The sequence below is a fragment of the Emydura macquarii genome, unplaced genomic scaffold (assembly GCF_026122565.2).
Source record: "Emydura macquarii macquarii isolate MOO-44397 ecotype Brisbane River unplaced genomic scaffold, CSIRO-AGI_Emac_v2 contig_2897, whole genome shotgun sequence".
NCBI classification, from domain to species: domain Eukaryota; kingdom Metazoa; phylum Chordata; order Testudines; family Chelidae; genus Emydura; species Emydura macquarii.
In genome coordinates, this window is record NW_027133034.1 from 25,553,948 (window position 1) to 25,842,305 (window position 288,358).

General features: G+C 40.4%; 3 protein-coding genes and 1 long non-coding RNA gene across 7 annotated transcripts; all 4 read right to left on the reverse strand.

Moving 5' to 3' along the window:
* Positions 1 to 18,717: 18,717 nt before the first annotated feature.
* COMMD10 (COMM domain containing 10) lies at positions 18,718 to 174,522 on the reverse strand. Of its 4 annotated transcripts, none has more exons than XM_067568718.1 (8): positions 173,881 to 174,522; positions 173,234 to 173,324; positions 169,251 to 169,361; positions 167,588 to 167,743; positions 143,902 to 144,012; positions 26,762 to 26,821; positions 26,529 to 26,654; positions 18,718 to 22,524 (listed from the first exon to the last, which is right to left on the reverse strand). In XM_067568718.1, exons 1-7 carry the CDS (start codon positions 173,910 to 173,912, stop codon positions 26,577 to 26,579), a joined length of 639 nt encoding a protein of 212 aa, XP_067424819.1. In that variant the 5' UTR covers positions 173,913 to 174,522; the 3' UTR covers positions 18,718 to 22,524; positions 26,529 to 26,576. The 4 variants fall into 4 exon arrangements, 3 of the variants coding, with proteins under 3 accessions (XP_067424819.1, XP_067424820.1, XP_067424821.1); XR_010923838.1 differs by having other exon boundaries at positions 18,719 to 22,524; positions 26,529 to 26,605; positions 173,881 to 174,519; XM_067568719.1 differs by lacking the exon at positions 26,529 to 26,654 and having other exon boundaries at positions 18,721 to 22,524; positions 173,881 to 174,510.
* On the reverse strand, positions 133,377 to 136,722 carry LOC137167091 (uncharacterized). Its single transcript, XR_010923987.1, has 2 exons — positions 136,497 to 136,722; positions 133,377 to 133,836 (listed from the first exon to the last, which is right to left on the reverse strand). It is a non-coding gene; the product is annotated as an uncharacterized lncRNA (long non-coding RNA).
* Positions 174,523 to 188,695: 14,173 nt separating the features above from the next.
* ARL14EPL (ADP ribosylation factor like GTPase 14 effector protein like) lies at positions 188,696 to 194,436 on the reverse strand. The gene is made up of 3 exons (XM_067569156.1): positions 194,323 to 194,436; positions 189,284 to 189,423; positions 188,696 to 188,918 (listed from the first exon to the last, which is right to left on the reverse strand). The coding sequence occupies exons 1-3, from the start codon at positions 194,434 to 194,436 to the stop codon at positions 188,696 to 188,698; spliced, it is 477 nt and encodes a 158-aa protein (XP_067425257.1).
* Positions 194,437 to 211,498: 17,062 nt separating this feature from the next.
* Positions 211,499 to 265,279, reverse strand: LVRN (laeverin). Its single transcript, XM_067568538.1, has 20 exons — positions 264,624 to 265,279; positions 252,802 to 252,944; positions 250,198 to 250,337; positions 247,479 to 247,605; positions 242,075 to 242,229; positions 240,435 to 240,548; positions 237,861 to 238,004; positions 237,439 to 237,504; positions 237,239 to 237,304; positions 235,259 to 235,425; positions 234,422 to 234,498; positions 230,986 to 231,125; positions 228,865 to 228,920; positions 227,353 to 227,506; positions 226,286 to 226,380; positions 225,005 to 225,112; positions 221,077 to 221,247; positions 219,693 to 219,833; positions 217,751 to 217,826; positions 211,499 to 213,450 (listed from the first exon to the last, which is right to left on the reverse strand). Exons 1-20 carry the CDS (start codon positions 265,277 to 265,279, stop codon positions 213,304 to 213,306), a joined length of 2,943 nt encoding a protein of 980 aa, XP_067424639.1. The 3' UTR covers positions 211,499 to 213,303.
* Positions 265,280 to 288,358: the final 23,079 nt, after the last annotated feature.

Here is a 288,358-nt window from a genome sequence, read left to right on the forward strand (position 1 = left end):
GAATCCTAATGATGAGGAACACACTTTCAGTCCCAGGGCACAAGAACATAACATGGAAATTAATTGAGATTTTGCTTTTAGCTAAAATATATCACTGTATATTCATCAGCACTGGGCATGACAACACATAGGGAACATCACATGTAGATGTATAATAAAATATCAACCCGTGTCTGCAAAATAAAGTATTTCCTTGAAGGTTCATCTGTCAAACTTCTTTGGCACCCAGAGGTGAGGGGAGAGAATATAACAGAACTGAAATAGCACTGCTTCATGTAGAAAGCTAATAAAATTATGGCACATTGAATGGTGATAGACAGTTGGGATTCTTTTCAGCACTTCACTGAAGTGTACCTCTAGAATCTGAGTTATTTCCATTTTTCTTGTCTCCAGTTTTCCATCTATTATTTGAATGAATATGTATATATTTGAATATTTTACATATATATGTTCATTCCTTATTCATCATAATTCCACCTAGTTACTAAGTGACAAGGCTGTGCTGTTGCTATGTTTTCTTTCTTCAATCTTTCTGTTAATTTGATGCCATCATTTTCTGCACTCTGGAGAAAGCCCAAAAGCAATCATTAGAGAAAATATTTAGTTTTATTTCAGGCACCAGATTTTTACCATGTTTTTGTAATCATGTGATCCTTATTAATGTAACCAATTTGTGGTCCCCTAGGAACTTCATTGTTATTACTATGCTGTAAACCATGGCTTCTCAGAGTTTCATGGTGACAAAGGGGATGGAATGCAGAACCACTTGTCCTAAAACCACTTGTCCTAAAACCACTCCCCTCACTTGAGCTAAATGAGACTCTTTTCATTATTAGTTGTAAAGGGTCTATGAATCACAGTATAGCAGTTCCAATTCCCTCCAGAAGAGGACAGTAGTATATGTGTACACACAGCTCAAGACCAGTTCATGAGAATATTTTAGAATTCAAGTGTTAGGATGATTCAATCGTAATCCTTAGATGATAAGCTCCATTTCAGCTTTCTCAAATGCACAACTCAGAGGAGGACAAGACTCATTGAATCGGAGAGGAGCGGGGGGGAAGAGGGGGCGGGGTGGAGCCTATTAACTCATCTTCATTGCACCAGTGAACACGAACATTTTGCCAGGTTCAAACTGATTCATATATGGAGCTCTATTCCTTTCCACATTCCAGCTCCCAATAGCAAAAGGGTCCCCCTCCTCCCATCCCAGTGAACCTCCACCAAAACTACTGGAAGCTTTCAGGTTTGGAAAGAAGAAGCCAAGGGCTACCACAGGGTCATGGGCTATGATAGAGGGAGTAGGAGCCTAATGCAATATCCCATGGCATGAGTAGAGGGAATACTGCACAGTCTCAAGAAGGTTAAGGGCTGAAAGAGCATTTGCAAGGAGGGAAGGGGAGATCCAGGGCCCAGGGAAAGAGGGAGGCTGATGCTGAAACACTGAAATATTGTGTTGATCATGGGATTTTAGCCCCATCATGGTCTCACAACCACTCTTCTCATGAGATTTGGTTTGAAAAATTAAAATATAGACGTCTTTTGATTTTGGATCAGGCTCAGAACCAAAAGGGGCAGCTTTAGATCTGAGGACTGGAATCTGAATCCCTTCCAGACTTCAAAAGGTTTTGTATTTAGTGTTCTGATTTTGGCAGAAGTCATAGGAGCAATTGTGGAATGATTCTGCCAGTGCTTCGTTATCTGGCGAAAGGATCTTCTTTCTGCCTAATCTTCACAAAGTACATCTGCCCCTGTTCCAGTTCTGGATGTCCCTGTGTGGGGGACTGGGGACTTCATAAATTCATGGATTTTAAGGCCAGACGGGACCATTATGATCATTTAGTCTGACCTCCTACATAACACAGGCCATAGAATTTCACACAGTAATTCCTGCATCAAACCTATCTGGGCATTAGTATGCAACATTTACATCAATAACATACTGTAACTTGCATACTGTATAAAGCATTACAAAATACAGTGGCATATTCATTAAAGCCTACTCTGAAACATTCACTGATTTTATTTAACTGCACAGATACACTCATTTCTCTCTCATATATATTAATCACACTCCATATTAATGACAAGCAACATTTTGTTTTAAATAGAAGAAACATGCTGAGTTACAGAACTGCCGCTAGAAAAAGTCCAGTTCCCGCAAATACGCACATTTCTTTGCGTGCCTGCTGCAATTTAAACATAGATTATCTTTTTTTAAAAGGTTCTTTAAGGGTTTAGACCTTGTCAGCCAAGATTCAGGTTCAAGCCAATTTTTTCCAGTTGCTTCTGAACCCTTTAAAATGGATGTTCCTAATCCTATTATAAGCATAGACAAGACAGAAATGGTCCTAGTGGACATCTCTGTGACAACATTATTTACAGCTAATGGAGGCATGTTGAGGCAAGCGTCGTCTCTATCATCCTATGTTGTATTTCCCAATTTTCACACTCTGCCAGTTATGTATCTAAGATCAACAATTAGTTCATTAAAACATCGTATCTTGCTATCCTAAACTCCCTCTCCTGTATTTTTTAAAGCTCTAATAGAAGTTGGTACTAGTACTTTGATAACTACTTCTGCCTTGTGCCCCTCATCCTCTCCCCCCATCAAGAGCCACTGTGAGAGTTCTTTCATGATCTGATTGCTCTAGGTTAGCATGGATAGCAATTAATTTTAGCAGGAAAAATAGTGAGCCAAAATTCATTGGTGCAGACCTAGAGAATTTCCAGTGAGGAAACAGCAAATTCGCCTTGCTTCCTTTGAAGTCCAATTCCTGGAATGTTTAATTTAAAATGAATCTCTCCCCTGCTGCGTGGATAGTCAGTTTGAAATTTGAAATGAAGTGATGTCAAGCTGCTCTGTGATAATAAGTGGTAAATTTGCCTCAGCTTCCCTTCAAGAGGTATTTATTTTTGGTCTGAGAACTGTGCAGTTATTTTAAATAGGGCTGTTAGTCCAGTGAACCATTAGTAACAGTAAAGATTTTGTTTTTTCAACAGACACTTTAGATAGCCAGATAGACAGACAGATGCTAATATTGTGCCTTTAATTGTGCAGCTATGACAGATTCCTTTCAATTGTTTCTCAGGCTAAGTGTGTTTCCCTGTATGATGTTGTTTTCTCTCAGATGCACCCTGTGATTTATTTACTCATCTTTGGGAGATACACTGTACAGAGAGCACAACAGCCATTGCTTCATATAAGGGTACTAATTATTGGCCAAGTTAAAGCAATCATTTTACAGAGCATTTTACAGAAGGAGAAAGGTAATGAGCTATTTCTCAGCTGGGATCTTTAGTTATATTTCTTTGTCCACGTGTTTGTGACATAAGATTCGCATTTATCTATCAGGTCTTTTATAACTTGCTTATCATGGCAGTGTCTGAACACCTAAAAAAGATGATTAAAGACAGAAGTAAAGAATGATAGATGCAGGTGTGATAGAGACAGACCAAAATAATCTTGCAAAAAGAAGTCATCAACCTTTTGATAGAAACATTTGCCTGTGATATACTTAATAAAATCCCCTCCAGTGAATGTTACAGTTCAAAATACCATCGTGCTTGTCATCAGCATTAATGTTTACATAGGTTTAAAAATAGATGTATTTTAGAACAATGAAAGTAACTAATTTTAGTGTTGAGAGTCTATTTGTAGTTTAAAATAATTCTCTTTGGTGAACAGAAAATAAGTGATTTATAATGCATCACAGATAAATCTCCAAATAATTGGATAATATTGGAGTTACCAATTTTCAGAAAGTGTACATTGAAAAGTTAGTATATTACATTTTATCTGAGGGAATTTAGTTAATTTTTTTCCAAAGGATACTAGGACAAGTACTCTGATTTACAAGGCATTATCTAATCCAGATTGGAGAAACTAAGCAAAAGGCAATATACAATGTAGTGTGTATATAGCAGGAGTCTGGTTGATGATTCCATCATCTTGACAGAGCCACTAGCTGGGATTATTGCCTCAACCAGCAAAAGGTATTCATAGGCAAAACAGGAACAACACTCCCACTCCAACTGGTACTAGATTGAAGGTAAAGTCTCCATAACCACAGTGCAGTAGTTTAGGAAATCCTTGGAAGTCACTAGCAACTGGTGTGGTTGTGTGTGGAGCAGGGCTGATTGATCAGTTTGGCCCGAGACTGAGCTTAGCCTAATATTTGACATGGCAGGGCTAATAACCCTACTATGCACCATATTCTGCCACCTTTACTCACATTGAGTAGTACACCTTACTTCTTGAGGAGGACCATTGAAATGAATTGAAGTATTCAAGGAGAAAGGGACTAACCCTATGAAGGATGGCAGAATTTGATAAAAAGTGCTATTTGTCTAAAGAGAGGTTATATAGTACATGTAGTAACAAGAAACCAGGATAGCAGTATCTTACAGTAGTTATGCTAAGACTTTCAGAGTAATAGCTATATTAGCTTCTCACATTAAAGGATATACATTGCAGACAAAAGATATTGGAGTAGGGGATGGGGCTGATTGCTGGATCTTTTGTGACCCAGGTGTCTCACAGTTACTACTCAAAGAGTATATGGTCCTTTTGTGCTGTCCCGGTGGCACAAAGAGGGATCAGAAAGCTACCCTAACTTGACACCAAATCATGTCCCTGGTGTGCACAAATTCCTATTTGTTAGAGAGCAGGTGTAGGACTCTCCTCCAGCACAGGAATTATGTTGGTGGTGGGCCATGAAGGGAAAGTATTGCATGAGAGAGTTCCTGTGCTCCAATAATCTCTAACTGGCATAAAGGTCACCTGAAGGCCATTAACTGACCTATTTCAGTTAAAGTGTAAGAGTGGAATATAACCACGTTTTTCTTTCCCTTCCCTGGCAGCTTGGCCACCCCCAAGGATTGAGCGAGCCTTAGATGCTTTGGATTAACAGGTGGGGAGTATTCCTTACCTGAGAAACCACTGAATAGCAGTCAGTTTTCTTAGCAGCTAACTTCCTTTAGTTTTAACGTTAACTTTTCCATTAGTTCTATTTCCCTGATTTTTGCTATAACCAGACAGCTGTTAAACCTGGGGGAGGAAGTATGGGTCTTCTCCTTTAAACATTTAGCAGGTACTAGGTGGTGAGAAATTAAAGTGCAGTTCTACTCTGAAAAGTGACTGCAGAAATGACACCTTCTCACATAACAGCTCTGCTCCCTCTGTGTATTCAGTCATGGTTGCTGACTTTAATGACTAAAATACATTTTTACTGCTTTTACTTATTAGCCCTGAAGAACCAACACACCCAAGAGAGCTGGATTCTATGCCTTCTTAGACACCAACAGAATTGTTTACTAACTTCCAGAGACTATGAATTTCACATGTGTCACTGAGGGTATAATTTGCACTGCAGAACCTTAAGTAACTGGTGATAAAACAAGAGAATGAAAAACACAACTTAACATTCAGATCCCAGATAACCAACAAGAAACAGTAAACATGGAACCTTACCATGTCATTTTTTTCCAAACAACGTACAACACATTTTAATGCTTTTATGAAGCTTAAAGCTGGTTTATAATACTGGTAACCCCAATATAATTAATGCCAATCAACATGAGTTGATGGAAATGAGATCCTGTCAAACTAATTTGATATCTTTTTTTCTTTTTATGAGATTACCAGTTTGGTTGATAAGGGTGTTGATGTAATGTACTCAGACTTCTCTAAGGCATTCAACTTAGTACCACATGACATTTTGATTAAAAACTAAAAAGATACAAAATTAACCTGGCACACATTAAATGCTGGCTAATGATAGGACACTAAATGTAATTGTAAACAGGAAAGCATCATCAAATGGGTGTGTTTCTAGTAAGGTCCCATAGGGACTGGTTCTTGGCCCTACACTATTTAACATTTTTATCAGTGACTTGAAAGAAAACAAAATCACTGATAAATTTGCAGATGATACAAAAATTGAGCAAGTGGTAAATAATGAATAGGACGGATGACTGTTACAGAGCAATCTGGATTGCTTGGTATAAGCTGAGCCCAAATAACAATATGCATTTTAATGTGGCTAAATATACATTTATATCCCTAGAAACAAAGAATATAGGCCATATTTACAAGATGGGGGACTCTGTTCTGGGAAGCAGTGACTCTGGAAAATAGTTGGGGGTCATGGTGGATAATTAGCTGAACATGAGCTCCTAGTGCAACGCTGTGGCCAAAAGGGCTAATATGTATCTTTGGGTGTATAATAGAGGAATATCAAGTAGAAGTAGGGAGTTATATTACCTCTGTATTTGGCAACGGTGCAACTGCTGCAGGAATATTGTGCCCAGTTCTGGCATCCAGAATAAAAGAAGGGTGTTGATAAATTGGAGAGGTTTCAGAGAAGAACCACAAGAACAATTAAAGGATTAAAAAACGTGCCTTATAGTGATTGAGCTACTTGAGTCTATCTATTTAGCTTAACAAAGAGAAGGCTAAAGGGTGATTTGATAACCGTCTATTAGTACCTATATGGGGAACATCTGTTTAATAATGGGTTTTTCAATCTAGCAAAGAAAGGTATGGCACAATCCAATGGCTGGAAGTTGAAGCTAGACAAATTCAGATTGGAAACAAAGGTTTAAATTTTTAACAGTGAGGGTAATTACCCATTGGAACAACTTACTAAGGGTCATGGTAGATTTTCAATCAGTGACAACTTTTAAATTCAAGATTGGATGTTTTTCTAAAAGAGATGCTCTACAAATTCTTTTGGGCAAGTTCTATGTTCTGTGTTACACAGGAGGTCAGACTAGATGACCACAATTGTCCCTTCTGACCTTGCAATCTATGAATCTATGAAAGTTGTGATGAATGTAATATAAACACCCAAAACTAGAGGTCTAGGATGACAGATGAAAACAATTTTGCCATATGGAAAGAATCCTTCCAGACTGCAAAACTGGTAATGAGCCTAGCCTTTGGCATCACCAAAGATTCAGCATATTAGAATAAGGGTGGGAAGCATGAGCTAAAACAGGAAGCTCAAAATGGCTACTTGCCAAGGCAGCAACCAGTAGCAACCTCTCTTGCCCCCAGCTTCTCCAGGCAAAAGCCAATCACCAACCTCATTACCACCCCCATTTCCCAATGGCTTCTGATGGTGCGGGGGACAGACTCCAGTGCCTGACTGCAGCCTGCGACATCTTTCCCACCCCCCACCATGCCCTGCACTGCAGCACAAGTCAGGGGTGGAAGCATATGGAGCACTGTCCTAGCTTCTGCTTGAGATCTTATTCCTCCTTTCTGCCCACCCCCAGGGTGTCTCCACTGCTCTTGGCCCATTAGTGAGGTAAGCATTTTTCCCTTTGGTCCTTTGTTTCCCAGAGTGCTTAGATACTAGGCTGATGGGGAACGTGGGGACATGTGTACAGGTAGTTCTCAAAACCCCACATCATGCCACCTTCTTTAAACTTGAGATCAGCCAACACTTTTCAAAGCCAGCCAGTGCTGCTCCTTAATCAGGTGGAATGAACCACAGTTCAGCAGTGTTCAAGTATCTCCTTTCTCCAGAGCCTACATGACCTGTCAACAGAAATTCCAGGCCCAGTGGACAAAGGAGAAAGGGATTACCTGAGAAGTAAACCTATGTTTCACATGTGGTAATGCAGAGCAAGATCAGTAACAAACTGCACTAATACAGCAAAGCAATTATTTTATGTTTCAGAATAAATGAGAAGCCATTGTGAATTATGAAATTCTTGATAGCTAGTGACTTTAAATCTGTTGTTCTTCCTCGTCAAGGCACCTCGTGAAGGTTCAAATGCAAGCATTTAAAATGAAAATTCCACAAGGACTCAGTTATTCACAGGGAAAGGAGAATATCACAAACACAAAATTTCACATGGAATTGAATTCACAGATGTTGATAAAAATCATTATTTTCCACAAGGAAAACATGGTATAGATCCTTAGGAGCAGTCCTGGTGTACTCAGCTTTAAGCTACTGAACTGTAAGAAGTAGATTTTAATGAGATTTGGCCCAGATTCTCAGCCAGTGTAAATCAATTTCAGTGGAATGATGTTGAGGATCTGGCCCTTTAATTTTTAAGGATTTTTTTTTTCAGGTGCTTGTTGCCAGGAATCTGGGGGCATATCCACTTCTGTGACTAAGTTTTCCAAAAATGTCCACATTTTCCAGAGACTATCATTGTTACTGTATTGCTTGAGCAAATTATACCTCTTTAGACAGGGTTCCTACGTTCAGTTTATACCTTCTTTTCACATATTCTTATTCGAGTCATAACTACAGAGCTGTTACATCCTGTGCAGCTTGCCTTATGGCAAACTGTACATGAAAGTTGCACAAAGAATAGGCCTCATGTCTCAACTCAGGGGGGAAAAATATTGTTAAGTCTGGAAGAGCAAGAAATATTGTTTTTTAAATATGTGAAATATACCAACTTACAAGAGTTGATCTATTCTCTTTGCCTAGTTCCTAAATAGGTGAACTATATAAAGAAAGCATCCAGACTTCAAAATCCCAAAGGGAAATCTTGTCTTGTTTAAGACGTAATGAATTCAGTCTTCAGAGACCATGAAGTCTAGTGGTTTTTTAAAGCTCTGTGATGTTGACTGAATAATTATCTAATAAAAAGTGCATGTAGTTGAACTTGCTGTGATTCAGTTCCTTTCCTGTTATGAAATATAAGGTTGCTAACCTCTTGAGCAAAATACGTGAAGTCAGGGAACATCAGGTTTGTATAAACACTGTTTCCCACTTGTATCCTTCCTTTAAGTATTATTGATATTTGATAAAACAACTCAGTAATAACACTGCTATATAACACAGTTTTCTCTCCCAGTTGTATTTACAGACTAGTGGAGTGAAGTGTTAAAAAAAATAAAATGAAACACTTTGCCAGTGCATTATGTGCTAAATACACCATCTACCAAAAACCTTATGCTGAAGAAAACTGACATACTACTTTTAAAGCAAAAAGGTAGGTGGGAATTATTTGGGTCAAATTAAACATGGGGATTTTTAGGAAGCTAATCAACTACATTTTCTTTAATTTTGTAAACTTAATTAAAATTAGAGCATTAGTTAAGTTGTAAAGTAATTACATTTTTAATTTGATTACTCTAGATGTTTTCAGAATTTAAAATGTTTTAAATTCAGGAAATAAAATCTGGCAGTGTGGTCCAGTGGGTAGGGTTCCGGATTAATAATTACTCCAATCATTTGCTGTGCAAACACGAGCAAAGCCCATAATCTCACTGCCTACACCTCACTTCCTTCATAGGTAAAATAGAGTTGGTTGTGCTTACCCACTTTCATAAAGTGCTTTGAGGCATACAAATAAAGGGATCTGTAAAAGTGATTCTTATTACTATATATGAATATTCAAATACCAGTCACTGATTGCAAAAATAGCAGGTGGGACTGGCTCCTTGATTTAGAGATAGAATTAAAACTACCAATCCACAGGCTTGTATTTGGACCTTCAGAATTTATCTCCCATGGCCAAAGGAGCAATAGACAGAAGAGCTACAAAGGTGGTATTCTCAGATCCAGTAGAAAAGATGAGCCTCAAAGTTGCTCACGTGGCCAATCAGGAGTGGCATTAATAGTCTAAGCAAATAGGTCTGATCCAATGCCACTTCAAGTCTAAGGACTGATTCTCACTGATTCCAGTGGGCATTGGATTGGACTTTGTAAGAGGAAACAATAAGGCCTAGTGAAATTGCAGATATAGTTCTTGCTAACCTCTCTGTCAAAAAGTTCCAGATTTCACAGCCTACATTATTCTTTCTTATTGACTTGAAAGTGTTCCTAGTCTAGGGAGCTCAGTGTAGGTCTGTGAGGATTCATGACAAAACACCTCTGTATGGAACTGGGGGAATCAGTGCTGCTGGAGGAGGAGGAGGAGGGTGTGTGAACAAAAATAGAGGCAAACAACAACAAAGTAACAGGAGCACACAGGAACATTTGCAGGATCCCCACAAACACCTGCTACATTTTTATGTACTGAGGGTATTTTAGATGAGAGTGAAAAGATGAGCATTTAGATCAGATGTTAGGAAAGTTTCTTAATAGTATGGCAAATTGAGGCTATACCATTATAGTGGTTCAAAAATGGGCCTGATAGATATCTAGAGGGATCTGGGTGGTGGAAAATCGTACGTGATGCAATTGGTGGAATTAAATAATATGAGCTTTCTTTCCTACCCCTTCATCTGTGAATGTCTCTTTAGTTACCTTAAATTATAGTCTTGGTATCTCCCTTCCTTATGCTCTGCCTTCCCTTTTTCTCCCTCTTCCCACTGGCTCCACATTCTCCCAATGCATTTTCTTTTTTTATTCCTCTCCATATTCCAGATGGCAGCAGAATAAAACTGACCAGAACATTGCTTAAAAGTTTACTGTTCTAATTCAGCTTCACTTCATTGCCAGCAAATCACCAAAAGGAGAGACAAGACAATTGTAACGAACTAAAATTGCAAAGCATGAGGCACTGTCTGCCAACACATCACAGGTCACGATTTTAGTTGGCTTCACTGCTGCTTATCCAACATAAAAATGGGAAGCGCTGATACAAAATTATTGTATCACATTTGTTCATTTTCTTGTCTGGTGCTACTTTGTGTGTATTAACATGTGGCCTGATAGGAAATTTCTTTCTGAAATTATAGCTATCAATCTCACTGCAGAAGAGAGAAATGAACAGCATACACTTCAGCATTCTTAATACGCTAGTTCTGCATGGGATCCAAAGAAGAAACTTTAAACAATTTTTGTTTATTGTAAATCAAGGAGAAATTTTGACAAAATTCTGACTAGGCCCCAATTCAGGAAGGTATTTAAGCATATGCCTAATTTTAAATATGCGAGTAATACCACCGAAGTCAGTTGGGTTATTCACATGCGTATATTTAGGCATTTGTTTTAACTACTTTGTTGAATGTGACCCAAGAAGCTTACTGACTGTCTAAACCTTGTTCTTAAACCTGCTTACTCTATAAAAAGTTACACTAAATTATAATTAACAACTCCCCACTTACATGACCCAGAAGCACAATTTAGAAGTACAGGAAGAAAAAGATAGAACAAATGGAGAAAGATAAATGCTACCTGGGGTTAGATTCTAGTAACCTCACATTGAATAATATCTTATATCATGAGTAGCTCAATTAAGTTCAGCAAGACCACTTGTGTAATAAGGTGTTATTTGATGGGAATAGGGAGATCAGAATTTGGCCCTTAATGAGCAAGAAAAACACAACTAAGGCAAAAAAAGACAAACAAACAAAGCAGTAAGCACACAAAGAACATTTGGTTCAATCCATGCTCCAGAGTCCACCTGCAACATACTTAGAAGGGGCCCAAAGAAAAACAGTTCGGCTAAGCGGCTGGGTTTCTTGTAACCTTGTCCACCTGGGAACACATCTCCTGTATTCAACCTTATACAGACTTTGAGCATGGCACACTAAGAAGAGCAACTCAATTCCAAAATAAAGGCCAGATAAATAAATAAATGAAACATTCAATCAAAAATTCTACCTTATTCAATCAGGCTGAAAGGAAACAGATACAATCAAGCCAAAAGAATATGCTCTAGAAATTATTTCTGGGAAGTTCTCTGGCCTGTGTTATACAGGAGCTCAGAGGAGATGCAGTCTTCTGGCTTTGGAATCTATGAAGTATATACAATTTTTATGTAACTGTATACACTAGCATTTTTTTTATTATAAATAGAGAGTGCATTAGGGTTCAAATGTAGCACAGAAATTTTAAAATTCAATTCCTTACTGGAAATCCTATAAGATGGTACTCCAAGAGTTAAGTAAATTCGTGGTCCACAAGACTATCGTTACATAGAAAGAGTATATGTACATACATTCCTTCAAGCATATTGCCTCTTTAGGAATGGCCAGTCTCCAAAGGTAGGTTACAGCAGGGCTGCTAATGGCTCCAAAGAATTGAAAGTTGAGCTGGGGATAAGACACAGCACAAAGTTTCCCTGACTCTGCCTTCTTTCCTCTAGCCAGGGCCCCTATGGTGAAAGCAGTGTGATGGTGGTGTAGGAGCCTCTACATGCCTATATGCCATTGCAAGATCCTATACACCGACTGATCCTCCCAAGGATGGCCATACTGGCTTCTTGGCAGAATCCATTGAGAGGATGGCAAAAATCATCCACACTGAATCCCAGGATCTGGCCCAAAGAAAATACATGATGGTGAAATGTGGTCTAAAGGTTAACAGCATGAGCTTGGAGTGCCTGTTTTAACCACAAATGGAAAAGCCCTGAATGACTTATGCTGGTTATCCCAAGCAAATGCACCCCACACCATCCTGAGTTCTGTACGTCTCACAGGGTCCACTCACCACTAGGGCACCTCCTTCTGGCAGTTCTGGGGATTAGCTCCTATCAGGTGCTGAGCTGTCAATTCCTCCACCCGTCATCCTCTCTCACCCTGCAGCCCCTCTTGCTCCAGGAGCTGCAGCTTGTTCTTCATTGTGTGCCCTCTGGCCAGGTCACTATGGTCCTCCCCTTCCAGAGTATCAGAGTCATTCAGGGTGAACTGTCCCAGGAAGTTCATTCTCCACTGCCTGGTCTGTGCCACTTCCCCACTGGCTGATAGGGGAACCTGGGCCTGTTTTCCACTCTGGCTTCCAGCTCAGGACTCTCTTTTCAGCAGCCAAGGTCTACACCATACAATGCCTTGCTGCTTTTCCCCTGAGCCTTGACTACCTTTTTGACTCCCCCCAGTATGCCAGCTCAAACTCCCTCATTCCAGGCACACCTCCCTTCTCCCTGGAAGGGACTGCAGACTATTTCCCTGCAGCCTATATAACTGCCTTCAGCTCCTGGACTTTATACAAACCCCTCCCTGTTCCTGTCCAGCTGAGCCTCATCTAATTATTTCCTGTTCCCTGCCTTCTCCTCCTTCAGGTGCAGCCTGGGCAGTTAATAGGCCTACCTAGCCATCTTAACCCCTTCAGGCCTTGTGTGGGGTGGAACCCTCATTACAACATGCTCTATATTTTACTAGGAAAAACTAATTTAGGAATGTTCTAGAGTATTTTTAAAATGTATTGATGTTTTGTTTTTCCTATGTCTGAAAAGCCAGGCTACTTTTGAATGATGATTCCCAATGGCCTCAGAGTGAGGGAAAATTACTAACAGATTTGGGAACCTATGAAAGTAATCTAAAACAGTTTTACTATTCAGAATAATGTTGCAGTTTTAAGGTCCAATATCTTTCAATCTACCATGGCTAAAACAAATTACTTACCCCATTACAAACAAGGGATTTTTCTCTATCAAGTTTATTAGACTTTGTTCAGCACTGTTGTATTCAATCAACTTACAAGCACTCCTTCTGCCAATTTAATGGTGCAAGGCTCGTTTTTAACCCTGATGTATCAACAAACATCAGAAGTGCATCACATCACTGTCTGAATATCCCTTCCTTATGAAGCTCTGCCTTTCAGCATTTAAGCTTCCCTCGTTAGACTGACGTATCTGACTGGCACAATGATCACTACAGAAATAAATCCTTTTATATCGCTATGTTCAATGAAACAACTATGGACTTCAGTCTTAATTGAGTTCAAATACTGTACCATGGTCTTCATTTTTGTAGCTATTACCTTCATACTGCAGACCTCACTACATTGTTTTTGTAGAGTCAGAGAAATTAACAGCATTGAAGGAAAGGCATAATTTTTAAAATTAGCAAGTATATCTGGGGCTATTGCTGTTGGATTTCTAGCTCTACTATACAAGTGAAGCAGTTCATGATTGTGCAAATAAACCTGTTGATTTAGGCTCTATTTTATCTGGTTCAGCAGATAGTGAAGTCATCTTTCACTTAAATGGCTCTTACAGACCAAAGAGCAAGTATTTCTCAATGTACTAGTCTCTGTCTGAAAGCAATAAAGCTAGCGGTGCACTATTTTATTGCTTTAAAAAAACTGAGAATAGTGCTGCTTGTTACACTTTGCCTGTGTTGTGGGACACCACTAGCGCCTGGTGATTTTTAAAGGCATATTGATATATTAATATAGCCATTCTGGGGCATCCAACTCTAGGAAACCTTTTTCTTTTCTGCCTCTTTCCTCTGGTAAGGGGTTTTCCTTGATCTGAGAGGGGCTTGAGTGCATGCCACATCCATTTGAACGGACATAATGACTTCAGTATGGATCCTGTATCAGTAGAGAAGATCTTAAGAATTTAGTTTTCTGTCCAACCTATTATTTTTCTGTTGCCACTGGAAGTCTCTTCTAGATGCTCTCTGCACCTAGACATCCACCATATAACTTTTACAGTGTTTGCAGGGGTAAACTCAGCCCAAATAAAAATCTCTATTCCTAGGAGAAAAAACAGCTAAAACTAGAACTAAGATTGTAAAGACTTAACTTAAAGGCAGGGAAAAAAACCTCAACTGAACATGCTAAATTAAAAAAAAAAAAAAAAAAAAAAAAAAAAAAAGGACCAAAAATACCCAACCACAACCAAGAACATCTGAACACAAGGTTATGGAAAACTGAGATCTGCAACCAAAGTGCACCCAGACCCTCCTTCATATGAGTAAGTTATTTACCTTATAGTAACTGGAGATACTTTGAGATGTATGGTTCCTGTCTGTATTCCACTGTGGCTAAGCATGTGCTCTATGCACTCAGGGTTCGAGAATTTTTGGAGGCAGGATACATTAGTTTACACATTCACACTTGTTCTCCTCATGCCTCAAACCGAGAGTATAAAGGGAAGAATGGTCCAACTGCCTCTCCAGTTCCGTCTCTATTGCAAATCTAGGAATGAGCCGAAGCAGAGTGGAAGGAAAGTGGATAGTGGAATACAGATAGGCACCACATATCTTGAAGAACCTCTAGTTACTATAAAGTAAGTAACTTACTTTTCTTCTTTGATTGCTGGTCCCTATGTATATTCCATTGTGGGTAACTAATGAGTAGTACACTCAAATAGAGTGTGAGTATGAAGGTGGCAGAGCCATCTGAAGGACTGCTTCCAAAGGATGCATTGGTGGAGTAAGCCTGTACTACAGGATAAAGTCTCGTGAATGTGCAGTTGAAACGTCATGTAGCTGCCATGAAAATGTCAAGTAGAGATACTTCTTGAAGTGATGCCACTCCTATCACTTGTGCTCTTGTAGAATGAGCCCTTACCTCACGAGGGGGAGGGACGATGTGACAGCTGGTAGCAGAGAATGATACAACAGAGATCCATTGAGAGATCGTCAGGGAAGATATTCCTTGACTTTGGAGTCATTCTGCTATGGCTAGAAACAGGCTAGGTGATTTTCTGATTGTTTTTGTCCTTTGTAAATAAAAAGCCTATCAGTGGTTGAAGCTCTGCTAGAGTGTTCCTTGCTGGAACCAACTAACCCCAATGTTTTGTCTTGGGCAGTACTGGTAGACTCAGTGTTGCCAGTTTGGGATCCAATCCCAATAAAGCATTGGTTTTATGGGTTTTTGTGTCATGGCCGTGGGACTCAAGACATTTTAAGTCCTTGTGGGCTGAACAAGCAAGCTTGCTTTATTTAGGCATCACCTTTGAAGCAGACTTACAGGAAACCTGCTCTGATGCTTGTGAGTGTTCCATCTCCCCAAAGACACCCCAACTGAGAGTGTATGGGCATGGATTCTCTTGCACCAAAGTTTGACCTTGTGGTGGGAGGTGCACTCTATGTCAAGTCAGGATGATGTTCTGGGGTGGGAGTACTTTGGCCTGGTCTCATGGCCTTTTCAATGAAGTGATTTTGAAGCCAGAGTTCCTGTTCCACACAGGTGTGGCTAAGGAAAGAGCGGCAAATATTGCACCTAGCTATGACATGCGCCTCCCTGAGACAGTATGGGCAGCGTTGATGGTCATCGCTGACCAAGAAGGAATGAGGGTAGGAAACACCACATTTGAAGCCTAGAGTTCTGGGCATAGTCCAATACTTGTAATGGGATATGGGCAGGGAGGCAATCTAACTAGAAAAACAGTTAAACTATGAACTTATTAAAACTATTAAGAACTATGTACAAAATGCACTAAAGACCAACTCTGAAATATTTAAAGATTGAAGAATAATGACAAAGCAGCAGTTCTGGACAATGGAGGTTCCAGTTTCAGGCCATGTGGCGGTAAGAAGGAACTGGAAAGGCGGTCAGTCTGCTCTGCCCTTTTTACCAATGGACGCTGCTTGCAAGAATTCTCTGATTCCAAGCACATGGAGCACGAGCACATGCACACCCAGATAGAATACACGTAGGGACCACCACTCAAAGAAGTTAGACATCTCCCACACTGATATTCCAGCAGACAAATGCTTCTTGCATGTCTTCAAGCTGAAAAGGGGTTGAAGAATGTGATCAGAGAGGTGTCTACTTTCTTTTTCTTCTCACTCAGTTACTGAGATCTCTGGGCACTCTGAAGTTGCAAGTCCATGCAGCCCTCAGATCCATTCTTTGATTTCCCTTCAGGCTTCTGTAGTAAAGGAGTAAGATGTTTTTGGGGCTGAGACTTGGCCTGGTCCACCTCAGTAGCTCTACTAGCCTCTAACCCCTCTCTTAAAATAACACCCCTGTCATTTTGTGCCCCTACATTAGTTGGCACAAGCTGTGCAAGATTCCTGCATATACTTCTTGCTGAGATATAAGGCCCAACAGACAGGCTGTCCCAAAATACATCTGTCTTGGCAGCACACAGAGCATTCGAAGCCATCCTTCTTTTTAGTGTCATCCATTCTAATATGAAGTGTTGACACAGAAACTGAAAGGAGGGCTATGGAAAAAGGAGCTGATGCCTGAGACCTTGAAATGCCACTAAAACAACTATCAGCTACCTGAAATACTAAGAATAAAAATCATTTTAATGCTAAGGCTAGGAACCAGACTGAGAAAAATGACAAATGTAGACAAAAAGAAATTAAGAAAGAAAAAAGTTCCAATTCCACAACTTTGATGGTTGAAAAGAACTATCTTGGCAGATGCTTAGATGAATGTTCATATCTGAGAGGACACATACTCCGCCCCTAACACTCACTGCTTTCCAAAGTGTAGAGATCTTCTGAGCCAATGGATGTGCACATTCTAGAAGCTAACTCTACATGGACAATATTCAGAGAAAAATCAATGTACCCTGATTAGCAGATAAAACTTTACAACAAAGTTAGAGAACTATGCTGCAAGTCTCACAATGCCAAGACTTAGTGAAGGCTAGCTTGCATTTTTCTTCCGTATTAGAGAAGCCTGACAGAGATCCACCATGTTGTAGTTTCCTGACAAGAAATTCTGTCAGAAAATTTGAAAGGTCCATGTAAATAAATAAATGTGAGAACAACAAGGTAAAGAAACAATACTGAAAAAGAAAAACTAATGTACTAAATGATATGCTTCAAGTGAGAGTGCTCTAAAATGTAAACTGCTCTCAAAGTGAAAACAGAATTTTAGGTAGGTGACAGAGGTAATTCTAAGGGTTGGAAAGTTTGGCAAATGCCCTGCAGCCACTGCATAAACTATAGGATTTCAGCAGTGCTCAGGCTAGAAGACAGCTGGAAAGTAGCTGAGTTCCCAGCCAATTCTTCAGCTCCATTCTTTTTTCCTTTCCCAACATACTTTCTCCTTTTTTCTACTGGTAGCCAACACTTCTCCTTTCTTCTACTGGCAGTTTGAGAAGAGAGGCTTACCATGAGGAAACAGGTGACATCACCAATTCACAGCAGATGTGCTTTCTCTGTGTAGAAAGCTTAACGGGACAAACTACTGTGCTCAACAAACAGTTAGTTATACATCATAGAAACATTTAGAATTCATACTTCATGTAGAATATTTAGGACGTATTAATTTATAATTTGTTAAATCCTTCTGCCTGAAGGTTAACCTGAGGTTAATTCTTTAGATTTCAATTAGTACAAATAAGTCCTACCTGAGGACAAAACACTTGGAAGCAGAAACACATGCATGTTTATGAGACTGTATGAATTCCAGCTATTATACCACAGGTTATTTGTTTCTAGTCCAACTTACTTCTCAAAGATGATAAACTACCATACTGAAGCATTCTGTCTCTTGAATGTAAGCACTAGCTAGTGCACAGTAGAATAAAGCACACTCCACAAGCCACTCATAGAAGTATTTGTACTATAAGCAGCAGGACTGAGCTTCCAGCTGTATGGAGCAAGTTTGTAAAGAGGCAGTAGACTAAGGAAGTCGCTTTACTCTGAGTACAGTACCCCCCAAGAAGCAGGAAGCTAAGAATTATCTATCTTAGATGAAGGGGTTCTGATAAGAGGTGTTCACTGAAAATTCTACAGATAATAGCTATGCTTCATTGGATCCTTAGCCAAAAAAATACACCAAGATATGTAAATCACCATCCAAAGTATTGCATTAATTTAAAATTTATCCTAATAGACAGGGGGTTACAGTGTACAGTACATACAGTCTGAAAAGAGCACATCCTCTGCGGTGAGAGTGATCCACAGCATGACTATAATGGGGATTAATTAATTTATAATGGGGATAACGATAATTATCTCTTTGCGTTTTGAGAGTTATGGATGAAAAACGCCAAATAAGATCTATGTAGTAGTGTTACCGTAAGTTAATGGCAAGTTTGGCCAGTTCACTACAAAAGTTATGCACTACAACTTATTGATTTATTTCTGCTCCAACTGTTTTGTATTCAGACAGTTAACAGGATAATGTACATGAACAGTAAAAAGCTTCAAAACAATAACAAACAGAGCTCAAGACTCAACATGGTTCAAAGTCTCTGTATTACAGAAATACAAGTATATAATACTGTAGAATATCAAGAGACTAATAGTCCAACATTCAGAAGTGCAGAGCACCCACAAATCCCTTAGAAAATCAAGACATGTAAGATGTTAATTATAGCTTTTTTTGTTTAAAATATTAAACAATTATCTGGATAACAAACTCGAGCTTGCATAAGAAATGATTATTTAACAACCTTATACACTGCTATCAGCAGGTTGGCAGTAGTCTCAGTGTGAATATTCTATTTCAATTCTGCACATTTATTTTAACATGGAATTGTTTGTACCATATAACTCAAGACATTTATACCCTTATCATTTGCTTATCATTTAATGCTGAGGAAAATCATATCAATATCGCATCCTCAGCAACTAGAATTTGTGTGTATCTTTGTTTTAATCATGAACCATATATCTTAGCAGGAAATTAAAATATAACATGTAATAAGACCAAATTCATGCTTACAAAACGTATCGATAAAAATGCTGCTAATGTCTCTTCAGAAGATTTAACTTGACCATGTCACATTAATCACCTCTGAAGTATAGAAATGCATCAATTATTTTTCAGTATATGCAGACCTTGTGTTTACCTTTTCAGTTCCACAAGAAAGTCTAAGTCACTGACTATCATAAATCTCCATATTGATGTGGGTCATGAGTTTTATTCTCTTTATTCCATCTGACATTACACATTAATTATTTCCTTATGATAATCTGGTTAAATTTAGAGGAGTTTAAGCACCATATTTTCAACATTATATTTGTCTAGACAACTTTGCTCATATTAATCCTTAAAAAGAGGAAGAATAAGTTTATAAAACTGTACCATGCTCCTTGGGGTAACCCCATTACTTTTCAGCCAGATAACTGAGAACTACTGTGAACCAATACATACATAAATGGACCATTCACTGCTAACAAACAAAAAGAAAAAACAAAAGCAAAAAATTCTTATGTGATCAAGGAATCAGCAACAAATTGGTTTCTTAATAGACGTGCACAAGGCAGTAGCTCTATAAGCTCTATATATAGTAAGCTCTATATATTCACTTCTCTTTTAAGGTTCATGAAAGCAATGATCACTTCATCCATTCATTTTGAACCTGCTTGGGCCCAGATGGAGGACTGGTTTTGCAATAGCAAACCTCTTCTGTGAGGTAGAAATATCTGAAGAGCCAATGTTGGTTCAATCAAGCTCAAGTACCATAGTCCTTTCAGTCAGAAAGGCATAAATAGCATCACTGCCGCTCTTACATTCCTATCTTTTGTGTCATCCCGAGGACCAGTGGAAAAGGTAGAAAAGCCTATTGTGGAAATACTGTCCTACTTTGCAAGATATTCACCACCTCACATCCTGGTCCTGACACAGAAAAACCACAGGACACTTTATTTAACTGTTTCCAGTGGCAAAGACCAGATACACCAGGCAACCACATTGACTGAGGATGAATGCGATATTTTTGGGTGAAGGGGCCACTCTGCTAATCTGATTTCTGTCATATGAGTCAGTGTTCATTTCCTCAATGGTGGGCGGTGCACAAAGATAGGAAACTGTTCCATTCAGAATAGGAGAAGTCTCTCTGGATAGGGTCAAATACAATCATGTTCTTCCTAGTTATTATGAGAAGCCAGCAGAGACAATTACTGTAGTGACCAGATCAGGTCTGTTATCCATGGAAGGAGCAGTGCTCTGAGAGACCAATGAATTACTGTGTTCCAGATGGTGGATGCCATTCTCTCTCTCTTGCTAGAACCCATTCCCCGAGCTGAATTGAGAAGATCCCGTCAAAACAAAATCTGATTCTCCGCATTCATCAATTGAGGAGTGAAGAATATACAACTGGAACTAGATCTCCACCAAGGGGCGAGATGGGAGGGGATACCTGGATATGTATCATATGAAGTCTGGATCCCTGAAACATGCCTGTGTATGAGATCAGAATTTCCAACAGGTTCCAGTGAGAATGGGATTTTTTTTTCTGTGACACCTTCTTTTCCATTTTCATTATCTGTTAATATTCTCCTGGGATGAGACCTTGTACCTGGTAAGTATTCATCCTCAGTCCAGCCCATTTCATTTTGGTGTTTTGTGTCAGTCTTGAAGTTCAACATTTTTGCTTTCTGCCCCATAAAAAACAACATTGATTCAATATGTTTCAAGTGTACAATCTTTTCCTTTTAATAACCGCATTGAGAGTATCACATTCTATACTGCAAGGATGGTGCTATGTTACCAGCAATTAAAATATCCGTTCAGTAGATATGTTTGCCCAAAGACACCAGGCCTATTGTTTGTGATCTCTCTGGTGCCCTTTACTCACTCTTTCCTCTGTGAAGGCTGCTGTCCTCAAAATCTCTAATCTCCTCTAATCTTACAGCCACTGAAGAGTTCATACCTCTTGTTTGCAGTTTTGGAACAGCTGACAATATCCTTCCTAAAAACAAAGTGAGTTGGTGATCTGTTCTACAATATATGCCACAAATTAGGCACAAGGAGACCCAAATGCCAGCTACTCAAGGTATGCTGTTGGTAATACTTAAAACTCATGTTATCCACAAACTGAGATCTCAAGAGAATTTCTGACCAAATGCTGCACTGGGTGGTAATCAGGGCCACTAGAGGATTTGGAAGTGATAGTGCGAAGCCTTGTTCACAGAGTCCCTTAGGTGAAAAAAGGCACGTTAACATCTTGAATTTATATTTCTTTTCACTTCCTATTAGCCCAGAGTGGAAGATTCACTTACCTTTCCTATTATTAAGGTAAAGTATTGACAATGCATGTTTGTTTATTGCCAGTGACAGGCAAGAAGAGGACTTCTAGCCCTCTAACAGGATCAAGTCCTCATGGACTTCAATTCATCACACAATAATGTGAAAATATTATTAACTTAGACTTTTCACTCTATATCTTTTCACTCTATATCTTTACTTATATTAATAAAAGCAGACAATATTAGGAAAGAACAATGGATGGCTTTCAGGAATCTGGTTACATGACTAGTACAGTGTTCTTGATAATCTACTGTGGAGTACTTCATCCTCCTTTTTATACTCAGTGATTATTATTATTTCTTATCTGTACTACTGCAGTGCTAGTTAATCTCAATGTCAAGGGCAAATATTCAAATTAGTGACACTGTGATCATCAGGAACAAAAATAAACCAAATACAAATTAAATCAAATTAAATGACAACTCACTTTTTTCATTTTTCCTTTATTTATGTTGGCTGATTTGCAATAAACATTAGCTACTGTGTGTGTGGAATGGAAGGGGGGCAGGAATTCAAAGGGATGAGACAATTCTGTATTTTTGACTACTTCCACTAACATTATTACTTAAGTTTTATATTCTAACATCTTTGATACAGATTTTATTCCTGTATGTGAATTGCCATCACACATGTAATGAATCAAACACCACAGGTAATAAAACACAAAAGAACTATAAACCAACAGTGGTATTCTCTTTTTTTCTCAAGTAAAATTTTTCTTAACAAATGTTGTTGATTCAGAAAACAAAAGAAACTCAATCAGAAGCTCAGAAATCTCAACCATGATCTCCCTTGGCTAATGTTACTGGTCTAAGAGGAGATAAGCCGTTTAATTTTACAGGGAGCAACCCATTGAATCCTTCAGCAACCACAGCTTGGCAATCTATCTTCAATTCAAAATAATGAGGTGGCAGGAGTGCGATGGAGAAACAAGTCTTCAAAAACATCATGTAAGGGAATCCAGCTGTGCTTGTATAGTCTCCAGCTATTTAAAGGAACAACAACAGAAAAGAATTCATATAAAACGTTGTGTAGAAACAGGCAAACGGACAAGAAATAACTGCATCTGCAACTATGGATATTAATCTATTCACATAGCAATAAAAATTCCTACTCATGAATATTTGTTTTTACATGAAGCTATTAGAATTCATTGCTGCAGTTTAAATATTCAAATTTTTAAAAAACAGTTGTCTAACTACTTCCTTTTTTACATGCACAGCTGTTTTGCTGTGAATTTCCAATGCATAATAACAAGGTATTCACTGTATGTAAGAGAGCAATATGACTGCTCAGAGCTCCAGTATGAAACTGGAGAAAAGCCTGTTAAGAGTCTCTGGGTTAAGTTTAGAGGCAAGAGCAACAAGGGTGATATCATGGTGTGCGTCTGCTATAGACCACCAGATCAGGAGGATAAGGTAGATGAGGCTTCCTCCATAAGCGCTAACTTTGGGGGTGCCCAGGGCCCCAGCACACACAGAAAAAAAATAGTGGGTACTCAGCACCCACTGGGATGGTTGGGATGATTAGCTGTTGGTGGAGTCTGCTGATCAGCTAATTCAATCACAGTCTCTGTGGCTTCAGTTTGTCTTGCCCCATCCATCTGGCCCCAGGGATTAGTTGTTTGATTTAATCAGGTTAAATCAATCAGCTGTGAATTGTTGTTTCCGTGGGTGGTGCTTCCTTGTTCCAGCAGGGGGCAGGGCTGAGTGAGTGACCCAGACCCCTAGGGACTGGGGCCTCTGCTCCAGCTTCTGGCAGCCTCAGGATGGTACCCAGCCAGGGAAGGGGACAGAGCCCAACTCTCAAGCCATGCCCCACCCTCCCAACTGTAACAAAAAAAAAATCCACTTTAAAGGATTAGGGTTAAGCTGGTCGCCATGCTGGACATTAGCATACAGTGCCACCTGCCCCTGTTGCTCACCTGGGGGTTGGGGCCACCCTGCCTCCTACCTGCATTAGTTTGTGCCTCCCTCAGTGAAGGCGTGTGCGTGGAAGCAGCTCCCAGCCAGGCTCCCTCCGATCCCAGGCAAGTTCTGGAGGAAGCTCGGCTTGGCTACGGTTAGGGCTGGGGAGGGGTGGTTTGTGGCCTCTGGCCCCAACCTGCTGCCTCCTGACTTTGGTACCCATGGCCTCCGCACACCCCCTGTAGTCCCAGTGGCAGCAGGGACAGGATCGGGACTGCTTGGCTGGGACTCGTGTCCCAGCACACCTTGCCACCTCCTGCCCCTGCACGACCCTGTGAGGGGGGTGGAGCCAGGGTAGGGCACTCACCGCAAAACAAAAAGTCAGCACCTATGCTTCAGACAACTAATGCAAATGTCTAGATCACAGGACCTGGTTCTCATGGGGGACTTCAATCACCCTGACATCTGCTGGGAGAGCAACAGAGCAGAGCACAGATAATCCAGGAAATTTTTGGAGGGTTTGGGGGACAATTTCCTGGTGCAAGTGCTGGACGAACTAACTCCTGTGCTTCTCTTAATCTTCTGCTCACAAACAGGGAAGAATTGGTTGGGGAAGTAGAAGTGGATGGCAACCTGGGCAGCAGTGACCATGAGATGGTCGAGATCAGGATCCTGACAAAAGGAAGGAAGGAGAGCAGCAGAATACAGATCCTGGACTTCAGAAAAGCAGACTTTGAATCCCTCAGGGAACTGATGGGCAGGATCTCTTGGGAGGCTAATATGAGAGGGAATGGAGTCCAAGAGAGCTGGCTGTATTTTAAAGAAACTTTACTGAGGGTGCAGGAACAAACTATCCCAATGTGCAGAAAGAACAGCAAATATGGCAGGCAACCAGCTTTGCTTAAGAGAGAAATCTTCAATGAGCTTAAACACCAAAAGGAAACTTAGAAAAAGTGGAAATTTGGACAGATGACTAGGGAGGAGTATAAAAATACTGCTCGGGCATGCAGGAGTGAAATCAGGAAGGCCAAAACACAATTGGAGCTGCAATTGCAAGGGACGTGTAGAGTAACAAGAAAGGTTTCTACAGATATATTAGCAACAAGAAGGAAGTCAGGGAAAGTGTGGGCCCCTTACTGAATGGGGGAGGCAACCTAGTGACAGATGATGTGGAAAAACTGAAGTACTCAATGCTTTTTTTTGCCTCTGTCGTCACAGACAAGATCAGCTCCCAGACTACTGCATTGGGCAGCACAATATGGGGAGGAGATGAGCAGGCCTCAGTGGTGAAAGAACAGGTTCAGGATTATTTAGAAAAGATGGACATGCATAAGTCCATGGGATCAGATCTGGGGGTGCTGAGGAAGTTGGTTGATGTGATTGCAGAGCCACTGGTCTTTATCTTTGAAAACTCGTGGTGATCGGGGGAGGTCCTGGACGATTGAAAAAAGGCAAATATGGTGCCCATCTTTAAAAAAAGGAACGAGGAGGATCCAGAGAACTACAGAACAGTCAAGCTCACCTCAAGTCCCTGGAAAAATCATGGAGCAGGTCTTCAAGGAATCCATTTTGAAGCAGTTGGAGTAAAGGAAGGTGGATCAGGATCAGTCAGAATGTATTCACCAAGGGCAAGTCATGCCTGACCAACCTGATTGCCTTCTATGATGAGATGACTGGCTCTGTGGATATGGGGCAAGTGGTGGATGTGATATACTTTGACTTTAGCAAAGCTTTTGATACGTTCTCCCACAGTATTTTTGCTAGCAAGTTACAAAAGTATGGGTTGGATGAATGGATTATAAGGTGGATAGCTGGCTGGATCGTCGGGTTCAACGGGTAGTGATCAAAGACTCAATGTCTAGTTGGCAGCCCCCGGTTATCAAGCAGAGTGCCCCAGGGATTGGTCCTGGGGCCAGTTTTGTTCAAATCTTCATTAATGATCTGGAGGATGGGGTGGATCAGCAAGTTTGCAGATGACACTAGGCTGGGAGAAGTGGTAGATATTCTGGAGGGTAGGGACAGGATATAGAGTGATCTAAACAAATTGAAGGATTGGGCCAAAAGAAATCTGATGAGGTTCAAGGAAAAATGCAGAGTCCTGCACTTAGGACAGAAGAATCCTATGCACTGCTACAGACTGGGGACTGACTAGCTAAGCAGCAGTTCTGCAGAAAAGGACCTGGAGGTTACAGTGGACAAGAAGCTGGATATGAGTCAACAGTGTGCCCTTATTGCCAAGAAGGCTATCGGCATATTGGGCTACATTAGTAAAAGCACTGTCAGCAGATCAAGGGAAGTGATTATTCCCCTCTATTCGGCATTGGTGAGGCCACATTTTTAATATTGTGTCCAGTTTTGGGCTCTCCACTACAGGAAGGATGTGGACAAATTGGAGAGGGTCGCAGCAGAGAGCAATGAAAATGATTTGGCGGCTGGAGCACATGACTTATGAAGAGAGGCTGAGGGAACTGGGCTTGTTTAGTCTGCAGAAGAGAAGAGTGACGGGGGATTTGATAGCAGCTTTCAACTACCTTAAAGGGAGTTCCAGGGAGGGTGGAGCTAGGCTGTTCTCAGTGGTGGCAGATGACAGAACAAGGAGCAATGATCTCAAGTTGCAGTGCGGGCGGTCTAGGTTGGATATTAGGAAAGTTTTTCACTAGGAGGGTGGTGAAGCACTGGAATGGGTTACCTAAGGAAGTGGTGGAATCTCCATCCTTAGAGGTTTTTAAGGCCCGGCTTGAAAAAGCCCTGGCTGGGAAGATTTAGTAGGGGTTGGTCCTGTTTTGAGCAGGGGGTTGGAGTAGATGACCTTCTGAAGTCCCTTCCAACCCTAACCTTCTATGATTCTAAGGTTAAAAAATAATAGAGTTTATTTTGACTGGATTATGAGCCTAGCATTTGGGCTGAAGACAACACACATTCAAAGACGCTCCTTTGATATCGCGCCTCACTGTTAGTCCTCAGCTCATCTTCTAGATTTAACAGCAAGATACATTTAAGAATGACCAAACCACTAGATTCAAATTTATTCTAACATTGAATGCAATCATGATTTTTGAAAATGCTTTATATGCGAACTCACAAATTCAATGGTTTAATTAAAATTGTTTCCATTTTCGTTCTGGTTTCATCAGATTTTATTCATATAGGCAATGATTCCTGCTGAGAAGCATAAGGTGTTTACAAAGGAAGTTAAGTGCAAGCATCTCTGTAATACAGGGAAACAGTGATTCAGGATAATGTAATAGGAGATTTATAAGCATGAAAGAGAGGTTATTAAAATATATTAGCAAATGGTAACTGTAAAAGGTAGACCTTGTTATAGAACTCAAACAGCTCCTGATGACTGAATTCCACAAACACTTTCTCCAGGTTCTGTGAAGAAAGAAGAAAAATGAAGGAATTAGTGTGTACAATGAATTTATTTTTATTTTGTTACTTTCCATTTATATCAGAATGCTTATTTCTCATTGGCTTTTGGATTTAATTTTAGCTGTATGGAATGTACAATACCTGCACCAATCATTCTAATTGTTTCCACAGATCACAACATTCTTAGTAAATACACATTACATTTTAGCAAAGAACTTAGGCCTACAATTACATCTGTTCTTCTGGAAGTGATTCCACAAATCAACAAACCATAATAAAATATATGCTAGGAATAGAATTATTTCATTATCTTTGTTTTTTATGTTGCAGATAAAATGGAAGATTATATTTCACTTTTCTCAGCATCCATTTGAGACCGAGTAAATACCATTACACAGAGACACTGGAGGCAGTGTATTTGATTGAACTTACACAGCCATTAAAGCAATACACCAGCACAGAGCTAATACCTCCATCATTAATCTAACAGTTATGATCTTAACATGCTGAGATTGCTATCGTCATTTAGGCACAGACTCAGCCAAAGTTAACAATTAACACAACAGCTTCAAAGTAGTGCTTAAACACTAAAAAAAAACAACACAACAGAGAGAAATTATTGTGGATAAAACAGATGGTAGGCAATAACCCTCTGCATGCATGTTCGGAAGGGAGTTAAACTGAAAAGTCTATCCTGTTTTACTTGCTTACATGAAACAGGTAGTTTAACGCTTGCTACTAATTTAAATTATATTACTGATCTATCAAATGTATTCCCACTTCATACAGTGTTATTTTGGTGTTTCAAAGAAAAATGGGAGTAGGCTGTGTGAAGAAATACCAAAATTGACTGCACAGTCTTATTAGCTATTTGCATTACTGCAGTACACACAGGTACCAATCAGGATTACAGCCCCAATGGGTTGAGGGCTGCACAACCATGAAATAGGAGGCGGTTGCTGCCCTGAAGCATTTACATCTAGATTTAAACAAAAGGAAAATGAGTGGCTGTGGCAGACAAAGGTAACAACAATGAGGACATAAGGTTGCACAGACGAGCTATGGGGGGAGAGTACGTGTGCACATATGCACATTTTAAAATAAATCAGAGATATTAATGATCTCTATACATCACTAAGTTTTTTCTGCTACCTCTGTTTACATTGAAGAGAGCCAAAACAAGGAGGGAAATATAAAAAGGAGGAAAAAATGAATTCATTTGCTTTTCTACAGGCTCTATAGCTTCTTATGTTTCTGTTATTTCCACTCCTATTTTTCCTAGTTCACCATGTCACTTTCTAATTTTCTTGTCACTGAATCTATAATCCATATAGTATATATTAGTGTTTGACTTTCCAGGACGTGCACATGTTCTTCAAGATAACAATGGCATTTCTAAAAAAAGCTTTCTAAGGCTCCGGATACAAACTGTGTCTAAGGTCTTGTGAATACACAAAAGTTGCACTGATTTAACAAAATGAGTTTAGAAACTAATCTAGTTAAAATGGTGCCAATTCCATGTGTGTACTCTCTTAAATTAGTTTAAGAGTGCCTTGTAACCGTGTATCTTAAGTTAGTGAGGAAACCTTTGCATGTACCAAGGACTATGGACCAAATTTTGTTCTTAGTTACAACGGTGTAAATCTGGAATTAACTCAATTTACACTGGTCCAATGATTTCATAGAAGTAGCTGGAGAGCTGAGCACTCAAGGTAAGCATTGCCTAATAGTTACTCCTATTTGAGATATTAAAAGCCATAAAATTACTGGGGCCAGCCTGTCTGCTCCATCGCCTCCTCCTCTCCTCTACAGAGAGGGCTTCTTTCCAATGATTTCAGGAAGGTTATAAAGGCCTAAAAATGGACCAGTAATTTGTATGAGAGACAAGTCTTCCCCCTGTGAGAGGGAACAAGGCAATTCTGGGAACAGGATGGTGAATTTAAAAAAAAAAAAAAAAAAAAATCAAAGTACTAGAACAGTGGTTCTTTTTGCCATGATTCCAGCTGATCCTCTCTCCAGATAGCATAATACACTGACAGGAAAGTAAAAGTGTTTGTAAGAAATTCTATCAGCTAAGAAGCCAAGAGAAAGAAAACAAGTGGTTTCTGCAGAAGCAAAAAGGGGGAAAAAAACCCAACCCCACACAATACGAAATGGATCCATCATTCAAGCCTTTGGGGTTGGCATTTGCCATTTCAGTGCTTTAAAAAATAAAAATAAAGTAACACAGAAACTATGAAAAGTAAAGGAGCAACGTAAAAGAAAGATATATTATTTGAAATTTATTAGTCATGTCAAATAAATTTGGGTCAGCTGGTGTAAGTATCAATCAAGATTTGGCATCCTCCGCTACCGTTCATAAATAACCAAATAATGAACACACAAAAGTTACACTGAAAATATTTTCTGTAATACTCTTCAAATACATATGTTAATAAAATGTTAGAGCTTAGACACACACTAATGAGAAAAAATTCTGAGTTGAGCTGCAAGTCTACTTAACTTAGTTTTGGTTTACATTACAAAAAACCCAACATGTTTTTTTTGTAAGCTGGCTGGGACCGCCTCCTTTATTATTTAATATTTACATTCTGATAGCACCCAGAGAGTTAAAAAAAACTAGGCTTCACTGAGCTAGGCAATGTATAAATATCTGTGAAGACCCCAAAGGCTTTACAATCTAAAAGCAAGCATGCAGTCTCGGAAAACTAACACTCTTTAGTTATATCAGGTGGGAATATTTTTGGGAGGGATGGGAGTAAAGGGGGTTAAACACAACACAATCAGAACCCATATCAACCATTGCGTGCACCTCCGCCAACTACTCTGCCTGAGCATACTTGCACTACAGCATTCTGGGAAAATGCAGGCAACTATGTTATACCGCCTTAGCAGAGAATAGTGTGACTAGCATACAGCAAAACACCAGACAATGCACAATTGCCCCATTACAGAGTGCTGAGAGGAAGAAGCAGCAGCCAGTCTGATTATAATGACACAGTTACAGGTCCGTCTGCACTGCAGAATAAGTGTCATAACCTGGTCATAAGAATACGACTCTATTGCCAGCCTAGGCTTCTGGCAAGGATGGCACATTAACAATTGCCATGGGATTACTATCTATTTATTATCCATATTCTGTGTGAATACAAACTATGCTTAGAGCCAACCACAATTAAACTATAACTGAGTCAGGGGATCATGTTACGACCAGCTGTCTAATGACCCAGCAGAATACAATTAAAATCTTAGAATGGATGGGACACGATTTTGGCCTAAAATTTAGGTTAAAACCTCGGCTTGTCCAAGGCTTTTGCTTAGGTACAGGGATACAACTAGGTCCCATCTACACTAAAAGTTCTACATGCTGTAACTGAGTCAAGGAACAAACACGTTGTAGCCATGACCTACTGATTTAGGTGCCGTCGTAGAGCATATAGCCTTGCTTGATCTGACTATGGCTTTTATTCATCCATTTATGTTATTATAAGAGTGCCCATCACCGTAATAACTGATAGCCTGCCAAAGTGCAAGTTCAGTGACCGCCTCTGAAGATAGCCCACCTGTCACGAGCAACTACTTGCTCAGAACGTTTTTCCCCTATAATCTAACTGTGAAGAGTGACGACCTTTCATCTACGACCAGCGACCACATTTTATTACTCTCATTCATAAAACAAACCTGTGGGAGAAACTGTTCTCCCTTACTTCTGCGTTGCTGCTGGCAGCTGCGCTGCCTCAGAGCTGGGTGCCCGGCCAGCAGTCGTCACTCTCCGGCTGCCCAGCTCTGAAGGTAGCTCCGCCATCAGCAGCGGTGCAGAAGTAAGGGTGGCAATACTTTACTAAATATTATGAAATGTGTGAGTTCACATACTTAGCCGCCTCATATTGCTGAATATATATTTAACTGCTTAATTTGAACCCTAACACTATTTTGCCTTTCTTCATACATCTCCATGAAATCTTATTTCATCCCAGCTTTCCTCCCATGCCAATATAATGTACCAATTTGAGAACTTCTGGACCATTCAAATAAGTCTCATTGATTAGGATTGTTTTCCCCACTTTAATTTCCCCATTACTCTCTAGTCTCATTTCTATAGCCACTAAATTCTCTCCAATCTCTGACATAACTGCTCTTGGGCTAAATTTTGTTTGGGAGGGTGGTAGGAGGGAAGGAGAAGGGATAATTCTTCCTGCTCCCAATCAATATTAATATACTGGGTTGTTCAGCCAGCAATTTTGGATGTTTCAGTAGTTCAATACAATGACCACAACTGCTCAATACATACTAAGCTTACATCCATTGGAAGAGAATTAGTACATTCTTTGCCTACTGTAACTGTTTCAGCATAAAAAGCAAAACTTCTACTACACAAAATGTATATCTAATTTTCCAGCTATTATGGTTACCCTGCAGCTCAGACTAGAAACTTATTTAAAACATGAATATTCCCTCCCTGCAAACATTTCTGTGGAAACTGTGCCAATTTAAAAAGTTGCAAGAATGTAGCAGACTATTTCTTGGTTAGTACTCAGGAAAAAAAACATTTTAAAAAATTGTTTTGCTCCAGATATCTTCTTGATGAAGGTTTACCAGCCTAACATAGTAATGCAAAATGCACTGGGGCCAATGCTTTAGGCTTGCAACTATACTAATTCTCCAACCTCTTTACACACACAACTATTCCCTCCCACAAAACACACAGTAACCAGACAATAACAAAATGTGAATTTCTGGGTTTGAAGCTAAATTGATTCTAAAGAAATTGTCATGGCTGTGATAGTTCTCAGTTACAACTATCTTTTCACAGAGATGTACTAACTTGAGCCTGGTCTGCACTACATAGGTCGACGCAAGGCAGCTTATGTCAACTTAGCTGTGCATATGCCTAAACTTACATTTGGCTCCTGCTGACGTAAGTGCCCCATTAAAGCAATTTAATAACACCACCTACTCAAGCAGCGTAGAGGCATGGTCTAATACACCTCAGTCGATGCAGTGTGACTGTAGACACTGCGTCACTTATGTCAACTCTAACTATCCCACAATGCTCCACACTGACCACTCTGGTCACCACTGTGAACTCCACTGCCCAGGGATCATGGAAACCAGAAGCCCCCCACTTCCTTTTAAAGCTCCACAAATTTTTGAAATTCCTTTCCCCGACTGCCCAGCTTGGCAAGGTCACCTAGCAGCTCTCCGTTGTTGAGTGCAACTGCCCAGCAGACCATGCCGGCTACTACACCAGGCAGGAACACATCTGGGGCATGAGAGGAGATACTGGATCTCCTGAGCCCGTGCGGAGAGGAGACTGTGCAGACACAGCTCTGAACCAGTTGTAGAAACATTGACATCTATGAACAGATTGCTCATGGGATGCAGGAAAAGGGGTATGACAGGGACCAGCAGCAGTGCTGCATGAAAGTCAAGGCACTGCAGCAGGCATACCAGAAGGCCAGGGAGGCCAACAACTGATCCAGTGCTGAGCTGCAGACCTTCCACATTTACAAAGAGCTGCATGCCATGCTGGGTTGAGACCCCACCATCATGCCCAGCAGCAAGCATCATGGATATCTCCAAGGAGCCTGAGTCACAGGCCCCTGCTGTGAACAGCGAGGAGGAGGTGGATGAGGAAGAGGATGGGGGACAGGTGACTGGGGGATCCAGCTGTGCAGCGAGCCAGGATCTGTTTCTGACTCCACCACAGTCACTCTAACCAGTTCTGCCAGTTGTGCACAGGCAAAACTACTGCAGGGGAAAGAACCTCAGGTAAGCATGTAGATAAATTTCAGTTACAGAAATGGCACTCCCAGAGTAGCAGACAAAAGTATCTTTGGTCTTTTCATTAATTTACTTGTGCTAGAAGAGGTAGTGGTACAACCAAGAGAAGTAGAGTTGCTGTCTATTCTTCATTCCCCTCTAGAGTTAGGCAGGAAGGGGGGCACGTGGAGCAGTTTGTTTATGTGCACAGGGATGTCCTCTGAATCCTCCAGAGAGATCTTGATTAAACTTTCATGGAGGTACTCTGCAATCTTCTGCTGAAGATTTCTATGGAGGGCTACTTTTATTCCTTCCCACATCACTCAGTGATAACTTCACTAGGCAAAATTGCAGTCCACAGCCTAACAGCATATGGGCGGTGGTGTTGGGACACCAGCAGCAGCTGTGCTTGCTTTTCCTTTCTTACCCTCAGGAATGAGAATCAGCTAAAATCACTGCCTGTGAAAAACGGTACCGGTATTCAGTGCCATTGCAATATACTACTAGAATTGTGTAACCGAGCAATTCCCCCCTCATATCCCCAACCCTTGGCGGGCCACACTCACCATGGCTGGTGCTGTGAATGGCGCCATGCACAAGCAACCCCAAGCAGAAGTGTCAATGTAGTGCTTAAAACTTTGGGATAGCATGGGGAGTGATTTCAGCCTCCTAAGTTTCGTTTTCCATTGTGAATACACTGACAACAATACCTATATGTATTTTATCTGAGTCTAGGGCTATGTCTACATATATGTCTACAAATCCATTTATCTGGATCGATTGAGCTGAAGTGGAGACCTGCTCAATTGACCCTGAAATCAACACTACTAATCCACTTCCACCAGGTGGGGTAACACAGCGTCGACGGGAGCACATTTCCCATCAGCGCAGTGAATTGAAGACATCGCGGGAAGTAGAAGTTAGGAAGTCGATGGGAGATATGTAAGCTACTCTATGTAGCTTGTGTATCTCCCGTTGACTGCTGCTGAATTTCGCAGCAAGTGTAGACATAGTTTAGATGAGTTTAAGTTCATGCACCTCATATTCTGAGAGTACACAGAAAAAAACTGCAGCATAGCAAGAAAAGCAGGAGGTATAAGGATGTGAAAGTTAAAGTAGACCAATCTGTACTTTCACCTCCATCTTTTTTCCCTAACTCTCTGAAGGGAAGTTACGCCCATTAAGACTCACTTATACTCAGGCATCAGAAAGTGAATGGAAGTAGATTAAATGGAGTGAACTGAGCAAAATGGAGTCCAACGGAATGCAAGAAGTTATAATTTACCCAACCTTACACATCACCACAAAATCTGATTGTTACTCTTCAGCTTTTTCCCAATTTTATAGCTCCTGGTGATACCAAATCATTTTTTTTAGAAAAATGCATGACTTTCATTGCCCAAATCTCTTGTATTAATACTGTACCCAGACTCATTGGGTCCTGATATGTGACCATTATAAAACAAAATCTAGAATGTGAAATGGAAAGAACATTTTTCATATGAAAATAACTCATTTTCCACATGTCTATTTTTATGTTTAGTTTGCAAGTAAATAAAATTCCTGTAATTTAAGGTATGTCCCCATTTAGGCAAATTTATAGTTAATGAAGTAGAATTCTTTATGGTCTTTAAAGAGATATCAGAGTCAGCAGAAACTCAGTGGTGTTTTTGCTCCACTCTGCAATGTACTAGTAGGGCTTTCCCTCCATCTGGAAGAGTTACTTTCTCTTTAACAAGTCTGCCCTGAAATGATGACTTCTGTGTTTATGAATAGTTTGGTTTTCAGATAGCTTTTATTTCTGAAAAATTAAAAATTGACGTTTCAAATGCTGATTGGCATGGAAATAGCTAGTCAGAAGATCCCAACATCATCTGTTTAAACATCAGGCAGGCAAAGACACCTTTGCAGAGATAGTGTAATTTTCCATTTACACGATTTGTGAAGTTTTTTTTCCTCTTGTAAGATTATTCCTAGAATTTCCTGATCCAAGTGAATACTCTGTTGGCAAAGAGATTGATTCCCACAGTTGATGAGTGCTTAAGTATCCTCAACAATATTTTGTCACATAGCCACACCCCCTGGTTGGGAAAGGAGGTTTCAAATTTTATGTTTCACTGACATTTTTAGTCAAGTCTTTCATTTCTGGTCACGTGAATCTCAGTTGCTGACTCATTAAAAATGGTACAGAAGTAGTAACAATGGTAACATTACCCCTAAATGCAAATAATAGTCTTCTACAGAATGAAGCTCATGTTAATTCATACACTTCATAAGACCTAACAGACATGCTCCTGAAAATAGGTGTGTTCAGAGATAGATGGAGCTAAGCCCACGACTACAGGTTCAGGTCCAACAGTGTGTGTATTCGCAGAGAATTTCCATTACAATCCATTGCCCTGTCAGATAAAGAATCCACAAACTTCCCAGAGACCTTCAGAAATGGCTAGGCTATTTTAAAAAATGCTGAATGTAAACAGCAAACTATTTGCAATTTTTGTCCCTGTATAAAGACTAGCTGAAGAGGTGCTCAGCTATGATAGTGACAAACGGTATAAATATCTCCACAGACTGATGAAATTAACAGGGCACTGGAGTAGGATAGGTCTGTCTTCACACTGAGATAACTATCTTGATGTAAAATCCTAGTGCAGAAAAGTCACTGTAGGTTTTACTTCAATGTAGCAAGCTGAGGTAACCCCCCCAGACGGGGTAGGGGGCAATGGTGGTGGGGATATATAGTCTCCAACTTGCTACATTGATGTAAAAATTACCTGTCTCTTGTCTCCACTAGGAATTTACCTTGAGAGAACTATCTCGAGTTAGCTATCTCAAAGTAAACACACACCTTTTTGCAGTGGAGACATAGCCCAGAAGATGAAGAAATCAAGAGTTGTCATGTTTGTGAAAAAAGACATCTAATGTAATCTATATGATTTTGTAAAAGGTGTGTTTAACAATGAACGAATAAGATGATCAATTAATGAGCTAACTGTATGAGTTAATACTTGAAATATTTTAACTGAAACAGCTTTCGCAGCAGATAAAGTGTCTTTCAAGGCAGGCCTGGAGGCAGGCCTCAGTGCTCCTTTTCCTGGGGTGAAGTGTAGCAGAACCACAAGGCCTCCACCAGCGGGCCTCAAAGGGCCTGGTACGTCCCATCACAGGAACCAATAAAAACTCTCCTGCATTATCCTTTAATTTATATCTTATTCCTATTACTGCAGTAAGTTCTCTTAAGACCCATCATCCTTGTTAAAGATTTAAAACAGCTATATTCCTCTTCCTACCAAAAGTACTGTATTATATGAAGCTAAAGGGTCTTATTGGGTTCCGGGATGTGGGCGGGCACAGCTAAAGGTCCCTCCCCCAGCCTAACAGGAGGGACTACTCAGCCCGGGACTCAACTAATTGTGGGGGATAACAAATGAAAAAACAGGAATGGGTGTGGGGGACAAAGGGTCAAACATAGGGAACCTGAAGGGGACACCGGACAGTGCCCACTGCTCCTTGAAGGCATCTAGGAAGCCAGCGGATGTGACCCAGAGGAACTCTGCCAGATGCATGAATGGAGGGAGGAACGGAAAGTCGCAGATTACCCCCTCAGCCAATATCCTCTCCCTGGTGTTGTGGATGGCCACTTTAGCTAGTGCTAGGAGGAGATTGACGAGGAGGTCTCACAACTTTGTGGGGCCATGGATGGGGAGTGCATATATCAGAAGGTGTGGAGAGAAGTGCAGCTAGAACCTTAGGAGCAGGCGGCATGCACATCTTTATCATTCCATATTGCTCACTCTCCAGGTGGACAGAGACAATAAGAATGTAAACGTCTCTTCTCCCTTTCTCAATCAGGATCGCTCTACTTCAGCCACAAAAACATTTTATTCAGAGATAGAAATGATCTTTTTTTGTTCTTTCAGACTACTGCATTACCTATTTTGCAAAGTAATTAAGTTATTCACAATGCAAGGGGCGAAGGCAGTTACAAACGTAAGTTTATGTTTAATTTATTTCCATCATGTGCTGCCATGCCAATCTTCAAAAATCAAGGACGTCAGTATGTGCACCTAAATGAGTGTTAATTTCTCAATTTAGTTACAATTTACACTTCAGATTACTACAGCTAATTGGAAGTGCTCTTCCTGTAAAATGAAAACGTGAAGAAACTACACACTTGACTTACCTTTCTGAAGCACAGATTCACTGAAGCTGGTACAGGGATGTTAAATTACATCTTTGCACTGGAAAGGAAAAAGTATTCACCCTCTCCATCCACACTCGCTAGAAGAGGGCAGTTTTAAAACCTGCCTACAGTAGTTTCCTAGGAATCCTGCTGCTGAAAGATGCTGAGGGGATACTCTGAAACATGGCTCACATTCATGCTCTCTCACCAGCTAACACTGTATATATATTTCAGGCTTTGATGGCCACCTACAGTTTCTTGAGTTTTTGCTTCTTTCCATCATCTCACTCCAATAAGTTTTCTGTTCGTGGTGTCTCTGAGTCTAGGCTGGCAGAAGCCAGCATAAATGCTAGGGCGAATTTAGCCAAATATCTGGAATCTGAAAATGCATGGCATATTAATCTATTAATTATTAAAAGGCAAATATTGCAGCTTGCAGAAGTGTCATGAAAGACAGATGGGTAGGTTCATTTCCCAATAACCATAAAACAGAAGGACACAGATATAATGTAGATCCAATGGCCAAAACTCCCTACCAACGTGAGTGTAAAGGGCTCCCTGGTTGCTCAGCTAACTAAGTAGGGAAAATTCTGTCTATACAGAACCTCACAAAGAATCCCTCTGCAAAGGCATCTTACAGCTGACACGGGTAACAATGTATTACAAATACTTTCATTGTTGGTATGTATAAATCAGAAATGGGCCTGATCCCATTTTTGAACATCCCTGAACTTTGATCCTGGTCCAAACCTGGTGCCTGCCAATCTATTCGGCTGCCCCCCAAAACTTTTAGGAAGGAAGTCTGGATCTGACCAGAAGTTGGTGGCTTGGGTCTTTCTCTAGCACATCTGCTTTGACACTAGTTTTACATGGAAGAGCCATCCAAATGAATGGAACATTAGGACATGTCTGAAAAATACGGCAGGCTTAGATGAATGGAGGAAGTTTAGATTTTTAGTGGCATTAATATTAAGAGTCTCTCTGGTTCAACAAGATACTGAAATAGTGTATTACTTCACAGCATAGAGGCCAGCTTTCTCTGCAATCAGAAGAGCAAGACATATTTTTTAGTAAAAGCTTGGATTTTGCAGACTATAATATGTGTGGGGGCAATTGAAATTGCCCCTTCTTGCTCATGTACAGCAGGGATAAAAATCTGGCCCCACTGAAGTCAATGGGAATTTTTTCACTGTCAATGGAGCCAGGATTTCATCTCTTGATTGTAACAATCACCTGCACTTTAGGGGAAGTTTAGGGAGCAAAAGCAAATGTATATGATCGGTAATAGAAGCGTAAGCCTTATCTGTACTACAAAAATTATCCATTTCTTATACCATGGGTATCAGCTTCCATGGATGGAAACTCAGCCTTACACATTCTCCCTGAGTTTGTTGGTTCCTGCAGGGCCACCTCAGCCTAAACTTATTCCCTGATCTGAGGGTATGTCTTCACTGCCGGGGCTGCATGGATCGATGCATCGATGCAGCAGGATCGAATGAACAGGCAGTGGAGACCCGCACAATTGATCCCGGAAGTGCTTTCCAGTCGACGCATTAAATCCACCCCCCCCCGAAAAGAGTAAGGCTGTGTCGACCAGAGGGCATCTCCCGTCGACGTAGCGCAGTAGAGATGCCGTGGTATGGCAACATCAGTAAGTCGATGGGAGATATGCAAGCTACATTATGTAGCTTGTGTATCTCCTGTCGACAGCCAGCAGCAGTGTAGACCAGGCCTTAGTTTTCTTCCTTCCCTGGCTTAATTGTGACAATAATGAATTCTCCATTTGAACAAAATTGACTAAACTTGTCCGAGCCAGCAGGCTCCACAGAAACAGACGCTTGTCAAAGGCCCACTGAAAAAGGACCTTTGCAAATGGCTGAAACAAAATTGGAGAGGTAGAGAAAAGTTCCAAGGAGCTGCGAATGGGAGTAAAATTATTTTGGGTTGGTGATGTGAAAATGTTCTAACAGAAAGACACCATGTAAATATGTAAATTATTTCTTTTCTTTCTGTCTCATATGGGTCATTCAGGATGTCAAAGCAGGACAATGGGCGGATCCGAGGAGACACTAGCGTGGCCCAAACTAGCATGCTAAAAATAGCAATCTGGACATTCTGCAGGGTCGACATGCTTAACTTTAAAATCTCTTTGGGTAACTCCAAAGCAGCAATCTGAGATGTTGCCTAAAGGTGCCTATGGTGGTCTTAGACCAGACAAAGAACATTTATTCACCTAATTTTAGAGCAATTACATCTAGGATTTCAGTCCCTAAACTTTGACCCGATAGATTGCATATGTTCTAATGACTGGAAATTAATCTGGATTTCCATTGGATAAAGTCAATGACATTTTAGTGATTTTTTTTCTTCTTTTATTGTTTTTGCTTTAAAGGCATGAATAAAAAAAGTGCTTTTATTGTATATATTAGAATTACTCTGTTTTTTGTGGATACTTTCTTCATCAAAGCATACATTCTTGCTATATAAAGTCCTGATCCTGGAAACACTCTCACAAGTAACATTAATTAGGTGAGTAGTGCCAAAGTAGTAAAATAGTCGTGCAATCTACTACTCTGAATCTGAAGGCTATACAATTTTATTTTAATGAACAGATGTGGTTTCTTTATTTAGTGCTACTATTTCAAGCTATTTTTGTGTGCATTTCTGAACTGAATCAGAAGAATAGTATTAATCAGTATGTTTATGACAGGTATGAATTTTATGGGGTGTTTTTTGAAAATACAGCTTTTAAAATGGCAGCAGTGGAACCTTGATGCACATGCTATGGGACTAAGTCAGGCAGCTCTGGAAAGTTGTGGACAAAAGAGTGAAAATTTTACTTGGCTTCAGCAATCAAATCTCATCTGCAAATTATATCCTAGGTCAAGTACCTACTATGATGGGTTTAACTCCACCTCAAAGACTTTGGTCCTTGAGGGCCACACAATGATTACCAAGTGCATAATTTTGTAAAAACGAAGGAGTAAGTTTATGCCCAGAATAAAGTGTTCAGACAGGTTCAGACCTGTCTGAGTTAGAAGCAAAAGAAAGAAATAGCTTACCAACCTAGAGAGCTATTCTATTAATTCGAACAAATTTGGACCCCATTTCTTAACACATTTGGTTAAAGAATGAGATAGCTCAAATAATTACAGATTTCCATTGCATCTGTCCTCTCTGTTTGTCCCCTCCCTCTTCCCATTCCCCATTCCCACCTGCCCTTCTTTGCTCATTTATATAAGCCTTTTTGTTTCTTATTGTTAACCCCAACCTAACATTTTATGTCTATGTAATATTGCCTGATTTTGTATTGTCTGGTCTTGCAGCTTTGACAAGTTATAAAATGGCATAATTTTATTGGATATCCTGTGAAATGTGCAGTATTTAGTAACATGTACTAGCTGTAATTTATTTTACCTTTTTGTATTTTTATTATTTGTTTCTTTATGAAAATTTAAAAAAAAAATAATCACAAAAATTGGCATCAATGACATGAAATGGTGATCATTTGAAAACTAGCTATTTTGTTTAGCAAAACTATTCTTGAGCATAAATATCCTTGTGGTTACTTTGAAATACCTGGATTATTTATTTTTAACTGTCAGATATAGGAAGTTTAAAGACAATTGCAACAACTAGAGCTGGGCACTGGAGAACTACACGGGATCAGAAAGAAGACTCTTCACCCATCAGGATGCCAAATGACAATGGAGGCTATTCTGCTGATGTTATGCCAGCCTGGTAACTAGAGAAATCTTTGCAGACTTAGGCCTTAATTCTAAAGCTCTGTTGTGCGCAGGAAGACCTCTGAAGTCAGTGGAGCTTTGCACTGGGCACAGGAGTCCCCCTGTACAGGATGTTTGCAGGATTGGGGCCCCAAGCTTAATGGAGGAAAAGGATCAGATAATTCATATTGTGCTGTTCTTGCCACCCTTTGTGCATTTCTATGCCCCCCCTTACATGTGCTTGTGCACTGCCTCATGCAGGAGGTACACATTCTGTGAGGCTTCCTATGTACTTCCCCTCCTTTCTGTAGTGAAATTATGCTTCTTAGTGCCAGAAGACTCTCTTCACACAGAGAAGTGAATAGGATTTTCCCCATGGCAGAATGAATTTGGGAAGCTTGAAAAAGAAGGGACGGTACCAAAAAAAATCTTCAGTTTCATGGATGCTCTTGCCTACTCGTTGTGTGACATGGTCAAAAGCCCATTCAGTAGAAACCAATTGGAAATATTTAGAGAAATAAGCATTTGCTATCTTTATTTACAATAAAGTAGCATATTACTTTGTTATTTTCCTGTAAATACCGGATATTACTGCAAAAAGTCTAATAAAGGGACCTGATCTTGTGTCCATGGAAATTTTATAATTGATTAATATGATATAGATCCAGGACCATAATACATGAACTATACGGAGTGAGGAAATATGGAAAATATTCTAAGTATGATATTATTGATTTCTCACACAATGAAAAATAATCACACAGTTCACTGGGAATGTTACTATTAAGATGGAGGATAAATATAGACATGTAACTAACATCTACCTGGGAGAGAAAAAATATTTTTGGCTAATGCAGGTAATTTGGGAAATAAACTTTTTTTAAATGACATTATTACATGGTCAATCTTGTCTCTGTCCTTATAGGAAGATTAACATTTTAAAATGAAAAACGTTTCAGAAACATATTTATATGTCAGACTTGTATTTTTAATGGAAAAATAAGGGTTTATGGGTCAGTTTGCAAAAGTCTATTTCATCTTTATGAGAGGAGGAAATGTGGTACCAGTTTTATGGAATTACCAGGCTGCTCAGCTTTATTGTACTATATCTTGGATATAGGGAGAAACTAAATTGCTTCTATGCCTGAAGTGGCTCAAATGATATTGAATCCATGTAATTGGTTTAATGTTTTGTCTATACAGATTATTAAAGCTGTTAAAAATGTAATGAATAAATCAGTCATTAATATTAGTTTTGTAACCTGGCAAGAAGTTAGAAACTTTAAAAAATAATCTAACAAATGTCCCCATTATGGATTCAATAATAATTCCAGGCTTCCAGAGAGTTTTAAAAATCCTCTCTTATTTATGGGAGAAGAGAAGTAAATGATATTAATGTCTTTTTCCATTTAAAAGGAAAATATAAAATTCCAGGAAGTATTTTAAAATATTTACCCTTAAAACATTACTTAAATGCTATAATTGGAAAGGAATCAATAGAACTTAGACATTTTGAAGGGAAACGTGACTATTAAGAGAGAATATGATATTTTATATATATATGTAGAGAGAGAGAGAGGTTGTTTTTATTTACAGGTCATGTAGGACTAAATGAGCGACAGATCAGTGGAATATAGAATTAGACTTGTATTCCAATCATCTGTTGATTAATGCAATATTTGGGTAGGTTAGAACCATATCAGTTAATACCAAAAATGGTTTTCATACAACTTCCAACACTGAATCTATTTAACTCCAAAATTATTACATTTTCCCCCTTTCAAATAAACAATGTATAATGTAAAAGTGATGTGGTAGAAGAAGGAACAGAAGGGGAAGTTATCAGAATGTTAAAATATTTCTACCCTGAAACGACTAACTGGACTGCTGCATATGCAATGCCTGTTTTATGTACATTACAGTGGGTTTTTTGCTTTTTGTCTTTGTTCAAACAAACAGAAGAAACTTTGTTATTGGTTAATAGACACTTAGGTACTGAATCAAAGATAGTATATATGACTGGCTTCAGAATGGTTAGCAGGACTGCAGCCTAAAATTCCTTTGGAAAATACAGTTATCATGGATCAAATTTTCTGACAGAACATTTGTGTGGAGTTCTGCAGGATTCTGTGTTGTCACCGCTTTTGTTCAATGTGCACATACATCTTCTAGGTAAGATAGTGAGAAGTTTTGGCCTGAAGCATCACCAGTCCACAAAACGACACTTAGATCTACACTGCCTTTTTAATGAGATGAGATTCTGTGGTTCTGTGTTTTTCCAGTGCCTGACAGACGTAGGGAAATGAATGAGATCAAACTGATTAAATTCAATTCAGACAAGATAGATTAGGAACCAGAGATTAAAAGCACAGACTGAACATCTGTAATTCTACCTCCTCATTTATCATGCCACTTTCTTTTAGTGCAAAGACATTGTCAAGGCACGTCATCCTTGTATTCTGCCACTCAGAGATTATCGCTACATCATCAAACAGCCCTCTGCCCCTTCCCTCAGAAGTAATAACATAGCAAATGTAGATACCCTGGAGCAGCACCATAATCAGAATTCTGACGTGCTATGACTGATATGATCAGAATTCTGACACACCACATACACTATGTAATGTATCATTAATCAGTGTGGGATTCCATAGTTTACTGAACCATTTCTCCTCTTAATAGAGCAAAACTTTATGACTCCGTAACAGACTGCTCAATTGACCAATAAAGAGATGGCTGTTGTTGAGCTGTTAATACTGCAAACTTACACTGGGATCTAAAAGTTATGCTTAGTACAGTGAAGAGGAAAACCATTTTTTCCCATCCTGCAAACGTTTTCAATATTTCAAAAATTTTCTCGGGATGAAACTGAGACCCTCTGAAGTGTTCTACGAAAAACAAGAGTGACACCCACCCCAGACCAGTGAGAATGGCGGAGTAGAGACTAGAAACTGGGTCTCCCACATCCCAAGTAAGTGCCCTGCTGAGTGGGCTACAGAATCACTCTCTCTTCCTCCCTCTTGGTTTTGACAAGAAAATCCATCCTGTACCTGAGAAACCTTTCCTGAGGAAAACTGGTATTTTCCCCTGAAAGAAAGTTTACAAAATCAACCTATTTTGACAACAACAACAACAAAATGTTTAGTCAGAAGATTTCCGACCAGCTCTAATGCTGAGCTTTTACTGACTCACGCATCACCTACAGTATAATGATACTGGAACTTAATTTTTTGCACAATGCACAAGTCAGAAATATTCTAGCTCATTCTCCTATAGCCATACTAGCTCTAAGCTTTACAGGAGTGGAAAATTATAATATGGGACTGAGTACCCACAAGGAACAGATCTGCTGGATAAGAAGATGCCATTTTTAGTAACTCATGACTATAACCACATCATGACTGCATGGCACATACTTGAAAGTGAAGCCATGCTGCTGCATTTAGTTTACTGAACTGTTTTAAAGTGTTTATGGATGAACTGAAAGAACTATTTACAGACTCGTATGTGATAATACCAGGCAAACAAGTACCAGTGATACTCTGGAACCAGGCAAATCACTTTGTTGAAAGCTGTTACATACCAAGAGGCTTCTTGGAACATTTCACCTCCCTGAAGCAAGACTACGGAGGACTGCACAGAGGGATATTTTGACATTAACAATAATATTTACTAGAAAACGTAAGTTAAATATGGAGATACAGCATTACAATATCTTCTTAACAGATGTACTTTCTTTTATACTGCTGCACATTTTACTGAAAATATCTAGCATAAAAAACAATGCTAGAAGCCCATTATGTACAGTTACATTATTTAAAAATAAAACTATGCACAAACTCCAGTTAGACACTATTTTCAATATCAATCTGCCGAAGTTAATGAAACTTTTAAAGAAGATAATAATTGGGTTATTCTATAAGATTTCAAATCCTGTGTTTGTCCGTGCACCTCATGGTCACTCAAAGATTTATATCTCCAGTGAATACCTACAGAGCTGACAATGTTAAGCACAGTTTTTAAAAATGAAAATTGACCATGGAGTAAATCCTGCCATCTTCACTATAACCACTAAGGGCCTAGAACGGCAGCACAGTTGGAAGGTGAGAGGACTGACATTCAGTTAGCCTGCACCCACACTGTGACATGGAGTGAATAGGGACATTATGGAAGGCGATAGAGCTGGTGGATCTAAAACTACCAATATCCACTGGGCATTCATCCTTTGAAGCTGGTAAAGGAACACAAAAGGAGAATCTGAGTAGTGCCCAAAGTATAGTTCTGCTGTCACTCCACAACCTAGGAGCTTGGAAAGAAGGGCATTCCTTCCCTACTGACCCATCAATTTCACATTACACAGCTCAGTTATTTGGTCTGTGACCTGTGATAAAGTTTTGGCCCTATGTAAATGATGTTTTTGTTAGCCTAGGTGATAGGAGGTGGGAATCTCAGTCCGGTTCCAGTAAAGAGGTATAAACAATCTCAAAGGCGCAATCAAAAATTAGCATATTTTGGTAGTTTAAGTGTGAAGATCATGACATGAATCAGCAAGACAATGAATTACCCTCTCACTCCTAGAAGTAATCATTCCAGAGTCCTGGACAGGGATATGAGTAATGCTGTTCCATGTGCTATGTCTGTTCTGTGAACAGTGTGCAAAGTCCTTTAGTGCTATTGATCCATAAACTACCATATGGTAAAATCCTCACAGCCCCATGCTCCCACCACCACATGGGAGTAGGGATACTAAGCACAGTAGAACTGCGGTGGTTCTAGTTTATGGGAAAGGGAGATTGCAGGCACACCTTGGAGTACTCTTGGAGCAGCTCTGCCCACCGTAAAGTGAGGGTGGGAATGTGGGCAAGACAGAAGGTAGGGAGCAGCCAGTAAACATAGTGGAGAGGGAACACTGATACAGTGGGGTACCGATGGGGGAGGGAAGGGGCCATGCCCCCGGGCACTGACCTGGGGGGGGCACTGGCTGGGCCTTCCTCATAGGAGGAGCTGTCCCCCGCTGTCACAGGTGGCCAGGGGCCTTTGACATCCCCTGCAGTCACACTGATCCCAGCTCAGGCCTGCTGGCAGCCTAGGACTCCAGCTGTGGGGGGAGCAAGCATCCTCCCAGCCCCTCCGCCCCCATGCTGGGCACAAAGAGGGAGCCGCAAGGACCGCAGCCATGCAGGGGCCAGGCAGCCAACCTAACAGCGGGACTCCGGGGCAGAGCCCATCATGCACCCCCGCCTTGACCCTGGGGCAACTGCCCCATCACTCCTGCTCCCTGCTGTACCCATAGCAGGGGCGGGGAGTGGGGGAGAGCAGGAAACAGGGCCGCAGACCCCCCACCCTCCGCGGGGCGCTGCTGCCGCTGCTGACAGGGGACACACAAATGCAAGTATTGTCCCCTGGGCACCGGAGACCCATGGTATGCCACTGTGTTGATAGTCTGTAGTCATGAAATAGAAGGGGAAAAGATTTTTCCCACAACCTCAGAGAGAATCCCTATTTAAAGCCAGGTTACTCAGACTCTGTGCACTGTGCAAAGACTTGGGCACAATGCTACATTAATCAAGTATACATGAAAACAAAGCTGAGATTTTTAAAAAATAATGCTTTTTGGAGTGGTAAAAGCCATTCTGCACCATCAGCCAGATAACCCCAGTAAGTGCCTTTCACTAAAAGTTTTGTAGGAATGCATATTTTTCTCAAAATGTCAGACTTTCTTGCAAATACAGCTACTTTTCAATGAACTACAATGAATTAGTACTTATTTGTGCATTCGGAGTGGTTTCATTTGTTTGTTTGTTTTTCTAAAGACCAGCCTATTTATCCAATTTCAGAAATCAATTGCGATGATATGCTTGGAAAACCTTATATCCATAGTAAAAACCCTTGTAAAATTTTGTGGTGAAATATCTGGTGCAGATTGGCAGCACCTTAAGCTGCTGTATCCTGGCCTTTTAAACTTCAATTTCAATTGAAGTTGTTTTTGAGCGATTCTTATAGGAAAAGGGGTATTTGAAATAAGTAAACTGCTTTTTAAATGGCTAGTAGGTATTTTATTTTTTACACGTAAAAAAACTCTGCTGGGTAGATACAATTCATGCCATGGTTTAGCTTAGAGCAAGTTTACTATGGTTAAGTTATTAGTCCCTGGTGGGGGGAAAAAAAAGGTTTATAATGGAAGTGCTGACAAAATCTTAGTAGCAGTAGAATAAAAGGTCCATGGTGATAAATGAAATGGTAGTTTATAAAAAAAAAGATGCAGTTGAGCTATCTGACACATTTAAGAATTCACCAAATACTTATTACCTCTGTTAGTATATTTCCACAGCCTCTATGATGTGAGAAAACATGAGAAAAGGCTGGCTTTATAGTGTAATACTTTCTTAATATCTTCCCAACCACAGTTGATATGTTTAGTTTTTATTTTCCTTGAAACACAAAATGTATTGCAATGTTTTCATGTTGTTTTTGGATTCCCTTTTTAGTCCCAATAATAAAAGGTAAAGTTTTAAAAACTTCCATTGCTGAAAAAGCTGGAGTGAATTTAAAAATGTTACCTTGTCCTGGATGAGCAGATAATGTCTTCACTGCATTTTATGTTATTTTAGTTTATATAGAGTAGTGTGGGTTTGTGAGAAGGGGCAGTAAACTGGGCTCTTACCTATGGCAGTGAGGGGCACTAACCACTAAGTTATTGGGACAATTTTTTTTTTTTAACTAAAGATGGATATAAGAGAGCCCCTGAACTTGAGCTTGTTAAAGTTTCTATATATAATATCAGAATTAGTTTTACACTCCCATATAAAACGTGTGAATCACATTGAAGACAAATTTTCTTACACTTTCACATATCTCACTCCTCGGAAAACGAAGTAATGTTTACAAAATGTAAGTGGTATTACAAAAAATTGAAGCCTGAAATCTCATTTGAAAAGCTATTCATTTTTCAAAAATCCAATTAACAAGCAGGTTTTAAACAAATCCATTTGTCCATTCCAACAGACTATTAATTTCTTTGCCTAGATTAGCAATTCCTCTTCATGGACACAGAAGGACTGACACTTAATTCACTCTGTACCATCCTGATATAGTCAAGATGTAGAGGAGTTCTTCTGTAAATCCTATTAAAATGTATGAGAATTTTTTTTTATTTTGGGGGGAAAAATGTTAATCCATAACCCTTAAATGTCATGGCACTTTATAAACCAACATGCATTCCAAACAAAAATAGGTCAGTACCAGACAGCATATATTAATGGTAATCAGGCTATTTGCATGAAATCAGAATGCAGGTCTTAACATGAATAGGTCACATGCTTGGAAAGCTTGTGAAGACTGACAATCTGAATTTTCTTAACATACCAACTCCCTCCCCTTAGAGTTTTCCACACTAACTGTGGTTATATCTCTTCATAGTGTCTCATGATAAAACAAATAAATGACATCACTCTAGACACACACTTTTATTTGTCATTGACCAGGAGGGAAAATTTCTGGCAGTCAAAAAAACCCACCAAAAATCAAAAGACGAGAAGGAGAGGGAATCCAGAAAATATTGAAATGCTACCTGCAATTACTTGCATCTTAGAAGATTTTAAAGACATTTTAAAACAAATATTATGCAAAAAAGGCACGCATGCCCTGTATGACTCTGGAAATCTGAGGGAGAACAACCTGTCAATGGCAAGCCTGTTACAATACCAACAAAATCAAAGGGTCCCAAACACAGTTGTGTATTTGTAATTAGACATGCGCAATATGCCCTCTCACACTGAACTAGAATTTATTGTGGACAGAAAAGCACATTAGATCAGTGATAATGGTGCTGATTGTCTGGGACATGTAGGCAAGGAGTTATACTTTTGGGAAAATACTAATACAAACATAATTAATAAGACATATGCCTTTCACATTTTGTATATATACTATTTGATGCTTTTTATTTGCTTTGTCTTTTTAGATTGCAACTCTCTCAGGAAAAGTCCCTATCTTCCTATGTGCTTGTAGGGAACCTAGTACAATGGTGCCCAGAAACTGAGTGGGTAGGACCACAGTACAAACAAATACATCACAATAAGTGATAAGAGCTTTTGGTTGTATGAAATTTGGTTTTCGTTCCCACCTGGTGGGCTGCCCCAGAGCCTGGGAGTCCAGGTTGCTGAGACACTCCGGACTCTCTTAGCTTCCAGGTTCCCAGCTCCCAATCAACCCAGATGGACTGTCACAGAGCTGAGAGCCAGGAAGCCTTTGCTCCCTTCTTAGCCCATCAGGTGGGCTGCTGAGGTGCTGAGAGAACAAGCAGGCAGAAAACCAGGTAAGGCTTCATCAGAAACCTGTATGGTTTCCATCAGAATTTTGTTAAAATTGAATGTTTTGATTTTGATAAATAGGCAAATTCTGACAAAAACATTTTGCCAAAAGTTTTCTGACCAGCTCAGATAATAATGCAAAAACCCAGGACCAGCAAAGCAGAAAACAACATATAAAACCAAAACTGATTATGGTCAAGTGAAGAGTAAACAGGTCTTCCTGAATTTTATGATTCATACAGGTACAGTCAGTGCAGTCAACACAGTGGTCCTTGGTTCCCAAACTTCAAATTGCCTTCATTTCTATCATGCCAGTAAGATTTTCCCTTTAAAGCATAGGAGAAGAAGATTTCTGTGCTGGAAAACCACCTGCCTTTCCTTTTCTCTCTCTCAGAATCTCACTGTGCTCATGTTTCTGGTACATTCAGTGTCCCTGACTGGCTATAGGTTGGATAGCAACTGCAACTCCTCACCACTTCCCATATACAAAGTGATGCTGAGCTAGTAAATACATGTAATCCTTCCCCTCGTGTTCATTCAACCTTCAATTGAGGTCTATTTGGGGTCAGGATGAAGACATGCCTCCATGACACACAGAAAGGACAACGCTGATAGGTTTGGTGATGGATCCCTCACTAAGCTCCATGCTCATGATCATCTTATTTGGGAGGTTGGGGTGTGGAGTGGAATTTCATCCCATAGTAAAATCAGAGCTATGAAGAACATTAATAATAAAACAAAAAATGAAGTCCTCAGTGACATTTAGTTGTTTAATGTTCATGAACTTGGCCTGAGAGTTTAAGGAACATCTGGGGTGTTTTGAATGAGCATTCCCCACATTCCCTAAGGTTCTGAAAAGAGATTTTTGGTATTGCTTAAAAAAAAATCCAGAGTTTGGTCTAGTTTCAAACTTGGTAGTTTAACTTTGTGTTCTAGATCCAAAGCTCAAGAACTATAAATGACAAACAACAAGAAATGTTAAACCCACTGCAGACTGAAATCACTTATCTCTTTATATTTTAAGTATTCTAACTGTTCTGTATTTAGAGTGGTTTGTTATCATTCTTTCAGTTCCCTGCGATGCTGTCTACTGAAACAGGGTGTTTGGTTTTCAGAAGGCATCAACAGAGACCCCATTTTAAAAAATTAAAACTACTATGAAGAAAACACACTTACCTATGTCTCTATTATTTAACAGTACACTAATACTATTATGTACTATAGTGTACAATAGTACCCTAATGTCCAAAGGGTTTGAATCAGTCAAGCCCGGTAATGACTGAAAATGGCTGCTGCATCTGTTCAATGGCTTATGTTAAATGCGGGGTGATTTCAGTCTATTTCCAAGCTGTCAGGTATGCACACCTCAAAAACAACACTAACAACTATTGGTAGTCTCAGCAAAGACCAACAAACTGCACTGAAATGGAGGCTGAAAAACCTTCTTGCCCGAAAACTGGGGATCTCAGAATACTGTTCTGTAAATGTAGGGTTGTAGTGTAAATAGATCCCATCCAGCTGACATTTTAAAGTAGGCTTTTTAAAACAAGACTTTTTTTTTTTTAAACGCCTGAGGGATGCTCAGAAAAAAGTGGAGTAGAGGTTGGAATAAATTTCTAGTATTGCTTACAGGTAGACGTTGACTTATCATAATAATTTTCTCTTGGCTAATCATTGCAATGCCTGTATATTGCTAAGTGTCAAGAAGAGAGTTATGTCCGCTCACCTAGACAATTAAATGGGGAAAAAAAAGTCAACCTACTGTACAATGCTTTCCCTTTTGAGATTTCCTCTATCAAGCCTGTAAGCAGAGTTTCTCTAAGATACAGTGATTGTCACTTTTCTAAAAGGCAGCAATTTTAACATAGTATTAGTAAATCCAAAGTCATAAGTATTTATAAAGAGTGAGGCAATATGGAGTATCTGCTATACTGACTACCAGCTTGTGATCAGATTTACTTCACTGCTATTCATGGTGGTGGTTTTTCCCCCCTTTTCACAAGACCTTACCATTTGCCAAAATTTTAACTCAGTACAATTTAAAGACAATTGGAAAGTCTATCTTTATTTCATACTTTTGGTTTGTATATAATGACAGACTAAGAAAAAAAAACCAATATTTAACCATACACACATTAACTGTGTAAACCCAGATTATCTCTCTTCCATTGCACCTTTTTCCCCCTTCGCAAGAGATATAATATGTATTATTAAAATCATACAGAAATGTTAACATAATTAAGAAGAGCAGAAAAGTTTTCTTCATCTTTAATCAAGTACTTACAGCTTGCAATATGTGATGTGTTAGTAACTACCACTGAGTTGTTATTTTATTAAAAAAGGCCACACAGCTTTTCTGTGGAAATTAATCTCATCACAGGCAATACTTATTATGTCCCAAAAGTGTTTAAGCAGAAATAACATGAGAATGTCCCATCTGTGGTCTTTCCAGCATGAATGTGCTTATAATATGCTAAGAAAGTGCAGCCTCATGGGATTTTGCGTCATGAAATAATGTCTAATATTTAAGTCTGATTTTTCAGAAAGAATAGCAGATTGTGTGGCTGGGAGAGAAAGAAGAAAAAAGCACATAATATAGATACTATAGAGAGAAAGAGTTAAAGGATATAGAAAGAAAATACTTCACAGTACATGCTACTGAGCTTTCCGAGTCAACATTTATACTTATTCAAGTACTAACATTAGAAAAAAATCTTTATATTAATATTGGCCTTCTTAATTGTGCCTGTCTGCACAGTCTAAAAAATTCTATAAAATGGCTGCATGGTATTAGAGACCTTCTTGTATCCCATTAGTTACAACTGCAGCAAGTCTAGTTGTAGATTGCAGAGACATGAACGGAATAGTTGTCAGTGTGAAGAAAAGTTTCCTAAAAAAGAGAGAGCTTCATAAACCTACAAATAAACAAAACAAAGACCTTGCTGAATATACTATACTTGTGTATACAAGTTTTTTAATATTAGGTAACTCATTCTGAAAATTTACTGGCATTTGTTCAGTGAAGAACTGCCTGAAGTTGGATGGCTTATGATCTTATATCTTGTCTGCAAAGTTAAAGCATAATACATTTTTCTGAGACTTCATCCCAATAAAAGCACTGAACATACAGCAATTGGTACTGATAGCACACCACATCTTCCTAGGAAAATTTAGCACAAAACTCTGAAAAGTAGAAGTATGTAGTCTTACTGCTGCACTGCATTCTACTGCAGAATTCCATTATAACAACTATTTAAAACATTTTATCAAGTTTCTCTCACATGGCTGGTCTCTGTGTATCCAGATCCCATATGTACAGAGGGAGACATAATCTCTGTGCAGCTACTGTGCAAAACAGAAGTTGTGCAGGGAGCCCAGCATAGGCCCTTTGCACTTACGTGCGTTCCAACCGTATTGGATGAAGGCCTCCTCCTGCAAAGTGTTGACCACATTATATTTAACACTATCTGATTGGAATAAACTTGTACGTGTAGCCTATAATTTCAAGAGGCACTGTGTATAACAGGAAGCACCCCCTGGCTTGAAGTGATTTCCATCATATACAGGGTTTACAGTTTTGTTCAATGGCTTTTAGTACCTCCAGTATAGAAGTTGTTCCAACGCCACCAAATGTGATTAGTGACTTGGGGTGCCCAACTTCAGAGATGCATAGATTCCAAGGCCAGAAGCGACTTACATGATTGTCTAGTCAGACCTCTTGTATAACACAGGCCATAGAACTTCCCCAAAATAATTCAGAGAGCAGATCTTTTAGAAAAACATCCAATCTTCATTTTAAAATTGTAGGTGATGGAGAATCCACCATGACCCTTGGAGATTGTTCGGAGGTTAATTACTCTCACTATTAAAAATGTATGCCTTATTTCCAGTCGGAATTTGTCTAGTTTCACCTTCCAGCCACTAGATCGTGTTATATGTTTCTCTGCTAGATTGACAGGCCCATTATTAAATATTTGTTCCCCATATACATACTTCTAGACTATAATTAAGTCAGCCTTTAACCTTCTCTTTGTTAAGCTAAACAGATTTTGAGCTCTTGGGCTATCACAATAAGGTTTGTTTTCTAATCCTTTAAGCATTCTCATGGCTCTTTGCTGAACCCTCTCCTATTTATCAGGATCCTTCCTGAATTGTGAGCAACAGAACTGGACAGGGTATTCGAGCAGCAGTCACACCAGTGCCAGATATAGAGATAAAATAACTTTAATCCTACACAAGATTCCCGTTTAAGTATCCCAGAATCACATTAGCTCTTTTGGCCACAGCATCCCACAGATTGGGAGCTCATGTTCAGCTGAGTATCCAACATGACCCCCAAAACCTTTTCAGAGCCACTGCTTCCTCGTATAGAGTCCACAACCCTATAAGCATGGCCTACATTCTTTGTTCCTCCATGTATAAATTTACATTTAGCCATATTAAAATGCATATTGTTTGCTTGCACGCAATTTACCAAGGGATCCATATCATTCTGAATTAGTGACTTGTCCTATTTGTTCATTACGGCTCCCCTAATTTTTGTGTCATCTGTAACTTTATCAGGGATTTGAAACACCTTAAATTAGCCTGGTTTTCTGAAGACGCCTTGTTCAATGTTTTCAAAAAATCAGGTTCCTTTAGGGTATCTCGAGTTGACACCCAAAGACAGAAGCACTCAAAATCCCTAGTTATTTTTGAAATTTAAGCCAGGATACCACCGTACAGCAACCTCCACAAGAGTAACATACATCGTACTTTTCTCTAACACTGCACACATAATTAACACAACCAAGAACTTTATATAGGGACAGTGCAGGTTGTATAAAGCCACAACATATCAACCTTACAAACGAGATCAGAACGTAAAGGAAGACTTTCCTACGTTCCCTTTTGTTTTTGGATTGTCTGCAATGCTATCAATAACACTCTAATGCTGCATAAGGCTTTTGTTTCCATTTCCAACAGATACTGACTAGTAATAAACCCCCTAAAGTCAAACTTGCACTCTGAGGCAAAACCTTAAAGGCAACTTCATATTCTCTTGCATAAACATATCAGCACATTTTAATATCATAGTCCATAATAAACTATTTTGCCTTAACATTTATGTCATGTGGGGAGATTTGAACTCATGGTGTCTGGGTTCTCAGCTCAATATAGTTTCTCGTAGTCTACAGAATATTGTGTAGGGTATTTTGAGAGTCTGCCTCTACCTCTCACTCCTACTCCTCTATCAAATATCCAAAGTTATGTGAGATTCAGTGATGACAGAAATTCCTCCCAGAAGACATTTTATGTCACCACACCACAGCATGATACTCTTAATGGAATTTTTTTCAGTTAATTTTTAGAAAGTGAAAAAATGGTAACATTCCCTATAATGTATCATGTTGTGGAGTAATTCCACGATTAGTTTACTCATCCACCATCTTTTGAGTTTTCTCAAGTAGATAGTTCAGAAATTGTCTCCAGAACTCAGAGATACAGTCAGGTTCAGCTTTCAGTCTCGCCGTTGACGGGATTCCCTAAAGGACCAATTATTAGGGTGCTGAAGGTGGGGAGTCTTTAATCCAGTTAAGAAGGATTTCTTTTCATCATAGAAAAAAATGACAGTTCTGGGGCAGGTCTTAACTGAAGGAGGAAGCTCTTGACCCACTGTAGTCTTTAGGCCTTCTTCCATGCTATCCTCTTAGGCCTGGAAGAGTCACCCGCTTATGCAACAAATGACCAAACCCCTCTTCATTCAAATTATTCCTTAAACACACAAGTCTGTAAAGTCTTCAGTGTTAGAGCTCTGGTGTTCTAAAACACAACATGAACAAATTTAAAAAATAACGAACACAGGTTTTGCTATTGGGCCTTCAATTTGCCAACTAGCCATCTTGCACTGTATTGTCTGTCTAATTTAGAGTATGTTTCCCTGTAGGCATTGTACAATGCAAAACACACTGACAGGTCATTGAGAAATGGTAGTTAATCTCTTAATTGACAAAGTAATTTTAGAGGGATATCACATATAAATTTTGATTTCTAAAAAAAGAAATGGATTTTAAAAGCTTGCATGTGGTTATGTCCAACCGTGAGTTAGAAGAGAGAGGAAAGAGAGAAATAAACAAATCAGTGATGGGGTTTTTTGTCTATTTCCTGTGGGAAATATATTTGCATGGTCACGTCCTGATGTCTAAGTGTAAGGATGTGGCAAAATTCACATTATAATTAAGTATATCAAGAAAGATGTACACTATGTAAAAATCTAACACAATAAAAACATTCAGATCATTAAGATTTACTTTTCTGTTCCTTGTGCACTGTTTATACAATGACCCAACGTATCTAATCAAATATTAAGTTAATAAGGCAACACACAAAGCTAAGCCCAGCAGTTGAATGATGCCACAGCATAGGATTCAGCTAAAAATGTTTTTTAAAAGAATGAAAAAGAGGGAGAGTGTTCTAATCACAATGCTTTAGAGCCCTTTTGAATATGACCTCACAAGTCACCAGCTATCACCAAAAGACAGTGAAATTTGCAAGAGAAGATGAAATGTCTGATGCAAATTGATGAAAAAAGATATAACTAGACACAGAGTGCAGTTCTGAAAACATGGATTCTCTAATAATGTGGAGCAACTTATTTTCCACACCGGACTTCAAAATTATCAACATATGACCACAATTTAAAGCTGTATGAACTAGGTCTCAAAATAACTGAGCAACAATTACCTCCTGCTTTAATAATGCAGTTGCTACCGAAGGATTTACAAAGTATAACAGATGAGAAAGTTGGTATTAGTAAGTTTGTACTTTAAACAACTGGACATTTAAAGAAATGTGAGGTACAGTATCCAATAATTCCAACTCACTGTTTGCATAAATCCATTTAAAACTCAAATATTACATATGACAGTGCAATGAATTACACGGTATTATAACCAGACTGGTATTTTATGGTGTATATTATACTGAAAGATTAAGAGACTAGTCCAAAATCTCAGAAGTGTGGGAGACCAGAGACCAGAACCCTGTTTTCCTTACTTCCAGTCCCCTGTTTTTACCACTAAACTGTCCTTCCCCTTTTGAATGGAGAATCAGCAGCTCAATAAATACTCATGCTGGATCTAAATACCCCAGTCTCAATTTTCAACTCTGATGGAATCTTCAGAAAGGGGACTAAACAAATGTCCATAATCTTTCATTTGACTTTTACAAACCCACTGCTGATTATCTTTCAGGACAAGCAATTAAGTTAATATCACAGAGAGAACTCAAGGTAGCCACTGACAAAAATTCAATCAAGGGTGGAAAATGATAATGGCTAGATTATGTCTAGCCCTGCACCTCTATAATTCTTAAATATACATTTTTAAATTATGTCACGAATGAATGGACAACATCTGTAATTAAAAGCATAAGCACGAATAATGCTTTAGACTTTAACTATCCACTACCATAGTGGAACAGGTCTTGGACGGCACACCATGTCCCAAACTGAACAGAGGCACAAGTCAAGTTGCTTGCTGGCACAAATAAAAATTTTGGAGTCCAATAAAAATTTGGATTAAAATTTGAATAGACTGGGCGGGAAATGCACAAACTGATAACTTCCAGGTTCCCATACTCAACAAGGAAGAATCACAAAACTTCTTACAAGGTTTTAAGCACTCTTGCACGAACCCAACACTAACTTTAGATTCTTTAAGAATATTTCCTTCAAAATTCACTTTTATATTACTTCAGCTATTATTGATCACATCAAAATATCCTGGCCACATAAACCCAATGATGGCCTTTTTTTGCCCCTCCACTTCCTTCCCCCCTAACCTCCCCATACAATTCTCGATGGGTTTCTGGGGGGCCAAGGCTACCTGGGCTGACACACTCACCAATCTGTGGAAGTGGACAGCATAGGGAGGAAGCTGAAAAATTCTGCTTTGGTCTTTCAGAAATGGAATTATTTCAGTTTTTCCTTCCCATGAGGGAAATTTTTAATTTTTGACCTTTCATCCCAGTTCAGGATGAATATTTTTTTCAAAAATTTGAACTGTTTCATGTGAAGGAAAGACTGTTTTCTGCTCTACTTACAGACATTCACCCCCAAAAACCCAAATGAATGGATCTTCACTAAGATTAAATGGAGGATATAAGTAGCTATTCTTTGTTGAAACAATTTAAACAATGAGGAACAACATACATGCTAAGCTGTTTCTAGTAATACTTCTTGTTTCTCCACTAACAGCAATGCACTGGTTTTACTCCTAGTGAAATCAAACTGCAATATAACGTCTTTAGCTCTTTTAGTGCTGCAGCTCTTTCTCACCACTTTAGCTGTTTGCCCCTCCTAAAGTGAACATCTTTGCTTTTCCTGGGTTCTGTAACTACTCTCAATGGTAGCTGTCGAACAGTGCACTTCTGGCACCTTGATTGCCTTCCCATGGAATCAACATAGGCCTTAAACTCTATTCTCACAGGTTACTTCCATGGCACTCTCTAAATCAAAGAACATTAACAAATCACTCTTTATCACTAAATCCACTGTCTCATATTGAGTCACATAATTGGGATGACAAACGCATATTCCCAAACTACTGACAGGCCCTTCACGGAGCTCATGCAAATATTCAACATAAAGGGATATACATCCCCCCAAAATTCATCATTTCCTGCTAGCTGTGTGACCCAATACATGAACAGCTATGGGTCATACTCTCTCACTCTGGCTGATGACTAGAATTTTTCACGAAGTGGAACTAAAACCTTTTGCTTTGGGGAGGCAATTTCAGAGCAGCGTAATGCATTCAGAAAGCCTCTTGACACCCCGTCTCCTCCATGAAGGTCACAGTAAGTACAGCTAAACACAATCTGTTATTATTTGGATTATCATAGAACCTAGTCATGCATCAGGACCCCAGTGAGCTAGGCACTGTACAAAGACAGAGCAAAAAGATGGTCCCTGACTCAAAGTGGAAAAAATAAAAACATTAAAGGACAAGACCTGAACCAACTTTTCCAATATCTCAGTAAGATCCTCAATCTTGCTTTCTCCGAGTCCTTTCCTGTTATGCCTGAACAAGGACTAGTCCCAATCACAGTCCTTGCACTTTCCGATGTGGGAGAGATACAGTCTACAGGCTTTTGCCGCAAAGGCAATATAAATGGCCTAACATGAGTTAAGATGAATAGTTATTCTATTCTTTTCAATAGGGAAATATTAGATGGAGGAAAGTATGGTAAAGTGTTCCCTCCTTCCAATTTTCTTTTTGTTAAAATCCATTTAACATGATGGATTTAGGGATTTTCCTCTTTCTAACTGAACGTGAAATCCTATCTGTGCAACATTCTAGGTTGTTTCATTACTGTGACATCACCAAAGAGAATCTACTGGTTAATCAAAACCTGGCTCTGAACAATCAGTTTCCAGACCAGAATCACATTCACGCTGTTGTTAACACACATTTGAAGCAGCAAAATGCAAAGGCACTTACGTAATAAATATATATGTCAAGAGACAATGTAAATAGAAATTTTGACCCATTCTGCATAAAATACCTAGCAACAGTTCCAGACTAAAATCTAACAATAAATTAACATAATATATTAAACAAATGACTCATTTAGATATGATTATATGAAATAGGATCATATAAGCTGAAAAAAAAATTAACAGTACAAGCATTACATCCTATGATAACAATAATGTTCTGTACATGGTTTCAAACACTAGTAAAATCCTTATTATCTGAGCACAACCAGTAAATCAGCAAAGATGTAGTGGCTTCTTAAGAAAAATAAGCTTTGAAATTAAGTAAAGGTACACAGCGCTGAAATGGATGAAGCTGATGAGCTAATGATACAGTTAAATAAACAATTTGGCAGGAATCTGCACTCATCTGCAAATAATGCATCAGATTTAGGAAAGCAGCCTTAGAAGTGTGAGGTGGCTAAAAGCTATACTAAATATTTTGGTAATGGTAAAACCCAAAGTTCCAAATCTGACTTCAATCTCTCTCCCCACCCTTCAGTCCACATACCCCAAGTCCATATGACTGGATGAGTGCACAGGGGAATTTCTCTCTCTTTTGAGCAAAAAAGGAATGGCACAAGTGGTAAAGCATAATGTAATCTTCATACAGTATTTATCCATATATACAATCTCCACCAGTGACAAATCACAGCACGGATTAGAATTCAGAGCAAACAAACAGTAGCTCCCATAATGCAGCTTTCACATACTGATCCCGCAGAACTCAGAGCTGAAACTTATGCGTCTTCTCTCCTGGTACCAATTTATACTCTTGGGAAACTGGAAAAGGGCACCTTTGGGAATCTTCAAATGCTAAAATCAATCCTAATCCCACTCAAAGAAAAAAAAATCCTTTCCCAGTAGAACTGAAATACCATTTTTCAGTATCCTGGCTGCCCAGCTTAAAGGCTCTTCTCCAATTTCACTTTCGCTACATGAAATTCAGGTCAGCTAGGGAACCATCATTTCAATTTTCCCAATGGAAAACAGAAATTTTGGGGGCAAAAAACAGTTTTCCCACAGAAAATTTTGATTTTTCCCAAAAGGGCATTTTCCATGGGAAAATCATTCCAATGAAAAATTCCCAACCAGCTCAACTTATGTTGCTAATTGTGCCTTGAGAGTCCACCAATATGTGTGCCTGGGACACAGTAAAAGGAGAAGTGGGAGGTGAAATAAGTTAAATGTGACTGATTAGAGAACACCAAATGACACCATTAACACATCTCTGCATGATTTCATGCGACAACAGTACAACGTAAGATCTTGTGAGGACAATACCACATCTTATAAAGAACATATCTTATACTATTGAGAACAAATAGTCTGGGATTTCCCTTTCATTATTCTGAAAAACAACTGTTTATTAAAGAGAAATAAAGCAAATGGAGAAGAAACCTGTACTCTGATAATGAAAAATAAAAATTGGCTCACATGTGGCAGAAAAGGGCAGAACAGTTAGTCTTTGTGAAACTTGATCCTTGTAATAATGCTGAAATTGGTGAGACTCAGGCAGTGTTTGTACTTGAAAGAATCAATGTAAGCTGTGCCCACTTTTCCAATCAACTCCAGCCTAACAGGTGTAGGCGGCTTTGTCTGGTTGGAAAGGAAACAGGGCAAGCCAGTCTCAGCAAAAAGTGTCTCAGCTAATCCCAATGGCAAGACAGAAGAAGTCTGAAAACTGTTCCTGCTCAAATGGTTTACACGTGGCTTGTCTGGCCAGACAAGCATAATAATTTAAAAAGTGTGTATTTAAAATTGTGTTCTTGAACACATCTACATTATTAGAAGCAAAGAATATTTTCAGGCACCATTTTAAAAAAGCCTGGTTAAATAATACTATTTATATGTCAGTGTAAAATGGACAACAGCAGAATGTTCAAAACACCAGAATCATCTCATTGCACAGGGTCCCTCCACTGCTGGTTAATTAAATGGCTGTATTTAAAAAGGAGTGTGAAGAACAAAAAAGGAAACAGAAATTAATACAATCTGAAGTAATGGGTACATAGATCATGAGTTAATTCCATTAAAAATATGAATAGGACTGTGTCAAAATGAAATATAGCACTGAATGCAGGCTTCCTTCGTCATCCTTGTTAAGTAAATTAAACTCTTTCTGATATATTTTCACTTGAGGCTAGAGCATCCATTAAAAGTGTCTAAATCAGGTCAGAACAATTTTTTCTGTGGTTGTTTCATATAATTTCTTCTTTTGAAATATCTCAGAAGCTGAGGAGAGGACACTAAAGGAGAAAAATACATCTGCCAAACAAAATATCCAGAATGTCATTTGCTGCGATACAATATATTTCTTAAAAGTAGTAAGATAAATAGTAGTAGTAAATAAAATTAGATTATTTCTGGGCCACAGGATAGCTATCCCAGCACACATCTGAAGAAAGGATATTTAAAAATCACTGTTTAATCAATTCATGTACGAATGAGAATCCTGGAACAAAGAGTTAATAGCAATGGCAAGACTCCATTCTCATACTATAACCTACCAAAATAATGTTGATAAAATAATACATTATGAAAGGTTTGCCCTCCACAGGTTTCTCAGAAGAGGGTTCAATCATTAAAGAAAGAGTAAACAGAGAAAGTATACTACGTTTTCAGGGAAGTACACAAACTATGAATTAGTGTCCAAACTTCACCCCTTCACGGGGTTTGGCTTTATTGATCACTCAAAAATCCTAACAACATAAAACTCAGCCTAAACTTTCTTTTTGAGGTTGGTTCCCCCTAGCATACCTCCAGGATCTTCTTCCTGAAGAACTACTCCTACCTATATTATAGCCTGTGTGGTATTGATGAGCCATTTCTGCCACAATGAACCAGCAGTATTTCAGTCTCCTGATCCCTGGGTTCTAACAGCTTTGTTCAGTGACCTACACAAGAGCCCTATTACCCCACTATGGGTAACTTTAATTATTTCCTACAACATATTACAGAAGACAAATTATTTCTCCAGATATTGAGTCTAAGATGTATTAAATGCTCCAACATTTTGTTAACACAGAGTCAAGGTTACCCAATAGTGCCTTGTGCTCTTCCAGAATGCGGAAAGTGGCAAAACTTCCTGGTTTTCAGAGATTTAAATGAAGAGCTACGGTACGCATCACTTCAGCAACACAACACTCTGTCCCCAGGGAGCTGGCAATAGTGACTGTGGATAATTAAATAATAAGGGTACAAAGATTAAACTCTCAACAGAAGTGATGGATTCTCCTGTCACGCGGGCTGCCTTGAGGGGGGAGGCGGAAGGGGGGGGGGGGGGACATTTAGTATATTATGTGACATCAGTATGGCAGAATCATAATATATCATGTCAGGTACTGTTAGAAGGGATATATCGTGCCGAGTAAGATAATAATACTCATGTTCATGTATTATATGTGAAATAGAAGTTATGAATGTATTTGATATTTCTGTATGTCAATTTGGGCTGGCTGGGATACACCCCAGACAGGAGAGGCGGCAGGATAATAGTCCGCTTAATGGCTCATCAAGACACTCACAGAGGCAAGGGGCCCAGGAAGAAACTAAAGGCATACCTCAAGAGTTACCAGGATTGGCCCATGTGACTCTGGACTCCATTTTAGTTCTTGTAACTTTCCACAGGCCGCATGGCCAGGGACAGAGGGTATATATAAGATCAAACCCCAGAAACCATTTGGCTCCTGAGCTTCAGCCACCTACCTACCTCTGGATCAAGTCATCTGCAACAGAAGCTGTGTAACAAAGGACTGAGGCCCACCCAGGTGCTGGATGTGTACCAGAGGAGACTAGACAAGCCTGCAACTCCACATTTCTTCTAGAAACCTGATGTATATGGACTTTCAATCATTTGTATGTATCTGATTTGCTTTGATCCTTTAACGTTTCTCTTATGGTTTCTTTCTTTCTTTTTACAATAAACCTTTAGTTTTAGTTACTAAATGATTGGCTGGCAGCATGGTATTTTAGGTAAGATCCAAACCTATATTGATCTGGTACTGTGGCTGACCCCTTGGGGTCAGAGGGAAACTTTTCAGTAAAGAGCACAGAGTTTAAATAACTGGTCTCTTTACTGGACCTAGTGCTGATTTGGGAGCCCGGAGTTGAAATGCAGTAAAGGGGGCTGTGTGCATTTGTATACTGGCTTCTGTGGGGATTCAGAAGTGCAGTTTGTGGCTGGTTGGGAAGTCTGGCTTCAGTGCCACCCACCAGTGCTGGGAGAATCTGCTCTCCATTTGCAGCCTGCCCTGACCTTGGCATTATCAGTTGGCTGCTCTGGGCATGGACGGGTCACATCTCCATCTCTTGATGTCTTCAAATCCAACTGCATGCTTTTCTGGAAGATGTTTTAGTCAAAAACAAGTTACTAGTTCAATACAAGAGTAACCGGGTGTAATTCTCTGGCCTGTGTTATCCAGAAGGTCAGACTAGATGATCTAATAGTCCCTTCTGACCTTAAAATCTATGACTCTATAATAAGCAAATATGAGGAAGGATTAGGACCGCTTACTTTTAATGCTATGTGCTTGTGCTACGTTCCACAGATTTGAATTTCAGAATTTATCTGCATACACTCTGGCTGCCTTCACTGTGTTAGGTATACCTGTACTGACCAATGGAGGAATTACATGGAGCAGCTTGGCAGAGTTGTGAAAATGTGATATGAAAAGTGTTGCATGTGTACCCTGAGGCATCTGGCTCACTTCAGCACTGAATTTTGTAGGTTGTTCCAACAGAAAAGCAAAAGTGTGCCGTCTGGCCATTAGGAACTGCCAGAAGTCTGGCGGCATATATAACAGTTCTCTCTCGGGTTTGAGGTATGTCTATACAGCAACCAGAAAGGCGCTTCCCAGTGTGGCTGGACAGACATACGCTAGTTCTATTTGAGCTAGCACGCTAAAAAGAGCAGGGTGGCCACCATGGTATGGGCAGTGGTTTGGGCTAGCTGCCTGAGTACAAACCCACCTGGGCTGCCACCCGTGCCACAACAGCCACACTGCTATTTTTAGCATGCTAGCACGTCTGTCTGTTTGCACTGGTAAGCACGCTCCCAGCTGATGTGCAGGTGTATCCATAGAAGGAAGGTCAGCCAAAAAAGTTTGTGGTTCTGGTTTAAAATGGGATGTGGATAGGACGTTGTCTTATTCAGTGCATCAGAAGGAATCCACAGGGCAAGGATAAAAGGGTGTGGTGTGTTGGGGGGAGGGAAGGGTGTTGTTTGTTTGTTTTTGCAAATCTAGGGTGGTTGGTGTGTAGAGGACTCAGTGTTTAACTGTCTGACCTAAACCAGAGTTTTGCCCTAGCAAAGACAAGGTGTTAGACTTTGTCCTACTTTGCTCCCATGCTCGGTAGCGTCTGTGAGGGCAGAATGCTAATGTGTGTGTTATTGGTACCTTAAGGCAGCACTCAAAGAGGGCAAAGTTAAGTTTGAGTTGCAGGGATGGCATGTGCTTTAACTCTTCATTTTCTGGTTTTCAGATGTTTACCTTTTGCCATCCTCCACATTCTGGAAGGATAAAAGGCATCACTGGGCAACCTGAACTCTGTATTATCTCAATACTCCTAAGTCCTACAGCTCAGCACTCCCTCTCCACTGTCTCTGGCTACATTGTAATGATTACCCCATCCACAGAATGTCATGGCAGTAGGTTTGTCCTTTCACTGCCCCATCGTCATCTCCCATCTCTGTCTCCCCATGGAGAGGCAGGCATTAGAATGGGACCTGCAGACTGAGAAGCTGGGCAGAAGACTCAGGAACAGTGCAGGGACTATCATGAATCAATGGGGCCATTTTTTGAAAGAGGGTAGCATGAGAGGAAGAATGATCCAGTGATTAGGACACTAACTTGGAAGACCTTGGGTCAGTTCCCTGCTCTGCCACTGATTTCCTGTGTGATCTTAGGCAAGTCACTTATACTGACTGGTACATTTAAACTACTATTGTTAGACCAGAATAAGTGTGTGAGAGAGAAATAAGAATAGCTTTTCAGGTTTGGCTTAACCCACTTCCAAAGCAACATAGGCTAAACCAGGAAAAGGCATTCTTACCAGAACAGAGTGTCCATACCAGTGGTGCATACCATTATAACAATAGTGTTATAAGTTCACTTATAACAAGTTGAAATTACCTTCAACTGGCATAACTTCCCCTTTAGACAAGCCCTTAGCCTCTGTGTGTGTGTTTCCTATCTGTAAAATGAGGATAATAATACTTCTCTCCCTCACATGGGGTGCTCTAAGAATGAACACATAAAAGATTATGAGGCATTCAGATCCTGCATTGAGAGGGCCATACATGAATCTATTCATTGATTGGCTGATGGATGTGAATTTGGGGGGGGGACGACTCAGAGATAAAGGTCCTCCCCAACATCACCCACTGAACAGCTCTGCCCCCTCCATTCCATCCCACTCTTCCCTGCACTCTTCCTTCACTCCACCTGACTGCTGACCCCTCCTGGTCTCTCCAGCTGCTCAGACTCCCCTACTACTTCTCCACCATGCCATTGCTCTGAACCCTCTCCCCACAGACGCACATTTATTGCTCTAAGGCCACACACACACCAACACAGCTTTGAATCCCACCACACACACCACCTCCCTTCACACTTCATGCCCCTGGTAAGATTGGAGGGACTACAGGGGTGGTGGTGCAGCTGTGAGGAGTTCTTGTACCCATTGTAGGCAAGAAGGGGCAGGGGACTGGAGATGCACAGTCCCTACCCTGTATCTGGTTGTAGTGTATGGGCATAGGGCTCTATACAACCATCTGCAGCACTGGAAGCTCAGAGAGGTGAGAAGTAGCCTATTCATCTCAAAATGTGATGTTCCCAGCTGAACAAGAGATGAATACATCCTGAAATAACAACTCTGAGATGTGTGAACTGCTCCATACATCTCAGTGGGTGATTTCATCCCCCCACTCACCCAGTGTCAGTGCTTGTGAGCTTGTGCCATGCACCAAGTATGTCAGCTGTCTGCTTCTAGCCCTGGTCCCAGCACTGCATATCGGGTGCATGATCAGAGTGTGCCAGTTTTCAGCTTCCTATTCAGAGGGGCAGTCCCCACACCCGTCTCACATGGGGGAAGTTCAGGGGCTCAGACCCCCAATTCTCGGCTCACACAAGGCAGAGAGAGGAGCTCAGACTCCACCAGAGAGTCAGGGCTCCCCCAGAGCCTGTCACATGGGGGAAGCCCCTCCGAGAGCTCACACATGTGAGATCCCAGCTCACACATGTGGGGACAGGGAGAAGGACTCAGGTGTTATGAGCAGCTCACATTAGGCAGGGGGGGTTGTATATCAGGAACCCCTGACCAAGTGAACCTGCAACTTGCTTGCCTTTGATCATACTCCGTTCCATTGTGCAGGAAACATGAGTGCACAATTCTATCTTTTATCTTCTCCCTATCTGGTCTTTGCTAACTTCCTTGATAATACTTCTAAGTAAAATCAGAGTCTGCATGCAGATTTTAGGGCACTTTAAAGTATCGCTCTTAAACCAGAAATGTTGGTCTTAGGCAAATCTTTCAAAGGAGCAGAATGCAGGCAGAGAACAAGGAACACTCAAGGCACATGCCAAGGACAGTATGCAGAGCAGTAGAACAGTTAGAAATAATTAAAGGGCCCTCTAAATTAGCTGTGCTATTCAAGGCTACTTTCCTACCAGTGTAAAACCTCCACCCCACAGACGGAAAAGTAGCATCTTGCCCAGCAATCACTCTCACATATCTGAGTAAAGAATGTATAATTTATTATCTTTAAGGAAATATTTACAGCCATTTCTAAAGTAGTTGTACTGATCAAGGGACATTTCCTCGGAGCAGAGACAGATAGCAGCAATACGCTCGACAATCATTCTCAGATGTCTGCCAAAGGCAGGGATTGAACTCCAAGTGCAGCTCAGGTTCAATGAGCACAGCATGGCCCTGTGAGCCACCCGGTCATTGTGACAACCACCTGCTTGGAAGACTTCTGGCTTCAATAGAGCCCTAGTCTTGCTGCACATGTGCACCTCATTCTTTGGTTCACCTACTGACACTCTGAGTTCCTACCAAATGTGGTTTGAGCTCTAGATGTGGGCAAAAAAATGTTTTAAAAAATGAGTTGATATTGTAAAATGCAGTATGTCAGGAACCCCTTGCTTACAGGAGACTGAATTTAGACCATTAACAGGATCCAAAACCCCCTGGGGAACAGCAAATTGCATGACACTCCCATTAAGCATGCAGATTTTAGAACACTTAGGGCTTGTCTACATGAACATTTAGTCTGCAACAAGCTAGGGGTAAGTTTATCCCACACTAAACTACCACGCACTAAGTGTCCATGTGGACCCTCTTATTGCTCACTACCAGTTCCCTAGTGCACTCAAAGTGGGGTAGATCGAAGCATGCCAGAGAACTGTTAGTGTACTGCAGCAGGATCCACATGGACATTTTCTGCACAGCAGGCTGGTGTGGGGTGGATTTACACTCCAGCTTGCTATAAACTAAACTACGTGTAGACAGACCCATAGGATAGTTGACCTTCAAACAGAAAGTGATGCTCAACCTTACCTATAGCAGAGCTGATGTTCTGCTACAATAATTATTGCAATGAGGTATAGACAAGTAGATTTAACAGCATGAAGACATGAATAAAAGAAATGCTTTCTTTTATAATTCTCATTACTGTTAGGTCTCATCACATCTAACTTTGCACCTATCATCTGATCAACTCACTTCGGGGCGAGGGGGAGAGATTAAAGATTTTCTGCTGCTGCTTTACCTCCAGAGTGGAGAATACTTACATTCTAACAATGACAGCAAAAACAACAGGAATCAGACCAAATGGAAGCACGAGTCGCAAACAGACACAATATATTGCATCAAGCTAATCTTGCTCAATTTTAACAAATAATCCATTGGGGGGGGGGGGGGGGAGCGAGAGAGGAGGAACGGGACGGACGGGACACACGACCAAAAGACAAAAAACCTAAAACCAACTCAGCTACTGTGTGCGGATATTATATTCTTCCTGTTTTGTATGGATTTATAATGTTTGGAAATCAATATGACTCTTGTAGTAACAAACAAGTACTGAAAATAGTAACACCCAATGGCTCAGCAGGATGCAACATCCTTGAACTTTCTACAGAGCCTCACATGAAAGGATTTTTCCTGTAAGATTTGGCACTTCTGTACAAACTACTACTTTAGTACTGTTTCCAGAAAATATTTATACTTACCATTATAAAATGGCATTGAGAAATCCTGCACTCCAGTTAGCCTGTGTAAGCAATACAATTGCTTGGCAATTAAAACTACACATAGGGACTTATTTTGTTTACTAAATCATATTCTTTGCTACTATCATTGCACTTCCACCACTTATAAAGTAGCTACTTACTAGTGGAAAACATAGATTTGTCTGAAGATTCATTCGTTTTTAAAAATTAAACTGTAATTATATTCTCCATCTCCCTCTAATTTTCATAAGATTTTAGGAATTTTTCTGCTCCAGTCATGTTTCTCTTCCACCTACCTGCTTCTCTTATCCTCCTACCTGCAATCCTCTTAACCCTCTATCACCTCTCAATGTCCTGTGATCTTCAGAAGTTTCCTACTTCACAAAAATGACTTCACATTTATTTTTAATCAAAAGTGGAGTGGACAGCAACATCTGCTTTTGATTTAGCTATACCGTTACGAAGAGAGAAGACAACATTCAGAAAACACGTGGCTGGAGGCCAAAGGATATGGACGTTTCTAAGATGAAATTGCGACATTTCCATGTAATCATTGACACTCGTGGCAGGGGCTTGGGAACTGCAGTGTGAGCAGGGGGTGGTGAGTATTCACAGGGGGCCCTGCTCCACCAAAGATGCAGAGGCAGGAAAAGTATTGCACACACGATGTTCTGTCTCCCCACACTGCTCTACCAGACCTGCCATCTTTCTAGTCAACACTGCTATAGGAGGTCCTGCTGCAATAAGCGAAGTCCTAGAGTGAACTGAACAAAGCAGCCTTAATGCATGATGGGTTTTCCACATAGAAATTTCTGGGCTGGGCAGGGGATGTTCCTGCTAAGAGTAGCTGTCCCTGTCTTCCACTTTTATTTTGTCTCCCTAAACCCACCTGACCTCCTTTCATACAGAACATCTGTGGAGGAACATCCATGGGCTCCAGGAGAGGATTGGGTGATACCATACACATCATTCCTTCTGCGCAGGTACATCCCCTTACACTTTGTATAAAGAAAGTGGATAATCTGTAACCATTTCTTTTTTGCCTCTCAGAACCAACAGGCCATATTTTTCAGCAATACATTTTAGTGGAACTTTATCCACTGCTCAGCCTGTTTCTGGTTCCTATGATATTACAAAACACAGCTGAGAAAGGGGCCCCACCTGATGCTCAATTCAGCATTAAACCAAATTTAAATAAAATGTAACCTCTCACCGCAGGCAGTGGGTGCCCTAAGCTGCCTGAGAAGCAGAAGTAGGTAGATGTCAGAGGCACTTAACATCAGCCATCAGAAACATAAGTAGCTTCATTCAAATGAAGCTTTATTTGTAGTCACCTGGGTCAGAATCTCAGTTGGCATAAAATGTTTTAGCTCCATTGACTTCAGTGAAGCTGAGGATTTACATTTGGCTGTTAACCATTTTCACCTCATTTTTATTTTTCTAATGCCTTCTTAATGTATGAAGCTACTTTAAGTGGCATCAGAATACTTTTTATCACAAATGTTTCACCATTTTATTTCCTTTTTAAATAACTGTACTATATTTGTGCACAGCTTTTTTCCCCCCCCCAATAAGACAAGGCACACATCCTGAGACTATGCTCCTGTTTTAGCAGCTGCAGTACTCTACTTTCAGCCTCATGATTAATAAACACTCACCCTCAGCCATGGCAGTATCCCAGCATGTCACAATCCCTGATGTGTCTGAATGCTTATCACTGAGATAGAATTCTTGTAAAACGATTGTTTGACATTTTCACCTCTGCTGTATTGCCTACACCATTTACTGTACATGTTTGCTTAACACTGAAAATAACCTCCTTTGTCTGTTCTTCAAGGCAATTGCTTTAGTCACATCTTATTAATAGTTCTGTTTTAATTAGTCTGGTCTTCTCATATATTTTAAGTGGATCTTTTACATTCTAATCTGTTTATAATTCTAAAACAACAAATTCACCTGTGTCACTCACTTACTCACTCACTGATAATTTTCAGTGGGAAAAAAAAATCTGTGTCTTGGGGATCTTATGAGTCAATGCACTCCATTCCACAGCTTAAAGTGCAAGAAATGTGTTGTGTGTAAAAATTTAACTTCAAGGTAAACTTTGAAGGCACAGTATGAAGTATTGGGGCTTTCCAGAAGTTTTCACTAAAATGTGCTGTAAGTGCTGTGCAAGGGCTCTAAAGACACAATTCCTGTTTCAGCAATACCATTATGAAGAAGTCAGAACCCTTAACAGCATCTCACTGTGTAACAATGCAGTTAGTAAATCATTTCTGTGATTGACAAATATTGATCTTTTTAACAGTGTCAACTGTTTAGAATAACAATTTGGCTGAACTTAAATTGCTTTGAATTTAGCCATTCAAGTCTTCTCTCTCAAGTATAAAAGTAATATCATCCTAAGTACCAACACATGGCATGAAGAAACTAATTAAAAAAAATGTGCGTGTGTGTGTATGCACACACACACACACACACACACACACAATTCTTCCCTAGAAGTGATCAATGAGTTACTTAACTCTCAGCTGTTTAATAAAGGGACTACAGAAGACTAAAACTGTTTAACAGTAAACCGAAATTCTCTCAATTTCCAGTCAAATGTAGAACATCATATCTTTTGTTTCAGATTATGGCCCTGATCCAACAAAACATTTAGAAACATGCTTAATTTTAAACATGTGAATAGTCCCATTGAGGTCAATGAGACTACTCTCATGCTTAAAGGTAAGCACATTCTTAACCCTAGCACAAGTATACATAACAATAAAACCTTTTTATTGCATTTTTGATTAACAGATGTTTTGTATTCAGCATGCCAATGTGTGCAGAAAAATTACTAAAAATGTGAACCAACTGTATAACCATGAAAAAAGTGTAGTTGTAAATATACTAAATTATTCTGGTCATCGATCAATTACAATAGTTTAAAAAAAACCCACTTAAATATTCCATCACTACCCTAAAACATTAACTGGGAGTAACTATAATTTCATTATCTGATTTGGCAACTAGTAAATCTGAATGCTAAATTAGAATTGCAATAATCTCAATGGGAGTTGGACAGGATCTTTAAAAAGGAAACTCGGACTTTAGTGAGTGATTGGAAAAATACCGAGAGTATTGTTTTTTTGTGGGGGAAGGGAAAAGTTAAAGGTTTACTCACATCCAGAAGCAAAATACAATTTTAGTGTTTCCACGCATCTCTCTGTAAAATGAGGCTTCAGAGCATGTACATGCAGCATTGAACAATGTTACGCAAATTTATGAGCTATTTTAAGTCTAATGAGTCAGTACATGTAAGCTACATATCCTGTATCTGTATATCATCCAACTCTCATGCACTGGGAGTCATGCAGTTTATTCAGAAAAACTGGACTAGTTCCTATACATCCGCTATTGAATAAGCTACTGTAAACTTTGAGAATGGAAAAAATAATATTTTCAGCAAAATGGCAATGCTTCACAAAAATGAAGCCACAAGAGTAGCAGCTGTCATAATAAAAATGAACATGGAATCCCTTAGCTTTCTGTTTCTGAGGATAATTACAAGCTTTCAAGTGTTCAACATTTGGATAGTAATCACATGGATTCTATTATACACTTCCAGTTACTCCCTTTCTTTACTTTGTGTGAAAGTTTCACTATTTTATAACAATGCTTTTATTTATTTGCATATGTTTGGCTGTGAAATAGCTGGTAACAAAATAACCAGTAACCAATAACTATAATATGGAAGTTAAATTTGTTTTCTGTAATTCCTGGTGACATCGTTTGTCCACATTACATATGATAGAGCATTTCATGCTATTATATAATACAATAAAAGGAGGACAAATAAATATTATGAGATATATCAATTACTGATAAACTGATAACAAGTATATACCTTTTCTTTGAGAATGTCCCGCTGGCTAAATTAATGTAGAATGCTGAATTTCTGATAAAAATTACTGGTTTCTGAGCTATGTTCAAGCCTCCAATAGACTCCTCTTTTGATGAAGTTCCATGTGAGGTGTTCTTTACAACTTTAAGACACTGCAATATGCCACATTTGTATTTCAGACCAAAAATATAATGGTCAAAATGTCACTCTGTTGCCAGCATTAGTGACGTGATGTAATCCTTCTCTCTTGATTTGCATACCAATTGTTGGCATGTATAAAAAAAAAGAGTAATTATAGAACTGCAACATCACTACCAGGAATAAAACTGTAACAAATCTCAAAGTTTGATAATGTAGCTTACTGTTTCAGATGTTACCACACAAGAAAGGTAGGTGTGTGTGTGTGTGCGTGCGCGCGCATGCACGCGCGGAGGAGGTGTACACACACGGTGAGCATAATTTGCAGACTGATGAGGTCTGCACTTTTAATTCATAAATTTAAATGATGGAGCGGAAACATGAGCAGCGGGCCATCCCATAATTCTCTTTATATGTTTCATATAACCCTTCAGGCCAGGACGCTTTTCATGGCCCTGAATGAATGAGCATGAACGTCTGAGACAGTTTTTCCTTAATAGCTTCTGAAAAGCACCACTTTAGCCATGTAATAACTGAAAACTTCCCAACCTTCTTTTAACTTTATGATAAATGAGTTAGAGCCCAAGAGACCTATAGATTTTCTGAATCGGATGCTGCATTCAATGTTGATTTTTAGAGCGCTCCTGGCATCAAGAGTATGCCAGAGGTGAGTGAGGCGTTTGTTATGTTTGGCGGGTTTCTTTAGTTTTATTTATTTTAAAGGATTTTTTGAATGCGAACAAAAAGAATGAAAGAAAACAAAAATTTTCTTGTAACCAAATTATTTTTGAACTAAAGGCTGTGTTAACTCTTAGTACAACTTTGCCTTCATGAGAGAGACAGTACTGCTGTTCCTTGGTAACCTCCAAAAACGCTCCTTTCCAAAGTAATTGCATCCAAAATGACAACCTTTAAAGATAGAGTCTAAGGGCACTTCTGACAAGAGATCAAAAGAATGCTTAACCAGGGGGTTTAGAACAAGAATTAGATCATTAAAGGGAATTTTCCTCATTTGTACAGAGCTGAGAAGCAAGCTATAACAAATCATATGTCTAGATAAGAGGACAATCTGAAATTTGCTTGCTATCTCCAGCAAACTTGAAATAGTTATCACTCGGATATTACTGTCTGAGTTTTCAGGTCTATATTAAGATGTTACTGTAAGATCTCCAAAAAAAAAGAAATGCTTTACACTTGTCTTGACTAGATCCATCTATACTAATGCCTTACCTATAGACCAGGGCCCTGAATATGTCCTTTTTGCAGAATATTTTCTCAAAGCTAGAGATACCACAAACACATTTAATAACTTATTTTAATTGGCACTTCTTCAATATTCTGTAGTTATATTATTTACTTTGGTCCTGGGTGTGGACTTTGGTCCTTGAGAGTGAAGTCTTCTTGTAGGGGTGGAATAATCAACTAGTGCCACCTGAATTGGATACAAGAAACCGGATTTCCTTTGACAACATGCGGCCTACTTTTTTGTTTAAGATGTCCTGAAGAACATTATGAACAGGCAAAGACAGTCATACTTTTGGCCATGGAAGAAAGTGCATGATCATAACCACGGACTATTGATTTTCTGGATGGAAAAGGTCAGTTGACAAAGGACAGCAGCCCAGGGTCTGATTCTCCATCTGAAGACCTTGGGAGGTATATTCCACTCTCCTGGATTTATCCTTTCCCTCTTTAACCAGCTGCTATGATGTTTATTACCTATTTACATGTAATGCTTGAGAATATAAATACCTCTTTCTCTTCCCGTGTCCTCTCCAATTCACATCCCCATTTTCCTCCTCCCTTCACCCAGGAAAAGAAAAATCTGGATTCTCATAGCAAGATTGAGAGAAGGTATCAGATCATCAATGAAAAAAACCACTGCAAATATGTTATTAGATATAAATACATCTTGGCTGATCAGAACTGGAATTATAGTTCTTAGGGCATAACTGATTACTCTGAGTTTGATCCAATTGATACTGTGTTGGAGGTCTGTTCTTCCATTAACTTTGGATGAAACAGTTCCCTGAATGAGCTTCCTGAACTTGAAGGTGGCATCAATTTGCTTCACCAACCCTCTCTAATGTTTATATATTGTGGCCCTCTGAGTACCCCTTGGCAACAAGACAAGGAAGGACACAGTTGATAGGTCCTGTGGACTCAAGAAATTAGGAAGCTTCTAGAAAGGCCTCACATGGAACCTCATTTAATAGTACACTGGTGTAATGGACCAACTGTCACAGGTTCACTGTCCCTTTTAAGGGGAGATATAGCACAGGTAGGGCTGGCTCCAATTAATTTGCTGCCTCTCAGCCTGAGGGGACAAGATTAAGTATGGTTGGGTGATAATTAAATGGACAGCTGGGCCTTATAAAAAGGCTGAGGGAGATCAGTCTAGAGAGTGGAACCATAGGGGGTGGACAGGCTTCTGTGGAAGACCCTGAGCCAAGGTCTGCAGAATGCTGGGTACTCCAAGGGAACTAGTCATCTATATAGAGCGGAAAGCCCTGAAGTAGGGTCAAGAGGACTCCAGGAAAGTAGCCTAGAAGTTAGCATTTCACCAGAGCAGAGAGATTTACAGGGAGTGCAGAAGGCAAGATGAGGAAAAGCCCAAGTGGGGCAAACTGTTGTTTGTTTGGACTTTTGTTACCCTAAAAGGGACTGAACTTTGGGGAATGACTTAGCCAGAGGGTTGAGCCACCTGAATCTGTGGGGGAGACAAAACCTGGGTGAGGGGAAATTGAGCTTGGGAGAGCCTGCAGTGCCACGCTCAGTCAGCAGAGGCGCTAGGGGACAGCCACACCCTACAACACCATTGTTCTAATCTGAGACATCAAAGGCCTGATAGATGTGACTGAACAACAAATTATATTGTGCCTTGTGGCCACCACCTTCTGAATTCTGTCCTGATAGAAACACTTCTGTGGAGATTGATAGCTAAAATAACTCTCAAATGATATCAAATGTATGGAATCATTTGGCTCTTGGTAGTGTTGACAAATCCATGTTATTCGAGAATACAACCTGGACTGCACAGGGGCTACTACGTGGGCCTTTTCCAGGGACGGTTCTTTGAAGAGGAGGTCATTTTAGAGTGAGTATACGTGAATTCTTTTCTGTCCAAGGAAAGCAAAATGTTAATTATTATTTTGGGAAGCACTCTTAGAGAGGCAGGTGGGCCAAAAGGTAAGGCAACATACTACAAACGTTGTCTGTTGCATGCGACAAAGAGATGTCTCCTATGGGAGGTTCATATTATAAATGAACAGACAAGTGTTCTCCAGATCCATTGACAGAGGGAGAAAAAATAATTCCTCTTTAGAAATGGTTGCTAAAGTGGAATTTAGGGTTTCCATCCTGAACTGTGACTTCCAGAGAAATCAGTTCAAGAACTTGAAGTTAGGCACCCCTCTGTCTTTGGAATGCTTTGGGCACTAGAAAGAAGATGGAGTAAATTCCTAAGCATTCTTGTTCTCTGTGAGATGAATTACTGCAGTTTGAAGATGATATATTGCAGTCTTCATACTCTGGAGTTTCATCTGATTGGAAGAAGGATGTCATTAACCTTGGTTTAGGAGTTGCATTTAAGCCTAAAGTGTGAGTCAGGCTAGATCTCTCTGTCTCAGATTTATATGTTCTGATATAGTAGTGACCCAACACTTCAAAGTCTTCTGCCACTTGTCCCCTTATTCAGGGAACTACATTATATAGTCAGACTGTAGTCATGCGTGCTTGAAGGATAGAGAAGGTTTCCTGTAGTATCTCTTCTCTCTCTCATGTCTCTTGGCATGTTCAATCAGCTAATGGATGTCCCTCCTATAATTGGCATCTGGATCAAAGAGTGTCAAGACCCACAGTAGAGTCTACATTTCCATTTGAGCTACAAGGCCTCCTTAGTTAATTAAAAAAAAAAAAAAAAAAAATCTAACTAACCAAAAGGAGGTTTCCAGGGCAGCACAAACTACTGAATCACCAAAGAGTCTGCCTCCTGGGATATTTAGCAGTAAATAGTACCTGATTTGCTTGCAAAATGGCTTTCCGTGGCCTTAAGTGGAGCTGGTGCTGTGATAGATGTATATATATATATCTTTGTTCTTATTGTAAATCTTAGGCTGTTAAGAGTGGAGGAAGGAGCATCTCCCACGACAGCCACTGCTAATAACATTTTTCTTAAAGCAGGCACCCCCTGCAGAAGGTTTTTCTGATCTTGAATGGCACAGCAGGCAATAGGGAATATAACCATTCCTGTATGGCTCTAGCACAAGACATGGAAGCAGCAGATGCACCAAGGGCTGCTGTGGTGGGTGGCTTTACTTCATTAAAATAATAATACCAAATACAAATAAACAAAGACTTTGGGAGAATATAAACCAGGAGACATTTACTTGTGGGTGGATTTACTCCTTTTTCAGGTTCACTCCCAGGTGACTCACTTTCTTGAAGGAGTCAAGGAGCTGCTCTTGGTGTTTTTCACAAACCCAGGTGGCTTGGAGCAGATTTAGCATCGTGACTGTGGCACTGTGCTCTGCTGCTTGGGTCAGAGCTCTGATCAAGATGTCATTTACGAAGGGACACAGGTGAGTGTTGGGAGACCAGCATCCTTGTAATGCACATAGTTTCAGACATCTGAGAGGGAGAAAAATTTTGCTGCATTTTTATCGTGTCCTGCTCAAAAGCCTGAATCCTAGAGCAACTCTTTCTCAGAGGGGGAGGAAATGTTTGAGTCAGAGGACGAATATGTTTTTTGTATTTTTCTTTTTGGATTTTTTGGCTTGCTTTGTAGGGGTCATTCCCCAGCTGCAATCTTTTTGGCTTGCTTTATGCAGCACTTGAGCCCTCTGGATATGTACACTTCAGCGTCTTCCCCTTTGGGGTCCCTCTCCCTTTAACTGGGTTAATGTGGTTTCGTTGTCAGAGTTCCCTAAATCGATTTGGGAAAAAGGTGAGCCAAATAAGAACTCTGCTTCTCTCCCCAGACAACTTAGGATCCATTTTAGTACTCGAGGGGAGAGGGGGCGACAGACACACACGCGCCCTGGTGTCCCTTAAGGGTTGTCTTTCTGGTCCTGTTCTGCCCCAGGATTGGATTAACTGGCTGAAGTCCTCCTCATCTTTGGAGTCTCTTCCTGTTCTGCTTTTCAGTTCCTGCTTGAGCTTTTCTATGTTGGAGTTGCAGCTCCTTGGGGCGGGGGCACCCAACATACCAGTCCGATTCAAAGCCTGTGCCCTAGCAGTGCCAGGTTCAACCGGCTGAAGACAGGGAGGGCATAATTTGCCCTTTGAAGATCCTGTGAAAGATGCTTCACAGATGCAAACACTGCCTGGTGTGTGCAAGACAGCTCTGCCATGCCTGGGGGTTGTGGAGCAGAGAAGTCTGGCAGTACCAGCTCTGAGCAACAGACCATCACACTCCTCAATGGGGGAGAGAAGAGGGACTAAAGAAAAATTATTCACCAGGCTCCCAAAAACAGACAAAAAAAAAAAAGAAAAACAAAAAATGTTGGCAAAGAAAAATCGGGAGCAAAGTGAACCACTATTTGACTGCTGCCATTGAGGCAGAAGATCTGGCAGCAAGCCAGAAAGGGGGACATGGCTAGCATGCGCTGTGCTATAGATTTGAACTGCAGACAGGAGGGGAAATGCCCATACATATGACCATTGTGGGAGATGCTGAGCTGCAGAAAAATTTGTATTATGGTGAATTTCCCTGCACCCCTTGTTCCTTGTTTTACTAGGAACACTGAGCCTGAGAAATTTCTCTCTGTGCAGGAGTGACCCCTGCAATCAAAATCTGTAGCGTCCTTCCCTGATGCCTTTTATTTTCTTTCCCAGTTTCTCAGATGGGGGGGAGGGGAGTAGGAAGGTATGGGGAAAGAAGAGAGAAATTAACCTCTTAGGACTCTCACACTGAGGGTACGCTAACCTTACAGGTGGCCTCCATGGTTTGAGACAAGATATTACAAAAGAGGGAATCTGACAGGAAATTTGTAGCAGCAGCATGTGTAGGGTCCAGTTGGCACAGCAGATAGGGCACGGCCAACCTACAATATGAGCAGGATCTGGTTAGCCCAGGCATTTTTGCACCCTTTTCTGCCAGCTTCTCTATTCCTCTGGCTGCTTATGAGGTGTTCCTGTCAGAGAGGCCCACTTGGACATGCTGCAGCAGCCAGTTATCTGGGTATCAGAAGCGGTGTGTCCAGCAAGCTTGCTAAATAAGCTTCTCAGGCTAAATAAGATCTCAGTAATGCTTAGACTCCATAAGCTGAATATTAAGATAAGGACAATCCCTTTTTGGTAGTTTTTGTTCGTTTTCTTGGGCTGAGCAGGGGTCTGGTAAATCCTTCCTGCAGTTGCTGGAGGCAGATTGGTCTCGCTGGGTTTTCTCAGATATGACCACTTCCGGTCTGCCAGGACCGGCAGGTCTGGTCCTGCCTCCAAGAAGCTGCAAGTAGGTTAAGACCCATTGTAATAGATCTATGTTCTTTCCCTGTGAAGAGGAATGACTGGATTCATTTAAATCATATGCAAAAGTTTTCTTTTATATACCATAATTTCAGGCCAGACTCTTATCACAAGAACTACCAATAGGTAAAAAGTAGAAAATATACTATCATAAGAATGCAATTTTTTAAAAGGCAAATAACATTTTCAACAATAAAATTTCTTCCCTCTCCCCACAAAAATCCAACGAGCAGCACTATCACAAGGTACACAGCCCTCTCACAACACTTTTCCCTCACTGAGGTAAATTCAAAAAGATCCAACACATAATCTACATATGATTTTAACTCCTTCAAGAGGCAGCAGTCATGTAGTTCAATTTATAATTACAGAAAGATACAGGGAAATTAGTACAAAGGTATTTCTTCTCGCCAAGGCGTGCTTCAGTCCTACCCCTTCTGAGGTGTTAAGGTCCAAAGCATATCAGGAACCAAAACAACCACACCTGAAACCAAGGCCATCCAAAAAACTCCACCCTTCTATGCAGGGCTTATCTACAAGCAGTCTGTGCTTCCACTGATTCACCTCCAAGGTCTGGTCATCTCTGGTAGTAGGGGCTTATCAAGCGGGCAAGCTACATCAACTTCTGGGAAGCAAACAGACTTCTCTCTGATCAAGAGCAGCAGAGATCTGCTTCTCTTCCCTGGTGACCCCTCCTGGAGGCTGGAGTCAGCTCCTTTTAACTCCCCTCTCCATGCCTGACATTTGCTGCAAATATAGCAGGGTGGGGCCATCTGGAGCCCCAACTTCTCCTTGCCGGTGTGGGGTCTATCTGCCTCATTAACGCCTTTGTTGCCAGTGTGGGGGCTATCTGCCCCATCACAGTGATTAAATAAATATTTAAACAAAAAGATTCTTTCCCAAAGCTATAGTGTGTGTCTGACCAAACTCAGTGCATGCTTCCACTGTCAGTAATTGTATTTTAGATGTCTTTACAAAGTAAAATGGACTTGTGAATTCACAGAAAAGAACGTCAAACAAACTAACTCTAAGCACTGGTTTGGAATACCAAAGAAAGGATGAGCAGCTGCAAATGCCGAGGTACAGAGTGCAGCAGTACAGGTAATAGTATGAGACAGGGTAAGTTACCCATACCGTATTTATGCCTTTTTATCTCTGCAGCCAGGAATCTCAAATCCTACTTTAAACCTGTGTCTCAAGCAATCCTAAATCCAGCCTTGGTTCTCCAGAAACCAATGGTGTTATGAACGCTCAAACAGTGAAACTGTGGAGTAGAAGGGGAGGAGTCATTACATTGTCATTTTATCACAAATGTGCAGAGATAATTTTAGAGAAAGATTTTGCTTCATCTGTAAACTTTTTTTGTTAATTATGGTTCTATAAAAGTTATTAAAATGAATGATGCAATAGTCATGCAATAAATAAATGAAAAGCAAATATATATATATATATATATATATATATATATATATATATATATATATATAACGGGAATGTTTATTAAGAACTTGTTTTATGCTTAAGGCAATATTTTACTCCTTGTACAGTCAAATCTAGTCATGGCACAAATTGAAAACTACTGTATAAAATGACTTTATGCAGAACTTGTAGACTGTCATTTAACTCCTCTGATAATTTCTCTAAGCAGTTTATTTACTAAGACAAAAAATAAATAAAAGACAAAATTCTAAGGCTGTGGCTACACTGAAGGCGGCAAAGTCGTCACTGTCAGATCAATTTTTCTGGATCGATTGAGCAGTCAGTGAAGACCCGCTCAGTCAATCCTGAAATCAACTTACTAAGACCACCTTCGCAAGTGGCGTAGCGCTGTGTCAATGGGAATGCGACTCCCGTCGGCACAGTGCAGTGAAGACGGCGCGCAGAAGAGGAGCCCAGAAGTCAATGGGAATTACGCGAGTTTTTTGCATAGCTTGCGTAACTCCCGTCGACTGCCGCCAAATCCCAGAGGTAAGTGTAGACAGGATCTAAGAGAAGCAGAGGGGTAAAAATGTTAAAAGGACCTAAGGAGTCTAAGTCCCATTTTCAAAAATTACTTAAGCACCTAAGACTCTTAAGCACCTATATCTCCATTGGAAATGTGACTTATACACTTTTGAAATTTTTCCTGAAATTATCAGCAAAAAATTATTGCCCAATGGATGTAAAAGTGATTTGCAGAGAAGTAAAACTCAGCTATAGGATGATAGCATTACTGTCCACTGGAGGTTACTCTGTCAGCCCAATGAATTATAGCTTTTCCCGTAAAATGCAAAATCTAGTCAATTCAGCCCTTAAGAGTGTCCTACAAATTATTTTTAAAAGCTCTTCCTTATGATGTATAAAGAGGGTTGAAATGGCAGGGGTTTATTTTTTGTTGTTGTTTTTACTCTGCTTGGTGTTTGTTTTGTTTTGTTTCTTACACTAGAAATATCAAGAATGTCAATTCTCGTCATCCTTGTATTTTTTGTGGAGGATGTGGGGATCTTGGAGTTTATACATTGCTAGCCCACACAACTTATTTTAAAGGGTGAGGATGCAGTAATGTAGCTATAATAGTGCAAAGTGCTGCAGTCATGTCAGGGTCCACAAGGTTATGGGGCCCAACCAGATGGAATGGTGCAACACCATTCACTCTAATGTGGCCCCACTGCCTCTTTGTTGGACAGAAAGGTGTTGGGGTGCTTAGATTTCAGAATGAGGAAGGGAGCCCTAACCTATTCTTGCATTAGAGCCCTTTGTGGCCCTGTTATGCCACTGCGAAAGTGCTGAGTTTTAACAAAGACATCCTGTTAGCTGCTGAAATAAAAAGACAAACAAATATACAACAAAAACAGACCAAGATTTTAAAAATGCATGCCTAAAGTTAGGCTCCTAAATCCATATTTAAATGAAGAGATAAATAAGTGGCCTGATTTTCAAACGTGTTGATCACCCAAATAGCTCTCACTGAAGTCATCCAAAGATGTAGCGTGAATACAGTGAGACATATCGAACATAATGTAAAAATCCTTATTATCGGTCATTAGACCTGAACATAGTCTTTTTAACAAGGCAGATGAATTGATACAAAATGATTAAGAAAAAATGCTTAACATGTATCTAAATATGCATTTCATAAACACAATCAGTATGACATTAACTGATAAGCAAATGGTCACACAGAGACCCATGGTGTATAATCATACGCAATGTTATAATAAGCCCAAGAGAAAAGGATAAAAATGTACCAGATCTTCATTCACATTCAAACAAGGATTTATACTCCTATGAAGTCATTTAATTAAAAATGAACCGTGCCTGTAGTGTATCTTTGGGTTTCAGTGAAGTTTAGAATAAAAAGAAAAGAAATCAAGCAATGGCCTATTAAACCATCTTCTGTAAGGTTACTTCCACTTATGTTAGTCATTCAGGGCACCTTTTAAACCCAGCCTTCCATGAATTCTGTATCATTTGATCCAATTCCCTATTTTCAGCTAAACGAAATTATGTATATCCTAAAAGACTGTAAAAAAATGTAAAATGTAAATGTAAAATATTTTCTTACTATTTTCTGTATTTATAAACGTGACCATCACTACAGTAGCGTGGCACTAGTTTATCTGAGTGGGCATTTAATCAAATCAACCTCAATTAACTGGAACTTGTAATAAAAATATTTTTCTCTTGTGACAGATGTGCAGTGTGGCAAAAAAGCACAAATTATTTGTATTTAGACATGAAGATTGAGGTTTTTACAAAACCAGGAGAAAAGACTTATGAGTCATGGATTGTACATGCCAGTGCATCTACACAGTTTTCTTCACTATTCATCATTATTTGTATTCAAGCAGCATCCACAATGTGTTCTCATCCACAGAAGAACACAGTCCCTGCCCCAAAGAACTTACAGTCTAATAATAAGCAACATACCAACAGTGTAGGAAAGAGGTATAGTCAATATCTATAATTTTCATATATACCTTAACATACATGGTTATTATAGGCAGGACTGAGAATGCCAAGCAAGGAGATTGGGACTGGGAATACAGTGGTGGGCCTAGCACTTGGCAGCCAAGGAGACTGGAACTGAGGTAAGAATTCTGAGAAATGGAAACTGGATCTAGATAGGTAAGGAGATTGGACCAGGAACAAGGAGCCAGGGGTGAAGAAGAGAGAACAGTCTAGATCAAGGAGAGGATGGGGCAGAACAGACTGACCACTTATGCACACTCCTCTTGAGACCCTGGAATAAAACGCAAAATCCCCGAGTCTCTTCATTCCCCTGCTGCCAGCAAACATTTGTGAAACCAAGAGGCAAGTATCCATAGAAAATGGCAACCTATAACTGCTATCAATTATTCCATTAGCAAAAGAGACAGTGATCCGTGCAGTCAATCTAAAATTTCTAAAACCTGCTGATGACCCATGTGGGTGTCAATGCGATGCCATATGATGGAATTTGTTTTTTTGTCAGTTTGCTTTTTTTTAAAAATCTAGGGAATTACACACCTGTGTACACAAACTATGTTAGTACATGACAGAACGAGGAGCAATGGTCTCAAGTTGCAGTGGGGGAGGTCTAGGTTGGATATTAGGAAAAACGTTTTTACTAGGAGGGTGGTGAAGCACTGGAATGGGTTACCTAGGGAGGTGGTGGAACTCCATCTTCAGAGGTTTTTAAGCTGAGGCTTGACAAAGCCCTGGCTGGGATGATTTAGCTGAGGTTAGTCTTGCTTTGAGAGGGGGTTGGACTAGATGACCTCCTGAGGTCCCTGCCAACTCTAATCTTCTATGATTCTAAAGAAGCAATATTAAGTTTTCAAAGTCAATAAGTTAAAAGTTAGGAAATCACAGAATTAAAGTTGCCTCTGCATATTGTAATGCATACCCTCGTGTACATGCATTATGATACTCCTCAATTACATGATCATATACTCATTTTTTCCATAGGACCCTTATGGCTTGCAATGTACAGGAGGCACCTGCTCTAGGGATGAATCAGAGTTTGTCATGAAGGAGACTTTTGTAGAACCATGCTTCATTTGTTGCAGAAGTTGGAAGGTGTGTAGTGAATGAGGCAGGGAATTGCAGTAAGAGACAGGATGGTCTCAGGGTTAAAGCAGCTGAGTGCTGCTCTGAGAAGTGGATTATATCTCTGCCTCTGCCACAGTTTCTATGTAGTGCTAGGCAAGTCTCTTAAATCCAACTTTCACAGGGGGTCACTAATTGTGAATTCCTCATTTCCTGGGTGCCTGAACTGTGTCACTAGTGTCTGATGTGCAGACACGCTGAGCATTCACAACTGCAACTGAAAGTCAATGGGAGCTGTGCTTTGAATGATAAGTTGCTATATAATGGTAAGTATTTTGAAAAAGCAGGTCCTACATGTCTCAAATTAGGCACCCAAAATTGTGGACATTTCTGACCTTAATCTCTCTGTGCCTAAATTCCCCATCTATATATATGACAAAGTAGACAACTAAGAAAGCTTCTTGGACCTACAGGAAAACACATCTACAACTGTGTTACTGATAAAAACTTGTAAAGTCCATTAATGTATATGAGCATCTTTCAAATGACATTACAGTCTCCCCTGCCTTGCTAACATTTATAGAAAGAACTGGTTTGGATGAAATTACCATGGTGAAAAAGTATCTTCAGTTTGATAAGTAATTTTTCCCAGATATGATGTCTGGTTCCCAATTGTATGCAAGAATCAATATTGTTTGGTGAAAAAGACCAATTCTTTCTTCTTGTGCTTTGAGAGAAAAAAAGATATCCAATGCTGGACAAAAAACCTTCCTTTCTAAATTGAAAAGCAGTAGTAGTAGTGAAGACTCTGCTCTGAATCACCAATCAGCCTATTGAAATATGTGCTAATATGCTCTGATGAGCATGCATAATGCTGTACAAAATGTCACAAATGAGGCTACAAAATACGGGACAAACTAGTTTACATGCCTTAATATAAAAATGATAAATCTCTTTCAACTTGAAGCCTGTCATACCCTTATTTGATAACTAATCTGGTATCCTTGAGTCTAAATTTTCCAGACATGTTTAGACTGTAACCACAACAAAAATCTGCTGTTGCACTCAAAAAACAAGACAGTTTTATCAAGTCTTTTGCATTCAGGGTAAAAAAAAGTTAATATTAAAAATCTGGTAGTCAAGAAAGCTGTTGTAAAGGAGAGACTTATATAGACATTGTATAAAGATATCTATGTTATACATAAGTTACATAGACAAGCAGTAAAAGATTTTTAAAGGACTTTTAAGCCTTACAGGAATTGTAACAAAATTCTTAAGCCTCCTTTTAAAAACATCTTAATAAAAGATCATTTTAAAAAAAAAGTAACAGTTAGTATATGCGAAATAATGTAAATAAGATACTTCATAAAGTAATGAATTAAAAAACCATACCACTCACTACTGTCTCACTGTGCATAACTAAACAAGCCCATTTTCCAGGTAATAATTTAAAAACATACTTTCAAAACAGAGAAACTAAAAACAAAGCCTTAAAACCTCTCTTAAATTAAACATGGAGTTATTTTCAGGTATACTAAGCAATGAACCCAGCTAAAGTAATTAATTGTATGTATTTCTGTGACAAAAAAATGAAATTACATCACTAAAGTAGCACCAACTAGGTGCAGACTGTAATCCATGACTAATTTTACAGTACATTGCGGGATTAGTAAATAACACACAACTAGATTCAATGGAATATTTTAGTGAGCAGCTTGAAAGTTAGTCAGGTTTTTCTTCATCATTTGGAAGCAAGATGTTTATACAGGAATATTTAACAATGTCTGCAACTAGCAAAGTGTCTGAACACCTACAGTAATAATGAATGCTGAACCATATGGTCAGTTCAAAATTCATATATAAATGTAACTACAGCATATTAGCAGTAACTAAATATGAAATGTATTACAGCTAAACTCTTTTCTCTTTAAATCCTTCTCTGCACTAGTGAGTTTTTCTCTTCTCAGTACTGGATGAAATGTAGGGACTATTAAACTTGGATGAATTTAAACACACGCAAACACAGCCATTTTCTATTTTTTCCGCTTTTTCCATCTCTCTTTCTTAAATTTTCTCTTCTATATTTGGTCTGTCTCATTTCTGTGTATCTTTCTTATTCAGTTGGCTGAGGTGATTTCAGAGCCATTGGCTATTATCTTTGAAAGCTCATGGCAACAGGGGGAGGTCCCTGAGGATTGGAAAAAAGCAAATATAGTGCCCATCTTCAAAAAAGGGAGGAAAGAGGATCCAGGGAACTACAGACCGGTCAGCCTCACCTCAATCCCTGGAAAAATCATGGAGCAGGTCCTTAAGGAATCCATTTTAAGGCACTTGGAAGAGAGGAAGGTGATCAGGAACAGTCAACACGGATTCACCAAGGGAAAGTCATGCCTGACCAACCTGATTGCTTTCTATGATGAGGTTACTGGCTCTGTGGATGTAGGGAAGGCGGTGGACGTGATATACTTTGACTTTAGCAAAGCTTTTGATTCGGTCTCTCACAGTATTCTTATCAGCAAGTTAAAGAAGTATGGGTTGGATGAATGGACTATAAAATGGATAGAGAACTGGCTAGAGCATAGGGCTCAACGAGTAGTGATCAATGGCTCCATGTCTAGCTGGCAACCGGTCACAAGCGGAGTGCCCCAGGGGTCGGTCCTGGGGCCGGTATTGTTCAACATCTTTATTAATGATCTGGAGAATGGAGTAGATTGCACCCTCAGCAAGTTTGCAGATGACACTAAGCTGGGGGGAGTGGTAGATACCCTGCAAGGTAGGGATGGGATACAGAAGGACCTAGACAAACTGGAGGATTGGGCCAAAAGAAATCTGATGAGGTTCAACAAGGATAAGTGCAGAGTCCTCCACTTAGGAAGGAAGAATCCCATGCACAGCTATAGACTGGGGACCGACGAGCTGGGCAGCAGCTCTGCAGAAAAGGACCTGGGGGTAACAGTGGATAAGAGCTGGATATGAGTCAGCAGTGTGCCCTGCTTGTCAAAAAGGCTAATAGCATACTGGGCTGCATTAGGAGGGGCATTGCCAGCAGGTCACGGGAAGTGATTATTCCCCTCTATTCGGCATTGGTGAGGCCGCATTTAGAATATTGTGTCCAGTTTTGGGCCCCCCACTACAAAAAGGACGTGGACAAGCTGGAGAGAGTGCAGCGGAGGGCAACCAAAATGATTAGGGGGCTGGAGCACAGGACTTATGAGGAGAGGCTGAGGGAACTGGGCTTGTTTAGTCTGCAAAAGAGAAGAGTGAGGGGGGATTTGATAGCAGCCTTTAACTATCTGAAAGGGGCTTCCAGGGAGGATGGGGCTAGGCTGTTCTCGGTGGTGGCAGATGACAGAACAAGGAGCAACGGTCTCAAGTTGCAGGGCGAGAGGTCTAGGTTGGACATTAGGAAAAAGTTTTTTTATTAGGAGGGTGGTGAAGCACTGGAATGGGTTACCTAGGGAGGTGGTGGAATCTCCATCCTTAGAGGTTTTTAAGATGAGGCTTGACAAAGCCCTTGTTGGGATGATATAGCTGAGGTTAGTCCTGCTTTGAGCAAGGGGTTGGACTAGATGACCTCCTGAGGTCCCTTCCAACTCTAATATTCTATGATTCTATTATCTCTCTCCATTCTCATCCCATCTATTTCCCTCTTTCACTGGGTTTCATTTCTTTTCCTCTTCCAATTTATTTTTTTTTATGTTCCTCCTAGTTGCTCTCTGGCACATTCCTTGTTCCCTCACACCCATTTCCCTCCCTAAATACATTCTTCCCCTCCTCCAACTATCACACACAAACCCATTAAATGTTAGAAGTATTCCAAGATCTTCTGCCCTCCATTTCCAGAGATGTACTCTTGGGAGCTCAAACTTTCCAGTCCATTTTTTAGCCTAATGCCTCTTAAGATTATCTCATGTGGTTACGCCCTCTAGAACCTGTTCCAGTTTCTACCTCTTTGTTCCTGATCTTTCCCACTTGCAAATCCCCTTCCCCTCTCTCACTCACACTCTCCATTTATCCATGAGTCTTCTACTTTCATTCATTGCCTGATCTGTGATTAGCCTGAAGTGTCTCTTTCTAAGGTCTTCTGAGACAGGGGAAAGAAGAAGAGGGAAGGAGGATAGGATCGGTTGCTGCTGCACTCTCTCAGAAAGCAAATATACACAATTTCTGTTCTCTACTGAAAGTGAACGGTGGCTACAAGCTGGTAAGGAGTGAGCACAGTGGCCCGGATTTTTAAAGGTAATTAGGCATCGCTGTGCCCAGCATTGCTACAATAAATGTTTTAGGAGCCTAAGCCTCATTTTCAAAAGGGATTTAGCCACTTAGGAGCCTAAAGCCCATTGACCGTCTATGGGATTTTGGTTCCTAAGTGGCTAAATCCCTTTTGAAAATGAGGCTTAGCTGTTTGCAGCACTGAGCACAGCAAGCCTAAATCCCTGTGAAAATCTATGCCTGTGTCTTTTGCTGTCCAGACACAGCGAAGTCAAAATTTGCTTCAAGCATATCAGAACAAGGAAAAAAGTCAAATACAATCTTTGGAGGATTATTCTGGCACTCTCTGCAGCATTGTAGACTAGGTGACCTCCTAAGGCACCTATGCCTAATGCTACTACTAAACTTCTCATCTTTTCTTTTCCAGCTCAAAATCAAGGTGCATGGTTGCTAGAAAAACTGCACTACTTATCAATTTTCAGTGCTTCCAAATGAGAAGGAAGGCTCCTTCCTGCTCTCCATCCTTGTACAAAAGACAGTATAAACATGATGACACTCTTGCTATGGGAACTGGAATCTCATTTTGTCCTCTAGCTCTGGTTTCCGACACCACAGTGCTCATCACTGAATAGAGGTCTAATGTACAAAGGCTTGAATGTGCCAGTTTGAAAGCCTATTAAGGCGCATTGTCTGTAAAAGTTTATTGAAATAAATATTTCCAATCTAATTCATATTACAATTCTGCATGTTCCTATTAAATGAAATTTCAGGTTGAGTAGATTTCCAAATTAATCTATTAAAATTCAATTCAAATGGCTAAAGTTAACTTGTCTTAAGATATGGTCAGGTTGTCTCACTTCCTTCTGCACTTCGGAGTATTTTCATGAAAGCAGGGTTAGTAGTGGAAGTTAAATAGAGCTTGAATGCCCCAGAAAAGTGTTTGGCATCATCATAATGCCTTCCCTATTGTGTGCTGAGCCCACCATCCCATGAGAGGCTTAGAAGTTTTCTTTTATTTCATCTCTCTTTGGATTGAATTTTGTACTCACTGACTACTGCACTGAGGTATCATAGTCTGATCCTGGTGAATGGAGAAGATTCACAGCACAGTGCTATAATGGTCAGCTCTTGAAAAACCTACTGACACCAGGACAAACACTCTGCTTGAAGAGAGCTTTGCTTTTATAACATATATTTTCTTCATTTTTTCTACCCCAGTTTTTCATTGGGGAAACTGCCTACAAACTTAACCCCAGCCCCATATGGTTTTATATTCATCTGATATTATACAGGTATAAAGTCACCATCAGATATGTTATTGAGAAATGTTATATACATGTATGTTGTTGTAACATTTATAATTTTAAGTTTTTTTAATAAAATATTTGTTTATCAGGAATTTATCTGTTTCTGCTCCTAGATATTCATCTAAAGAAAGAATGTTTTCTTTGTTACATCAAAGTCATTTCCACAGCAACCAATTATGAGGTCACAAAAATAGCAATTACATTTAGTGAAGAAAACACATCAGGGATAAATGAACCCTTAGGGACATCCATGAAAACAGGATGTTGGTTTTCAATATCAAGAACAGGAGAGGAGAAATAAAGAAAATATAAAGTATATCTGAAGAATTGTTTCTATACTGAATGGTTTTCAAAAGCAATCCATGAGATATTAACATGCCTCTAAGAAAAAGAAAAATACCAAAAGGCAAGCAGAATGAAGATACCTTTTCACTCCAGAAAGGAAAAGCAGAATATATGAGGTGAGCTTGCACTGGCGAAGGAAACTCCACCACATATTCTATTTCTTCTCCTTTTACTCACTTCAATACCACCATAAGCAATGTCTAGTTGGGACCAGATGTCCCATACTTCAGACCCAGGCAAAATCCCTATTGACTTCAGTAGAAGTATTCACTGAAAAAATAATAGATTACTGGACACTGTTAGCGTAACAGCACAACATACATTTAACAGCTGTGGAACAATCAAAAGCAGGAAAGGTATTCTTCCACACAGTACAGAATTATCACTAATGAATAGGTTTTCTCTGTATTACCTCACACTTTCTCTTTAATACCACTGGATACCTAATATAGCCATGGGAGCAGAAGACACACACTTCCATCTACAGTTAATCTGACATTTTCACCCCATCTTTTCAGATGAAGAGCTGAATGTGGTTATTTATGCATACATGACCTCCATGCTAGATTACTGTAATTCATCACATCCAGGAATGAATCCATATATCTTGAAAAAAGTCCAATTCACACAAATTGCTGCAGCCCACCTGCTCAGCCAGCCCAGATCACACTGAGCTCATCATTCCTGCACTCCACTGCCTGCACTGGCTTTTTAATGCATTCAGAGCACTATTCAAAATCTCTACTCTACTATTCAAAACTCTCTGTGGGTCTGACCCTAAAAAGCGCCAGTCCTTCAACTTAGCTTTCCCTCTAAGTATCACAAACATGTAACTAGATCTCCAACAAGGTAGGAAGGTAGAAAGATTGTTTTTCCTACCTTTATATAGCTGGGAGGCACTCACCTACTACAGTGATGAAGGCTAGCAAGAAAGACACATAGGATCTATGACTCATAACCATGCTAAATAAAGCAGCAAGGCACAACTAAAGAGACTGCTCAGCAGACTGGAGCATGTGTCTTTTTTCTAAGGAAAACACACTTCAGTTCTGAACTAACTCTATTCTGTCAGGATATGCTGGAGTCCCACAGCTATCATCAGTTTTGGTTTTAAGTGCTTTTGAGTTTTGTTCTCATTTCAAGAAAAAAAAAAAAAGGTATGTTCTTCTGACAAATTTAACAAAACCATTTTTTTTCTTTTTCTCCCACAGCACACAACACCTGACTGAACCTAACTTAATTCTAATTGACCCTCTAAATTCATGTAAAAATCAAATATGCATAAAAATCAAATTGCAAGTTTTCAGTCATTTGCTTAAATCTTTAAAAAGTAGATCTAGACTTTTTCCTCACACGAGCAAATCATAAAAAAGCACATTTTTAAAACAGAGAAGTTCTGGAGCCAGATTCACAGACGCCTTTAAGAGCCAACCAAAACTCCTCGAGACACAGGAGGAATTCATCCTGAAGAAAGAGTTTCCAGAGCCACTTTCCTTTGGGGATCCAGTGAGGTCAAGCAGCTTGACTTGATGGCCAGGACGCTGATGGCAAGAGCTGCTGTTGGGATGCACTGAACAAGACCACATCTTGTTCACATCCCATTTGCAGCCAGCAACGCACACTTTTTCAGTGCCCTTCCCTCTATGGGTATGTGTGCACAGCTGGACGGGTGCTTTCTAGTACAGGAAAATAGACACGTTCTAGCTCTGCTCAAGCTAGCATGCTAAAAATAGCAGTGTGGCTGCAGTAGCACAAGCAACAGCTCAAGCTAGCCACCCAGGTACAATCCCACCCAATTCTTTGGGTACATACTTGGATAGCTGGCCCATATCACTGGGGCCACACTGCTATTTTTAGCAGACTAGCTCAAGCAGAGCTAATGCATATCTCTCTACCCATGTGGGGAAGCACAGTCCCAGCTGCTAAGCAGATGCTATGTTCCGCTGCCTTTTTCCCTTCCTCTTAAGGTACAAAAGAAGTTGTGATCACTTTCCCTGTAGCTTTCCCACCCTGAAGAACTGCCCACTGCAGCGTCCTCAATCAGAACTTACAACACTGACATTTAGGACTGCCAGGTGTCCAGCTGTCAACCAGACAGTCCGGCTGAAAAGGGAACCTGACAGTGTCCAGTTACCACGGACAGGGGGAGGTGGCAGGTCATCAATCTGCAGCAGCCATGGGAGTAGTTTGAATGGTGAGTGCCCGTGGCGGGGCAGGGCAAGGGAGTAGGATGGGGGAAAGAGACAGTGGGGCAAAAAGGGGCACGGGATAGAGCAGGAGAAAGAGAAGGGAATGGGGGAAATGGGGTAGGGAGAGGGAGTTGGGGGGGGGAGATTGGGCAAAGGACAGTGTGGAGAGGAAAGGGGATGGGGCAGAGGGAAGAGAAGAGAATAGGGTAGAGTTACCACCTGCCCAGGTTTTACACAGTCTGTTTTTTGGCTTCTGTGTCCAGGTGCCATTTAGAATTGCCAGGTGTCTGGTTTTCAGGAACTGGCAACCCTAAATGGCACTTGAACCACAAAATCTGGTTACCGCAGAGTGGGAAGAGGTGCCAGGTCACTAACCTGCGCTAGCCCTGCTCAGCAAGGACCGCTTCCTACCTGCAGGCAGGCGGGGGAGAGGCAGGGCAGGGGGAGAGGTCTCGGGGATCCTGTCACCAGCATTTAGAAAGGTGGAACCCTACTGACATTAGCTAGCATCACCAGTAGGAAAATTTGACCCAAGGTCTCTAACAGTAACTTTCTCAGATTCTTTGTACAATTCATCTCCTTGTGAAGAGATCATATGAAGGCTTAATATATATGACACTGTTCCTTATAATTAACCACTCTTCAAATTCTCACTCTTTTCACCTGTCCCTACTTTATAATCCCCAGGACAACTGGTAATAAACTGACAGCTGTTTCCTGCTGCAATTCTGAAACAAACTAAATCAACTAAGCCAGCATTTTTAACATTATATATTTAATATAAATTCCACACAAAACCACCATTTTACTTGTATTACTTATAAACAGACTCAATAATCACAGAAAAGAACTGCAGATGACTAACACTTTATTTAATACTGCATATTAAACAAAAACTCCAAGACACAAATAAGGTTGAAATTTTAAATTACAGCAAGTCAGTAATCTAAAAAACTAAGGTTCCCACTGAAATGTAAACTTAGCTAAATTGTACATGTAGAATATAGCAGTTTTGATCAATTTTAAATGTATGCTTTCATGTTTTTCTTTTCTCATTGAACTATCCTGGGTTTTTGTTATTTTTATAATGCTGAAAACACTCAAGGGATTCCCTGTGCTGTTATTTCAGCATTTAAGCACTGAAACAATCATTGGCATGGAATTAGTCTCATACTGAATTAAATACATTAAAGTGCTATATCTTAATGTCTAAATGTGATTTTAAAAAATCCAACACTTAAATAACAAGTCTTGAAAAAGAGAGAGAAGGAGGGGCATCTCAAATCCTCAGCTCTCTCAGTTTTGCTGATTATTTGCCAGCAAAAACCTGAAAGTACTCTAGCAAGGGAATAGTCACCACAGCAATTAGAAGAAATATAATCTAATTTTATTACCCTATAAAATTGTGCAGAGCAAGGCCTCTTGACAGTGAGACCTACTTATTGGTCTTGTTTATGGAATTTTGGACCAGTGGTAGAGCAAAATATGGAAGGTCCTCTTTTTCACAGCTTATATACTATATGGTAGTAAAGTTAAGTTCTATTTCTTGTAATTGCTGTGATGATTAATCCTGTGTAAGAATGGGCTCTTACTACATGTTAATTTCATGTCCAATCACTGAAAAATTCAACTGTAGTTACTTCTAGTGTGCACACTTCCAAATATATTTCGATGTGCATATAAATAGAATAGTGCATTTGACTCACACATGGTATCTGCTAAAGGAAATTAATATAATGCAACACACACAGTATGTCATTTTAAAAGGCTTTGAATTCCCCCCCCAGTTTTACCAAAACACGTTTTCTCATTCACTGCTAGCAAATATGGCAAATTTGCAATATTTAAGAGAAACCAGCATTGATGTCCTACGGGTGCAGCCACTACCATCAGACACTGTGATGACATATCGAATGGTTATTTCTTGTCGTGTAACCCTACAGAATGTAGGAAACTCATCATCTTGTAAACCCAGAGCACTCGGGTAAAAGTCACCTTTAGCGGCACGAGCTCTTCACACACACAATATGCAGCTAGAACAGGGAGCATCACTCCCCACCTCAGTTCCTTTTTATCACTCAAGCAGATAGGACTAATCTGGATTTATCAACTGATGAATGAATAGCATGCTGTGCCACCTTCTCTCTCAACTATCAAGTTCATTTAATCATAGAATCTAAATGTATTTTATTGTGTTCCATTTATTGGTCTATTAACATAGTTAGAAGTAGACAGTAATTCAGTAAGTGACATTTTCCCCTTCAACTCTGTACTGAACTAATGAACTAATCACCAAGCTTTGTATTTGGAAGACGTGCTGCTGGAGTTGTCAACTTTCCAGTGAGAAGAGAAACACAGAGGTCCTAGCCATTTGTGTTTATGGAAGACCCAATGGTATTTTTCACAAGTATTCTGTCCAAATTCTGACTTGGGTAATTACAGTCGGTGTACTTAAATTCCCTTGTTATTCACTCTTAATTAAATTGACTCAAATGCTGGTAAATCACACCTTGCCCTCTGCACCATTTGTGTCTTAGGTAAAAGGGCTTTAGTGAGGTGAATTTCACTCTTCTTGAATAAAATGTTGTACCAGGTTACAATTAATATGCATTTCAGGAGTGGATGAAGTGTGTGTACAGCATAAATAAAGACACATTAAATGAATATGAGCGAGAGAAAAAACCTTACTGTATATTCCTTTGGAATCCTTCAGGATGAAAGGCACTATATAAATGCAAGATGATTTCATAGCAAAGAACTGCTACATTGCTTGTAAGGGAAGGGTTCTAAAGACATCTTCTTGAAAAATGGTTTTATATCTCATATTTTAGGAATAGGTACAGTTGCAACTATATGCATGGATTGTACTGATTTAGAGATATTCTTTACATAATAGCCAACTGTAACGCTGCAATTACATTGAGAGGCATCGTTTTGAGATTCTACGGGTATACAGCTCTCCATATAAAATTTACACGTTCAATGTCTATGACAGTGATCTCACGCTTTTTCACCTACCACTGGAAGTAAAATTTATTCTTTGCTTAAACATTTCTGCAGTTTCCCTTTAAAAGTTAGAGGGAATAATCTCAGTCATCCTTGTAATGTTTTAACTAATTCACAAATCACTATTCCTACAAAATAATCTGCTGATTGTTGGGTATATTTGATATACAAAGTGGCATCATGAGGGGTTGTGTAACAGCAACTCAGAATTTATAAAAAAAAGAAATCAATGGCTATTTTAAGTAACATTATTTCTAAAACATCAACATTTTAAAATTAGAAAAAGATCAGAAACCTTTAGATGACAGCATTGATTTTCTTTTTACTGAAAGATTTTGTTTGCCAGAGTTGGGCTGGAGAGGAAGGATATCATTGCTGAAGTAAGTTTGACAAAATGTTAGATGAACCTAGAGCTGTGTTTTTACTGAGTACAGTGTAGAAGAATAATTTTTCACATGGCAACCAATGCTTAAAGCCTTTTAGGGAAATTGTTAAAGTAAAGTAAAGAATTAAAGTAAGCCAGAGCTGCACACACTTGTAAAAGGCAGGCACAGAGATAAGAAGCTAAAGTGTGTTGATAAACCTGTCTGAAAGGGGGTTTTCTTTTCTGAAAGGATTTTCCTTTTTCTACAGTAGGTAATTTTTTCACACACTGAAGGCTTGCACTGTGATAAAAAGCCAGGTTGAACAGATTTTAAAACAGGAACATTTTAAAATTCAACATTTTATCCTTCAAGTTGCTATTTTGAGAGATGAAGGTAAAATAGAGTACAATATAGAGTGTAGTACAGTATTATCATTTGTATCACAGTAGCTCCAAGGCCTCAAATGAAGACTGGGCCCCTTTGAACTTGGTATTGTACAAACACACAGGTAGAGATAGCCCCTGCCCAAAACAGCTTGCAAACCAAGATCCCACTTCTGCTATATACAATGTGCAAATGGACTGGGGCCTCTGCAGCAGGGCCTAACTGAAGTCGATAGTGTAAATGCAGCAGTCTTCCTAAACTTCCTGCAAAGACTTATCTTCAAGCCCATGTAATCCTGTTGATGTTAAACTTATGCCAAGTCTTTGCAAGACTGAGGTCTCAAAGACAAAATCAGAGTGCAACAAACACTAGGAAAGAAAGGGGCAAGGATAGCTAATACATTTGTTCAGTTAGAATGGTTAGCTATCTATATTCTTGTGGGAGTGTGATTTTTTAATACCTCTGTTTCTGCTTTTTTAAATGTTAATACTTCTGGGGGGGTTGGGTTTTTTTCATTATTATTTATTTTACATTGAAAGTTTGTTTTGTCCATTTTAAAAATGTGTTTCTTTTTAAACGATAGCACTATCCTAATGCAACATATATTTATGAATGGAACATCTATACTGTAAACTATTTTATTTGAAACTGAAAATGAAAGTAAATAAACAATTAAGTAATTCCATGCCAGGTCTGTATGAAAAAAGTTTCAGGGTGTCAATACTGCCCAAATTATATTTTAATAAGTGTCTTCCCCATTTTTCAAATATCATAGACCTGAAAACTTCACAAATATTCTCATTTTATATATATATATATATATATATATATATATATATAAAAAACCTGTCTCTGTAGGCACTGGAGTATAGTACAGTATTCTCATTGTATCAGATGTGAACACCAGATCTGAGCTTTACCATCTTTAGATAAGTTGAACAGAATTCTGGACCAGATATCATGGTTCAAACCCATTAGATTCTGTATCTTCCTGCAAAAGCATTTTATTACTCTCTGGCATAGCACTGTTTCTCAGTGACCTCTTCAGTGTTTACCAATCTGGACCTCAATTAGGCACATATCTGAGACAACCAAGCAGATTCTCCCATTTTGGTTTAATAGCCAAAGCAAGTCCTATCATTTTCTACTGCGTGTTACTGAGGGCCACCTGGGGCCCATTCCAGCAAATCACTTAAGTATATGCTTAAATATAAGCACAAGCTGTTTGAAGTTTATTACGTTAAATAAGTTAAATACATTAAGTTAAATAAGTACAGTATTGCCAACTCCAAACATTTAAAAATCATGAATCAGACCTGCAATAGATTATGACATCAGCTGTAGTGCCCACACTGGCTTTTAAAAAAAAATTTAGGTTCTTTTTATTTGCATTCTGGTTTCTGAGCCTTTATAGGGCTCTCATGTGTTCTCAAGCATTTCTCCACCACCATATGGGCGAGGCACCTTTTTCTGGGAAAGCTGAGGGGCTTCCAGAAAAAAAAACAAAAAAACCACAAAATATTGTGAAACTCGCAATAAAATTGCGAGAGTTGGCAACACTAAGCATTTGACTGCTTTGCTGGATCAAGGTCTTAATGGACTACTGTCTTTACTTTGCAGCTGGTTGGCCCCTTTTCAAATTCTCTGAGGTGTGCTCAGCTGGTTTTCTCACTTGTCTTTTCTTTGGAGGTGCAGGAAGCAATGCAGACTTGGTTCTCCTGTGAATCTCAAACAGGACATGAGGTTGAAGAATTTCCCCATAAGGCAATGCATTACAAAGCATCTCTTAGGCCCAAAGCAAAGTAAAGGTCACCTTCATTTTGCAATTAATAGTATTTATATATTTATGTGCTAAAATTTAATATTCTTAACTTTTGCCATGTAAAACTTACTTAAATTTAGCAAGACCACCAAAGGATTTATTCTGCTCAGCATAATGAATTTAAAGCAGAGTCTTTTCATCTTAATTCATAGCTGTATGTAAAGACAGTCTATTTGCTGGGTTCTTAAATTTAGTTTCACATTATTTTTTTCTTCCAAAAGATCCTCAAGTAAGTGTTATTGCCTGTAATAAAATCAGCAACTGTGAAGAAGCCATATGTAAATTTGGCCTCTTTATCTTGAAATTCATTGCTTCTTTAGGTTCATTTAATTACAGCTAAGAAATTTCTTAAGGGTGCACAATGGAGACATTTGACATTTATGATGACGGAAAATGGTAGGGGGATTGTAGTGGCTTATGACCTTAAGTGGGTGTTCAGTAATGAATGATGTTCTACAATGCTAGCAGATCCGTTGACTGCTGCCACATTGTTAATAAGGTATTTTACATACTTCCTAGAAAAAAAACACCTTAAAACCCCAGTGATAATTAAAGACAACCTCTGATTTAGAAACCAGTCCTATTTTTAAAAGTTTAACATTTTCAGTTTGGTATCTCTAGACTATTAGGAATTTGGAATGGACTCTTATCAGAGCGGGCACAGTCAATCTGGTTCACCAAACACACACACAAAATCATTTGCTTAAATTGGCTCCCCTTGCAGATGTGAAAGTAGGGATAAATGATTATTCAGAAAATTAATCTGATCTAGTAGGAGACTAATAAAAAAAACAAAAAACGTTTATTTCTTTTGAAGGAATTACTATAATAGTGACATACTTCACAGAATCAACAATTTAGCAGTTTGGGGTAATTATTCTATCAGTGAGTCAAACTGCATTCAGACTCATAGTGACATTTTAATGTAAGAATCTTGATGGAACACACCCAGATGAAGAGCCTTCTCATGTTTTATACCCTGAACCAGGGGTAGTCAATTATTGTTTTGTCAAGGTCCACATTTTTTGGTCAAGCTATAGTCAAGGTCCTGACTCCAGAGAAAATAATGATAATAATAAGTGAACAAAAAGATGTCGGGATCTGTTCAAAAGCATGTGGTGGCCCGGATTTGGCTAACGGTTCACCTATTGACCACTCTTGCACTGAATAATTCCTTACCACATCTTCTGCCTCTGGTTTCATCTGATAGACTTGTTAGCCCTGACAGATGTAACAGCATAGCTAAATGCTCCATATGCAGCAAATGTTGTCCCAAAGATGAGGGCACAATCAATTTTTCATCATCTGGATAACTTCCGTTTTGCATGCATCCCTTCAACCTTTCTTTCTAGAGTTACAATCCAAGTTTCTTGTTCTTTTAGCAGTCCTAAAGAATATGATCCTACTTCTTAATGGTCAAAATTCACCTTGGTTTAGAAGTCAGCATAAGATTCTCTTAACTGATTATGGTCCACATCAGTCTGATGTAGGAGGTCCATGAAAACAATGATCATATAGAGAGGAACTCCACATCCTTTGCATACCATGAAGGGGAATTCCTACTGGCTTCCAGTTAGTGAAGGTGCCTTCCCATAGATCTCGGGTGAATTTCATTACTGTCCCTGCTTAGCTGCCTGCACAAAGCCAGATTATTTGGGGTTTGTGTGGGAAGAAGTATCTGAAGTGATTTGAGAATTCCAGATAAGTTTTATACATCCAGAGGGAGAAAACAATCTCAGAAGACAAAGCATTAAACTTGCAAAATAAAGCTCATTTTATAAAGAGTTCATAATTGAGTCTCACAAACCAAATGCCATTCAACAAGCAATTATTAAAACCTAAACAAATAACTAGTTCAGATAAAAAATGCAGAACACAAGAGAAAAACTGAAAATCCATAAGAATGGAATTCATAATTAGTTTCTCAATAGAATCAGATTTACTATGTCATCATCATGTTTTGCTTAACCTCAAGGACATAATAATACAAATTGTTTAGCCTCAAAGTCATAAGAGTATATTTCAGCAAATTCCATACCAGAATAAAGCTTTTCTGTGGTATTTTCAGCACATCAGGAGGTTACAGAGACATTTCAGAAAGGATTTCTTTTTTAAACTCAAGTTTATAAAATTAATTTTTGTTCTGACCACCCACCACTTCTGCCAGCATGTTTAAGGCAGGTATGCAGTATGTAAATCTAGGATTTATTCAATCTTTACTTTTGCTGTGTAGTGGGTGCAGGTTTAACAAAAAAACATGAGCCTAGGGCCCTGAATCAATTTTACTAAAAAGACCTAAGTGAGGAAATGCAAGGAAATATTCTCCTTTTATTTTTTAAAAGAGCATATTTTCCCTCTAACAATATAATAAACAGAACACTTAATTTTCAGAAAATACTGAAGATTTGATAAATTACACAGCAGACACTTTTTTGTGTGCTGGTCTTGGATGCTTATGTGAGCACTGCAGGGCACCCATATGGCAGCAGCCATTGGAACAGCAAAGTTTCATCTAGCAATGTAGTAATTTCAAGAAGTTCAAAGAAATTCTGATCACCAGAAATTTTAGAAATACTAATCAACCTCAGTATCATTCAATTTACAACCAGGTGCCACAGACCACTATCTTCAATCATTATCCCAGATAAGGCTCTACATGCCAGCCTGTAAACTTAAGACTCCTATCTATTAGGGGGAGGCTGGAGACCTAGCTTTCCCCCATCCTCTTGGCATGGCCCTGAAGCCACTTAAATCAATAGGAATATTTTCACCGAATTCAATGGTCTCTGAATCAAGCCATTTTGACTTACACCAGACTTGCTGCTTTCGGTTTCCATAAGGTTTTTTTTTTTTTTTTTAAAGTATCACTGAATTTCCTGACCTTAGAACTTAAAAACATAAGTCCTATGTTCCAATCATGGTGTTATAAATTAAGAGATTGCTTAGAAATATAATCCCACTGGTTTGTTTTGTTTTGTGTTGGTTGGTGTGGTGTGGTATGGTGGGTTGTTTGTTTGCTTGCTTGTTTTGGGGGTAGGGGAGAGAGAAGAAAAAATGTTATGGTTACCAAACATTCATGTAAACAGAGAAATGCCAGGGAAATCATGGAGTTCATAACTGAAAGAAAACAATTTATAAAAGTCATTTTGGTGTTGGGAGGCGGAGGGGAGGTCAAACAAGCATTCCCTTAGTCTTAAACCATGAAAGCAGCAAATAGGTCAGCATGTTCTTAAAGAATGTTTGACTGGCACTTCAGCACTGCTCTTTGGAGGATGCTGCACTAGGCAGCACAAAGCGTTACTAAGAACTAGCCGTTGCCCATACAGAAAGTGGAGATAGCTATCACATAGTGTGTTCTTGTTGTCTAAGATAAAGCATGGTGGAAAAATTCATTTTATTTTATTGTAACAATATTAAAAGAGTCCATTGCAACAGGGCCACTTTAATCTTTTTCTTTCTTAACTTGACTCACCCTAAAATTCAATTCTTTTGATTTGATTTTCCTGGAGTTATTCTTCAGTCCCATTGGAGCCCTGAGGCTGTCTCTTCCTTCACTCAAGTTCTTTGTTTTATTGTACATATTGGTTTATGGATTTAAACGTTTTAGAGAACATGGGGGGTTGGACTGAATAAATAAATAATAGTCATGACCTGTCCCTCTGTGTTGCTTAATGAAGTAAAAAAAATAAATCTGCCACAGTTAGGCAGCCTCCCTGCCTGTGAAGTTTCTTTAAACAAGAGATGGCATGTTTTATTGTTCACCTTTGACTACCACATTCACAAAACAAACAGAAGGTTTACCACGGGAGGTAGAGAGAAATCAGACAATGTCCTAAATTCACTAATCCAGTAAAACAGCATGGAGTTACTACAATTACTATGGGAATATGAGAGCTCATCAGAATCATAGTTCTAGGTGAATATGTTCTTTAACCTTTTATGCTACTGTCTCAAGGAAAAACAGGTGGTGTGCTGTTTGTGCCCACAGCCAGTAAAACTAAATATCAATTGGGAAACAGTAACATGATAAAATATTTGAAATGTAATCTTTGTCCCTAAATTGCAGCATTTGATTAAGGAAAGAAAGTCTCTATGTGTGTTCTCTGGCATTGCATTTCAGTTGATTTTAACACATTCTGTAATTGCAGCTGAAAAGAAGAGAGCCAACAGTGAAGGGGTAAACAAGAGACAACTGTTTTCCTTTGAGTCAATGTGGCTTGTAATTTATTCTGCTCAATGGACTGCTTATTGTCTTAGAGAAAAGTACAGTTATCTTTGGGTATGTTTATTGTGTATATAAATAGTATTCTTGTCTCATTGCTTTTTATTGTCTTTCGATAATGAAAAAGGACTTTCACAGACAGAAAACTTTCAAATCCATCACACCTTAAAACTTAATCCAATAGTCATGTTTTCCTTAACCATTTAGGCAAATTTCAGAAGTATTCATTAAAACAAGCATTTGCTCCCTCATTTTATGATTATCAGGTTTTAAAGTTTGTCCTCCAGGATAGAGTGAAGAAGAAGTTTCACAAGGCAGCATTGTGTCAGCTCTAAAAATAATATAGGACAGTTGCAGACTCCTGTAGGATAGTCCATCATATACACCAACTCTGGACCATTTGCTTCTCCATCATAATCCCACAGAAAAATCAAACTACATTTTTGACATTACCCCCATTTCCATGATCAAAACACTGACGTCACAAGCACAGGATGGCCACTTCACATTGGATTATAAATAAAGCAGCTGGGCTGTGAGGATAAAAGTAGGATGGAAAAAAAAGATCAAAAACCTACAACAGCAAGAGGAAACCAAAATGATTGGCTAACTATACTGAGATTCTCTATCTGTTTCTGTTGATCATTTGCACTAGTATGAATGTCTTTCTTTAAAGTAATCTCAGAGGACAGCATGAGATGTTTATAACTTTACCAAGGCTGTGGACATCATTACCTCGATTTAATAAAATAGCCCAATGTAGTGTGGTTAAACACTGGAGATGAATTACGCCATTTACAATATAGATGTTATTAGTTAAAAAAAAATTAGCAGCTTTTTTCTGGCAATGAACAGGCCAAAAGGCATATAAAAACCTGATTATATTGATAAAAGAAAGTATCATGAGCTTGTTAAATGTAAGAGTTCCATTTTGGGTCCTTGGCAAATGTATAAACAACTAAAACTGAGGATATAAAAATAAAAATATAGGTAGCTTCCTGCAGTTAGTTGGAATTTATTTAACAAATACTTTCATACCCTAGATATCCTGATTCTCTATTTTGAAGTAATTTACAATAATAAGTGAGACATCTCCAGATTATGAAACAGATATTTGGGGTTTAATGAGAGACACTAAAAGGCAGGAGTATTATACTTCGTAAAATTTCTATAGGGACATGTTTACCCATTCATCTGTATTATAGCAAAATCATGTTTTGATTATATCAACCTTTAGATCTAGGATAATTCATTTCTGAAATGTATCCTGTTTGGGCCCACTTAAATCAGCTTTCATTGTAACTTCATTGTAAAATAATATATGGTTGGACAGATGCAAATCTGAATATGGTTTCATTTATACTGTTTTTAAAGCTCAGTTTAAATGTACACCATAGATAATATCAGAATCCAAAAGCCAGTTGCCCACCCACCAGTCTGTTGTGTGTGCCTTTTGTGTCAGAATAAGTATTGCCATATGCCTTTCATTCAGATCATTTTTCATTACAGTGTGTGGATTCAACTTTTTAGGTTTATTCGCCTTCTTTTTATACCCACATCCTCTCCTTTTTCGTAATCACTCAGCCTGCCCTTCAAAAGGCCTACAAGTTATGACATACTTAAAAATAAAACATTAAAGGCTAAGAACAAAAGTTCAGTATAGAAATGCATAATTTAAGCCAGTATTAACAAAAATGCAAGAAATCAGGGTAAATTTCTGGCTGTGAGTGAATGGTGAAGTTTCAGACTTACATTAGCAGGAGGAATACCATACAATACCAGAAAACAAAATTAGTAAATATGTACCTCCTATTATGTCACCTATTCCAACACCAGTATGAATGTCAAAAAATATTAACAGTGTTAGGTGGAAAATCAGAAAAGGAATGAACTTTTTGCCACTTATTGCTTCTCACACCCCTCACCTTTATCAAAAGGCAACAACCAACCAAATATTCACATGCACATTAAAATACTACAGTATTTGCTTATAACAGAGTGTGTCACTATTCTAGCTTTAATTTACCAGAATTAAGTTATTTTGCACAATGGTCTAGTGGATGGGGTTTAGCTGTATTCCTGGGTCTGTCACTGACTTTCTGTATGACCTTAAGCAAGTCATTTCACTCCCATGTGCATCAGTTTCTCTCACTGTAAAGCAGGTATAGATATACTTCTCTTCCTTTGTAAAGCACTTTGTAATCTACAGATGAAACTGTCTGTATACGAACTAAGAATGATTACTACCTCCAACAAATTTATTTTAAAAAGGTACTTTCACCTACTAAATCAGAGCTCCTTCCTTTTGTATACATGGTTTGTCCTGATAAACTCATCTTGCCCTTGAGATCAGCTAAAAATAAAAGGTCTGTTTCAGGTCTCTGCTTCAGTGCAATACTACTACTCCAATATGTTTAGGAAAAGGCAAGCTCCCATTTCTGGGCACATTTTTCCAAAGATTCAATCAAAATGCAAGAGAGTATAAAATACACCTCACTCTCTGAAAAAGAGTACTGAAAGCAGGAAGGGGACATTTCACAGCATGATTTAAAATTTTTTTTTTTAAAAAGCATAATTTTGAAGCTAAATGATCTACAAATGAGGAAGAATTCAAGTGTCAGTACTAGTACAGTTATATTCTGCAATGATCATAATGCAGTTAGTTATACCAATGCTGAAGGTAAGGATGCAGTTTCACATGAAACCGGGCAGTACCTAGCACTGGCAGAATACAATTGTGTAAAATGCCACTGGGTTAGTAAAGCTCAGTGGCCAGGTGTGGTTTTCTAGTAAATGATTAATACAGATTTTAACTTTTTAAATGTTTATAAAATGTTATTTTATCTCCCAGATATTTTCCTTTTTCTTCCTCAAATATATTGAAAACTAAATATGATTCCAGTCCAATAGTGTATCTATATTTGGATTTTTATAAGCTCTTAATATTTGAACATTTAAAAAACACCATCCACACAAGCCCACAATACTTCCTTCAATTGCCAAATGAGTCAACAACAGCTTCACCCTCCCAGAAGTGCAACCATCCTACTACTTCAGCTTGCCCTGGCACTCAATTCTATTCTAAAGATTCTTATTCCACTCTCAGAACCATATTCTCTGAATGCCTCACATCCCAACCCTTCTCTGGCCACCAGCTGTACCTCTTTCAACAGTTCCAACCTTCCCACCAACTCCAGCCACTCCTCCCCATCTCTGTTCTCTCTCTCTCCTGCCCCTAAAGCCCTTCCACTTTTCTTCCTTCCGTCCCCTTATCCACCAGAGCATCTATTCCTCCATTTAATGCCCTCATAGTGTGCCCTCGTCATTGGCCCCCAGATTCTTCCTTTTTGCTGCATCTCTCCCTTGCAGAGACCCTCCTCTGCTTCACCCTCCTTTCCACACTCATGGTCTCTCCACCCATTTACAGGAATGAGGGAGAAGCCGCATGCAGTGGATGGGGATATACCATATGTGAGAGATGGAGGGGAGGAGGAGGAGAAACAGAGTGCAGTCTTGGCAGAGAGTGTACTTAAAAACTGAGTGGGGTCTGCTGCCTTCCTAAGAGTGGCAGAAATGCACAGAGCCCAGGCAAAATGCAGAGTGGTCCAGTTCCATTTACATAGAACTGCAGTTCTCCTCTATGAAGTGTAAGCACTGCATTGAGACTAATAGCTAAGGAAAGCATTACAAAATTATGGAACGTTTTCAGTAACAGACTAAAGTATTAATATGATTGTGGTATGAAAGTCAAAGACAAGAATTGCAGCTCTGACACTGTAATGAATAGTTTCGGGTAGCCATTTGCAATTGTGGCAGGGAAGAGCACTTCTTCAATAAAGCAAAATAGATTTTGGCTGAAGGGAATTTATACTTTGTAACCTTGTTCCAATATTAGCTACTTGAAGCAACAAGTTAAAGAAAGTCTCTCCTCTACTGATTTCACGTCTTCTTAGGGGAAATTATTTATAACATTTTCCTATTATCACAATATATTTCACAAATACAGATACTGCACATTCCTTCTGTCATGGTACAAACAAATTAAGTTCAGCATGTAAAATAAAAAACTTTTCAAAGAGATGTACTATTAATTGATTTTAATATATAGCATATATCTTCTTCGGTTTACCAAACTTGAAAGTCTGTTTCTGTGAACCAATAAAATGGAGGAGGGATGGATTAGTGACAAGTAGAGGAAGCTGAATTATATATTTTAAAAGTCTCTTTGAAATTCTATTCTGTTCACTAGGCCTGATTCTCATCTGATTTACAGGGTGTAAATAAGGGGTACCTCTATTAAAGTAAATGGAGTTAAATATGAAACTGGTAAAGGAACAGAATCCAGGCTTACCTACATAGTAAATCTATACAAACATAAGGCAACCACAAATTCTAATTTATGCGTACATGCTATTTTAATAACAGGTGTAAAAGTGTAATTCCACAAAACAAATACATCATGAACAGGGATATTATTGCCATCTGATCCTTTGTACTTTTCATTACAATTATCTGGCTTTAGTACTTTTACTTCTACATCTCTGTCAAATAGATCCTTCTTATTCTGTAGGTATCACATAATGAATAAAATACCAGGTTACACAAAGTACTGTGATTCTTTTTAACACCTACCATAGGTCTAGATCTACAAAGTGCTGAACAACTCATCATTTTATATTAACTTGTGGAGGTGCTGAGTGTCTTTAACGAGAGCTGGTTAGTTCCACATCGTGCTCCTAGTGCTGTAGTACCTTTTAGCATCTAATGTGCTACTGATGATTGCTCACTAGGACAGCTTAACATAACGTCCCAGAAGGAAAAAGTGTGACAAGCTGGCTAAAAAGTCTTAAACTTGCAAGGTTTGTAGAAAATGTGGAAATACTTTATGATTCTAGCAGAAAATGTAAGTGTAATTCTGTCTAAAAAAAAGTTATTTTCTGTCTTTAATGTCTATAATTCTATAGTTTCCTTCTTCTTTTCTTTCTTAAAGTCTGTCCTTATGTTTGATTCTTTTTAGCGTGTGGGCATCTCCTTGCTCCCCAAGGAAGTGAAACGTTTTTTAAAAAAAAGAAAAATTAATCAAACAACAAAGAACAGACCACACACAAAGATTGTGAGCTCCTTGGGACAGAGACTGTATACTCCTTTATGTTTCTGTAAGACTAAGCATGCTAATGGCACTGAATAAATAACAATAAAAGGCTGAAGATGATCAAATATCCTATAAACACATCAGAAAAAAATTGCAGACAAAACTCCTGCTTTCAAAACTTTTAGGAATTCCTGAAATATTTAATTCTCAGCTGATTCTCTCCTTCTGCTGTAGACTCCATTAACAAGAGATTTATACTATATTGATATTAAGGGGCACTTTTCTCTCTGCCTCTGAATGCTGATTTTATGTTCATAACCTTACTATAATCCATATGAATTTATTATTAGCTGATGACATCAATTCTTCTAAAAGCCCCAGATGTTTATATAGTAGATCCTTGTTTTTTTCCTTAAGTTGTCTTCAGACCAATGTGCTTGTCTTGAGACTTCCACTAGAATCTACAGAGAAAGGAGAGCCACCACCTTTGAAAGCATGACTGCAATGCTTTATAAAAAGAAACTGGCATCTTCTAGATTAGCAGCCTAGATTTAAATGCATGCCTGAACAACAGTAAGGGTGGTGGGATTCCCCTACCCAAGAGAGCTGTTAATGTAGTCATTGACTGATTGATTGTTTTTGTGTTTTATCTTGAATTTCAGTTTTGCCTCGCTAAAGAAGCCTCTCTGAGATGTTTTAACCCTTTGACAAATTCTTGATATATATATTTCATTCAGAGACAAAAACTGAAAGTTGATTGACATTAAGGTTGATATTACATATCAGTGACTTAAGGGTAAATATCCTTACAAAAATTCTGTCATTAGTTTAAGAAAAAACACACACACTATTAAAAACCATGAAATTCAATCCCATATAACTCTATCAAGTGCAGCCTGCTTTATCGCTCCCAATTCCTCCCTTCAGCACTGGCCTCCATTCTGCTTGGACGTTCCACGTACCTTTCTCCACTGACTCCCAGGCTCATACAGTCAGCAACCATGGTAATGTAACTTTAAGAGAAACAGGTTACTGTACTTACTGGTCACACATGTACGCCCTCACTAGAACTTTTTTAATGGTTATTTTTGTTGGGTTAAAATTAGGGTTTTATTAATCTTCATATAATCACAGAATTTGTTGGAAGAGTCCTGTTGGTCATCTGATCCATCTCTTCACCAGTGCATGATTGCTCCCTAATGTATTTTCTAATACTTTGTCCATGCCATTTTTTCAAGTTTTACTACTTCACATTGACAGCGTCTCATTAAATCCTGTAAATCAGGAAAGACCAGTATTCAAGTTACCTATACAACCTTTTTTCTGCTCCCTTGTGTGTACGCATTATGATTATAGGATAACATTTTCAGAAGTACCTAAGTGATCTAGTAACCTCACTCCCAATGATTTTCAAAGTGCCTAAGTCACATTTGAAAACTGAGCTTCGACTGTTAACCTATTTGGCAACTTTAAAAAATTTTACCCAGTCTTCAATTATGTGATCTCATATGATTCTTCCCACAGTACCCCTGTCTTACTTAGTGCTAGGATACATGGTGCTCAGATAATGAGGCAGATGTTCACTATTTCCTTTTACTCTTATCATTCAATGGGAGACCCCTGTCTTATCTACTGCACACCCTCCAAATGCTACACTGAATATTGAATTATTCATTTCTTCATGATCTTTCCTAGGGAGCTCAGCTCTGCAATATTCTAGTGACTCACAAATATTAATGAATTTATCTCCCCTGTGAGATAAGGGTATCATCATCACCATCTGTAAAATTGGGAAAACAGACAGACTTGTTTGGGCCACACATTAAATGAGTAGCAGTCAGTATTAGAACTCAGGACCTTCTAACTCCTAACCTTGTGCTCACTCCTGCAGACCACACTGCATTACTATCAGAAGGGCTGAGCATCCACGGCTCTCATTTACTTTCACTGCCATTCTGAGCAGTCAGAAAATTAGGCCCCCAGTAGTCTCACCATTAGTGGTCATCTGCCAAAATTTTGGTTTAAGTGTCCTGATCAACTACACCAAGCGAAGAGACAGGAACAGAACTGAGTCCTCCAGTGTAATATTCAACTGCCTTGCCACAGGACCCTTTTTTGAAATCCTTTGCCTTCTTCTCTACACACCTTCTAACTTCTACAGCAAGTGAGACAGTAATGTTACAAAATGTATTTTTCAATACACAGCCCTGATTTAGTCTTTGAACACCCTCCATTCTATGCAGTGAATAAGGTGGGGGTTACCTGGCAAAACAGGTGATCATGTAACTAAAGAATGTATCATAATACATTCACTCAATGGGACATAACCAAGGCTTCAAGAGCAAAATAAATTCTGTTATTTCCTTACTTTTTAGTGTTTGACCTTGCAATCTAAAAATATTCTTTTAATAAAGGATATTATATACGAAAAACTAAGAAATGGTACAAAAATTCTATTATGTGCAACTGTAACAAGCCCCCATCATCAGCAGGATTTGAACCCTAAATATTTAGCAATAATGCAGCACAGCTTGAGCTATAGGATTAACTACATCAGTTGGCAGCAGGAGAAGGATGTTATCCCATTTGAGAGGAGTAAGAGCTGCTGAAGCCATTTGCTGGGTCTGGAATTGGTTACGGGGAGCCCAGCCCAGCTCCTTCCACCTACAAGAGATGGCAAGCTCCAATCTCTTGTGACACCCCTAGAGGGGAGGGAAGATGGTCAGCTAGTTAAATGCGCTGTATCCAGAAGGTGGTCAGGGTAACTCAGCCCAGCTCTCTCCCTCCCCCAGCTACATTTGCTCCAGCAGCAACCAGCCTCTGTGCTCCCCAGGATTCCCAGTGCAATATCATCTGCTGCTGCTTTAGAGACCAAGTGCCTTAGAGAAAAATGTGAACATTGATTTATTAATTTAGCATGCTGCCAAAATATTGCCAACAAAGCAACTGGCAAAAAGGAAATGATTATTTTAATAGTTTAAACTTCAGCTAAACCTGAATGGAATGTCATGGAATAAAGACAAGGCAGTTCTTTAGCCCAAAGACTTCCCCCTGCCAAATTTCAAACAACTTCTGTGTACAAAGTAGAGGTTAGAACTGCTCCCAAAAATGGTCACAAGAATCTTTTATAGTGGAGTGTATTCAGGGCAATGAAATATAGGTGTCGCTACCAGCTCCCCCTATGATTAACCTAGGAGTACCTGTAATAGTTATTTAGACAAAAAAATCAGAGATGGATTGGGGGCAACCATGTATAACTATATTTTAAAGAAATTTCCTTTAGCTTGAAATAATTCAGCACATTTTTCCACAGAACCAAATCCAAAAGTAAATTATTTTTCCTACCTATAAAGTAGTATGAAGACAACAATGTTATGTTGATTCAGTAGCAAAAAATTAATTTAAAACTGTTCCAGATCTCTTCATGGAACACTATATTACTAAGTATTTTTTTCCAGTAGCAATAATAACCTGCAGTCATTGTAACAATACCCCATTTAACAAGGTCTTGTGAAAGAATAAAACAAATGCATGCCACAGCTATATAATTCTTGAACCGTGGAACATTTACAAAAATGGTTATAGTTCAGAAGATGTATGAAATTAGTACTAGATTCTTCTTCTCAGTTGCAAGGCTCTCTCTGCAATTTCACAAGCTAACTCATGTTTGGTCCTTTATTCCCCCCTTTTTTTTAAGATGCACTAAAGCTAAAAGTATAGTCCTGAAGTTCTTCAGAAAATACTGGAAAAAACTTGCGTTCAAAGCAATAATAATAAAAACAAGGGACAATTTTTGAAGCTGCATTGCTGATAAAAAGCCAGTAATTGTCTTTCATGTTTTCAAATCTTTGCAGCATTCTAAAAATAGTCCTATTAAACAAACAAAAAAATGTAAACTACTTCAAACTGTTGTATTGTGCTGGCTTGGAAGCTTTTTTAAGCTAATACTTTACTGAAAAAATCAGAATGAGACAAAAATGTCTTGATTAAAGATCTAAATGTTTCCTTTTCATACTTTAGCTACAGAAACTTCCACCTCTTCTAATGGGTTAAAAACCAAGGGTGATGTCATGATTAGTGTCAACTACAGCTCATCTAACAAGAAGGCAGATGAGGCTTTTTTTAAACAACTAACAAAATCATCCAAAACACAGGACTTGGTAGCAATGGGGGATTTCAACTACCCAGACAAGTGTTGGGAAAATAGTACAACAGGTAACAAACTATCCAACACATTCTTGGAAAGCATCAGATACAACTTTTTAGTATAGAAGTTGGAGAAAGCGACTAGGGGACAAGCTATTCTAAATTTGATTTTGACAAACAGGGAGAAACTAGCTGAGAATTTGAAGGTGATCATGAAATGATAGAGTTCATAATTCTAAGGAAGGGCAGCAGGGAAAACAGAGAATAAAGACAATAGATTTCAAGAAGGCAGGCTTTAGCAAACACAGATAATTGGTAAGTAAGATCCCATGGGAAGCAGAGAAATAAGTTCAGGAGAACTAGCAATTCATAGGAAGTATGGTAAGAACCACTCCTCTCCCCCTTTTCCCTCCCCCGGCTTAACCAGGAGACCCATCAATGACCTGAGACTCAAAAAATAGTTATACAAAAAGTGGAAAATCGGTCAAATTACGAATGATGAATATGCAAAAACACAACGGAAGCATGTAGGCACAAAATTAAAAAGGCCAAAGCAAAAAAAAGATTAAACTAGCTAGAGACATAAAGGGTAACAATATTTTACAACTATACGAAATGCAAGAAGACGACCACGGTCAGGTTAGGCCTATTACTCAATGAGGAGGGAAAGACAATAACAAAAAATGCAGCAATGGCCAAAGTGTTAAATGTTAAACATTTTTGTGTCAGTTCTCACCAAAAAAGAAAGCAGTGACTGGACAACTAACACAGTGAACATCAGCGTAAACGGGTAACATCTAAGACTATGTCTACACTACCACTTAAGTCAGCAAAACCTGTGTCACTCAGGGATGTGAATATTCTGCCCCCTTGAGCGACATAAGTTACAGCATCATAACCACCAGTGTGGACAGCGCTATGTCAGCAGGAGAACTTCTCCTGCTGACAGCTCCCGCTGCTCGTTGGGAGTGGATAAATTATGCTAATGGGAGAGCTCTCTCCTGTCGACTTAAAGCTGTTACACTAGAGATCTTCCAGCAGCATAGCTGCATTGATTCAGCTGCACCGTTGTAAACTCTCTAGTGTAGACATAGCTGAGACTAAAACAGGAAAAGAACAAGTTAATAATCATTTACACAAGTTAAATGCCTTCATATCTGGAGGCCCTGGAAAAATACATCCTAGAATACTTAAGGAGCTGGCTGAAGAGATCTGTGAGCCATTAGTGATTATCTTTGAGTACTCACGGAAGATGGCAGAGATCCCAGAGGACTGGAAAAGAGCAAATACAGTACGTATCTATAAAAAGGGGAATAAGGACAATCCAAGAAACTAGTGACCAATCAGCTTAACTTTGGAAAGATAATGGCACAAATAATCAATTTGTAAGCACCTAGAAGAAAATAAGCTGATAAGTAACAGTCATCATGGATTTACCAAGAACTTATGTCAAACCAACCCACTGTCCTTCTTCAACAAGCCTTGTGGATGGGGGGAAGTAGATGATGTGGTGTATCTCGACTTTAGAAAGGCTTTTTGATACTATCTCACAGGACCTTCTCATAAACAAACTAGAGAAACACAACCTAGATGAATCTACTATAACATGGGTGAACAACTGGTTGGAAAAGCATACTCAGAGTGGTTATCAATAGTTCACAATCAAGCAGGAAGGGCATATCATGTGGGATTCCACAAGATTCTGTTCGGAGTCCAGTTCTGTTCAATATCTTCATTAATGATTTGGATAATGGCAGAGAATACACACTTAAGTTTGTAGATGACATCAAGTCGGGACAGGTTGCAATCACTTTGGAGGACAAAATTAGAATTCAAAATAATTTGGACAAACTGGAGAAATAGACTGAAATAAATACCATGATAATTCAATAAGGACAAATGCAAAATACTACACTTAGGAAGGTATAATCAACTGCACAAATACAAAATGGGAAATGACTGCCTAGGAAGAAGTACTGCAGAAAAGGATCTGGAGGTTACAGGGGATCACAAACGAAATATGAGTCAACAAAGTAATACTGTTGCAAAAAAAGCAAACATAATTCTGGGATGTGTTAGCAGGAGTGTCCTAAGCAAGACACAAGAAGTAACTCTTTCACTCTATTCAGCACCGATAAGGCATCAGCTGGAGTCCTGTGTCAAGTTCTGAGCACCACATTTCAGGAAAGATGTGGACAAATTGGAGAAAATCCAGAGGAGAGCAACAAAAATGATTACAGGTCTAGAAAACAGGACCTACAAGGAAAGACTGAAAAAATTGGGTTTGTTTAATCTGAGAAGAAAGACTGAAGGGAGACATGATAACAGTCTTCACATATGTAAAAGGTTGTTACAAAGAGGAGGGTAGTAATTGTTCTCCTTAACCACTCAGGACTGGACAAGAAATAAATGGTTTTAAATTACAGCAAGGGAGATTTCAGTTAGACATTAGGTAAAACTTCCTGACTATCAGGGTAGTTAAGCACTGGAACAAATTACCTAGGGAAGCTGTGCAATCTCCATCACTGGAAGATTTTAAAAACAGATTAGAGTGACAAACACCTGTCAGCAATGGTGTCGATAACATTCAGTCCTGCCTCAGTGCAGGGGACTGACTAGATGACCTGTTAAGGTCCCTTCCAGTTCTACATGTCTATGGCACTATGATTCTCCTTATACTGGCAGAAATATTTTGTTTTTCCACCTTTTTTCAAGATGCTAAATTTATGTATGATTTGTTTGTTTGTTTGTTTTTTTAAATAAAAACCATTTTCTTTTTTTCCCCACAGGTATCTTTGAAGTATATGCTGTAGGTGTTTGCTTTGCTCTTTGATTGCTTGCTTGCCTCAACCTGACATTTGTCAAGGGTCTCCTCTTCAAAGAGCACTAAAACAACACATGTTCTTTGTCCCAGACATCTTAGATTACAATGCTGCTCATTTTAAAGTGAACAATGGCTCCAAGTTGTTTGTAGTTCCCTCAAGCCTACAGCAGTTTATATTGGGCTTAACAAAATGCTAAAGTGAATTTTAAAATAACCCCACTAGTGATTACCAGAGCTTTACAGCTTCAAGATTGTGCTACTCTTGAACTCACAAGAGCTAGAGGAATTTTTCAGAATGAGTCAAGTTCTGACAGAGCTAGTTGACAGGCTGAAAGAAACCAAACGGATAATTCTTAACAACAATTATCTTCCTATATATTAATCTCAATTTTTTTCCTAGCCTACAAGATAAGTATCTCTAGTAGGAAAGCCTCAACTACCTCCATGTAGAACATTTCATTGCCTTTTCATTGCTGTTAGTTGCCTTTACTGACTTTTTCCTGATTTAGTTGCAGGCACTTCTATTCCTTGTTATGATGGTCTGAATCAAAAATCACCAGGCAGCTTAAATGAATTTGCCTTGCTACAGTACGTTTGGCAAAGCCAATACATTCCAGTGGAGAATCTCTTTTGCCACTGCTACCATGGGAAAGCAGCTCTTTTAAGCCCTTAGTGATAATTGTACCTTCCTCCTATTTTATATTGTCTGTGAAATAAGTGTACATTAATAGAGACATTTAATGGTGCTGATCCCAATACTGACCTCTAGGGCAGCAGCTGACCTCTCCTAATATCCACAACTGAATTTGGTCTTCAAATCAGTGGGATCAATTTTTTTTAACTGAAATAATCTTGATGTAGGTTCCTGGTGAGTAAGGCCAAGTCTACACTACAAAGTTCTGCCAACATAGCTATTTCAGTTAGGAGTATGAAAAAATACACCCATAAACACCACATCTCTGCTGATCAAAGCCCCTTCCCCCCACCCCTGTAAATGCAGCTTATACCAGCAAAAGTCCTTCTGCAACCACAGCCTCTCACCCCTACCCCAGTGTAAGTTAGAGCAGCCTTTGGGGCTATACTAACGTACGGCTGCCTCTTTACAGCTGCCAATGGGCAGCTTCAAAACCCAGCACTGCTCCAAAGTCCAGGATAGCTATAGTACAAAGAAATATGGCTACTTCCCCTTCCATAGAATACTCCTATGCCATGGTTTCCAGGTTGGGAAGCACAGGACCATTTATGTTGACCCTACACTGCTCCGCACCAACACAGCCCCTTTAAGGCCCCTGTACATTGCCAAAGCAACTCACCTGGACCAGAAACTGGCCCTTAACAAAACTAAACAATTGTGTACCTGTCCACTTCCATCAGTCTCACCTTCCCCCCCTTTTTTAAATTCTTCTTTAGCAGTTTGCCTTGCTTCACTTCCCTTCACTCACTCCACCCCCCCTCCTTTTCTTTTCTTTTTTGCGGGGGGGGGGGGGGGCCTCTGTTGATGATAGTGGGGAGGGAAAGGAAAGAGAAACAATATAACATTGTTACCCCTTCTTAAACATTTCTGCATTCACTCTTGAATTTCACAGCATTTTTCTTGCAGCTGCTGATTTGGAGTTCTCTAACAAGTCTTGATCAGACATCACTGAAAAACCCCACACTAACCCACATATCTAGCTAAGCAAAGAACCACTTGGAAACCTGCATTTACAAAGCCGTGCTTGTACTACTTCGATGATATTTAGTGCACTGCAGTGTGTTTTGTTCCTTTAGGAAAAGACAGCAGCAACCGCAACAAGACAGCACTGTGCTGCAATTTATTTTTCATCTCAACCCATCTGGGTGGTTCCTTCTCACACTAGAGAGCAATAGCTTTAACTCTCTGACTGCAAGGTCATACTCTAAAGATGGCTGGAGTCTTGAAATATGTTTCTCAAGAGGTCAGAAAAAGAAAGTGTTATGGTAGCTTATTCCTATCTAAACATGACAAGAGAGGAGAATGTTTCTGCTTTTGCTTTTATATTGTTTCTGTATTGCCCTTGTAGTAACAAAAGGGTTCAGAATGTATTCTTAGTAACACTATCTGATTCATTAAGCAAAGCTGAAAAAAATCGCATGTTTTCTTTTCCTTGAAGTCTCTTTCTATTACTGTCTTAGCAGGGCGTTCTTAGAAAGATGCATGTGTTATTTCATTAGTAGTGATTTTACACAATTGTACTTCAGCAAGATTTGCTCAGGGGCTGTACATTATGCTACATTAGTGGTGTTCTCTGTAAGTAAGAGAGGTCATTTTTCATGTATTTACCATTGGAAAAGGTTGCTTGTCATTGCTGCTGTTAAACTTAGCTAAGTGTTAATGCAAGCCAAGTGGCACAAACTTAGATGCCACAGTAACTGCAGATTACAGGTTCTTGACTATTATAAATCACAGGAAATGGGATGGATAAAAACTGCTGGGCTTGTAACTGATTAGGAAGAAGGTGGTACAGGTGAGCATCTCAAAGTAAGACCGTGGAGGGTACCACAACATTGTTACAGACACCTGTTCAGTGTCAAATGTACACAGTATTGCTAATGTTTGACAGCATATACCATATACTCAATGCCTCAAGCAGAACAGATACTAACAAACTGTAATCTTTGTAATCTTTTTGTAGTCTTTCAAGGATATGTATTAATTCTTCAGGAAACCTGGTCTGGTGAGTCTGAAAAGTTTCATGTTGATAAAAATTCAACATTCTCATCAGGCATAAATAACAAGAAAGTAAGTCTAGTGATTTTGTAAAATGGCCAGAAAAAGATTTAGAACAGTCAGAATTTTTTTAGAAGTCAGAAACATACCATTATCACGCATGCTGTCTTAGGTTTGACATTTTTAATCTCTGGGAAATTACGCTTTCACTTATAATTCTGAATTGAAATGGACAATGATTTGTCCAAAGTACAGAAGAGAAAAGAAGAAATAGTGACAAAGGAATAGCACAAACTGTCATTTCACAAATGTAACGATAAACTGCAGGTTATGTGGGCATTCTGGATTAATTATTCTAACCAATCTTAATGCACTCTGGCTCATACATAATATCCAATTAGTCTATAATGGCACTGGTAATATAGATCAATTACTTGTACTTTAGGCTCACAGTAGAAACATAGCAAGGCTAAAAATGGCATTCCTTTCTAAGCCTCCCCATTTTCAATTGTGAATATCTTTCTAAAAGTACTCGGAGGATTCAAATTTAATGTTTGGTCTTACATTGATGGTGAATTCTTTCAAGAAGTCTGAACAAAAAACATCACTCAGGCGTAATTGCTTTGCTACGTTTGAAAGAATGAGTAAAATTTAAAATAAAAGAAAATTTGATGGCAAACACACTCCAATTTCCTATAACACATTTCCAATTAACCATCCTCCCATTGAAGTGGACATGGGAACAATGACACACAGCCATACTATGGTTAAATACAGAAACTGCAATTTTGAGATTATGAACCAACAAGACTCCTTTCCTCTCAAACCACTGAGCAAGACTGGTGCAGTGTGGAATTCAGCTGGGCACCAATGGCTCCAGGTTCTACAAATATGAGGGTGCATATGAGGGCAATGCACCCTCTACACTCTCAGGCCTACCTAGGGACCCCATCTCAAAGCCAAACTTCCAACCTCTTCCCCTCCTCCATGTGAGGGGGGGAAGAAGAGGAGGGTAGAAGATCTGAGATGAGGGGAACCATACTGCATGAGACATGGGGGCATACCCCCTCACCACGCAACGTCGTGCTTGGAGCTAATGCCCAAGCAGCCTATTGGGTTACAGGGACCTCATCTCAGATCCTTTCTTAACCCACCAAAGTTGTGACAAATGTAATTCAAATCCCAAAACTAGAATGCCAAGATGGAAGATGAAAAAACTCACATAGCAGTTTGCCTATTTTGCCAAATGGGAAAGATCCCTTCCAAACCCCAAACAAAAGACTGGTGAGATCAGCCTAGCCCCCAGTGCCACAGGAGTCCAGAATACTAGGTAAGGGCAGGAAAAAGCAGGGCTGGAACAGAGAGCCCAAAAGGGCTACTCAGCTCAACAGCAAATGGTAGCCATCCCATCCCACCCCCCCTACTCCAGCAGGTGAGAACCAATTAGCTGGCCCATCTCACGCTCCAATGCCTGGATCCAGCATGAGATGGCCTGCAACCATCTGCACAAAACGTAGAAAGAGGGAAGGGTAAAAAAAAGAAGCATAGACACACACACGTGCTGCAGGCCATTGGGAGAGGGAGCCCGAGAAGGGTGGGTAGCACTGCCTTATCTGCTCCTGGCTGAGATCCTCCAAGGAAAGGGGTGTCTCTGTTGCTCCTAGCCCCATCAAAGGTGCAACCCAATCAGCAAGTTATGGAGACTATCCTAAATTCACATCCTATAAATACATTTGAGACCCTCCCAACTTCTCCATGTAAAAAGATTACTTATGGAAATAAAGACATATGTGAATATTATGGCACATATGCTAGGATGAGTAAGGGGACTGGAGGATTTGCAGTGGGAGGAGACCAATCACAGGCACTACCTCCCAGAATATATTGGTAAACTAGGAGTTCAGAGGAAAGCAACAACGTTGATTAGATTGCTGGAAGAGTTCATTTAAGAGGACATATTAAATGGAATAAATACGTATAATTTAGTAAAATGACAGTTGAGAAAAAGTGACTTACTCCTCATGATGAGTGACTCAGGTAAAATAGGATGTGACAAACAAGGAATGGAAAGATCAATGAAGAAGCCTGGGTTGGGAATCCTTAACTAAAACGGTGAGAGACTCATTGTACTGTGCTTGGCATCCAATCTAGTTCTTCCAAGCCCTCGATTCCCTCACAAAGACACACACAAAGAAACATGGCCTTTGCCAAAGAGCAAAATGAAAAACCACATTAACCACATTAGCATTCGCTTGAAATTCAGGTCATCTGTCCAAGACGCAGGGGCATATCGAACAGCAAATGTCAGCAGCAATCACAATCTTTGCATTGCTAAACCTGAAACTAAAATTGAGAAAGATCTTTGAACAGAAAGCGGTAAAGAATATCAACAGTGCAGACTGAATACACAAGAGTACTGCAAGGAATTCTGACCTGAACAGATTTGAAGGGCTGCCAGAGGCAAAGGAAGGCGAGACACACACTGGACCTGAAGGAAAATGGGCAGTACTTATTGGCATGGGCATGTGACTCAAGCTGCAGCAGTCACAGTTGGATATCAACACAGAAAGAGCAATAATTGGATAAGTCAAAAGATATGGTGTCTCATCAAGGAAAGAAAAGTACTGAAAGGAAAATTCCTGAAAGCTAAGACCAACAACATATTGGGAAAAGCAAAGGAGGAGTGCAAGAAAACAGAAAAAGCAATGAAAAGCGATGCAAGGAAAGACAAACGGAGATATGTTGAAGACCTAGCAACTGAAGCTGCTGCTATGCTAGGAAACAACAGAGCCATGTGACTAAAATCCAGTGTGTAAATTTCAAAACAAGGAATGGGCCAATAAAAAGCAAAGATGAAAAAAATGCTTACAACTGAGGTAGAACAGAACAACAGATGGGCAGAGCATTTCTAAGAAGCCCTCAACAGACCCAGACCCACTTGAGCACCAGATTTCACTGAAACATGTGAACCTGATCAACTTGACATTCACATCCGTCCATAGAAACGCCAGAAGTACAGGCTGCAATCAAGCAATAGAAAAACAACAAAGTGGCAGGAGATGACCAAATCACAGCAGAAATGCTAAACACGTTTGATACCAGCATCCTAATGAAACTGACAGAGTTGTTCTATGCAGTTTGGGAAAAACAGATCCCTCCTGACCAGTGGAAACATGGAATCATTGTCAGAAAACCCCAGAAGGATATCTTGCTGACTGCAATAACTGGAGAAGAGCTATATTACTCTCTGTTGTAGGGAAGGAAGGAAGGCCTTCCGCAGTGTGCCATTACACAAAATGAAAAAGGCAGTGGATGCAAAGCTGGAAAGAGAAGGACAAGCTGGATTCAGGCCCCAAGAGAGCTTGTGTACATCAGATATTCACATTAAAGAAGAATGTCTATAATAGAAGAATGTATATAATGGCGAGCTCCCCTCATCATCAGTTTTATTGATTTTTCAAAAGGCATTTGACAGCCTGCACAGATATACATTATGGAATATTCTTCAGCCCTATGGAATCCCAGTTAAAGTCATCAATATCATCAAGGCCACATACAGAGATGCAAAGTACTCTATATAAGGGTGAACAGACAACAGAGTGGTTCAATATAGACACTGACAAGAAACAGGACTGCATTTTACCTCCGCTCTCATTTGGCATTGCTACATACTGGATAACGAAGTAGTGTATTAACACCACAAATGCTGGTATAGCATGAGTTGATGGCAGATGCCTAGAGGACCTAAACTTTGCTGATAACGTGCTACTTAGCGACATCCCTGAAAAGTTACAAGCAAAGACAGAAAACCTGACAAGAACAGTAGGCCAAGCAGGGCTCAAAATTAGTTATGCTAAAACAATCATCCGTGAAACCCAGATGTCAAGCAGTATCACGTTAGAAGGCAAAAATATCAAGAAAGTAGAACAGTTCATCTGCCTGGGCAGCATTATATTGAGACCTCATAAAAGGAGGGACATCAAAGTTAGGAAAGGCATTTACTAAGCTTAATAACATATACAAATCAAAGATGCACAGCAGTAGAACAAAACAGACTTTTCTATTCAAATGTAATCTTAGTGCTACCATATGGCTGCAAGATCTACCAAAACGTTAGACAGAAAACTAGACAGTTTTTAAAATAAGTACCTACGAAAGATTCTGGGCACTGTTTGTGAAGACTTTATTTCCAATTAAGAGATCAAAGAAATCACCATCCAGCAGCTCACTTCCACTAGAATCAGAAAGCAGTTGTGGACGTATTTTGGGCATGGCTAAATATGAATGCCAACACATAAGTTCCCACATGAAACTGTCAAGCAGCATGAGGAAGTGAGGGTGCCCAAAAGAAACCTTAAGAAGAATCCTCAGATTGGAGGGCAGAACAGTTGATCTCAACAGGACAGAGCAGATGGAAGCAGCAGCAAATGACAGAGAAGAATGGAAGAGACAAGCCTCTGCCCTGTGCATCAACATTGCCATGGGAAGGATGCATGTAGGTATACATACAAAACAAATATTTGTATATTAGTGTAAAAATCAAGGAAAGAGAGGGTGTTCCAAAGGACTGAAATTAATCATGGAAAAACTGGAATAAATTCCAGGAAAAAGTGGCAAGATCTAGTACTGTGCAACATTCTCATGAGAGAAGTGATGAAAGCTGCATCACAGAACAAGTTATTAACTAAATTGCAGGGAACAACCCTGCTCTGGCAGGACAATGAATGAGATGACTTATTATAGTAAATCTTATCCATATCTAACTTATCTTGTTTTATGACACACTTCGTATTGATTTCTTTAAACCAAAATAAATGCACACAAAGAATTTAGAGGGTTTTATAAACCAAAACCATGTAAATGAAACATTAAGGGTGTAAATGCAAACACACTGATAATAAGAAACAAAAAGTTACCCTTCCAATACTAATGCTAACATAGCCATGTTGTTGCACACGCATACTAAGTCATATATTTAACATTACAATCAGTAAGCTAAAATACTAAAACTATGTCATGTGTGCAATGGTGCAGAGTTAACATTTCTGTTGGAACCTTAACTTTTGAGTTGCTGATATACTAAAAGTGTTCACATTTACTACCTTAATGCTGCATTAATATTTTTTCCACTGAATACGAAAATACTGTTTTAGAGAAAATGCTGAAAGCTCACTTCACAATGAAAGCTCACTTCAAAATTCTGCTGTGCAGCATTCCAAAGATGAGATGACCCAAACTAATGAAAAGGTTGCAGACTGCTTGGATACACTGGTTCAGGCAAACTATTTTGCTATTAAAAACTGAATGACTATTTCCCCATGTTTCTATCAGAATATAGAATGATTTCATAAGGTAAAACATGAAAGCACACTTTGTGAGACAAAAAGTCATTCTCCAAATCAGGCTGCTTCTTTACATTTTCTAAGTACAGTTAGTAAATAGAATACTATCAATATGGTGCCATGAAATAGAAGGAAATGCCCCCAAAATTCCATTTTTGAGAATGTTATCTGTAGTGTTGAAGTATTCATGTTGACCTAGCATTTTCTTCAAGCCATGTAAAGATAGTGAACCCACCACACTTCTATTTTCTATCAATGTGTTCTCTGCCTCTCCTGATTTTATTTTGAGATCTTAAAACTAAGAAACACTGTAACTGGAGCTTGTTTGCTTTTCTACACATTTTTAAACAATTAATACTTTCTTTCCCCTATGTACAAAGAACCAAATTCTGCCATCAGTTTCACTGGTGTAGTCCCCATTCACATCACTCTAGCCTAGTAGTAGTGAGAGACCTAACTTTTTGGTACTAACCAGTCCTGAGATCAATTGCAGTTAAAGATCACATCATCATGGATAGAACTGACCCCTCAATATTTTGACAGCTTGTCCCTCACCCTTCCCTAAAATCTTGAGGGAAACCTTAATAGAGTTTCACAGACACTGACCAAGTTTTTGACAGAGTATTACTAAAATGCCTTTGATTCTTCATTCCTCTCTTCTAGCCAACTTTTGTATAACATCACAAAAATTCTATCAATCACTTTTCACTATTTTACTTTCTTTTCTTCTACTTAGTATCCAGTGGCAATTGCAACACAGACAGAATGTAGTGATTTAAAAACACATACATTGAATGGAGTTCTGCAATTTATGATGTCAGTCTGAATGTGTGTAGGCAGATATCACACACAATTTTAATCTTTTCAGGGCTTTAGTGGAAATCTCCCAGCATACAGCTGGATGTGTCCAAATTGGTACTGCTCAGATTTTGTCATGTCGGATAACATGTCCATTTCCCTGAAAATTTAGTTAACATCCAAATTCAATATTTAAAAAAATTTCACAAGTACAAAAAAACCAAATCTGAACAACTAGGTCCACCACAATCATTAGACTTCTGTCTAACTAAGTCTCTCTGGTACTATCTTAAATGTTAGAAAAAAAGATATTGAAGCAACATAACCTACTTTAAGGATAATGTCCAAAAAAGTATCTGATGTGCAAGAGGCAGTGATAAGCCAACAGTTATTCAGGCCAAGCTGACATGGTAAGTGAGGATACGGATATATTACATTTTAGGGATTTTTTTTTTTTAAATGATGGTTAACAATGTTTTCAGCCAATTTTCCTGTATGAATCTTCTCCACTTTACTTGAATAGTTAAGCAAAAGAAACCAAATGTACTATATTTTAGAATTCATTAATATGAGTCATGTTGGACTCCTACTGTACATTGCAGTTTATGTGAAGACCACATAGGGTGACCATATTTCCCTAAACTGAAAACGGGACGAGCAGGGCTGCCCCGAGCCACCTAGCATTGCTGCGTTGTCTTCTGCGCCCCCGTGAACGTTCCTCCGTGCCCCCAATTCAACCAAGTAGCAGAGATGAGAGCAGGCTGGAGGAGGAATGGATTTGAGCTAGGATCTGGGCAGCAAAGCAGGGTGTGCGTGTGCGAGCACTTTTGGGCTTGGAGCCAGGAGGTGAAGCTACTGGATTATGATCCAGTTAGCAGTGTGATGCCATTTGGGGGCTGGAGGCTCCGGATAGCAGGCAGGTTGCTCCCAGATGGTGAGGGGAGGAGAGAGAGGAGCAAGCAACAGGAGAAGGGTTGCTCCCGGTTGATGGTATGAAACTCGGGAGGAGAGGGGGCACGTGCCGCCCATCACCCTCCCTAAATGGTGCCCTTGCAGGGAGGTGGCAGAAGTGGGCAAGTGGAGGCAGACTGGGGAAGGAAAGAAGCCGGTTGCGATGGAAGGGAGGGCTGGAGAGGGCTCAGGGGACTGGCCCTGAAGGATGATGGGTGGGGAGGACATGAGGCAAGGGTGGGTGCTCTGGGGACCGCTCAGGGGGTTGCCAGAGAGGCTGTGCCATGCTCAGTGCCCCAGCACAAGTGGATGCTGCGAGACCCGGTCAGAGACCTGGTTGGGCACTGACCAGCCAGGTTGCCCAGTAGGGCTCGGGGCCCACAAGTCATGGCTCCATGGTTGGAGAAAAGTTTGAATTAGGGCCCTGACTGTGCTGCCCTCCGATTGGACTGAAGAGTGAGCACATGATACCCCATCGCTCCCTGACTGGAGGGACAATGCATGATGGAAACACACCAGCCAGGCTCCTGTTCCCCCCTCCTCCAAACATCAACGTTTGTCCCCCTGAACATTCCTCTGTGCCCCCATAAGGGGGCACGCTCCCCATTTTTGGCCAAACTGGGCATTTGTCTTGTTTGCTCTTGCCAACTGAACAGAACATAAGCCCAGTTTGGCCAAAAAAGTCAGAATGTCAGGGACAGGGCTTAGAAAGGGAACTGTCCCAGCCAAAACGGGATGTATTGTCACCCTAAGACTACAAAAGCTGACATCATGAGGTGAGGGTCACAACAGAGAGTCAGAATCTAATGAAAAAATAAGTTAACTGGTAGCTATAAAGTCCTGCTGTAACTTTACAGAGAAACATCAACTTGACAGGCAGATTTCTTTTAAAACAGCACAACGACGTGCACAAAACCCTCTCAACCAATCCATACTTACAAGTGAAAAGGCATGCTACGTTGCTTATATACCTTCCCCTCTCCCTTGCAATTGGTTAGAAAACTATCTACCTTTTCAAAGAAACTGACACAACAACATAGTTCCCAGACTAAGCAATCCACCTATAATTCCAAGGTGCTAGATGCAGGGCTCAGGCAGGGCAGAAAAAAAGAAAAGTGAATATACTCTTCTACAAACTCTACCCACAGGACAAGATCTGCCCGTGAGATGCTAAAACAAGAGGAGACTGTCACAGTCCTGCTCAGGCTGCGAGGATGTGCACTTAATCCCTTAAATGCACTTAGTCACTTAATCCCTCATGTATGCTAAGCTTCCTGGGTCTCAGAAAGCTGTAGTACTTTTTCTTCCTTGGCACCTCTGACATATTTCCTTGGCCCTGACTCTGTCTGCTGCCTCTTCATGGAAATGGAGCCCCACAGCCCTTCTACCTTAGGCCCCTAGGACCAGCACTAACCCCCAAGATACCCCAGTAGCTTAAACACACACACATTCTCAAGATCCCACCTTCTGCATTGCATGGTAGGTATAGCATATAATACACATATGCTTTACATGGAATTCTAACACATTACTGCTCTTTACTTAAGTACAAGAAATATACAGAGTACAGATCACACAGAAAACAAACATCCTAATCACAATACCATTCTTTAGCTCACCCTGCCCCTGGGAGTCCCTAGGGGACCATCTGTGTCCATATAGGCAGGGGGTCCTACCCAGCTATTAGTATTTGTCTGCATTTCTTTTTCCTCACAGTAATAATTGTGTTTGTTCTGTTTATATGGGGAGACAGATCAGAATCCAGCAGAGCCCATCAAAGAGCCGTTGAGGAACACCATTAAGTGTATTTGACTTAGCAGCACAACTCAGAGCCAAAAGGCAGAAAATACTCTCTGCCAGATCCTGATTGTATTTCCTGATCACCCTGCAACATTACGGGGGACAACCAACTGAAAAAAACAGAAACAGGCATGAGGGTTACAGGATCATAAGTAGGAAACCGAAGTGGGACACTGATCAGAGAACCTGGACAGCGCCCATCAATCCTCAAAGATATCTAGGGATTCAGCGGATGTGGCCCAGAGGAACTCTGTCCAGCTACATGAGCCAAGTGAGAACGGAAATAGGCCCCACGGTTGCAGAGCACTTCCCCCTCTAGCATCGTCCTCCCTGTGTTATAGATGGCCACCTTAACCAGAGCAGGAGGAGATTGACGAAGAAGTCTCGCAACTTTGTGGGGCCACAAATGGGGTGTGTATAAATGAAAAAGATGTCGGGAAAAGTGCAGCCAGAACCTTAGAAGAAGGTTCTGGAGGAGCCAGAAAAGGGGCAACTGCAGAAGCAGAATCTAGTGGCAGGCAGGGGAAGAAGATATGGAAGATTTTTTTTTTAAATCTTGCAGGCAACCAGAAAGCAAGGAAGTTGTGCAAGGAGTGACCGGTGTGTAAGAGTCTCAGTGCAGCAGTCAGATCAGGTGGGTCTGCACATCATCTTCCCCTGCCCCTTCCACTTTGCCAATTCTGAGAGTTTTTGTTAGACTCAAATCATCTCTTTGTCTGCTTTTCCCACAACTGCTTTCTTCCACTCCATGGAGCTTCCTACACATGGGGGGCTCTTTGAACTGATGCCTCAAGTTAGGCCACTACCCTGTCTTCCTTGAAATCCCTACTTGAAACTTATTGCTAATGTGACATCTAGAAGAAGCTAGCCAACTAATTATAGAGATGGATAGCTGACATTTATAATTAAAAACCCTATATAACTATGTTTTTATCCCTCCCATTTCATAAGTTGCTCATCTTCTTAGACTCACTGCGGAGTGGAACTGTATCTTCACATACATTTTGGACAGACCTAGCACCTTGTGAGTGCTACCAGAATACAAATTATCGGAATAAAAACTCACTATGAATGTTCCTAGTTCTAAGACTACCATAGTGCAAGGCAAAGCTCTGATTGCTCCCAAGCGGCTCTGCAGCGGCTGCTACTGGAGTAATAAGGAGCCCAACAACTGGTTCTCAAGCAGCTGCCTTTCCCCACAGTACAGCTCCTAAATGAGGCTCTGTTACCTACTCCATGATACCATGGCATCATGTCCTAACATGGGGACTGAGTAGAAGAAAATATGGCCATCGCTGATTTTTTGTGGTGAAATACTTTCTTCCTTCACCATCATATCCCACTCCAGGTCTACTATAAAGAATGGCAAGTGGAAGCAGCACTACATCACAGTAGCCCATAGAAAAGCATGAAGAGTTCCCCTCACCAGAGTTGTGCCTCGTTGGGGCTAGGTCTGGGAATTAGCTTGTGCCCTGTCAGGTACCCCCTTCCTTTGCTTGCTTGTACTGTAGCCCCCCCCTCTCTCGCCGGGACTCAGAGTGCTCCCTCTTCATGACTCAGCCTTCTGGCCCGGTCACTATAAAGCCCTCCCCTTCCAGGGTAACAAAGTTCTATAGGACTAGCTGTCTGAATGCCGTTTCAGGCAGTCTTCCATTTCAACTCCAGGTCCTGTGCAACTTTCCCCAGCAGCTGACAGGAAAGTGTAGAAGACCCAGGGACCCTATGACTAGCAACCTTGGTCAGCTCAGTCTCAGACCCTGTTGCTATTTCCCCAGGTTCCTTCCTATTCCATCTCCTTACTTATTTACGGATTTACCACCAGAGTTTCCTCAGCTCCCCATGCCTACATCACCTCGCTCTATGGGGAGAAAAGGTGGAGGCGTTGCACTGTATGTAAGAGAGCAATATGATTGCTCAGAGCTCCAGTATGAAACTGGATGAAAGTCTGTTTAACTTCTCTGGGGTAAGTTTAGAAGCGAGAGCAACAAGGGTGATGTCCTGGTGGGCGTCTGTTATAGATCACCAGACAAAGAGGATGAGGTAGACAAGGATTTCTTCAGACAACTAGTGAAAGTTTCTAGATCATAGGACCTGGTTCTCATGGGGGACCTTCAATCACCCTGACATCTGCTGAGACAGCAATACAGCAGAGCACAGACAAGCCAGGAAGGTTTTGGAGAGTGTTGCAGACAACTTTCTGGTGCAAGTGCTGGAGGAACCTACTAGGGGCCATGCTCCTCTTGACCTGCTGCTCACAAACCAGGAAGAATTGGTAAGGGAAGAAGAAGTGGGTGGTAACCTGGGCAGCAGTGACCATGAGATGATAGAGTTCAGGATCCTGACAAAAGGAAGAAAGGAGAACAACAGGATACAGACTCTGTACTTCAGAAAGGCAGACTTTGACTTCCTCAGGGAGTTAATGGGCAGGATCCCCTGAGAGGCTAACATAAGGGGGAAAGGAGTCCAAGATAGCTGGCTGTATTTTAAAGAAACCTTATTGAGGGTGCAGGAACAAACCATCCCGATGTGCAGAAAGAACAGCAAATATGAGCAGGTCAGCTTGACTTAACAAAAGTCTTTGGTGAGCTTAAACACAAAAAGGAAGCTTACAAGAAATGGAAGCTTGGTCAGATGACTAAGGTCAGCTCCCAGACTACTTCACTAGACAGCACAGAATGGGGAGGAGGTGAGCAGCCCTCAGTGCTAAAAGAACAGGTTCAGGACTATTTAGAAAGGCTGAACATGCACAAGTCCATGGGGCCAGATGCAATGCATCCAAGAGTGCTGAGGGAATTGGCTGATGTGATTGCTGAGCCATTGGCCAGTATCTTTGAAAACTCGTGGCAACTGGGGGAGGTCCTGGATGACTGGAAAAAGACAAATATAGTGCTCATCTTCAAAAACGGGGAGGAGGAGGAGGAACCGGGGAATTACAGACCAGTCAGCCTCACTTCAGTCCCTGGAAAAATCATGCAGCAGGCCTCAAGGAATCCATTTCAAGGCACTTGGAAGAGAGGAAAGTGATCAGGAACAGTCAGCATGGATTCTCCAAGGGCAAGTCATGCCTAACCAACCTGATTGCTTTCTACGATGAGATGACTGGCTCTGTGGATGTGGGGAAAGCAGTGAACATGATATACCTTGACTTTAGCAAAGCTTTTGATACAGTCTCCGACAGTATTCTTATTAGCAATTTAAAGAAGTATGGGTTGGATGAATGGACTATAAGATTAACTGAAAGCTGGCTAGATCATCAGGCTCAACGGGTAGTGATCAACTGTTTCATGTCTAGTTGGCAGCCGGTAACAAGTGGAGTGCCCCAGGGGCTGAGGCTGGTTTTGTTCAACATCTTCATTAATGATCTGGAGGATGGGGTGGATTGCACCCTCAGCAAGTTTGCAGATGACACTAAGCTGGGGAAAGTGGTAGATACACTGCAGGGCTGGGATAGGATACAGTGTGACCTAGACAAATTGGATGATTGGGCCAAAACAAATCTGATGAGATTGAACAAGGACAAATGCAGAGTCCTGCACTTAGGATGGAAGAACCCTGTGCACTGCTACAGACTCAGGACCGACTGGCTAGGCAGCAGTTCAGCAGATAAGGACCTGGGGGTTACAGTGGACAAGAAGCTGGATATGAGTCAACCGTGTGCCCATGTTGCCAAGAAGGCTAGCAGCATATTGGGCTCCATTAGTAGGAGCATCCCCAGCAGATCGAGGGAAGTGATTATTCCCCTCTATTCTGCACTGGTGAGGCCTCATTTGGAGTATTGTGTCCGGTTTTGGGCCCTCCACTACAGAAAGGATGTGGACAAATTGGAGAGAGTCCAGAAGAGGGCAACAAAAATGATTAGGAGGCTGAAGCACATGACTTATGAGGAGAGGCTGGGGAACTAGTCTTGTTTAATCTCCAGAAGAGAAGAATGGGGGGGATTTGATAGCAGCCTTTAACTACTTGAAAGGGGATTCCAGGGAGGATGGAGCTAGGCTGTTCTGAGTGGTACTAGATGACAGAACAAGGAGCAATGGTCTCAAGTTGCAGTGGGGGAGGTCTAGGTTGGATATTAGGAAAAACTTTTTCACTAGGAGGGTGGTGAAGCACTGGAATGGGTTACCTAGAGAGGTGGTGGAATCTCCATCCTCAGAAGTTTTTAAGGTGCAGCTTGACAAAGCCCTGGCTGGGATGATTTAGTTGGAGTTTGTCCTGCTTTGAGCAGGGGGTTGGACTAGATGACCTTCTGAGATCCCTTCCAACCCTAATCTTCTATGATTCTATGCTTCTTGTAAGACTCTCTAGTCCAGGATGGGACAGGACAGGCTCCCAGGGCTTATTCTTCCCTGGATCTCCTACCTGTCCCAGACCAACTCCTTTCACTCTAGGGAGTGACTGCAGACTTCTTCCCTGCAGTCCCCTTCCTGCTGTCACTTCCTGGCTTTATACTCCTATACCAGTTTCTCCCCTGAGCTGGATTTCATCTGCCTTCAGGTCTTATCAACCCTCGGTTCCTCTCCAGGTGCAGCATCTATGGTTAATTGGCCCCTCTTGGCTCACATTAATTCATTCAGGGCTTGTGTGGGTGGATACCCCATCACAGAAAGCAATCCCATCACCCCGTAATAAGATAGACAGTCACAAGTGAGGATCTAGAATGTGCCAAGTTTTAGAGAAAGGAAGTTGTGTTCCTGTAGATAAAATATTAATGAATCAGCTCTTAAAGATTTAAAACAACTCCAAGCCAGAATTTACTAGAAAAGAAACTTCTAAAAATAAAATATGAATTATGAATAATAAAAATATGTTTAAAAGAAAGCCACTTTAAAAATCCAAACCCCCAAAAGGTCCTTCTCCATTAGAACCAAGCAAAGAGATAACAGATTAATGGACACTGCAACTCTTACTGAGAGTGAAAACCTCTAAATTGTGAATGGCAGACACTAGCAAATTAAACAAGTCTTTTAGTTATCACAAATCACACACCACACCACCAAATTATTATCATGAATATACATATGGAAGTATCAAATTCTACTGTTAAAATATTCAAAATAATCTCTTTCATACATGAAATAGATGTTATGACTCCTCCAAACAGTTTACCTCACTAAAGCCCTACACCAACACCCACTCAAGTCAAAGCAAAGTCTCCCATTGACTTCAATGGAGCAGGATCTAAGAGAATAGCAGAGTTTACAAAAAATGCAACGTTTTCTTGAATTAGTGCATGTTAACTTGTTGGTATAACTCCATGTACTCAGTGAAGATATGTATCATCTAAAATAATACTTAGTATTTATTTAGTACTTTTTATATAAGGGTCACTTTACAAAAATGTATAAATATATCCATTTTACAGATGGGGAAATTGACTCACAAAGAGGGTAAGTGACTTGCCCAATGTTCCACAGCAAACTATTAGTACAGCCAAGAAGAAAATCCAGGTCTCCTGACTTACAGTCTTCTGCACAGTCTTCTGGCAAGACCAACCTTGCCTCTTCACAACATTTTTTATCTTTTGTGTGGATATGTATGATGGTCTAGGTTCCAATTACCTGAGGGATCTACTCTCCTTCTGTATATCTCATCCTGGTAGCTAATATCTGATTAGAGAGAATGGGATGTGGGTGTCACTCCTGCTGTTAGTTATTCCACCACTATCGTCTAAGACTGGCAGTGGACCATATTCAGTCGAAGATTGTTAGCTAGCAAAGACACAGAGATAATGGACTTCAGAGCACAATGGTTGGGCCTTCCAAATTGGATTTTATGAAATATGGTATAATATACATAGTAAATTGCTCCAAACCATGCACAAAAATGATAGCTTAATTAATAAACTCCAAGATCAGTTGAACTGTGCACATATATTTACACATTGGTTGTACCAATATAAAATATATATGCACATATGGATGACATGGGCAAATCACTTAACATATTTGTGGGAGTTACCCCATCTGTTAAATAAATTACATACACACACACACAGCTGTAATTGCATGTAGTTACTGAGGTATTTGTCAATTAAAAAAACATTCAGTTGTCATCCAGTAGAAGGAATTAACACAACTATTTCATGAACTTCTGAAAAATAACAGAGTATATTTGCTCCTGCCAGTGTGCCATCCAGTAACTAACAACACTTAGAGAAACATAAATGTTAGGACTAAAAACCTGACAACCAATTGTCCACTGGAATGGAAAATCTCCTGAATTCTAATTTCCTTGAAAACAAAAATAAACAAAATCACAACATATATTGCTTAGGAATTTACACTTTTGTTTTTGGCCATACAAAAACAAGGTTGTGCCATGAATGAGAGCTCAATTACAAGAAGAGTGGAGTATGCAATAGGAGTTGGATGGTGCTCAGCACATCCATGGAAATGCTGAGCAGGCACATTGAGGTTTGGACCCTAAAAACCTGCTCCTGTTCCCACTGACACCAATGGAAAGCTTGCCATGAACTTCAGTGAGTTCAGAATCAGGACCTAAACCACTGCACTAACAAAAGATAAAGAACTACACTACGGGAATGGTAGATGACACACCAAGTAGCTCTGGCATAACACGGTGCTATGTAAATATAGTAGTTTATTAAACAAAGACAGCTGAATTCAGCTCCAACAAAAATGTGGGAAGAAATCAACATTTGCCAAATGGAGGGACAAAATGAAACACAAAAGAACCAAATAAACTTCTAGGTAAATATTAAACAAAGAAAAATAATATATAGTGCCAACTACTTCTGTGATGTGCAGCCAGCAGACATGAGTGCCAATACACCTGGTAACAGCTCTGAAATGGAAAAATGGGGAGCAGACTGTACCTGCAGAGTAGGTACTATTTGAGCACAAATCTCCAGAACAAAATGACAAATGCACTTATTCAATTTTGCAGTTTTTACCTGATTTTATGGGAAAGCTAAGACGACAGACAAGAAAGAAGAGACAAGAGAAGGCGCACGATAGAGGGGAGGAGAAAATAAATTAACCAAATAGCACACAGAGACAGAGTAATAGAGGTCAAGGTCAGAAGGGACAGCTAGATCATCTAGCTCAAACCACCCCAAGGGAAGTAGGGATCAAAATTAAGACTACTGATCTACTGTGATTTTGGATATCATCCACTGGGAGGTGCTCAGATACCATATTGCTATATTCCATTATTAGGACAGATGCACAGGGGATGAATTTATATCCTTCACTTCCTATCATGAAACTTCTGTGTAGCGTTAGTGTGTACAGTTGAATACTTGCAGCATTTCATAACAGAGGAAATTCTGTATTTCCATGGGTTATGTACATGTAACCCATGCCTGCTTGGTGTGGCACTCTGTCCCCCTCCAGTGGCACCTAGCCCAACTACAGATTGATAAATCTGCTTTTAGCTCATGAAGTAGAGCAGTGATTCCCAAGCTCTACCACATTGCGTACCACCAACATAAAACGCCACCACCTGTAGTACCACCACCAGTCGGGGTTGGGGGAAGGGGCAGGGCCAGGAGGGGGGAGCAGGCACCACACTGCTTGGGGGCAGGGCCAGTGCTGGAGTGCCTCCTGGCCAGCCCCCCAGCAGCAGGTGGACACGCACCACTGGGAGGTGGCCTGCATACCACAGTTTGGGAACCACTGCAGTAGAGGCTTGTACACTAAAGTTTTAGAGGTCCCAGGTTCAATCCTGCCTGCCAACAACCGGGCTTTGTCACTGACTGACTGACTGACACTCTCTCTCTCTCTCTCTCTCTCACACACACACACACACACACACACACACACACACACACACACACACACACACACACACACACACACACACACACACAGTCTAATTCTGTAAATTGTCTTGATGTTAGCAAAAGGTGATTTCATATTCTATTTTACAAACAGCATATTCCACTTCTTCTCCAGTTGCTTCTGAATCACAAAATAATATTGTATTTATGACAGCCATTCTTCCTTGACTCTTGCTGTTGTTAAATTTATTGTTAGTTTTTGTGAAACAGGAGTGGTGCTCACGTATATTGGTAATTAAAAGGTGGTTTACACCACCCATCCACATTTTTTTAATAGGGGCAGAGCTAATAGTATTTTTTTTAAATTAGTATTTAGTCTGAGACTCTTAGTCCATGCTCCACTTCCTGAAAGAGGGAGCTAGTGTATGTAGTACAGAAGAGCTCAGCTCACAACTAATATCCTTGCTGTTAAGGGTAGGATACAGCAACTGAACATTTTCTCTCTTTCTCCTCCTCCCAACCTCCATCATCTCCTTCTTCTTTAAGGAGTCAGCATGGGGGTAAGGTGAGAGGAATTTCCTACAGTCCTAATAGATCTGCAAGAGGAGCACATAAATTGCTTGCTAATTGAAAGGGAACCACGCCAACAAAGTAAATGGGAGATAAGGAAGGAGGGGAGTGCTGAGACAGAGAGAGGTACTATTGACAGGCCAGGGGAGGAAGCAGGCTAATGTCCCAGTGAGAGTTTGGGGAAATAAAAACCAAAAAAAACAGCTCCTGGTAATGGACCCAGGCTGGGATGAAAATCCTCCTCTCCCATCACTCTGTGCAGTTCCTGAAAAGTTGCCAGCACTAGCTAGTCAGCAGTTACCCTCCCCCCTAAATATCCCACCATTCATAGCCTCAGTATGCAGCCATGTTCAACTCCCTCAGCAATCAGATTTTAGGCTCTGTCCCCATTCCAAATATGGCTGCTGGCCTTGTAGTAACCCTGTTCCCATTGCCTCCAATATACAAGCATAAAATATCATGGCTCAAATTAAAAAAAAGGAGGAGTTGTATTTATACACTTATTACCAAGTGCTCCAATATTATCAATGGGGCAAAATAAATGCATTGGTTCAGCCAACTGAATAGGTACCAGTTAATGGGTGCAACATCTTTTTTATAAATTGAAAGCATTATTAAAAATAGATAAAAACACCAAGGCATATAAATTCACCCCTCAACATGGATGTATTTGCCTATCCTGTTTGTGTTAACAAGAATTTGCATATAATGAAGATGAAAACAGAATAGTGAGAGTACCATTAACATTTAATTTAGATTCTAGAGGTGAAGCATTTTTCAATTATCCTTCACAAGGTATGTCAAACAGAATTTAAAAGAACTTGATATGCTGACATGACAAAAAAAACATTTGGGTTTCCAGTTCTATTACATCTCATACTGGTCATATAATTGGAAACAGAATCTTGATTTCACTTGACAGCATAGTTTTATTCCAGTACACACAATATTACTATGTATAGCCATTGCTGTATTTGGACACTGAAGAGAGAGAGAAAGAAAGGGCTTTTTAGCAGCAAAATACACACTTTTCTTATACTTTTTTATGAAAACGTCTCAAAATACTATCCCTGCTTATTTAATACTGAACTGCATATTCCATCCTTGTGAAACTATTACTTTGGTTCACCAAATCCTGTTCCCATTGAAATCACTAGCAAAACTCCCATTCATTTCCACAGGAGCTGATGAGCCATTTTTAGCAATTTCATAAACCTTACAGCAGAATAGTACAATATATAATTTCTGTACCAATGAATTAGACTGCCTAGAGTTATCATCAATGACTGGTAAAAAAAGTTTTATGGGCTAAAAGAAGGAATAAAAGGGAATTTACAGTAAAAGTCTGCAATATACCACTAATTTAGAATGAAGGCAACTGTAATTTTGTTCAGAAACAGAAAGAATGACAAAAAACCCTCAAAGGATCTAATACTCATGGGCATCCTTATCTGCCCAGGTATTTATCCTAAGACTAATACAGCAACACAGCTCTTGGAGCGTGTTGAACATTGCTGCCCATGATTCAAAAATTATTTGCAATGAGTCCGTTTTGGATGTGAAACCCACCCCCGTAGTCCTTTCCCAGACAAAATGCCCATTAATTTATTTTGACGTAATTACAGTTTTACCAAAGTAAAGAATCCAGGGTCAAACCTACAATATTAGCTAAGAGCAAATTTTCAAACAAACTATAGCAGAAAGGAAAGGCTCACATATATACACACCTTGAATCAGAATACGGTATTTCAAAAATACCAGGACATTTGAAAGTCAGGAAATCTGGAGATACTAAGCCTTAAGGCCTTAAATTTCCAGGAACAAATTTAACTCTGTCCACACATCAATACCCAGTGAATCACTGACTAAAATAATCTAAGTATTTCACCTATTTTTCTAATTACTGAAATTAACAAGGGGAAAAATATGTGCAGAGCTCAGTTCACCTTTGTGTGAAAGAGACAAGGTTATAACATTTCTAAGGAAAATGAGCATCTCTCTCCCTATTTAGGAGGGAAATGGCCAGGGTGGAGTGGATATTGGGTGGGGGTGAGCAGTTTAACGTTTGCATTCTGTTTGCTCCTGATGAGAGCTCCTCTGTTTTAATTGCCCTCTTTTTGAAGGAGCTGGAAGCACAATTTATTCTTCTTAGTAAGGGCATTTTGAGAAAACAATAACCAGCTACAGCCCTGCTCCCTGACAACTGAGGAAGCACTATGCTCTTGAGAGGAATGGGAGGTTACCTCAGCCATAAATTTGTTCAGCCCTGCTTCCTGAACCCCACCTGCTCAATTCTCTGGAGGGGAGAGAAGAGCCATCCTAGCTTCAAAGGCCATCACCCTTGGCCACTGTTTCCTACTGTTAAGCCCAAACTTCAGTCAAAAACCCCTTCAGAGGAAGAATGAAAAGGGAAACTTGATAAAAATCATGTATATTTTCCCTTAAAGATCCATAGTGCGCTGGACAGAAGGTCACGTCTGCATGCCATCGAGGCAGAACAGAAACTCCATTCTCAGCTGGTAGTCAGCAGATAGCTTAGCTCAACGAGAAGGAAAGCACTATTTCTCTTGGTCTGCTCTGCCTTGCAGTTAAAAATGGAAGGAAATGCCCAGAAAGATGAACCTGATGAACAGAAAAGCATACTTTGTGAAGATAAGAGATCCAGTAGACAGGATCGAAGCTGTTAAAATCAGGGATGGGGGGGAGCAATTGGGCTGTCAGTAAAAAAATAAATAAATAAAAAGGCTGTTAAAAATACAAATTTTAGACCTTTATGGACCTTTGTTTTCATGTTCCTGTGTGATGATGCCTTGCATTTCTGCTTTGGTTTCAGTATAGTGAGACTGTTTATTGATTTTAAAGAAGTGATTAAAGAAAATCTATTTAAAATATTTCTATTGCTAACTTCTTCCCTTTTAAAAAAGTCAATGATGTTATTAAAGTTGTCTGATAAAAATGGCATAAGCATGAAAATAAACCTGCTATAGTAAAGTTATATTTTAATATGATCTGACAGAAAAAGAATTGGGTATTTATGAAAAATTGGTATCTTGTCAGTTTAGTTTTGTTTTGTACTGGCAACTCTGTCATTGTGATACTGTCAGTATCACCTGTGACAAGTACTGGGAAATAACCTGAAGACTGCAATACACTCGGAGATATTATCACATTAATATTACAGATAGCAATTCTACTACAAAAGAAAAACATGAGCAAAAAGAAAGAAGGCCAATGTAGCCACACAAAGAAGTACTTAAGGAGCCGAAGATTAAAAAGAAGTTGTACCTGAAATGGAGACGGGGAGAAAGCAACAAGAAAGGGGCAAAAATAAGTCAGTGGAATAAGATTTAATTTAGATAACTACAAGATAATACATTTGGAGAAAAATAATACCAAGCAGAATACAAAATTGGAGAATGCTAGATAGGAAATGAGGATTTTCAGGTATTATACAGACAACATATGTTCAAACTCACAATAAATCAGGAGTATCCTTTTCTTCCATTTTGCATTGTCTGCTCCTAATGGTACGGTGTGACAGGAATGACCAATTGCACTACAAAGGCCATGATCCCTGTAGAGTAAGAGGGAGCCAAGATTGACCAGCCTCTAAACCCTTCCAGGAGTTCAAACACACTCACCCTTTGGGAAACAGTTGGTACAAACATTAAGGCGATATCCTGAAGTCCTCATCAACTTTTCTACGAGCTTCCCCACCCAAGTGTCTGGGATGGCCCCAAGGGATTCAGAGGACAATCCTGAGCGATTATAGAGGTTAGACTGAGATGGTTTACGGAGATTTGTCATTTGCGATTTAGACATAACTGATGCCAGAGTCTCAGAAAATATAATACTGTACCACCTTATTTTCTACATACATAAATTATTATTGATACACTATGAAAATGCATTTGTCTAGATAGGTATAAAATAAACATAGGACTTTTTCTTTTGATTACTTCTTTGTTTGTGTCATTTGTTCTTTGTTATCATACCTGGCAGCACTACTATTGGAATAAGAATTATTAACTTGTATTCCCTCCCCTGGTTAACTGGCTCTATGACCATAAAGACAATAATACACTAATCACTTTTCTACAATTTCTCAAAAAGGTCAGAGTGGTAGCTTTAAGGTTGGTGGGGAAAAAGTAGCAACATATTAAAACTAATCAAATATTCTCAATCAAATTATGCCACTCTTTCAGTGCCTTTTTAACAAGAAAAAAAATTAAAATCACACACAAGACATTTAACAGCACCATTATTAAGAAACGTTATAGTAAACGTACATAAGAAATCCTTTCTTAGGTCATTTTCCATAAGATTTAGAAATGTAATTTCACAATTTTGATCTTCAAACTGTATCAGCAGGTTTTACTTTGACTCCAAGTTAAAATTTCCTTTCCATAAATAAAGCACCATCTGTAATCAGACTCCAATCCAATTTACCATAAGCTAAATGATGTTTTTGTTGTCAAGGTGATTTCATACCAGCTCCCCAGGAAAAGACAGATGAAATGTAACACAAGGAATGGATAAGTGAAGAATGAAGCTTGTAGCAAACGAGGATACAAATTTTCCAAAATTCAGATAATCTTATCTTAATTATTGCTCGTTTTAGACAGCTTTCCCTGGCAATTTAGATGCTGCAACTAATAATATAAATTAACAGAAAGAGTCCAAACAGAATATTGGCTTGTTTTTTTCATGGTGTAATACAAGTATTATAACCTGGCAAGTAATTTTATGCCTGCCAAAAATTACTGCACCAAATACAAATCTGAGGTATTGTGTACCCTTCAACTCTTATTACCTTTAACTCATAACTGTGGAACAATACCAAGAAGCATCCAAGGGTTTGATTTTCCTCCCTGAAGAAACAATTTTAAGTACCAATTTTCAACATTAGATTCTAACAAAGGAGTTCATGTTTGAATGAGCTTTAATTTAGTTAGTTGTAGTAAACATAAATGTACTAGTATGATCACATACAATTAGCAAAAATGAAAATAATGGCAAATTTTGCTCTGCATATTTTTGATTAATAAGCAATTTTGTAAACGGGTGCAACAGAACTCTACTGTTATATACAGATTAGAAATGTAAACACTTAGCATTTCCCACAACTACTGACTTCACAATTGATTTTGAATGTTATTTCAAGAAACAGTCCAAGTGCCAGAGAAGTGTAATGAAGGTAAAGAGCACTACTGCCCCCTAATGAGCTAATCTCAAAAGAATTTATAATAAATCATCATTTCAATCTCTCTCCTTCATGGACCAACACCAGGCCATTACTTTCAGGAGTGAAAGATAAATGGCAAATATAAACAATTAGCTATTATGAAATAGTAACTGGGATACATACCAAAATTCTGTGTAAGAGGCTGAAATTACTTCTATGTATAAATTTAGGGAGAAAATGAAAAAAGCTATATAACATTTAGGATGCTGAGAGAAATACTTGGCATTTTGTGTATGCAGAACTTTGATGATGAAAAGTACTTTACAAACATTAACTAATTAAGCCTCAACACTTTTGTGAAGTAGGTAGATAAGTGCCTTTCTGTCTTAAAGCCTGTCCTATACTGGGATGCGATCAATAAGTCGCAAGCCAGTTGTGGTTATTCTTCAGGTCAAGCTAGATTTCTAAATTTCAGTGTCCAAAATGTGACAGCATTTGTATGCTTTTATTGTTGCACCACCATTCCATCTACTAAGCACCAATTTCAGAGTTGTTCTTTAAGGCGCATAGTAATTGCAAGAAAATCCAATTCCATCTGATTGCACCAATAAAAAGAAGCAGAATGAATCAACAGAAAGAGTTTAGGAACTGGAGTTGTGTTTATAAAGGAAATGCGTGCAAGTGATATGAACAAAATAAACTGTCTTCTGATTAAAAACACACGATATATGAGTAACTGACAATATGTCACTACGTGGCCAGTCCAGGGGAGGAAAGGGGGAGGAAGCCACTTTAGATACCTATGGCTTGAGCTTTCAACAGATACATCAACAGGCAGACTGGTACCACAGGAATCGAATGTCAATGAACAACCCAATGGATAAGGATATTGTCTCTATATTTTTACATCCGGAAACCGAGGCAAAGGAATCAAATGACTTGTCTAATGCCAAAAATATGAAAGCCGGGATTAGAGCTTGAATTTTCTATTTAAAACCCTGAAAATCCTGTATACAGACTACAAAAAAGCCAAAATGACTCCACTGTACACATGGGAAAAAAACTATCAGCTGGGCCTCTGCTTCTGTATGTCCATGCACAAAATTGTACATGCACATACCTGCTCCTGAACTTCACAGGTGGAAATACTGGGCACAACACTGCAAAAATATGAACATCTGCATAGGAGCACTTTTAACAAGTCTTAACTATTAGCCAATACATGTATGTTAGGTGTAGGGCATACTATATTAATAATGTATTATACCCAGCATGAGGGCAGTTATGCTAACCTAATTATATTAAGTCTTTCCTAAAATTCTGTTCACTTTGCTCACTTATGTCAAATCATATATATCCCACAACACTCTGCAAAGCTAAATGTATCTTTCGGCAGTAGTGAATATAATACTCTCAAAGGCAAGATAAATTGGCTCTGTCTCCTAATACAGGGTAGAAGGTATCCTGGCGTGGAATGTAGTATCCAAAACAGAGATAAAGAAAAGGAGATCATGGTACCAGAAAAACAAAGTAAAAACTGATTGGTGAATTTTAGTCTAGGGTGACATATACAGTGCTTTCTAAGTTATACACAGGTCTGGCATAAAGAGAGGTAGTTTTGGGGGCCTGGTTTTGAAGCATACTTACTCTGTAAAGTGAGCTAGCTATATGCTGTGAAAAACAGCTCCCTGAAGGGAGTGGTATGTATACCTCCTTATCATATTGTGCTATTTTGTCTTCAGGCAATACATTTGCTAAGCTTGGTTCTTTGGTCTCCTGAACATTTTTAATATCAAACCACAAGCTATACATTTTAATCACTATAACACTAATAACTGATAGCCTAACTATATAATCACTTTGGTCATCACTGAATTGCAGCCAATAGGGCAGCTGAACACATTAGTTACAACACATTTTAGGACAAGAGGTGAAAAAGAATACAATATCCAGTTTCTTCTGGAGGAATTTAAAGAGGAAGAATATAATTATGCAAGTCTGAATTTGGCCAAGACACAGCCTTATCACCCTATTCTTGTGATAAGTGCTATGGGATCTTTAATGACTACAAATAGGACCCTGGTTTTATAACACATCCAAAAACCAGCATATCCAGAAATCAGCATATTCAATGGAAGAGTGCTCCACTAAAACCAAGGAGACACATTGGTTCTTAACATCCTCAAAAAGATCACCACCTCTTAGAAGAAGATCTATTAATGAAGATTCTCGATATCCTAGTAAGGAGGAGAGACTGGAAGATGATAAAATACAGATAGGATCTGATGAGAAACAGTCAAATGAATAAGAATCCCATTCAATTACATCACATAATGGCAGAGAGCTAAAAAGTGACAATTTTTTAAAGTGCTTATATACAAATGCTAGAAATCTAAATACTAAGATGGATGAACTTGAGTGCCTTGTATTAAATGAGGACATTGATAGGCACAATGAGGCATCATATAAACTTCATGGAATGGGGATAATCAGTGGGACCCAGTAATACCACGATACATAATGTATTGGAAGGACAGAATAGGTCGTACTGGTGGGGAAGTGGCACTATATGTTAAAGAAAGCATAGACTCAAATGAAGTAAAAATTTTATATGAACCAAACCGTACCACTGATTCTCTATAGGCCAGTAATCCCGTTCTTGAATAGTAAGAATATAGCAGTTGGAATATACTACCAATCACCTGACCAGGATGGTGATAGTGACTGTGAAATGATCAGGGAGATTAGAGGAGCTATACAAATAAAAAACTCAATCACGGGGCATTTCAACTAACCCTATTGACTGGGTGGGTATATGTCACCTCAGGATGGGATGCAGAGATAAAGTTTCTGGACACCTTAAATGACTGCTTCTTGGAGCAGATCATCCTGGAACTCACAAGAGGAGAGGCAATTCTTGATTTAGTCCTAAGTGGAGCACAGAATTTGGTCCAAGAGGTGAATATAGCTGAACCATTTGGTAATAGTGACCATAACATAATAAAATTTAACATCCCTGGATGACACCAAAGCAGCCCCCCTTTTCAGAAAGAGGAATTACACAAAAATGAAGAAGTTAATAAAACAGAAATTAAAATGTATAGTGCCAAAAGCAAAATCCCTGCACGTTGCATGGAAACTTTTTAAAAACACCATAAAACAGGCTCAATTTAAATGTATACCTCAAATTATAAAACATAGCAAGAGGACCAAAAAAGGGCCACTGTGTAGCCACAACAAAGTAAAAGAAGCAGTTAAAGGCAAAAAGGCATCCTTTAAAAAATGGATGTTAAATGCTATTGAGGAAAATAGAAAGGAGCATAAACTCTGGCAAGTGAAGTATAAAAATATAATTAGGAAGGCCAAAAAAGACTTTGAAGAATAGCTAGCCCAAGGCTCAAAAAAGTAACAGCAAAAAATTTTAAGTACATCAGAAGCAGGAAGCCTGCTAAACAATCAGTGGGGTCACTGGATGGTCAAAATGCTAACGGAGTATTCAAGGAAGGTAAGGCTATTGCGGAGAAACTAAATGAATTCTTTGCATTGGTCTTCATGGCTGAGGATGTGAGGAAGATTTCCAGACCTGAGCCATTCTTTTTAGGTGACAAATCTGAGGAACTGTCCCAGATTGAGGTGTCATTAGAGGAGGTTTTGGAATAAACTGATAAATTAAATAATAAGTCACCAGGACCAGATGATATTCACCAAAGAGCTCAAATGTGAAATTGCGGAATTACTAACTGTGGTATGTAACATTTCCTTTAAATCACCTTCTGTATCAGATGACTGGAGTATAGCTAATGCGATGCCAATTTTTTAAAAAGGCTCCAGAGGCAATCCCAGCAATTACAGACCAGTAAGCCTAACTTCAGTACCAGGCAAATTGGTTGAAACTATGGTAAAGAATAGAATTATCAGACACATAGATGAACATGATTTGTTGGGGAAGAGTTGACATGATTTTTGTAAAAGGAAATCATGTGTCACCAATCTACCAGAGTTCTTTGAGGGGGCCAACAAGCACGTGGACAAGGGTGATCCAGTAAATATAGTGTACTTAGATTTTCAGAAAGCCTTTGACAAGGTCCCTTCCCAAAGGCTCTTAAGCAAAGTAAGCTATCATGGGATCAGAGGGATGGTCCTCTCCTGGATCAGTAACTGGTTAAAAGATATGAAAGAAAGGGTGGGAATAAATGGTCAGTTTTCAGAATGGAAAGAGGTAAATAGTGATGTTCCACGGAGCTCTGTACTGGCACCAGTATTGTTCAACATATTCATAAATGATCTGGAAAAAGGAGTTAACAGTGAGGTGGCAAAATCTGCAGATGAGACAAAACTACTCAAGATAGCAGTCTGCTTTGGACTTGACTAAGACTTATAAAGGGATCTCACAAAACTGGGTGACTGGGCAACAAAATGGCAGTAATGCACATTGGAAAACATAATCCCAACTATACATACAAAATGATGGAGTCTAAATTAGCTGTTACCACTCAAGGAAGATCTTGGAGTCATTGCGGATAGTTCTCTGAAAACATCCAATCAATGTGCAGCGGTAGTCAAAACAGCTAACTGAATGTTGGGAATCATTAGGAAAGGGATAGATAATAAGACAGAAAATACCGTATTGCCTCTTTATAAATCCACGATATGCCCACATCTTGAATACTACATGCAGATCTTGTCACCCCATCTCAAAAAAGATGTACTGGAATTAGAAACGGTACATAAAAGGGCACCTAAAATGATTTGGGATATGGAACAGCTTCCATATGAGGATAGATTAAAAAGACTGGGACTTTTCAGCTTGGAAAAGAGATAACTAAGGGGGGATATGATCGAGAGCTATAAAATCACGACTGGTGTCGAGAAAGTAAATAAGGAAACATTATTTACTCCTTCTCATAACACAAGAGCTAGGGGTCACCAAATGAAATTAATAAGCAGCAGGTTTAAAACGAACAAAAGGAAATGTTTCTTCACACACCGTAGTCAACCTCTGGAACTCTTTGCCAGATGTTGTTGTGAAGGCCAAGACTATAACGGGGTTCAAATAAGAACTAGATAAGTTCATGGAGGATAGATCCATCAATGGCTATTAGCCATGTTGAAGTAAACTGTGCAGGCCTTAAACTTTGGTCAAGAAAAGTATGTCTTATGGGTAAGGGAGGGGCTAGAACAAAGAGCAAGAATGTGCTAAGAAATGTCTCTCTTTAAAGCGCTAATGCTTAAATTGCAGTTTTGTATGTGTCTGTAACCTTGACTGATGATAAAAAAAAGTGAATGCTGTAATTCTAACACTGCTGTAAATATATGTTAAAATCTGCCTGAAGGCGGAGACCCTTTACTGACCAGAGAAAACTCTGTCAGTGGCTCTCTCCCTGCAATTGCTTATACTTAATAAAAGTGTCTCTAACAAGCCTCAACTAACTAAACGCAGAGTGAAGCTTTATTTCTTCCACAAAGGATGGGCAGAGATGCAACACCATGCTCTGAAGTGTCCCTAGCCTCTGTTTGCCAGGGGCTGGGAATGGGTGACAGAGGATGGGATCACTTGATGATTGCCTATTCTGTTCATTTCCTCTGAAGCACCTGGCATTGGCCACTATTGGAAGACAGAATACTGGGCTAGATGGACCATTGGACCACCATTCTTATATCCCAAAACCTATTTAAAGCAAATGATAATAAGTCAATTCTTTATTAATTCTAGTTGCTTAAATTACTTCCAAAAAAAAAAAAAAACAAGTGAAAACACTGGTGTGAGATTAGTGACAACCAGTAGAGCTAGCTATAGCCTTCGAACCTGAAAATAGTTAAAAAAAAAAAAAATCAAATCTGCCAGACAGTGGCTTTCCTACCTTTGAATCTTCATTGCTCACTCCAAGTTCTAAAACAGCTTGAGGAGATTTCAGTTTCGCTTGGGTGGACTGAGCCATCTGAAGGTTAAGCTGCCATCCAATTGTCTCAAGCTATAAAACACAAGTTTAAATTAGAATTAGATGCTGCAGAAACACTAAGGAGGAGAGCTTTCAACATTTTAGTAGTCTGTATCAATGAATATGGATGGCCAGGTTCTACGGGGACATCAGTGTTCCCAGGCCAAGCACATTCTGCAAATTCTCCCTCAACTATAGAATGTAGCTTGTTTCAAATTAATTTGCAGAAACTCCCTTTAAATACTGTTTACTCTATGATAATTGTGGCAGCCTTAAGGATAAAGCTCTGGTATGTTCAAATAAATCACTGTGTTCCAAAAATTACAGAGAACAGAAACTTACATTGCTTCCCAAGTCTGATGAAATTAACGTATAAAACAGAACTAAACAAGATGAAAAGATAACACAATTTTCAAAGGTGCTGACCGCCTGAGGTTCCCACTTACATTCTGTTTTATATTTACATTTCCTTTCCAAAAACAGAATCTTAACAAAAAAAGTGGTCTGCTTTGGAAAGTGACTCAATAAAAAAAGGCAACTTCTCAATCAGTAGATCTGCTCCCTGCATGCACTGTCAATATTCATGACAAAAGTTATTTTATACTACTTTCCACTACTGTTAGCACTGCAGAAACATAACAGCTAAGAGCGTGACCTGAAAAGTCTGTTCCTTCTTCAATTACAAACAAAATGCACACAAAAGGAAACCGCACACAAAACACACTCTATATCACTTTTCAGTCAAGGACCTGATATGATTTACAAACGTTTGTGAATTATGCATCACAATAACCCCTGTAAGGCAGGTATTACTATATATGAGCCAGAACTAGGGGGCTTGCAGGAAACAATTTCTCATGCTACAGGAGAAGAGAAGAAAACTGAAGGGGCTGTTACCTGCTTCAACTTAGTTTTATAAAGTTTTAAAATGGTATTTTTGGAATTTATTTACATTTTTCATAGGAATGCATTTTAAATTGGTTATGTAACTAAAAGACAAAAATATTAGTTAATGAGCAAAGTTAAGGTTGTGCCAAGATAGCTTGTGCCCTTCCAAATGTTGAATTCAGCAAAACTCAAACCTCTGAAAAAAGGAAATACAGACTTAAGGGAAACGCCCATGCAACCTTAACTCTACCCACTCCCTCCTCTGCAGCTAGCAACAGCTACTGGGAATTGTCTGCATGCAGTCCAGATACATTCACATTTAGGCATAGCTGTATTGAATGGGGGATGAATTAGTTGGAGCATCTTGGAAGAACTGTGATTGTGACATAAGATCACGGTCTGAGTCCCCCCTGTGCGCATAATCAAAAGAAAGAGGTGTATCAAAAGAAAAGTGTTATCAAAAGGAAGTATCCAATCTGCATCAGTTCAATACACAATTGGATAGGGTTGTATCAACAGCAGGGTTCTGGGGTCTTCTGGGCCTTGCGTATTGTCAGTAGTGAAGTGGGATATTAGAGCAGTCTGTGGATTTCATGATGGGCAAGTGAAAGTATAGGTTTAGGTGGTATCCTGTGCGCTAGTGTGAAGAGGATGTAAGTGGCTGTTAAATTTTACAAGTGCTCAGCATAAGGTAAGTGCAGTTAGTGCCCATCCATTCAAGTGGAAAAAACAGAATGGGAGTATGTGTGTTATAGGCATTGTGGGACATTGCTCAAAGAATGCACAGTTAAGGTTGCATGGAAGTTACCCTAGCTCTGTATTTCCTGATTTTCAGAAGTTTGAGTGTTGCTGAATTTGATGTTCTGGACAGCAAAGCTATCACCTGGCAACCTGCATTAACCTGACATAGCTATCACCTGGCAACCTGCATTAACCAAGTTTTTTGTCATTTAATTGTCTAGCTTTTTACACAGAAAGAAAAACGTTTGTTGGTAGGAGCTAATGGTCATTTAGACAGTTGTATTTCTCACCTAGGTTAAAATTCCAAAGGGGCAGCATGTTAGTCTGTATACAGCAAAAACGAGAGTCCTGTAGCACTTTAAAGACTAACAAATTTAATTTCTGCAGGCATAAGCTTTCGTGGGCCACGAAAGCTTATGCCTGCAGAAATTAAATTTGTTAGTCTTTAAAGTGCTACAGGACTCTCGTTGTTTTCACCTAGGGTTGCAGTTGATATACTACAATGGCTAGGTAATAATGAAAAGACCCAGCTTTTTATACAGTGCTTTTCATCAGTAGATCTCAAAGTATTTTACATCATCATCCCCATTTTACAGATGGGAAACTATGGCACAGAGAAGTGAAGTGATTTGCCCAAGGTCACCCAGCAAGCCAGTGGCAGAGCTAGGAATAGTCCCAATCTAGTACTGTTTTCAGTAGGCCGCATGGTCACTATGAAAGCTATTTTTCCGGGTGGGAACCCCTAGGTCCACCAGCCCCAAATTCCACAAGCTAACAGAACCGCATAGCCCCATGAAGCTTACCAAATTTCAAGGCAATCCAAGTAATAGAGGGTATAGCTCACTTAGGAAAGCCAAGTTTTAAACAGAAAACTGGTCTTAACCTTAACTATAGCAAAGCTGTCACTCCACTATAATGAAAGGATCTATGAATATATACAAAGAGGTACACCATGAGGAAAGTTGGGCACCCTATTCTAATAGTTAGTGAGCTCAAATTGGGGAGTTGATCAGAGATGATAAACGGGCTGATTGAAAAGTCACAGAAGTCAATAGAAAGACTCTTACTGATTTAGGGATAGTCTATGCAAAATTTAAAAACCAATTTAAGTCAATTTAGAAGACAAATTAATTAAATTAGTACAACTCCCTGAAGCAGATACTTGTTTTACATCAAAGAGTGCTCTATTTCAATTTTGCTTAAGTTGATTCCTCAGTGACCTAAGAAAAAACAAAACAGGGTACTCAGTCCAAAATAAGAATGTTCACACCAAAGAGTTGCACAGATTTAACTAGATAAATTTCTAAACCACATTAGTTAAAATTGGTGCTCACAATGTTTGTAAACAAGGCGTTAAGAGTCCCTGCTCTCAAACCTATTTGAATATTTTATTTTAAACAGGATTAACCTAAATCAAAATAAGCCACTCAAATTGAAATATCTGTCTGCACACAAATTTGAACCAGTTTAACTAAATTGGATTAAAAAACACACCACTATTAAAACTGGTGCAATCTGCAATATCTGCTTTCCTCTGCACTCTGAGTCCAGGAAGAGAGGCTCCAAACCAGACTACTGGACTGCATTGGGTAAATTAATTCATTATATTGGTCAAGAGCAACAGACCCGAGTGAGTGGTGGTAGACTGGACCGGAGATGGCAGCAGCAGAACTGTCAGAGTGGACATCAGCAGACCAAAGCAATGAACAGCAGATAGTACCAGCTCTTTTGGTGAAAACCAAGGGAAACCCATGCACCGAGCTGATGACTGCAGGGTCAAACCTGAGGTTTGTATATGGTTTCCATTGAACAAGAGTCTAAGACCCCAAAGAGCTGGCCTACAGGTACTAACAGCAACTCTGAAGTCTGCCAAATCTCCAGTACATGTATTACATTTGAGAAAAGGAAAAACCTCTTATTAAAGTAATAGTTGCTTTACCAGATTCTCCAAGGAGTCCACGTTTGCTGAATGGGGAAGCAACAACATTAAGGGAGTCCAGAGTTTTGGTTTAAATTTCTATGAACTATAAGTGTCAATAAGATTTTAGGTGGAGGCTTGAGTCAAATGTTTTATTTTGAAAGGGACCTCTAGTAGTAACCTAAACATCAAATTATATTAGAAATTCAGATTTATGGATTTTACTGCACTCCTAATTCACATTTATCCTGGAATATTGCAGATGTCTTAGAACAAACACAATATATACTGCAACACAATGGTCTGAGCTAACAGTGCAATAAAAGCCCTAACTTTTCTTATATTGGTTTACCTTAAAATTACTTTGGTTTTGGTAAGATTCATGTCTTTTAATTTGTCATTTTAATATAGTTGTATGAGAACAATTTTTGATTAATGTACTGTATGCTGTCTGAGGCTTCAAAGTTTGCCTATTTATTTTCTTGAAAAGGTGATGGAACATATATTTTGCCATGGCTTTGTTTATTTGGAAGATACTCCAAATTCTGAAATAGTAATTAACCTTTTGTGAATGGTAACAAGATTTCTATACAGTATTTATGTCAGGGTCACAGTACTTGTCAGCAATTAAGTGATACAAGTTTTAGGGTTAATTTTTCCAAAGGATAAAAATACATTTAAATTATTTTCATTTCTGATGTAATGTTTACTATGACACAAAATGGTTAGAATGATTTTTCAGTATCCACAATCTACCGTTATGTTTTAATGTAATCTCAGAGGTTCCTTGGATTTAAAAAATATATATATATTCCTCTTAATTTATTAAAATAAATACATGCTTCAGTTACTGCAGACTTTTGGCATCTTTTCACAGTTCCTCATCAGCATACCTATATATATTTATATACAGCATGAAGAAAAGCTACCTTAACTCTCTCAGATTTGAAGATAAATATGGTTGATGTATTATTTAGCTATGTAACATCTTACTGGTAGCACTGACATTTGTCTATCTTGTTTTAACTCAACATTTTTATTTTTATTAAAAAAATCACACACAGTCTTTCAACTGTCTGTAACCTAATGACAATGAGGTATAACTATAGAATAGGCAGTTGATAATACTAATACAAGTTAGCATTTATGAAACATCTTTAGGTTCCATTCCTTCAATACTACTGAGAATGACTCAAATCAACTCAGAAGTGGGGAACCTTTAAACTAACTTTGCAATCCCCTGATCCTGGGGTCACTTTGCATCACCTTGGTTCCCCAGGAGATCATCATGGTAACAGAGGACAAGCAAACTTAAGGGAACGCAACCACATCCCCTACACACCAGCTGAATGGATAGCCTGCCTATGTGCAACTTAAATGCCATTTAAGTCCTATTTTCAGAGCTTAAGTGGTGCACAGGCCTTGTGGGGGTTCTCTGTCCAGGCACCTATTTTACCCACTGTAAACAATATCCACAAAGTTAATGTTTGCAGTCTTTTGTATACTGTTACCACCACAGCATAAATTAACTTGTAAAATTACTCTGTATCAGGAAAGACACTCCAGTTCAACTAACTTGTTTGTACTATGATTTAATGCAAGATAAACTGAAGGAGTGTTGCATGAAAATCTAATAAAGCTGGAGATAGTTGTTTTGGTTACATGACAGATTCATAATGAACTTGACAAACAGCACAGCTACTAATAGAAAAGAAATATCCATCTCAAATTCAAACATGTTCAGAAGCCCAATCTAAATCATAATGCAAAGATGGCATTGACGAAAAAGTCATCTTAGCAGAAGCGTACATACTATTCAGTTCCAGAGGGGTAGCCGTGTTAGTCTGTTTTTAGCAAAACAACAAGAGTTCTGTGGCACCTTAAAGACTAAATATATTTAGGCATAAGCTTTCGTGGGCAGAAACCCATCCAATGAATTGGGTTTCTGCCCACGAAAGCTTATGCCCAAATAAATGTGTTAGTCTTTAAGGTGCTACAGGACTCTCGCTGTTATACTGTTCAGTGGATATCATGTAACATCTTCAGAGGCTGGCAGCTGGAAACCTATTACCATTTCATCAGTTGCCGCAATAAACTGTGCTTACCTTCAGCAACAGGCTCCCTTCTCTAACAGACTCCTGATCTACTCCCACTGGATTCCCTGTCCCCAACATATCGGCAGAATGGCTGGGATGCCTGAACTGAATTTTCATTGTCCAGATAACCTTATTTTGAATTAAACTGAAACTGAAAACAATAGAATCATAGAAATGCAGAACTGGAAGGGACCTTGATAGGTCATCTAGTCCAGCCCCCTACACTAAGGCAAGACTGAGTATTACCTAGACCATTCCCAAAAGGTGTTCGTCTATCTGTTCTTAAAAACTCCAATCGTGGAGATTCTACAACCTCCCTAGGTAATTTGTTCCAGTGCTTAACTACCCATAGGAAGTTTTTCCTAAAGTCTAACCAAAATCTCCCTTGCTGCAATTTAACTCATTGCTTCTGCTTATCCACTGTGGACAGGACAAGAACAATTTATCACCCTCCTCTTTATAACACCATTTTACATACTTGAAGACTGTTTTCCTGTCCCCTTCAGTCTTCTCTTCTCCAGATTAAACAAACCCTATTTTTTCAATCTCTCCACGTAGGTGATGTTTTCTAGACCTTTCATTATTTTTGTTGCTCTCCTCTGGACTTTCTCCAATTGGCCTACATCTCTCCCAGACTGTGGTGCCCAGAAATGGACACAATACTTTAATTGAGGCCTTATCGGTGCTGAGTAGAGTGGAAGAATTACACTTCTTGTGTCTTGCTTACAACACACCTGCTAAAACATCCTAGAATGTTTACTTTTTTGTAATAGCATTACATTGTCGACTCATATTTAGTTTGTGAGCCACTGTATTGTCCAGATCCTTTTCTGCAGTACTCCTTCCTAGGCAGCCATTTCCCATTTTGTGTTTGTGCTATTGATTATTCCTTTGCATTTGTCCTTACTGAATATCCTCCTCCTTGTTTCAGGCTATTTCTCCAGTTTGTCAAGATCATTTTTAATTCTAATGGTCTTCCAAAGCTTGCTATTATCTCCAAACTTTATAATGTACTCTCTATGCCATTATCTGAATCATTTATGAAGATATTGAATAGAATTGGACCCAGGAAAGATCCATGGGAAACCCTTCTAGATATGCCTTTCCAGCTTGATTGTGAACCATTAATCACTGCTTCCTAAATATGCTTTTCCAACCAATTGTGCACCCACCTTATAGTAGCTCATCTAGGCTACATTTCTCTGGCACGTTTATGAGAAGATCATGTGAGACAGTATCAAAAGCCTTACTAAAGTCAAGATATATCACATCACCTGCCTGCCCCCCTCTTGTTAACATGTCAAAGGAGGATATTAGGTTTCTTTAATATGATTAGTTCATTACAAATTCATGTTGACTGTTATTTATCACCTTATTTTCTTCTAGGTACTTACAAATTGATTGTCTGATTATTTGCTCCATTTTCTTTCCAGGTACCTAAATTAAGTTGATTGGTCTCTAATTTCTGAGGTTGTTCTTATTCCCCTTTTTATAGATAGATACTATATTTACCCTTTTCCAGTCCTCTGGGATCTCTCCCATCCTCCAAGACATTCTATATTGTGTTCTGAATAGAAAGTGCTGTTGTTTTTATTATATTTTTGAGTGAATGGTTTTGAGAGGGCTAAAGAAAATCAAAAAGCTTTTCTGGCCCAGCAATCCAGGCTAGAATGGAAATCCATGAAAGAGAAAATAATCCTTATCCTAACTATACTTCCCCTCACACCTGTACTCAGCCCCTGTTGCATTGCATCTATATTAGACAAATTATTTGGGGCAGAGATTTATCATTTCATATTTGTCTGTAAAGCATTATGCACAATAGCAGCAATGTAAAATGAGAATATGAAATGATTTCTCTCCAAGCTCCTCTCCCATTACAGACACTACCTATGATGATAGGACAGATGATTTAAATGAACAGATGAGCCTGAGACACCAGCCAAATATAGGCAAGGCTCTGCCACAATCTGCCGAGGAAGGAGTGAGAGGACTGGGAAAGATGCTGAACTTGAGAGTGGGGGAACACTGGAGATCCATGACTGAGACGAACTCAGGGTTGCAGCTCCGAGTGCAGAGTGCCAAACAGAAACTGAGCTGGAGACAAAAGCAGGCAAATTATTGGTAAGGAGTGCAATTTGAGTGAGAGAGGACGGGTATTAAGGCAGAAGAAAGAACTGCACATGTGAGCAGACATTCAAAGCAGGGAGTGAAATATCTTATGTCCCTTCCCAGTATTGCTGTGACAGTCCATACCCCTATGTTCACGCGCTCTACAAAACTACGTTAAATTCTGTACAAATCATACTGCGTAAGGTATCAATTGAAAACTCATGATTTGCTGGTCACTATTGCCATGGTAAAACGTGTGTGGCAACACTGTATGTAAAGATATAACATTCCACTGTATAATGTTACCAAAACATGTTTCAACATGTTCTGGAAGGCAGTTACAAACAAGTTCCCCAGAAACAAAAGGCCAGCCAACACCTCAGCCAGGGATTAACAAAATCAAACAGACCATTACCTGATTAAGTGGACTCTCTTCCGCAGTAGAGAGGTGTGGGGAAAAAATATATCTACATTTTGACAAAGAAGCGGCTTAAACTGTCTGTCTCCTGAACATCAGTTGCAGAAGATTTTTGTGCAAGAGAAAGGGCTATAAGCGGAGAGGACAGATGCCTCAAATCATCTCTCTCTTGCTCTCATCAACACCTGAAGAACAAAGGAAGCAGCACTGGACTGTGTGTATGGGGGGATGGGGAGGGGGGAGAGAGAGAGGAGATCCTGACTGAAAGAGGTTCAGCCAGTAAGACTGATAGAATATGTGGTGAGAGAAACCTTCGCTTTCTATTCACTTAGCTTGTTAAGTTAGGCAGTAGTTGCGTTTTGCCTTTTATTTCCTTGTAACCAACTGATTTATATGCCTCATTACTTGTAGTCACTTAAAACCTATCTTTCTATAATAAATGTATTCTGTTGTTTTAACTAGACCAGTGTGTTTGGACTGAAGTGTTTGGGAAACTCCATTCAGGATAACAAGATTTGTGCATATCATTTTCTATTAATAAATGACCAACTTTCTGTGAGCTTGTATTGTCCAGGAGAATGCTGGGCAGTACACGATGCACTTTTCTGGGGGAAAGTCTGAGACTGGGAGTTTGCTGGTGTCGCCCTGTAATATAATTTATGAGTGGCTGGCTAGAGCACTCATAGTATAACTAGGGGTGATTTACATGCTGGAGACTGTGTGTAAACAGACCAGGAGTGGTTGATCTCATAGCGAAGCAGGGTAAAAGACACCCCAGGTTGGAGAATTGAGGGAACACAGCTGTCCACCAGTCTAGATTATACCCTGGGTAATGTCACAATCGCCAACGCCAACTGCTCCCCAAAAAAAAGGCGGGGGGCAAAATTCTGGGACCTGATATAGGCTTAAAAATCATGAGATTTAAATATAAAAATGTTGGGATGAGGGGTGTTGCCTTCTGGTTTCTGAGCTTTTAGAGTGCAGTCTGGTCACATGTTCAAGCTTTTCTCCATCACCATGGAGGCTAAAAATGTACTTTAAAAAAAAAAAAAAACCCTGAAATCTGGGTTTATCATCAAATCACCTGCCTCCAGGAGCTGGGACTTTAATTGTCATAAAAATCACAAGAGTTGGCGATACTGCCCTCCACACTTAGCCGAGTTGAGGTCAAGTAGACAATTTACATATTTCTTCAGCATGAGTAGCAATTGGACATCTAACATAGTGCCAGTGAAAATGAGGTCGGATCATAGGCTAAAATAGGGAAAGAACACGTTAAAAATTATTTAGACAAATTAGATGTCTTCAAGTCACCAGGGCCTAGAAAGTACACTTATAAAGTTTGTGGACAATACCAAGCTGGGAGGGGTTTCAAGTGCTTTGGAGGATACGATTAAAATTCAGTGCCATCTGGACAAACTGGAGTAATGGTCTGAAATAAATAGGATGAAATTCAATAAGGACAAATGCAACATACTCCATTTAGGAAGGAAAAAAAATGGTTACCTACCTTTCATAACTGTTGTTCTTTGAAATGTGTAGCTCATGTCCATTCCAAGTAGACGTGGGCATGCTCTGGGCACAGTTATCGGAAGGTTTTTCCCTTAGCAGAACCTGTTGGGTCAGCACAGGTGCCCTCTGGAGTGGCATCTCCATGGCGTTATATATAGCACCCTGCCGACCCACTGCCTCTTCAGTTCCTTCTTGCCAGCTGGCTCTGACAAAGGGGGAGATGGGCGGGTCTTGGAACGGACATGAGCAGCACATCTCAAAGAACAACAGCTACGAAAAGTAGGTAAACGTTTTTATTTCTTCGAATGCTTGCTCATGTTGATTCCAAGAAGGTGACTCCCAAGCTGATCATAAGTGGAGGGGTTGGAGCTCACGGAATCACGGAGTGAAGCACTGCTCTGCCAATTGTTGCATTGTCCCTGGCCTGTTGGGTGATGGCATAATGTGAGGTGAACGTGTAGATTGATGACCATGTTGCAGCCCTGCAGATCTCCTGTGTAGGGACGTGCACCAGGAACACTGCCGAGGCGGCCTGCACCCTCATGGAGTGCATTGTCAGTTCCGGAGTGCCAGTGCCAGTTTTAGCCATGAAGCTTCCATGCTGTGAGGTGGAGAGACTCAAGGTTGAGAGGCGGCTGTAGTCCTGGGTGATTACGCCCAGCACCAATGGTAGGGCGATTGGAGCAGCCACCAACAGTTCCTGTAGCTTGTACCAGTGTTGTCGGGGCCAGGCTGGGGCTATCACTATGACGGATGCTCTCTCCCTCCTGACCTTGAGCAGGACCTTGTGAACAAGTGGGAAGAGCAGGAATGCATAGAGCAGGTGGTCTCTTGGTGTATGGAGTGAACTATGCAGAAATCCCACTACTATAGGGCTTCGTGGCATAAGGGAGAGGAGCATGCTCCACCCTGTCTGTTTAAATAAAACTTGGTTGTTGTGTTGTCCGCCATAGCTGATATATATATTTACCTTTCAGATGGAGATGGAAAGCTTGGCAGGCTAAGCAAACTGCTTTCAGCTCCCTGACATTGATGTGAAGTGAGAGCTCTGTTCGGGACCAGAGGCCTTGAGTCCTGAGGGTCCCTAAATGTACTCCCCATCCCAATGCTGATGCATTTGTGACTAGAGACATCAAGGCCCGGGCCTGGAAAAGGGTACTCCTGCGCATACTGATAAGAGCAAGCACTCAAAGAAGAACAATCAGTAGCACACATACAAAATGGGAAATGACCGCCTAGAAAGGAGTACTGCAGAAAGGGATCGGGGGGGTCAGAGTGGATCACAACCTAAATATGAATTAACAGTGTAACGCTGTTGTAAAAAAGCTAACATCATTCTGGAATGTATTAGCAGAAGTGTTGTAAGCAAGACACGAGAAGTAATTCTTCCATACTATTCTGTTCTGATTAGACCTCAACTGGAGTATTGTGTCCAGTTCTGGGCGCCACATTTCAGGAAAGATGTGGACAAACTGGAGAAAGTCAAGAGAAGACTTAACAAAAATGAGTAAAGGTCTAGAAGACATGATCTATGAGGAAAGATTGAAAAAATTGGATTTGTTTAGTCTGGAAAAGAGACGACTAAAAGGGGGCACGATAACAATTTTCAAATACATAAAAGGTTGTTACAAGGAGGAGGAGAAAAAATTTCTCTTTAACCTCTGAGGATAGGCCATGAGGCAATGGGCTTAAATTGCAGCAAAGGTGGTTTAGGTTGGACATTAGGAAAAACTTCCCAACTGTCAGGGTAGTTAAGCACTGAATAAATTGCCTAGGGAGGTGTAATCTCCATCACTGGAGATTTTTAAGAGCAGGTTAGACAAATGCCTGTCAAAAATGGTCTAGATAATACACTTAGTCCTGCAAAGAACTGAATTACATGACCTCTTGAGGTCTCTTCCAGTCCTATGATTCTATGATCAGCTAAATCACCCATTGTTTCTCCTCCCCAGATTTTCCACACTTTAGAACCTATTTGCAGAGCAGGGGGTGTCAGCCGCATTTATCACAGAGAAAGCAGTGAAGATAGGAGTGACAATAAATAAGCAGCACTGCTTAAATTGTAACAAAGGCTGCACGTTGTAAGAGTGGCTGAAATCAACATTATCAAAATTTCTACAAAAGCAAGAAGCTTAGATAATTATGTGCCAGCCAATCAGCTAAAGCCTTAGTATCAAAATAAGATGAATACCCTGGTTATTACATTCAGATCCTTGTGGCTTCTTTGAAAAGATGTACTACATTTACAATTACTAGCTTTTCACTAAAATATAATACAAATTGCATCTTCCATTTGTGCAAGATTCCCAGATGTGTGGCATTTAAAATTACTAGCTTTTCACAAAAAGGTAATACAAATTGCACCTTTTATTTGTGCATGATTACATAATCTATGTAATAATTGTTAAAATATATTTATTAAAATATCTAAAATTCAAGACTTTGATATTATCTGATATAGTTCCGAATACATATATACAAGCACAATTAAACCATATTACGCCTGTAACAGTGCTTTATATTCATAGAGGACCTAGGCACATGAATGATGTTGAATATCTTGTCATAGCCATCATTAGAGCTCTGCATAAACAAATGCTACTCCTGATTACATATTAAAGGATTTGAATGCTGACTGGCTTTGTCCTGGTGTGACAAAGTAGAACATTAATTTACATTTATCTCAGATAAATACACTGCATTTTTATCTTAATTACAAAATCAGAAAAGCATAGCCTCCTGGACTGAATACTTGGTTAGGAAGTCTGAGGGTGGAGGCTGAACTAGTGGTAAATTGAGAGTGCGTGTTCTATAATTTCCTATACATAGAAAAACAAGTTTAAGAAAGCCCAGTGTAAGAAAGTAACATTTAGATCATACAAACACTACTATGCTTAAAGTATACACGAATGAATACTCCCAACAAAGTCAAGGGGATTACTTACACTAGTGTGCACTAACCATGGAAGTATCTGAAGATCAGGAGCATATTAAATCAGTATAAGTTTTCGGATAAGTTAGAAGATATTTGGTGGGAGTGGGACTAGAATGGTATTTTAATTTAGCATCGAGCTAAATTTAGCATAGAATATAATGCTGCTTCATCAGAAACTTAAAATTAAATTACAGTTGTGGCCAAAACCACAGGCATCTTTTGTAGTTTCCTTTGAAACAGCTAGATTACACGGTACTATTGCAATTAGGGAGAAGAAAAATGTGCACCAAGGAAAACATGTACTGAGCCCTGGCAGGCACCTCCCGTGTGGCAGAAGCCCCGAGACCCCCCCTCCCTGCAGTGCTGAAGCCCCGGCAGGCACGCCCCATGGAGCAGAAGCCCTGAGCCCTTACAGGTGCCTCTAGCAGGGCAGAAGCCCCTAGCTCCACCACCCCATCACGGGGCTGAAGCCCCAAACTCCCCCCCCCGCAATCTGGTAGGCGGAGAATGGGGGAGTGTAGAGGGCTCCGCAAGCTGCACTTCAGCTGTAAGAGACCCACATGGGGCTCCCGAGCCACAGTTTGGCGAGCCCTGGTCTAGTTGAACAACTTTCTGTATAGCTTTCAGTAACGATACATTAGAAATAAATAAATGTCAAAAATGTCTTCGCTGACTCACTTCTTGTGAGTGTCATGGAAGAAGTGAGTCTGAAAAAGGGATTTGAACACCTGGGAGAATAGTAGCCTGACAACTAAACTGTTTTAACTAAGCAGCTGTAAACTGCACCGGAGCTGAGGCACAACCAGGGAGCCATAATTAGCTCCGGACAGCACCCTTCTAAAGAAACCAGTGTAAGCTGCACACAACAGAGACTTTAACCCAGATTCATCTAGCACTATCTGCAATGCCCACTCATGGGACAACTCAACACACACTCTCTTTCTTATAGACTATAAAATGAATTTGTGCCTGATTAACTTAGAAAAGGCTTAGTCCTGTTCCTGACAGTTACAAGCGCTGACAAAAAGAAAATAGAAACATTGGCTTTAAAAAGTTAGGGTTTGTTTTAGCTATGTTTCTTTAAAGGAACATATATCCATTTACTCAACTGAAGTTTACGACAGTCCAAAGATAAGAAACATTTCTCACAAAAAATATCTGAAAGAAGAACGGTTTCTTATATTTGAATAGAACTGCAGTATAACTATCATTCTGAGTTCAATGTAAGGAAACTCTTTCAAGGATGGTAGGATCTAAATTTACTCTACCGCTTTATAACAGTTTACAAAATTCAGAGGGTATCTATGCACCCAGCATGCTTCCCAGCTCAGGCAGACAAACCCACGATAACTCTGCTCAAGCTAATGTACTAAAAACAGCAGCATAGCTGGGGGCAGCATGCCTGGTGGCTTGGGCTAACCCCCCAAATACATATCCAGAGGGTCTATGTAGGTTTGTATGCAAATGGTTAGCCCAAGCTGTTGCCCGTACTACATTGCTATTTTTAGCATGCTAGCTCAAACGGAACTAACATGTGTATGTCTATCCCAGCTGAGACGCATGCTCCCAGTTAAAGTGTAGACACAGATCTTATACTTAAAGATCAAAGAAAGGGCTACACAATATTTTGATCAAAAAACTCTAATGATACAAAATCAACATGGCACACATTAAATGGATTGAAAATTGATTAACTGACAGGTTTCAAAATGTAACTGTAAATAGGGAATTGTCATTAAACGGATACGTTTCTAGAAGGGTCCTTCAAGGACAGATTCTTGGCCCTATTGCTATTTAACATTTTTTTACAATAACCTGGAAGAAAATAGTCATTACTGATAATGTTTATGGACAATACAAAGATTGAGGGAGTGGTATATTGAAAAAAAGGACAAGTCACAGATGCACAGCTATCTGGAATGTATGGTAAGCTAAGCACAAGTGACAATATGTGTTTCAATGTGGCCAAATATAGATACATACATTTAGGAACAAAGAACATAAGGCATACTTACAGGATGGGGGATTCAATCTTGAGATGCAGTGACTTTGGGAAAAGCTTGGGGGTCATGATGTATAATCAGTTGAAAATCAGCTCCCAATGCAACACTATGGCCAAAATATCAAGTAGGAGTAGTGAAGTTATCCTCTGTATTTGGCACTGGTACAAACTGATACGGATACTGGAATATTGTGTCCAGAATGCAAAAAGGATGTTGATAAATTGGAGAGGGTTCAGAGAGGAGCCATGAGAATGATTAAAGTATTGGAAAACATGCCTTAAAGTGATAGATTGAACTCCTTGAGTCTATTTAGCATAACAAAGAGCAGGTTAAGGGGTTATTTGAACAGTTTATGAGTACTTACATGGAAAATTAAAATTTGACCACAGGTTCTTCAGTCTAGCAGAGAAAGGTATAAGATCCAGTGGCTCAAAATTTACACTAGACAAATTCTGACTGAAAGTGAGATGCAAATTTTTAATATTGAAGTCATGAATCACTGCAAAAATTTACCAAGGGCTGTAATATATTCTCTAATCACTGGCCATTTTTAAATCAAGATTGGATATTTTTCTAAAATACACACTAGTTCAAACAAGAATTAATTAAATGAAGTCCTATGTTATACAGGAATGATCACAATAGTCCCTTCTGTCTTTGTAGTCTACAATCTATGAAAAGCTTAAGTGCTTTAAAAAAAAAAATACTGACAGCCCAGCATTTATGAACTACTCTCTACATGAACTACTCAGCTTTCATGAACTACTCTCTATTCAGTGTTTTTCAACTGGGGGTCTGTGGACCCCTAGGTCTAAAGGATCCACGAAAGGATGTCATTACCATGGAACAGACCCCCTGAAGGTCCGCAGACTATGGCTAAGATTTCCAAAGGGATTTGCACTTCTATTTGAAATTGTTTAGGGGTCTGCAAAGGAAAAAAGGTTGAAAACCACTGCTCTACAATAGTAACACAGCATATGCATTTCAAATGGGAAAAGTTTTCAACAAGGAAACAGAATAATAGTGCTGAATAACCACTGACTCTGCCCTGAGAATTCACAATTTAGGGCCTCACCTCTGCTTTCTATTAACCACAGTCAGGCCTACTTCAAGGGGACTCTGTGCAGACGAAGGAGTTGACCTATATGCAAGGCATTAAAGAATCAGGACCTAAGTTAGATATGGCATATCATGCTTCCCTAGGTCATATCATTGGACAGGGAAAAGGAAATTTACATATATCATTAATTTATTTTCTAAATTGCTGTTATTGATTTATATTTTATTAGGCTGGTGTGGGAGCATGGGTCATTGCTGAAAAATTGCAGGCAGGAAACAGGATTTAAAACCAGGAGACGGATCTTGTGTAGCACACACCAAGATATTGTAACTTCTTTTAGCAGGTCTCACTAAAATAGCTGATTCTTCTATAGAATAAAAGAGAACCTGCAGTGTAATAACCTTTTTAGTTTACTTGAGAGGATATCATGTCACATTACCAGTCCTAGGGGATATGTAGTGGCTGTCTATTATATAAAAGACAGATTTTAAAACATTCTTGTATGTTTCACCAGATTCTCTTCTGAGTGCTATAAACACCCATTTTCCCAGTCAGTTTTCCTCTAATCATTACACATTGAAATGACAAATGCCTTTGAGCTAGATATTAAAAGTATACGCTCAAGAAAAAAAGGAGACAAGGAATTTATGTGCAGGTTTGGAAAGTGACTGCAAAAAAAAAAAAAAAAAAAAAAGAGAACTGGCAAGCCTCAATAATAATGATTTTACACGTGCATGCATGCACACGCAGATAAAACCACATTGTGTTTGTTCAATGAGAAGCTGACTAAGGACAAGAAAGGCTAGTGATGGTTACAGGAAAAGTGATTACAGTATTTGTTTATGCCAGAAAGAAGAGACAAAACAGCAACTATTCATGACATTAAAGGAGAAAGTTATTTAGGAGGAACAATAAACTGATTATTCTTCAGACTCAAAAAAAAATTTAAAAAAAAACAAAAAAAACCACCCAGGTTATTTACAAGTTAACTAATATGTAAAAGTCATTTGTTCAGTCCCAAACACCACAACCCGTGTCACCTAATTCCTTTAGAAATTATCCTCTAGATCATACTTTTTATTGACCAATTTTAAAAAACAAGATTCTGATGTTACAACCTTGGCTAAACTCCGCATTTGGATAGTTACCAGACTGCTGTATTAAACCCAGCAGTGGATTCCATATGTTTTTAAGCTTACTGAGACTGAGTAACATCCAGACATTGGCTCCGTGTTTAGTCTTTCAGAGCGCAGATTCCTATGCTGGTACCCCTTCACACATTGTGGAACCCCCACAGTGGAGGCTACACTTCTATTTTTAGTGCACTAGCTCAGTCAAAGCTGATGCAGGTATGTCTGCCTAAAACTGAAAATCACACCTCCTGCTCCAGTGCAGACATATCCTATGAGTCAGGCTGTTTTCTCCTCCTCCTCCGCCTTGGTGCCAGCTACAGGGACACAGAGAGCACACGGGAGAGTGTCTCCCGCACGCTCTCAGTTCTGTTGCCCAGAGCAACAGCAGACCATCAGGGCCAGGAGGAGCAATTGCAGGAACAGCCCTTCTCAGGCCCTGCATGCTCACTCTAGGGGATGGAACATCTGCAGTTCCGTTGGTATGTAGGAGTTGTGAGGGGATGGAGTGTAATCAGTGCAGCCAAAAATCTTCAGAAGAGATAGCTGCCCAAACTCTGAGAAACCTCTGCTGAGTATGTACAAACAGATTTTTCAGGGGCTTATAACTTGGCCAAATTTGGCCCAATTCTCACAGGGATGGAAAAAGGTATGCCCCTGACACAAAGGCCATCCCCGTGTCAAATTTCAAGGCCCTACTCATAGAGAAACTAGAGCTTCTCAACAAAACAGATGAATTTTTTAATACATACAGAACAACATATTTTTCCCTAAACTCATTTGCAGAAATAGCTGAGCTGTTTTAGCTGAATCTTTCCCTCCTGCCCCCCCCAAAAAAAATTACCCTGAGGTAGCTCCCCCCATCATGTAAAATTTCAGCCCAAACACTTTAAGTTTGACAAAGTTATTATCAGTTGAAAACATGGTCTATTGTGAAAAGTGTCAGGCAACCTTAAATGCAGGCATCACTATCTGTGCCACCTGTAATAAAGTGGATTGTTTGAGTAATTGCAGATATTCCCTATCAAGCACCTGGACAATGTTGAATCTAATTAGGCATATCCAGTGCTGAGTGTAAGAGTTCTTCATTTAAAAACAATCCATAAGCTGAAAAGATTCATGAATATGAAGAAATCCAAAAGTGGGGAAAAAACATGTTTAATGAAAGAGTAGTTAACTAGTGCAACAAAAGCGCATCTATCAAGAGAACACTATCCAGGATATGGGGAAAACAGAACAAAGAAGGCAGATGGTAGTGACTAAGATTTAATTTTCAGAAACATACAAAGTGCATGAGGGTGTGTAGCAGACACACACACCCTCATGTTTTATTGCCTCTGGAGAGAGACTACCATAACTGGACAAACTCTTGGCAGAAGCTGAACTGGAGCCAATTATTTTGATGTGTATACAAGAAACAATGACAGCAATGGAACAGAGGTCTTAAAATTAAGGTAAGAAGTAATTTCTTTAGAAAGTATCCACAAAGTTTAAAAAATATTTATCAGTGTCAGTATTTCATACACTGAATGATACAGAGTAATCTGGAGAAACTTCATTTTCCTCATTATCATCTTGCAAGACATTACAACGGCAATCCATTGAGGCTGAATGGCCAGCTCCCACTTGGTGAGATATTTCAGCAAGCACTCTGCTGGGGTGACAACCAGTATTAGAGTGTGCTGGAAATTGAAGCCTATCTGGAGAAGGTAACTTCAAAATTACTATTACTATAGTAACAAAATTAATATAACAAAGTCATCTTTGGTGAGCTTAAACACAAAAAAAGCTTTCAAGAAGTGGAAGCTTGGTCAGATGACTAGGGACAATTATAAAAATACTGTTCTAACATGCAGGAATGAAATCAGAAAGGCCAAAGCGCAATTGGAGTTGCAATTAGTAAGGGATGTGAAGGGGAACAAGAAGGGTTTCTACAGGTATGTTACCAACAAGAGGAAGATTAGGGAAAGCGTGGGCCCCTTACAGAATGGGGGAGGCAACCTAGTGATAGAGAATGTGGAGAAAGCTGAGGTACTCCATGACTTTTTTGCCTCTGTCTTCACAGACAAGGGCAGCTCCCAGACTACTGCACTGGGCAGCACAGAAGGGGGAGGAGATGAACATCCCTCAGTGCTGAAGGAACAGGTTCAGAACTATTTAGAAAGATTGGACATACACAAGTTCAGTGGGCCAGATGCAATGCATCTGAGGGTGCTGAGGGAGTTGGCTGATGTGATTTTAGAGCCATTGGTTTGTGGCAATTGGGCGAGGTCCCTGATGATTGGAAAAAGGCAAATATAGTGCTTATCTTCAAAAAAGGGAAGAAAGGATCCAGGGAACTACAGACTGGTCAGCCTCACCTCAATCCCTGGAAAAATCATGGAGCAGGCCTCAAGGAATCCATTTTAAGGCACTTGGAAGAGGGGAAGGTGATCAGGAACAGTCAACATGGATTCACCAAGGGCAAGTAATGCCTGACCAATCTGATTGCCTTTTATGAAGAGGTGACTGGCTCTGTGGATGTGGGGAAAGCAGTGGACTGGATATAATTTGACTTTAGCAAAGCTTTTGATACAGTCTCCCACAGTATTCTTATTAGCAAGTTAAAGAAGTATGGGTGGGATGAATGGACTATAAAATGGATAGGGAGCTAGCTAGACCATCGGGCTCATCGGGTAGTGATCAACGGCTCGAAGTCTAGCTGGCAGCTGGTAACAAGAAGAGTGCTCCAGGGGTCTGTTTTGTTCAACATCTTCATGAATGATCTGGAGGATGGGGTAGATTGCACCCTCAGCAAGTTTGCAGATGACATTAAGCTATGGGGGGTGGTAGATACCCTGGAAGGTAGGGATAGGATACAGAGTGACCTAGACTAATTGGAGGATTGGGCCAAAATAAATCTGATGGGTTTCAGCAAGGACAAGTGCAGAGTCCTGCACTTAGGATGGAAGAATCCCATGCCCAGCTACAAACTGGGGATCGACAGGCTAGGCAGCAGTTCTGCAGAAAAGGACCTGAGGGTTACAGTGGATAAGAAGCTGGATATGAGTCAGCAGCGTGCCCTGGTTGCCAAGAAGGCTAATGACATATTGGGCTGCATTAGTAGGAGCATTACCAGCAGATCAAGGGAAGTGATTATTCCTCTCTATTTGACATTGGTGAGGCATTTGAAGTATTGTGTCCAGTTTTGGGCCCTCCACTACAAAAAGGATGTGGACAAATTGGAGAGAGTCCAGTGGAGGGCAACTAAAATGATTAGGGAGCTGGAGCACAAGACTTATGAGGAGAGGCAGAGGGAATTAGGCTTGTTTAGTCTACAAAAGAGAAGAATGAGGGGGGAGTTGATAGCAGCCTTTAACTGCCTGAAAGGGGGTTCCAGGGAGGATGGGGCTAGGCTGTTCTCGGTGGTGGCAGATGACAGAACAAGGAGCAACGGTCTCAAGTGGCAGGGTGAGAGGTCTAGGTTGGATATTAGGAAAATGTTTTTCACTAGGAGGGTGATGAAGCACTGGAATGGGTTATCTAGGGAGGTGGTGGAATCTGCATCTTTAGAGGTTTTTAAACTGAGGCTTGACAAAGCCCTGGTTGGGATGATATAGCTGAGGTTAGTCCTGCTTTGAGCAGGGGGTTGGAGTAGATGATCTCCTGAGGTCCCTTCCAACTCTAATATTCTATGATTCTATGATTATGATCATCTAGTCTGACCTTCTGCACAATGCAGGCTACAGAACCTTACCCACCCACTCCTGTAATAGATCCTTAACCTAAGACTGAGTTATTGAAGTCCTCAAATAATGATTTAAGGACTTCCAGGTACAGAAAATCCACCTGCAAGTGACCCGTGCTCCATGCTGTAGAGGAAAGCAAAAAACCCCTATAGCCTACGCCAATCTCCCCTGGGGGAAAATTCCTTCCCGACCCCAAATATGGTGATCAGCTAAACCCTGAGGATGTGATCAAGACTCACTAGCTAGCCATCCCAAAAGAATTCTCTGTAGTAACTCTGAGGTAACTCAGAAATCACCCCATCTAACACCGCATCACAGGCCATTGGGCATATTTATCCTTCCAAAATATCTTTCTTACCCCTAGCATGCAAGGGGCAGCAGCCAGCTGGTGCCTCCCTTCTCCTCCCATCGTGGAGCAGACTACTTCACTCTCCTCTCCTTCTGGTTTTCCCTGCTGGCTGAACATCTGTCCCACAGCTGTTAGGCAGCTTCCAGCAGGAAGAGCCAGGAACAACTTTTTAAGTTCAAATGGCTTTTCTGGTGCTTACAAAAATCAACAGGTGGTTCTGCCTATTGATGCTTAGAACATTCCCTGAAACTTTGGAATTGATTGGATGCACTGTTTGAAAGGATTACATCCAGACACGCAGAAAAATTACATCAAGGTGAGTGCAGTGTCCTGCTTTGCTAGGCCAAAAGGGATGTTAAAAAAGTGACCTGCACAGATGTAGTGTAAATTCCAGCAACTTCAAGACTCAAGATACAACAGTTAACAGAATTCAGAAAAAATGCAGTATTATGAAATTACTTTAAGAATACATAAATAAATAATGAAAAGGTTAGATGAAAGAATTTACACAGATTTGCTGAACTCATATGAAACCAATAATATAAAGAAACCATAAGTAAAGTCTTGCATACTTATCCTATTTTGATTTTTAAATTCTTTCTATTTCTGAGGGGACAGTAGCTAGTTCTGCATTTTTAAGGTCTTAAGCAGGGAAAACTCCTATTAACTTCAAGAGAAGATTTTTCCTGAGTAAGATCTGCAGAACTGAGTCCTTAAAGATTTCTGAAGCAAGGAGCAAGACTAAATTCATAATACTATCCCAATATTCAACCTCAAGAGCTACATCTTGTTCCTTATAGTTCTACACTCAGCTCTCTATGCAGGTCTGAGTAAAGTATCATACAACATCCTGACAACATAGAAGTTGCCCTACAGAAAAATGGTAATTTAAACAGAAGCCTAGACTCACAAGTTAAAGCCATATTTGTTTTGATAAAAAAAAAACTTAAGGTGAGTGCAACATTCCACTATTGCACTGAAAGAAAGTAGTTCTACTGGAAGATTATTAACTATGGACCATTTTCAGAATTTGCATGTATTGGGAGGCTTGAGTGTAACACACTGGACACAATGTGCTTCCACTACATGAGATGAAGACAAAGCCATGAAGAATCTCCAAAAAGGGAGTCAAGATGAAATAGCTGATGCAAGTCTCCAAAGGCAAACACAAAGGAGAGGGAGTAAAGGCACATCACCCACAAACAAGGCCACGCTTAGCACACACAGAGCAAGATTCAGCAGGGCCACAAATCCCAAACAGTGGAGGGACAAAAGATCTCATGTCTGTTAAATTCCCACATGCCCAACAGTAGCCAGCAGCAAGCCAGCTCCCAATATGTAGTTGCGTGCTATGGATGAAGAGAACTCTCAAACATGCTGTTCCATAGCGTATTTTAGGATCAGCAAAACCTTTTCATTCTGGTTTTATCCATTGTTTCAGGATCACATTTCATTTTATAGTTTTTGTATTCTAAGAAGGGTACTTTGGTAACTCACTTCATTTGATACACAAGTGACTCTGCTGTTGTTAAAGGCAAAGTGTCACTACTCTAGATTCTTAACTGACTTCTAGCATTTCAGTGTATGAAATCTGAACATCTGCGTGTTTGTAAACATATTGTTTTCAAAAGAGGGGAAGCCCCATGTGCAAATCTGATATTTATGTACTCAAACTATCAATTATTTGCCTCATTGGATATCTGAGTGCACAAATATTTGATTTGCACACACAATCACAGTAACTACATAAAGTACTTAATGAAGTACACAAACTGTGCACAAGCCTGAGTTTCTGACGTTTAGAAAACTGGGCCCTTCATACAGCTCTAAGTTTCTCCGCTCTCTTCCATGCACCAATCCTTTTGTCCCAAAATTTGGATTTAATTATAACAGGAAATTTAAACAAATATATTAATTTTCTGTCAGTATATTAAGTATTTTTTCTGTATTAGTTTTGTGTACTATATATTTTTTACTTCCATACCAATAAAAACAGAATACAATTAGCAGATAATGATTATCCTAAGACAAAGCACAGAAGAAGGACTAGTTTTCTCCAATACTGTCCAGCCATTTTACTGTACAAATCAAGGCATCTTGTAGTATAAGGGCACAGTCCCATATATACTTACTACTGGGCAAAATGCTTTCTATTGTAAGAAGTTATTTTAAAGTCAACAGTAGTATGAATTACACCTGATAAAAAGTATTTGTAGGATCAGACCCTAACTTAGAGATAGTGGAACAATAGGTAACACATGCAGCACTAAAAAAGCTCCCTTTTTTAATAGGTGGGAAGAAGCACACACTTTTAAAACTAGTATCCTATACTCTACTTAAATTATACAACATATGGTGTAAGGAGCCATATATTGTGTATTTGATCTACTGCCACACGTCATTCATTCATTGCTTCATATACATTGTTGTAGGATATATTCAATCAGATACTTGGTTGGTGAGCTGCATTATCTTCAGTGGAGTTATGCTGTTTTCTGATTTACACCAGTTTACAAGATACTGTGTGTAATTTAAGTAGAGTACAGGATTTTCAAGTGTCAAACCTATTACACTCATTATAAATAAAAAATTTGTATTGATTTTTTAATTTCTTGGCTGGTCAATAGAATTTGTCCTTACAGAACAAAAAAGGAATATTTGTGTCCTAATAATTTTTGTTCCATCTACTAATTCGACTTAAACTAGAACAATTGCTACCTTTTGAGGGGCCAAAATCCTCTGCCTGAACTTTTCAATTGTATCTTGACCTGCAGCAGTCCACGCACTGACAAATGCTTCTGTTTTGTCTTGATCAAGGTGAATGCTCTCCAGCTGCTGTTGCAGAATAGCTGGTTTCAGATTATGATAGACTGCCTGTATAGCAGAAAAAGAGAGTTACGTCTATTTTGCGACATGCAATTTAAGTACTCGATTAAGAAAAGCACTTTACCATGTGCTTAAAGTTAAGCTTGTGCTTAAGAACTTTTCTGAATAGGGATGCTCTTCTCTAGAAAAGTCTAAATGCTTTGTGTTTTCAGCCCAAAATAAAATACTCTATTAATGCAAAACAAAAACATGTATTACATGATTACTGTGACCCAGGAAGTCCCTCTATGCCAGCCAACAAACTATAGTGTATCTCACATCACTCATTACACCCCTTTTTGACATTTTCTATTTCCCAAACTGATTTTTTCCTACCATTTTATTGTTTTTTATTTGAGTAAAGCACAGAAGCATGTAGACTGAATTCATTTACTGACAAAAATATTCACACCTTCTATAAGAACAATGTTAAACACTTAGAGACAGACTTTAGTCAAACCAGGATTACATTTTTAAAAGTACGCAAAATAAAACTGAACCAAACTGCAGGCTCAAGCCTGCATATTTTTACTCACAAAAGTAGTCGCATTGAGTGAAATGGGATTACTCGTGTGAATAAAGACTACTCACATAAATAGAGGCTTACATGATTGATATCTTAAGTAATAAAGTTACTGCAGAGTAACTTTGTACAATATTATGAAACATTTATCTAAAACAATCAGCAGGGAGGAAATGTTTATTCCAGTTTTACAAGTGGGTTCTGTTGTTGTTTAAAACACTGTATGTGCATTTTAAAGTATGTTTATATATTTAGCAGAGGCTGGCTTAGGTGTTTTGCTACCCACAACAGCAAATGTTGCTGGCACCCTCCCAAGCAGCTGAGTTTACCAAAAAAAAAAAAAAAAAAAAAAAAAAAGCTTCAAGTGACGTGGCATATCCCCAGAAGTTGAGGCCCAGGGCTCTTAAGACTAGCACTAGTACTTAAAGGCAGATTCTGATACTCTTGATGCATAGCACCTTTCCATGAGTAGTCCCAGTGACTTCAACAGAAACAGGGTTCTGCCTGTGAGGTTTCGTTCTGCTCCGTGAGAGAGAGGCTCACAACCTGGTGCTCAGAGATGTGTTGATAGGCACTACAAACTGAAGGCCAGCTTCTACCACCTTTACTCACATTAAGTAGAACTTTGCTGCTCAAGTACAACCCTGATTTCAATGAGATTATTTGCCAAGTAATATACTATGCAACATGAGTAAAGGAGACAGGATCAATCCTTAAATAAATAAATAACATGACTGCAATATTTGTTTTCAGGAAGTTTATTTTAACTTGTTCTGTAGAATCAGGGCCCCCACATGTGGGAAGGAAAGGGTACACTTTACCGGGGCCCAGCCCAAGCTCCAACTCCATGGGTATGTGTGTGGGAGGGGGCCTGTATTACAAGTTTGTACTGGGCACAAAAAAATTATGCTTGGGCCCTGTGTATAATAATTTTTCTATCAAACAAGCAATATGTTTCAAATGTGTAACAATTTATACTGATAAAAATGGTACCTGTTCCAAAATAAACGATATAGTTTCAAGGACTAGATGAAGATCTTGCTTCTCCACTGAAAAAGCAGCCTGAAGTTTTTCCTCCTCCTCTTCACTGAAACTGCTCTCAGCCTGAAGTACAAAAATGGGTTTATTCCTAGTATTCTAGCTGCCATCCAGAACTCAATCTCCCAAAGACAAGTTTAGTTAAAACATTAGAGAGACAGGGTTTGTGTTTGCTTGTTTTTAAAATTGGAGAGGAAAATGAAATCTTGTCTGATGAAAAAAATATATCAGGATACCAAAACATGATCCAAAATCCACTGACTTCTGTGGGAGCTTCCCACTGTTTTCGATGATCAGGCCTTTATAAAAAGTGCATCACATGTGCACACCTTTTTCTCCCTGTATTTTGAAAAATATGCTTGAAATTACTATGCAAAAAACTCATCTTTTGACCACACTTGATGATATGCATTATGTGGAAAAATTACACATTTATACTGACAATACAAAACAATGACAATGGTGTAATGCACAATGGATGATCTAGAAATAAAAGCACCAAAGAGAAGGCAAAGTTGTAGTGAAGATATATATGCTTCTCTTAGTTTTGCTATTGACATTTCCCTGGTCTGAACAGTCTATTTTCTTTTAGAAGACATAATAATAAAGATCTATTTTGGGAAATTTAGAAAGGCAAATATAGAAAGTCAAAAATCCACAACATGTTGTATTAAAAATCACTGAATTCAAAATCTGACTGAACTAATGGACTGTATGTTTAAACATAATGCAGATATTGTCATCTTTTAAAACAGAATGTTCTATCTTTTAGACATCAAACAACATATTTAGGATACATAGCAATCCAGTAACTGCACAAAAAAAGCAACTGAGCTGCCAAAGCGAAGTTTAACAAATAATGTAATTATAAGAAGACCTAGATGGTCAAAACGTTTGTATCTCTAACAAGAATGCAAAAATGAAATGTCAGTTTAATCTTTGTTTGCAGCGGTGTTGTAGACATGCTGGTCCCAGGATATTAGAGAGACAAGATGGGTGAGGTACTGTCTTTTATTGGACCAACTTCTCTTGGTGAGAGGGACAAGCTTTTGAACTTACACAGAAGAAGAGCTCTGTGTAAGGTCAAAAGCTTGCCTCAGTTTAATCCTTAGCTTTTAGAAGGAAATAGGCAGCTTTAAGTGGCTTTGCTAACACAAGGAAATTTATTTAAAATTTCCACCAATTCAGTGCACCCTAGAGTTAGAACTCATGGCTCATGCAATACAGAGTCTTTCAACTCTAGCTCAATCATTCAAATCCAGTGCAGGTCAATAGTGACCAAAAATTATTATTCTATACAAGTGTAATTTAGTCACTTAATTTCACCTAAGTTAGTGGCTCTTTCCACCTGCTAGTGGGTGAATATCTTAGGGTATGTCTATACTGACGGCAGCAAAGTCGCCACCGCCATATCGATCTTTCTGGATCGATTGAGCGGTCAGTGTAGACCCACTCAATCGATCAGGAAGTCAGCTGAGTAAAACCATCCCCTCAAGCAGCGTAGCGCTGCATCAGCGGGTACACAGTTTCCCGTCAGCGCAGTGCAGTGAAGACAGCGCGCAGAAGGGAAGCAGAGCAGTCGACGGGAGTTACGCAAGCTACTCTGCGTAGTTTGCGCAACTCTCATCGACTGCCGCCGAATCTCCAGGTAAGTGTAGACCAGGGCTTACATATATACGAGTTACTATTCTGGTATCCTTGTAAGCAATTTCAGCAGAAAAATCAATACCTGAATCAAAGAGGTGGGACAATCCTGACATTTCTAGAGGTGGTCCCACTAGAGCACAGCTGGGACAACAAAAGTACGTTTGTTTGGTTTTTTTCCCATGCTGTGCCTGTCCTATGACTAGAGGACTTCAATTTCCAGTGCTATCAGTTTGGCACCTTCTATAACACTAAATTCTCTTTCAAAGAATAAATACAAGTTTGCATCCATCAAACATGGATACAAGGACTAAGGAAAGTTAGAAACAAGTGAGCAAATATGTACCCATGCACTTCATGGGCAAGACCAAGTTTACTGTTCTCACGATTATATATTATGCTTGTCTGTTCTGTTAGAACAAAATTCAATAGAAAACGTGCCACTAATCTAATTAGTCCAGCTACTAGTCTTCCTTTTCCATTTGATGGAGGCTACGAACGCAGGTTGGACATAGGCCTGACTCTATTCAATTGTAGGCTTGATTCTATTCAGTCTGACCAATCTAGATCCATGCATTCCTAGTACGCACACAGAGGCTCATTTTTGACTGAACAGGTGAATGTACAAAACCTAACTTAGGATCAAAAGAAATATTTAATAAAGTCAAAAGAAAACTTCAAACAAAAGCAGCTTTTGTTTGGATTTAAACGTTTTCCTCTAGCTTCCACTGGAACTCTTTTCTGATTTAGTTGTGCCACAAAGTCAAGCTATCACCAGAATACAAACAAAAGTGACTACGACTGACGATTCATTCTATTTTCATTGCCCAAACTGAGAGAAATGAAATACAGGCAGCCAGCATAAATGGTGAATAATTAATTATGGGCCTTATTTGCGCCTCTGACTCCATAAGGACAGAAGAGAGGAGAGCCTGCTCCATCCTTCCTCTCAAACCAATGGAAGCCCCTCTGTGGAAGCTCCTCAATAGGCCACATCCACAAATAAACAAGGAGACAGAGTCAAGATGGGGCTTAGGGCAGCAGAATCAACATTCACTCAAATTCCTCAGGCAACCTTGTGGAATCTACAGTATTTTGTGGTTCTCAGGGAAGGCAGAGAGTTGGTGGGAGGCATTCCTCTTGCCTCTGGCAGATTCCTCAGGATTCACATGTTTTAACCCGTGGCCTTTACCCTGGAGGGGTAAGGGTAAAGTATGAGATAGAAATAAAACTTGTGCCTCCAAACAGAAGAAATCCAATGAAAGAGTTTTATCACATGGCATTTTCACCCTCCTATGCAAGACTAACATGTGTAGAGGAAAGCCTGGATACAAATTTTTAAAAAATCCTGTGTGTTAACACAGGTGAGAAACATTGTTCATTAAATATAATTTTAAATATGATATTCCCTTTGAAAATATGCTGCATTGACATCTCTTGCTTGACAATATTTCATAACTTTTTGGAAGGGTGAGGATCACAATTGCTCAGTTTTGCTTCATAATGCTTACAGGGAATACACAAGTTGTTGACACATTTGTCAAACAAAAAACATGACAATCTCTATTATACAGAATAGCAAAATAACAATCATGACATCCTTTGTAAATAAAAAGCAGCAGAAGAGTTTCTACATATTATTGTATTATAGAGCTGATCAATATCATGGCCTGTAATGATTACTTGTTCATTAGTTGGCAGATTTCCGTGGTTTCATCTGTGATATTATACAGGGTCTGTAAATATTGATATGATTTACACATATGAATAAGTGCTGCAGTCAAATTAAATTTTATAGATTTTTGGTGTAATTTATTAGTTGTAAATTATGGTCTGTAGCAATTACATGTTTAGATAAACACTGGATCTTATGGGCTCTTTGTGCCCAGTCTTTCCTTTATGCTTCTACCAAACAAAGGTACTATTTTCTTAGATCTTTGGGTTCACCTTACATGTTTAACATGCAAGTTATTTCAAATCATAAAATAAATACATTTATTTCCCCCCAAAGAAGAAGTGCTTTATTTTTTTCCTTTACCACGAATATGATACTAACTGACACACAGAACTGGATGCATTTCTGTGGAGAAAAAAGGGTGTACTTTTTCTGTGATTTGAAATAATGTGTATGTGTAAACATGCAAGACAAAACCTAAGGATATAAGAAAATAATATTTTAAGATGATTAAAAAAAAGCATAAAATACATAAACTGGTACAATATATGCATTCCAGAGTTTAAAATTGTATTAAAAGGCAAGGACTTAGTGGTTATTGTCATTATATTATACAAACCTTTAGATGAAGCTTTTGAAGGATGCGGGAGAGTAATCGAGGAAACTTTCCGGTGTCTATCATGTTAATGAGCAACACTGCTTTTTTGATGCTATATAAAATGAGAGAAATTGGGTAAGTCTCCTAAATTAAAACATTGGCTTTAAACAACGTAGTGCAAATATTTTTGTCGTCCAATGTTTCACACACCCGCACGCACACTAGCTCTACTGGCTTCGGATTAACAGATTTACTTGATACTGTAAACACAATTTATAAAATTTATTTAAAAATTCACAGTGAGAGTAACAGACCCTGTGTCCAAGTATGGATCAAGATAGGAACAGTCCCACCCAAGCCAATTAAACCTGGCCTCAGAGTCAGCAGCTTCCCATCTGGCTGGGTGATACTGACATGGGGGAGAAACCCACATGCCAGGGAAACTGAGAGGTGCAGTACAGCTCTGACCCACCGGTGACACAGGCCTGGTGACCCTGGCACGCTGGGGAACTGGGGTCCCAGCCCTGTTGTCGCAGAGTTTGGGGGGTGTCACTGCCCTAGTGTCCACTGCACAGTGAGGAATTGGGGGTGTCCCAGGCACACTGAGAAGGGGAGGGCTGGGTCCCAGCCCTGTTGTCCCAGGATTTGGGGTCCCCGCCGGTCCGTACCTGCCGCTCTCCGGGATGATGGGCGCCGCCATCCTGGCCGCCCGGCGCCCGCTTCCGCCGCAGTCAGTCGACACGGTCTGACTCACCCGGCGGCAGTTGAGGGGTAGGCGGGGCGGACGGGAGGCTCAGCTGGCCCCGCCCCGCCCCGGCCAGTGAGTGTCCCGGTTCCCGCGCTGCCCCGGCCGGGTGCGGCGCGCAGGGAGCAGGGGCCCGTGTGGGGCTTGGGCCTGGCCCTGGGCCCTGCTCCGGGACCCGCTCGGCCTCTGCCGCGCTGCGGATCCCGGGGGCGCCGGCGGGGTTTTCTGCAGCCCGGGGGCGCCGCTGGCCGGCTCTGGGGAGGGAAACCAGGGAGCTGGGCCCGGAGCGGGGCCGTGGACCGGGGAGCCAGGGCAGCCTCTGCGCCGCCGCGGGGAGCACAGGGCCCGCAGCCTCTTTATCCGACCCGCCGTGATCAAAATAAACGGCCCCCAGAATCGTTCCCCTGCCACCGAAAAGCGAGGGCCGGGCCCGGGCCCTTCTGTGAGAGGTTCCCGGCCCGGGGTCCTGGGCTTAAACAGCCGCTGTGAACGGAGCTCTGCGGCCCGCGCTGTGCGCTTGGCCGGGGGGTTGTTTTCCGAGCAAGCGAGCACAGAGGTCGGTCAAGGCGAACCGTGCGGTCGCTGTTCCAGAAACTAAAGGCAGAAGGAAGCGATCCAGGGCGTTTAAAAACCCCATGGAAATCTGGTATTCAAACAGCTAGGCGCTGTTTTCAAGTCTTGGCAACCCACTGATAACCTGAAAAAGAAAACCAATAGAAACCACAGGGAAATGGACTCCAATGGCTTTCATTGTCCAGTCTGGGGGAAATGACCACAGAAACAAATAGCATCCGCTCAGACATTTTAAAAAGACTAAGGGATTTTTAAAAATGTTTTTACAGATACATCATCTAAGGCCTTGTTTAGGTTAGGATTTAAAGGTGCGTTGTTAGAACATGTTAGCTAACAGGTTCTAACTAAACACTTGAAAAGTCTAGACTCTCCTCTACCTTGGGCTGGTCTAAGCTACAGAGTTGTTTTTTGACAAAACAATGGAGGTGTACCCACTGAAATGCTCCTTCCACCAGCCTGACTCCCCTGTTATGCCAATATAATAAAACCAGCTCAGTAGGGCTTATGTCAGTGTAGTAAGGGCAAGGCAGTGTCCCTGTAGACACTGCTTTCCTTGCATCAGCTGTTGGCTGTCTTTTTTGTCAATTTCGGAGCCATGAAATTGACAAGAAAGCTAGGCAGCTAAAGCCCAACCGCCCCTCTTGCTCCCCTAAAGAGGTGGTGTGAAGCCCGGGCGGCTTCTCCTGTCAAGAAACAAGGAGGGGAGATGCCTCTGGTGGCTTTCCCCAGGTCCAGGAGGGGAACAGGGAATGGGGAGGGGCAGCCTGTTGGGAGCCCAGGAGCCTGTGAGGTAGCCCGGCTCCTGGTAGGGAGCTGCAAGTGGAGCTGAGAGACCAGGCCCTCAGATCCCCATACTGCCCCTCTTACATCAGTGGAAGCGCTCCTGGTGAGGATGTCCACCACGGACTTCAGGAGAATAGTGTGGACAACAGCCACCTCAGTAATTAATGTGGTGGCTGTAAGTCAACCTAACATAGGTAGACTTATCTTTCCAATGTAAACAAGGCCTTTAACTCAGCCGGCTTCATGTTAAAGTACACACTGCCTTACCTATGCTAGACTTTTCAAATGTGTTAGTTAAATAAAACATTCTAACACCCTTTTATTCTAATCTAGATACAACCAAATTCACTACCCCAGCGTGGGTGTGAGGAAGTGTCTGAGTCATCATGCTTGAAATCCTCCCATTAAAAAAGCCTCCCACAATTAAGTGCTTCTGAGGTGGCAACTTGAAGGACATCAGAGGAGAGAAATAGACGATCACTCTCTTCTCCGTTGGTAACTACAATCCTGTCCTTGTATCATCTCATCCCATTTCTGTACCATGCTCAACTCTTGAAGTTTGAGGCTGATGTGGAACTTTCTGTGTGATGGCTGCACAGGCCCTCCAATCCCCAGTGATCACACCAGCGCTACACCATTCTCAGTCATTACCTTACTCCAGAGCTCAAGTCAGCAGGGAGATAAGCTTCAATGAACCTAGTACTTACCACCCTACAATGTCCATTGCAGCACCGCTCCCAACAATAGCAACTTCAACACCTTTCATTAGCAACAATCCCTGCACAGCACCCCACATCACCATTGTGCCCCACCCAGAAGCACACATCCCACCATCGAAGCAGTACTTCCCAACCCACTAGCACTAAATGGATGTATATATTTTTATTTTAGATTTATAAAAGAGGCAACTGTAAAGTTTGAGTGCATTTACTATAATAAAAAAATGAAAAAGCTGCAAAGAACTGTTAAATGTGGTTGAAAAGGTTTGTTGAGATGTAGCCAGAAAGGACTGGCGAGCAGACTGTAGAGACAGTGATTCGAGAAAGAAAGCTGAAGTGGTTTGGACATGCTGTACAGGTGCCAAGAAACTGTACTACTAGATAAGCCCTAGATTGGTCCCCGCTGGTGGAAGACAGAAAAGAGAAGGACAACAGATGCCACATAAAAAAACCATTGAAAAAGATGCTGCTGTCATGGAAACAGACTATAAGAGAGCAAGGAACATACCATTAGACAAATGGAGGTGGAAAGATTGGCTTGCTTTGTGTCAGAAAGCATGAGAGCATCTAATAAATAATAAATAACGGATTATGGAATTGGGGTCATGGCAAGAAACCATGGCAGGTGCTGGAATCTGATGGAGAGAGGTTGAGAACCTTTGATCAAAGGTATTATTAATAATAAAGAAACTTGTCATAAACACAGTGAAATCCTAGCCATATTGAAGTCAATAGTAATTTTGCCATTGACTTCACTAGGGCCAAGATTTCATCCATTATTTTTAAAATGATAGTGGCTATTTAAGTAAATGTTTTGTTCTGAACAGAATTCATTATATATTGCACCCCAGAAAAAACTCTGAATAAAACCACTGATCTTACCTCAACAGGAGAATTGAATTCTAAAGTAGAGGATTCCAAAGTGAAGGAATAACAGAATTCCTACCAAATATATTAGCAGGATTTGAATCCACAATCTCCTTTGTGAAAGCCACTATTTTTTTCAAGCTGTCCCATAAAAGATAATTAAATACAAATGTTGCATTTATTTTTATGCATTTTCATGCAACCACCAGAAGATGTACAATCCCTTGAATAGAGTAAAAGCATATTAAAGTTGGCAAAAGAAGTTAAGATTTCACACTAGGGTAAAAGAATTTAAACATCTTATGCCTTGGTGTTTGGGAAACTACATGCATGAAGAATCTCACAAAAATCAACCATTTAAAAGGACAAAGTGGACTGGAGATCCAGATAATTTTTTTAAACAGGATTTAAATCTAGTTCAGGTATTACATTTGCCCCCACAATCTCCCTGCCAGTTCTGGGATTCACTCAGTACTCATTTTAGGTATTATATGTAGCAGTAATAGATTAAAAAGTTCATACATAAGTGGGATATTTTAAGTTGACAGTGTCCTTTGACTATGGTGGTTATTTTTCTTGGGTTGAAAAACATGATAAAATGCACACCTATTAAAATGATTTATTCATGCAATATGATTAACAGGTCTTTTCAAAACTGCCCAAAAGCTAACGTTCCACCATTTAATATTATATCAATTCCCTAAATTATCTAGCTTTGTTGCTAAGGGCAACTGCTGTAGACTTGGAAATGAATTGGATATGGTGAGGCATTTTAATCCAATCTTTTGTAGGATCAGGGCCCCTAGACATTATAGCTGAGAGTGTAGGAAATTTAGCTGAATTTAGCTACTAATGGACGTTGGGCTTCTAAATCCCTTGAGCAGCATTTTTTTTTTATAATGACCACTTACACCTTATTCATGACCACCTCCACGGCCTCCTATGCCTTATCCTTTCCAAGAGTAGAATCATATATTCTGCTTTATTGTAGGCTGGAATGCACAAGTACCAATAGACCCTTAAATACTGGGTTTTGTACAATTTACATGGAAATGTTTTACCAGATAGTTCTCATCACTCAACTTTTCAGTTAGAATTCATGTAAGAATTTCCTTTGTGATTTTTAATTTTTTAAAATATTCCTACAGAAGACAGTAGAAATGATACATAATTAAAGAATACATTGAAGGTGTCCATATTCAACCCCTATTTCCAGCTCCAAGGTCTCTTTTGCATCTGCCTTTCTCCTAATTTGTTCTCCTCATTGTCAGTCTGTACTCTCTCACTCCTTCTCTTTTCTACCCCTTCATTCATCTTTCATCACTTGCCCTCCACTGGCATTTTTCCTTATTTCTAAAGCACACTCTTGTATCCCTTATCTTGAACAAACTATATATCTCCAGTAAATTCTTGTGTGTACATTCAGAACCATGAATTACTTAAACATTTTTCTCAAGATTCAATTTGTACAATGCACCTGATCCTAAATGTTGACTGTGTAATCATTCTGCTACTAAATGAAAATAAAATAATGTTTCACATGAACGTTCTCTGACCAACTAATTATGTAGCAAGTGGTATAGCAAGCCTCTAGAAAAATATAAAATTATGAAACAAGGGGTGAAACTGAAAATAGCTACTAGGACTACTATGTATTATTATTGTTATGGAACACATCCAATCTTATATATTTGGAGTTCAAAATCTAGCTGAAAAAAAAACCTCTCTCATTAAATAGATCTTAAATATATTCTCATTCTGGCTGTGTACCTCATAAACATTGCCATTGTTGGTTTCTGCTGATGAAATATATATTATGTATGTTGTTATGAGCTAGATTCTACTACCCTTATGTTGAGTTGTACCCTACTCTCTGAGTAATTCCACTGAAATCAATTAGACTACTTGCAGAGTAAGATACTATGCAACATGTACAAGGGTGCTAGAATGTGTCCTTATGTAAATAATCATTGTGGATTTCTAGTACTAGGTTGTGCAACTTTTACTCATGCTGGTGGACACTTTCTCACATGAGTAGTCCATTTGAAATCAATAGGACTACCCAAATGAGTCACTGCTTCACAACATAAGGGATGCACAATCTAACTTTGTATAATCAAGAGTTGTATCTGCAGACAGTAATTGATTCGTTCATAATGTGAACATACATGCAAGGGACCAAGTTCCATACACTCCCACCTGAATGGAGGTGGAGGAAGCTCAGTACCTTGCAGGATCTGGCCCTTAGAGAACAATAAAATTACTCTTGTAGATGGAAAGAAAGGGTAAAAACTTTTCCAAGTTTCTTGCCAAAGTCAAAATCAGAGTTGATGAAGTCCCAGTATTACATTGTAACACATGTACAAAGGTTGCTGTTAGCCTATATTCCACACATCTGCTTTCCAAGTGGAATGAGATCAGATATGGGTTACTGAAGCATGCATAATTTATTTGAAAATGCTTAAGATCATGTCTAATGTGCCAAAGTGAGAATCTACAGCCTAAGCATTGTCTTTGTTACAAGATAAGAAATTCAACAGAACTAGGACATTATGATTCTGGTGAAACTATTTATCTGGGGCATGTCTCAAGATCTACCAGTTTTGAAGCTGGAGGCCTTAATCAGATTTCTATTCTGGTTTGGAAATAGTGCTTGAGTTCAGTTTTGCTTTGTTAAAGGGTGTTAAAGGGATCAAGAGAGTTGCCTGAAAAAGGCTTCAAAGCATAGTATTTTTCCTTTCTTTTCTTTTCTCTTTTTTTATTGCAGAGACTGGTGAACATTAACTATAGAGTTCTTTTCTCAACAGATGCTGACATGTATAAGGTCAATAACAGGACAGATTCATTTTCCTCTAAATGATGGAGTGGATCTGACTGGCTTCTAGCCAATACAGCGAAGTTTATTTTAAACCAGAAGGAATGGGTTAGTGGTCCAAGCATAGGGTTGAAATATCTAGGCTCTCTGGAGCCACAGATTTGAATTCTCTCAAAATTGACAGTCCTTCCTACTTCTAAAGTGCTGTAAATAAATTAAGTGCCGTACAGTTTCCTGGGGAAGAATCTGTTGAACAAGACTGCAAAATTAGGCTTCATGTGGATAAGATCCTATGACATTTTTCAGAAAAAGAGGGGGTTCTTTGTTTGCTGTTTTACGGTATGCTTTAGGCCATTTGGCTGCTACCCTCCAATCCAGAAGTGCTGGTGTATGTACAAACTGTAGTTTAAAATATGTGGGGATGCTTTGAGTGGAAGGTGTTATCTAAATAATACAACTGAGCTCTGATAAATAACTTTTCATCCAGATATCGTGAAGTGTTTTAAAAATAAAGATAAATATCATTATCTCCATTTTACAGATGGGAAAACTGAAGCACAGAGAGGTGAAGTGACTTGCCCAGAGTCATATAGTAAGTCAGTGGCGTTTTTACATGAGCTATCATGAGCGCACTTTTTTTTTTTTGGTCTGATTGTCATTTTAGACATGACCGTAGTTATAAAGTTCAATGTTCGGGATCTTCAGCTAGTGTAAGTCATAGCTCCATTGATTATAGTGGAGTTACAATGATTTATTCTACAGATTGGGACATGTGATTAAATAGCAGTTATCTTCAGTTGCTAGCTCTCCTCTAGTAAAATATGATGGAGTACTAAATTGAGACCCAAATAGAAATTGAATCATACAGTGGCTCTATTTTATTCTCCCAGTTTTCAAAAACATAAAGGGTGGAAGTTGTTCAGCAGGTCTTTGTGGTCAAATGGAGTGTAGACAACACCATGACCAAGCAAATGGGAAGTTAAAGGATACAAAGTCTGATGTGGCTGACAAAAATCCAGGAAGCACAACTTCACTGGTTTGGAGAGAAAGAACGAAGGGGATCTGGTGAAAATAGCCTGGCAGAAGAAGGTGGTAGGAAAAAGAACCTATGGAAAGCTGAGGAAGCAATGGATGGCTGGTTGGATCACATCAAAAAAGATGGTAAGCAGAAGGATCGTAGTGGTGTCTCTGACAGACAAAAATGGTGGATGCTTGCCAGTGATCCAACCCCAGTTGATGGGATAAGGGGAAAAGAAAGAAAGAAAGTGTGATGGTATCTTATCTTAACCAGTCTATAGTTTTTAATGTATCTGGGTTTTCAGTTTACTTTAGCCATAATGAGAACACTTTGAGGCACTAGGAACTGTCAGAAAAGCTGCTGTGTGTGTATGGAATAGATATGCTAAATATAATGACAATATAACACACTGTTTAATTTGTATAAGTTGAAGAGTGTGGTGGGTGGGTGAGTGGGTGTAGGTGCAGTGCTGGTCCAGGCAGTGGCATACCGTGTGTCTTCAGCGCCCAGGGGCCAAGCCTACATTTGCATCCCCTTCGCCTCACGCACCCCCCGCACAGGGAAGAAGGGGCACTGGCGCTGCCCACCAGCTGCCCCGGGGAGGAAGGGGTCTGTACCTGCAGAGTGGGCATAAATGCAGGCTTGGTTCCGCCATCCCCCCCTTCATTTATCCTCCATGCAGCGCCTGCCTCTCCCGCTCCAGCCCCGCAGCCCGGCACCAGCTCGGACTGGGACAGTCTCACCCCCTGGCCTGGGAGGGAAGGGAGACTGGGCCAGTCCTTCACAATGCATGGGGGACAGGGGGGCGCTGGAGAGGCTGGCACCCCCGTCCCCTGTGTGTCATGAAGGGCTGGCCCGGCGCCTCCCCCACAAGCCGGCACCCAAGGGCCTGAGCCCCACCGACCCTCCCTCGGTACGCCACTGAATCCAGGGGTCTCTCCCCCTGTATTTTTTTAATTAGCCTTCTAGAACAAAGTTATTCCAAAAGGCAAAATATTTGTTTTTAAACATATTTTTATGATGATTTAGCACTATCACGAGAAACAGTATTTTGTAGGAGGCAGAAAAATCATCCCAGCCTTCCCTTTAAGTTGATGTCAGATTTTAACTAAAGATCACCTGGCAAGTCACCCCAACACAGCACTGAATATTTGACATTTAACTATACAAAGCCAATAGACAAGTGTCTAGGTTTTGTTTCACTTTTGTTACGGCTTGTTTCTTACATAAATCAGTCATTGAGTTTCACGATCACTAAATAATATATGCTTGACATTGTGTAGTTTTGTTTTCTGCAACTGTGCTCATGTGAATTAAACTTGCGCACTGACAGCTGCTCATTCTGCACACAGGAAATAGTTAAGGGAACATTGTTTGAAACTACGAAGAACCATCTTCAAATTGTGCCATAGTTCCCTATGTACCATGATCTTATTTTTATTATCCTTTTCCTCCACCTCCCTTCCCTCTTTTTATTTCTTACAATCACTTGCTGCATCTTCAAATTAGACTACAGGCTCTTCAGAGCAGGAGCTGTCTTTTACTCTGTGTTTGTATACACCCAGCAGAATGGAGTCAAAATCCATTTCAGGATCTCAAAGTGCTACCAGAAGACAAATAATGGGTCTGTAAATTGATTTCTTTGTAGATTTACATTATTTTGGTTTTTAATCACTTGCTTTAGGGATTTGTTTATGAAGATCAATCTGTGTCTAGCTGAATCTGTCCAAGAGAATGTTCATTTTCTTCCATGGCTCTGGGGCAGCCCTGCCATGTAGACTGCCCCAGGACTGAAAACTCCAGGTTTCCAGGATCCCCAGCTCAGGGGCAACCCAGCCGGGGGACTAATAGCTGCAATGAAACTGACAAGAATCATCTCAATTTTAGTCAGCAGCAGCTGGGGTCAGAGGGAGCATATTTCATTTCAGTAGCACCATGTGTTGGTGTTTCCAAAATACATTTTTTTAGAATTTCCAGTTCATGGGAAATTTCCAAAAATGTTGTTTTATTCCAAATTGAACCAAAACCAAATTGCAAAATTTCCCACAAACTGGAAATTCCCAGCTTTGGCCAGCTCATATTATATGACCCCAACATTGTAATATATGGCCACAGTTATATGACCATCAACAAAGTATTAAAAATAAAAACAACAATTATCTCTGTTCCCCCACATCCTGTAGAAGAAACAGCTTGATTAGTTTAGAAACAGCCTGATTATATTAGGGATTTTACCCTCCAGTAACTGTGGTCTTTGAGATATGTTGTCCATATACATTCCAGTTCTGGTGCACCTGTGCCCCATGCATTCGAGATTGGAATTTTTTTGAAAGCAGGGTCTGTTGGGACCATGCCTGCACTCTGCATGTTCTCAAGCATCCCGTAACCCTGGGCATAAAGGACCATTCAGTTATTTCTGTAAAACAGAATCCAAATGATATAGACCTCCATAGTAGTGTAGAAGGAGGACATGTAATGGAATACATGTGGACATCAGATCTGGAAGACACACAGTTACTGTAGGGTAAATATCCACGCCTTCTTCGAGTGATTATCTACATCTATTGTCCGTCTGGTGACCCACAAGCAGTAATCCAAACTCTTGGAGGCAGGTCATGAGAGTCTACTAAATGAATAATTGTAAGACAGCTCTTACAGGCATCATTTCTGGCACCCTCTACCAAGAAGTAGAGTTGGTCAACACAGAGCTGGTCAAAGATGTGAACTGAACTCCGGGGTGATGATCCACAAATCTTCAGAACTGGAATCCCTCTTAGTGACGCTCAGAAGCTGCTTGAGCTCTGATCTGTGTAGAGTGGTCCAAGTGTCCAAGGTATGAAGAATATGTCCAATAAGAGCCTGTGCTGGATCCCCTTCTGGAGCACAACATTTGGCACTTTTTGTTTTGTTCTGTGGCAAACAGGTCTATCCTTGGGTGTCCCCATTTGGGGAAGATGTCATGTAGAATTGAGTCTTTTACTGACCACTCATGATTGTCTGAGTATTGTCTGCTGAGTTGATGTACTAGGGTATTTTGCAATCCTCAAAGATGTAGGGTCATTCATATGATGTGATGACTGATGCACCACTGCCAGAGATTGCTTTCTGGAAGACAGGTGACAACTGTGTTCCTCACAGCAAAATACTGCATCAGTATGTGAACTACTGTTCCTTAGCATATGGATAGGAAGGCTATGCATTCTAGGACCAGCTCCAGGTTGTTTACATGAAGATTCGCTTCTTGGAGGACCAAAGACCATGCGTCTGATGGTCCAGATGAGCTCCCCATCCAAGAGTGGATGCATCTGTCACCAGCGTTTTATTTGGTAGAATGGAACTTTATTGCATACATGTAGAGGGTCCTTCCACCAATCTAACCAGGAGAAAACTTATTGAGGAATTGTGTCTGTAAAGTGTCTGCTGGGTAGATTCACTGATCTCAGCCACACTGGCTTAGAACATAGATGAAGTCTGGCAAACTACGTCATTGAAGGTGCAAGAGACCATGTGTCCCATAAGCCTCAGACACATCCCGATTGATGTCTTTGGGTAAGCCTAAAGTCTATTTTTAGGACACAGAATGGTGAGGAACCTGTCCTGTGGTAGGTAAGCCTTTTGCCACGGTGGAGTCCAATATTGCTCATATGAACTCTATACTTTGAGTCGGGGGTAAGAGTGGATTCTTCTCTGTTGTCTCTGAGACCTGAAGAGACAAAGATCTCCAGAGCTGTTTGGACAGAGATGTTCGCTTGTTGAGGGGAATGTTTCCAAATTAGCCAGTTGTTAAGGTATGGGTCCTGTGGTTCTTAGTGATTCTTGATCACACCTTCAAACCTGCAGCACAAAGTGAAAGCTGAATGTGTAGCCATGGAGGAAGGGGAAAGGGAAGGAGTAGGTCTCCTCTGGAAACTCTGCCTCTTTCTTGGAGTTTCCAATGATTGTTAGTGGCCATAATAGTAGGAGTAAGATTGCCTCTGTCTCAGATAATTCTGAGGCCTATACTACTTCATCCTGGAGCCCATGGTGTACACTACCAGAGAGCATAAGTTGGCCCTGGGATTCTTTAATATGTGCAGGGCTTCATTAGTGTGCTTATTGAAAGCCCTCAAACACAATACAACACAAATCCCCCTCAACACAAATACACACATTAAAGTAACCAATATTGTAATATCATACAATAGGAATAACAGCTTTAAGTAATTACATTCTACATGTGGTGATTAATCACATGCAGGATGCTGGCAGCACATTCTTATCTACACATTAAAACAGTACACATAACAAACATCCAGCTTTATTAACCCAGGCATATACAACCATTTGTTACAATTTGTTGTTTACACTAGAATCGTCATGTTTACTTTTCTGCTGTCTTCCTTCCCTCAGATCCACTTAAGTCCTTCTGATCTGTCACAGATGTCACTATTGCCAAAATCTCTACTGCTCCGCTTTTTTCCTTCTCCCTTTGTGATTTCAGCTCTTAATATCTTGATCTTCTCCTGATGATTCTTCTACTGCACACACACACCACACCGGTACCTTGTACTCACACTGACTGAAGCCTGTCAGCTCTCTGACTTATGTACTACAGATTTTGACCTTTTCTGATTGGTTGCTTTTTCAATCCTATGCCTATCCACCAATCACTTTAAGCTTTTCCTGATTGTCCATTCTTATGGACTAATTGCAGCCGCTAAACTCATCTGTCAATCAAGCTGGATCTATTTGATAACCCATGCTTGTTCCTGACGGATCCCTCCCTTCAGGTTTTGAAGTGACCTTTAATTTACCCCAGCCTGCCTCCTTGCTATAGCTCATATTATTTAGGACCACCATTTTGGTGTTTCTGTCTGTGACTGCTTGTGACCGCCATCTTGTTTTTCCTGGCCACAACTGCTAAAAACTATCTTTATTAACTGCTATTGAAACCTTTAAAACTATAAACAATTACACCTCTGTGTGCATTCTAATATTATGATTCACTGTTGCCATTCCAATTACGCTAATTCAAATAAGTTTAATATTCATCTTTTTGCCTTCTTCAGATAATGGTGGCAAGGCAAATGCTCTCAGTGCTGTATTCCTAACATAAAATGGAACAACTGAAAAATCTCTTGTATCACTCTCCTCCGCCATCTCAACACCTGGAAGATCATCTGAAAGACAAAGACTTTGAACTGGGGAGATTGGTCCCAGGCTGAGAGGGAATACAGTCTGTGTATTAAGAACTGTGAGCTGCCTGTAACATCTACCAGGGTGAGAAACTGCTTGATTCAAATCTTGCTTAGTCTGTAGAATCTAGACTGCAGTATTATTCTTATTTCTTATGTAACCAACCTTGAGTCCTATGCCTGCTACTTACACTCACTTAAAATCTATCTTGCTGTAGTTAATAAATCTGTTTTATATTTTACCTAAAACAGTGGGTTTTTTTGGTTGAAGTGCTTAGAGAATCCCAGCTCAGGTTAACAAGGTCTGTTAAATGTCCACTTTGTTGGAGTGGTGAACTAATTAATGAGCTTGCACTGTTCAGGGGAGTTTTGAGCAGCGTAAGACGGTATATTTCTGGGGTGCAAGGCTAGGGTGATTGGCTGATGCCTCTCTCTGTGTAATTCATGAGTGGTTTGGAGAGCCATCATGCATTTTAGCTGGGTGTGGGTCTCCACCTGCTGATGGCTGAGTGTTCACAGTGCCTGAAGGGGTTTGCTGCTCATTACAGGCATAGCATTGTGAGAGATTGCCCATGCCAGAGAGTTAAGGGGCACAGTGGTCCCACAGTTCCAGGTTGTACCCCAGGGATCCTGTCACAACTATCTCTACTGGAATTCCCAGGGTATCAGCTATCTGCTGTAAGAGTTCTTGGAAGATGCAGTAGTCATCAGGCTGGGCTGGAACAGCTGGAGTAACAGTTTCATCCGGTGAAGATGATTATATCACCAAAGTGATAGGTTGGCCCTCTGCTTCTTGCATATCATGCTGCTCGGCATCTTGGTCTTGGAATTGTAAATGCTGAGTTAATTGATCTTCCTGGAATTTATGAGGGAAGAGAGACTTAGGTCTCGAGGCAGGAGCAATAGATGGAGTCCTTCTGCTGGGATGAACTCCTCATTGAGCCTAGAACAGCCATGATTGCAGGACAGGGATAATGTGCTGTGGGCTATGGGAGTTTTCCTCTCGAGTATCCCAATGCCCTTTCATAAAGTACCTTGCCCTGGACTCCCTATCAAAATAGCTTGGTTCATAGGATGGTGAATGTAGCAAATACATGAGCAACATCTACCCACTTTTCTCAGATGCAGAGGAGGAGAAAGAATATATCTCTTTGATAGGTGGAACTGTTCTTTCAGGAATTTTGGACATCCCAGAGCATCTTAGAATGGAACTGAAGTGTAAGTTGTGGACTTTTCTGGAGCCAACAGCTTTTTTGTGGAGGCTAATAATGGTGACTCTGGCTGGTTGGTTACTGCTAGATCATCTGATATCATGAATCTCCTGGGTACCAAGAAGGTTGGTTCCAAAATTGTTTCATCTGAATCCAGGAGTGTGATAGGGACCATAGAGGATGGTGTGTAGGGATCTAGTGTCAGCACCAGATGTTTTGGTCTGGTGCATTGGTATTGGTAGGGAAGCCAAGAAGCTTCTCTGAATGTTACCAAGGTCATCTTGAGACCATTAGGTGCCAACGCATCAGCAGGGCCCATGTTGGGCCTGGAACTGCCTCCTGGTTTGAATCTACTCAGTGCTGGAAAGGGAGATCTGTGAGTCCAGTCACCCTGAGAACAGTGCTCCTTCCTTCTTCTATCATCAGAGGACAGGGGAGAGACGCTCTTGCTGACTGCAGTCAAGGGAGTTTGAGGAGTGAGACTTTCTCACCACCAAAGGAGCCTTGGAGCACAGGGTGGATATCCAGCTTACCAGAGCAATCACTGAGATGGTTTGGTCAGACTAGGTGGTCTTCTCCTCTTCGGAAACCAAAGATGTCTTCGTAGATCTCTCTAAGAGAAAGCGCTTCAGATGGTATTCCTTCACTTTTGGGGGACTTTTCAAAAAGGAGCAACATCTAGAGCACTTGTGCAGTATATGTGCTTTACCAAGGCAGAAGATGACTTAGAGTGTCCATCATTGATGGGAATAGCTGCCTTACAGAAGGGACAGAATTTGAATCCTGGAGATTTCGAATCAACCATGTCCCAGGATGTTCAGTGCCAGAGTGCCTTCTGAACATGAAGACTTCTTTTTTTTTTTTTGCCACAGGCTTAAAAGTAGAAATGTAACTGTACTAACTATACCTAGAACACTAACTTCAACTAGCTGCTAATAAATAAACAAGGAAAGAATCACACAGTGAGCAGAAACACGGACACTGCAGGGGTTCTGTCTCACAACCTCAAACAGTAAGAAGGAATTGAAGGGCAGTTGTGGCTGCACTGCTATCAGCTATAAGGCACCATAGAGCATGCAAGGTGCAAGTGCATCCCCAATGGACATTGCTACTCGCCTGGAAGGGGTGCTTGCACACCAGAAGTGGCATACATGTGGACAATCACTCAAAGAAGAATGGATGTTTCATATGTCTGTATGGGTACATGTGTGAAAACATTATTGAGGGAAAACGGAATCAAAGTAATGTGATCCTGCTTTCCAGAGTAAAAAAGTGTCTGACCACAGCATTCCTGACACCCGTAATTTTAGAAAGTAAAAATTTCGGAAGACCTTATTAGCTGTCTCACCTGAGATAACCAGGATTAGAGAGAATGAAATACATACTTGTCCCTAATTGGAGGGTTAAGGCACATCAGTGAGGCAGAGAAAGGAGCATGAGCGCCACCAACAGGTATTTTAGCAAAGTCAATCCAGCCACTTTCACATAAACCAAAATTCATTTTAATAAAAGGTTAAAAATTAAAAAAAAGAATGAAAAGAGAAACATTGCTCAGTCCCAAAAGCTTGCAGAAACACATCATTCAGGGACAAAAAATGGTAATATGCTGATCACATCACCAGCTTCAGTCTCAATTCTGTCATAAACCCATTTTCTATTACAGCGGCACTCGGGTCCACATTTGTTCGAATTGCACTTAGGGCACGGATAGAAGCAACCCAGGCAGTTCTTCTCCAGGCAGTCACACAAATCCATGTTATTACAAAGCAGCTTGCCATGTTTGTCGTACTTCTTCATAGTTCTGTTAGATAAAAAACAGTGGCCCTCAGAAAATATTTCAAATATGCTCAGTGACTGAGGTAAGCTAATGAGGAGAAATCTACATAGAAGCAAGTACTTTCTTTTGCACACACTTGAGAAATATCAAGATTAGATTCTGATAATAATAGATATGGTTATTAAATGTCAAGTAATATGTGTGCCACAAATATAAGTCCAACTACCGTTAAACTCAACAGAGAAAGTCTATTTACTCTGCTAAACATTCAAATTTTAACAAGGTCTAGGAACTATGAAAATATTAATTTGTTTTTTAATTTTGTATATATTGAGTAAACAATTACATCTCAGCTTCAAAAGACCTATATAATAAATATACCATCTTACTTGTGTTTGTAAAAAAAATCTTGGTTCATCTTTGACATACGCTCTTTCTTCTTCTGCTCTCTAGTTTCAGGGTTGAAGTCAGCTACCTGAGGTCCTGGGTTTTGAAATGCTAAGCATTTTAGTTGCCGCTCTATTTGTTGCTATGAATGAACAAACAAAGGAAAGCTTATAAACACCACAGCTAGACAGAATTTTTTTATTTACTGCCATATATGTTTGCTAGTTTACTACAACAATTAATAATCTTCATAATCAAAATATAAAAGGACATAGTGAATGGCATGTAAGGCAAAAACCTGACTTAGTGTGACAACAGTCCCATTTAAAAATAGTTCATCCATCTATTCATTTTTTAATCACTTATGCCGTAGGCCCATTTTGTCAGCTGACGGGGGGGGGCATAGCCAGAAATCTCCAATTTTATGCAGGTGTGAATGCAGAGGAAGGAGCTGGGTAAGCATGACATGACAGCCCCTATGTTTGAGAGCCCAACCTGCAACCTAAGCTGCAATGTCCCCACTGCTATTTTTAGTGTGCTAGATCGAGCCCCACTAGTGTGAGGCTGTCTACCAGGCCTGGGAGGCTCACTCCCCGCTGCAGTGTAGACATACCCAGAGAGCTCAGGTTCTAGTACCTCACCACAAAAATTACATTTCTTTGTTTTAGTCTTGGCCTTTTCAGTTTCTGAAACATTGCCACCTTGTACAACAGAAACACGCCCTTCTTGTAAAGGCCTCGCTAGGGTGAATTCAAGAACAGGCAAGCGGGAGCTCAGCACTTGCGATGGTCGCTGTCTGTCAGAGAGCCTGGAACACATCATAAATGCCATCTAACTAAGAAAGCAGATGCTGCATTTTCTAAAATATTTTGCTGCTACATACTATTGCCATTATGTGTTTTCCTTTGAATCAGAATGAGTTGCAAAACCGAAGTTCTAACAGAACAGAGCTGTTGAAAGGTTATTTGACTTCTGCCTCTCAGTAATACACCCTTTCAAACTTTCATAGCCCATTCGCCATGCTTCCTGGAGCCTTTTGGCTCTGTCCCTAGTTTATATCTATGTTGCCCAATCCCTACCAACTACCCATAGGTTCTTCCCTGTGTTGAGCTAGTCTTTCTGACTGGTCCAGGTCCTCGTCTGTGATATATTAGCTTTTCTCCAAATTATCGCATTGAACCCAATTTTGCGTTCTTCAAGTCAGTTTCTTAGACAGTTCTTACAATATGAATCTATAGCTCAGTGTGTCTGAAAAAAACCCTTTAATAAGGACGTTGCATCATTTTCAATTATTCTGACTACTAAAGGAAAATATTATTTCAACATTACAAAATAAAATGAAGGTCCACGAACGTACACAATGTGCCTTTAAGGTAATAATTCAGTAGCCTCCAATGTAAAAGAAAATACTGTCACCATTTTAATCTCAGCTAGATCATTCCTTCTGTTCTCTTACCGCCTCTGTTCCCTCAGCTCCCTATGGCCTATTCTCCAAGAAGAATCTGAGGGCAAGGAGAAGGTATGGAAGATTATTAATGCAGGAAAGAAGTCACAGGACTGAAGTGTATGAAGAAAGGCCTGGAGAATAGTGGAGGAGCCAAAGCAAACAATTCATAGAGAGGGACAGTATTTTGGGAGGGTTATTTTATTGTATTTTTGCTGGAAATCTGGATTTACAATTGGATGAAACTGTTTGGGGGGGGGAGGAGGGTGTTAAAAAGAACGGGCCTTTTTCTCCAGTGTCCTACACCTTGGCTTGTCATTTATACCTGTACAACGCAACTTGTGAGTGAGCATAAAATGTTACCAGTCAGATCAGTAGCATTTACACCTACTTTTCACTCACTACACAAGGTGCAAAGTGGTAACATTTGTTTGGAATTCTCCAGATTTCTGTAAAAGTAGATTATTTTATTTATAAATTGATCTTATCTTCTCATACATAAATTGATGTGAGTCAGCTTCCATCATCTTCACTGCAGATTCCATCATGTTGTTTCATTCACAGTCTGTGTTAATTTTTTAACAATAATATGCTTCCAGGTGAGGGTTCCAGTCACTCCACACTGGTGGTAGCAGTGGGCGCCCAAGCAGACTCTCTGTTGTTGTGGCACATGCTCAATTAGCCAACTGAAGGCCTTTTATTTGCGAGCTGACTGACATCAAGTACTGAAAATCAAAGCCTTCTGATAAGCAGTGGGACAACCTCATCAGCGGGGCACATGTAGACATTCAAATGTTGTGTATAGAATTTGGGTTTTACTCTTAAAATACAGCCTACAAAAATTAAATTTGTTAGTCTTTCAAGTGCCACTGAACTTTCGTTGGTTTTCCCTATTCATAGGTTACAAACATTCCAACTGGAAACAAATAATAGACAACAACGGAGACAACACAAGGAATCCCTCCCTTCCAGACATGGGCGGTTGGTATTAAAGACGGGGGAAGGCTGAGCCTCCTCTGAGGGGCCGTGGTGGCCCTGCCTCTTTCCCTGCCCTCCCTGCTGGGAAGGCAGAAGTTTTTATGCTCCATGCAGGTTCCCTTTAGTCGCCAGGGAACTTGCCTGCCTGGAGCGTATAAAGCTCAGCGCGCCAGGCACTCAGGCAGCGTGAGACTGCCTCCAGCTTTCTAACTTCTCTTCTCTGGTCTCAGTTTCAATTTCACTTCACTCTCCACCTGTGGCTGTCTACCCGGCTGGGCTCGGGCAGTGCTACAGTCTGAATCTGTTCTCAGCCTGCCCGCCCCTAGTCTGAGTGGACTCTCCTGCTTGCCAGACCAGTTCCTCTTCCCCCCTCACCCCAGTAGCCTGTTCAGTAATCAATTAGGAGTCCCTTCAAAGACACTCATTTGTTTTCCAGCTAAGGGAAAAGGAACGTAAAATTGAAGGGACGAGGCAGCATGGCTTGGTGTTGAAAGCAGAGCTAGGAATGTGACGATTTGGGGTTTTAGAATGGCCCCGTCACAAACTTGCAATGTGACATTGGACCACCTGTCATTTCAGGCTTAATCTCAAGGACAGTCTTTCTACTGATTTAAAAAGGCAGTGGATACAGGGGACTTAATCAGCTTCAGTTTCTCCATCCAAAAAAGAGGGATAAGAATACTTGCCTGCCTCAGAGGAGTATTGTGTAGCTTAACACATTGGTTTTGGTTAGGTGCTTTGAGGTCATCAGATGGAAAGTGCTTTAGAAGTGCTCAGTGTTTTCACAATTAACCTTTCATGCACAGGCACTCCTCCTGGATCACAGGAGATTGGGATTTTATGGGAGGACTCCTCCTGCTGATGCCGGAGAAAATTGCCAGAGCACAAGACTGTGTCTGTGGGGGAGGGGAAGGGAGGCCAGCAGGGCCCCGCTCCCATCATCACTTTTCAAAATGGGAGGCGAGAGAGCTAGACAAGACAAGATGCCACCAGGCCAGCCTTCTGCTCTGTGCAGAGGGTGGGCCATTTCCTTCCCTCCCTTCCAAGCCACTGCAGGGCTGGCCTGGAGCCCTGGTCTGACTTGTGTGCTGCTGCAGCAGCCCCTCCGGCACAGCAGGGCAGGGGTGTGTGCGAGCTCTCCCCTCCCCCATCTCACATTTTCATTCTGTCCCCAGTCCTGGCAAACTCCAGACACCTTCCAGCGCTGGGAGTGCCCCAAAACACACTGCCCCTCCCGCCAAGCCCAGCCAGCCTCCCCAGTGCTGCTACCCTCCCCGTAAAAACCTCACCCCTTTCCACCATGCCCCCAAACTGCTGGCCTCGCCCACACCCTGGCCACTGTACGGTTCTCAAAAGCCCTCGCACCCTGTGCCACCCCAGCTGTGTTGTGTCCCCAAATGCTGCTCTACCCGAGAAACCACCACACCCCACCAGTCTGAAAAATGGCAGCCAAGGCCATGCTGCACCAGGCAGGCCCAAAAAACACTGCCCCTTTTTTAACCCCCGCAGTCCCCTGGCCACATGTGCAGTGTCCCCTCCCCACTCGGCCCCCCTCCTCTTCACACACCCTCTTTCCCCGAGGCCTGACCACTCTCCGCCGCTGAGCTGAGAGCTCTGCCCGCCACTTGAACAAGTAAAAAAACTTGCAGGGGTAGGGGGGGCATCCGCTGCTCCCGCGTGCCCCTCATTGCCGCCAGCCCGCTGTTTACCTCGTGGGAACGCTCAGTCGGGCTCTGGGCCAGGTGGAGGGGACCCGTTCCTCCTGGCCATTTCTTGCTCAGCTACCCAACCCACTGGCCCTGAGGACCGGACAGCGTAGCGGTGCCTGCCCCTGCCACACACTGAGCGATCCAGTTTCAGAGCAGCACCACAGCAGGAAGGCGTGTGAGCATTTGGCATCAGCTTAGGAGGGAGGAAGCTTGCCCAGCCAGCCAGATCCTTCTGCTGTGATATGGAGCCTTCTCTCTCCCCCAGCTCACCCCCTCTCGCATCGCTGTCTGCACCCCTCCTTCCTCCTGCCCGGCCTTCCTGCATCTCCCCCAAGCTCCCAAGGGGTTTGTTTAATGTACCCCTCCCGTTATCAATGTTTGGGTCTGTTTGGTAACTTCCCACTGCCCCCATCTCAGCCAGGGAGGGAGGAACAGGCTGAGACATCTTAGGGCAACCGGCTCCCATCCCACGCGCACCCAGTCACCTACAGACTGGTGCACAGCGGCTTATGCTGGCCTGGGAGGCAGCAGAGATGAGGGATTCACAGCGCATGGCGGTGAGCAGGGGAGGGGACTGGGTCGGGGCCTAGGGTGGAGCAGGGGTGGGGTGTGGGCGGGGCCTGGGGGTGGAAGAGACGGGACGGAGCTAGCCTTCCCTAGGGGTAGCTTAACCAGCAGCCCATGCTTCCATAGCTCTGGGTAAAATTAATTACAAAGATAACTTCCGGTTGAGAGGACTGTCCCATTTCCCTGCACCCTCCCTTGCTAGAACTCTGAAGGGCTCTAAACACGCTATTAAGTACCTGCACATGATTGACTGTATTCCTGTCATTTCACTGTTTGCCTTTATTTATATTTGCACATTTGCTCCAGCACCCTGATCAGTAACACAGTACTTCAGAAGTCATACCAGTTGCTTCTGTGCTATCTGACAATCCTTAGCAGCAGCGGCATGTGCTTCTGCAGGTTCCTCCTGGGCAGAAATGCTTTTCTCAGTACAGTTTTCTTCCAAATGATCACTCATTTCAAGACACTAAAAAAATGAAACATCAAAAACTGAGCACGTTGAAAAGATATATACAGGTGTGAGAACCACAGACTTATTACAGGGACCTGGTCCAACTTTTACATTAACCAGCTGGTATCCATCTCAGCCCCTCAAAGGTTCTGGACCCACATTGTTTACTGAAAGAAATATGAGTCAGTATTAGTTTCTATTTTAGAAATTTTATTAAAACTCTGAAACTAATATAAAACCTAGAAATGTATCACCAAAAGTAAGCTATTGTTAATAAACTAAACTAAAAATAAAACACTGCCTAATCACAATCAAACAAAGATCAAATCAAGCAAGTTAGTCTAAATATTGGATTGGAGTAAGATCATCAAAATTAATGCCAAAAGCAATCAATCCTTATATAAATTCTAAGACGTCTGAGAATGTGGCTGTCCACTTGGGTATATATCCCAACTAAAGAATTTTACCATGGTCAATCAAATCTATAATTTGAATCTGGTTAAAAAGCCTAATATTGAAATCAAACTATTACCTAATGTCTGAACCTCAATCTCAGAAGCTATAAGTCAGCTGCCTTTTAGACTTTTATTTTATTTAGTTAAATAAATATGGCTATAAGTGCTTAATTTTAGACACCAACGTTTGAATAGTTTGACCTTAGTTTATTTCAATAAATAAAAGGTAAAGTAACTAAGAAAGCTATTCTGCAGGGCAAGAATAATATTCCTCAAAAAATCCTTAGGGCATAGTTCTGGGCTCACATTTTTTAAATGAGTCCTGAATTGCCAATGGTCATTTACATTTTTGCTATGTAAAATATTTAAGCAGGACCCTATTTTAATAGGATTATGCAGCTGCATAAATGATCACATAATTCTGCATTCTTTTGAAATTTCAGGTGAATTAAACTCCAGAGCTGAACATTTGACTTAAAATCATAAAAAATCTGCAGCTCAATTTGGTCATGAAGAAAACCTTCAAGATGTGAACCAGCTACTACAGATGGAGTGCCTTCTGCCTTAGTCTGTAGCGTTGAAAGAAGATTCTGCTTCATCACAATGAGGTGATGATTCTGAAGCCTAGTGATGACAATTTAAATGACAACACTATTAACTGTTTCCTGCTACCCTTTAAAGCAGAAAGATCAAGCTAATGTGCTTGCATCCATTGTTGCAGGACGTGGTGGCAAATTTGGGGGTCAGCATATAGACCGGCAACTAGCTGAAGAGATGAGGGACAAGGAATTCAAACCCCTCTTCCAAATTTAAAGTCATTTCCCTTGTACCCAAAAGGAGGAAAGTATGAAGAGATACTTTCCCCTTGCAGCACTCAAAGCCTCAACTGCCTCCTGGATGCCAAAACCCAAAACTGCTTCTTATATATTCCTGTGTGCCAACAGCCCCAAATGTCCCCTCCCCACCTGCAAAACCTCCGGCTTCCTCTCCGACAACTTGTACAATGCAATTAAGCACAGCAATACCAAAATGTGCAGCACATTGAAATTTGGGTGCAGAATAAAATAGGTTTAATTCAGTATCAAATTTAATAAATAAATAACATCATGGCATATTTTACTGGCTGGATGACTGCTGAAGGGGTAATGAGGAAGAGAGAACTCGAAGGCAGTGCTGCGTAATTCCAGTGTCTCTGCTGCATAATTTTATTAAATACTCAAACCCTGTTTCATCTTTTTGCTATTAAGGAGTGAGAATGTTACAATACAACCACACCACATATTTTCAAGTGCAAAATGATTACCTCCAGATAATTTAACATATTTTGGGTAAATCATTACATGAAGGCATCCAAGAATAATCATTTTATAGAATTGTCACGAAGCTACTGAAACTGTAAATTACTCTCTGGAATATAAAAATAGTGACCAACTTTTTCACAAAGCAAATAGAGCCATCTATGAAATCCAACGGATGTGGAGAACACATGTACAGGCTGTTCACTTAACATGCCATTAGGTGTCACTGTTGTTCTACACTAGTAATATAAGTCATGTTCAAGCAGTTTTTTAAAGCTTTCATTGATGTAAAGCAAATTAGCTGGTTTGGGTGCTATAGTTTGTCATATTTTCCTAGCCACCCAAAGAATCCAGAGGCACACTAATATATACCACAATTCTACCATTCCAGACAGCACCACAATTTCATTTACCAATGGACTGGAAACTCCAAAGTATAGGTGCGGTGAAAAGTCTTTGCCTGTTAAACTCAAACCTTTGCTTATACATGGAGTCTAGTTTTATAATTAACATGAAAGACGCATCACTTCCTCTGATGGTAAAACACCAAGAAACACCTATGGACTCACTCACATATTCAGCCAACCAACACATTCACTTATTATCTCCCCACTCCTCCATCGCTCACTATCACGCAACTCTCCCCCAGAAGGATAAAGGGAGGAAAAATTGCACAGGACACATGCTGGTCTTGTCACTTACTGCACCTCTGGAAAGCGTTTAGATATCAGGGCGAAGGTCTCAGTGTAAGAACCTGAATACAATAGAGTCACCCATGTGACACACATTTTGCACCCACCATTCATTATTCCCCATCAAACACACATTCATTCCTCCACCCCCTGCCTTTTGGGGAACATCTTGTGTTCTCTCCAATCTGCTGCGGCTCTCTGCCCCTTCACGTCCCCACAGGTGCATCTCCCAGGGCCTTCTCCCTTCTGGGGCTTTTAGAGCCCTCCTCACTCTGCATGTGGATCTCCCAGAATGCCACACACTAGGGGTCTCTGACACTTCACTCCTACATGGAGGGTTTTTAAGTCTTCCATTTGGGGTCTCTCGGGTCATTTCCTTCTGGTGGTGGGCAGTCTCAGATTTCCCCCAATCCTGCTGCAATTGTCTCTCAAGGACCCCCCTCTGTGGAGTGGTCGTCTCCACACTACTTAAGCCCCTCCCCTGCAGGGAATGGGATATTTCTTGGGACCCTTCTCTGGGAGGCAGGGATGCTTGTACTTTACCAGCATTATTGTTTTCCTGCAGGGAGGAAGGGAGCTGAAAGAACCAACAAAGAAAGCAGATGCCTTCAGTGTCCTTACTTATAGCACCCCCTGCAGGGCAAGAGGAAGAAGCTGAGACATATCAGGAAAAGGACTGGAGAAGCTGCCTTGTATTGGGGTTAAAGGGAGGCCAGGAAAGGGAGGGGAGAAGAACAAAAGAATAAAAGATCTCCTTAACCAGATCTCTAAATCAATGCTTCTAATTTCAGGCTTTTCCATACTGGAACCCTCTTTCCCCTCCCTCAGGACATACCTCTAATCTAGCCAGGCCTTTGCCCATTCCCAGTATGGGATATGTAGAATACTTTCAACTCCTTGACATCTGTTCACACCCCCATGCAGTCTAGATCAAAGAGAAGCTCAGCCCTTTGCTCACATTAGGGCTGGGATTCCCAGTCAGAACTCACCACGCCTTCCCCTGAATTCCACCCTTGCATCCAGAGCACTTTACAAAAGTAGATAAGCATTATTCTCCCTATTTTATGGGGCATGCTGAGCTTAAGGCCAAAATTTTCATAAATGGCCATTCATTTTGGGTGCCCCACTTGAGATACTGTGGGTCTGATTTACAAAGGCATTAAGCATGCAGAGTTCCCACTGACTTCAACTGGAGTTGTAGGGGTTCAGCACCTCTGAAAACAAGGCCCTAATTGTTTCTACTCATGCACCCAAAATCGGTGGCCACTTTTTAAAACCTTGGCCTAAGTTGAACAAGATGGCGATTTCCCACTCTGCCACTGACCTGCTAGGTGACTTTGGGTTATTTGGGAATTACCATCTCATTCCATAAAGAAATGTATTTCAATATTTTTTCACATCTCTGAGAAAATATCTTTTATAGAAAACATACAAATCCTCTGCCCCCTATTAATTTTAAAAGTAACGTGCCAAATTGTACTGGGCAGATATTCACAGAAGAGGCTCAGAGGGACCAGGCAACTCTGCCACATTCATAGTCTGCAAGATTACTGCACTGAGTTTCCCTCAGATCATCCACTAAAAGTGGGGCAAGGGAGGTTATGAGGCCCATGTAAGGCAGAGGAGCTATACTCTAAGAATGCATGGACAGGGAATCCTAGTCCTGCTGGAGTATTTGTCTTGCTGCTGTGAAGGTCCCTCTCCCTCTGCATGCCGTAGACTCCTCTAGTTGCACAATAGCAACTGTGTGGCACGTCAAGTCAGAGTTAATGCTGCTTGAAGTTTGAAGAAGCATTAACGTCCCTTTGGATTTCCATGTTGAAATCTGTGTGGACAAGGAAAGCGGTCAGTTCCATTCCACCTCCTCCTATTCCAGCTCCCTTTCAAAACACTGACCTTGCATTCAATTTGCTGTGAATAAGTATTTCATTGATTTGATCATGCATTTCTCAAGGTTACCAGACAATGCGATCATAGCTTCTGTAAAGGACGTAAAGTTTGCTAGTTTAATAGACGGAAGGCAGAGCTAACCTGAGTGAAGACTGATTGAGAGGCGAATGGGAGAAGTAATGTAAAAAGAGACTTGGAGATGTCAAGGAGGCAGATGTTTGTGGTCAGAAAGAGCATTGCATCAGGAAATGTTTGGAGTTGGAAGGCATAGAATTAATTTATGATTTTATAAAGGAAAATTTTCCTCTCTGTTATTTCAAGGGTTTATTGTTGTTATATGTTATTTATGGATCTTGTAGCCTATGCTGTCTAAGTACTTCAGCTGGTAGAAAATGTAGTGACCAGAGTTCTTAATGGTAAGATGGCTTGGCGGCTTTGCAGTTCTTCACAGTGAAATTGCATATTCATTTTCAATTACTTTTACATCCTTACAAGATTCTTAATAATATTAGTCCACTCCATTAGAGTCACTCTGGTGTAAATAAGGGCTGAATTTAGCCTCAACTCTTTAAGCCTAATCACTCCTCTCATTGGACCAGTACAGAGGAGATCCTCCTCACAGATCTACCCCCATCCCACACAAAGATGGATTGGGCTCAGCTGTTTCTGTAGTATCATCTTCCTCCTGACCCCAAACCTGCAGAGAGCTCTGTGTGGGCTCAGGGATCAGCAGCTGATGTTGTGACATGTACATCATGCCTCCCTAAAACGCTACGGCAAACTGGATATGTAAACTTAAATCCAGCATAAACATGAATTAACTTTCCAACACCCCCTTGTTGCATCTGGAAATGCTTTCTACAGGTGTGATGATGGTGGTGGTGTTCTGTGGGAGACTCACCATTTAGTGATTCACTGGCAGCATAGGTCCAAGTGGAGTTGTGCTTCCTGGGAATAAAAGGGGACTCCAGAGCCAGCATGAAAGCAGAGAACATATGCAGGGATAGCCCTTGCTTCCTGAGGTTCCCCCAGTATCCTGGAGAATCCATAAGAATTGGAGACAGAACAATGGCCCTTTCTTTGGGAAAAGTAGGGAAAGCAACCCCCACCATCTCCCAACAGAACAACAAGAGGGACATGCTGCAATAAGCTCCTTGCGGAGATTCTGTCCCTCCGACATCCTTTCCCTGGTTATTTCTGTCATAGCAGGAGGCGATAGGCCTTTTAATTGTATTTGAATTCTAAAGGATGATCTATACAATCATTTTTACCATTCTGGTCTTCATCTGACAAAGAGGAGAGGTGTGGTAAACTCTTCCTATGAAAAATTGCAGTTTTAAGGGTTATATTACCAACTCAGAGCAGTTATTGAGAAAAAAAGGGTTTTCCAAAATTTTAAATTGTACTTACCAACGAAACAGCCTGGCCCACAGAAGAAAAATTATTTGATGTTTATTGCTGCACAACGGCTCCGATAATGAGAGCCTGACATCAGCCCCAGAGTGACTGAAACAGAAGACCAAGTATCAAAATAATGCTCCCACAAGGACATCACTGAACACAATGCCAGGTAAAAGTCTTACACGACCTCATCCTCACCTTGCTATTTACTGTCCCTTTAAATACTTAGCATGCAATACATAAAACAGAGAAATCCATTTAAACCTGAATAGGATTCTTCGGTTCTTGTGTGCATGCATCTACTTTATATATCATGCAAAACTCTTTTGGGCCTTTTATTTTTTAACTGAAAAGTAACCAATAAGACTGCAATAATTTTTACACTTTAAAAAATGATTGCTATAAAGAAAACAACATGGTAATAATAGGACAATATTTTACCACACTGAATAAGTTACATAAAATACCTTACAAACTAACAGTCATCTCTTCTAGCTTAAAGTAATCAACTAAGTAAAAAGATTTCCCCAAATCTCTAAAATGTTGCAACTCCATCACACTTTCATTTTTTGCCTTTGACGTTTAGTTTAGTTTACAATAATATCAAAAGAAACAATTCAAGCTGATTTTGACGCTTTCAGGTGTCTTTCAAATTTCCAGCATATTGAGATCATCTATTACTTTCACCTGTCACTTTGAGTTTAAGTTTAAGATGAACAAAAAACTCAAATTTAAATATTGGTGGTTCATCAGTATACCGCCATCATGCTAAATTCTCCTATACATGCAAACAAATAGTTCTGGTGAGTCCAGCACAAAACTCTGAATTTTCATTAGCTCAATCCATTCCCTTTTAAGGTGTTTCCTGCAGTTTAGAGTTAGAGCAAGTTCATTTAGCCCATTGTAAGTTCCTGACTCTATTATTTTTCTTTTCTCTGACCATTATAAAAATCAAATATGGACATAAAATTTAGAAGAAATAGTTTACCAAACGGATTAAAAAGATGTATGGATAATTGTATTGTATTGCATTCAGTTTCCTTTGTCTTGAAAAATAAACCACAAATCCCTCTAGGGGGGAAATGATAAAACCTCCAAGGTGCTCCTGACTGTAATTTAATCCTTTCTACAAGTACAGGAGAGGGAAAAAAATTACAATGTGAACCTGTTGGTTTTATTCTCTCTCATTTTTCACAATACATCTCAAGCTGTCTGAAGCTGAAAATGAAGGTTTCTTTGTGGGTGTGGAGTAGGGGGAAACAATGGTAATCAGGTCTATTAGTGCAACAATTAAAACTGAATTTAGTTTCTTACGCATAAAACCTCAGATTGATCATTTTCCTCTAGTTCAGCCTCTTCCATTCCATTATTACTATAATAAACAGTGCCAGAGTGCACGAGTCTTAACTTTTTGCATGACTGTAAATGATCATGAATTCTGACACATGTGAATCATGATAAGTAGCAACCTGCAATCTACTAAAAATAACACAAGTATTTTCTTTGTGTCTGAGTCAGCCTGCAGGTATGGGTGCCTGTGTACACAAAGTGAAATCCTGGTCTCACTGATGCCGATGACAAAGCTTCCTTTAAATTCAGGGGGCCAGGATTTTCCCCCTATGCAAGAGCATGCAGGATTATGAACCTGTCCTGCATGATGTGATACAAATGTCCATAATAATAAAGAAGAAGGGAAGAAAGTACAGACTCTATTTAATACATAAGCAGCAATATTTCTAAACAGCAGGTTCTTTAAAATTCTTTTAAGCTTCTTGACCTTCCTTCAGCAGCCCCTGGGCTGCTTTTCTCCACTCCCATCAACCTATTTCCAGACTCCCATTCCCACTCTCCACACAGTGACACCCCATGTGCCCTGGATCTTTGAACGAGGCTTAGGTTTTCAGATAATTCAGACAGAATGAGGAGGCAGCTTACCTTTCTCAGTTGGCATTGGCAGAGCCTAACTGTCAAAGCATTCTAAGGCCTTCCGTTAGCCTCATCACTGGTCCAACTCCCTACCCACTTGGATGACCCATGGTCTAACCAGGCTTGTTGGGGTCATTTCAGCAAGGGTAGGTGGGAGTTTTGCAGGCTCACTGCCTACCAAGTGAAGATAAAGGATGCAGGATAACCTATTTTCTTTTCTTTTTTTAAATGTGCAGCTATAATCTAAACATCATTCTGATGTGAAACTAAATTGCTACCACCTCGCTCAGCTTGTTTATTCATGTAGGTCTGACTTGTAAAATATAAACATTACACTGGGAGGACTTTATTCTGCAGGTACATAAAACTATCTAATTTCACTCTGAGTTGTCCCCAGTTTTCCTCAGTACGAACACCCTGCCCAGTAAAATTAAACAGAAATAAAAAATAACTTGGCTGTGGACCTGAACCATTCTCATTGTTTCTACTGCCTGGTTGTTCTTAGATAAAGCGACAGGACACAACTGACCGTGATGTTTGGCCAATTAGTGCCTCTAGTGCCCCTGAGGTGTGCTTTAATACACATCGCTGCCCAGTCTGCTCCACAGCTTTCTGTAGCCATTACAAAATGGGCTTTGTAAGAAACTAACCTGAAGCTTTTAATGTGTAAAGCTAATTTGTAAGGTTCTTATCTCATTATCAAATAATCCAGAGAGCTTTCATTATAGGGTGCGAAAAATATAAGATGTAACACTGTATGGAATGTTTACCAATGTTCTCTCTCTTTTCAACCGTTTTCTAATCTATCCCTCCCCTTGGCCTCACTCCCCGCTGCTCTAATCCCTCTCCCCCCGTATTTCTGACTCTTGCCTCCCGAATCAATGATGCTCATTATGGAGAAAAAAGAGGAGAAAAAACTCTAGCATGGAGCCATGGGACAATTTTAATGAGTCTGATTTCAAAAACAAGAGAGGCTTTAAATGACTTGTTGGAAACTCAGAACAAAAAAAAAAAATCCTTTACATCCCAATGCTGCTTAAAAATCAACCCAACATGAGAACATTTTCTTCCTTTTCATAGAACGAGATTTAAGCAGTTCTGCACATCACAAACCTCGTGAATTATTTTAATTTCTCTTCCACTGAGACTTAAGAAAGCCAGTAAGAGACACTGCTTCTCCCCTGCCATCTTTAACAGCAACCACAAACACTGGTTTTTTTAGTTTTCAACAGCTTCAGACCTTCTGATGAAGTCTGGAGATACATGACTAGCCTTGGCATTATGTACTGTGTGAATGCACTTTTGTTTAAAACAAAAACCATCTAAAATAATTTCTGATCAGTGAATTAATGTTCCAATGAGACTAGAAACTGCAAGTTCAAGAGTTACTCAAAGAGTTACTGAAGCAACACACTCACAGGAAGTGCAGGACTTGCACTGAGACAATGGCACGGTATTTTATTTTCTCTGGTGGCTTGGTATTTCATTTTTCATTTAAAAAAATTAAACTTCTAGACTTCAGAGTTACAGACAAACTTTCTGAATGTGCACCAACAGCATGAGTCTGCTAATAGACAGATTGAGTCAATAGCACCAAGATTGCTGTGAATACGAGAGTCCTGTAGCACTTTAAAGACTAACAAATTTAATTTCTGCAAGCATAAGCTTTCGTGGGCTGTAACCCACTTCGTCAGATGTAAGGAATAGGAATCACATAGGAGGTGTATATATACATATCCAAGTGTAAGTAACAACAATGGGGAAGGTAGATAAAAGCAAAGTCCATTCAGTTAGAGTAGTTGAGGCCTATTCACAACCATTGATTAGGAGGTGAGAATGTGTGAACAGTGACAATTACTTCTTGTAATGAGAGAACCATTCCAAGTCCTGATTCAAACCCAGTTTGATTGTGTCAAGTTTGCAGATGAGTTCTAGCACAGCAGTTTCTCTTTGAAGTCTGTTTTTGAAGTTTTTTTGTAGAAGTATGGCAACTTTCAAGTCAGTGACAGAGTGTCCTGGGAGATTGAAGTGTTCTCCAACTGGTTTATGGTTTACTACAGGACAGACCCAACAAAGAAAACAGCAGAACACCACTGGACATCACCTATAGTCCCCAGTTAAAATCTCTCCAACACATCATTAAGGACCTACAACCTATCCTTGCAGATGATCCCTCACTCGCTCAAGCTGTGGGAGGCAGACCTATCCTTGCTTACAGACAGCCCCCCAACCTGAAGCAAATACTCACCAGCAACCGTACACCATACAACAAGAACACTAACCCAGGAACCTATCCCTGAAACAAACCCTGTTGCCAGCTCTGCCCACACATCGACTCTAGTGACACCATCACTAGTCCTAACCACATCAGCCACACCATGAAGGGCTCATTCACCTGCACATCCACTAATGTTATATATGCCATCATGTGCCAGCAATGCCCCTCTGCCATGTACATTGGCCAAACCGGACTGTCACTACGCAAAAGAATAAATGGACACAAATCAGACATAAAAAATTATAACATCCATAAACCAGTAGGAAAACACTTCAATCTCCAAGGACACTGTCACTGACTTGAAAGTTGCCATACTTCTATAAAAAAAACTTCAAAAACAGACTTCAAAGAGAAACTGCTGTGCTAGAACTCATCTGCAAACTTGACACAATCAAACTGGGTTTGAATCAGGACTTGGAATGGTTCTCTCATTACAAGAAGTAATTGTCACTGTTCACACATTCTCACCTCCTACTCAATGATTGTGAATAGGCCTCAACTACTCTAACTGAATGGACTTTGCTTTTATCTACCTTCCCCATTGTTGTTACTTACACTTGGATATGTATATATACACCTCCTATGTGATTTCTATTCCTTACATCTGATGAAGTGGGTTACAGCCCATGAAAGCTTATGCCTGCAGAAATTAAATTTGTTAGTCTTTAAAGAGCTACAGAACTCTCGTTGTTTTTGCTGTATACAGACTAACACAGCTACCTACCCCTCTGTAACATTGCTGTGAATGCATCATTTATTTCAATGACATGTTGAATCTGAAACCTAAAGATAGCAAGGTCCATGTGAAAAATGTTAACTGTTTCACTGCTGATCATTTTAACAGAAACTCCTTTGGGATGGGGAGTAGATTTTGGGTAGGATACCATGCCAGGATTCTTTTAAATGATCCTGGGAGAAAGGAATGGATAAGATGGACCCTTCCTTACACTTACCCTGACTCCTACACTCACTCACTCTCAAACCCCCCTCCTATAACTTTCTTCCTTCTCTCACCCCAACATCTACAATTATACCTGATAAATGAATTTCAGAAGAAATCAGAAAGCACTTACAATCATTCAGAGTGTATATTTAGGAGTTACAGTATGCTATACCTAGGAGCATATGTGTATGATGCAGAAAAAAATAGTCTATGATTTAATTTTATTAATACCTGGAAAAGCAATTTTTGTTTTAATTTGACATTTAAATAAAAAGTAGTTGTTTCAATTGTTTAAATTTCTAATTTTAGAGACAATTTTGATAGCTGTCACTGCCAATCATAAATACTAATTGGCACAAGCTTGATTGACCTTAAAAGGTTCTGTATTAATGATCCAAATTCAGACAAAATTGTCCTCCAGAATAGTGAAATAGATTTGGTCCTGAAATGAAGACAAGTCAGAATCATGTTTTAGCAGTTTTCTTGATTCCTGCAATAAATCAAAGCTCCAACCGGGTTAATTAACACGGTGTGGTCCCATGTTCGCTGCAGCACTGAGCTATTTGGGATTACTAACAGTGGTACAATTGCTTTGTAATTGTATAGTGAGCATGGTACATGTGATAGCATAGATGGGACCAACATCTTGTCCTCCCTCTCTGCATCCCTCTTCTTCTGTCTCTCACTGCTTCATTCTCCTCATGCCCATTTTCATATTCTTGCTCCCTTCTCTTTCGGATCTCTTCTTTTTTCCGCAGTCTTTCACTCTCAGTGCCCTTGGCACCTGCCTTCTGACTATCTTCCCAGACTCTCTTCCCTTGGATCTTTATTCTCCTTGATCACAATCTCTGTTTCTCTGCCCTTCTCAGGTCCCTTTCCCAATGAATACCCCATTTCTTCTTTCCTTTAGGTAATTGCTCCCCTTTTCCCCACTTTGTCTATCCATAACTACCTGCTGCTTGGCCCAGAGAAACCTCAAATAGCTACCTGCCCCCTTGTGCTCCTGCAGCCACCCCACACACGTGCATACACGCACTGCCTGTCCTCATCTACCTCTTCAACCTGCATCTCCAGGCAGTTCTTCTTTGGCACACACTCAGCCAATCAAGTACTGTCTCTTTCTGGAGTTTCCTCTGCTCATCACTCTCTGCACTGAGACAGGGAGAGAGGTAATCAGCACGGTAGACAGAAGAGCTGATGCTGCTGGCTGTAGTGAAGAGGGACGCAACTGCGCAGCAACCCATGTTCATGGGAGGCCAGAATAGTAAATATTCTTTTTGTGAAGCTCGCTCACATTAACCAAGCTGCTGTGAGGAGCAAAAAAGGAAGATAACGCTCCTTACTGCCTCTCTGTGATGAAAAGCTGGACTTCCCCAACCTTCAGCCACAAGCAACCCCTTCCCCACACTGCATCTTCCTCCCTGCCCCCTCTATACCTACAGCCCCCTCCATGCACAGAAAATACCCATACCCTTTTTTCACTCTCCAGTATCTACAACCTCTCCTCTTACACTGTGATGCCTACAACGTCTACCTTCATCTACAACCTTGGGAGCTGGGCAGGTGCAAATTAATTGCTGGGCTGGGGGATGGACAGGTGTGGGGGGAGAGGACAGAATTAATTAATCAGAGTTTTGGAAGAAGTTGGAAGCTCCACACCATCAGCCACCAGAGCGAGTCATGCGGGCACCGGGGCTGGGCAGGGAGCATTCAAAAAAATTTTTTAAAAATCAAAGGCCAAACCAAAACACTCTGTGGGACCTTTTTTTTTTTAATCTCATGCTCTCAAGGTCTGACTCATGAGTTTTGCACCTTTGGAGTAAAAGCTGTGCTCTAACAGACCCGCAGCATAGTAGAATGAATAGTAAGGCAGGACCTGAATTTCTCCCGTCACCTGTGATGGTCCTCACTGGGGAGTGGTTAATGGGATGCATTACCTAGTAGTCCGGGCTAAGGACCTCCCACTCCACCAGGCTCCAACCCACAGCCCTTTGAGGGCTATCAGTGATCTGACAGCAAGGGGCCCTTAAGGCTGCCCTGCCTGGGCCACTTCCTATGACCTCCCAGTGATTGTCCCAAGGTCACCATCAGGGTTAATAGGGTGTGAAGAGCATCCATTCACCATAAGGCACCTTCCAGCTGCTGCATATAATGTAGGCGTTTCCTTTCTCTCAGGGTGGCAACTGCCTTCTCCTGGTGTGTGGCCCTGCCTCCTGGGCCAGATCAGTCTTGACTGTTAGGGTAGTCCAAACAAAACAAAAGGAATTAAGACAACCCAGAGTTCATATGGGAGAGGAAGGAGGCGGGGGATGTTTCCCTCCTAGGCTCTCTCTCTAGCAGGTCCTCCCTTTCCTCTGGGAGGAACCTTTGGGGAGTTGTTTAGAGAGAGATTCTGCCTTTCCCTCAGCTTATCTCTGCTAGAGCTGCAGGTTGCCAACCATTGGTGGAGGATGAGGAACCCCGGTGGGCCAGCCTGTGTTCCACCCTGGTTCCACAGGCCGCCGGGGTTATCAGTTGGCAGATCCTTCCCAGAGCCGAGAGCACGAGCTTGTACCTGGCGCAGTTCACTCCCATGCCTGACACCTGGCCCTTTTGCGGTGTGAGGGAGACCCTGGCACACATCTACCTGCAGCGCACCAGGTTGCAGCCCCTATTCCTCCAGAACCTTCTCTTAAGGGTCTGACTGCACTTTTCCCCACACCTCCTAATGTTTGCACACCCTATCCGTGGCCCCACAAAGTCACGAGACCACCTCGTCAACCTCCTCCTGGAGTTGGCCAGAGTAGCCGTCAATGATACCAGGAGGAGGATGTTGGACGGGGGAGGTGGGTGCTCTGTCACTGTGGAGCCTATTTTCAGACCTCCCTTGGTTCATGCATCTGGGCAGCATCCTCTGGCTCCCTAGACACCTTTGAGGAGCAGTGGGTGCTGTCCAGGTTCTCTGCTCAGCGTCCCCTTCAGGATCCTTGTTTACAGTCCTGTAACCCCCACTCCTGTTCCTGTTTATTCATTTATCATCCCCCTGACATTAATTGAACCCTGGGATTAGTGGCTCCTCCAGATAGGCCGGGGGAGGGGCCTTTTGATATGGACAGGTTTGCGCCTGCCCTCCAGATTTCACTAGATGCAGGCTGAAAGTCTGTTCATTTCCCTGGTCTGCCATCAAGTGGGCTGTTCCCTGCCGTTGAACTCCTCCTCTAGCTGGTGAATTTCTTAGGGGTGCAGCAGGGTGGGGCTGGCTGAGCTCAGAGCAGTTCCTTAACCCCTTGTTGCCCGGTGTGGGGTTTGTATACCCCATCCCATCTTCCTTCCTACTTCTCTGCCCCATTCTCCTCCTGTTCTCTTGGCTCTCCCCCTTTCTCCCACAATTCCTTTCACTTCCTTCCCCCAGTCTCTCCCCCTTGGGCCCTCTCCCATCATGCCTCTCTTCTGCCCTCCCTCCCCTAACATCCCTTCTTTTCTGACCCTCCCTTACCACTCACACCCCTGCATCTCTCTCCCCTTGCAGTTCCTGCCATTCACTTCTGACCTCAGCTCCTCCTTCCTGCCCCCATGACCATCTGACCTTCAGCACACCCCCAGCAGCCCTTTTCTGTCTCTGCCCTCCAGAGACAACCCGCTGCTGCCTGGGACCCGGAGAAGGAAGCTACAGCACAGTAGGCTCAGCTGGCAGGATGGCATCGCAGTAAGTTTGAGAAATGTGCTCAGGGCAGGGAGCTGAGTTTGGAGCAGGAGTAAGGCGCAGGTGGGGAGGCAATGACAGGCCTTGCCTCACACCTTGCATCATGATAGCTACAACTTGATCCCACAGCCCACCACCTACTGCCTCTCCCATCACAGCCCAGCAACTACTACCACTTCTCTCTGTGGAGCTACTCCAATTGTGCCAACAGAAGTCCTTGCCCTCTTTTCCTACCCTACACTTATCTTGGTTCATTCCCGTTATCTACAACCTCTCCTCTTCACACCCTACCAGCTACAACCTCCCTTCCTCACCCATCTCCCTCATGCATGCACACTGACAGCTACATGCACCTTAACACCTACAAACACCCTGCGATTTGCTCGCCAAACTCCATTATTTCCTACAATCCTAAATGCTTCCCGCTAAAGTCACTTTCAGCACCATGCTGCCAGTCAGCAGCCTTCCCTTCACCCCCACCATGCTCCAGCCAGCCACATTCCCCATGCAGAAACAGCAACATCTCCCAGTCATTTCTCTTCCCCTGGCTGAATCTCCTTTTCCCTGCTCTGAACCTTTACACTTCATCGTCACTCCCACTACTTGTCACCCACGGAGTCTGAGTGCAGGGCAACCAGCAGTGTGAGAAAGTCCATTCTTGCTTGGGCTCCCTCTCAACCACTTGCTTCCGGGGCACATCTGAGTAGAGCTGTACAGTTAGCTGAAAATTCAGAAACAAACAAACAAAAAAACCTACCTAGGTAAAAATTAAATAAGTTTGCATCAAACCATACAGAAAATTTGTTAATTTTTTGGGTGAATTAAACTTTTTTTTACTTGAGAGCCAAACAACACATTTCATTTGACATGAAACAAAATGTTTCCTTTCAATTTTGAACTTTTTTTTAAGTTTAAAAAATTTTTTAAACTAAAAGTAGAGGAAATTTCAAAATGAAAAGGCATTTCTACCTAAAAAATTGCAATGTTTTATTTAGAAAATGTTGAAACAAAATATTTTGATTTTTTAGACTTTTTTAGGATTTTGTTTGGTTTTTGGTTGGTTGGTTGGTTGGTTTGGTTTTTTTGACAAACAATTCTGCAAAATTGACCCAAATTTGCCAGATGTTTTGGTGTCACCAGTCCGGATTGTTTGCCAAAAAAAAAAAAAAAAGCTTCAGTCAAAAAATTTCATCCAGTTCTACTTCCTACTCATAGGCAGCTTGCAAACAAATTGCCTGCACCATTCAAAGTTTAGCATCCCCCACTCCTTCCACTTTCCTTAACTGGCTATTGCTCCCTGCTGTCTACATGGAACACCCAGCTCTTCACACTGGGTCTGGCCGTGGAACACGCCAAGAGGTACTCAGCCTCTATTTAGGTGAACGCAGTAAAACATGCGTTGTAGACTTCATTTTGACAGAAACTAAATGTAAAGTCTGGGTGAAGGGGCACTATTTTTCTTTTCTGAAACTTAAGTATCCACAACCCATTTCCTTTTCCATAAAGAGAATTGATACATTGATGCAATCTATTTTGTTTTCTCTAATGCACCTAACATAAATTAGATTTTAGCTGAAGTGAAACCAACTGTAATAATTGGGGAAATAGTAAATACTACAAATTATATTTTCAAATTGTGTGTTATTGACGTCTTCAAAAAGATATCACAGGAAAGTCATGCTAATTGTTTTTTACATATTGATTGCTGAATTGCTGCTTCTCCCTTGACCCAAAGAGATCAAAGCGAAAATTGGTTCTGTGAAATTTGTCTTGCTACAACTTAAGGCCAAGTTAGCATTTAAAAAAAAAAAAAAAAAAAAGAGAGAGACTTACGCCAAGCAGGCTGGAGTAGTTTTTCTTAACAGTTATAGTATGAGAGAGCTGACATTAACTGTGGTTCCGCCTCTAATGTTTATACAAATTTATACTTTTAAATCCATTGTCTTAGTGCTGGTCCAATTTTAGCATGCCTGGGTCTGTAATGGAACCAGTAATTGAGGCTTTCTCTTAGAAAATTTGGCTTATGACAGCAGGCTGAATGGACAGGGCTAATACTAGGGATACAATATTGTTATTTTCATCTTTGAACAAATCTAAGTAAATCTCTCCCTGCTATTCTGCCTCTCATTATTTCAAACAGAATTAGCTGGAAAAGGGATACATTCTTAGACATGTTTTTGAATATCTATTCTCAGCACAGCAAGAAACAGTATCAAGGGGTCTCTGAAAGATTTGCCTTTCCTTTCGTTGAGTGGCTGCCAACATAAAGCATCAAGTAATTGTGTTTTCTTCCTGGTGTTTAGTCTCAATCTTGGAAAGGTTACAGAGACTTACAGTATGGTATAAACCCTAGGAATATCAATCACTGTGTTGTTGCTGTAAGGATATAAAAATTATTAAAGAAGCACACAATTAATCAATGGTAATTTTGAAATAGTTTCATATTTACAATTATATTTGTAAATATTTACAGATTAAAAATATTTTAATTAAAATCACCAGTCAGTAAAAAAAGACATTTCTGTAAACAAGAAAAGGGGAGAATGGTTACAAACAGCTGGAAAAGATAGTGGGTTGAATATGCTGGGTGCTGAAAGTTAAGTACATAAATCCTGCAGAGATCTTGTAGAGCGGTGTCCACCTGGGGGTAGCATAAATGTCATTCCACTACCTTTCCAGCCCACACCAATCCTGGAGGTTGCTGGGGGCCAAATCAGCCTCTGCATCCATCTGAAGCAGTTCTAAGAGCTGTTTTGCTATCCATGATCAGTGGAACATACTGCACTCTATCCCCAACCCCTCCCCACCCCTGGAATAGGTGCTGGGGAGACCAGGGATGTCTAGCATAGCTCTGGCTACATCAGTAGATACTCCTCTGGTGCTGACAGAATCCCTAGTACTGCCTTAAGGCAGCTTTAATTACATGTTGCACCACTGGAGAGGTGCAGAGGAGACGAAGGGTATAACTATACTTGGAGCAGGGGGTGTGATTCCCAGCCCCAGGACTCATTCCTGCACTAGTTCTGATCAAGCTAGCATGCTAAAAATAGAGTGAAACCAAGCTATATGAGCAGTGGGAGTGGCTATCCACCCTGAGGATGTACCCATCCGAGACCATAGGCATGTACTCAGGGTGGCTAGACTTTCCTGCTGCTGGTGCTGCCACAGCCACACTTTGGTTTTCAGGCTAGCTAGATGTGAGCTAGTGTGAACATGTCTCCTCAGCTTGGGACTCATACACCCAGCCCCAAGTTTAGATGTACCCTTGGTTGGGGCTAAGGAGGTGGCTGTCAGTTTCCTTGTATGGGCACTGGAAACCCAACAAAGAATTTTCCACATTAAAAACTCTGATTTTGACATCCTGGATACTGCTCTGTTTTGCACTCTTTATTTCCTTTATACCACTGCCTGTTACTTCCTCACTGGGTTTCCCTGGGGTAATGTAATATTACTTTCTCTGTTTACTGGGGTAGTGGCGCAACTTCATTTTTTCAGAATTTGTTTATCATGCAAATAAACAAACTGCATGGGCTGAGGAGTTCATGTTTCCCAAAACCACAAGCTAATACATTTTACTTTAACCAAAAGCTAATAGACTTGCTTTAATACTAATGGCCTAAGTCTCATTTGGCTGTCAGTCATCTCCAATAAGCCTCCAATAGGCAGGAAGAAAGTAAAACTTTTACAAATTCTCTACTGAAATTTAGTGTAAATGAAAAAGCATTCTTAATATACAGTAATAAACTTTGGATTTCTACAGTGCCTTCCCACTAAAGGAGCAAAAAGCACTTCACAAACATTCATGGAGTTAAAGTTCCAGAACACTGCTCTAAATTAAGTATCATTGTCCCCATTCTCATTTCACAAATATAAAAACTGAAGCTCGGTGTGATTAAATGACTTGCCTAAAGTCATACAGCAAGCCAGTGGCAGGACAGAGAATAAAACCCAAGTCTTCTAACTTCCAGTCCTGTATTTTAACCACAGGGCTACTTCCTCCAAAATGCTGACAGATTTAAAAAATGTTTTTGCAGATTTTTCTTGACTTTATTTACGAATAAGTCTCTCAAGCATCATCCTATATGGAAATAAGACAGATTTAATATGCAAATAGTTTTCTTGCATCTTTCCTGTAGAATTTTATTCTTCCATTATGAATCAGGTCAGACTGGCTTAGCGGTTAGAATCTTGGATTTAGAATATAAAATATGTGCTTTATCCCTTTCTTAAATCATAAAATAGTATAAAATGCTAGCAAGACATATTCTAATAGGTATATATGTATATATCTGAAACAGATTTCAGAAGTCAGTCATCTATATTTTTCCGTAGCCAATCAGTCCATTTGGCTATGAGTTTTCTCCTTTCCTGATTTGCGAACTTTGCAAACTGCAATGCTTCAGTAGTAGTAATCCTCTGACGCTCGTCCAGTGTAGTATTGTAAAAAAGCTGCAACTAAAAAAATATATAAAGTTAGTCTACAGAGTATTTTGAGTGGAATAATCTACTGCACTTTCTACAGATGTCTTAGACAGAACTGTCTAGAAAAGGGGTTTCTTTTTTTAAACACATTTAGGGTTTAAATTTACATTTAGGTTGCAATCCTGATCTCATTGAAGTCAATGGGAGTTTTGCCTTTGACTTCAATGGAGCCAGAATTTGACTGTTAAATCTTTAGCTTAAGAAGGTGCTTGCTCTGCAAAGCTCCTATACTGTGGCCTAAATGTTCAAAAGTGACAAGTGATTTTGGAGTCCCAAATTGAGATACCTTAAAGGGGATGATTTTCAGAGTGGCAGAGCCCAGCACGGCTGAAAACTGAGCATCTTGAAGGTGGAAGCAGGAAATCTGCTTCTGTAGAGCTTTGAGGCTTCACTGGCCTGGCACCTTCTTTTCTCTTTCAAAATAGTTCACACCTATCGTTATAGACAGCAGAGTTCAGGGAGCGGATTCTGTGCTGTGCCTCAAGGCACAGCACAGAACTTGCAGGAGGTAGTGGGTTAATGTGGCTTTAAAGCACTTTTGTGCTCTCCTGATCTTGGGCTGTTCTGCGGGCTGGACAGGCACCAAGTGTAACTTACAGGCCTGCCAAAAAAGTGTAATTTCTAGCTATCTAGCGCATTTTAGATATTCTGCTGTAAAATCCTAATACAGATAAGGCACTGTAGTCTTAGCACTTGGTAAACTAGGCAAGGTCCACCATAGGCAGGGCTATAGTGCTGACCTTGCCTAGCTTCCTCAGGGTACAAATTTCAGTGCCTTGTCTCCACTAGGATTTTACAGTGGGATAGCTAATGAGCTAACTCTGCTGTAAAAAAACCCACACCTTTGTTGCAGGGAAGACATCGCCTATGTTATGGTAGCCTCTGATGGCTGCCCTTTGGGCCACACACTGCCCCCACACTCCTCCTGGTTGCAGGCTGAGGTCTCATCCCTGACATGCCCCTTTCACCCCAGGCTGCCCTCTGACCACACTTTGTGAGGGGATCCTCGGAAACAGGTTTCTGGCTGCCTTCACAGTGCTTGCCCTTGGGGAAATCTACCCCCACTGGAACCGTGACTTATCTACACAGCATCTAGCAGCAAGCCGCCCAGCATGGGTAGACAGATCTATGCTAGCTCAGCTTAAGTGAGCGCTATACAAATAGCCGTGTGGATGCTGCAGCTTTGAGCCTCTGGGTCTGAGCTCAGGTGGCTAGCTCAAATCTCCACTGAAGCCACAAGAGCCACATTACTATTTTTAGCCAGCTAGCTCCAGCTGCAGTAGTGCAAGTCTGTCTCCCTTGGCTGGGAGGCATCCTCCCAGCTGTAGTGTAGACACATGCTCGGGGTCCCTGTACATCACCCCACCCTTTCACCCAGTATAAAGGAGACAGAGCAGTAGTGAGGCGCTCTACCCAGATGTACAACATTTTAGACATCAGCTTTTGAGGAATACTTGCGCTCATGATACAACTAGAAACAGCTATGATTAATAACTTGGTTCTTTTTATAATTTTTTGTAAAGACTGGCCTCAGCACAAGATCTATGGACATCTGCCAAAAGTGTGGTAGGAATGTTACAAAAAACAGGCATTTGTAGGCTACAAAGATCTGAAACAAAAATGTAGTCTGCAGCCCTGAACATAAGATGGAATCAATTTTAATTTCTTTGAACTACTAATTTACAGAATGGATTTACTTGTATATTTCTAGAAAATAAAGTCTTTACTCTACGAATTTGTCCACTCTAGGCCTTTTTCCCGGAATAATTTCCCACCATTGCAGTGGCTCCACTGGTGGTGGTAAAACAGTGGCGGTACAACCCGAGATTAGGATCCTGGCAGCCACTGACATTTGAACGATCACGTCATCTCAGCCTATTCACAGCATGTCTGCACAGCATGTTGGTAAAAACATCAGCAGCCTCTAATACCCTGACTACACAATTCAGGGTGACCAGACGTCCTGATATTATTGGGACCTTCCCAATAGTAGGGGCTTTGTCTTCTGTAGGCAACTATACTCCCACCCCCAAAAAGTGTCTCAATTTTTCACACTTGCTGTCTGGTCATTCTAACACAATCGCTCCCACCAGCAGAGCTGCACTGGTGTTAGTATGGGTGGGAATTTTCACTGTGGGAGAATGGAGAGGGGGGAATTAGACAGTAGACAAGGATTAAGAGTAAATGTTGTCATTTTTCTTAAATCAATATTTGTTTTTTATGCCTAACAAAAGATTTAAACTCTGTTTTAACTGAAAAGCTAACTGCAACCTTAAAATTCCTCTGTAGTTAAATCATATTATGTATACATGTAAATACATTACAGGGGAGATTGCTAGCACCGCCTTTTTAAAAAAATGTCACCAATGTTTCAGTAGCTTACAACTTGGTAAAACTTCAACAGTTTAGGCTGAAATTTTCCATGAATCTGCCTCAGGCTGAATTTTTTTGGAAAATTTCACCCAAAGTTGTTTAGCCATTTCCAAGTACAAGGCTAGGGGAAATAATAGAAATTTTTAGCATGGGAAAAATAATGTAACAACCTTTTCTTTGAACAGCTCTACTGCCCTCATGTTTTGGAGCAGGGACTTGAAATTTGGTAGAGGGGCCTTTGTGTCAGAGATGTGCCTTTTGCTGTCCCCATGAAAATCCCTTCGGATAAGGCCAAGTTATAAGTCTTTGGGAGGGGAATCAGTTGGCATATGCTCAGTAGACACTTCTTTGAATATAGCATTAACTCTCCAAAGATTCCATCCTCATTGAGCCTGCCCGAGCCACTCACAGCTCCTACCTGTAACCAGACTGGGCATGTGCCCTCTCACAGAGCTAGCGAGCATGCTCCAGCCCCAGACTACAGGGGCCAACCCAAACTTTCCCTGTAATGGCTGTTCCCAAGTGCTGTGGGCCAGACACCAGAACTGAGAGCAAGGAGCCTGTCTTTCTTGTGGTCTCAATGGGCCCCTGCTGATCCAAATGCACAGGGGACAAAAGTCAGACTGGGGGAGGAAAAGGAGTAGACTGGGACAAGGAGTCTGGTGACTAGACCAGAGGGACTAGAGTGGGGAAAGAAACTGACTGGGAATTGGCAGAGGGACTAGAAGTGGTTGGACAAAAAGATTGGGTTTCGGAGAGGCTAGGACAGGTTGGGTGAGGAGGCCGGGAGCCCAGGGGAGGATGCTGTCATTGGTTGGGAGTCAAAGGGGAGGCTGGGATTGGGAGCCAGGAGGACGGGGTGCAGAAACAAGGTGAGGAGACTGGGACTGGGAGCCAAGGGGATGATGGGACAGGTTGGGCAAAGAGACTGACACAGGGACCTAGGAGTGGAGGAGAGATTGCCACCATCATTTTTACAAATTGCAAGTTTGTACAAAACCTTCACCCACAGACCTTCCCTTTGCACAGGCATTCGTCTGACTGGAGAGTGCAGCTGTGGGTGCACATTTGTAAGTTTATTTCTTGTTCCTGCAAGTGAACTTGTAAATGTGTAAAGAACACTAATCTCTGCGCATGGGTGCACTGTGAGGAGAAGGGTCAGAGGACTCAGGCCCCCCTCTGGTCCCTGACTGGAGTTAGATGTTTGGTCCCCATCCCCAGTCAGGACTGAAGGATGGCCAGGCCAAATTTAAGTCGCTCTGTGACCCTGTGCACCTGCTTGGCCTTCCCATCTTTGCAGTCCTTCTGGTGCTCATGGGCCCTAGAGGCCGCCAGAAGAAGTGGAGCAGGGGACACTGGGAATCCCCAGTACCCAGAGGAACTGGAGGATTAGATCTGGGCTTTTGGTGCTTCCTTGACAAGCAGATATGAAGGAGGAGCATTGGGTCAAGGGCTCCCAGGACTGCTTGCCTCCCGATGAGGAGTTGCCTCCCTGAGTAAGAGCCTGGGGCTGGGTGCAGGGGAGAGAACTTGGAGCTGGGGGCAGGGCAATGTGGGGGGAAAGCACATGGTTGGGTATGGGGCAGCAGAAGGGGACTGTGTGTAAGTTGGGTGCAGCCAGGAGAACACAGGTTTGCATGCAGATGCACTGCAGGAGTGGGGCTGGGTACAGGGTCTGGGAGGGAGAGATCTTTGCCCCCTCCTTAGGAAAATTCTAGTCGCACCCCTATTTCTGTCCCAACAACAACACTGAGTTTCCATATATTTATTCAATACATTTCATGCTTTCTTTTATTTTTTTAAGAAATAAAAAAATTAAAAAAACAAAACAAAACTATTTACAAGTTGAGAGCAAGGTTTAAATTAGTTATTTATCCTATGATATATATAAGTAACTTACCTCTTGGATCTGGAAGTCTGTATAGACAAAATTTGTCATAGTGCTCAAAAATGTCTGTAGTATTTCATTCCTATCCCTATAGAGTAACATAAATATCAGTCAGGAAGAGAAGCATTTTGATAATATATTGGTAAATATACCATCAGCCTAAGCTGTTCTTCCACAAGCATACTGGCCAAGCTAACCTATTATTATGTTGAAACGATTGCCTAAACTGATATTTACTAGTCTGAGTTCTCTCCCCCATTCCTTATTTAAAGAAATATTCTTAGAGTTTGAACTAGTGATGCAAATATTTATGTAGGATGGAGAGTGTAGTTTACATATAATTTTCCTTCCTGTAAAAGATTTGCTCTCACTTGATGGTAAAGAGAGAGGAAACATCTAACTTGTCTAATCTGCCATTTTTACGCAGTTAAATATCACAATCTAGTTAGAAGAGAATCCTGATCCATTATTGAATAAGAGCCATGGCATGTTATGATATAAAAGATACTCGGGACTATATTCAGCCCTGGAGTAAGCCGGTTAAATCCTCATTTAATTCAATGGGAGTTATGCCCCCTTCACCATTTAACTTGTTATGATTAAAAGGTAGTTTCAGGTCTCTCATTGTATTTTTATTGGCAGCAGTGAGCAGATTCTGTATAACTAGCATCCACAGTAGTGCCTTTAATTTGAAAGCGGTGAGCCAGATTCACAGCAGGCTTCATATCAGTATAAGGTCTGCAGTGATCTATAGTGGCAGCACTCGCAAGCACACACAGCTGCTCTAAGTTACTCCACAGTAATGGTCCTCTTGATGATACAGCCACACCGCCCCCCCATCCCACTGTTGTTCCACCTCCTATTCTGGGGAGGCCAGGAGCTAGTGGTGTAGATGAAGTTACCCCAACTTTATGCCATGCAGGATTCCCCTATGCAAGCCTCAAACACTTCCAAATAAGAAATGTATTTCTTTTTCCAAATAAGAATGTATTTGCCTACTGTATAAAAACTGACTGCATGTTTGCTATACAATTTGTCCCAGGCTTTTCTTAGTAAAGAGGCTGAACTTGAAAGTTTCCATATTCATATACAAGAAGCCTGAATTGGTCTTAAATCATTATATTTATAGCCTTGATAAACTCATGATGGACAAAAGTAAAGGGTAATAGCAATTTCCATCTGAAAGTTTGGATGCCCATCTGATCCTAGAGCGTAACTGCCCTCTCACCCTTTCCCCCATGCCTGACCACTCTTCAAACCTCCCCTGTCCATTCTCCTTGCTTCTGGAATCATACCACATACATACCAATGCTTCCCCTTTTATCTGCCACCAACATCCCACTCCCAGATGACTAGCCATTCTCCTGCCACAATATATGGGCCATTCCCTTTCCTTGGGTTATAGGATCCAGCTACCTTCCAGTGCTTCCAGTTTGAATGTTTGTGTTGTTGGGAGTATATGAAACTCTGGAGGACACCAGTTTGTGTGCTATTTAATAAGTAAAATCTCACATTTTTATAATGTTTTTCACCACCGTAGGTCACAAAGCACTTTATAAGGTTGCACTATGAGTCAGATTTTTAAATGCTCGCCATCTTACAGTTGGAGCCAGATTTTCAAAAGAGCTCAGCTCCCATTTAGTCACCAAAATAGGGTCCCAATTTTTTTTAAGTGGATCAATACCCATTAGGTCTCATTGAGACATTTATGGGGACACACACACGCTGAGCTCTTTGAAAATCCAGCCACTTATTTTGGTGCCTTAATGGAAGCTGAGCCTGTCTGATAATTCTAGCCTTTGGACGTAGACTGAGACCACCATGGAAAAGCAGACACCTCCAGAGTGGAACATCTGCAATTGGGCTCTACAGCTCAGACTTAAGGTAGATAAGAGAGTCAGAGAAAACAGTGCAGAAATAAAGATGAGTGATTTCATTTGGTTGCTTACCATACCTTTCATTTAAAAGTAGCCAATTTTCTGTTATAAATTCCCATGCTATGCGTTGGCCAGTCTCAGTAGCTGCCACATTTGAAATGACTGTTGATGTATGATTAGAAGACAGTAATGAATCGTTGAGTGAATACTGCAAATATCTGTTGGAAAAATACATTAAAATGCAACTATTTAGAACAAATATAAATGTTGTCCCTTGGAGCTGCCTGTATACGCTACAGTATCATGTTTAATATAAACATTAACTGTTCATATTCTCACTTACTGGGTTTACATTCTCAGTGTAGAAAGAACATTGTGCATGGTATGGATATATTCATTTTTCTTATCTTTGCACCACTCAGAAAACATTAGGGGCCAATTATTCCTTTCACAGAAAAACCCATGGACCCTGAGTTTCTATGGACGCATCTTGTCAGGAGTGAGATTGGCATTTGCCCTTCTGCAGAGTGAGCATGCCACGATGGGGAATGTCAAAATATCCAGGTCTGTGGCATTTCTTTTAAGTCCTTCGTGCCTAAGGATTGCTTCCCACCCTGCAGAGCAGCATGGCTGCCAAATGAGCTGTGTTCTCATAGGCTCCCCACTAGTAGCTGCCACCTGCATAAGGCAGGTGCACGTCACTTGGATTTTCTCGGGTTGCACACCACAGACAGGACTGTTAACTAATTTCTAATTGCAGAATATTTATTTTTTGTGAGATGGAAATGGCCCATCTTGGCTTTCCTCTTCCTAAGTGACTTTGCAGACTGCCGTTTGGAAAAACACACTGGATTCTCGCTCTCTCAGGCACAGGGAGGAGAGGGTTATTGGGGAGGCCATGGAAGTTCCCTGAACCCGTGCTGTCTGGGCAGGTTAGAGCTGGCGAAGACAAGCTCTAACTTACAAAAGTGGCATAAGGTCCTTAAATGATCGCAGAACAGTAGAGCATCAGCATAGCAGTGTTCTGCTCTGTCCTGTCTTTTCTTTTCCCACCCCACACTCACCCCTGCTATATCCCCTCCATCTCCTGACATGCCCCCCATGCCAGAGTAGCAGCTGCCACAGGAGCCGCCTCTGCAAGCATTATACCCAATGGAATTTACCCCAATAAAAGGGAGATGCTTTGCTTGCCTGTGTACCGCTGAGAAGCACAGGGTAGAACATGGACATAGCAGATCACAGAATCCAGCTTCACTATATTTTTACTTATAAGCTGAGCAGATTTTCTTTGAAGCCGTTGAGAAATAATAATTAGGATAATTATGGACTCCATGATGCAATGTTTATAAAGCCATTTTTATAAGTAGGGCTGCACTTTAAATGATGGATAACTTATTATGGATAATCTATTTTTGCCCACAACCCAGGAATTCATTAAAAATATAATTTGATCAAGGTCACCTGTAAAGCAACCACGACTCTCTGGTGCAACTCATGGCAAAGAGCATTATATCCTTATCTAGTTCTGTGGAATTATTATGATTATACATTTTCCACGCAAAGTCCCATTCTTTATCGCTTCCCATTGCAACACCATAACAATAGATTGTTCTTTTAACAATATAGGGAATCCTGTAAAATAAAATAGAATAGTTGGCATCATATTGTTATAAAATGACAACAAGCAGTTAAAATAGGGCAGAAATTATATATGTTCACCAATCACAATCTAAAATAATCACAAAAGAGAACTAAACACAGAACAAAAAGCATCTAGATTTATTATTCAAGCATTACCACAACAGAGATGCTTGAAGGTGAACTGAATAGCTTTTTTAATATGGCTGGGCAAACAGTTCATATTACCAAAATAATTACAGTATTAACATACTTGTATCACATCATAATATGGTGATGTCACACCCTAATGTGATGATGACATTTGCATGAAAACACTACCCCAAAAAGGCCTTTTGGAAGCCTACCCAAGCAGCACAGATGCTAGGAAAGCACTATCCATAGAAGACAGCCACATGCTTCAAGAGTGCAAGATGAAGAAAGAGAACGGTCAGTTCTCCAGGCAGCAGATTCTCTCCTGCTACTCACACTTCAAAGGTTGGCACCTACAAAGGGATGATGAATTTTGTGACAAAACCCAAATCCAAAACACCTTTAGGGTCACCTTTTGCTACATTTTACATACTAAGACCAGAATGAAAATGTTTGTTGTTTCTTCTGCAACCGTCAAAAGTGTCACTAACACTAAAACAGCTCAAGGTTTTTTATGTTAGCAATATGAACTATTCTGCCGAAATAATAATATATCATACAAGTGAGGATATCTATGCATTTTACAAACGTTAAATCAATGGGATTTTTGGGCTGGTTCCCTATGGCAGGATAGGGCTCACTGCTATGAGACTCAGGAAGTTTTAATTTCCTAGTGTCTTTGTGTTAAATTACTTAGTATTAAAATGCTGTATGAGCATCGGCTTTTTTTTTTTAAATTCATTTCCTCATTCTAAGAATAGAGCAAAACAGAAAAAAGGAACACCATGGATAGGAAAATAACTAAAGAAAAACAAGGAGGCAGGGAACCTAGTTCTGGCATGATAAAATTATACCATTTTGTTTTACACAGCTCCATAGCTTTGCACCTCACCCATTCTGAAAATGCCAGAGTAAAAGTAAAAGGAAGAGAAGCCTGGAAGATATTGGCTGGTAGGTGTGAGAAGAAGGGGGCAGTGGCTCCACAGCATGCTCTTTCCACAGATCCTGTAAAAACCCATCATCCCAAGTCTACTTGATTGGAGCTCCATGGGTCAGGAGGAAGTGTGCCTAGGCAGAAAGGGATCAGGGGGATGGTTGCCTTGCATAGCAATATCCCCTTTCACATCTGTGGGGATGTTACTATGGAAAATAATGATCATGCTGTCAGGCTATGGCAGAATGATTGCATTGTGAATTGTGCTGTCAAGAGGGAGAAAAGGATCTTGGGGAGTAGCATGAATGCACTGTGTCAGCACCCAAAAGGATTTCTCTGCAGATTTTGTGTCAGTTATAGGTTTGGTCAGTGTGTTTTCCAGTTCAGTGTACAGAAAAGCTGTGCCTCTCCATTTATTGAACAATCGGGGGGAAGAGGAGGGAATTCATTAACTGAAACGTAGGGAGTGTCCTGCCCCCTATATTGTTTTTTCTCCTTAAAACTTGATGAACATATTTTAATCACTTATAGCTTCATAACTGCACTTGTTTATCAGCCATTCCTTAGTGAGGACCAGCCCCACATGAAATTTTAAAGGTTAGCTATCCTGAGAGTTACCTGTGTGCAAAGAATGAAAGATATTATTAATTATGAAATCAGAACAATTATATTTTTCAGGACTGAACTCAAAAACAAACTCAAAAAAACTTTTGAAAAAGTGCCTCTTTGGATTCAGACTAAGCATGGAATGTTTCAGCCTGGAAGATCAATATTTCAAAAATTATGAAGAAGGCAATGATTTTGTCATGGAGGTCATGGAAATCATGAATTTGAATAAAGTCTGAAATCTTGGCAGTGGCTGTTAAAACACATTTGATTCCCCTTCCCTCCCCCAAGCTGAGTGGCATTGCGCCCTGATGTATGGGGTTGCAATCTTTCTGTCCCCAGATTGCAATGGCTGGAGTGGTGAGCCAGGCTGAGTCCCATGGGACAGGAGCTGCTGCTGTAGGTTGAGTATGGGGTGGGCACTCTCCACAATTACTCCCACCCCTTGGCCTCACCTTATTATTCACGACAGCTGCTTTTGCTACTTAAAAGCAAGAAATATATTACTTGGTGACCCTTCCATGACTTTCCCCCCACCCCCCAACCTCTGCCATGAAGTTTACTAAAAATTTCTGTGCCAAAATCATAGCCTTAATTATGAACAGATGAAAACAGGAGATTATGACGAAAGTCATCTTGCATCCTTAACTGAAGTATTTGCAGCTGCCATTAACACTATAATAAGAACATTCTGTTTTGGATACTAAATAGTGTTTAATACGTTAAAGCTTTTCAGTTTACCTTTAAAAGAAGTTTTTATGAGGTCAGTCTTTACAAAGCTCCACTAACTTTATTATAAATATTATAAAAGTTAGATGACTTAAGCCATCTGATTTGTATGAACATAGATTCAAGCAACAGCCAACAACATTTTTGTTCACATTTTGCTCACATTCATATTTAACTATAACAGGTAACATACAAATATAAAAAGGATAGGAATACTGAACAGAGTAGACTCACCAGTGCCAAAACTATCACAATTGCATTGAAAAACAAGAAAAGAGGGAGGGAAAGAGAAGTAAAAATTATAATATACCATATGGGCTTTTCTGCAATGGAATACTCTAACAGTTTTGTTGACAAATATAGGCCCTTTTTAGTTACATAAAAGTCCAACATGCACTTTTGATGTCAGTTTGTGAAATCCATTTATGGTGCTTCTGGATATGTTCTAATTGTGGATTTGTTGTTACTATATTATACAGTCTTAATAAAAACCTACCAAAAATAAAACATTGTAACTGTCAAGTTTCCCACAGCAATGCCATATGCAACTGCAAAATTTCAGTGTTGCCATATGTAACAGTTTAGACTACCCTGAAGCTGTGAAAGTCTTACCATAACATAGGCAGTGTATGCAATGTACCAGAGTTAATGTCCCTCATGGAACCCGCTTTTTGAATTTCCCTGCCTTTTATTCATTTACATTCTCAACCTCAATGTTGTATAGGAGAATGGATGTCTTGGGAGACTGGCACTTCTACATTGCTTATTAAAATCTTGCCTAGAACCCTGGTCCTGCAAACAGCTACCATGTGCTGATTACACACCCTCTTAGAGACCCATTGAAATCAACGGGGCTCCAAATTTGACTCTGCCCATTCAAGCCCTAGGTAATGGCTGAAAGCTGTTAGCAACTAATAAGTAGTTGTTAAGTAGCACACAAGAAATGATTTGGTATGGGCAAGTGCCCACATCACAAACCACCACCACAACTGGCAGTGTTTGGATCAGCTAAAGACTAAATGGGTGCAAACGATACCTACAGGTCTGTATTGAAGCAAACTGACAGAGTGCTGAGCTGCACAGCCATTGTCTGCACTTTGCCTGTTTGGTGCTTAAACAAAGTTCAGTTTCCAGGGCAGTCAAACTGCATCCTTCATGAAAGTAAAGTCTACCTGAAAAAAGCACTAAATATTGTATCAATTTAGGATTTTACAATTTAGGTCTTGCCCATTTGTACAGGAAGAAGAGAAGTGTACAAGGAGCCTTCCCTACACTACCTGCCCCATGTACTGGCCTGTTAAATTTAAATCTGACATACACACATCTATAATATTACAGTATCATTCTTACTTATTGTCAGGGTTCTCCATCCACTTAGTGTAAAATTCAGAAGACAGGTTTAAACAGTCTTGGAGACCCAGCAAACACGCTGTATTAATAAGTTTTTCCAAATAGATTCTTGAAGGAAATAAAAAAATAAGAAAAAAGAAGAAAGAATACAAAAAGAAGAAAGGACACATTACACATTTTGCATTATCCCAATGAATAATTTTTAACTATAACATAATTTTATCAAACGATGCTCTATCTCAGGAAGTCTTCTGCTAATAACAGCAGCTTCAGTAATAAAACCACCACCAAACAGCAATCTCATAGCACAGAGATATTTGTAGGGATTTATCAAGGGTTAAATGTAGTCTAGTCCCACCACATACCTCTCTGTCCATGTTTTTACACTGCACTTGCCACTGTGAAATTATACCTATCACCATAACAGACATGTGTCAGCAGAGATGTTAAGGATTGAATGGCCATGCAAACTGAACTACCCTCTAATCTTTAGAAGTGGTTCCTTTAGGTCAGGTCTGAGACACAAAGGAGCAGGACTACCGACTTGCCCTGCCAACAGCTGTGATGCAAAAGTTCTATGCATAAATCAGGGACCTCACGCTTCAGAGTGGTTAAGCCATCATTCTCAAGTACTAAATTTACTTAACTCCCCAATCCTGATGATGATATAGAGAGCCCATCTTGCTGCTGCCACTTCATTTTAAAATTCACATATCATGCACATTTATGGTAGTGTATTATTAATAATAATGTTTCAGAAATTGATTAAAATACCTTCCTGCATACTCTTTTCAATTCCCATGCGCATGCCTATGAATGTGGTGTGCCGGCTGTGCCCAAGCACACCCTAATGCAGGGGTGTCAAACATATGACCCGCAGGCCGGATTCTGCCCGCGAACCTCTTTTATCCGGCCCGCATACCTTTTTGATGTGGCCCGTGGCGCCATCTCGGTGTTTTTCCAGCTGATGCTGGAGGGTAGAGCTGGCGCCAAAAGAGCGGCGGGCACGCGATTTCTCGGCGGACAGACACAGCGAGCTGCCACCGAAAAAGATGGAGCTGTGAGATTTTGTGGCGGAGACTAGGACACGGCAAGAATTCCGCTGGCGGGAAATTAAAATGTGGCCCACTGGTGGAATTGAGTTTGACACCCCTGATAAAGATGAAAATGAAAAGTCCCTGAGTGCACACCCTAATAAAATGTGCTGCGCATGCCTATGTTCACATTATAGCCTTTATCAAATCAAAAGGCTTCAAATTATATTTTTAAAAAAATACTTACATATCAAAATACTCATCTGCCAAAGCATCAACATTTTGACGAATAACACTTGCATAATAATGGTATATTGGCAACATTCTCTTTAACAGATATTTCTTTTAAAAGAAAGGATAGAGAAATTATTTTCATTTAGATACAGTTTTGCTGTATTTTTCTCTATATGTTTATTTATTTAGATTATTTTAAAATTGGAACTCTGGGTGCATATGCAAAATTTAAATCAAACATACAAATTGGAGTTAATGTGCAAAATACAAAATTCTCCCTGAACCACTCAAAACAGAGGTGTTCCCCTTATAGCTCCCTTAGCCCTGGAAGAAAAGATGAGTTTTGGAACTTGATTAGAAGGTTAAACTCAGGTTCTGGAAGAACAACTAAGACAGCAAGTTCCATATTAAAAATCCAGCAAAGCTGTCAATCATGTTTATCTTTAAGCATGTAATTTGCCCCACAGCAGTCAATGGCACTACTCCTGTGCACAAAGTTAAACCCATACCGAAGTGTTTGCTGAATTGAAGACTAAATAAGGAAACTGTTAGCTCATTTTCCTCAAATGATCTCACTTGGTTACCAAACAAGGAGAGTGGCAGCCTGAAGTATTTAGTACCTAAACTATTTAGGACCATAACAAGTTAAAACAAACTGGAAGCTGTTACAGATCGCAGGTGTAATGTGTTCTCTAGGAGAAGCACTGCTACACAAGCAAACACTTGCATTCTGTACTACTGGTGGTTGTAGTTTTGTGGTGGACTTAGGCCTCTGTTTTGTAAATACTGATGCAGGTGCATGTACTTAATTTTAAGAATATGAGTATATTTCTGCCTCACAAGGAAAGAAGGCTTACAACCCAACATTAAGTCCAATATTTATCATCAACTGATTAACAGACAAATCAAATAATTAGCTTCCATTTCTTAAAAGAAAGAAACAGAAGGCTGAATAAAATTTTCAGCGAAAAAGTAATGTACCTTGTGATACATCCTTGAACACTTATAAAAAATTCATGTAGGATCTTGTCATTTAAATGGTCTAGAGATTCTTCAATATTTAACAAAGAAAGAGGATACCTTTAAAAATGGATATAGTTCATAGTTTTTCAGAATATTTTCCAGATTGTCAGGAATTAAGTGTGATAATACTGTATACCACACAAACATTTCATCTTCTTTGGCAAGGTACTTTGTTAATTCAAATGCAGATTCAATCTCAATATATCCAGCCCTGTTTAAAAAAAAAAAACAAATCTTAGCATGTGCATTCAAGATAAACACACATTTGAACAGCTGTATATTTAGATAACTGATGCAAAAACATCTAGATACTGTGGGGTCTAGGAAAGAAGACCGACAATGAGAATAAATATAATACTGCCACCTAACATCCTCACTAGGCTAAAGCGAAGATTCCCTCTATATTTTTATGTAATAACATTTTGGAGATACAGTACATTTATCATCTTTTTAAAATAATCAAACAACAGATTTTCACTATAAACTGCTCTGTGGAATAACCATTACCTGAAAAGCATAGACAATTAAATTACAATTCTGGGATATTTTAAAGTTATTATTATTATTATTAACTACTGTAGAGAGTCACCAATATACATGAGGCTAAAATTCACTCTTGCAGAGGGCCCATCCAAGGCCCTCCACAGGAAGCCCTGCAATAACCATATGTGAGGAGCACGTTTTACATACTTATATATAATTCCTCATTAAAGGCCAGATTGTGCCTTCTTCTGGAAAAACCTACAGAAAGCGGGGAGAGGAAAACTTTTGGGTTCCCCACACAGAGTTCCCATCAAACTCCAGTGTTGTGGGGGTGCTTCGCCCACCTGTGAACCACAGTTACTCTGATACCTATGTGGATCTCGGGTATCTGCTGGAGGCATAGGGACAACTATTGACTCTTGGGCTCCCTACAGTTTTCCCTAGCTCCCTGGCAGCATGGTTCCAATGAAACTGTTATGCCCCCACCTGCAGCAGGACTTGGCTATCCCTTAAAGGAGTTTTCCCATGGAGACCTGTGCAGGTAAGTAAGTTATATTAATTTTTCTGCAGAATCCCAACACTTGTCAGGGCAATTCCCCCCACCTCTCAACCTGTCTTGATCCATGCAAATAATGGAAGAAGGACATAACCATCTACAATAGGTGGAAGCTTAATTATCAGGAACAGAAAGGAATTGTTGAATACAAGGGATATAGCAAGGGACAATGAAATGAAGGAAGAAAAAAGAAATTTAGGCTTAACATCAAGAAATTTTCCTAATGGGGATCTATATTAGTTTGTAGAAAAGTCTCCTGATGGAAGTTGTGGCAGCTCCACTGCTTGAAACATTTAATATGAACTGGGACAAAATGTTGGAAAAGATACTGCAAGGAACTACTCTGCATTGGCCAGGGGATGGACTAGGTGACCTAATGGTTTTTCAGCTGTTCCCTGGTGAAGTCTGGTCTTCTTTACAGGGTATTTATGGAGACAAAGGAGCAAAGTCAAAATAGGAATGTGGAGTATAAGTGTCATCTAACAGTGCATTAATAATAATTTTCCATAATAGACTCAAAATATACTCACAGTGCCAATGTAAAAGCATCATCTATCAAATGTAACCTGTTGACAACCGGAAAAGCCTGCAGAAAGCATTCATGTGGGGTTAGTAGATCAAACATATCATTTTGAGGAAAAGCACACTTAGTTATGTTTGAAAGCCTGGGACAAACCCTGCAGTCTTTTATCAAACCAAACTCTGTAGACTTCAGTGGAAGCTTTGCCTGAGTAAGAATGGCAGAATTTGATCCTATATTTTAAGCTGAAATAGTTTACTCAATGTTCCTTTAAGAGCAATTTTTTCTCTGTACATAGACTTAACAAAATGCTATATCTGGTATCCATTTGCAACAGCTAAACTTGCTTAATGCAAACTGAAATTAAAACTTGATGAACTGCTTGAAAATAAACTCTTAAGTATGTGCAATACTGGAAATTAAAATAAGGAAGCTCTACAGTATCTAAAATAAATCCTGGTTTCTTCAACTTGACACTGACTTTTTTCCTTTTGAGACTCCAATTCTAAATCAAGTACTCACACCAGACCAGACCAGAGTGTCTTACATTTGTTTTGAATTCTGAATTGTTCTGGCTACAGGAGACCATAGGCAGAACTCTAGTTAGTACTTTTGTTCTCCATTGAGTAAATCTGCAGGCTGATCCTGCATTGGGTTACATGGAATGCAAAGATTTATGTTGTAATCAGAATGTGTAAAAAGAATTACAGGTTCCTGGTACAAAACAGACTATGCACTCAGCAGCTATGGAAAATAGGAGCCCACCTAAATTTTATGCTGATTTATTCAGAATGTGCTTGATCAGGAAATCCATACAGGTTTGAAGGAAAGGAAGAGAATGCAGTGTAGAGAGGCGGTACTTTCAGCCCTGCTGCCTCCAACCTTGCCACTCCCATGGATCACAACTCCTATGGGACAGTTTTCATAAGGCCAAGAGAGCAATGTCACTAGGAGGCATTTCTCCTTTCCGTACTTCCCCATTCCTATGCCCATATTGGCCATTTTTTCATATACTTTCCAGCAGAAGCAGAGGAGTTGATTTGGCCCTGTTAAACTATTTTAAGTGGCCTTGTGGTCTTTACATTTTCTAAACTTTGCAATTAAAAAGCACTGCATTGGGTTTGGGCTACATTATACGCCATGCAACTCAACTGAGGCAGAAGCCCTGTGCTCCCTTTATCCTGAGCCCAAGCAGCACTGGGCCAGTTCCCTGATGTAAATTAGAGCAACATGAAACTGCTCTAAGTTATATTGGCTGTCAACAATCACACGGTACTGAAATGACAACCGGGGATTAGCAGAACACTGGCAGAGGTGGCTGGAATTTTCCTCCTGCAAAATGGAATTTTCCTCCTGCAAAAAAATTGAAACTAGTCATGGGAGGAAAAATTCTGAAAATAATTCCTGTTTGGGAGAACCCAAATGTTTTCAGCTTGTTCCTGGTAGGGTGACCAGATAGCAAGTGTGAAAAATCAGGGCTTTTTTTTTCTGGGGGCATGGGAGGGTGGGTGGGGAGGCATAGCTGATATATAAGACAAAGCCCATAATATTGGGGCATCTAGTCACCCTAGTTTCTGGCTATCCAACTCCCCAGGCTGCTACCTCTCAGGGAGCTGAGCAGACCCAGGAGGCCACTGCCCAGGGAGTAAGGGAACCTGCCTGACTTTCGTCAGAGGTTTTGATGGAATCAATACATTCCCGTGGAATGATGCAATTCCATCAAATCAGCATTTTCTGATGGCAACGCATTCTGTCAGACTGTTTTCCATCAGCTCTAAGTGTAGGTAGATCCAGCAACATTCACACACTGGTCATGCTTTACACTGGCTTGTAGCCATGGAAAAACCTCCTCAAACTGGGAGATCCTCCCACGGCTGATTAAGACAGTTCTGCAGGTGGAATCTGGTCCTCTGTTAACGATAATTTTTCAGCGTAAGTTTGAAACCTATTTTAGTCCCACTTTTGTTCCCACTAAGTCAAAATGAATTTTGTTGTGACTTTAAAGGGTGCAGGTTTGGGCCCACTGCATGTGATGCACTAGTTGTCAGTTAAAGTAACTACTGGTAATGATTGCAATCAAAAAGGGATTGTATGGAATTTGTTGACATTATTGATCAGCAAGTTTTCTTACCTTTGGGTCTTTTTCAAGCAGTTGTGCTATTCTCTTCAAATGTAATGGGTCATAATTAACTCTGTAGTATCCAGTCATATTCACATTTAACAAGATCCAATCATGTTCTGAATCTGTTATTTGCATTTCAGGAAACATTTCTGTGGGGGACATTTGAAAATGGGAAGGCTGTATCACTTTAACAATCACTAATGCAGGTATGAAGAATATTAGACACTGCTATGAAATATGGGCTCTGTTTTAATCTGAGATATGTGCATGAGCATCACCATATCTTTAAAATATATTGCTACTCTGCACAAGGCAAAAGAGCTGAGCCAGTGTCTCAAGATGTTATGAGATAGATGTAAGTGCACATGTGGGGCCAGATTGTACCTGGCCCTTGACCTGGTATAGTGCGGGGAGGACACAAAGAGACCCCTCCCCCCCAATGCAACAGGCACAACTGCACTCTGTGTTTGACGGAACACAAGAATGTATCCCTTTAAGGCACTAGCCTTCCCAAAGGAAGCAGGGAGGAGGCAGAGCCATATCCCCACCTTGCGCCTGCACTGACCTAAGGAGCTGGCTGGCTGGTGGTAGATCAGAATGAATGCTTCATCCTCTTAAGGGATGAAGTCTTGCTCTGCCTGTGTGCCAAGATCTCTGGGAGAAACTGTGTCTACCTGAGGCGCCGTACATCCTGGATTTTTCCCTGGAGTAGTGTGCCTCCGGCCTGCTCCCACTGTGGGTCTCTGTCTTCAAGCTATAACATGGCCCACAGTTATTTTAGATTAGAATAGCCACTCTATCACTGTTCCTATATCTAAACTATTTTGGAGGCAGCAGAATGGGTAAGCTTATGCAACAGTAGCAAATCTAATTAGTTTCGTTGTAAATTCAGGGCCTAATGCTTCTGTTCTTACGCAGTCCGGATTCCGATCACTCATCCAGCGCCCGATTCTGCCATCGTTACTCACCTGGGTCTTCTCTAGACTAGGAAAAAAGTGTGGTTTTAAAATTGAGTTACTTAACTCTAGTTAGCTAGCCAGAGTCTAGGGTAGACCTTAAGCAGCTAAAACAATTATAAAGAGGCTAAAACTGCACCTGCACAAGGTGTTTCAAGTGTTTCAACTTGAAAGCTGAAGTTAAATTAACCTGATTTAAAAAAACCAACAAATCCAGTCTTTTTACCTAGTCTAGATAAAACCATGAAGTAGTACTGACACAAGTAGTATCAGAGTAAGTATTATGCCCTGGTAATAAGGACTGCAGAATCAGGTCTTAAATGGGTGTTTTGAGTGAGTGGGGACTACAGGATTGGGCCCTAACATTATCACTAAATAAAACAGAAAGGGAGAAAAGAAGCATGTGAAAGATTTTAGGAACAGGTTATGTCACATAGTGGCTTTTAAAAAGTTTACTCCTGATGCACGGTTACGCCATTACAATAACAGTCCTACAATTAAAGTTGAAACTGCACTTCCATCCTAAACGCTTACTTTCACATGTCTAAATCCACAGGCCATTCTAGCTAGAAGCTACCTAGGCAGCTGCCTAGGGTGGCAGATTTCTGGGCAGCTGCCTTGGGCTGTAGGCTTTCCGTCATAAGAGTTTTGAGCAGCATTGTGACCCCATGCACCAGGTCATATCACCATTTGCTCAAATTTGGCCCCCCATCCCCTATCATGACAAGGGGTGGCTGAGCTAAATTTGAGTGATGTGGGAGGCAGCACACAGAAGTGTGGCCTAGGGTAGCAGATTGTATTGATTGGCCTCTGCCTAAACTATGCCCAAGAAAGACTTTTGATCTGAAATTTTTATTGTGGGTCTCACCCAGAAGTGATTTCTATTTTAGGGGAGTAAGTGCGAGAGAAATTTCATGAAAATTAATTTGGCTATTTGAGTGATCGGTGTGAAAAAGTATTTTTAAGAAAACCATTTAAGAAAACATTCAGTTTCTTTCTTTTGCACTTTGATACAGCAAATCAGAACTGGCTTTGTTTTTAAAACTTCAGACTTGGTGCGTAAGTAGCCTTGAATAAGTCCTATTGACTTTGATAGATTTAAAGACCTTTGGTTTCCAAGTACAAGTTACAATATTTTTAAAGGGAGTACTGAATATGTGCGTTACTTTATTTTCTTTAGACAGATGCTCCAAACATTAATACATGGGGATTACTGATCATTCTAAGAGCTGCAGGAGACTGTATGACAGGGTGATGGGTGAGGAAGTGGAGCCTTTCTTTAATCCTACAATAAATTTAGTCCATAGCATTGAACTCTGTATAGCACCTTCAAAGTGAGTCCTGCTTAGCACCCTTTTCCTGCATCAGTCCGAATTTGTTAACTTGTCACTCTTGCAGCTGCTTACAGAATTTTAAAATCTAAAAGTACAAGTGTACTCTAGAGTGAATAAATACCATTCTATTTATCTGCTTCATCCACTCACCTGAAGCCAGATACTCACTTTGGTAGCCCTATTTCTCATTATTCAAAATAGATTAAACAGCTTTTGACTTTACCACACCCACTCCAAAGAGAGGACAGAGGAGAGTTGACATATGTATACAGTGTATTATATTTTCATTATTATGCACTGAAGAACTGAAAAAAAGTATTTGAAGAAGCACGTATCTGCCTCATATAGATGTTCCTGGCATGGTGGAGTACAGGGCAGAATGAAGGATGTTTCTAGAACCTTAACTCAAATTTCCCAAACTTTCAAATGTTTAGGTTTTTAGAACTGCAATAATCTAATAAAGTTTCTATTTGTTTAAAATAGAGGTGATTATATCCTTATTTCTGTCTAAATGTAGTTGTTTACTGGAGAATAGTAAAATGAAAAGGAACTGCGCCTTTTTATGACTGAGGATGCATGTACAGTTGCATTTTTTTAAGATTAATTTTAATCCTGCTCCTTTAAAATTTTATAAACAAATTAAATTATGCACTGTTGAAACTGCACCTTTTCCGTTTGCTTAGCTGTACAAATGTGGCATTTTGAGTTACTCCATACAGTTATGTATACTATTTAGGTGCTATATGATTATGATTCGTTTGATAATGGCCAAATCCCGAAGACCTTCTTCAGGTCTAGGAAAAATTTGCACTGAAGTCAGTGGAAGCAGCCTGAGCAAGGAATGAGTAAAACCTGATTAAGGACTTCAAGCGTTTGTCCCTCTGTACAAAATGGCAGAAATCTTAACTCTCAATGTACATTTTATTCTGTGATGAAAACTGTACTTTTACTGTTACATGAACATGGGATTTTGCACATCATTTTTATTTGAAAATGCACTTATTTTAACATAAGCTATAACTGTAGTAGATTAATGTGGACTTTTTGTATTGAGTTTTTATCCTTTCTTATCTAATTCAAAATATACTTCCTGTTTATAAAAGGTTTGTAAAAGGCTTTTTTGTTTTTACATGTATGAACAAAAACATTACTTACTGCTACTTTTATCTAGCCAGACTAAGGGTTGTGCAGATCCATTTCTTATCCAAGAAATAGGAACAATCCATGTGTTACTTAACAAAAAACAAAATTGGACAATTTAATTAATTCTTATATTTAAGGAAACAAGCTCTTAAAACTGATGTTGAATAAGATTGCAAGTGATTTCTTAAAATTCCAGCTGTCCCTTTCCCCTCTCTGATGCACTGTATCTTTTCAGATGTTAGTACTCAAGTTGGGTCAACTCCTGGTCTCACTGAAGAAAAAGGGAGTTTTGGCATTAAATTCAATATGAGCAAGATTTAGCCTATAGTCCTTTGACAGATACTCAGATATCAAAATCTTTCTCTGGGGGTTACTTTACTTCTTCTAACAGTGATTTTATGTTCCTATATTCTCTCCTTTCATTACTTTTCGTCCCTTTCCTGGCACCTGTAAAACTCCTTTTCAGAAACATGTTTGCTAAAAAGAGTTCTGTGCAGGCAAGAAAACCAGATGCTTACTGAGCAGCACAGCAACCTGCTGCAAAAGAGCACCACAGTTACTGCCACTAAAAAGTTAGTCACCAATTTTAGAAAGTCTTGGTCTCTGTGTCTGCCTTTTGCAGCCACATAGTGGCCTTGCACAGTTGCCTCCCAGGGGGAAGTAATCCCTTGGAAAAAGGAATTGCATGCAATACCACTTCAAACTCATGCCTCAGAATGATTTCATTTGACAATTCTTGGGGGGAAAAGCAAACAAACAGCTTTTCAAAACATAATGTGCTAACACAACAGTTTTCTGAAATAAAAGATAAGTGTATAAACTAATGCTAAAAATATGAACTAAACATACTTGTAAGCAGTATTGTTTTCTGTCCATTTATTATAAAATTGTTCCTGACTGATCACGCCGGTGGACAGATTTAATGTTAAAACTGGAAACCCAATTTGACATGTCCAGGAGTCCATTATATTTTTTACTGATGCTGGCAACTGAACTTCATTCTGTGTATCTACAACCTTCAAGAAAGGGCTGAATTAGAAACATTTATGAAACATTTATTTATACTGATCCCAGCAACACTCTGGGGGATGTAGTAATATATTGGAGAAATTATAACTGCTTAGTCTTCATTCATGTGTATTTTATATTGAGAATCATTGTAACTAACTGAAAAAAAGTTTTATTATCACTAACCTATAGAGGACCCAACTCTTTAGGGAAATCTATAGTATTGCAAAGATGCTTCTAATTCTTGTAACTTGATTCTTTACCTTTCTCTTATTCATTTCAATATATCTTCACCTTTGGGTGGATAATGACAGAAACAATTTGTTGTATGGGAAGTTGTTTATTCAATTGATGTAAAGCACCAATATAAGATAGACACTATAAAAAACTAATTAATTAAATAACATAACACCTGAAAACTGATTCTGGGTGGATTCTCAACTAGCATAAATTGGCATAACTCCATTGACTTCAATATTTCTACAACAGTTTATGCCATATGAGAATATGACCCTCTGTTCTTAAAGTTAGACTCTGTTGTAGTATGATGGAATCTTTCTACACAATAACTTTGGCATAGGCATTATAATGAAAAATCCATTATCAATATTTGTTTTCTTAGGGTCTAGTCTTATTCAGACTTTTAGCAAATATTAAAAGGTGGTGGTGAGGAGGAGTTTCCCTGAAGTGTTGGGCCCTCATTGTAATATACATGAATAAATCCTCACCCTTTAGTGACTTATGCTAAATAAACTAAATTAAAAATATTGTCTGAGCCAAAATATTTACAATATATAAAAGTGAAGTTATAAAAGAAAAGGATATTAAAGTCACAAAAAAATAAAGATCAGAAAAGGTTATATGCAGGATGGTTGTAGCTGTGTTGGACCCAGGATATTAAAAAGACAAGATGGGTGGATAATATCTCATATTGGACCAACTTCTGTTGCTAAGAGAAAAAAGCTGGGGGGGATGTTTATTACAACAATCTATAACACACTTAACCCCCACCACCCAGCTTCCCTCTCCCCCTTCCCCTCTCTAAACTGAAGAGGTGTTAATGAGCCACTTCACCTTGAATGGTCCCTTAACATATGTATTTACTACTTACGATAAAAAAAATAATCTGTTCCACCTTGTATTTAGCTGTGATACTCTGAGTACATTTCCAGACGTGAAGAAGAATTCTGTGTAGCTCTGAAGCTCATCTCTCACCAACAGAAGGTCCAATAAAAGATATTACCTCGCCCACCTTGTCTCTCTATTAGAAAAGGTTATCCATTTAAATGGCCAAGTGAAAGATGACAAAATGTATTTACAGCAAGAATAATCTACGCAGGTTTGTGTAGGCAGAGGCAAGCAGCTGTAAGTGCATAAACCTCTTCTCTGGCCCCTTAGGGCATGTCTACACTGCAATCTGCATCTGGCCAGTGATAGCTGACTCTGACTCACAGGGTTCAGGCTATGGAGCTGTGCAGAAGTTCAGGTTCAGGCTGGAGCCCAGGCTCTAGGACCCAGAAAGGTGAGAGGGTCTCAGACATTTGGGCTCAGGCTCTGCCTCACAGTTAAACAGCACCTTAGCTCAAGTCCAAGTCAGCTGGCACAGGCAAGCCACAAGTTTTTAATTACAACGTACCCTTCGTCCCTCATCTCTCCCATAAAATCTCCTGCCACAAAAGGCCTGCAAAGTGAGTTGAGGGAGTGGGGGAACTAAGCTAGAAGTAGATAAATTCCACTTCAAAGTTCTACAGTTGGCACATGTCCAGAGTTTGGCCCATCCCAACCATTAAAGCAAAAGTACTAATAAGACATAATAAGTACCATTTGTATGTGAGTCCACAGATCATCTTGGTTAACACTTGAAAAGGAAAATGCTTTCAGGTAAGACTGCAATAAAATAAATATAATCAGAGTTCATTAAGGTTAAATAAAAAACATTAGTAAAGCAGAAACTCATTCATGCCCATTGTTATTTTCAAACTGATAAACCCAGATGAAAAACTTTAGTTTTCTAAACTCACACTGAGTGCTTTGATGAATAGTCTCTCAGTCAGAAAGCTGGAAAGCATCCAGACAATGGAGGCCCCCTAGGGCAGAAGGAAGATGTTTGAACATATGAGTTATTATTTAAATAAACTTTAACTATTCAATTATTGCTATTCAAACCATATTTTTCATAAGTGGTGCCGATCATTTGTACTTTGACTTTGAAAATGCATTCATATTCACTGTTTTCTTGTAGATGCACATTTTCGCAACACCCAATGTACTTGTGTTTATAACTAAACAAAAAAGGGAACCATGGAAATAAATCTTAGAAGAAAGCATAACTAAACTATTGTAAGTTTTGCAATAAAATGTTTTGCTGGTTCTTTTTAAAGATATGTTTTACAAAATTGCAGAACAGTACATAAAAGCAAAATATTTTATTTTCTTGTTTTACCTTGCTGTAAGTGAAGATATCAAATAGACCAATTAGTGAAAATGATCCTCTGATATTTTCTTCTCTCTCTGATAATGACCGAGCTGCTATCTCTTTATCTTCCCTTAAGATAGGTTGTAACACGTGATAATAAAATATTTTATTCTGAAAATAAAAGATAGACTCCCATTTCATTTAATGCCAATTTTATAAATCACATAGACTACAGACAAACTAACATTTTCTTTTCTGCTCAAAAAAGGAATTTAGATTTCTATCTGTAAACCAGGATAATTTTTTCCATCAAAAGGAAACAGTTTTTCCTCAGAATAAAGGGAACAACAGGCTTGATCCTGCAAGTCCTCTACAGGCGGAACTGCCATTGAAGGCAGTGAGAGTTCTGCACACAAAAAGATGTGAGGCTTGAGTCTCACGAAGAGCACTAAAGTTTTAAGATACAAGAAAAAAAATGTAAAAATTGTTAAATGCAACAAAAATTGCAAAATGTAAAAATGAATTATATATTTACATTTAAATTACAATCAGTTCTTGCTTCACTTATATGGCAAGACTCACATTCAGTGTTCTCTGTTTTCTCTGTTGAAAGACTAAATAACACAATAGTCATCCAAAGGAGTGCAGAGAGTCCTGCTTTGGGTGTGTCAGATGTCACTAGATAGCAAATGTGGAGAGCCAGATCCTAAACTGGTGTAAATCATCTTAGTTCCCGTCATTTCAATGGAACTCTGACAATTTACACCAGCTGTCACCCCAGAGTCCTGCAGCCAAGTCTCATACCCAGGTAAGTAAAGAAGAAACTCATGTTCCCCTGTTTTGTTTGAACACGTGTTCAACGTCGTTGTCATTTTTAAGTCTACCCATGGGTTCAGCTACTAATCTGGGTCTGCACGCAGGTGTTTTTTATTTTGTGTGTTTTTGAAACACTGCAAGTCTCTCTGAACACTTTCACTACCAAAGAGGAGGAGACAGGCTTTTAAGAGGTGTGAATTTGCAGATTATTTTGTATTTTGCAAACAATTTTGGGAGCCAAATTTTGAAATGTTGCAGATTCAATTTGTACTTTTAATTTTTTACCTGCATTTGAATTGCAGGTTAAAACCCTGAGTGTCTGTACCTGCAATAACCTGACTCCAGACACAGATCTGTAGCTGTACACATAGCTAATGATATTAAGTGCTCTGATTTGCAATATGTTTTGTGGTGTCAGTTACAAGCACAGGGACAAACTGCACTTACAAAAAAAGAGGCAAAGGCTTCATTCTTAAAACTTGACCCTTTATACATTTCTGTGGTATTAAATTCTGCTTTATAGAAAAAGGAAGCTGTTGCTGAAATCCAAAAGGAGCACATGTATTTGACATGCCTATAGTAGTTTCCAATTCAGCAAAGTACTTAAGTGCTTGATTAACTTTAAGCACATGCTTAAAGAGCAAGTGGTAATTCTGGTTATAACAAACACTAATTTTCATCCCTAGCAGAAAAGGAGACCCTGTTTTAAAAGAAAAAATCAACACAATCTTAACTATGGTGTTGCCATCAAGTCTCCATAGGCTCAAACCATAAGAAGTTTACATTTATGTTATCAACTGTGGAGCCATTTACATACACAATACTAAACTAAGAGAGAAAGAATTACATTCTTTGTATTACACAATTAATTTAAACAAGCAACAGCTTCCCGGAATCGTGTATGTGAAGTAGCCCCACCTCATACAGTAACGAAAAATATACCGCTTTGCATTTTTAACAAAAGTCAGGATTACTCATGTTGAATCACTGTGAATATATGAGACATTCTGTGAAATGTTATGTTTTGTAATCTGATGTAATACAACATGGAGTATCAGAAAGATCATTACAAGTTGCATAGATATGTACATAAAACCAAACCCACCTATATCAATTAGGTATAGTAAAAACCATTTCAAAATGAATTTATAGTAACAGACAGATTCAAAGCAAACCCTGAAATGTTGTGTCTGTGCTGCTGAAAGCGCAGATGCAATTGTGAGGCAACATTTGTATCTATATTATATACACACACAATTAGAGCCAGGAGAATGTTTTGGCCGAAACCTTGTTCCCCCCCTCCACGAAAAAAAAATGTAGATTTGGGTCAGCTGAAACATTTTGTGCATTCATGCTGAATGTGCCGAATTATTTTGATTTAAAAAATCTGAAAAAAATCAAATGTTTCATTTAGAAAATGTTGAAATGAAACGTCAATTTTTTTTATTCAAAATGACTTTTCATTTAGAAGTTTGTTTCAATTTTATTTTAAAATGTTTTCGAAACTAAAATGAAATGAAACATTATGTTTCAGCTCAAATTAAATTTTTTGTTTAATCCTAGCTGAATTTTATTTTGGCTCTTTGGAATGGCAAGAGAACGGAAAAATCAGTTATTCACACAGCTCTATACACAATAGCTGTATTATTTTCATTTAAAGTTATATAGGAATGACCAATTAAAGGCAATAGGAAAGCTCCCATTGACTTTACCTCTCTAGTGCAGGATCACGACAATACCATAGGTTGTAAGGGGAAAGCGTTAATATTCAGCTTTGGTACTTACCAGTGGTAGTCTGGGTTCCATGTAGCTAGCACCAATGTATTCAAAGTAAGATGCAAATCCCTCATTAAGCCATAGATCATTCCACCAATTCATGGTAACCAGATTTCCAAACCACTTAAATAGAAAAGAAAATATGCAATCTGAGAGTTTTTCTTTGAACTGCTGCTTTCATTCCTTTATGTTAAACAGATACGAATGACCAAGGGAATAGTATGACTTTAATTAATGTGTATATATTATCAGAATAAAATGCTATAATTTTTTCCAGTTGATGGAAATTCAGTAGTCCAAAGATACAACCTGAGAAAAGCCACACATATGCAAGTCAGTGGTTATATAATTTTTAAATTCCTTTATCTGAGATTTCATAACATAAGCACATAGAAGAACTGTTTTAAATCACTCTATTTAAATTAGAGAAGTCATTTATATAAATTTGTAAATTTAACAGAGAAAGCCAGATTACAGTTTGAAAATATGGCATTTCTCAAATATACAAAATATTTTCCAAATAGCTTCTTTCAAATTAAATAATATTTTTTTGTTTTTCCTTGTTCTTAACAAAAGGAAATTGTCAAGTAGATGATAAACAGAACTGGGGAAACAATCACTTCCAAAATCAGCAAATCCATATCCTGGTGAGCAATAAACCTCCACAACAGCTGTGATGTACAAATATTTGGCAGTTTATATTTAATAAAAATCTGATATATCATCTGGAGATTTGTGAATTCATTACATTTCATTTCTTAATCCTTAAGGTCAGTTGCCTCATTTAAAAACCATGTTTAATTATGTAATATTTATTTTACTGGTCCTCAATAAATGCACCAGCTTTTCAGACCATCAGATGAACAGACATAGTCAGGAGGGGGTACATATACACTAGCCAACTTCAACTCTTTTTGCTAACTTTATTGTTTAAAATACTTTCTCTTGGCAAAGTACTATTAAATGAAGTATAGTCAAAATGAAGTGAAACTGTTTTATCATTCCAAACCAAATAATTTTAAATTCTGAAGATTATGAAAACAGTTCCAACTACAGATAAAGATGTGTTTATCTTGCTTCCATTCTATAGTTCCATAGCCATGTCTATTAATTCTATTTGCCTTAAATCAATAGTTACATCAATCTCCATTAAAAATTAACATTCTTTATGGAGTCTATTCTGTCATCAATGTATTGTGTGTATCTCAATACACATATCATATTCATTCCTAGGGTAGAGTATTGGAAGATATCCAAGTATCTTGCAAGAAAATAAACAAATGCTTCATCAACAGACGTGTATATCAATGAGCCCTTTGAGTGAACTTTTCAAATAATGGTAATACTGTCTTCAGTATTTTATTAAATTTCATTCAAGATAAATGGATATTGGGTGAAGATTATTGTGTCATGCTGGAATTTGTTTTTTATATTGATCTGCCAAGTTAATTTATAATGAAGTGTCTTCCAACCAACTGAAAATGGCTTTGGTTATTGCTATAGCATTCCTTCCTCTAGCTACCATCAGCTGTTACAACCCTCCACGTGAGTCTCTATTTTCCCATATTAAACAGTGACTTTGCATCTACATAAACTGGAAAAAAGCAACTTCATAAATAAATACATGTACAGAATGTTTTACCACATGCCTGGTGTCCTAGCTCATGTGAAACAATTAGGCAAATCATAGCCTTTTTGCCTCTGAATTTATCACTTGGGATGTACAACAGTGATGATTCTTGGAAAGTCATTAGCCCCCAGTTTTCCATAGCACCTTCTCCAAATTCAGGCAGTGCAACCAGATCTAAATTGATTTAAACAGAAAAAAAAAATCTTTACAATTTTCAAGAGTAAAATTTTTACATGACTTTTCTATGTTTACCCAATGTGCAATTTCAAGATATTATATTTTAGTGGTTCTCTGCTGTATTATTTCATGTCTTTTATTATATATGACACTGCTATGCCTCTAGGACTGCCACCTTTTCAGTCAGAAAAACAAAAATCAACTAAGGCCAAGCCTTTCAATGTTTCATGTACCAAAGTACATTCTGAATGAAAATCTTTGATAAAGAAACTTTCCTCCCTGCTGCTGGAAGGGAATAGATTCAATTCTCAACACTCCTGAGTACTTCAGGCTCTGCATTCTCTCTCTCCTGCTTTTGCTCCAGTTGTGGGATTGTTGTGGGCAAGACAGAAAATATGTCTTCCCCTCCCCATCTTCCTCTACCGGTATGTAATTTCCCCCTCTTTTTGCATCCTGACTACTGATAAGAAAGGGTCTCTCTCTCAAACTCTGTATCCCTGAGTGAGCAGAGAGGATCATTTCCACTCCTTTGGGTGGATCAAATTGCCCCAGAAACACCTGCTCGCTCTCTCCTCACAGCAAGTCTCACTCCACCATGTCTGTTTTCCCTTTATTCCCCATTGTGCCAGATAAGCAGCAAGCCCATCACATCTATGATTCAGCTAAGATTTTGGCAGGGTGGGTTGATTTAAATCAAGGCAACTTAAATCACTAAGAGGAAAGCCTTGATTTAAATCTTTGATTTTAATCCACTTTACCATTTGTGCTTCAGTAATTTTCTAAAGGAAAATAATTCTCATTGGTTGACATAACCATTAAAAGGAGAGGTTACTCACCTGGTGCTGTATCAACCAATGAGACGGCACCTTTCTTTAGCAATTAACTGTGGTGTAGTGCCCCTGTGGGTGCTCCACTTCGGGTGTCTCCCGAGTAGTTCCCCCCATTAACGAGGCAGGCGGTTCGGAACAGAGTCCAATATAGAAGAGAGAACTACATCATCTAAAGCAGTATCTGATCTTGCCACAGGTACCATGGCATAGTGATTAGAAAAAGTATAAACAGATGACCAAGTTGCCACTTTACAGATGGCTGTAATTGAGACATCCTTAAGTATGGCTATAGACGTAGATAGTGCTGTTCTGGACTGTGATCTCAGTCTTGAAGGGGGTTGAACATGAATTCTGTTGTAACAAAACTTAATACAACTAGAGATCCATTTTGACAACTCTATTTCAAAATTACCAAGCCCTTGTTTCTGTCCGCAATGGATACAAATAATCTAGGAGATCTTTTAAATGGTTTGGTCCTATCTAGATAGAAGGCTAAGGCCTTCCTGCCATCTAGGATACAGAATATCCTCTTAAGTAGTTTGGTGTGGTTTTGGGGAAAAAACTAGGAGATGAATGGTTTGATTAATATGAAATGCTGAGGACACCTTAGGTAAAAAAACCTTGGATGTGCACAACCTTCTGTCTAGTGAATACAGTAAATGGGGAGGTCTGTCATTAAGATCCCCCAATTCTCCCACCCTTTGGGCAAAAGGCATTGAGACCATGAAAGCTGTCTTCATTGAGAAAATAATAAAGAACACATAATTAGTGATTCAAAAGAATGTTTTGTAAGGCAAATAAGTACTAGGTTCAAGTTCCAGCTCATTTGTATATTCAATAAATATCATTTGTACAGTCAATAAATCTCTTAGGAATTTTGCTGTAGTTAGGTGAGTGAGGAGTGCAAAACGCCCTATGGGTGTGTGAAAAGCTGTTATTGCGGTAGGTGGTGCGGTAGCTGGAGTTTGCCAAACCATCTTAGCAGGCTCCATAAAAGCTGAATTGACCATAATGGCAATCTTCATAGATATCAAAGTGTGTAGGAGTTTATGGTGGGACTCCTGAACCTCCGCTAAGAGTGTCTGCAGCATATCAGCAATCCACTTCCTCGGTTCCTAAAACTGCCTGAAGTAATCTGTCAGAAAAGATGATGAAGGCATGACAACTTCATCCAGAGCTGAGGAGGAAATATTAGTTAGATGTGTCACCTCCTTATCAGCCTTGCCTCTTGCTCCTCAAAGGTCTCTTTTTCTGGCATAGGTGGTGGTAAAGAGGGTTAAGGAGAATGGATCCCTCTGTTCCCTCTGGTGTTGCAAATACCTTGCTGTAAATTGTTACTGATAGAAGGCTCACAGGTCCCAGCAAGACCAGAGGGGGGCCCAAATGTCAATGGTGGAGGCAGCAATCTGTGTTCCTGCTATGAGGGCATCATTTGAGGTCTATCCTTCTGTAATATATCAGTATAAGAGGAAGAGCAATGTGTCCCAGAATAGGTAGGGGACCCTGCACCAAAATTTGAGACTCTGATGAGTCCTTTTCCACATACTCTGAGGAGGCGATAGCTGTTCTGCTTGCAGAGTAGATGAGTGCAAATGTGGTGCTCTAGGTCAGTGTTTCTCAATTAAATTTGGCCGTGGAACCCTTTTTAACTTCTGCAGGGCCATTCAATACCGTCCGCTGAAAAATCCAGGACATCTTCCCCTTTTCGGCGGCACGCGCTGTCGGCTGTTTTCGGCGGCGCAGTTTCAATTTTCGCAGAACCCTGAAATTCATCTCGCGGAACCCCAGGGTTCCATGGAACACCAATTGAGAAACACTGCTCTAGGTGATAGAGGATTGGTCACCAAGAGCATCTTGACAGTGACAAACCTCCACTCATTTACAGAGAAGACTCCAGCTCACAAGATATTATTAGATCCTTAGGGTACCTAAATTCTTGCGGAACGAACAGTGTCAAAGATCAAGCCAAGTGGAAATCCGTAGAGGATGGCTTTTGTACTAGTGCAGCCAAGTACTTGGTATGGGAGTGAGTTGTCTCTGATTCCCTCAGTACCATAGGTAAGCAAACAGTCTTCGGTACCATTGATTTTCTTGTTATTGGCACCAAGTGTTTTTCTGGGTTAGGCTTGGTCTTTTCAACCATGTCTCTGATGCTCTGGGCATGGTATCGGAACTTAGTACTGAGTCTGTCTTAGATGACTGACTCCTCTTTGCTTTTGCAGTACCAGCCTTGCCGGGAGCCTAATGGAACTGCCCTTGGGACAGGAGTTACGATAGGAGAGACATTCCTGTGCAAAACTAATGAAAGCCTAACCCTTAGGAGGCAAATCTAACTATATAACTATATCTATTAATTTCTTTTAAAAGGTTTTATGTTTGCTTTTTAAAGTGTTTTTTTGAGAAAGAAAAACAAAACAAAGGGAACAATTCTTCCAACAACTATAATGCTATAAGGTAAATAGTAACTATCTGAGGAAAAAAAACTAAATATCAGAGAACAGGCACATAGTACACACCATCTCAGGCCAAAGGCAGCTGAGAAGGAACTGAGGCCAGTTCACCCACACAGCCATCTATAGCCTTGGTACTGGGCACGAGGATGTGTGAGGAGCATGTGTGAGCCGAATGGGCATTGCTACCAATAATCTTCGATTGAAGGCACAGCACGCAGGCAGACTTGAAACGGAGCACACATAGAGACACTATCAAAGTACACGTTGATTTACAACTAAATAGAGCCTTTACTCTAGATTTGGTACATCTTTTTGTTACCTATGAGGGTACATTCTAACTATATACATTTATTTAAGCAATTATGTAGCTCAATATTTTCAAATTCTTATTAATTGTATATTATTATATGTTAGAAAATGGCAAATAATATATGCTTATTTACTAGATAATTAACTTTTTGCTCATGATTTGTGTCAAACTGCATTAGGATGGTAACTAGAATTTAATTAAATACAAAAAACAGCATATAAAATTTATTTTTATTAAACAAAACAACCTTAAATGTTTTGGTTAGATAAACTTCTTTTAGCAAAACAGGTTTAATATTTACCACTAAATTATAATAAATTTAGGCCTTATTTTGTATTAAATTCAGATTTCATTTTAAACAGGTTTATTTTTAAAAAGAAAAACAGTATAATTTAAATAACAAATGAAAAAATCAAATTTAAATAAAATCCTAATTTTATAATTAAAAAAAAATCTTCAATTTTTATAAATAAAAGGAAGCTAGTGGTTAAAAATGCTTTCTTTTGCTCTTATCTATTAAGAAGAGCTTACATTCTTAACTGAAATGCATTCATTTTTAGCTTTCTATTTTTGAGCTCATAATAAATGTGCTGAGTATTTACATAAACCTATCCACAATGGTTAAGGTTAAGATTCTTCGCAGGTTTTTTTTAGTAGAAGTCAGGGACAGGTTACGAGCAACAAACAAAAATTCACAGAAGCCTGCAACCTGTCCCTGACTTTTACTAAAACTATCCTAGGGGAAAGGGGAAAACAGAGTGCATGCATGAATCTGAGATCCTTTGAAAATTCAGCCTGCGGAAAGGACTGACCACTGCTGCTCCAACCCCAGGGGACCGACCTAACCCTGTCCACCAGTCAGCTGTTCCAGCAGCCGCTGCTCTGCTCCAGCTTTGCCCCAGAAGATGTTCCAATGGTTCCGGAAAGTCACGGAATCCATGACCTCCGTGACAGAATTGTATCCTTAATAATGGGTCATATCATGCCACTGATTTTTAAGCCAAACTCCCAAATGAAGTCAAAGGGAAGTCTGCTTAGAACTGATGTCAGCACAGGGTGTGTGAAACTGAAATTGTATGGCTTGTGTCTCCACTCCATTTCACTAGTTTATACTGGTGTCACTGTTGAAATCAATGAAGTTATACTGGTGTAAAACTGGAGAAATGAAGTGGTGAATTAGAACCCAGACTGATGTCTAGGATCTTTGCATAAGGTATACATAAAACTAAGATAGTGAGGTTTAAGAAACAGCTATTGCACATTTCCTTCTATGCAGAAATAGAGTTTTCCTACAGGGGACTTTTTTCCAGGAGTGAAGGTGCAAAGAGATGCTGGCGACTTACAAGTTAGACGGAGACATAGTATAGGAAGCAAAGAAGGTTTGGGGGATGAGAGATAATTCCATATTAGGGAATGATATTTCAAAGAAAGCAAGGTTGGTGTGAAGAGAGGTCACTGAGTTATAGATTAATGAGATGCTGCACAGAAAGTATGGAGGAAAAGGGGAAAAATGGAAGAATGAAGGGTTAAGGGCTAGTATTCTCTGAATCTTACACTAATTAAAGTAAGAAGCTGGCAAGAGAAGACCCAGTATTTCTGTAGCTGTTATATTATCAGCAACCATTTGTGTTTAATGAAAGGAAGGTACCTCACCTGTTTTTGAAAGAGGGTAGCTGATGTTAAATAAATCTTCCAGAAATGAAAAGAGTGGGCCCGTGATATTTAAAGCATAGTCAGCATACCCATTTTTAATTGCATCTTTCCGAGCCCAAATACGTATCTATAATAAAGCAAGGAACTGTTATTTTAGACAACTTAAATTTTCACTTTCTTCACCTCTCTTCTGTAGAGGTAACATTTTTGAATGGCTGTTTTGGAAATGCTGCTTGTCCACATCAGATTCTGCAAAGAAACTTTTCATGCAAGAAAAAAAAGACTAATTTATCACTTGTCCTAACAAACTAAAGGGCAAATTCTAATCCCACTGAAGTCACTGAGAGTTTTTGGCACTGACTTCAAAGGGACCAAGATTTGAGTCCAAATGTACGTAGATACATTCCTAGTTATTTTTATATTAAATATGAACCACCACCTTATAACATAACCACCTGATGTCCACATTTTTAAAAGTGGTATCTTAACTTGTATCAGCAAAATGGCATGCCCACCTGATCAGAAATGCCCTTTTGGACAGGCAAATTAGGTGTTTGCATGAATAAACTGAGTAGTTAAAGATACCGTTTCCTCATAGATATGCACATATGGGTGCATGCATGAATCTGAGACCCTTTGAAAATTTAGCCTGCAAGTTTTGAATACACAGCAGTTTGCACAACTGCACCCAGATTTGGGTTCTGCACATGCAAGTGCTTGATGACGCAAAACTTATGGGTATGGTTTTAGAGGCATTTGATCTCAAGGATTTAATTTAAAGTGAAAAGTAAGGGTATTCAGTGAACATAGTCTCTCTAATCTTGAGCTCCCTTGTTCTGTCAACATATTGTAGGAGTCTCAAAACAGCATACCATTTTGTTCTTCAGTACCCAGACACGAAGGGTAGAGTTAAAATCATAGTGACAGCTTTGACTTTAAATACACTTATGTATGGCAGACCCTCTTGGATATATTTTCAAACAAATGTTTATTGTACATTATGCTTACAAAAGAGACAAAGAATTAACTGTTTGTGCATTAATGGACATACTTTGGAGGTGCAACTTGGATATCTATGTCTGAAAATTAAAGACAAGATCCTGCCCCCTCTGCTTCCCAACCTTTCCCTCCCATTCTCTGTGCAGCAGCAGAGAAGGACTGCAACCAAATGCTCACAAGTACTTGTTTGGGGGCCTGGCTACTGTCCTCATCAGCACATCTTGGTCCCGTGAGATGTGGTCTGCAGTTTTGGAAGCTTGGTCATACCTCCCAGCTCCTGACATGTCTGATGTGGTGTGCAGCAGGCCCTATAGCAGTGTGTGCACCTTCATTATAAAGGAGCAGTAGAGTGCTTCCTGCTGCATATTTGTACTGTCCTCTAGGGAAGTGGTGCACAAACTGTGAGGTACACCCTCCTTAGGAGGGAACAGAGGAACATTCAGGGGCAAACAGTGATGGTAGGTGGCTTGTGCCAGCCCCACGAAGCAGAGCCTGGGACAGTCCACACAGGGAGCGGCACCACCTCAACCCCCTGACTTACCTCAATGGGCCACCCAGCCTGTGGGTCAATGTGCTGTGCTGATTTCCACTCCCGGCAGCCTCTGTGCCCAGCATTGGCTCTGTCCCCGGAGACCATCGCACGCGCCTTCCCCCACCCTGAAAGCCTGAGGAGGGAGGGCCAGAGGAGCAGGTATTGGCCCTGCCCTAGCGGTGCAGCCGGGCAGCGAGGTAAAAGCAGCCTGTTGCTGAGGAAGCCTTGCTGTGCAGTACTGAGAGGGGTGGAGGGCACAGACCGATTCCATTAACAGTAAAGGGAGGGCAGGCCTGGAAAAGTTTGTGCGCCACTGTTCTAAGGACTGCCATGACTCATTGTGTTTGTCCTAATAGGATGGCTTTGAGACCCCACCATGTAACTAGTTAGTACTGCTCTGTCGTACAATAAATGTACCCAATACTAAGGGTAGGACTTTACCCTTGGCTCAATATTATTTGAGCATAGATTTTTATATCTAATTGCCTTTAGTTTCTCAACAAATAAAAAAACCTAAAACTAAATTCAACATAATAATAAAACCATATATTTTGACGTTTTCTTAAGGAGCTAATATAGACTCAATACCACAACAGGGCAATTGTAACATGCTATGGACATCATTCGCTAAATAGGAAAAGTAGCTGGAGGGCACACAATAAGAGCTTTTAAAAGTTAAAAAGTGTGCCAATATACAAAAACAGTATAAACTATGAGTCCACACTAAGGACTTGTGGCACAGTGCTGTTCCCATTCAAATCATTAGGGTTCCATTGAAAATCCCAATTTAAGAGAGGTAAGCACCCAGCTTATCATTAACTTCAGTGGGAGCAGGAACAGACTTACATTTTTTAAATTAAAAGAGCTAAAAAGATCTTGAATTATGAAAAATACTTTCTGGGTAGAACTTCTCACAAGGTTTTACTATACACATCAGTTCTACGTGTTTAAAAATCTCATCAGAATTCATTTATGCAATGATCAGTACACAGTATATACACTCTATTATGAAGGAGATTTTTCTGCACATGTGTTTACAGGATAAATGTTCAGTTTTGCCATGTAATCAAATACCTTCAAAATGGGAAGTATATTCAATATAAGTTACATCTTATAAAACATACGGTACACCATAGAACCAGCTTATGCTGTTAGCTGCTCTAATGAGTTATGCAGACTCTTACTTACCTCATTGCCTCTTTCAGTTCTGGTGATGTAATCAAAGTCACAAACCACAAAAGCTGTTATATAAGTTGACATTTTCAGTGTAGTATTAAATGTCGTAACAGTCCATATGCTTCCGTTCTCATCTTTCATTTCAGATACATCTAGAAAAAATAATTTTAGTATAGAAACATTCAAACTATCACTACTATACAATAAAACAAGAGTGTGTTTTCAAACCACTCTTTTATACATTTCTCTATTACATTTTAATACTCTGTATGACAGCACTGGCTACATATATTTTGGCAATAGAACCATGCCAACTTTCCCCCTTTACTCTTTCCATGTACTTGAATTATGACTTTGAATACAGACACTCTAATATGACCATAAATACAGACACTCTAATATTCCATTCCTCAGCTTCTTAATCAAAATCTATGAAGCATATCAAACTGTACATTGGTTTTGGAATGTGGACAAGCATAAAAATGTTCTCCCATGCTACACTTCTTTAATATGTATGTTTATATTATTACTCAAGTAAATATTAAACACGCCTGAGTTATCAAATGCTTAAATCTCACAGGCTCAAATAAAGAATCCAATCAGACCCTCCACAGAAAAACCTACGGAAAGAGGTTCTGAGAGAGGAAATATTTCCAGGCTACCTTCACAGATATTCCCCCATTTTAGTGCCAAAGTTATCCACATTCCTCAGATTTGGTAACCACTGATTTTTATTGTTTATAATTATTTACAGGAGAAATAAAGAATCCTATCAATGAGATTATTAAAAGAGCCATTTAGACTAAAGGAAGAAATCCCACAGCTTTTTAGGTTTCCTGAGTGAATACTTTCTGTCCCTCATTTGGAGTCTTTGTCACACATTGCATCACATCAGGTCCCTGCAAATCAGTGTTGAGGAACATTGCCAAGATAGAATACAGTGGCTTGCACTGCTGCTGACCCTGTCATGTCTATTTTGTGGATTAATAGAAGACTTCAATCTCTGTGACTGTTAAAGCACCTTTCATAAGCACTCAAGAATTTTTTTTTAAAGATACACACACACCCCATCCACATCCTTAAATAACAGAAATACAGCTCTCACACATACAACAAAACAACAACTTCAGATGTAAGTTAAAGTCATGAAGTAAAATATACTGACTAAACACTGTTCAGTAAGACTCAAAACATGAACTGTGGTGCAATCAAACATCACAGACATGGACATATCAACACTGAAAGGAGACCAGATACCACTACTACCCACCTTTCAAAACAGTGACTGTGAATATTTGCCTGAAAATTTGTGAATGTATAGATTTTTACTAATTCTCCATCCATTTTTTTTTTCAGCCCCACTAAATAATGTTCCTGCCTCAACAACCCACATCTTTTATGGCTTGTTTACATGCAAAAATTAATCTGGAATAAGATAGGATGTGAATTCAAAGCAGATCAAGTATTCTTGATTAACTCCATGTGTGGATGCTTATTCCAAAATAATGCATTCTTATTCTGGGGAGGAAGAGAGGGGAGTTTGCACATGGAGTTAATCAGGAATAGATATGCCAAAATAAATCCCTGTCACAGTCTATCTGGCCCTTTAAGGCAAGCTGGACTCATCCTTGCCCATGATCTAGCCATTACCCTTCAGCCTTTCCTCTGATCTAGCCAGGTAGGGGCAATTAGTGGTCCCAGGTGGATGTAATTGAATTAAGAGTGACTGACCCCCAGCTGCAGAGGACAACTTAAATGGAGCTGAGCTCAGCTGACAGAAGATGACCTGGGAGAGAGGAAGTAGGGAGTCCCTACTGTCAGTAGGAAGGTTGCAGAATTAGAATTGATCCCTGTAACAGACCTGAAATGGGGGCAAGATCCAGGGAGAGACTGCAGAAGAGGCAGGACTCTTCTTTGGAGAAAAGCCCCCAGGGAGCAGAGTAGGTTCCTGTGGGCGGGAGCCCTGAGATAGGGTTTGTAAGTGGAAGCAGAAAACTAAAGTAGCTTTAGGGGGCAGAATAATTATTTGGACTTGTCTGGATTTTCATTTGGGCCTTTTGGTTACCTCAGAAAGAGTTTGAACTTTGTGGCTTAGCTGGAGGGCTGAGCCTTGGAAAACCCAGTGGGAGGCAGATGGCCTCTAAGAGGTGCTAGAAATGATGACACGGGTGACATTATGCATGGATGCAAAAGGGCACGCCAGAGGGGAGTATTCCCCAGGCTGACAAATCCTAAGTCTTCCTGTCCTCTCCCCAAACAGGAGCAGCAACCTCCTCTTTTTTGGGAGCAGGTGTCTTCCTCCAAAACCTATCAACATCACTCTTTCAACCAGCTAGGACTACCACAGGATCATTCAAAGTCTTTCCACACAGATGGGAGAACCTAGCCACTACAACATCATGTTCTGCTTCCACTTAAACTCCAGTCCATGCTCTGATTTTCTAGGACAGAACATATTAATTGAACAGAATTTTCATATATTTGAGCTTTTAGCCCATGGATAACAGATCACTATAGTACAGGGTGAGATAGTAAAGTAATGTGCTACAATTATAGTAAAACCAAATCTTTACTAAGGTAACTTGGAAAAATACAGAAGTCCATTTTTTAACCTACCTATAGCAGGCATGTTGGAAAGGGCCACATAGCTGGGATGATGGACAATTGTAATATCAAAGGTTGCCTTCATGGCAGGTTCATCAAAGCAGGGATAAACTGTCCTTGCATATGTTGGTTCAAGCTGTGATGCAACCAGCATACTAAATTGGAAATACAGATATGGTTAATCCAGCATGTTGTAGCTGATCAAAACCATTTTATATATAGTGCATAAAATCTGCCAAATTAGAAAAAGAAAAAGTAAATCACATACACATGTGGATTTAGAAAAGGGTTAGTCATTTTTTAGAAAAATATATGAGTCAATTGTCCTCTGCAGATCTCCATGTACAGATCTGTGCCTTGTTTAATTTAGCGATTTTAGTGGCTAAATCTTTTCTTACATGTCTTTCTTTTCTAACTGAAGAGTTCACATTTTTATAGATTTGAGTTTTTCTTTTTTTAGTTTGATGTCTAATATGGTGTTAAAATCTCATGCACAGTATAGACCATCCACAGCAATCAAGTGCTCAGAAATTATGTAGCCATCCAAACTTTCATACTGGAAGTCGATTCTATGTGGATGCCTGCTTGTCTCTCTAATCCAAACTTTCTGGGTTTTTTTAAAAAGGTAGAGTTTATTCAAGAAATGTAAGAATTATCGGTAATATCTATGTGCAAAACATGCCTCCCATCTCCACCCAAACCAGGCACAAAATAACCCTACGGCAGCAACACCACAGCAGTTCCATGGCACTGGGGAACACTCAGGAGAAAATGCTTACAGGGACCCTGCAGCTCTTTTCCAGGATGCCTCTTGTGGTAGTCTGGAACAGGATTTTGGGGCAGAGTGTAGTAGGGGAGACTGGTTTTGGGTGCCCAACTTGAGACAGTTAAGGAAAATCCTTACTGGAGAGAAGCTGGAAAGAGGCTGACAGAGGCAACATCCATGATCTGTATAGACCAAATGCATCACTGCAACAGGGATTGGAGACAGAACTACAGGCCAAGAGAGGATACAGTTGGAGAGGGACCACCTGCATCTTGAAACCCAGCTGCTTGAAGATGGGTAGTGTCGACATGAGACAGAAGACGGGGAGTGCCACTGCCAGCATTAGAAAAGAAAAAAGACCGGGGAATGTAAATATCAGCTTGAGATGGACAGATTGCACCTGCAAAACCCTAATCCACTAGGTGAAGCCAGACCCCCAGTGGGTAGCACAGACTCAAAATTATTTCCTTGCTTTAGGGAAGGAGATGAGATGGATGTGTTTCTAAATGCTTTTGAAATGGGCTATGAATTGAACAAGATAGGGCAGGAGGACACGGTCTGGTGTCTGGCTACATTATCATCAGGGACAAAGGCCTTAGACATTTTCACCCTTACGGATGGAAAGAAATATAAAGATCATGGACAAAGTAAACAAGCTTTGTTTGAAAAGTTTAAACTTCTCCCTGAAGCACATAGGAAAAGGTTTGGGAGTTCAGAAGAGAAGAAACATGATCTACGCTGAGGTTTCAACTCAAATTACAGGTTACGTAAAAAAATGGGGAACTGGTTGGGAGGTTTCCACAGTCGATAAGATCTATGAATTAATGGGCTTGGAACAATTCTTTAACTCTGCCATCCCAACCAGAAATCATGGTTAATAGACATGACTGTATCTGGGAAATGGACCGACCAATATGCAGACAGTCTGCCTGGAGTTGAAAGAAAAATCAAGGAAGATAGCATAAATCTGACCCTCAGATGGGAGAATGGGCTAAATCCAGACATTGGTAGGATTAGGGGCCCAAAGAAAGGAACCTGAGGAGCTGATATGTTTTTATTGTCATGAAACAGATCATAAGGCAAAACATTGCCTGGTGCTAGGGAGATCAGAGGCTAGTTGTGTAGCACACAGTAGGTCCAAGTGGCAATGACTCCACCAACAGTGGAACCAAAACTAGCCCAATTGTCCTATCAGTGAACTTGATTCTGTCAGATTCCAAAAGGGAATCAACGAAACACTGTTTCCCAGTGGAGATGAATGGGAAAAGGCCCAAGGATGGAGCGACCCTGGTATGCCCAGGATAGTGGACTTATCAAGGATCACCCCAATAGACTCATGACCGTTCAGGGAATAATGGGTCCTCCTTTCCATGTCCCTGTGGCTCAGATCCATCTGAAATAGGGTGGCAACCAGGGGCCTAAGCCTGTTGGGGTACACTCCCAACTACTGGTAGAGGTCTTGCTAGGAAAACAATCTACAGTTCTTGGCCCAGGCCACTTGCATGGTTACTTGGAGCCAAAAGCAGAAAGCCACTGCCCTTGTCTCTGACCGGGAGCTGAAAGCTGGCAGGCAGCTCTGAGCTGCTGCCTGACAGTGCGAGTGCACAGCCTGGGGCTAGGCTCAGTCCGACAGTTAGCCCCCTCGGTTCCCACTTTGGAAAACAAGCAGGAGCAATTAACTGACCCCTCAAGGGAAACCTAGGACTACAGCAGACTTCCATGGCAACCCCGAGATAGGAGGACACCTGGAAAGGTTTCTCTAGGTAGGATCAGGGGCTGCTTTATAGAGAGTGGATGTCTCCCCACTACCCCTCTCAGGAACGTTGAGCCATGGAGAATACAAAGACAATTGTTGGTACCACAAAAGTACCATCTCAGGTTACTCAGGCTAGTCGGGACATAGGGAAATACAGCTCACCAAACAGTGCTTATTCCAGAATTTCTACTGGCCTGGGGTTTTTGAGACAGTGTAGGAATACTGCAAGACGTGTGGCTCCTGCCAGAGGTGGGAAATGGCCAGTATTAGAGCAAGGCTGTCCTGATTTCCCCTCCCATCACAGAGGAACTCTTTCAGAAGTTCTATGGACATTGTGTGATTCCTTAGCAAAATGGAGAAAAGGTATATTCTGGTGATAGTAAAATATGCCACCTGCTTTTGAGAAGCAGTAGCTCTGTCCTCCATAGAGGCAGACAAGGTGATTGATGCCTTGCTAATAACGTTGAATCAAGTGGGGTTTCTCCCTGAGGCTTTGATTGATCAGGGAGCAAACTAATGTCTGCCCTACATGAAGGGCGATGAGAGAAACGTTCGGTTCCACAATTTTGGTTGTCTCCCTATTACTCCCACACAACTTGGCTGGTTGAGAGATTTAATGGAATCCTTAAAATGATGTTGAAAATTTTGTGGACCAAGAGCCCGGTGATTGGGATAATATTTACCTTACCTGCTATTTGCCTACTAAGAGGTTCCCCAGGATTCTCTCCTTTTGAATTGCTCTGTGGGAGGAGGATACAGGACTCCCTGGACCTAGTGAGGGCAGAGAGGGAAAATATAGCTTCTCCCAAGCTGGAGTCCATGGTGGAATACTTGTTGGGTTTCTGGGAAAAGCTCACTGATTCTCCCCAGGAGAATCTAGCTAGAGCTTGGAAGAAACAGAAAGTCTGGCATGACCACACCACATGTGCTCTGACATATGGGTACAGGGAACCAAGTTATGGTGCTCATTCTAGGGTTAGAGGCATTGCATACGTGCTGTCAGTGCCAAATCCTGAGCATAGAGTAGTTTGACATTGTACAAAATGTCATAATTTTGCCCCAGCGCATGTAGATACCATTTGTATTTTCTGTCAAACTTGGGAAGATCACGTGACCCATATAAGGCAGGTGCTTTGCAGCATTCAGAAGATAGGCCTGACTGTAAAGATGGAAAAATACGAGGTGGGGATGGCAGAAGTGGGCTATCTTGGCAATAGAGTGAAGAGGGGCTGCATAAAACCAGAGTCTGCAAAAGTGGAAGTTATTAAGAATTGCCCCACGCCCCAGACACAAAAATCAGGTACAATTCTTTACTGGGATGGCCAGAATCAGTGCAACTTCTGTGAACAGAAAGAAGTCATATGTCCAAACCCAGTTCTGGTAAACTCAGACTTTGAAAAGACTTTCGTGATATTCACAGATGCCTCTGACACAGGGCTCAGGGCTGTGCTGTTGCAAGCTGATGGAAAGGGGAGAGGCTCCCTCATAGTGTGTGTGAGCAAGAAATTGCCTCCTGGAGGGGAAAAAAACTATGCAACAATGGAAAAAGAATATTTGGTTATAGTGTGGGTCCTCAGTAAATTATAGCCCTACTCTTTTGGATGACACTTCACTGTATATAGTGACCAGTCCCCACCCACTTGGCTACATCAAATGAAAGGGACAAACACCGAATTGCTAAAATGAAGCTTAGTGCTCCAAGATTAAGATATGGAAATGATTCATGTTAAAGGGAATGCAAATTTGGTTGCTGATGATCTGTTCAGGAAATAAGAAAACTGGTTCCCTTAAGATGCCGGTCAAGCACCCTAGTTACACCCACTTTTTTGGTGGTGGGCAGAGGAGAGATGCGAGAGAGAGCAATTTCCTGCAATATCCTTGAAAATCTTTATTGTATTAAATGTACGTATTATTGTGAGTTGGGATTGTATGCAATCTCTTTAGAGGAGATGTGATGTGAGGGTTTGATAGGTCAAAGGACTACACTGAAAATATGCCAGACAAGAATAGACTTTTGGGACAACGTGTGTGAAGTAGAGCTCCTGAACAATACTCAGGGAGAAGTTAATGCAAATTCCCTATCTCCAGTTATGCAAAAACTGAGCCTGAGGAAGGGGTCATTGGCTGCTGATTTCTTCTTCTCAGAAGCAGGAGATCAAGGGCCTGTATAAAGAAACAGCACAACTGCCCAGCCAGAGTTCTGGTTCTGAATCTGAGACTGTCATGAACTTGTGACCACAGGGCAATCCCAGTTGTGGGTTTGAAGGACAGACCAGAGTTTGTGGGTGGGATTGGGGGTGATCTCTGGTAAGCATTTTGCACACTTCTAGGATCTTTTATTGTTTTCCCTGTAATCTTTTCACTTTAGAATAAAAGTGCTTGCATAAAAAGAGCACTGTGGAAACTTATAACTGCAAGTAACACACTGCTCATAGCCTCTAGAGAGAAAGCAAAGTTCAGATGGTGGCCTCTTAGGCAGTCTGACTTGCTGGGGATATCAGTGTAAATCAAAGATGCTGTACAGCCTTTAAGAACTCCAGTAGAGTTTCCACAGAGTGAGAGAGGAGCTTTCATCTTTATGAATTCCACAGGAGTTGCAATGGCATAGGACCGGGTGGCCAACCAGTCAGACACGAAGAGCCAAAAAACAGCTATTGATAATGCTAAGAGCCACATTTTCCTTACCCTCCCTGACAAGCAGCTCTTTGCTGAGAAATTGACAAGCAGGGGAAGAGAGTAAATTGAAATTGACAAGCAGGGCTGAGGAGAAATTGACAAGCAGCAGGGGAGGGGAAAGTGAAATTGGCAACCAGCCCTTGAAATGGACCCAGTATTGCCAATTGTATTGTGGGTGGAGGGTAAGAGAGGAGGGTAGCTTGTGAATTGAGAAGTGAAATTGACAAGCTGCTGCGGAAAATGAAAATGAGGGATCAGCCCGAATTGTCCCGGAGGGTAAGGAAAATGTGGGTCTTAGCATTATCAATAGCTATTTTCTGGCTCTTTGCCACCGACTGGTTGGCCACCCCTGCATTATTACAAGAAGAATGAAATGTTGTTTTTCCAGCAGATTTCCACATAACAAGAAAATAAAAGTAAAATGAAAATGTTTCATGTAATTTACATAAACAGTGGGTGTTTCACTCCTAGTAATTCAGGTCAGGCAGTGCCATGAGTCATTGTTTGTTTGCTTATTTTTAAAAGATACTAATGTGACTGAATTGCTAGTAAACTTTATTCCACATTGCAACACATTGCAAATCTACCACATGTGACACGTCAGTCCAAATGGAATTTTATTTTCTTAAGGTCCAGCATTGAATAAGCAGACAAATTAATTCCCCTCACTATTCCTGTTTTGCACTAAGAAATTTATAGAAATGAACCTTTTTATAAACTATTTTAAGAAATGTATAACAGTGCCTGAGGCTACCAAAAAAATCAAAATTAGAGTATTCCCAAATAAGGGCAGCCTGGCCCTCAACGGGCTCTTTAAGAATAAGGCATGATTATTTCAGCTATCCCAAGTTGTATTTTACCTGGTATGAAATGAATTAAGTTAAAAAACACTAGAAATCTTTATGATGTGTGAAAGACTTCATGTTTATAGAGCTATAAACTGGCATTACCGCAATAACTCCTATTAACAGCCTTCTTGCTAGAACATAATAATATTATTATGATGCTGGTAATACCACAACAGTCTCTACCTTCTCCCCATGTGCCAATTGTTTAGGAAAGTAACATTTATGAAATGGTTAACACTTACACACAACTACAAATTTTAAAAAAAACTTACCACATAAAACTCCTTTGAACCATGTATGGGGATTGAATACTGAAGATAGCTTAAGGTAAACCATCTTAGTTTTAGGGTGGGCAGGCCTTAGTATGTAACTGCTAGGGGATCATCCTTAGTAATCCATATTGGTCCTGTTTCTAGTCCTGAGCAACTGACAGAATATAGGCAATTTAGAAAAACCAGACCAGATAATGGATTGCCCATTAACACCTACCAGTGTTCATCTAAAACTTGTAATAGATTTCTCGAAGACTCCACATTACCTATCAGAGGGCAAGGTTGTATTGTGTACAGAATGGGCACTAAGCAAATTTCCATTGATTAAGATAGAACTCAAAATCCTAAGATTTCTGTTGCAATTAAGCAGCTACTTTAGTACAAATTCCACAGGACCATAAACTATTCTTGATCTGGGCACACAACACTCCATTCACAGCAACGACAGTTCTGCATGTAGACTGGTGAAACATGCCTCCCAAACTCCACGGACTTAATTCAGTACAACTGAAGTAGGAAGAAGGAAGATGAGAGTATCTTTAAAACACCTTTCTCCTCCCCTGATCCCGGCAATGACTCTCTTAGCTATATGCCACTCGTGGATTCCCCAGTCTGACCCCCATAAGGATAACTTGCCGGTGACTTTGTATTGTCTGACCAATGCCAAGCAGCTGGAAGTGGAGCCAGACTCAGTTTTTACTCCCTTTGGTGATGTTAGCACTACAGAAAAGTACTCCTTGGGGGCTACAAATAGAGCCTTCATTTTTCATTCCCCCTGACCCTACTTCAAGACATGATTAAGTGTGTAACTTAGATCACCTGCCATTATTGACAACCACGTGTTGTTATTCATATTGCTTTTTTATTGCTGAGTGTAATGCTTGTGAGAGGACTAGAGAACTCTCGCTACACACGTGTTATAAAACAAATAGACACAGTTTCCTCATACCAGTTCATCAATGTTGTGCTTCAACTCTGATTTGGAGGGGTGACAAAGTGAGAGAAAAGTTCATTCTAAATGCCAGTTAAGCTTTTCGCCTCTCTGTTAAGCTGCCAACAGCTATCTGGACACGTGAGCAGGAGAAACTGCAAGCACAAAGTGATAGAAAACCATTATCTTCTGCAAGTTGTTTAGTGGCTTTACCGAAATGACTAACAAGCTGAGCTAGATTTAAACTAAAGACCTAGAGATAAAAGGTTCCCTATTACATAGTGCCTGAGATATCCAATCCTTCACTAGAATTAGTCTTTTAAAATAATAAAAATATCTTATTAGCCTTACAAATGATGTCCCAAAAAAACATACATGCTGCAGAAGGATGAGTTTCTGCAGCACAAACTGCAAGAGACTCAGAGCTAGGAAACTGCTACTATGGTAAGGTTGAAGACTTCACTCTGAAAGAAGGAAAAGTTACAAAATAGCGTTGGATAGCTCAAGTTTCAGAAAAGTCTTTTTAAATAAGGGAAAAGATATGCAAAATTGACTTAACATCAAGAATACAGACAAGAGCAGATAAACAAAGCAATATGTTAAATCTGCAACCCATAGACTTCCTTTGATTCAATCTACTGTCTGGACATAACTGAAATCTTTTAACCAAACTGCAATCTTACATACTCTGTAGTAACCATGGTAAGTTAAGGATAAAATGGAACAATTCATATAAATCTTTTTTCCACTTTACTAGGCTATTTAGGCAGGTTGTACCATAAAAGGAAATTGAAACAAAAAGAACAGAATATAAATCATAGACTTATAGGACTGGATGGGACCTCGTGAGGTCATCTAATCCATTCTCTTGCACTTATGGCAGACCTAAATGAGTACTAAGAATACATATACATGGTATTCACATATATACTTAGTGGTGTAATATTCTATGGCTACTTGTATAAAACTAAAAGGGGCTTTCCAAGGAAATTAAGCAATATGTTCTAGCTTTCCTTAACTCAAACTCCATAATTAGACAAATATCATTGTATAAAGAGATTCATGAAAGAAGGGATGAAGATTAAAAAAAAGACATTTGTCAGAATAAAAGCTCCTACTGTTCCTCTTTCAGGCCAACCAACTTCTCTCCTTTCCCTCAACAAAAAACAAGGAAAAAAGCAGTCATTGGAAGTTAAATTCTCCAGATTTGATCATCAGTGGAGTTAGGTTATATGAAAGTCACTTGGCCCCTTTTCGTTTCAATAAAAATTAATTAAGGTTTTTAAAAAAAATTATTGTGTGTGTACATGCATGCACGTATTGATTATTTTTAGCTACATGAATATTATCTGTTTGGTACAGTCTCATAATATCCAACCTGCTGATAGACAACTTAATCTAGTGAACTAATCAGTAAGTTGGAACACAAGAATTCCAGAATTCTAACCCTAATCCTAGCTCCACTGACCTTGAGCAATTCACTACTCCTTAAATTATTAAAGGTAAAAACAAAATTAAAAATCCCATTTACAGATGTGCTTTGTTTACCTTGTGCATCTCAGTTTGGACAATGAAAAAAATCAATTAATTAATTCCCTTTTGTTTAATGAGTTTTTCTTCCAAGATTCTTAGGATGAAATTTGCCAGCACAAAAGTCCATTCAGCATGTAAGCATAAGCGCTATTTTGCCAGTTAACTTGCTTAAAATGATTCTTTTCATGTAACAAGTTCTGGGCCAAGTTTAAGTTGATAGTGTCTATATATCATGTGCAATTTTTTTTTTAAAGTGTAAAGTATTGTCATGGGTGGTTTGACTTTTATAGTTGCTGTTAAATAAACACTAACATCCATACTGCCTAACAAAATATTCAAAGACTCCTCCACTCATCACCTAAGTACCATTCTATTCCAACACCCACCTGCAGTGCATGCATCTAATTCCACAAAAATAAATAAATAAAAATCACACTCACATTGTGTGAATTCTAATCTTAGCTCAATTGAGATATATTCTCTGCAGACAGACATATACAGGTAAAGTGCATAATGTGTCCTACGTACATGAAAACATCTGAGGTCACAGTTAAGGTTTTGCATTTGAATCTGATTAGGATACATGGGATGTGTGTGTGCCGTCCTAGTCCCTCATATTAACATTTATGGAAGGGGAGACTTAAAGCAATCAGAGCACAAAGCAGTGTAACTTGCCCCTTTAGAGGCAGCTGCTCCACTGACAAACTTTTTATATTTTGCCAGAGTGGAGCTCCACTCCAGGAGATCTGAGAAAGTCTACTGGACTATAAGTAGTGCTGGCAAGCTTAGCAAATGAGAGAGGTCATGGAGAAGGAGACCTGGAGAATGGTAAGAAGGCTGCGGAGCAAGACTGGAAGCAGAATGTCAAGTTCCACGTTTGTCATCTTCAGCACAAAACATGCATCTCCCCCACTCCCTGCTCTCTCTGTACCACCTGTTAATGATAGGGGCTAGGACAGGGAGAGAGCAGGAAGTTAATGATATCAGAGATGCAGAACTCGTTGCTCCCCTACTGAGCTCTTCTGTCTAGGATGAGCCTCCTGTGATTCCCCAGAGGAGGGTCCTGCTCTGACAAACCTATGAAATCCCTCAGACTAGCAGTAGTGCTGCTAAGGGACATCTTGGCAACACAACTCAGAACCTGGGGAGGAGGCACGAATGACAAGAATCATGGATGATGGAGTGGGAAGGCATTGAGGCAACTAGGGCACAGGCTGTAACAGGAAACTAGGGAGGGAGATGGGACAGGGGAAGCAGCTTGGGAGAATAGAAGTGGCCAGAAGATCTGGGCTGTTCAGATTTGTCTTTGCAGAGCTAGAGTAGGTATCGATGAACACTAGAAGAATAACTCCCCATCTACTTCACTTTAAAATTCGAACACTGACTTTACCTGAGCTGTTATGCTAATGTCTGTGTGAAACTTGTAGTTTATGGGGACTGTAATTTCAGGAGTCTGAAAAATGCAAAACACAGCTCAAACACTATGGTTGTGCCCACACAACTGGTTTGGGGAATTGGTTCTATAGTGGCCTCCTCATGTAGCATAAATCAGGGGCTCCAGCATCTTTTTGCAAGCCATCCACAAGCAGATCTTATTTGTAATGTCAGATATCACAGGAAAGTCAACTAGTGCTCCTACATAACAAATTGCGACAGTGTTGACCATTTAATGTTCTTCTGAGAGGACCCCAGTGCCAATAATCCAGCAACAGTTAACTTTAACAGACAAGGTATTGCCAAATCTATTTGTCCATAAGTCACAATGTAATTGGAGGGAGGAGGGGTAGAGACATACCATAAAACACAGCTAACATACAGCCCAGTCCTGCAACCCTTCCTGGTGTTGAGTTGTACTCTCTCACTGAGGTCCAATAGAACTATTTGCATAAGTGTTACCATACTTAAGAATAAAGACAATAGAACTAGATCCAGAGATTGCAACACAACAGAGGGAACCTACAGGGCCTTGTTTAATAGCTTCATGACCTTGGTAAACAAAAAGCATAGATAGGTTAAGGAACAACTTATGCGTGTATTTTGCAGTAACTTTTTTACTTTCATAGAGGATCTGCTAACACATTATTTAATAACTATGTGGTTATGTAAAACCCCAAAGGGAGAGACTGGGGAGGAATATTCCTCTTGTCAGAAAAGACTACTTTATATTGTATAGTGTCTTTTATGTGTTCTATAGCCACAAAGCTGCTTTTTGTTGTTTAACTCCACATAACAGACAAACAAAGAGAGAATTTATGCTATAAGCAAAGGAGAATTTTTTTTTCAGCTGAGATCAGACACCAAATAGAGATAACACTTTCTCTATTTCCTTGCACAGACCTAGAGGACGATAGTAACTAGATGTGTGTCCGGTTGCAAATTTGTATTCGTTTTCCTAAAAATGCAAGAGGTGATCAGATCTGAGGTTTTGGTTTTGGCTCCATCTCTAAGAAGCTTATAATTTCTTTTTGGGAAAAGAGGAAAGGAGAGAGACACCTGGCTGTGTGTCCTCCCCACCTCCTCAAAACCAGAAAGCACTTAGGGGCAGTGGTTTTCAACCTTTTTTCATTTGCTGACCCCTAAAAAAATCCAAATGGAGGTGCAGAGCCCTTTGGAAATGTTAGCTGTATAGTCTGCGGGGAGGTGGCGGAGCACAGGTTGAAAACCACAGTCTGGGGGTACTAGTCAAAGCCCACTGAAGTCCAAGGGGAACCTTGCCATTGACCTACAAGGCTTTGGATCTGATGCTCGTATGATGGGCACTATACAAAAATAAGGCCCGAGATAAAGTGGGGTTTTCCTTGAAGGCAGGAGGAGCTGGTCTCCCATCCTTTGAGGGGAACAAGCGCGTCCCAAGCCCGGCAGTCACCTTAGAAAGTGGCTCGGGAATTAGCCGGCGGCAGCACCTGTTCTGTTCTGTTCTGGGGTTGGGCGGAGGTAAGTGCCCCTCCGGGCCACCTTGCCGCTGCTGCTCGCGCCTGGCCCCTGCCTGCCCCGGAGCCCGCCCCGCCGCCCGCTTCCCCCCGGCACCCAGGGCCCCGCCCCGCGCGCTCACCTGCTCTGCCCCTGGTCGCTGTAGCGGATGAGGAAGAGCCCGACCAGGTCCTCGCTCAGCGGCCCGCGGAAGCTGAGCTGCAGCGCGTAGCGGGCGCCGGCCCGCAGGCTCTGCCGCAGCTGCAGCACCGCGTACTCCCGCCGCTCCTCCAGCCACAGCTCCGCCACCTCCAGGCTGCCGCCGCCGCCGCCGCCGCCGCCCGGCCCCTCCAGCAGGGGGCCCCGCACGGCCGCCCCCCACAGCTCCAGCTGGGCGCTGTGCAGCAGGACGGTGGCCGTGTCCTGGGCGCAGCGCAGCGTGATGTTCACCTGGCCGGAGAAGACCTGGGGGCCCTGCTGGCCGGGGCTCACGCGGGGCCAGAGCCGCAGCTGGTAGTGGAGGGGCAGCAGCGCGCGGGGCAGGCGGGAGTTGTCCCAGACCCCCGGCGGGCGCGTGCTGCCCGGGCTGGGGCCGGGACCGGCCTCCTGCTTCTCCTCCGGGCCGGCTGAGGGCGAGGGGGGAGCCGCTGCCGCCCGCAGCTCCTCCACCTCCTGCCGGCAGCGCCCGTACAGCGCCCCCAGCACGGCCAGGGCCAGCAGCAGCGCGGCCAGCAGCAGCGCGAGCAGGGCGGCGGGCTTCCTGCCCAGGTAGCAGCCGGAGGTGGCCTTCGCTCCCATCGCAGCAGGCGCCCCGCTCCTCAGCCAGCCAGGCGCGTGGCAGCGAGCGCGGCTGGGGCTGGGCTGAGCTGGGCTGGGCTGCACACAGCGAACAAATACCCTGGGCGCGCGGGGGGGGGGGAGGTGGAGCCCCTCTGGAGAGGGGCCTAGGCTCCCGTGCCCCCTCCTTGCTCTGGAGGGGGGGGAAAGGTAAGAGGCGGGTCCACGTGGAGCCTGCCCATCGTGGGTCTCAAATTCTCAACGTGTGTCATCGACAAGAGAAGCGAGCTACAGCAGGGTGATCGATTTTATAGGGACAGTCCCGCTCAGAGCTTTTTCTTTTCCAGGCTCCTATTACCGCACCCACCCCGCCTTTCCTCCCAGGCCCGTCCTGATTTTTCACACTTGCTATCTGGTGGTCACCCTCATCTATAGGCTCCTTTCACCCCCCAATACAATCTGGCTCCTGATCCATTACAGCACAATAGTGGTGCAGCCAGACAAGTTTTAGCCCCTGGTTCCTCAAAAATCTAATGCCGAAATAGAGAACAAGTCCAGCCCCTCCCACAAACACCCCAAAGTACCTAAATCTAGTCCATCCTCACACGTCAGCACCACACAAACCTAGATCCACTACCTAGATCCAGACATATCCAGGCAATGTTTGGCTCCCACCCTTCAAATTCTCAAGACAGTTTTGGTTTTCCAGTATTCACAGTCTGTTTGTCCTGCTCCCCAGACATCTTCCTCTTCTTCCCAACCTACTGATGCAGCACCACAATCAGATATTGCTTCCAGCACTGAGCAGCTAACACCTCACAGCATGGATACTGCATTGGTTAGATGAAGAGGAAGGGCAATATTCAGAGGTAGTCCAGCATGTCCTACTTAGTAGTAGAAAACCATCTACTAATTTGGCCAAGTGGAAATGTTTCCATTTGGTTAATGGCTCTGGGAATTCAGCCAACACCTGCCTGCATTCAGGTCATTTTGGTTTACCCGTTATACTTGAAATCCTCAGGTCTCACTCAACCTGTTGAGAGTCTATTTAGCTGTAATCTCAGCATTCCACCCTCCCATCCAAAGGAAGTCAATTTTTCCCAACTGAATAGTAGTCAGATTTCTGGAAGGTGTTGTCCATCTCTTTCCACTTGTGAAATAAACTGTTCCATTGTAGGACCTTAACACTATTGCCCGTCTATATGGAACAGCTGTTTGATCCCCTAGCAACCTGGTCTCTGTACTTCCTTTGCCAAATGACAGCTTTTCTGATTGCTGTAACATCAGCAAGGAACGTAAGTAAACTGCAGGCCCTAACCCATGCATTTTTTCAAAGAAAATAGCCCTAAGGCTACATCCAAAAAATGTTCTAAAGTTATTTCAAGTTTCACCTTAACCAAACAATAAACTTACCTGTGTTCTATCCTAAACCAGACACAAATGCAAATGAACAGTGTCTTCATACATCAGATGTGAGAGGCTTGGTGATCTGTCTGGAGAGGACTAAACCAGTTTGATCATCACCTTGAATATTGGTCTTTTATGCAGATCAAATGAAAAATCAGGCAGTCTCCACAAAAAATGATTTTTAGAGGGATTACTTCCTGCATTATGACAACAAATGGGGTAGCTCACATAATATCGCCACAGAGACTGGTAGCTTATTCGAGGAAGTGGCTTTAAGACACATTCCTCAGTGATGTTTCTGTATTGGACATTTGCAGGGCTGCTAACTGGTCTTCAGTGCATACTTTTACCAAACATTATGCTATTATGACCACATCTGGATCAGATGCAAACTTTGGAAAGGCAGTTCTGCAGTTGTTCTTTAGGTAGACTCTAAGCCCCACCTCCTTCCACTACTGCTTGAGTCACTTGAGTGGAATACACATCGGCAACCATTCAAAGAAAAAAAAAAGTTACTTTCCTGTACTGTACCTGTCATACTTTGAGATGTGGGTGCAAACGTGTATTCCACACCCATGCTCTGTCTCTTCTGCATCAGAGTCCCCACTCACGCTTTCTCATGCAATGACACTGAGAGTAGGTTCAGGGCTGCACTTACATTTTGTATACATTTTGTATAACTACTTTTCCTGGGAAGATTATATCATAGAGCAATTCACCAGAGGAAGCAAGAAACTCTTTGTTCACATGAGAGGAAAAGTATTGGGAGTTTAATGTTTTATTTCCAAAGTCTCTGGAAACACGTCTCAGATCTACTCCAGCTGTAAAAGAGAGAGCTCAAAACAGGAACACCAAAAGGCATTTAGATAAGCTGATACTTTCTACAATGTGTATTCCACACCAAATACATTCACTTCTCAGTATTCCTTAGCTGTGAATCAACATACAAACAAAAGGATGTGTCATGTGCAAGGAGCTCAAGGAGTTAAGATCCAGAAATAAAGATGAATTTGGGTCAGGAAAGCTAAATAGCTATTTGCTAATCCAACTTCCATTTTAGGGGAAATTATGGGAATTCACTTTTGAAACAATTATAGTGCAGAAGCAAAATTAATCTAGTGTCTTTAGGCCTGGTTTTTAAAGTACAGAATGTGCAAAGTGTACGTGTGTTGGGCAGCTACATTTGCAGCAAGCCAAAAAGATCAGATGAGGTAATCATAAATAAAAGCCAGTATATAGGAAAATTAGTGCAATGTGATGCATAGATAAAACAACAGCTTTTTTTTTTTTATGATTGCACTGGATTAAGCACAGCTAGTAATAATACCCTGAACTGATTTCAAAAGGCTGTTGTGTGGTACATATGTCTCTAATGTACTCTATTGTAATTGTTTGAAAAGTACTGTCCAGATGCTGCAGGAATGCAGGACTGAAGAAAACAGTGTCGTTCCTAGTAGTTCACTCCGTTCTCCAGCTGTCCTCCCACTGTCACCGGAGAATTTCAGTGTTTTTCTGTTTTTACACTTGTTTCCCCTCAGACTGTGCTAAACAGTAAAGGAAACTTTTGTTTGTGAGATCAGAGAACAACTAGCCAGTATTAACATCAATGCAATAACAATGATCTCAAGGATTCAAATATTTTCATGCTGTATTTTTTGGCATCACTTCTATTGATTTGCCACGACTCACAGGAGAGTTCATTCTTCAATTTTTATAGGATTCTGCATTTTTGTACAACAAAAACAATATGGAGAAGGACACAAATCTCTATGAATTATTGTCATGAAGTGGTATGTTTATAAATGTAATGACAAACTTGCATAAGTAATGCAATTAGTATTATAAAGTGTTATGAAGAGAGGGATTCTCTCTCTGGGTAGCTGATTTTACTGAAGATCCAGTTTTCCCAGAGAAGTAAAATAGCAACAACAAAAATTTTTAATGAATATGCCTTTTCTTCTCTTCTCCAAACTGAAGAACAGATGAAAAATTCACTAGTTACAAATTTACAGTATATTACTTTCAAAGTGGAATTAACTGTTACAAGAGAAATCTAGATATTCTAAAGCTTGAGAAAAGGATACCAATTCTGAAATCTGACATTGAAAAAAAAAAAAAAGGACTGAAGTTATGTAAAATAGTGCTTATTTAGAGAAACCCAAACAAAAATCTTTAGGGCCTGATCCTGCAGACATTTAAAAATGTGTATAACGTTTTTCACATGGGTAATCCCAGTAAAGACATGTTTAAAGATAATCATATGTTTAAATGCGTTGTGGGATTAGGGCCAAAATATTAAGAAGATTGTTGGACTGAACCTTTGGCGCCTTGTATTGGTGCTGGTCTTGTTCAAAATTCAACAGATCATATTCTCGACTCTTCTCTTAAATCATTATAAGATCTACATTCTCATAGCAGCAGCCAAAAAACATAGTACTCAAGAAGTGGAAATATCCAAAACTCCCAACCACTGAAGATTGGAAGCTCCACATAGAGAAGATACTACACATAACTAACTTTCTAATTCGTGGAACAACAGCTTTTATAAGGTCATCAGATCACCTTTTCACACCTCAATATCTAATTAATTTCTTCCACATCTTTTAGTAGAGTCTCACAAAAATGTAAAAACAGTGATTCTGGCCGCAGCTGTGTCTTACATTCTGTATCATTTTCAAATTCTGTCCTGATTTAATTTATTCATAACTTCCCTTGGATACTATCACCAGTATCAAAACACTAGTTAACAAAAAACATCAGTGCTGTATACTGACCACAATTTAATTTAATTATGTAATCATACCAATGCCTTAATTCTGCCATTCCTAACTTTTGAGTATTTGTCTGTGCAACCTTTATCTTTCCTTAACATAGTTTGTTTAGGTGTAATTTAAGAACAAATTAGGTATTTTGGCTCATGGCATCTCCCCAACTGCTGCCTGTCCCTACCTTTCCCAATTTCTGGCCCTGTCTCCTGCTCCTGTCCATCCTCCCCCCGATCCTACCCGACTCCCCTCTTTGTTCCTATTTTCTCCTTTCCCACCCCCCTGCTCCTGTCAAACACATCCAGTTCCTGCTCCTAACACCTCTCCTCTCCCGCAGGCTCCTATACTTTCTCCATTGAGCCCAACATCTCTCTCCTGCACACACACTCAGTCCCTGCATTCAAGTTAGACAATTTCTTCTTTCTCCTCCTCACGTAGGATCCATCTGGGAAGCACTGAGAGTATAGGAAGGACAGCCTCCTGACTTTCTCTCAGTTCTAGTGCCTGACATCACAGCAACTGCCAGCAGGAGCAGTTACATTGAAATTCCTGTGTGGCCCTTGCAGCCCTGGAAGGGAGCATGTTCACTCACTCTATAGGGATGACCAATGTACAGTCTGGTTGGCAATGTAAAACCTGGGAGAGAATGGAGCATGCTCAGTGGAGATGAATTCTTCAGAGAATTTAGCAGCCACAGTCTAACAAGTCTCTACTGCAATTTTTTTTCTGAGATTTATAATTTGGCTAAATGTGATCAGCTTTTCAGAGGGTTGGGAAATGGTACTTCAGACAACAGGGCAAGTTTTCCTGTCAAATTTCAAGCCTTTGCTCCAAACCATGGAGACAATAGTCCTTATCACTGAAACCGTAGAAATAACGTTTTTAACATTGGCAGAGCAATGTATTTTCCTCTAATATTGTTCTTGAAAATAACTGTAATGTTTTAGTTTAGATTAAGCATTTTTTTAAATGTTGTTGAATTGTTTAAAAAATAAAATGTGAAGGACATTTCTGAAAGAGCCATTTTGAATAAAAAACAAATATTTTGTAATGTGTGCAAGGTTGGAGCTCCCTGTTAAAGCAGTTTATGTGCTAAACTCTTCAAGTTCATCATTTTCTTCAGAATCATGCAAACAGGTGCAGGAGCAGGTCACTGGATGTGTGGGCATATTATACATTTGGCCCACAGGTTCACATGGGCTTCAGCTGTGAGGCTGCTCTGAGCCAACATGGGCAGAGGGGCATTCTACAGGGAGCAAGGGAAGTCAGTGTTTGGATCTATGGCCATTAGGCCTGCAGGCAGGCAGCCAGTTCCCCTTGAGGTTCACAGCTGGGCCTTGGTGGTGAGGCAAATCTGAGCTGGCATGGCAGGAGGTTTGTGCTCTGGCACCAGCTGATACCCCTCTTACACTCTTTGTACACCGGGGTAAAAAACACTATTTAGATTTTGTTAATGGATTGGCTTAATCACTGGGGTAGAGCCAGGACCTTTTTCCAGTGGTGACTGTAAATTGGTTTGAAACACTGGATGTTGTGGGGAACACCAGGCCTCCATGATCTGACTAGGCCACAAGATGCGTGAAGCATCTGAAATGAGGAGCACTGGTAATTACCCTGATAAATATGTATATAATATTCAGAACCTGCATTATCCAGCGAAGATGGGGTTTTCCTTTCCAACTCAGGAACAGATAGATATTTGGCCAATGTTAGGGAGTGAATGTTTAACAGTTGGGGAACCTGGCTGGGGGTGGGGATGAAGGCATCCAAGCTAATCACTGGTGCTGCCTTACAGCAGATGTCCCGTGCACGTACTCATTATGGAGGAGATTGGATTCCCTGAAGAACAGACGTCAGAAGTGGATTTAGGGGGAGGCATCCCCTAAGGAAGCTGGAAAAATGGCATGTGTCTGGTACAGGGGGATACAAACCCTTATCTTGTCTAGTCCCCCTTAGCCCTCCTACTAGGGGTGAGCAGTGGCAACTTCAGCCATACACGTTACATACCAGTGGTGGGGCAAGACCAAGCAGGCTTCTACAGGGGGACCCCTGGTGCAGGAGTTGGCCCCATGGCAGCAACATGAAGGAGCAGCACTGGCCATCCCATTACCCAGTCAGGTTTGAATCCACTGTCCCATCAGGATCGTCGCTGTTCCTTTCCACCTCTGTAATGGGGCTGACTCCTACTCATTCCTGCTACCCATGCTCACCCCACTTCCAGTAGCCCATGTCCCTCTACTCTGCCTGCAGGACTCTCTCAGCGACAGCCTCAAAACCTGCTACGAGTTTGAGAGTACAAGTAAGAAGGACACAGTTGTGCATACCGTGTGAAACATTTCTGGGGGTGCTCCTGGGCAGCAAGGTCCCAGTAATGGGCTAGAACCAGCTTGGGAAGGGGAAGGGCTGATTGCAGTCTTCCCAAAGAGCTGGAAACAATTAAAGAAAGAATGATGACCTGAACTGTACAATTTATTATCAGGTATTCCCACAAATGTTAAGTGACTAAAGTTGCAGCCTAATTAAATCACATACATTGCATCTTAATTAACTATAGCTGAATGATTGTGTGTGTGTGTGCGTGTGCACGCAACAACCCAGAATGTGAGATAGAGAGGATGTCATCAGATTGCCTTACTTGGAATAAAAGAGGCTGCAGTTGCATCAACTGTGGGTTCCAAAGTCAAAGTCAATCTGACTGTATCAGCTGGAATCAGGGAGGTCTTGAAAATTCTGGAAAAGCACCTGATTTCCAGAACTGGGAAAGCTCACACCTTTCCAAGGAGGGACATACAGCAAATAGCTTAGTTATATCTCCTTCAGTTAGTTTTGGTGAGAATTAAAAACACACCACACTTAACTGGAACGGAGGTTTGAAAATCATATTGTTACAACTTGAGATGAAAATAATGTGTGAGTGCAAGAACTATATGCACTATTGAAAATCCAGTCCAGCTGGAATTTAAGCTTTTTTATAAAAAAAAGTTTAACTTGATTATGATTTTTACTGCATTTGAGCAAGGGCTTTAGAGAATGTAGATACTTACTATAAAGCACCAACAATTTAATTTGAAAGTTAGAATAGTTTTTCAGTAACTAGGTACCATATATGCAGTTGTATTAAATTAATACCTTAAGAAATAAAAATAAGCTTTTGATTCACCATAAATCAAATGAACTCAGTTGTACATGTTATATATTTTAGGGGTTGTGACTGAGACCGTGTGAAATGAGCAACTGGTTGGTCAAGAATTAAATTGTAAGACAATTTTTATTAATAGGTATTACCTGTAAGTAAATTAAGTTGATGTTGGCTAACTAGATACAGGGTAAAATTTTCAAAAAAGTGCTGTGTAGACATATCCTTAGACAAAAGAAAAACCTGCAGTTGGCCAGTGCCAGCCGATGAGCTTGGGGTGCCCAGGCTCCGGTGCTGTTTCATTGCTGTTTAGACCGCTGGACTCAGGCTGGAGCATGGACTTTGGGCCCTCCTACCCCACAGAGTCCAAGGGCCCAGCAGTCTAGACAGCAACAAAACAGCCCGAGTCAGCTGGCATTGGCCATCCGTGGGTTTTTCTTTGCTGTGTAGACATACCCTAAGTGACGTGAGCGTCTAAGTATTATTTTCAAACATCACTTAAGCCCAAATTTTAAAGAGGTACTTTAAGCATTGCTGCACTCAGTATTGCAATGCCTAAATCTAATTTTGGAAAAGGGATTTAGGCACTTGTCATTTAGTCATTAAGTGCCTAAATCCCTTTTGAAAATTAGACTTAGGCGTTGCAATACTGAGTGCAGCAATGCCTAAATACACCTTTAAAAATCTGGGCCTAAAGTACTAGGGAAAGCAGGCAGTTAGAATCTGGCCCAGCAAATGCAGGCTGCAGCTAAACTACAAGAAATAAGTATTTGTTCAGGGCTGATCTCTCCTATTAACTGTGTAAAGAGCTCCAAGATGGCTAATGCCATCTCTGGCCAAGTCCACTGTAATGGAGTCAGGAAGGTGGTATTTGTCACCTCAATTCAAAACATACTTAGATTCCATGAATTCTCCTTCAGGCATAGCAAGTAAAATTCCATACAGTGGATACATTGGACCAATCAAACCTGATGTATAACTCTACTCAATGGCATTAGACCAAGGAGGAATTTTTCTCCTCTAGTTTTATCTGTTTTTGAGCCAGGCTAAGTTTTTTGGATGACATGAAATTTTGAAACTGCAACAACCAAGAGCAAGAAATGTTTACCATAGCCTTGGCTCACATTGCTCACCTAGTCTATGGACAGCTGCTTCAGCAGAACATCATTAATGTATAGCTGCAGGGAGTGTGCGCAAAAAAGCCCAAAATAATACAAACTTCTTTTTCTGATAACGGGACAGATGTTTAAAAACACTATCTTGTAAATCAAGATGGCTTCTATCTTTTGCAATATGCCAAATAGTCCAGTGTTTTTTAAAAAAGCAATAGAAATTAAGTAGACTTGACAGAATTCCATTTTTATATTTTTAGACTTCAATGGATATGGTTTAAGATCATCAATTTAAATTTTCACAGTTGTGTGAAATTATGAGGGGTGTCAGTCAATATGGGGGGGGATCAGACAATTTAGTGACAGTACACAGTGTTTTAACAGTTAAAGCTTTAACCGTTAAAACACAAATACTCAACCTCATGTTAAAATATATAAAGAAAAGATTTTTAAATCAAACATTCTCAAACACCATTTTTCTTACTTTGCCTATCTGTAAATTTTGTTTATCACTGGAAATACTTTCATTGGTTTGTGTGTACAGTGAAATTGATGGTGACTGACATTTACCTATAAAAATCTAATCCTTCCACATCTAAAATTAATGCATGTATGTGCTTAATTAAGGTCTTGCAATGTAGAACAACTGATTTTCTATCAAAGTTTTCATAAAAATCACACAGACTAAGCAATGCCTGAGAGGTGTTAGTTTGGATCCACATATTGGCAGTGAATTAAATGGAAAGTGATGATTTCAGCAGCTTTAAAGCTCACAGGTGGATTCTCCCCCCACCATTTCTGGTTTCATTTTGCACGATAGGCTGCCTGGGGAGTTCAGAGCAATGTTATAGAACCTTTAACCATCAGGCAAATTGTTTGTTTCACCACAGAAGATGGCTGTATATCAACTGTGATCAAATTGGCCAGAGATTTGTTTTATACAGACTCTAGAGACTCCACTTTCTGAAGCCTCTTCCTGGCAGAACATTCAGCCATAGTTTGCTAGCAACATGTGGATGCTTGAGGCTGATTTGCAAATGGACTAAAAGAGGTCTCTGGTTTAACTCTTTGGCGTATTTTAGGACGCTTTACTTGGACATACTTTATCATTGTCATAGTATAGCCAGTAAGAGCACTACCTCTACTTATTTCTGTTCTATGCCATTGCCAGGATTCAGCTCAAACACTAATTAATTCCTAAGGTTTCTGATGTTGGTCCATATGGCAAGGTCATTGGAAAACAATGTGAAGCCTATTCATTCTCTCATCTCCTTTGGAAGGCCATCTATCATGGTATTAGAAATGGCTGGGCTAATGACACTGCCCTGTGGAATTCCATTTGTAATGAACTAGTCAGAGTTATGTATCCAACCTTAACTCTGGCATTTCTTGGCTTTTGACTACTTCACTTTGCAACCTTCTGTCCCAATTCTGCTGTGTAATGAGCATAACTGAGTGCCTACAGCCCTAAGTGGAGCCCCCTCAACTTCAACAGGACTTTAGTGGGGCTGTACTTGGGTATAGATATCTATCTGAGCACATCTAGTTGCAGGATAGGTGCACTAATGTTCTCTTACAATTTCATGCTAAAGAATATGTTATAATTAATTTATGGTCATTACCTGTATTCCCTGGCTTGTCAATTAGACATTGTGACATATACTGTGGAAACTATCATAGACAATCATGGATTTGATATTGTTTAAAAATTTAAGAAGCTTGTGATTAGAGTATATGCAAATTAGATAAATTTAAATCCACTAATTTATATTACCTAACTCGTCTTTAGTGTAGTACTTTTATTTTGCCCTAATACCCCATTGCTTTGTTTCCTGTGGTTGTTTTTCATCGTGAATAACTGCCTATTTGATTGATATTCTAGCATTGTCATCTCCATTCCCCTTATTAATAAAAATGTGATTTAAACCATGAGACATGTCAACAGCCAGTATCACGTCCTTCCCACTTCTTGTGCTCTGCATGAGGTGGACATCACTTGAAATTAAAATCTTTACCTACTTTTGGAAAATATTTACTTACTGCTGCATTACACAGAACATCCAACTCCAATCGGACCACATTGCAATGTTACATGTTTAAACAACACTCTCTGCTGTTGTGACTCTCACACAAGATAGATGAATGTGATGGATGTTTTACATTTTAAACTGACAGCAAAAACATGCAAATTAAAGTAAGGTCAATTTTCCTGTGGTAGAACCCACAAAGAAAATAGAGAACATATTTTGTTTGTTTGGATTTTTATGGTAACAAACTTTATAACATTGTATTCGTATTACATAACAATGCTTGTTTTTCTGTATCACATTTCTTTGTCATATAATTATAAAAGAAACAGTAAGTTGGCATCCAAACGTAACTAATCTCATCCTGACAACAGAAAATCGTATTTTAAAATGTCAATTTTATTTTTTAACTCACAAGGGAGGGGATACTTATAATGTTGATGTGAAAATTAAATATCAAAATTCTAACAGTGAATCAGGTAATTATAAATGAACTTTAGTATGGGACATTTCCAACTGGTATTTTTAAAATATCCATATTTGAAACGTATTAAAGTACATTGCCCTGCTAAAATACTGATGATGCAGGACCTTGGTATGTTGCTCTCATTCTTATACTTGGTTTAATTTATGAAAACACACTAAAAAAAAAATTCATATAATTTTTATTCAGTCTATCTGGTCTTTTAAAAATCAAGGTTTAGATTTTAGAAGCTTTTTGAATAAAAAAACAACAGATATGGTATTGCAAGACAACAGTTTGTGAGGCTAATGACATTTATTGACTAATAGATATTCTGTTTTGAATCATAAATAGCTGCATTCAGTGAATTAAACATGCAATAAGGAATTCAGAAATTCTTAAGAAACAAGTATGTTGTGTAGGAAAACTAACTCTTTATGATCTTTACCCTGATTCATGCTATCTTTTTAACAAAATATTTCTTCAGAATGTTTCGGAGGAAAGGATGTATCATACAGATCATGAGTTTTTAGGCTACAAATAAGCATAATGTGTTTCTGATTATAGCAGTAAACCACAATGGGTGCAAATCAGTAGGTTATTGGTGTGTTCCTCAAGCCTGTCAGATTCTCTCTTTCAACTATTTGAAAACAGCCTAGAAAGAAGTCACATGACCAACACTATGCTCCACAAAGCTGCATTAGGTGCCTAGGCTCCTACACAATGAATGAGGAGAAATAGGCACTTTAGAATGTGATCCGCAAAGCCAGCACACTAGGTGGGGAGCTACTTAAGCTAGCCAACGGGAGATACGGAGGACCTTTCTCTTGGAGCTCAGCCCCTAAGTCTGAGCTGCAGGGAGGTATCTATCTCTGCTAGCGGTTCACAAACCAGGCAAAAATAGGCATTTGGCGACTAAGTCGCATGCAGGACCTGATCCAACAGGCATGCTCGGAAGCCACCTACCTCCACACAAAACAGTCCGGTGTGGGAAGGGGAGGAGGACCTCCCATGTAACGTTGAGGGTAGGGTACTCACTTTTACTGGGGGAGACATCTGGGTTGAAGTCCCCCCTGCAACTGATGAGAAGAGCTTTGAACAGGGATCTGCCATCTCTCAGGTGACTGGCCTAACCGCTTAGGCTTCTAACACTTCCTCTGGCTCAATTAATGTTTATTTAAAGCAGAACAACTTCAAAAGGAGAGACTGAGGGAGCCCCACACCAGAATATGCCATGGCCCTCACCTATAAGGTGGCAGATCCTTGTTCAAATTCCATCTCCTCATCAGTCCGAGGGGAGACTTGAACCAGGAGTCTTCCAGATACAAGGTGAGTACCCTAACCATTGAATTAAAGGTTATAATAGAGGACCACTCCCCGTTTTGCATGGAGTTAAGCAGCCTCTGAGCATGCCTACCAGCTTGGATCCCGCATGCATCTTAGGTGACTAAACACCTATCTTTCCCCTGGTTTGTGAATCGCTCTGGTGGGAGGCTAAAGACAGGCACTTGGGTGCTTAGAGTGAGACAGCAGTGCACATGCTCAGAGACAGAAACATAGGCAGCTAGGGAACTTTTACTGAAAAAATGTAGGTGCTGACTAACTTTGGAAACTTACAGGGCTAGGCAGCAGCCAAGCAAAAGTTTTGTGGAGTGCAGTGGTACTTAAAAATGGGACTTAGGTGCCTAAGCACCTCTGTAGTTCTTACCCTGGGAGTCTTTCCATGGACTTTGATGAACATTGGATCGAACCCTCTTGCCTCAAAACGATTCTTTACAATATCATTCAAATTTAGCTGTCTTTATTTCAAATAAAGAGGGAGTGTGGGTGTCAGAGAGAGAGCTTTTGGTCATTTCCCAAGTCTCCTGTTTGTTCCTTTCAGCTGTAGAAATTAGTTTAAACTAGTTTAGGTTTTGAAGGCTTTCTTCACATTAAAAAGGGTTAGAAACTTGAAATTCATTATTTAAACAAAAGCAGAGACTCCTTTCTACAAAATGGGGCTTATTGTTACAGTCTTCACAATGTCAGACCCACTTACATTTCTGATTTAAAATAATCTTTTACTCCTAATAATCCTTCAGTGCCAATACTACTATGGTAGAGTGAGCTGGATGCTACTTTGGCTCACGTAACATCAGTAGACTTGTTAACTAACTTGCAGCAGCAGAATCTTTATTGATGGTGTCAACTGATGGGCCAAAGCAATGGTCATCTGAAGCTTGACTGTCAGATCCCAGGTTGAGTTTGCAGGGCTGGCAGTTAGAAAAATTATGTATTTATTTGTAAACTAAACCAGATTGATTTGGAATCTGCTGAGAAACAATAAATATGGGACCTTCTTAATGTTATTTTTACTGAGTCACTTTTCAGTTTAGAACTTACCTTGAAGAACAATTTCATAGTGTCACTGTGTTCTGCATCTATTTTATTTATTTCAAGATTGTGTTTGTTAGAAAAGCACAGAAAAAAATTAAAACCCGGAGAAAACCACTGAGGTGGTATTTTTGTGTGTGTTTGTGTTTTGTTTTTAAATTATAGATATTTCAGGACAAGTCAGAGTGGGACTGCAGATGAGACATGGTAAATGTGGTCGGATTATTATAACTGAGGTTATTCCTTCAATTGTCATTTGACTTCAGGCCATTTGCATAGTACAATTCTCAAGGGTAAGAGACTGTACAAGTTGTGCTGGGTTTTACTTAAACTTGACAAAATAACTTTTCAGGGCTATGATTAGAACTGGGAGAAGCAGTTGGAAAATTAGAAACCTAGCTAGATTTTCACCATCCACTAAACCAGGTTTGTTTATGGGTTTGGATAAAGATTATTTCCTTCACTTCGCCCTCTCCTCAACTCCCAGTTTAGCCACTGTTATCTTCTTTTCCCACAGCTTTCCAGTAGGTTCCTGCTTCCATTTTCCTCTCTGCAAACCTGCAATAGACCCAGATCCCTTCCTCCCACTCATGGTGTTCTAATCTCTTAGTCTCAGAGCTGAAAGACTAAACTATCCACAAGATTACATCCCTTAAGTAGGGTTTTAGCAGCACTACCAATAATATATTATGCTCAGGTGGGCAAATAAAGGGAGAAGGTCTTTGAATTTAAATTCTTTTCATTCCGAAGAATGCAATAAAAAAAAAAGTAAATTCAAATATTTTCCCCTCAGTCTCAGCCAGATAATTGTAGTCAAACTGAGCTGCTTCAGATGTGCGTGTACAAAATGTGGGGGCCCCTCAGTGTTATGAGCATTACAGCTATCAGAAGACTAGCAACAGATTGTAGCATTGTACAATATGAGTTATTAAAGATCTGTTAAGATGAATTCATCTCAGAATTACTCAGCCCAGCTGCAGAAACCCCAATGGGAGTTTCAAACCTCAGAACAAAAGCTGAAATTCAAAAGGTTTCTGCTGTGCCTGATCCATCTCACCACACTTCAAATACAAAATGATAATAAATGGTTCCTGTCCCAGGACATGTAAATCATGCCTGACCTGAACTTACTATTATGGCATGCTAAGGGAACACCCTTGTTTTAGCTAGAAGTTCAGTTTTTGAGTTGTTTTAAAACTAACAAGCTGGCTCTTTTACAATAATGTGGACTCATCTTACCTCCACATTTACCCCTTGGTCTTCTCCATGAACCCCCTGCCATATTACAGACATGCTTGGATTCCAGTCTTCTTGAAGGGGTCTTTGCCTTTAGTTTTCAGAAGATTCTTTTGATAAGGGACAGGTATTTTGAATAGTGGTCCCTTTAGTGGCCCCAACATTGCTGTTTCACACCATTTCCCGAAACATCCATGCACGTGCTCCAGAAGGAAGGCAGTCAGATATCATGGAACTAAGCAGCGTATGAAAGCCTGGATGAACAAGTAAACCAGACTTGTATTGTTCTGTATAAAACATGTTCATGCTTCAGTTACTAGATGGGGGCAAGTTCTCACTTAAGTACAGAATCTCTCTAATGGTTTCCAGAAATTCTCTCAAACTTTTCTATTTTAATTCATGGCTTTTCTCCCACACAGGATATTCTTAGCAGGTTTTTTTTCTTGGCTCAGAAACTATTTCATGGGTGCTGGCTTTGGGGATTGCAACACTGTGGCGGGGCCACTCATTTCACACGAGTTCCCCTACTGGCTGGGGGTGTATGCACCTGCCCTCTCTCTACATTGCGGTGCTCTCTGTCAGTAGTTAACCTTGTCAGGCAGGTCTTCAGGGGCTCAGTCCTACACTAAGCCACACATAGCCTCTATGCCTGAATGCACAAAACAAGCCCTACTGGGGTAAAATGTCCAACGTGGCCTGTCACAGTGCCCTTGGTAATATCTTTAGGCCCTGTCTCTGGGGTCAGTTTTTAGCCCCATCTGGGCAAGCTTTCAATCTGTCCCTGCTCTTTTATAGAGCAGTGACCCCAGTGCCTTCTCTATGGAAACTGAATCCTGCCCCACACTTGGGCCTCTAAACACCACTTGTCCTCTTCTCAGGGATTAAGCTACTCTGACCGGGGGTGAGGGGAAGGCCAGGGTAGAGGAGAGGGTGGAGACCCAAGTCCACCCACTACTCTGGGTCCCCACCAAGGTACCCAAAAATAGCAGCCACTTGCTGCTTTGTGTAATAGATGCTGCTGCTGCTGCTATTCCCTGGGCCACTTCCCATGCAGTCCCTCTGCTTCACCCTTACCTCAGGGCTGAAGATCTTCCTTGCTCCTGTGGTTCTAGCCAGCAACTGTTCTGTCACATATTGTGACTCCTGCACCTACCTAGGAGTACCATCCTTGCTGCTCCAGCCAGCAACTAATCAGCTTTCACCAGCAGCTCCTTTTATATGAGCCTGCTGGGCTCTGATTGGCTGCTCCCCCACAGCCTCTCTATGCAGCCTGGAGGACCCACCTCTACTGCTCCCTTTCCTGGGGTGGGATGTGGTAGACCTGTGAGGTCTCCAGGAAGGCCTCTGGCCTGATACACCCCATCACAAACACCTTTTTCAATCTGGGTCACTTCAACCTCATAGTTTCATCCAACTTTTCTCCTCTACCTTCTCCTCTCTCATTTCTCAGTGGGTGCATTCTTTCTTCTTAAGGGATCTCATCTGTGCCATAGATTTCTCTCCCTGGTTTTACATACTGTTCTCCTTCCTGAACGGACACTAAAAAAGGAAAATGTTAAGCAATGTGAGGTTGCTGATACTTGGTTATTAAATAAACACATCAAAAATATGAAACTTGATTTTCAGTGGTGTTGAGCACTTGTACCTCCCATGACATTGTAGGTGTTTGGCTCCTTTGGAAATCAGGTTCTTTGTGTTTGATGACTTAGGGCATGATCCTATCCTTACTGACTTCAATGGAGCAGGATCAAGACCTTGGTGCTAGGTATCATATTGAACAGTGTCTAACTTTGTGAAAAGCCCTACTGAAATCATGAGCCAAATGCATCTCTGCTATAACTTCACTGACTTCATGGGGATGGCACCAGGTTGAATTTGGGCCATTATTGTGAATACAAAGAATAAATCTGTAAACATCATTCATAAAAATATTACAAAATGCTCTACAATGGGTCGGTAATAAGTTAGAAAGAAAAATGTCTTGCAATAACATTGAAGAAGGCAGATGACTCTACAGCTTAGTATCTGGTGGGAGAGTGTTGCAGGTAACTCACAGGGCTAACACTGGCCCTTTCAGAGGGAAGAGGCCAGCACATCTGTGACTGGCCAGTTGACCTCCAATTAGGTCCCTAGAAGGAAGGAGACTGAGGGAATCTAACAGCCAGTCAGAAAAAGGAGCCGGTAAGAATAGCCTGGGAGTGACAGATCAGTGGGTGAGAGCTGCCAGAGCCAGGAGACAGCAAGAGGTCCCTGAAGGAAGCTGTAGTTGGCTCCTGTAGGAAGGCTGAAGGCAGGAGAGCAGCAAGAGGGATTTGCTGGCGGACTTCCACAAGTCAGAGAGCCAAAGAAGAGGACTGCAGGCAAGGGAGCGGCGGAGGGGCTTACCCACAGTTGTCTCCGCGCTGGAGCCAGCAGGCTGGAGAAGGCTGAAGGTTAGTGGGAGTGAGGGATGGACCTCTGATTAGGATAAACTCCAACCAGAGAAACTGTGGGTGTTCCCACTGGGAAGAGCAGGGTCAAGTGGAAAGGCTGGGGATGGCTGTCCTGCTAGGACTGGAGTGAACCAAAGAAGAGCTCAGGTATGGTGGAAGACATGAAAGCGTGGTATGTGCTATGACGATGGACCAGAGGATATGGACCATACACACTGGGTGCAAGACACGGTCTAGGTCTGTGACTTGTGTTAAATACTGTGTGCACAATGTTTGTGTCATAAACTGCCCCAAGGAGGATATTGTTGAGTCAAGAGGAGTCTTGACTAAAGTCCTTGGTCCATTTGAAAGGCTAGTGTGCCTATTCTACCAGAGGCTGGCACTGGAGGGCACTCCAGGCAGGCTGCCCTTTTACAGTAATGTTGTGCACGTCTATGGTGAGTTCTGAAAAGAAGCGCGACAATTTTGAATTTGATAGAAATAAACAGGAAACCAGGAAAAGGTGACAAAGAATGAGGTATTATGTTCCTTCTTCTTGGAATAAGTGCATGGACTGCCTGTAGGATTCTAGACCTCCTGATGTTTAGATAAGGGATTTAGAAAGACAATAAAAGAAGGAACTGCAAGAGGCAAGGCAGAAAATAATTTAAGCTCTGAAACAGAAATTTCATCAGAAACAAAGTCAAGGAGATGGATGAATTCTGGCAATATTGAGATAGGCAAACTTGTATACAGAAGATGGGAGAAGAAAGAGTCATTACTAAATCTGGATTTCCTCTAAGATCACTGGAACTGAGAGCCAAGTTAAGGAAAGTAATAACATAGAGTCATATGGCACACAAAGGACTTTTTATCCAGGAGGAGGATCTCAATCTTTGAAGCTTTGAGTAGGAGGAAATTAAAGATAACCAGGATGTGTCCTTCATGTGGCTAAAGAGTGTGTTTACATAAGGATCGTGCTTGGTAGTTCATCTACATAAATATATGAATGCATTCTGAACAGAAAATATATCTTCCCTGTCTCATCCACAGCTGCGTCATAAAATCCACGCTGTTAATTCACTCAAATAGAAAAGCTTTTCTGGCCCAGAATAACAGACTACGAATCAGTTGTTGTGTGTTCTATCCAAACACACTATATATTAAGCAGGACGTTTAGAAGAATTAGGAGTTGAATTTTTGGTATGGGCTCTTTTGCACTTAAATTTAATTCCACAAGTCTGCGAATTTGGGACATCTCCAAAATCTAGGATGAAATGTTCATTGGCTGGCTATATCAGGCATAACCAAGAGTGACCTGTGCAGGGGACAAGTACTTTCTTGTAATATTAGCCATAATTGAAGTAATGAGGTGGGATGCAGAGGGGTTTTGTCACTGGGCTGTCCTGTCCTTTTAAGTGTTCAGAGGGCTCTATGCTCCACCCCCACCGCAAAGCCTCACTTTTGTGTTAGTTTCAGTTTTGCAGCCAGAACAATGAAGGCAGCACAGCACACAGCTGGATATCGATCAGCTCCCTCTGTGTCTGTGCATCCATCTCCTTTTCTGCTGGCTCCAGAAATGTAAGTCATTAGAGTGCATCTGCACTAGCTATATTTTCTGATGATGTTTGCATCACTGCTAAACCTGATGCATCTCCACTGGTTGCAGCGCTTACCGTTACCCAAATAGAGCAGATGTATACAACACATGCTACAAACACCCGAGTCCATGACGATCTTGTTCACGCCAGTGCCACCCCTCTTGCTACCACTGGTGTGAAATTTTAAAGACAAAAACTGAATGTCCCCAGGGAAGTGAGATGGAAGGTATTTATTACTGGGTGTGCAGATGGCAGCTAGATGGGGATCAGAGCATTTATCACAGGAAGAATAAAGGAAGGTTGGAGTGCTGTTCACTAGAGGAGGATTATTTGATCAGGTAAGAGAGAGGCTAGGAGGCTTTGGTTACTAGCAGGTATGAAAAAGTTTAGCAGCCAGGAATACGGTCAGGGAGCATCTCAAAAGGAGGTGTAGAAAAGTATAAAAGCAAGGAGGGGGTTAGTTGAGGTAATCCCTTTTTACTGGGGATCTTATAAGACTGGAGACAGGTTGGGTGGAGGAGAGTTGTAGTAACTGTGGGAATTTGCCACTGGTCCTCCCCACTCCATATCACCCATTTACTTTTCACTCTTCCTACCCCTCTCCTCTTCCAGAACCTCCAGCTACATGATGCCGGCTTGGGTGTGGCACATATTAATTGAATTACTGCATAGTGTAGTATACAATTGAGTCTGGAGGCACTTCAAACCCAATTTTTTTTTTTGCATCATTTAAATAACTAAGACACTTGGAAACTATCCTTAAAAGTTATTCACAGTGGGTCATCCAGATCATGGTGGGTTCTTGCAGCACAGTGTGTGATATTTTGCAGTGTTTCTGTAAACTTGTTTCAGCAGCAGTTCACGTTAATCACTACTTTTGAATGACTCTGCTTCGGTCTTATAAGCAGGATCAAGTGGAACATAAACAGAATTAAAAAAAAAAAAGCCACACAAACAGACCGAGAAGATCCCATAAATCCCAACATAAATCCCAGACTAAATCTAGTTGATTTTGTTGAAGACTGTGCAGAGTTCTGCAAAATTCTCTAGATTTCCAATAACCTCACACTGACTCCTCCAGACCTTTAACTATTTGTTTACTCTTCCCCGATATGCATCCAGTTTATCAACAGCTGTCAGGTTCTGAGGCCTCCAAAATAGCATGTCATATTCTAGATGTGGTCATAGAGCAAAGGTTTTCAACCTGTGGTCCACGGACCCCTGAAGGTCCACAGACTACGACTAAGGGGTCCGCAAAAGGCTGTCATTACCATAGAACAGTGGTTTTCAACCTTTGGTCCATAGACCCCTGGGGGTCTGCAGACTATGTCTAAGATTTCCAAAGGGGTCCACACCTCCAGTTGAAATTTTGTAAGGGTCCACAAATGAAAAAAGTTTGAAACTACTGTCATACAGAATCATAGAAATGTAGAGCAGGATGGGACCTTCAGAGGACATCTAAGACATTCTACAGCACTGAGTATACCTAAACTATCCATCTAACCTGTTCGTAAAATCCTCTAAGAACGGGGATTCCATAACCTCCCTCAGGAACCTACTCCAGTACTTAATTATCCTTCTACTTAGAACATTTTCCCTAATATCTAACCTTCCTGGCTGCAGATTATGCCCATTACTTCTTATCCTACCCTTGGTGGACATGGAAAACAATTGGTCACCATCCTCTTTATAACAGCTTTTAATATATTCAAAGTCTTATTAGTCCTCCCCTCAGTCATCGTTTCTAAGACTAAACATGCCCAGTTTTTTGGTTTTTTTTAAATCTTTCTTCACAAATCAGGTCTTCTAAATCTTTTACCATTTTTGTTGTTCTCCTTCGGACTCTCTCCAATTTGTCTTAAAGCATGTGGCCCCAAACTAGACACAATACTCCAGCTGAAGCCTCATCATGACCAACTGCAGCAGAACAATTACCACCCCTCTCTTACATACAACACTTCTGTTAATTCATCCTGGAGTATTAGCTGCTTTTTTTTTTTTTTTTTTTTGCAACTGCATCGCATTGTTGACTCGTATTCAATTTATGATCCACTACAGTCCCCAAATGCTTCTCAGCAGTGCGATATTTAGCCAGCTATTTTTCATTTTGTATTTGTGCCTATGATTTCTCCTCCCCTAGTATTTTGCACTTATCTTCATTGTATTTCATCTTAATTACAGACCAATTCTCCAATTTATCAAAGTCGTTTTGAATTCTAATCCAGTCCTCCATAATGCTTGCAATTTTTCCCAGCTTGTCATTATCCACTCCATTATCCAAGTCATTAAATGAAAATATTAAATAGTACTGGATCCAGGACAAACTCCTGCAAGACCCCACTACATACACCATCCCAGTTTGACAGTGAACCAATGACAACTACTCTCTGAGTTGCAAAACTTGTTACAGAAAAAAACCACTGAAGTAGTGGAAATAGCTTTATTCCAATCTTCATTTGGCTATTTGAGGAAACTCCATTTTCCATTTTGCTTTCTTATTTTCAAGAGTTATTTCCCATTGCTAGCAAATGAACTGTAATAAATGTCCTAGCATGGATACGATATTTGAACAGTTGCCAGCCTAGATATTTGAAACCACCACTGCTTCCACCATAAGCATTTGATGTAACATTTGGTACAAAACCAGGAGTCTCTCCAAATCTCTTAAAATGATAATGAGTAATAATACTGCTTTTAGATCTCACAGTCGTTTACAAAGGCAGGCAATTGTCATTACCCCCATTATGTGAACAGGTTAATTCATAGTTTCTTAACCTGTGGTACGTGTACCCCTCAAGGAACGCAAGACACAGGCAGGAGGTACGCGGCAAAAAACCCAGTGAAGGGAGGCGGGCAGCAGCCGCCGACTTCTAGGGAAGCCAGGTGGCAGTCGCCCTCTTCCCGCCCTCTTCCCACCCTGTACCTCTCCTGGGAGGCAGACAGCAGCCGCCGGTTTCTGGGAAAGGCGGGCAGCAGCTGCTGGCTTCCCACCCGGTCCCACCTCCTAGCTGGGAGGTAGAGAGCAGCAGCCCTAGTCCTGGGAAGCTGGGCGGCAGCCGCCAGCTTCTTGGAACGCCAGGCACAGTCGCTGGCTTTTTGGGAAGCCGGGTGGCAGCTGCCCATGTCCCGCCCAGTCCCAGCTCTCATATAGGAGCCTGGTAGCAGCTTCCTGTGCCTTTCAAGCTAGGCTCGCAGCTGAGTGGCTGCCACCCACGCCCTGGCTCTTAGCTAAGAGACAGCCTCTCACACTCTGGCTTGAAGATGGGCAGCAGCTCCATGCCGCCTGCCCACATCCTCAGGTCCCAGACTGCGCGGAAGCCTCCTCTGCCCCAGCTCAGATTGGGTGGCAGTCGCCCACCTCCTGGGCTGGCAGCCAGACAGCAGCTCCCCTGCCAAGCTCAAAGCCTCGTGCCCAGAAAGCCAGGCGGAGAGCCCAGCAGCTTGCCCAGTCCTGGAGCTGGGCTCTACCGCAGGCTTACCTGTCAATTTCACTGCTCTAGCTCTAGCTGGTGAAATTGACAACTATGACAGCCCCAGATTTTACCTGTATAAAAATCTTAAGAGGGGCCCACACAGTGTGATTTGCCCCAGGCCCGCATCCCCCTAGGGATGGCCATAGGGAGCGCTGCTATCCACTCTGGTGGGCCATTCATGCCTGCTCAGACCTCACAAGTTCCCGCCTGTGTGAGGAGAACACCACGTGACCCCGCCGTCAGGCCACAGTGATTGGCTGGCACTGACCTTTGCCCCTATATGGAGGAAGGGGAGGAGGGGAGAAACAGCAGGGGGTTTTGTGATCTGCCACAGCCACACAGAGCTGCAGAACTCAGAACTCTCCTGCTTTACGAGAAATACAGTCGTCCAGAGGTAAAAGGGAAAAAGATTGTATTTCTCAGAGTGGAAAATTGAGTGTTGGGGTACTTATTGAAATTTTCAGAAGTTAGGGATACTTGCTACTTAAAAGGCTGAGAAACAGTGGGTTAACTGACTTTCCCACAGTCGCATAGTAAGTCAATGAAAGATGCAAGGACAGAATCCAGATCTCAGCACTCCCACTTCAATGCACTACATACAAAACAATAGTCATGTGTCAGCATTGAAGTCTAGTGTCTGCTTAAACTCTTTAGGAAATGCCTGCAGTTACAATGCAGGCATAGCTGAAATGACAGCTATGTTGGGGAACCCATTCAGGATATGGGAGATTGGTTTTTGCCTCTCTAATAACAATGGTAAAGCAGTGGTGTTATACACCTAATGGATTGCACAGAGACGGTGCTGAGTTATGCCAAATGTTTTAGACGGGTTGAGACTAGGACAAGACCAACAAACTCATTTTCATTTGTACTTTGTTCAGGCTTAGACTGAGATCTCTGTTGCCATATAAAGACCTAGACAACAATAGCCATGATGCATCGCATAAAGGATTTTTGAAGGGGAAGATGGGGTTGGCTGCATCGGTATTCAGTGCTACTTTTTCTGGATAAACTAACAAAGCCATATAGCACAACATCCCTAAGATTCTGACAGCGGACTTAAATCTAGTTGTGGTATCATATGTATTGATGCAAG

What these genes read in the sequence shown, in the direction of transcription:
- COMMD10 (XM_067568718.1), bottom strand. Translation starts at nt 173,912, where the DNA reads ATGGCGGCGCCCATCATCCCGGAGAGCGGCAG. An exon ending in GGATTTTGGCCCCTCAAAAG is followed by an intron (nt 144,013 to 167,587) that starts GTAGCAATTGTT and finishes TGTGTTTTATAG; the next exon opens with CTTGAGACAATTGGATGGCA. An exon ending in TGTTTGAGTTCTATAACAAG is followed by an intron (nt 26,655 to 26,761) that starts GTCTACCTTTTA and finishes CCTGTATTACAG; the next exon opens with AGATGCTTGCACTTAACTTC.
- LVRN (XM_067568538.1), bottom strand. Translation starts at nt 265,279, where the DNA reads ATGGGAGCGAAGGCCACCTCCGGCTGCTACCTGGGCAGGAAGCCCGCC. An exon ending in GAGTCGTGGTTGCTTTACAG is followed by an intron (nt 219,834 to 221,076) that starts GTGACCTTGATC and finishes TTTTTCCAACAG; the next exon opens with ATATTTGCAGTATTCACTCA. An exon ending in TGGCTACTTTTAAATGAAAG is followed by an intron (nt 217,827 to 219,692) that starts GTATGGTAAGCA and finishes GTTACTCTATAG; the next exon opens with GGATAGGAATGAAATACTAC.
- ARL14EPL (XM_067569156.1), bottom strand. Translation starts at nt 194,436, where the DNA reads ATGAGTGATCATTTGGAAGAAAACTGTACTGAGAAAAGCATTTCTGCC. An exon ending in AGATAGCACAGAAGCAACTG is followed by an intron (nt 189,424 to 194,322) that starts GTATGACTTCTG and finishes GTTCATTCATAG; the next exon opens with CAACAAATAGAGCGGCAACT. An exon ending in GATTTTTTTTACAAACACAA is followed by an intron (nt 188,919 to 189,283) that starts GTAAGATGGTAT and finishes TTTATCTAACAG; the next exon opens with AACTATGAAGAAGTACGACA.